The 288,358-nt window shown below is 34.6% G+C and overlaps 7 protein-coding genes and 1 long non-coding RNA gene across 17 annotated transcripts; 4 read left to right on the top strand and 4 right to left on the bottom strand.

Annotated features, from left to right (window-relative positions):
* Positions 1–101,391: 101,391 nt before the first annotated feature.
* On the top strand, positions 101,392–235,310 carry LOC125053838 (homeobox protein cut). 7 transcript variants are annotated; one of them, XM_047655423.1, is made up of 11 exons: positions 101,392–101,630; positions 115,575–115,848; positions 163,964–164,278; positions 203,640–203,821; positions 214,204–214,284; positions 214,462–214,589; positions 214,863–215,375; positions 229,806–230,008; positions 230,522–230,667; positions 231,137–232,020; positions 232,161–235,310. In XM_047655423.1, exons 2-11 carry the CDS (start codon positions 115,726–115,728, stop codon positions 233,666–233,668), a joined length of 4,083 nt encoding a protein of 1,360 aa, XP_047511379.1. In that variant the 5' UTR covers positions 101,392–101,630; positions 115,575–115,725; the 3' UTR covers positions 233,669–235,310. The 7 variants fall into 7 exon arrangements, with proteins under 7 accessions (XP_047511379.1, XP_047511380.1, XP_047511378.1 ...); XM_047655424.1 differs by having other exon boundaries at positions 229,803–230,008; positions 231,158–232,020; XM_047655422.1 differs by having other exon boundaries at positions 229,803–230,008.
* Positions 235,311–235,419: 109 nt separating this feature from the next.
* Positions 235,420–237,540, bottom strand: LOC125053992 (heat shock protein 68-like). Its single transcript, XM_047655636.1, has one exon. It carries the CDS (start codon positions 237,452–237,454, stop codon positions 235,568–235,570), a length of 1,887 nt encoding a protein of 628 aa, XP_047511592.1. The 5' UTR covers positions 237,455–237,540; the 3' UTR covers positions 235,420–235,567.
* A 252-nt stretch (positions 237,541–237,792) lies between these two features.
* Positions 237,793–241,979, top strand: LOC125053995 (GPN-loop GTPase 3). Its single transcript, XM_047655640.1, has 6 exons — positions 237,793–238,071; positions 238,249–238,445; positions 238,656–238,870; positions 239,657–239,762; positions 240,713–240,989; positions 241,851–241,979. Exons 1-5 carry the CDS (start codon positions 238,027–238,029, stop codon positions 240,981–240,983), a joined length of 834 nt encoding a protein of 277 aa, XP_047511596.1. The 5' UTR covers positions 237,793–238,026; the 3' UTR covers positions 240,984–240,989; positions 241,851–241,979.
* A 3,416-nt stretch (positions 241,980–245,395) lies between these two features.
* Positions 245,396–256,948, bottom strand: LOC125053991 (PHD finger protein 12). Its single transcript, XM_047655635.1, has 15 exons — positions 256,722–256,948; positions 256,442–256,623; positions 255,684–255,830; positions 255,389–255,585; positions 254,618–254,766; positions 254,019–254,093; positions 252,880–253,007; positions 251,679–251,791; positions 251,194–251,366; positions 250,383–250,607; positions 249,932–250,112; positions 249,001–249,106; positions 248,750–248,894; positions 246,736–246,890; positions 245,396–246,478 (listed from the first exon to the last, which is right to left on the bottom strand). The coding sequence occupies exons 1-15, from the start codon at positions 256,767–256,769 to the stop codon at positions 246,271–246,273; spliced, it is 2,232 nt and encodes a 743-aa protein (XP_047511591.1). The 5' UTR covers positions 256,770–256,948; the 3' UTR covers positions 245,396–246,270.
* Positions 256,949–257,755: 807 nt separating this feature from the next.
* LOC125053994 (histone deacetylase 3) lies at positions 257,756–263,106 on the top strand. The gene is made up of 8 exons (XM_047655639.1): positions 257,756–258,260; positions 258,423–258,611; positions 258,800–259,074; positions 259,309–259,496; positions 260,755–260,895; positions 261,458–261,567; positions 262,392–262,522; positions 262,913–263,106. Exons 1-8 carry the CDS (start codon positions 258,020–258,022, stop codon positions 262,940–262,942), a joined length of 1,305 nt encoding a protein of 434 aa, XP_047511595.1. The 5' UTR covers positions 257,756–258,019; the 3' UTR covers positions 262,943–263,106.
* A 1,849-nt stretch (positions 263,107–264,955) lies between these two features.
* On the bottom strand, positions 264,956–266,848 carry LOC125053993. 2 transcript variants are annotated; one of them, XM_047655638.1, is made up of 3 exons: positions 266,710–266,846; positions 266,456–266,646; positions 264,956–266,284 (listed from the first exon to the last, which is right to left on the bottom strand). In XM_047655638.1, exons 2-3 carry the CDS (start codon positions 266,629–266,631, stop codon positions 265,015–265,017), a joined length of 1,446 nt encoding a protein of 481 aa, XP_047511594.1. In that variant the 5' UTR covers positions 266,632–266,646; positions 266,710–266,846; the 3' UTR covers positions 264,956–265,014. The 2 variants fall into 2 exon arrangements, with proteins under 2 accessions (XP_047511594.1, XP_047511593.1); XM_047655637.1 differs by having other exon boundaries at positions 266,456–266,848.
* A 157-nt stretch (positions 266,849–267,005) lies between these two features.
* Positions 267,006–277,965, top strand: LOC125053997 (protein D2-like). Of its 3 annotated transcripts, none has more exons than XM_047655643.1 (5): positions 267,006–267,132; positions 268,674–268,770; positions 273,252–273,375; positions 275,442–275,655; positions 277,570–277,965. In XM_047655643.1, the coding sequence occupies exons 2-5, from the start codon at positions 268,690–268,692 to the stop codon at positions 277,706–277,708; spliced, it is 558 nt and encodes a 185-aa protein (XP_047511599.1). In that variant the 5' UTR covers positions 267,006–267,132; positions 268,674–268,689; the 3' UTR covers positions 277,709–277,965. The 3 variants fall into 3 exon arrangements, with proteins under 3 accessions (XP_047511599.1, XP_047511598.1, XP_047511597.1); XM_047655642.1 differs by having other exon boundaries at positions 267,010–267,132; positions 268,649–268,770; XM_047655641.1 differs by lacking the exon at positions 267,006–267,132 and having other exon boundaries at positions 268,554–268,770.
* Positions 277,966–278,599: 634 nt separating this feature from the next.
* LOC125054040 lies at positions 278,600–283,153 on the bottom strand. The gene is made up of 5 exons (XR_007117656.1): positions 283,054–283,153; positions 282,027–282,230; positions 280,443–280,552; positions 279,591–279,758; positions 278,600–278,791 (listed from the first exon to the last, which is right to left on the bottom strand). It is a non-coding gene; the product is annotated as an uncharacterized LOC125054040 (long non-coding RNA).
* Positions 283,154–288,358: the final 5,205 nt, after the last annotated feature.

Raw genomic sequence — 288,358 nt, 5'->3', positions numbered from 1 at the left:
TAATTATTAAATTAGTTATCTCCTAGACTAATTAGACCGTCGTGTGTTAATTGTTTGTCCTTCATTATTTTCATCTTCAATTGCCCCTTTGTTTCTTTCATTCTCTTCATATTCGTATTATTCTGAAGATTTCTTCCAAACAACGATTGCGTTCATTTTTCAGTCTTTTCAATGGCCGACCGAATTGTTTCCTGCGTCATCATTAACTTGCTGAAACTTTAGGGTCCCGTTCTATTGATCATATGGTGCATTACTTCATCAGTAATTTTTGAAGATATACTTCTATAGGCGCGTTATGAAAAATTTATGAGAGTGAAATTTTACGATGCGCGCGTACCGTGACACAAAATTATCAGTATGGGCGCCGAGCGTGCGCGAGCGAGATGGGAATAAGACACTCTACAAGTAAAAAGAAATAGAATATGCGTGACATTAGCAGCTCTGCCAAGAATTTTGAATGACCATAATGACATTTAAAGTACCTTTTAAATAAATAAAGGAGTTTTAATTATTTTTTCAAAGAAATTTAGCAATGCTTTTTCACAAAGAGCTATCGTTACTTAGTTAAAAGGTTATGAAACATACCTAGTTATTAAATTGAATTAATAATATAATAAAATAATTATTATTATTAATTAATAATTGAATAATATACTAAATATTAAATATTGTTAAATTATTTAAATATTGTTAAATTATTTAAATATTTATTATTAATTATTTAATATTTAAAAAAAATAAAGAAAGCCAAAGAAGTATAACTTCTTACGCGTAGAAACACTTAACGCTTACAAGTTATACTTATTTCTTTTCTGACATTATGGTATTGGCTTAGTACTGTAAGTGTATATATTTTTGTGAGTAAATAAGTAAATTAAATTTACTAATGAATTTAAGCTGAAACTAATTGTAGTTTTAAAATGTCGGTTAAATAGTGATAAGTCCACTTAGCTCCTGTTTAGAACAGTTTACTGTTACAGAACCCATCTTCTATATCCAACTCACTTTTGCCGCTTTTATTTTTCGGTACACGAACTGTTATTCTTTTGAGTGGAAATTTGGTGGCGGATGTCGAGTCAATGGACGCTCTCAATACTATTTTTTGTCCAAAATAATAAGCAATTAGCTGTTTTAATTTCTTCCTTCCTATTATTTTTTATATGTAGACATTTTCAATTTTACTCGAAATTAGTCAATTTTATTACGTATTTTAATAATATGTTCATGTTTTTTACCGTATACGAGACTTCATAAATAATTACCGCGTTAGAATGCTACATTATCCCCGAGTATAGGTATTACTAATAACTATCCAGCCATGCCAAACTGGGATAGGCTGCTAATAAATCTGGGTTTCAATCCCGGATATGTACTTTAAGATTTTTTAAATAATATGTGAAAGAAGCAAAATTATTAATAAAACTATTCATTCCTAACTCTAGTTAGATTCAATCATTATAAAATGTATTCATATTTTCACGCATTCACGAAGTTTGATGCAGAAACCACCGATCTCCACTGGTCTTGACACATCTCTCTCGCTTGATTTACCATGCATGCATAGTAGGTACGTCATATGGTAAAACCCATTCTTTTTTGTTCTCTGTCTTATTAAGTGACACTCATAGAGCTCAATCGATGACATGTATCATGGCGTAGGGATCACCTAGTTCAAAGAATAAGAGAAAGAGAGGAAGCATCTTGGCCTCATAAGGCTCATAGCAAAAGAAGAATCAAATCTGTTTCACGATAATTTGTCAATCTAATAGCCTGTGCCTGACACACACCGTCTTTTTGTGTCTAAGACAAGTCGGTTTCCTCACGATGTTTCTCTTCACCATTAGAGTGAATGTTAATGCGCTCATAGAAAGAAAGTCCATTGGTGCACAGCCGGGGATCGAACCTACGAACTCAGAGATAACAGTCACACGCTGAAGCCACTAAGCCAACACTGCTACAGCAGATTACTAGTCGGTTTAAATAAACATAATGAGTATGTTTTAGTCGGAGGAAACCGTATCTTATAGATTGACGGAGGGGATTATATTTTTCTTGAATCGTTTGAGGGACGCGTTAAGTACATCCCACGGGATACGAATTTGGCATTTGTTGAAAATGCGAAAAAACAAAATGGAAAATGGCTAATCTAAATTAGTACGGTTTGCAAAAAAACGAATAAAATTAATATTGTATATTTTATGTATTTTACACAGTAATTTAATTAGTGTCTCAAATTATTACAATTTTGATTAAGGGTAAGAGTATAGGAGTATAAGAGTCTTTCCTTCAACTTCGATTTTGTTCCCTTTGGATTAAAGATCTAAGTTGGCGCCTGGTAGATAGTACCGGTGACCCCAGAGCTGGTGCTTTCCTTAAGGAATAAGTATCGCAATACAGCGAGAAAATGCTGCCAGCGTTAAAGGTACACTGCCATGGATCAAACTTATAAAAAAAAATCTTTTTATTAATTTTTAATTTTTTTTATTATTACTATGTGGGTTAAGAAAATTGTAAATACTGTATATTTGATTGTTAAGTTTAGGTTTTAATAAACGATATCTTATTTTGTTTTGTTTGTGTTGGGTATAGATAGAGATTTTTGGGTTTTTAAGTAATTATTTTATATATTATAGAAACTTAATTATGCACCAATTTTAAAGTTTACTATAATGTATAATATCACAAACAATTTGTGAAAGAATTTAAATTCTAAATATATATTTTTTATTTATAAATACACTGGCCCTTTTTAATTATTACCATTACTATTACTTAAATTTGATATTATTGTACAAAAATCGAATAGCTCAACGAATGAATTTTTTTGCTAACGCTACTTTAATCATAACCAATAGGTATTCCTATGTAATTAGTATTAGCAGGAGGCCTCCATTAAGATTATATTTTTTTAATGGAATGTCGTCTTAAAACTCTTTAAGAATTATAGAAATTTCTCTCAGACTTAGTACAGGAAAATATATACGTAGAACATATTAATAAAAAATATTCTTGCTGTTAATATCAACCATGTGTGCGGCAACTCTTGTCCAGCCAGCCAGGTGTGCTCTTGTCTTATTAAAAGCTTGCATCCTACCCACAGACTAATATTATCGAAATCAATGATTAGATTTTCTTGCAAACATTGAATTGCTAAAGAAAAATAGCCTTAACTATTTCTTATTGTTATGTTTTTTCTATGTAAAAGGAGGCAATCGGGAGGCTCATCTGATGTTACATTATACCACTGCCCATAGACACTCACATTGCTAGGAGGCTCGCAAGTGCGTTGCCGCCCTCTTAAGAATTGGTACGCTCTTTTCTTGAAGTTTAGTTTAGTATATTTTATGGTAAAAAGAAACAGAAATAAACAAAACTAAATGATATATAAATATAAAACATTTTCTTGATTTTCCTTTATTGATGGGAGTGATTGATGGAACAATGCATCAAAGACAGGTTCGAGAGCCATCGAGTGTAGAGCCCTACGGCACAATCTGTTGGAAAATGACAAGTGAAAAACAAACTGATGTCACGCCCCGATCAGGTACCGATTACATATACTTTCTTTATTTCATAAGACACCATGAAAAATATTATAAAATATTAAATAAGAAAATTGTATATTAATGATTATTTATGAAACATTATAATTAATATTAATTTGATAACGATTATATGATATATATAATAATAATAATATGATTAAATAATATAAGAATTGAATTATATAATATTGTAATGTAATATATATCTTTGTAAAATTCTACCTTTTACGAATATGCAAACTATAGATTGTACCACCATTTATGTACTATATTCTTGCAAATTAATTATTATTGTAATAAGATATAGTAAGTGCATTAAGAATCATCAGTTATAGGTCACATTTGGAAGTAATATTTTAGCGAGTCTTCACGTCTACATTAAGATTTTTCCACGCACAGCGTTGGTATGCATATGGGTGCATGCCTAGGGCCAAGTTTTTTGTATTTGTTTCATATACTATCCTCAATATGGAATGTACATAATTTTGTGTCACCTTTATTGAGTATATGATAGGCACAGTCTTTACGTAATCAACCCCAAGCCAATCAGGAAATCCAAATCATTCGTTGTAAAATTCTCGGAGACAGTAACAACCCTTGCCTTCTGAAGGGTCCTTGGTGACCCCTGACGTCCCGAGACACTTCGAGTACTGTTTTGATTGTTTGCAAATTGAAGTTTGTTTTAAAATTTATCCGATTCTCAAGTTCTTTAGTATCGAAATTATTGGGCACGTTTCGTTCTGCCAAATATCAAGTGCCTACTGTCTGAAAGCTTCATCAGAGCTTTCTGTGACATAACTTTAATTCAATCAACGATGATGTGGACTGGTATATGGCTAGCCGCACACACGCAATATTATTGACAATATTAGCATTATTATCAATATTATTGAGTGTGTGCGGTCCATATTGCCGTACTGATCAATAATATTGCGAATTTCCGGAAATTCTGAAATATGCCGTCAATAGTCAGGGGGAGGCAGGGTTATTGTCAATATTATTGTGTGTGTGCGGGCCTTACTTCAATATTCTAGTTTAAAATAATTTATCTATGAGTGCACGTCAAATGAGTTGTTTTCTATGTCTCAAATATTATTGTTTGTTTTGATTTTTGTTGGATTTTTGTAAAATGGAAGACGAAGATCTAATCGAAAATTATGACGGAGACAGTGTGGAAAATGTTCCCCCAAATGATAAAGAGACTTTAAAGGAATTCATTAGATTGTGGGAAACTTATCCGGAACTATGGAATATATCATCTAAAGCATATCGCGACAAAGTGAAAAAGAACATTGCACTCGATAATTTTTTTTATTATCCATACTTCCGCGTAGATCAAGGATCAGTTCGTGACTGAGCCTTTTAAAATTAGTAAATATTGGCAATAATATTGAGAAATATGCTGTGGCATATATTGTTAAAACAAATTGACAAACTTGATTTTACAATATTATTGCGTGTGTGCGGCTAGCCTATAATAAAAACTTATTTATTTCAGATATGTAGTTACGAGTTTGTATCAACGGTCTTACTCAAAAATACTGATAGCATACTAACTATTTAAGATATGCGTTCAACGTTATAACATATACAAGATATCATAAGTGCACGATGCATCAAGGATTTTTTTAAAATATTAGTCAATCTAATACGTGATCAGCCCCGTCGGCTTTTTGGGTCTAAAGCAAGCTTCCTCACTATATTTTCCTTCACCGTTCGAGCGAATGTTTAATTCCCACATAGAAACTAAGTCCATTGGTGCACAGCCAGGGATCGACAATACGACCTCATGGATGAGAGACACGCTGGAGACATCAATTCCATAGTATTCAGTATGAGGACACATTTATCGATAAACGACGCCGATAAATGATAATATCGATATTTTTTATCGAAACATGAGGCGTCTAATTGCGCATACGTCGGTACAACACAAGCAGAACGACCATTCGGAATAATTCCAGGCCCTTCAAATTGGTATTTGCCCGCCAAAATCAATTAAGCCCTTGTAATCAGCTGCTGGTTTTGTTACATCATATCATAGTAAAATGGACCTTAATGTAATGGAGTAAAAGTTAATGTTACATAAAACGCTGCAAAACCAACTTTGTAATTGATATAAGCTGCCAAACGTTCGGATCACACAAAATGACTACTAAACCAAGCCATTACAGTTTTTTCTTAGTTTTCGATATGGAAAAAATTGCAAATGTTTTACGATAAACATGAGCGGCCACATCAAAGGCCTGGTGCGTGTCATCCGTCCCGCTCATGCGTGAACTATGTGACAGGGAGGGGTGTATGTGGTGAATAAAAAACGGCCTTTGAACCGTGTGATGTCGAGCCGCGGTATGTACAGGCGTTTATCGCGTTATAAAATAGTCTTGATACCAGCTATAGCTAAACTATTCTTGAGCCGAAAACTTAGGGTATACGCAATATATTTTATAGTTATCTGGTATTTGACATCCTAGCTAATTAGGATGATTGGGAGAAAACTCTTATTCCCAATCATTTTTCATATTAATTAATAAAGCGTCATTTTTTTAAAACAATACTATTTACAAACGCTACACACAATTTTATACAAAAATAGCTATACATTTTCCTCTCTTAAAGAGTTGGTAAAGGCCTCATCCAACTGGCACCATCCCTCCCTATCTTGAGCATTCTGCCAATGGTCCCCACCAACTCTGTCTTTGATTTTCTTATTTGGTGATTACGTCATCAGTAATTATTTACTTTTTACACATATTACCTACACACTGTCTTCGTTTGAAAACGAAATGCATTTTCGAGGATTCATACAAAAAATTAATACGTTTATGTACTATTATTTTTGAGAGCTATGCTTACTTTAGCTGACAAGAGGAAGGAGGAGGGATAAAATGGAGTAAATCTGCTCCCGTAATACCTGAACGGCCCAATTTCTTGTATTGTTTTTATTATGTTTTAGTTTATTTTTATATAAATAAGTTTTCTATTGTATTAGTATTAAGTTACTATATATATACGTAGCTTATATCTTGTATAGTTAACGCAACGTAATGTGCACTGGCCTTTAAGTGTATTTCGAAATGTAATAACCACTACTAAATACTTGAAATATCTAACTAATAGATGCTGCAGAACTAATTTCAAATTGCATTTCTATAACGCAAATTTTCCCAAAGGTTTTTAAAGAACTTAAAACTACATAGAAAGGAAATTTCGTGTCTTGGACTGTCTTGTCATGTTCGGTAAGTTAGTTAGGATTGCATTTTTTAATATAGAGAAAGAGGGGCAGAAGTTTCTGGTGGCGGAACGCAAAAACCAAAATCCTGAGGCCAACAAGGAGGACGGCTCATGGAGGGTGAAAAAACATGGTATAGTTGGTAGACCAGCGCTGGGGGGGGGGCAGTAGGTCGGCCTACTGAGTAGTCGACAGAGTGAAAGAGGAACTTCTGCAGCTGGATACCAGCAATTGGCACATGACAGAGAGAGCTGGAAGATAAATTCGGTAGCACGTCACTTTTTGGGTCACAGCGCCAGTGGGGTAAGTATAATAATAGTTTTATCACACACAGATTAAACATTTGAAGTTCTTTGTGTCCTTCATGGGGAATGGCACATCTCGCACACCTTTGAATACTCTTCAACGTAAAGTTATGAAGATATTGAAGACTAAAAAACTATAAAGTGAGAAATAGATTTCAGATCCCCATTGAGATCTAGGAACTTTTGAATTAATATAATAACAAAGCCCCGACAGCATAAGAGTACGTGTCGTTACTGGACTACACAATGACATAATGCATATAGCAGATCAAGCGATGCAAGTGGAAATGGATAGGCCATACACTCCGAAGGGATCCTAATCATATCTCCAAGCAAGCGCTTGATTGGAACCCCCAAGGAAAGTGGAAGTGTGGCAGTCCTAAGCAACCCTGTGGTAAAAGTTGCAGATGAGGCAAAGAGAGCCAGCTCAAGACCGATCGCGATGAAGACCTACTGTGGACGTCCTCTGCCCCATCTAGGGGTTATAGTTAAGTCAAGTAAGTCGCGCGTTTAAGTTCGGTAACACGTGATTAAATTATAACAATATTATTATAGAAATTGCCTGCTCATTTTGATGTCAATTCACGTATAATTTAAATTATCCAATAGTTTTTATCGAATCGAAAAAAATATTGGTTTTCCTTGAATTCAAGTTCAACGATCTTGGATTAGAATTATTATAGTAATTACATGATTTTTGTATATTTGAAGGTAGCTCCACTTTCAATCTTCTTTAGTACAGCTTCCTGTCCGTTTGCCCCGTTACATAAAAAACGTATTGAATAAATACAAATATTAGGTGGGCTAAATTAATATAAATTATATATAATATAATAAATAAATTGGTATGATTAGTAAGCCCTAACCTTCATTATAAGTATTCTATAGTATTTTGAGGGGAGTAGAATGGTTTATTTAAAAAAAAGATAAAAGGAATTTCATGTAAAATAAAGTTGGCCGCTTTCAGCTGCAGCAGGTCATCCACTCTGTTGACCTACTGGACCCCTAGGCCGGCTTAGTAATCTTCCTTCAGCAATGAGCGGGCACATGAAGCACACACACACACAGCACATATATATAGCACAGCACACATATATATAGAACAGGAAGGTGTCTCACTTTTTAAGTTAGCATAAAGTTACAAGCAAAGCAACTTTCAAACGGTCAGTCGTAATTCGGTTGCCACCTACTGTCTATCTGATTGAAATCAATCCTCATCGATTTGATTGTCAATTCTTTGTACTCAATTTCAACTCTATCGCCTTGTATTAAGAATTGGAGATTCATAGATAAATCCGTATCTGGTCGGAATAAGGTCGTAATTCGAAAATCAACTTGACGATTTTCTATTAAAACCTCCGATGAATCGTATCTTCTTTGGTTCCCATCGATTCGTGTTTCTTCGGCTGTGAGATGGATCAGTTTTTGTGGTAAAAAATTAAAGATTTCGGATTAAACACGATTGTGGGTGTTAAGGGGATTTCTAAGATGTGGTGATCAAGCATATTTATTATTTTTTTATTCGATTTCAAAATTAACTTTACACTTATTCCAACTCGACTTAGGGTCCTTCAAGAAAAGTGTGTACCAATTCTTAAAAGGCCGGCAATGCACTCGCGAGCCCTCCATAAAACAAACAACGCCAGTAGATTAAACAAATCTTATTTTAAAGTATGTATTACAGTTATTACTACGTTCCTTTTGTGTCACCGTTTTTAGTAAATACACACAAGAAAAATCACTGGAAACAAGGCTGTCTCATTAGCATTCGATTTGAGAAGAGATTTTAATTACAAATTAAAAAAAAATACAGTTCACACACACAACAAATTTGTATAAAAACAAAGTTTAATAAAAATAAAAGTGAAACAAAAACTATCCCTGAAGCAAAGTATGCAAGTGGGACTTCTTCAATGCTGTATAAAAAAGTTATTTAGTTTAATTATTAAAAATATGTATTATTAACTTTTAAGATTCAAAGTGTCTATGAAATCCCCATTTCTGTCATGGCGTTATGTTTTTTAATCCCGACGACAGATTCAACAGATGCTATTGTATTGTTGTTGTGTTGTCCCGTCGCGATGTTCGATCATACACCTCAAGAGGTTACAATAAGCTCATGCAGATTTGTGTTAGAATAGAATTCTTCAATACTTGAGATTTCCATCTGTTTTACATATTTACAAAGCGAAAAAGTGTTACTAGTCATCAAAAAATAACTCTTAACGAAATTGTTTTGCTGTGGTTTTTTACCAAGACATGGATGCTGCACCTAAAGTGTCTAGACTTGACTCACTCCACTACGCAGAGAACTGGGTGACTCTTTAAAACCACCACAGACAACACGACCGCATCAAAGGCTCTTTCGAATTCTACACGTTCTAAGCTGTATAGCCATACAGCCAGTGGGGGTTTTACAAATTATCAAGGTATAGGCTGTGAAATTTTTGCCACCCTTGCCTCTACAATTGTCATATCTAAGATTATTATTACAATTCCAAAATTTCGTTGAAATGGCACGTAAAATAATGTTACAGGGTTTGATTTTTGATTATACATAAATCATCCGGTTCGCAGCCTCCTCTAAAATGTGGAAGATTGCTACACCAAATGTACAAGTGAGAGGGAAAAGTCATTGGCAAAACGTTTTGCACTGTTGCGAGCTCCGCCACTGCTTATAGCGTCAACAAAGTGTGCACCACATAGAGGATAAGAATATCCTCTTTCTCTCTCACAGCAGACTTCTTCTTTAGCATTATTTGCTCAGAGATTCCACACCGCATTCCACACCTCGCTACTACCAACAATCAAGACAAATTTGAACTAATTTACAATGGTAGAGAGTACCGGTGACCTGGTAGAGAGCTGGTGCTTTCCTCGCTCAACGTATAAGTATCGCATTACAGCGAGGAGATGCTGCCAGTAAAGGTGCACTGCCATCATTGGATAAATCATCTTCTGTCATGTGTCAATAGCTTTAGTAAAAAGAAACAATTTAAAATATAATTATATCATTAATTGTAAATACTTTTTATTTTTTTACTCTTTATAGGATCATTAAAGGGAATAAAATTTTAATCATTAAAGTCGAACGCTTATTAAGCAATGGAATGACAAACATACAAAATTATTGTGAAAGGATGTTGTGGATAAGGTGCATGAGGCAAAGAAATATTAGTGAAATATATTATGACTTCAGCTATTTTGGAATATTTTCTTAATACTAACGACAGCCATGACCCGTAAACCTTAAAAATATATGAATTATTTAATATAATTACTCTAGATATGAGAAAAAAATCTGTTATTCCAGCACCTGATTCCGCGATGATTCCGGTCATGTTGGACAACATTCAGTATGACTGTTATCAAAAGAGTACACCTATGCACATTTCACGTACGTGTGCCTCCTATTGTCCCATTGTCCCCCCCTACGTATTGTACAATATTAGTAAGTAGACATGGGCAAATACAAAAAAAAATTAATAATATTTATTGCTAAAGTATTGTGAATTCTAATACTGTAATGAAATATATATTTATTTATAAAATATAAATCAACTGAATTGCACTACTTTAACTAAAGAATTCATCTGTCCCTTTTCATCACGAAAAACTGAATTAGTTTTTCGTGATGAAAAGGGCAGAAGGGAATGGTATATTAAAAGAATTCAATTGATTAAGAGTTTTTAACAAGAGGTTTAGTATTTGAAGTTGAATTGCAATGACATGTGAGCGGAACTACATTTTTACTAAGTGATTCGCAAAAATAAATATTCCATAGAAAATAATTTAAAAGTATTGAAGTTGGTTTTTTAAAAGCTTAATTAAAAAGTCTTATCCACCTAAGGCCACATATCGACATAGCGCAGGTGCGTTGTAAATTGCTCGTCAAAGGTTCATATAGGCATTGGCCTTATTTAATAGCTGGTTGTCAATATATAAGAAAACTTTAAGAAATCATTCTGCGACATTGTGTCATGACTTTCACAAAGTATTGCGATTCTCAATTCTAATGCCGTGTATTCGAGTCCAGGTGATGCGCGGGCGCATTGGATTAACATTAGTATAAATTCCATGCTTTTAAATTTTTGAAGTTATACTCCTTTAGGAGCGTTATGAAAAATTGATGAGAGTGAAATTTTACGATGCGCGCGCACCGTGACACAAAATTAACAGAATGAAGTTGCCCACGGAAGATGCTACGGCATTGGACTTAATTTAAAAAAACATTCGAATAATAACAGAATTTATGTTACACTGAATGTAAGAGAATAATAATAAATATGTATTTATTTAATTCTTTATTGACTATAATGACTCCTTTTCCAGTCTTTGATTATTTAATTGTAATTAATTATTTGCATGCAATCAAAAACTATTTTTAATAATGCCAAAGAATTATAACTTCTTACGCGCGTACATAAGTACACGCACCCTTTTGCCTTTTTTTATTAATAGTCTCTGCACTGAGAATTAATTTAATATTACGATCTAGCCCAACTTAAGACTGATAAGTAATTTAAGTCTAATCTAATTTACTGAAAAGCATTAACATTTAAAGAAAACTCTTTTTTAACGGATTGAAGCTATGTATTATAAACTTATAATAATTTTAAATAATTTTTTCCGACGTTTCGCGTGCTTTACAGCGTGCGTGGTCACGGTGACTGAAGACAAAAGGTGTTGAATGTCAAAAAGTATCACAGCTGTAGAAAAAGTTATATTATCTGTATTTAATTCCCCGGAGTTGATATCGACTAAAAGCATTACATAAGAAAGTGTCCAATAACACTACCTACAGTCTCTTTTAAGGGGAGAACACTCTGTGTTTATGAACTAGTTTTTCCACAATTATTATTTAATAATATAAGTAATTAATTATCGTTTAAATTTAACTCACAAAACTTGTACTTATTTCCCGGATATGTCCGTTTTTGTCCCATTAAGGCCATTACCAAATACCGACAATTACTTTTCATTCAATTAGTTTTGTTTAATTAGTAACAGCTGTACTCACGGTCCATTAAATTATCTCCAATGGTAGATTAATAAAATCACAAGAATCTAAAAGTATCTGATTAAAAAAAATCAATCATACCTTGAGTGTATACACATATATCAAGTACCGCAACTACCTTTTATCTTCTGTTCTGTATCTGTTCTCTTCTGTATCGAAAGCGATATCAGTTGTTTTTTTCTAATTAGCAAGTAGGTCTTTGTATCCCCTCGACGTCCGTCGTTTCACAACTGGCTGTTTTTTCTTATTGTCGAACCAATTCGACTTAGGGTCCTTCAAAAGCCATGACATGCCAAGCCAATACCAATTACTAAAACTTAAAAGGCCAATGCACTTGCGAGGCTTCTGGCAGTGCGAGTGTCCATGGGCGTCGGTATCACCAGAGATCAGCTGAGCCTCCTCCCCGTTTGCCCCATTGCCAGTTTGCATACATTACAAAAAGGGGATATTCTGTGCCTAACACACGCTGTTGACTTTTTCGGTCTAAGGCAAGGTTTCCTTCACCATACGAGAGAAGAATGACAGAAAGTCTATTGGAACACAGCCGAGGTTCAAACCTAGGATAAATTTAAAAAATAATCTGTGGCGCTACAACCTCTTTAGGTCTTGGCCTCAGATTTCTGAATCTGTTTCATGATCATTTTTTAATCTGATAGGCAAGTAGGTGAGCAGCCTCCAGTGCCTGACACACGCCGTCGACTTTTTGGGTCTAAGACATGTCGGTTTCCTCACGATGGTTTCCTTTACCGTTCGAGCAAATGTTAAATGCACACATAGAAAGAAAGTCCATTGGTGCACAGCCGGGGATCGAACCTACGACCTCAGGTATGAGAGTTGCACGCTGAGTAGGCCAACACTCTCTCTGATGCCTATAATACTATGTACAAAACTCTGGTTACAAATATATATATGTATATGCCAGATCTAAAAATAATAAAGTCGTAGGAATCAAGTTTCTGATAAATGGCGTCGCTCGTCATAATTAATGCGGCCTCTCAATTTAATTATATTCTATAATTATCGTAATTTAATAAGTTTTCAATAGGAATGTTTCTGCCCACGTTTTTTTATAGACTGGCTTTATCTTCCTGGTCTGTCTTATGATAAAATAAACATGTATAATTAGCTGAGTGTTTAATGTATTACATTAATGCTAAATTAATTTGACAAATCTATATTTAATATATCTGTTACATTTCATGGAGTATTTTATGAGAAAATTTCATTGTTTGACTGACTAATAGAGAACTTTACTGGCATCAAAAACAGCATGTTACCACCGTATGCGACAAGATAGTAACATGCTGTGATAGTAATTCACCAATGTTTCGTGTTTTAGCTATGATACTAATTATTAGAATATTGATATTTTCTCACCATAGAGGATGTACTGAAGTATTTGAAAAGGTGGCAAGACTTATTAGTAACAATTTAGTTTTTTCTTTGAATTATTAACTGTTAATTGTCCTTTGTTTAATGTTATAATATATATTTTTGTCTATTAATGTTTCATATATCTTGTTTTTCACTTATAATACCACAAGAGCTTCAAAATTATCGGGTATTTCCCGATAGGTTCGTTGCTAACAATTAATATAGTCGTCATGACGACTATAGTCGTCATGACGACTATATTTGTTTGCAGGGAACCTTGAGGGAAATGGCCGATAATTTTGAAGCTCGTGTGGTATTCGGGGGATTATTTTTCCGACCCAAATGTCGGCCAATAGAATTGCACCATGAGACGAAATGTACAGTTAACAAATAAGAATTTCATAATGAATAAAACAACTACTTAATACTTTTCTTGAAGCAACGACCAGAGAAAATTTTCACAAAAAATTTTCAGTATAATACCATGTAGGTTGTACCACGTGACGTCGAATGGTGCAATTCTATTGGCCGATATTTGGGTCGGAAAAATAATCAATATAATCTGTTTTGGCTTTGTATATTGTCTAAGTGTTTTGTTTTATAATATGAATGTTAGCTGTAAGATCGCCTATTAATAATTATATATTTTAGTTATTATATTTTAAGGTTAGTTATTGTTTTTATTGTTCTTTTTTTGTGTTGGTCCTTCTGTTATAATAATTAGTATAACGATAATGATTGCATTATAAGATCCAAATACATATAGTAAGAAATACGTATAAACTAGTGTGCTACTAATGAATAAATAACTAAAAATATGGTTTGAACAACATATAACGACTCTTGGGTCAACAAAATCAGAGCTTTTTAAACGATTTCAGAAAAAAACAAAAACATCCAAATTTGCCTACACGGGATATAATATTTTGCTGATACAAGACCGAACAATGAAAGTATTGATAATAAATAACTGAAAGGATTTGCATTATTTCTCACAGGAATTTATTAATTCCTTATTTTTAGTTAAATTAGGAATAAACTCGATTATATACCATCTGGGTCATACATCCTCCTTATCAGTAATCGGAGGGCCATTAAATCGAGCCGAGCAATTTATAAAAGATGATGCTACAATCGCTCACTCTGAAGTCGATAGACGTATTTGATTTACTTTTATAGCTAAAATTTCTTAGTAATTCACGAATACCTGTTTATTAAATTAATATAAAAAATTGGTTCTAAATTTATGCAGAGTTTAAATATAATAATAATATATTTTAAGGTTAGTTGTTGTTTTTGTTATATTAATTTATGTTTGTATGTAAATTATATAAATAGTATATTCAGAAATATATACAAATGAACGTGTGACTTTCAATTTTTGGTCGTAGGTTCGAACCTCTGCTGTGCACCAATGGACTTTTCTTTCTATGTTCGCAAACTCGCTCGCGAAAGAAAACGTTGAAAACCTAAAAAGTTTCTTTAGACCCAAAAATACGGAGTATGTCAGGGATAGAAGGCTGATCACCTACTTGCTTGTTATAAAAAAAATATTACGAAACAGATACAGAACTCTGAGCCCATGGCCTAAAATGTCGTACTGCTTCTTGATTTTTACGTTACAATATCTGAGGCCAAAACAAGGGTTGTATTGCCAAGTATTGTTGGTGCGATTAAAAAGAGTGGTGGAAAGTTTCTTGCCAGTTCTTCTTGCCCGCTCTACGCCCTTGACTTGCGAACTGGTAGTAAATGTAAATTTACAATTAATTTAACTTCTCTTATGACGTTCTTAAGTGTACTTGTTTACCTATATGAATGAAGTTAATTTGACTTTGACTTTGACTATTTTGTATCACGAGTAACTCATATGACCACAGCCCTGATGGCATAAGTCATGTGACCAAATTTTTAAAAACATCTAAAATCTGGCCAAGGAACAAGTCAGTTTGAGAATAAATGTATCATATGCCAGAACCAAAATATAAAGGAAACACGTGGGCATCGAACACTGTCCCGCTCAATGTAAACACAAAAGGCGAGCCATAACTCACTGTACCCCGTCACTTAATTTATCAGGAGTACATAAATCTACATGCAAAAGTTCACGCCACACAATCGGACAGCATTTACCTTTTATCGACTATTTGATTTAGTGAGTGCGACCAAGCTAATCCTTCAAGACGATTGTGATTTTAAGGCTGTATTCTGGAGACAGAACCGCTGCTTTGAGGTTCTAGCTATACATGCTAAAGGCCGATTTACATTATCTTAGTGTTTAAGAGAGTATTTTAGTACAAGTTGAAAGGCAAGTTCTTTAGAGCTTTAATGCGTTGCGAGTGAACGTTTACATTTCTTCCAGTAGAGTATCATTACAGCGCCACAATTAACGCGCAACGACGTCGGCAAATACGCTCTTTTCTTCGCAAAATACTAACTGTAGTTATGGCACAAATAGAAGACGAGATTTTATTCGAAATAAATAAACTAATTATGAATAATAAATAAAATAGCTTCTTATAAGGCAGTGTATGCCGAATGCCTAGCCTGTTTGTTTTTGTATAAATTGTTTTTAACGTTCCACAAACATTCGTGAATAACATATTCAGACACAAATTTGATAGTTGTATCTTCCGACCATTTAGCCATCTTTAAAAATCAAAAAACACGCACGCGTTTCACGGCACTTATGCACTCTCCTAAAGATTTGACTAAATTACGTGTTTACACACAACGAGGGAAGATCTCGGGGGGTGCGCGGGCGCGGGAGAGGTATCATTTGAAACAAAAATAAAAAGCGATTCTATTTTGATTCAACTTGAAAGTCAAGTAGAACCGTACTAAAGCAAGTAGCGTTTACTAAAGCAAGAAGCGTTTACATGTTTCAACTAAAGTACTATCCTAAAGCACTCTCCTAACCACTAAGATAATGTAAATCGGCCTTAAGAGACGTTCTTAAATGTTACAGCTGCAATCCCCGGCTGTACATCAATGGACTGTGAACGTGCGCATTTAACATTCGCGGTGAAGAAAAATCGTGAGGAAACCGGCTTGCCTTAGACTCAAAAAGTCGACGGCGTGTGTCACAAAAGACTGATCTACTTGCCTAAGGATCATGAAAGAGATACAGAAATCTGAGGCCTAGACCTAAAAAGGTTGTAGCGCCACTGATTTTTTTATTTCAGATTATTGGATATAAAAAGATATGTATTTAGAATTTTGTCTGAAGTTTGTCATTCACTTCCGTTACAAATTGCTATTAAATAAATTTTTCTAACATGTGCTTGTATTTTTTTTATGTAATAGGAGGCAAACGGGCAGGATGCTCATCTGATGTTAAGTGATACCGCCGCTCATGGACACTTGCATTGAGAGAAGGCTCGCCAGTGCGTTGCCGGCCTTTCAAGAATTGGTACGCTCTTTTGTGGTTCCAATAAAAAACTTAACGAAGTTTTCTTTCCTCGTTGAGGTATATTATAATTTATAAGCAGACTTTCAATGTCTGAGTAAAAAATTCGGGTAAACGGACGTTTTCAAATCGCTTTAATAATCAAGAATAACACTTTCTCTACATTCCTACGTAGGTGTTGCAAATGTTAAAGTTATTGCCTGCATATTGGGCCCTCGTGTCGCACGCCACTCTGACCGTTCGTTTGTTTGTTTGTACGTCCAGAACACACGTCCTATTGGCTATTAATCTTAGTATACTCACGATGCAGTTGTATGAAAAATCGATTGCATTAACATAGTGTTGTATTCTGAATGCCAATGTCGATATTATGGAGGGCACTATTTCTAGATATAATCGATAAATTGACTGAAACTTAATACCCCAGAATATAGGTAATTTCGTCTAGGTGAAACACAGAATTCGATTGAACAATTAGATTCGTATGTTGAATTAACGGTTGTTAGGGACTGTGAGTCTTACCTTAAGGCATAGAGGTCTTACATATTTTTTTACTATTTATTTGGCACGTCCACTAATAGCGGAATGCCTGCAAACATTACATTATAAAAATTAAACCATTTGGTTAATAATATACAAATAATAAATAAATATAAATATACAAATTTTTGTCTCTATTTCGTTTTAAATTTGCTGAAAATTAATAACAATATTTACTCAAAAATTATTTTAAATAATCGTTTTTGTTAGTATCATGTTCAATTATATTTTCCTGACTGATTAGAATGGATGAGAACTGCTATCATAAGTACAAAATTTCTGTATTTTTATCCCAATAAAAGTGCTTTATGGGATAAAAATATAGCATACGAAATTTTCGATATTGCTTATCATTTTTCGAAAAATCAATACAAACCCATATCACTTAGATTGCATTTCGACATTATCACTACAAACGATACGGCACCCAATTACGGGGAAAACAAGCTTTTTAAAATGAATTTTAAGATAGTATCAGCTGTTTCAAGTGAGAAATTCCGATCTGATTTTAATCGATGTTAATAAAATGTTTAATCCGTCTGTGTGTTTCTCAACCCTATATATAGAAACGTAAGTGCAGGTCCTTACTCCGTAGCGGCCATAGCGTTACGGGTAGAGACCCTGATCACAATAATAGGTTTTTTTTCCGCGAATATCGAACTTGCATACAAAAACTTCGGGCAATTAATCGCTGTCGCTGTCGTTACAGAGTACAGATGCAGAACCTTAAACCTCACTCACTGTGGTCTGTAGACGCCCTCGGCCCCATCTAGGGATTATAGGACAGAGTATAAAAGACGCAACACCTTATAGTAAACAGAAAGAAAAGCTTATGATACATATAAATTTCATGGGAACTTCATATTTTGAAAAGCATTAATTAAAAAAAATAAAAAACAAATAGCGCTGCAACCTTTTAAGACTGGGCCTCAAATTTCTGTAGCTTTTTCGTGATCATTATTTTTTTTAATAGCGTCAACTTTCAGTGCGAGAATCATGCTGATTTTTGGGTCTAAGGCCGGTTTCCTCACGATGTTTCCTTCATCGTACGAATGTTAAATGCGCAAATAGAATGTTGACAGATGTCCAGAAGTATGAAGAACACACGACCAAGGTTTGGAAGCACACGAAGGCCAACAATGCAACACTTTGAAAGCAGCAAAGAATTTTCCATACTCACCTTAAGCCTTTTTTAATATCTCAAAAGCTGTGTGTGTGTGTGTGGGGGGGTGGTTACAATATATAAATTGGTAACCAGACGGGACTTAGTTGGCCTACTATGTACTGAAAGGGGGTAGTGTGCAACCCAAGTGTGCTCCAAGAACTGGGTTTGTTGGAACCTATGGGATATGTGCGACGGCGGAGACCTAGGTTACCAAGTGGTAACCAGCCTGTTGCACAGATCCCATTATCAAAGACGTTAGCAGACGGGCAAGGCATATAGCAAGATGCACAGATGAAAGGTGGACTTTAAGGGCAGCTACATGGAAAGGACCAAGGGGAAGAAGGAGAAGAGGGTGCCCTTAAAAACGGTAGATAGAAGATATAGAAGCGTTAATAGGAAAGGAGAAGAGAAAGGCATGGATAGAGATATTTGGAAAAAACTAGAGGAGGCCTTTTCCCGTGAAGGGGTTCCGATCAATGATACGGAAGCTAGGGTATTAGGATAACAAGAAAAATAATGATATAACCAATCTAAGCTGTATATTCTACTTTCGTATACGAAAGAAACTGGCTATTATTATAATATGCTCAGGTCAGTCGGGGCAAGTAACTAGTTGTATAAAATAAAAATTATTGGTAGCCGACGAATTTCAAAACGCCTGATCTTGAGATATAATATGTTAAATGTAGTACATGTGCTTTGCTTGGTAATTAATGCGATCCACAATATGGACGGTGTCAAATTGTGTTTAATTAGTGTTTTATACCGTTTTTAACGGTTAAACGTATAATTAACAATATATGACGTTTGATTAAACATTTTTTTATATTACAGGAGACAGACGGGCAGGAGGCTTACCTGATGTTGAGTGATACCGCCGCCCATGGACACTCGAACTACCAGAAGGCTCGCAAGCGCGCTGCCGGTCTTTTAAGAATTGTTTTCTTGAAGGACCCTAAGTCAAATTGGTTTCCTTGTAAAATAGATTTGCTATTGACATACTATAATTATCGAACAAGACTTTCAGGATAATTAATTATATATTAATAAACAGCCTATAAATGGATAAATGGATGGATGACCTATCCATCCATGACCTATCCATCCATCCTCCGAAGGGATTCCAATCATATTCCCAAGCAGGTGCTTGATTGGAACCCGGCCCAGGCAAACCTGGCGCCGTACAGTTGCAGATGAGGCAAAGAGAGCCGGTACTACTTGGGGTGTGGTAAAATACGAGGCTGAAGACCGAACGCGATGGAGACTCATTGAGGACGTGCTCTGCCCCATCTAGGGGTTAAGGGGGTTAGGGGGACATTAAGTGTAAAAATGTACAAGAACGTACCAAAATTATTTTATAAAAAAACACAATTCTATGCTAACAGCCTTGCGATTCTGTAACTCACTTTACGAACTCTCACAGCGGTTTTCGCAGCGGGATAAGGAGGGAGCTTATAGTTTATTGTTCATCATAATGCCAAATCGTAAAATGACTGCTTCACGACTGATTTTAGCGCGACCGCCGCTGCGAGAACCGCTGTGAGAGTTTGAAAGTGAGTTACAGAATCGCAAGGCAGGTGAACAAGAATGCATAACCAATGAAAAAAAATTACACATGATACAAATAAACTGACATAAAAAATGATAATTCGTCGTGTCTATAATTCGTATTGAGTCATTTACTTAAAAAGGATTTATAATCGATAAATTAAACAGTTTCTGACCATAAGGTCCTTTAAGGCCAAATGTAAAGGTGAACGATCGAGGCTGTATTGTAAGGGACCGGGTACAGTACACCCACAGTAGCCAACATCAACGCTAGATCGGCCCTCCCAAGAGCTACTAGCGGATAAATTGTATGGAGGCTCACTTTTTTCGATAATTTAATTTATGCATTTTTATACCACGCAAAGTTAGAGTTCTTAGTTTAACGTACGTGTGGGTACGATTCTACACACATACACAAATGTGTCTATGTGTGGAATAGTAGATCCTAACGCATGGGCCAAGTGTGACGCTTTTAATAAAGCTGGAACAATTTTTACCTAAAAATATGTTTAGACGCTCAACAACCCGGTTTGATATATGCAGATATGGGCACAGACTAACTCTATATACACATATATTTAAACCAAACTGGAGTAATATATTACATATATTACTTAGCTTGGTTTTTCGCGATTCAAAAGCGATAAAAACGATTTTTCTTAGTTAGAAAATAATTATAACGTTGTCAATGCGTTTTAATTCCTTGAAAGTTATATTAAATGTGATTTCCTTAATTTAAAGGCTTTGTAAACGAATAGCACAAAAAATAGAGCCTTAAAACGAAGCCTCCACGAGCGACTATTATTTTTTAGTATTATATTTTAAGTTTTGAAGAATTGCTTCCACACCTAACAGCCCTGAGCTCGGGATAAGTAAAAGTCGAAATAACAAATACCACGACATCCATTGAGCCATTGTAAAGAACGTATTTAATAATTGAATCGATCGTACATCCTTCTGATTAATATGCACTTTGATCGGGCATTGTTGCTTGATTTGTTGCTAGATCAGTCGCCCGATTTGTTTTTATGTGGGCGACTGTCAAACTTTGTTTTATGGTTTGGTCGATTTGACATTAGGTAGCTATTTTGTGTTTCTTTCTTTTGGATTGGGACTATTGGGCCCTGGGGTTCAAGTGCCAGGCAAGAACCGGTGAACCCAGAGCTAGTGCTTTCCTCAACGAATAAGTATCGCAAGACAGTGATGAAATGCTCCATTAAAAGAACACTGCAGCAACGAGCAAAATTTTTAAATTTGTTTAAATTTCACATTTATCAATTTTTAATTATAATTACTATGTAGGTCAAGAATATTGTAAACAGTATTTCTGTGTTGGAAATTAATAATTGAAAATTAAAGTATATATTTAGTATTTTCGTGAGTTTTTTTTTATGTAAAAAGAGGCTAATAGTCTAGTGGTTAGTACCCCTGACTGCGAATCCATGGGTCCCGGGTTCGATCCCCGGCTGAGACGTATATCGATGTGATGAGCATTTAGTGTTGTGCTTAGGTCTTGGGTGTTTAAATATGTATTTATATGTCTATCTGTCTATAATATGTATGTATATCCGTTGCCTAGTACCCATAACACAAGTTTCACCAGCTTAGCATGGGACTATTTCAATTGGTGGTGTGAGTTGTAATCTGATGTTATACCGCCGCTCATGGACACTGCATATTGCCATAAGGCTCGCAAGTACGTGTTCTTTCAAGAATTAGTATGCTCTTGAATTTGGTATTTGTGTCACACAAGACCAATATTGTGAGTGGAACTGTTGCCTTCGTGGTTTAGTTCTCTAGACTATATATTACTAGCAGACCGGCCAAGCCTTGCTGTGGCTGAGGTTTTTGTTATATTACATAGTAGCATACTATTCAAGGAAAACGGTAGGAGAACACCAGTCATGGGGACCACCATGCTTTTTGGTGGTTATGCCATTAAATTGTAGCTTATGTGAAACGTTGGTACTTTCAGAACAGCGCCATCTGTTAGAATTGTGACTATCAAATAATAAATAAATATTTTGCAATAAAATTATATTGCGGGTATAAATTGAGATGTAAGCTATCCTATCTTTTCAGTTAGATCAAACTGCATACGGTGTGCAAATTTGATTGATATCGGTTCGGTAGTTTAGGAGTCCATAGTGGACAAACAACGTGACATGTAATTTATATATATTAAGATTATATACTCTGGAGTCCCTGAGTCGATTCCCGTGAAGTCTGATCATATATTTGACATTAGACATTCTAACGATAAAGTTAGGAATTTTTAGTTACAATTGCATTATAAGCCGCGTAATAATGGATGGTCTTAATGATGCCTGAGTTCGAGTTTCGTGAAAATTATCTAATCAATGAATAGTGTTCAAAAAATCCTTTTATTATTTTTTTAAAGTGCCGAAAGTGCATCCACTAAGTTGTTTAACATTGATGCCTAAAGGCCTAAACCACAGTACAAAGTTAAAAAAAAAAACAAAAGAGTTTAAAAAATAACAGTTTTAAAAGTGTCAGGGCATTCTTACAATAATTTAAAGTTCTAGCAGTTAATAGATTTCACTTACAAAAAGCATTTACATTTAAAAACATTCTTAAAGAATGTACGTCTAATAAAAATATTATTACTAAAACAATCTGGTGATCAGAACATTAAGTCCCAATAAAGCAATTAATTTAATAGCCCCTAAATCATGCCCACAAAAACAAAATCAAATTTTTGTATAACGTCAAATTAGTCACAGATTTTTGATATAAAAACCCATCTTATAATAGACAAATAGGGGAAACACGCCGCCATAAATCTCATTTTATCGGACATAATTTAAAAACCTCTCGATTTTGAACCCATAAATAACGGATTTTACATTTGAAAGAAACAAAAACTAAACTTTAATACGCCGTATCAGAAATAAATCAATCCTAACTGGTCAATTCTTCTTAGGTGGTAGGTCTTCGGAAGGTATTGCATGCGAAAGTATATATTATTACAACTGAATAAACTCCAAAATCCCGTGTACATAATTGTTCATATATCTTCCAAAATACTCACAGTATTTTAAACTTTATCCAAATGTCCTAAGTCCTATAATCCCTTGGTGAGATTTACAGACATAAATCAATTTGATCTGATTTCCTATTGATACAAAGGTGTTGTGAATGCGTCACGGCAGGTTGTGATAAGTGTTTTCACGTGATTTGGGGGTTTTATTTGCGCAGGCGCATGTCGATTTTAAGTAAGTTTCGGTACTAACAGACGCCTGCGTTGAACTGTAAGCTTTAATATTAATTTATTTGGTTCATACACGGCGCACTGGTTGACGTTGGAATGTGGCAAAATTTAAACTGTTGGTCATGCGCCTGCGCAGGTTTACGATTGTGATCCCAACTTCAATGTTAAGACTTTGTTGGAATTTTGAGAGAACTAAATCAAGTGACAGAGTAAGGACGCTGTTGCAAATATGTGCGGTTCATAGCTCACCTCAAGTTAAATACAACTGCTGGTTAAAGCCGGTGTGATGTCGGCCTTTTAACAACTATAGGTACGGTAATTCATACAACATAGTCATAGTAATGCGGCGGCAAAAGGGGCCTTAAAATGCTTGGATTTTCATTATGTTAATAAAATATCAATTTACGTAAAAATAACCAGCTCTGTTTACTATGCCATTACAAACAGTTAATAGCAAATTATGCCTTGAACATCAATTGACGCCCAAATCTAAATGAACAGACCGGATGTGTATTAAAACGTGTCAAACAGACACACGAAATGACTAATAATAAAATGTATTTAGCCGAAGGGACATCGACATCAGAGCATCCTTATTACAGCACCATTCTAATGGCGTGTTGATTATTAATTAAAAATAATTACGATTACGACCGTATTCAATGACTCTGGTGTTACATCTATTAACAGTAGTGATGTATATATATGTCGATGATTTATTGATATCTTCGTTCGTAGAAGCAAAACTTTTTTTTAGTAACAGCAAATGGGCACCGGCTAACCTGATGTCAAGTGATACATACATACATCCATGGACACACACACATTGCCAGAAGGCTCGCAAGTGTGTCGCCTTCTAAGCAAAAAGCGTACCAGGCTCTTTACTTGAAGGTGGAACTTGTCTTCTAAAAAGAAGTTAATAAAATAAAAATAGGCTTTATTCGATTACTATATAAGTACGTTTAAGGGCCACCAGGGAAAAGAAAGAGAGGTCGCACTTTTGCATAGTGGGCTGACGAGCTTAAAGAAGTTGGTGGAGAAGATTGGGATCGAAATTCTCAAGATAGAGAGAGATAGAACTAGTTGGAAGAGGCCGGTACTTTATTAGAGATCCATGAAAAAAATTCATTTCTATATGACATTTAAAGTGTGTATCTTTAGTAAATGTGGATGAATGTTTCAAGGAATAAATGACGCTGAATTATTATACGGTGCATACGGATAATTATATCATTAACAGGCGGAAAATAATAAACGGCTCACATGTAAGATTCTTTCCTCCAACTTCGATTTTGTTCCCTTTGGAGTAGAGACTCTTGGGCCGTGGGGCTCAAATGTATAGGCACTATTTAAAGATGAAAGGCTTCTGGTAGATACTACCGTTGACCCCAGAGCTGGTGTTTTTCTCGCTCAACAATTAATAAGTAGCGCAATACAGCGAAGAAATGCTGGTACACTGCCACAAGGACCAAACTTTTTAAATTGGTTTTAACTTTTATTAATTCTTCATAATTTTTTTTATTAAATTAATAAATTATTTTAAGTCGATATTGGGATAGTGTACAAATATGTCCTTATTGAAATTTATGAGATATATTCCTAAAATTCAATAGTGAAAAAATAGACAATGATTCATCGACAAACAATTAAAACTATCGACAAACAGTACATCACTAAAAGAGTTCTAATTAAGGCATCGAGCGTGCACATTGATGTTTTTAATCAAGCGTAATACTTTGTACATATGCGCCTGAACTTTAAATAAAAATCTTTTAATTTCATCATAAAACGACTTGAAAGAATTATTTATTTTAGTTATTTTATCTGTTTATATCTTAATTTTGTTTGTGAAGAAAGGCTTATACTCTAAAACATATTTTATTTCCTGGAGTAGAATAATGGTGTGAAAAAAAAAATATAGGTATATATTAGCGGACCCGACAGACGTTGTACTGCATGATATTTCAAGTAATTAGGATATTAAACAAAGTATGAAAGTACCGACTGCAGCGCTATCTGCCGGGCTGATTTGTGATCCTAAATATCGCCACCCAATCGCATACAAAAAAATCATGCAAATCGGCCCAGCCGTTTACGAGTTCAGTAAAATACACACATACAGTAGAATTATATATATAAAGATATAGAGGTGCATAGTCTTAACCAATATAATAATAATTAAAATTACCGACATACTACTGAAAAGAAAACTTAGATTAGAACTAGACTTGAGATACCTGTGTATGTTTATACACATCCCCACCAGAAATGCTAGGAGACCCATATCTCCAAAATAACTGAACCGTTTTTATAAAAATTTGGGCTGTTCGATCATGATTTTAATCAGTCATTGTCTCGTGTATATCTTAATTTCGTGGACAAACAAACACTTATGTAATTTACACGTAGAATGAATAATATAACATCCAGGTGACACTGATAACATTATTGGCATTAAAAATGTCGTCAAAAGAGAAATAAGACTTAGATACTTTTCGATAGATTCGATGTAAAACCTAAATTTAAATGCAGGTAAGAGATAATTTCTGTTCATTTCGTCGTTAAATCAGATATAACGGCCGATAATAACGATAACGATAAATATAACGATACGACATCGATAGGTTATAATAGTGTGGATGTGATCTTGAAAAAAAATTATCTTTATAATACTTTTTTTTAACACCTTAAAAAAGCCGGAAAAAATACTGTTATAGTATAAAATATAGTGTCTTCTATCTTCTTCTATCATGATTGGTCCGTTGAAAACGAAATGCATTCTCGAGTATTCCTACAAAAATTTAATGCGTTTATGTACTATTATTTTTGATAGCTTTGTTTACATTTGCTGAAATCTGCATTTTATTAAATAATTAAAATCAGTGGTGCTACAACTTTTTTAGGTCTAGGCCTCAGATTTATGAATTTCTTTCATGATCATTTGTTAATCTATTAGGCAAGTAGATGGTCATCCTCCTGTGCCTGAGACACGCTAACCTTATGTGTCTAAGGTAACATTTCCTTACGATGTTTCCCTTCACCGTTCGAGCGAATGTTAAATGCGCACATAGAAAGTCCATTGGTACACAGCCGGGGATCGAACCTACGTCCTCATAAATGAGAGTCGCACGCAGGAGCCGCTAGGCCAACACAGCTCAATGTAAACAATTATTATACAATTAAAATATCTATACAAATCGAACATCAGAAAAACATATCAGATTACAACACTAATAACAATAAAACAAATCAATAGCACAACAAAACAATCAGTGCTGTACCGATATCTCGATAAATATCGATAAAAATGCACTTTGGACCATAAAGCAGGATTTATGCATTTTTATATCACTGCGCCGACAATCATTAAATTTTATTTCTTAATCTTTAAATTATTTTTATGGGAATTAAGTAAAATATGATTTACGTAATATAAGTAAATTTAAACACATAATTTGAACAAGATGCTTTAATAAGTAATTACAAAAAATTATCAACTTTTTGTTCGACGGATTTTTTGGTAGTTTGGTAGTGATTCAAGTGCAGCAGTAGCCTAGTGGCTCCTGCGTGCGACTCTCATCTCTGAGGTCGCAGGTTCGATGCTCGGCTGTGCCCTAATGGACTTTCTGTCTATGTGCGCATTTAACATTCGCTCGAACGGTGAAGGAAAACCTACTTGCCTTAGTCCCAAAAAGTCGACAGCGTATGTCAGGCACAGGAGGCTGATCACCTACATGCTTATTTGATTGAAACAGATACAACTGAATTATTATTACAATTGAAACTGATGCCCAGACATAAAAAGGTTGTAGTGCCACTGATTTATTGTATAATACAAGTACAATAATAACGGTCGGTTTACAATTAAATTATACACTTGTAACAATTACTAATACTATTTCGTCTTGTTCTAATAAAATGGGTTATTGCTATGATGAAAAGAGGTAGAAGAGATCTTTAAACAATTAATTTTTAATGAGAAAAATGCAATACTATAAATAATTATACGTCGATAACATATCCCAAATAAAGAATCGTTCTTAAACTCCTTAATAATAACAACAGATTGCGTCTTCCATACAATTTTACCTTATATGTTTTAAGCGAAAATCGAACGACAACCCCTTGAGCAATAAATTGCAAGTGTGGACGTCCGGAATGGCTGCTTTTTGTTCTACCCTCAAATATCGCATCTTAATCGAACCGAAGTAAATACTAGGAATAAATTAAGATAGGGTAGATTTATTTTAGCCAAGATTTGTGTACATTAGTTTAGTAATAATAAAAATATATTAAGAACACGTTTTGTAAATACATATTAAATAATAGGTAAATACATTTCTGTTATGTCAGGCAGGTGATAAGCTAAGCTACAGAGCCCAGGCCAGAGACCTGCCCAAGACAGGGGAGAGTGGAGAAGGTTGTGTGGCGCTACTAACACGATCTTCAGAAATGAAGAGAGCGACTGGAGAAGAAGAAAAACCTACAGAGACATTTTCATACAGAATTTATGATAAGTAATATTTAAGTTTTCTTGGCTTGCATAAATAAATAACCTAGCAATTGTTAGGTCCAATAATCTGACCACAGACTGAGTAAGTGTTAATGGTCCCCAGAAATCTACAATTTTATGTTTTAAATACAATGAAAGATGCAGCAACGCTTTCGAAGTCGCAATACCCGTCACCTCCCTAATATTGCGATGATTTTTTCCTTCTATCAACTTGCTGGTAGCGGTCATGTGGCAATTTTCCGTTGTTTAATGTTCTGCTTGTAACTAAAGTCTTCTGTGCCTGTCTATTTTTCAGTGCAAGGCTCTGCTTTGACTGAGAGAATAGGCGTTAATTGCGCACATAGATTTTCAATATTCAGAAATATTAACCGTATTAAAAAAACTTAAAAGGGATTAAAAATTATGTTAAAAATTACAACAAAATATATTTTTCATAAAACAAATCATCTGTAACGGTGATAATGTCCTGTTAATATTCACATATTTCCCAGTCTTGTATTAATTTCATCACACAGCTACCTACTACCCACAAAATTCAAATGTACCTCCAAAATGTCGTGAGCAATAATTTAGCATTCCTTTGCTGTTAATTGCCAATAGGATATTCTTGGGGGGTTCGGGAAGTCATTAAGGGTAATAATTTACGTAATAAACACTTCACGATAAATATCAACCCCTTTCTTTGGGGCGACATTAGAATATTCCCGATTGAACTAAACATACGATATTTTAGATATCGTAATACTGACAATACATTTTTGTATAGACATTATTTGGGCCGTGGGGTTCAAGTGCACAGCTGATTAAAGATTTAAGTTGGCGCCTGGTAGATAGTACCGGTGACCCCAGAGCTGGTGCTTTTATCAACGAATAAGTATCGCAATACAGCGAGGAAATGCTGCCAGTGTTAAAGTTACAGCCACAGGAACCAAACTTTTAAAATTTGTTTTAATTTAATATTTATTATTATTAATATACTTATTAATATAATTTTATTTATTATTATTACTATGTAGGTCTGCCGCTGCCCATGGACACTCGAAGGCTCAAAAGCGCGCTGTCAGAATAAAGTAGTTAAGAATTGGTAGGCTCTCTTCTTGAAGGATCCTAAGTCGAATTAGTTCGGAAATACTTCAGTGGGCAGCTGGCACTGCCAGAAGGCTCACAAGCGCGCTGCCAGCCTTTAAATAATTGGTACGCTCTTTACTTAAAGGGTCCTTCTTAAGTCAAATTGGTTCGGAAATAGTGGGCATCTGGTTCCACATAGTAGTGGTGCAGCAGAAATTTGTCTCTTTTCAACACAGCGTATGCACTATTTAATAGAAAGAGACCACAAACTGCTTTATCCCAAATTATTTTACAAAAACTATTTCATTATTCTTAGCAGTGTTGGCCTAGTAACTTCAGCGTGCGACTCTCATACCTGGGGTCAAAGGTTCGATCCCGGGCTATGTACCAATAGACTTTCTTTGTATGTGCGCATTTTACCATTCACTCGTACGGCGAAGGAAAACATCGTAAGGAAACCGACTTGCCTTACACTCAAAAAGTTGACGTCGTGTGTCAGGCACAAGAGGCTATTAGATTGACAATGGATCATGAAACAGGTAAAGAAATCTGAGGCCCAGACCTAAAAAGGGTTGTAGTGCCACTGATTTTTGGAACGAAGTTCCTTATGGCGCGTTGTGAAAGGGGGCTAGACGACACTTTTTTGCTATTTGCTGTTGTAATACACCGGTTCTCGTCCGATCACCGAAGTTAAGCAACGTCGGGCGAGGTCAGTACTTGGATGGGTGACCGCCTGAGAACACCTCGTTATGTTGGCTTTTTTTTGTAGGGATAAGAAATGAAAATTATTTTTGGAATCACTTAACTAAATTAGTCTTGTTTTAATTTTTTTTTATTTCATCATTCCAACCGTCAATAAATAAACTATGTTCGCACGATCTCTGACCTCCCGAAAGTAATGAACAATTATTAATAGATTCGACCCTCAGGCAATTAGCAGTGGTAATAAAACGACACATTCATGCCACTGTTTTATTGCGAAGCGCAAATTTACTGTAGAAAGGGTTTTAGTAATTACAATAGGAATTTTGTTACGATTAGATACAATGGGGTTTTGGACGTACTACGGCCCGCGCACGATTTATTGGGACACGCTCTATCTTAAGTCATTAAGTTGAAATTAAGTCTAAACACAGAGTAAGCTTGCTGTTTCACACAACCATTCTTACTTAACATTATCAAGCAGTTGAAGGAAGGGAAATTAGAAAAATATATAATAAATAAGAGTGCGTTATAAATTTCGTGTGGCTTGATCCCTTGGCGTTGCGTAAAAATGTGGGGTTTCTCTGCATCTTCTACCGCATTTACCATGTAGTGTTCAGAGGAGTTTTTCGGGCTAATACCGCAGCTGTGTTTCATAATGGGACGTCAAGGCAGAATACCAAATACCATCCGTATCACCTTGACGTTCGTTTTTCCACTACTGAGCGTTTCTTAATGAAGTTTTTGCCGCACACCACCACTATGTGGAACCAGCTGGCCTCTGAAGAATTTCCGAACCAATTTTACTTAGGGTCCTTCAAGATAAGAGCGTACGAATTCTTAAAAGGCCGGCAACGCACTCGCCAGCCTCATCTGGCAATGTGAGAGTTCATGTATCATTTAACATCAGATGAGCCTTCTGCCCGTCTTCCCTCTGTTCTATAATGTTCTGCCTATGTTCATCAGGGATAACGTAGGGTTCCAATGGTGGAAGAATTGTTCAAATCGGTCCAGTAGTTTTGGAGTCTATTCAATGCAAACAAGCAATCAAATATTTCCTCTTTATAATATTGGTGTAGATAAAAAATTTGAAATAAAATGTAACATCAAACGTATCACTATTTGACTTAATTATAAAAACGAATTAAAATACCTAAGTCACGGCCTCATATTAGTTGACAATAAAATTTCTACTTAACGATTTCAAAATCATATAAACCAATGCAGGGCGATTGTATCTTGAATCGTAAAGCTAGGAATTCGAGAAAGATATAAGTAGAATTGATAAAAATACTGATTGGGTCGATTAATTCCAATATATTTACTACGAAATTAAGTTATTTAATCTCAAATGAATGTTTTCATGATATTTACTGTGGCCCAACATTTGTTTTAATAACTATCTAACAATAGTAAAAATAAAAATGAATGCACCAAAAGCTACTAGTACTTTTAAAGAAAAAACTTTTTGACCGGATTGAAGTTATGTATTATTATAAATTTACAACTATTTAACATAATTTTAAATTTATCCGACGTTTCGCGTGCTTTACAGCGTGCGTGGTCACGGTGACTGAAGACAAAAGGTGTCGGATTTTAAAAAAGTATCACAGCTGTAGAGAAAGTTGCATTATCTGTATTTATTTCCCCGGAGTTTCCCGGTCAAAAAGTTATTTTCTTTAAATGTGTAAAGGTTATGTCAATCAAAGACAATACTAGCTACTAGTACTACTGAAGGTCCTATAACCCCTAGATGGGGCAGAGGGCGTCCACAGTGGGTCTTCATCGCGTCCGGTCTTGAGCTGGCTCTCTTTGCCTCATCTGCAACTGTACCACAGGGTTGCTTAGGACTGCCACACTTCTGCTTTCCGGGTTCGGTTGCGGGTTCCAATCAAGCGCCTACTTGGGGATATAACTGTGGCTTATCCATTTCCACTTGAGTCGCTTGATCTGCTGCCTAATCGCGGTTTCCCGTTGCCCGTTGACGAAGACTTGGAGCCGGTGCGAGATGTCACAGATACCAAAAGCCGCAGATACCAAAGATAGGTATTTAATAATTAAGATGTTTGTCTTCCAGTAATGGAGCATGTTGTGACTGTTATTCGAAACATACAGTCATAAGTACCTAATCCAGGAAGGAGAATTTAATGATAAAAATAATCTGTCCATTATTTCGCAAATTATTTATTTATAGCCTTAGAAATTCAAAATATATACATTACAGTAACTTTTTTCTTAATTTACGATAACTGATTCTGTCTTGTCCTCCTTTTTTCCTTATTGTATACCAAGTCTTGTCCAGGTCTTAGTCTTTCCAGCCCATTCCATGGTTTCATCAGCCCACCTTTTAAATTGCCTACCTCTGTTTCTTTTATGGCTTCTTGGTGGCCATAGTGTTACAATTTTGCTCCATTTATCTGCTCCTCTTATGGTATGTCCAACCCATTTCCATTTAAGTTGTTTATCTCTTAAATTCCTGGTCCTCATTTTGTCAATTCTTCGTAAATTACTATGTATTAATACCTAAATGATTATCTAATTAAACCAGCGTATATCAGATACGTGAAGAAATGTTAAAAATATCAATTTTATCACTTTCAATCACAAATTCTGATAGAGACATAAAATTTTATTGTTCGTCGAATCGGTGTCGAGATTTTTAATGTTTTCGTCCAAAAAACTCGTTTCGATTCGATAAAATCGGTAAAAAAGGTGATGCACGTTCTATTCCGAGAATGGGCTCCTGTATTGAATATAAAGGAGTTATAATGCCTTGTTATTGCTGTAATAATTATTTCTTATACGTATTAGATGTTTATAAGGCAATTAGAAATTGTAGGAAAGACCAAGGACTTGTTTATTGAGATTCTTAAATCTTGGGTAGTATTTTTTTATAGATCTGTTAACATGTAATCGGATGTTAAGGGATAACGCCTACCTGCAGATGAGTTTCATCGTCGGACGTCGAGACAGAATACGAAATTCCACCCGTATCACCTCGACGTCCGCCGTTCCACAACTGAGCGTTTTTCAAGGCAGTTTTTGCCGCGCACCACCACTTTGTGTAACCAGCTGCCAACTGAAGTACTTCCGAACCAATTCGACTTAGGGTCCTTCAAGAAAATAGCGTACCAATTCTTAAAAGGCCGGCAACGCAATTTATACAAAAAAAAGGGTGCGTGTACTTATGTACGCGCGTAAGAAGTTATACTTCTTTGGCATTATTAAAAATAGTTTGGCTTTGTTCCACCTCCAGTTTTTGATATTTCACAGCGATAAGATGACAACTCTTTTTTTGTATTCAATTTAGTGCACTTACTAATCAATTGTTTTTTGTCTCTTGTCCTTATATTTGCTAGATTAAATCAGAAAAATTACATGTTTTGATTAAACAATGTGGTCATTTTTTTAATCAAAACATTACTCGATAATAATAATACATACGGATAGTTAACCTCAATTGTATTGAAGCACTTAGGAAGGTTGATGAGCACAGTTTTTTCACAAATATTAATAAGTATTGGTTTAAATATTCAATTTAAATCACTTCTGATTATAATTCAAAAAGCATTGCTAAATTTCTTTGAAAAAATAATTAAAACTCCTTTATTTGTTTAAAAGGTAAATGACAAATGTCATTATGGTCATTCAAAATTCTTGGCATACGAACTTCACGCATATTCTATTTCTTTTTACTTGTAGATTGTCTTAGTCCTATCTCGCTCGCGCACGCTATAATCACACTCCTAATTTTGTGTCACAGGTGCGCGCGCATTGTAAAATTTCACGCCTAAAGAAGTATAACTTCAAAAAGGCTTTTTAAAAATCAGTTCGTTCGTATGTTATGTAATCTTTAGTTAAGTTACATATAAATATTTTAGTTGATAATTTGAAGCGTAAACACAATGTTAACAATCATCGCACACTTGAAACCAATATGAACTCTTTAGTTTTTACCACACTCGTTAATTGTATTTTAACATTCTCGTTTCCGATAATGTCCAATAACATAAGTGTCAATTAGATTTGTGAACCCTTAGATAAGCCAAGTTAGTTTTTGTTAGCAACTTCACTCCTAATGTCATATTTTAAACCATTAAAGTCAGTCACCTAGCTTCAAACAAAATTGTTTTATTTGAACATCTCCATTTAACCACTACCAAACTTAATTCGTGTCATGAAGGAATAAAACTTGGGAAATATGCCGTAGAAATTGATTAAAAAACTTGAGAATTCTTGCCTCTTACAGTAATTATCTCCAATGTGTCAAAAAGTAAACAACGCTAGCTGTAGGTATTGGCCTTAGATTTCTGCATCTGTTTCGTGTATATTCCTTCTGGGTGGCATATGGCTTTTTAGATTTTTTTTTCTGCAGTTATTTGCAATCAGCCCTAAGGCTATGAGCCATTTTTTTCTGTGGTGCTGTCATGTGGAGTGACTTCCCATTGGAAGTATCTACTCATCTTCTGTCTAGAGCTACTGTCGGTCTTCTAGCTCTAGAATATGGTGACGTTTTAGTCGTCTCACATACTGTCTAATGGTGAGTTGGTGAGCAACTTTTTAGATCTAATGCCGGTTTCCTCACGATGTTATCCTTCACCGTACCGGATAGAAAGAAAGCTGGCCCAGTCGAGATTCGAACTCGCTAGCAGCACGCTTAAACCACTAGACAAACATTACAACAAAAAACAGTACCTACATATTTCGATAGATTTAATTGCAATACCCAATACAATTCACAATTCTTTCCGACACTTAATACACCATATTATTACTTTAATAATTATTTTTGAAGGCAGATAAGTTAGCACCGATACATAATGAGTTTCATTTACCAATAAAATTCACTTCGAGGAGTATTATCGCCCTTTCGGACATTTTATTGTGGCTGTAGTGGATTTTATTGATCGTTCAATTAATAAATATGGGATTCGGATTTAATTGGGCCGTTTTTGACAATATAAATTAAGATTTGTTATTCAATTTGCGGAAAGCGATTAAATGCGACATGTAGTTTGTTTTGTTTAAAAAAATGTTTAATTTATTTATTTACCTAACAAATACGAAGAGAGAAAAAAACATTAATTAATTAATTAATAAAACCGAAGGGAAATTGGTTTCAAAGTGTGGGTTGGGCAACTATGGGTATCCAGACCTAGCTCGTTTATTTGAAATCTCAATCTGGATATTGGTAAGTTTTGGCTAAAACGCGTTCTTCTCAAAGGGACAAATGGGATGGCTTGAGTATCTAGAGGGTACGCGAAAATTAAATTTCGTTTGGGGCATTCTATCTTTGTTATAAATATCATAGATTCTCCAATGATAGCATTTATAGTGCTCTAAGCTAGTTTCGAATGTCGGCAACTCTTTTTAGGAATGCCACTGGAGAAAAGTAAATGCCTGAAGAATCTTTTTCATTGAGATAAAACCAAACCCATCTTACTCATAAAAAATATTTCTTCTATTTTAATACGCTACTTTGAAGGAAAACATTAAAAGACCTATGTGTTTTGCTAGGGTGAATCTAGTATTCGCTTAAAGTAGTCAAGGCAATTCAAGACAGCTCAAAAAATTTTATCCTCTGGACACTCCGGTCGAGTCCTACATACCATCGTCATATAACAGGAAAATAACGTAGCCCTGCACTGCACACACTTGTACTATCATTATATGTCTTATAATTTTAATTAATAAGAAGGTTTGTACATTTGTTTATCTATTTTGTAATCCTACAACTAACAAAAATTATATATAACTAGCTGGCCTGGCGAACATCGTAACGCCTAACAGTCGATTCTTTATTTTTTTAAATACTTATTCTGCTATTCGGGACACCGGTCTAGCTAGTAAGATAAAAAAAGAAAGTTGATAATACAACAAATACATTATGTCAAAAAATAAAAAAAAATTCCTTCCCGGAACCCCTCCACTAACACTTGAACTTTAAGATATGGTATTAAAGTTCAAATTGCCTTTAAATATTATTACGAATATTTTGTATGGGAATATAGAAAAGTGTTGTTTTTAGACGTTTTCACTCATTTTTTTTTAATTTTTCTCTCCGTAAGAACCATCCTCGTACTTCAAGGAATATTATAAAAAAGAATCAGACAAATCGGTCAAGCCGTTTTCATGTTATGTCGTGACAACGGAAAACGGGTTTCATTTTTATATATATAGATATAGATAACAAACAATTACACTAAAATATAGCCACAGGTGGAATACATAATATAAACAAAAAGGTTCAAACATTTACAAAAGGGTTAAAAAAAAAATTACTCAATACATTTAACCAATTAACCTAATTTGGCTGTGATGTGTATGGTGTAAAAGTGAGGGTACCTATGTACGTGAAAGTGTGCTCTTGATGCAGGTGATTTTGCGTTATGTATATTCTTAGTATTTCTTTTAAGCATATTCCCGCGATAATATATAAACAAGTCATTGGAATATTGGCCGTTGTATGTCCGGGCTACCCGATACAAAACTGAGTTTTTTGCATAGTTAGTGATCGTCGTTATAAATCAAGGTAAAAGGTATTTATATTTTTGCCTGATTTTAGCTAGAACAACATAATATGACTTTTATATTAAAATATACAAAATTATCATAGATGACCTAGGGTAAGTCAAATGCTAATTATATGAAGTGTCGATAAACATAACAATTAAGATGTGAGATAAGCAACAAATGTCAAGAAAACTTGAAGTAAATCACACCTGTATTTATATTACATAAAATATTATGAATATAGTCTTTTCTTAGAAGACAGAGCGATGACTAACTGTGGACAGTCGGGCGCGAAAGTGGTTTTAATGTAATCATAAATATACCTTTTATAAATCACATAATAATAAATCAGCTTTAATTCCAAATGGTTGCAGCTCCTTACAAACATTGTGTAAAACTTGGCGATTAAAAAGAGTGGCGGAGAGTTTATTGCCAGTTCTTTTCTTCCGTTCTACGCCCTTGATTTGGGAACTGGCAGTAAATGTAAAATTAGAAGCATTTCATATACTTTTTGACGTTCATAAGTGTACATTGTGTTACCTATATGAATAAATGATTTTTGACTCTTGTCTTTTTTACTTTTGTTCACTGTAAGATATACGCTGGACAGAAACCAGTGGAAACAGATCCGTCTCCAGATGTTTTCTTGAAGACCACGAAGCTCAGACATCAAACTAAAGAGAGGGATAATAATTATTTTAATGAGATCAACTTTTCCTAAATAATAATTCACATTTGTCCACGCCTGTACATACTCGCATGTCCACTTTCAAGATGCCGATGTAGATTGTGTGTATGTATATTACGCCCGTTACGCGTGAAATTGTCACCGGTTACAAATCGTTTTACAGAAACTATTTTATTGTACCGCTACTGTTGGTTTAACAAGCATTTAACGTCCCATTTCCCATATTAAAACCTGGTGCAATGATAAACTCAAAAATAACATGTGTCTTGACTACAGTCTTCAAAGAGCATTTTACTATAGCGTTGCTGTATAATGATAACCTCGTATGTCCAAATATTACATAAAACGAAAAAAGTGTTTCATTTCGTCAATGTTCGAATATTATTATGTATTTTTGTCATTGATATACAAAAAACCCAAGATGCACACTCAACGTCAAAAAAACGTCCTCAAAAAATGAGCGCAACATTCTAAATTGTGCGCTCATTTCAAATAGTCTCGCGTCTATAAGTGGAGTCGATGTTATTTATTTGTGTTTTTTTTATAAATAAATTTATGTACTCTTGAACTTTTTTGTGTGTAGTTTTTGACAAATATATTTACGCTATATAAAGTGTGGGTCAGGAGTTAGCCAATTTAACATTTTTTGTTTAATTTAAAGAAAAAACTTTTTAACCGGATTAAAGTTATGTATTATTATAAATTTACAACTATTTAACATCCAACACCTTTTGTCTTCAGTCACCGTGACCACTCACGCTGTACAGCACCCGAAAAGTCGGATAAATTTAAAATTATGTTAAATAGTTGTAAATAAAAAAGTCATGTTCGACTCCACTCAATACCTTGTCCTACCGACCACGGTCGGTCGTAAAATTTTATTGCTTTAAGTACGTATACACTGCGTTGTAATAACAACTTTAAGCAATTCGCGTAAGGTTGATTTTGCAATAATATATGCTTGTAACATATACTGTTATGGACAGAAATAGTGTTTCGGGACACTTTCGAGCGATACTTTTATTCGAGACTGTGCATCTTGGGTTTTTTGTATATCAATGATTTTTGTCCATAGTTTTATATGGTAAAAAGGAGTTATTTATTAATAACATAAATAAGTCCTTACTTCATGATTATACCAGTTAAATGACATAAGAGTCTAAGAAAAAAATGTGTTTTTGACATACGAGGTTATATTATCATTCTACAGTGACGATAGGCAAGTGGCCGATCAACCATCTGTGCCTAACTCTCATCCATTTTTTACTCAAACTGAGTTTAACCTGATAGTCTTCTTTTTTTGAAGTCAGTTAACTATAAGAATATTAAGAAGATATTTTTTTAAGTAATAGGAGGCAAACGGGCAGGAAGCTCACTTGAAGTTAAGTGGACACTTAAATTGCCAGAAGGCTTGCAAGTGCGTTGCCGGCCTTTAAAGAGTTGGTATTGACATACGGGAGTCATTCTTAGCGCTGTAGAATGTAAATCTATTGTCCTTAAACTGAAAGAATCAAAAAAAAGAAAAACCACGCACTACAGATAAGTAGTAATTTTGTAATCAGTCGATGTGACACCCGTCCGATCACAGATAACAGACCGTCCCGATCTCTACTTACCCTGATCTATTGAATACGAGCGTGGGTACGCGCAGCCGCAGTTTAGCAATCAGGCTGTTCGCAATCTGCGTGATACTATCGCCAGTGGTTACGTAAAAATTACTATTACCGTAATAAAGTAGTGGTAGGTATGATATAGAGCTCCTAGATGTGATGAATATAGCCAACATATATGAGGATTTTAATAGAACACATGTTACTAAATTTTGTACTTTTTTATATTATATGTAAATTATTAAACTGTTTTAAGTGAACTCGTTAAAATTTTATCATAAAAATTCTTGTTTTGCATTGGTGGCGTAGTGGCTTTAAAGTGCGACTCTCATCCCTGAGGTCGTAAGTAGGTACGATACCTGCGCCAATGAACTGTCTATATGCGCATTTAACATTCGCTCGAACGGTGAAGAAAAACAACGTGAGGAAGCCGGCTTGCCTTAGAACCGAAAAGTTGAAGTGTGTGCGACGGGAGGCTGATAACCTACTTGCCTATTAGGTTGACGAATCGTGCAACATATACAGAAATCTGAGGCCCAGACCTGAAAAGATTGTTGTGCCAATGGTTTATTAGTTATTTATTTATATGCTTTTTTGTTAGTCAAACAAAAGCTAACCGCTCAAACTCGTTATCAATTATTACAGTGATGGCAAAGATTCATTTGATTTGATTGAAATATTTAAATTACGTAACATAATTATCAATATTATTGAACTGATTATAACATAGCATGAACTGAGTTCTTATTTCTTCTTACTTTATTATATTACACACAAATATACAGTATTTACAATATTTTTAACGTACATAGTAATAATACAATTAATTAAAAATGAATAAAGTGAATAAATTTAAAAAGTTTGGTCCCTGTGGCAGTATAATCTTTAATTAGTTTAATTTTTAATACTTATTTTAAATAATAATGCCACATCCAGTCTCTATATATCTCAGAATAAGTCAGCCAGTGGTTCAAAATAATTACAAGAGGCTTCTATCATTACTGGCGACGATTAGTTTCAAGATAGATCCGCTTCTCTGCACTCTACCTTAATAAAAATTATATTAAATGTAATAACTCTATGTTTGTGCAACAATACGTTAATCTGTCATAGCAATTTACATCTTATCTCCATACTGTAGGGGGTAAAATTCCACGAACAATATTTGTAGGATATCACCAATTATTTGTAATTAAGTAACACGGCTTGTCATTGTTCATATGTAATAGAAAAAATAATTGTCAGATAACTTTAGTATAGAAATAGTTTTATAACTATGAACAATTAATTCAATTAGCGTTTATTTCCAACACAAGTATACAGTATTTACAATATTCTTGCTTATGCGTCCAAAAGAAGGGATGCTGACACATCCCTGCAAGCACTGTACCCGGTCTCCCCAGCTCTATAAGACAGGATGAATTGGCCGATGTGAAAGGCCCTTGCTGTGCCAAGGTCCATTCCACATAATTCGTGGCCGTAGAGGACCGTGATAGGGTAGAAGGACTCCTTTCTCCGCAATTAGACTCGAGGTTGGTCCGTTGTGCGTACCGTCCGTTGTGAGGACCGTGATATTAACGGCTGATCACGTGGCTGGATGCGGACAAGGCTACGCTATTACCGTGTCCTGCCCCGGGCGATTGCTGGTGGCGCCGTGGGGTTTTAGTGGGTATGCACAACAGCGAGTCCCACATAACCCTCCCCCACCAGGTCAACCATGCCGCGGGAGGGTATGCGTAACGCATTTCCCCACGAAAAAAATAAAATATTCTTAACCTACAGAACTATAATAGTTAAAAATTTATGAATATACTAAAACAAATTTAAAACGTTTAGCAGTGGAAGTGTACCTTTAACGCAGCATTTCCGAGACGAGCGAGGAAAGCACCAGCTCTGGGGTCACCGGTAATACTTACTACGAGCCAACAAACGTGCCTGTTCGACCCCAGTGCCCATGAGTCTCTGCTCCACCGGAAACAAAATCAAAGTTAAAGGAATATCTTATATTTCTTTTATTAATCTCTTTAAAAACACCATGTTATTGTTATTCATCAGAAACGAATGAGATAGTGGAGCAATTTGGACGGCACCTGTTTATGCTTCTATGACTGGACTATCAACTAGAAACATATTACAATACAATATGCCAACAAAATAATTTGTGTACTCTAAATACATCCCAATTAGTATGTACATATTAATATATTAAAATGCTAATCTTCGCCATATTAAACACTATATATATTAATTGTTCTACAATAACAAATGCAGGAGTTAAATGAACTTATCTCTGTCTCGGAATCAATTATCATCTGGATCAAATCTAAAATATATTAAAATATTTAATTATTAGAATAAACATAATCAATTTTTTCTAAGAATCTGTTTCCTGGAAATGATTAAGATCAACCGCTTATTTATTGGACATCTTTAGTTAGTTTTCATAAATAATTGAAAGCAGTGGCTTCAGCGTGTGACTGTCATCCCTGAGGTCGTACGTTCGATGCCCAGCTGTGATCAATGGACTTTCGTATGCGCATTATCATTCGCTCGAACGGTGAAAGAAAACATCGTGAGGACACCGGCTTGCCACAGGATGCTGATCACCTACCTACTTGCTTATTATATTGACAAATGATCATGAAACAGATACCTATCTGAGGCCCAGACTTAAAAAGGTTGTAGCGCCAATATTTTTTATACATAATTGCATGCATTTTTAAGCTATGTACTTAGCTAGCAGGGCAGGCACGTGTGACACGACCTTCAGCAATGAAGAATAGGATTGAGAAGAAGAGAGCTAATGGCTGGCCATGCGTCATGCTCGTGAACGGGTGCTGCTTGTGGTACTTGAATTCGTGTATGCGGTGATGTTGCTTATTTCGACTATGTGTTTGCGTGTTGTTCCCACGAGAATGTAAGTGCGTGCTCCTATTTCACCAAGCCTCCTGCTGATAGAAGACAAGTCTTTGTTTTTTTTTTTTAATTTATGTTATTGTTATTAAATACTTGATATGTCATGTGGAAGATGGTGTAATGGTTGCAGCTCCTTACAAACGTTGTGTAAAAAAAATTGCGATTTGAAAGAGTGGCGGAGAGTTTATTGCCAGATCTTCTCTTCCATTCTACGCTCTTGATTTGAGAACTGGCAGTAAATGTAAAATTAGAAGCATTAATATGTATTTCTTTACTGACGAGTCATAAGTGTATGTTACCTACATGATTAAATGATTTTTTACTTTTTACTTTTTTACTAATAGCTATCTATGGCCAAGGGCGAAAGGGTCATAAGGCGTATCTCTAGAAGCCGCAGTCGAATGGGCGAATTTCTTGCCCGGGTATAGCAATTTTTAAAAGACCTTTCTTTCTGTGTGAGGCCGTAGGCAGCGGTGCACATCACATGAGCTGATTCAACCGTCATATGTCTTATGGTTGTAATATTAGGTAATTTTAGGTTGTAATATTAGGTAATACTATCTCCAAATGATTTTGAAAATTAAAGTCAAATACATCTGCGTTTTAGCTACTTAACGCATCAGTTCACTAAGGGGAGATCACAATCTGTGATCGGCTGGGCCTAATTAGAATGTTCCAACCGATGTTTTTATGGCTAACGACTGTTTGGCTGCGCGTGAGTGTCGATAGATGGCGCCGAAGGTTTTTTGTTTGAGGTGAATGTTATTCGATATGAAATTACGATTGGTTTAACTTTTGAAATGCTTATTTTGAACAAATCAAAATTGTTATAAATATAATTAGAACTACTTAATTCAATAGGTAAAAAAGGGAGGGGGCTCTAATGCTTGCAAGTAAATCTTTACATAAGATTTTAAAGGCCGGCAAGGCAGTTGCGACCTTTAAAATAGAAGGGGCCCATCATGATTTCTGGTTACACTTACCAAGTTCCGTGCAGGTCATACAACTAAGAGTCGAAGCCTAGCTCGATCTGTTACCATGAAAGATTCCTGCTGCGCTGTAATTGGCACCTTCTTTTCACCTAAGTATTTTTATCTTTCATCATCAGCCTCTTCTTTTGGTCAATTTCTGGAGGCGTCCTCCATTTTCCTCCATTACCCCCTGCACTGGTCTCTCTGCATCCACAGGGAGCCTATCTTATAGAAAATAGTTTTGGTAGTAGGTTGTCGGATTGAGTCACGTGGTAACTTTGGCCTGTTTTTCATTGAATATCTTTCCTTTCCTTCTTCCTACTAATAGTAATCCAGTCCCGTAACAACCCCATAACATCGCTGTTGTGACAAGAAGGTCAGTATTATGTGCCTGATAAATTTCGTCTATTGTCTTTGCCGTGATTGTTAGACTCCGGTACATGACTTGAATGCTACACCTGACTTTTGACATATGGAAGTACAATCGCACATAGATAGAAAATCTTATTAGTGCTACTACCATCGCAATTGCCGTGGCCGTGATTCGAACGGATGACCTCAGACTCTCCAGCCAAAAATTACTCTCACTTCCCTTTTAAAATAATTCTTACGTAAAAATGTACGATTTCAAAAGTAATCATAGATTTGTACAATGCGCAAGCGCAGCTATTATTGTTCGTCACGACATTCAGACTTCCTTTCGCAAACCAATTGTTATTTTGACAATGGTTGCGTTACATTATTATTGTTTTAAACATAACAAGTGTTTACTTCTTGAGCGATGGTTCAAGTTAATATGTTTCTGCTACTGGTGATGTATTTCTCTTTGGAATACTATGTTTCTTGTAAAGCAGGGTGGAAACGGGCAGGAATTTCATTCCATGGACAATCATGGAATGTTTTTGGTAATATTTCGATGGTCATGGTAGCTGTTAGGCCTAGATACGGCAAATAGACGGACAGGTCTATTACGAATGAGGATTAGTGGACATAGTTGAGGCTGTTGTGGCGAGTGTTTCTGGTGGCACCTCAACCATGACTGAATGCTTTTCGTTGAGCATAAAGTAGATAAAGTATTAAACTGACATAGGTTTCAGTTCCGACAATATTCACAGCGACTTTTCTTCGGCGGTTTAATCACGTTTCTTTTTTTTATGTAAACGGGCAGGAGGCTCACCTGATGTTAAGTGATATTATGGACACTCAATGCCAGAGCTCGCGAATGTGTTGCCGGGCTTTTAAGAAGACCCTAGGTCAAGTTGGTTCGGATATACTTCGGTGGGTCAGTTTCATATAGTAAATAATAATAATAATAAGCCTTTTTATTTCCTGTTTTACAATAGTTGGTAGTTGTTATATTAAAGTAACCAAAAATATTTATTTTGTTAGTAGGTTAGCTTAAATTATGTTGGTAATATATGTATATTATTTATTTAACAGGAACCCCGGTTTGGGTAAAGGCCTCCTCCAAAGATGCCCATTGTTGTCGGTCCTGTGCTATGGAGTGTCAGTTTTTGCCAGCTGATCTTTTCAGATCATCTTCCCAGCGATCTAAGGATCTCCTTCCACCTCTTGCCTGGTGGTCCTTTCCATTGGGTAACTCGTTTGGTCCATTTTCTGTTAGTACAGTTAGTTACAGTTTCATATAGTAGTGATGTAAAAACTTATTAATTTATATAGTTGTGAGACACGAGGCAACTTAGAGTTAAGTGCTTGTGTGTTCGACACCTGGAACAGCATGAAGCTTGGAGTTAGTCATAACATAACAGTACTTATAGAGAACATACTAAGCATAATAAATTAGTCTAGGGATACACAGGATCCTCTTCTCTTCTCTTCTCTCAACTTCGACCTGACTCCAGCCGTAGTTACTTAAATACTTTAGAATACAATATATAAGGTATGTAAAGTATATTAATTGTATTGACCCTGGCTTGTAACAATACATAGTGTAAATTTGATAGTATTTGAATGAATATACCAAGCGTGACCAATTGAATACAAAAGAGGACATCAATCAATTCACCACCAACCCCATCATCAGCCGATACAATGCATCCCACGAAATCTGTGAACCGAAACCACAAAGATTATGAAATATCAGATGTGATTAACGTGGTATGGAATAAGTAATATAGATTTTTTTTAACTTATTTTTATCCGACAAGATGGATCTATAATTTAAATAAAAAGTGTTAGAAATTACACAAAGTTTTTTATGTTACACGATAACCCACGATCCTAAGACCCCGTGGCATAGTGGGTACCGAACATAATATAGAGAATTTAAATGAACGCTTTTTTATACAAAATGTAAGTCGAGTTTTGGCAGCTATGCGAACTAATCAAATATATTTTTAATCACAAAGAATTACATACTTTTAATTCATTTATATTTAGTATCAAGATGTCAAACTATAATGACTCTTTTTTCGCACTCCATTAAACCCAAAGATGATGAAATGAATACTCGATTACTGAGGAGGCTGCTATGGTATTGTCTGTGGGTCTCTTCTTGAAATAATCAAAATTTCTGTACATATCCGATGTAAAGACCTGAATAATTTCAATGGGTCGATAGTTAGGCACGGTTGGCCGACCACCAATAATTGTTAAACTGATTGACAGATACACACTAAATAATGAACAACATGTGCTTCTAAAAATTATATTTCGTGAATCAAACTTAAATAGTTTCAAGATTTGTATGAGATTTTGGGCGGGGCATGCAATAACTATTTTAAAAAGATTGATACATAATAATGAATTAATTGAGATTAATTAAATTAAATATCCCAAAATACGTCACAGAAATCAAAGAAAAACCACCATTGGCATTAATAATTTGTCGTTAAAGCGCGGGATTCTCAAATCTGAAGTGGGTTACAACCTGACGACAGATATTGTTAGGAACCCAACATTTGACCGAATGAATCTATAGTTTATCAACGTAAAAAAATCAAAAAGCGTCAAAATCTCATTTCAACGCTAAAGTTCTCTTTTAAATAAATATTAAACACTCCGTATATCCCACAATTGTTTAAAAATTCTGTTCATTCAAACATTACAGTCACATTAGTATGGACAACGCACAACTATTGACTTGTTATTCGTAAATCGAAGTTTATTGTATGTTTATGTTAATTCCGATGTGAAATATACAATTTTAATGTTATATGAATTCCACCCTTATTACCTCGACTCCGTCGTTCCACAACTGAGCGTTTTTTAAGGCAGTTTTTGCCGCGCACCAGCACTATGTGGAACCAGCTGCCCACTGAAGTATCTCCGAACCAATTCGACTTAGGATCCTCCAAGAAAAGAGCTTACCAATTCTGAAAAGGCCGGCAACGCACTCGCGAGCCCTTTGGCATTGAGTGTCCATGGGCGGCAGTATCACTTAACATCAGGTGAGCCTCCTGCCCGTTAGGCCCCTGTTCAAAAAAAGAGATAATACATATGATAACAGTCTAATGGTGCAAAGCAATAAGGGCGTGCGCCGCATCATCAGCTATTTGTGCCTGACATATGTAGATTTTGGATTCTTCAGATATTTTTCCTCACGATATTTGCCTTCACAGTAGGACCAAGTGTAAATTGTGCTCATAGAAAAATCTTTGGGTTGTGTAACAGTATGATATACTAATAGTAATAATAACAAAGCCTTTCTTATTGCCAAGACAAGTTGACAAGTCCAAGTGATGATGATGATGACTCCAGAGAGACTTTTCCCGCTCAACGAATAAGTATCGCAGTACAGCGAGGAAATTATGCCAGCATCTAAATGTGTGGTACTTTTAGATGCAGGGACCAAACTTTTTAAATTTGTATTAGTATATTTATCAATTTTTAATTTTTATTATTACTATGAAGCTTGTTTTGTAAATACTGTATATTTGTGTGTTGGAAATACATCTAATTTAATTGACAATCTTATTAATGGTTTTCGTCTTTGTCTAATTTTTGTTTTTTGCATTAAAAAGTGACATGACTGTTTAATATTGGAAGCAACATTTTTTCTCAATAGAATCCAATAAGTCTTTATAAAAACCACGAAACGGGCCGCTTATCACACCGCACCGTAACGATTTTTGAAATTAATGGACCGTTGAACAACGTCACGTTATCGACTTATTAACACAAAAAACTGGGCGAAACTGTAATAGATATCGTTATTTGTAACTAGCTTCAGTCTGCAGCATCTGTTGTACCAGCAATACTTAGTCAAAGTCAAATCATTTATTTCAATTAGGCCTATTTAAAAGGCAGCTTTGAAAGTCAAAATCACAAGTTAAAAATATTAAAAAAAGACTCTAGTTGCCTCTTCCAAAAGGTAGTTTCATATGGAGAAGAATGGGCAAGAAACTCCATACTCTTTTAAAAAAGCATTTATAATATTTTGTATACCTACATTGATTTAATAATTATATGTGAAGACCATGTATCTAGAACAAAAAAACTACGATACTAAAATAGGCGCATTGTATTGTCTAGTTTATTTACACAATATAAAAACTATTTACAAATTTAAAAATTAAAAACAAAACACAGCCTTGTCGATAAGAAGCGATGTCTTCCAGGCAGCATTAGTTGTAAGGATACAAAGGTATGCGATATTGGATATAGGATGGTATAGTGTCCATGGGCAGCGGTATCACTTAACATCAGATGAGCCTACTGCACTGATCTATAAAAAAAAATTAACGCTACTGAATTGGAAAGAACGAGGTCAAGAATTCGGTTATATTTGTAAAACAATTTAACTAAGCCAAATTTCAATAATTTATTATATCCATAAACGTTTTAAATACGTATACCAAATACAGACAGACGTGGCCAGTAGACTTGATTATATAAAAGTATAACCTGAGTTTACACGCGAAGTATTTTTATGTATGTCTATTGAACAGATAAATCCATTAAAATAATTATTGTTTTCAATATTCAATACAGGAAGTAATCGCAGTTTATATTTTCCACTTAATTAATTTTCTTTGTATCGATATGCCGTTTGAACAAATTTGCTGGTTCTAAAGATTTCTGTTGTATTCGCAATTTTAATCAAGAAACAAAAAAGTGGCACTACAACCATTTTAGTTCTGGGCCTCAGGATTCTGAATCGTTTTCATGATTTGTCAATCTAATAGGTAAATAGATCAGCCTCCTGTGCCTGACATGTTTTCCGTCACTGTTCGAGCGAATGTTAAATCCACACATAGACAGAAAGTCTAACTTACACAACAGTGTGATAAAATCAATTTGACCTAATACAGTTACCAGTTGTACGAAATGCAAACGACAGGAAGGCGAGCGTCTAATTTGACATTTGACGCAATTCCGCCATTATTGTCGAAGATATTGTTCTGTCATACTATACTGTTCATAACACATTTAAAATTTTTTTCGAATTAGGTTAAAATAATTAATAATTTGTGTTTTTAAGGCAGTTTATGCCGCGTACCGCCACTATGTAAGCAGTTGCCCACTGAAGTATTTCCGAACCAATTCAACTTAGGGTCCATCAAGAAAAGAGCGTACCAATTCTTATTATTCCGGAATCGCACTCGCGAGCCCTCCGGCATTAACAGTGTCCACGGGCCGCTAGTCACTAAACGTCAGGTGCGCCTCCTGCCCGTTTGCCTCCTATTACTTAAAAATAAACGTTTTGAAAGAGGGATGCCAATAAAACAGCTTAAAGGCTGCCTTCTTAACAACGCGCCATTTGTCTCACAGGAATCCCAAGCTATCAACAATCTCGATCACCGGTCAATGAAGCTCTGGCATACTTACAGTATACTCCTCGACATCAGCCATCAGGGCCTTCGAGCCAGTCAGTGACTAGACTGGTCGAGATCACAGCCTTAATGTTGGAGGAACAGTTAACTTCCCTTCACCTTGATATCTGGCGTTCCACAACAGAGCGCTTTTAAAGACAGACCACCATTTTATGGAGCTGCCATTCGAGGTTCTTCGAACCGTTACAGGGACGGCAGCGCACTTGCGATCCTGGTGTTGTAGGTAGCGGCAGTAAGCATTTAATTCTAAGGCACCAGCCTGCTTGATTACCTCCTATAAATTTTGTACCTTCATCATCATCATCGATGGTTATATAGCGCCTTGTGGGCCTCCTCAAGTACATTTTGCCATCGCGTTCTAGGTCCTTGACAACCCCATCCCACCAACGCAGTCTCGGTCTACCCACTGGGTTTTCTCTTGCCACCGGGTTGTGAGAGGTGGAGTTCTGTCATTCGCCATTCGGTGCACATGTCCAATATGTCTGCCTTATGTCTGTTTCTTCAAAATATTTCCAGATCCAGTTCATTCAACATCAGATATTTGATCCCTTAACAGCAGCTATGATCAAATTAACACAATTTGCAAGATCCGATTACATGTGACTAACGTGAGAAATGGAATAGGATGTGGACGTAAATGTTCAAAGGAGTATTGAGACATGACCACCACATAGAGAAGTGATGGCCTAGTGACTTCAGATTACGATTCTCATCCGTAGGTCACAGGTTCGATCCCCGTCTGTGCACTAATAGACTTTCTTTTTATGCGCATTTAACATTCCCTCGAACGGTGCAGGAAAGTCGTGAGGAAACCGGCTTTCTTAAGACGCAAAAAGTCGACATGAGTCAGGCACAGGTGATCACCTACATGCCTATTAGATTGACAAAAGATCATGAATCAGGTACAGAAATCTGAGGACTAGACCTAAAGTAGTGCGACTGATTTTTTTTTAACATTACATTTTTTTTTTTTTTTAACACAGCGAGTCTTCTGGTAATGTGAGCAGCAGTATCAGTTAACATCAGTTGAGCCTCCGGCCCGTTTGCCCCCTGTTCTATAAAAAATTGAATTACTATTCAAGACGTCTTAATACCACATAAGACCAGGTTCACAATAAAACGAAGTGAACCACTCCAAAGGTATAATGATGCTAATTCGGGAATTCGGTCAACTTGATGTGTCACACGATGTAGTGTGAACAATGTCATAATGCAAATTGCTTTTAAAAGGAACTAACAATTTTCAACTATTAGTGGTTGAGTCATATGTTGGTACTGTGTAAATGGTCGCATTGGAGGCTCATCTATGTTATTGAAATAAAGTCTGGTTATTTGGGTACCTTCTTATAAATAAGGTGCTATTACAGATTAATTTATTTATAAGTTCTAAAACAATGTTGAATTATACAAGAAAATAAGATATCACAAAAGTTACACACATTGAAATCAATATTAGAACATGAACATGCAACCACAAAATAAAAAATAAAATACTAATAATTTTTAATTTTTAATTTTTTTTAAAGGCACCCTGAGGCCTTGGCTGAGGAGTACTGCCGGATTGTTCTTTTCCACTGTATTAAATGATTCCAAGTTCCACATGGTAACCATTGATCCAAGATTTAGTTTCCAAAAACCTATTTTAAATGTATTTATTAGAAATTAAAAAACATATATTAAGTCATTTTAAGAAAATTTTGTTGGATTTTAAATTGGCCATACGAGGTCTCAATAACGTTACCATAGAGACTTTGTTGACAATTATTAAAAAGAAACACACACACATAAACACAATAATCAGAGAAAAAAAATCAATAAAAATATAATGAGAGATAAAAAAAGTCCCTTTCGGTTCGTTTATTAAATTACCAATACCAGTATGATATCTTAAGAACCAAAAACCCAATATACGACTTAAAAACCTTGTCCTTGCTTATAATAGCTGGTCGTTAGCGCAACCAACCGACCGTCCACTGATTTGTAGAACATCCTTAGCGAAAGGAAACAATCATTACTTTACACTGGTCACTAATGTGGAACCAGTTAATATGATGAGGGCATCAAAGGTCATCGGAATTGGCTAAATCTTTGGAAGAAGTAAAACCCAAAAGTCAAACGCATTTATTCATATAGGTAACACTTGCTTCTAATCTGTCTGACAGTTTGAGTAATTTATGCGGCCTACCCAAATGTCTGGTCTTTGGACTTGACAGGTCCACTCAATCTGTGTGGTTCTTTCCTGAAAAGACCATTTCAGACTGCAATCTACATGGTCTTCACATAATCTTGTTAGTTATGTCTGGACTTTAAAAGAGACTGTGACCTCTGAGTTTGTTTCGGCGTTTCTTCTCAGAGTAGTCAGATAGGCAACGTCGAACTCTTCTAGTTTAAAAATGTTTGACGTGTAAAAGTGTTTGTAAAAACCTACTTACAGAAATAAATCATTTATCATTTATCATAATTTTACTTTTACTGCCAGTTCTCAAATCAAGGGCGTAGAACGGAAGAGAAGAACTGGCAATAAACAAAACTTCTTTTTAAGCTTGCGGCTTGGCCCTGAAGTCATGTTTTCGAACCGACTTCTCTTCCTATATGCGCATTTAACATTCGATGGTAAGGTGAGGAATAACGTGAGGAAACTGGTGGCGTGTGTCACAGAGGGCTAATCATACAATCCGAAATCATACTTAATATCACAAAACATACAAATCCGAGGCCTAGACTTGTGGAAGTAGCGCCACTGTTTTATGTTAGACTATTAACTGTTAATTAGCTTAAACATAGTTTATAATAACAATAAAATTTGCCTCTTTTGCAATATTTCATTTTACGTGTTTACATGCATGATGCTGGTATTAACCATCATTGTGAGATGCTGGTGCCTATAATTGGACTTGCAATATAAGTCCTGTGTAACAGGTCACCAGCCTTGCGATTCTGTAACTCACTTTTCGAACTCTCACTGCGGTTTTTCGGCATTTGCGGCGGTTGCGGCATTCTGATAAGGAGGGAGCTTGTAGTTTATTGTTTATCAGAATGCCAAATCGTAAAATGACTGCTTTACGACTGATTAGAGCGCGACCGCCGCTGTGGAAACCGCTGTGTGAGTTCCAAAAGTGAGTTACAGAATCGCAAGGCTGGACAGAAAATATACAAAGAGATGACTACGTATAACAAAACTATAGTAAAAAACAACACTAAACCATAAGGGTATATGAATGAAACGTGTGTGAAAGAATTTAATTTATAGTTCATTTATTCCAATACAAAGTGTCCATACGAACAAGTTCATTCAAAACACTAGTAATATATTTAAAGCAACCACAGGGGCGTCACGGCTGTCTGCCCGTAATCATTGTCGAATGTCACCATTGACTGCTCGCTTCCTTCCTACACGTAGATTTCATCTAAACACCTATACCTTACAGTTAATGAACTTTAATGAACAAAAATAAATCTGGAAAATAGTAGTTAAATTGACATTGGCAAAGGTTTTCATTAGGCAGTAGTTATTTGTTTATACAAACAAATGAATAATCAGGAAAACTATTTTTCTCACTGCGACGAGTTTTGGAACAATACAGAATAACTAAACTAACAGAAATAAATAGTATGATTTAAAAAAATAAACATATATGTGTTGATTTGACTGAAAATGTCACTGCTGATATGTCAATATTTTAAAGATATATTTATATATTATATACATATCGAGACATATTTTTTTTTAATATGACTGGACATAAGTTCAATATTTAATTTAGTCCGCTATTAAGAACTACAGCATATTGTAGCATAAAAATGCATAGCTCACTTTAAACTAACTTCACTAATTACAAATTTATTTAAGTAGTACACTTAATAACAAATTTTATTTAGACAAAAATCTAATTCTTACATTAAATATTACCTTACCACCTAAACGAACAATTACAAAACAATTCATTCAAATCGGTCCAGCCGTATAAGAGGAGTCCAGTGACATACACACGTACAGTAGCTGCGCCCTGGGGTATGGCTGCACAGCAGAATGTTGCACTGTCATTCTGCCAGAGACCACAGTAGCTAATTTGCGCCTCAGTCGCAAAAAAGGGAAGAAAGTAAAGTAAATAAAATAAAATTAAAAGTTAAAAAGTTTTAGGGAGTTTGTCGGCGAAAATATGCATGTATGCAAAAATGCATACTCGTCATTTTTATAGGACAACAAACAGATGAGCTGGCGTGTCACTGAGAATTAAGTTTTTAGCGCCACCCATATCCCCAGACACCTGCAACACCAAGAGGCTTTCAATTGCCTTTGAGGTTCTCTTCTCTTGAAAGCCCATAAATTGGGGAATACATGAAACGCCAGCATGGTGGTGCACGGCAAGTAATGTCTGTCGTATGCGCAAGACGTCTAATAATACTTTTTCAAGTAGGTCAAAAATACTGTACATTGTATAATTTCAAATGTATAATTTGAGATTCATTGCCGCATGACTTCGATGATAAAAACCACATGTTTACATAACAAGTAGTGTAATTGCGAGCAATCATGCGCATTATATTGAAGAATTATTAATAAGCGGCATGTTTGATCATTGATCGCGAACTGTTTAATTGGTAATAAAAACTTTGAAACATTTATTATAAATTATATTCTACACGTTATAACGTTATAACTCTCTTCCGCCAAAGAAGGTCAGAAGTGTTCTTTTGGGTACCAGCATGCCTTTCTTATCAAATTAAAATCTTTATGTATTTAGGTACTGTGCACTTATGAACGTCAAAAAGAAATACATATTAAATGCTTCTAATTTTACATTTACTGCCAATTCTCAAATCAAGGGCATAGCAGGGAAGAAAAGAACTGGCAATAAACTCTCCACCACTCTTTTTAATCGCCAAGTTTTTTGTTTTACACATTTGTAAGGAGCTGCAACCATTACACCATGTTCCACATGACATCGTAAGTAATTTGTCCTCTATCAGCAGGAGGCATAGTGAAATAGGAGCACGCACTTAAATTCTCGTCGGAACAACACGCAATGGGACAGGCAAATTAGAGAGAGACCACCAAAAGCACTATCCAAAGTTACCTGCAAAGTGGTGTGTATCTAGTAGTCTTCAAATGGTACCGTCTTTTCTTGCCCAAATAAATCCAGGGTTAATCCAGCAATTCGTACTCATTAATAAATTAAATGAAAAATTAACATTTACCCACTATCTAAATATGAATGTAAAAAAATGGTTACTACTTGGCTGAAGACGTTGAGTTATGATGAAACAGAAGATTTAATAACAGTTATTCTGTAACACACCCACTCCCACACACATATACACACACCCACGCACACACACACACATACTTAGAGAGAGAGAGACACACACATACACACACACACAAACGCACACCAAATTTATTTTTACGACTCCGTTTGCAATGTTTTCTTTTAGCACTTAATACTTATTTTCTTCTATTGTATCTTATGACAATGACCTGATTGTACGTGTTCCGGTCTGGTGGTGGAGAGGCTGGCTATCTGTCACTCAGGTCTCCTGTTACAGAGACCAGTCTCTCACATACACTTTCTAATGTTATCATCTTAGTTTAATCATAATAACCTTGTATGTATATGTGAGAGAAGTAATAAAGATTATTATTATTATTTATTAAGTTATAGCAAATGATTATTAAAACAATATAATCATTTGCTATACTCTAATGTCAGCCGGACAGTCTGCTGCTGAATTTTTTAATCCCAGATGCTTCTATTCAGCATTGTACAACTCATTGGATGCGCAAGAGTTCCCAACTTATTCACTTAGGTCGCGTGGGACAATCCAGCCGTAAACAGTGGTGGGACGAATCAATCAAGCCCTCACCTTTAGGAGCCTAATGGCCCATGACACCACACTTTTGGGTAGTTTAACATCAATATCGGAGGTGACGGGTTAACGATGCGAATCATGTTTATTTTAAGTACAGGATGCCCGCGACGATCAGTCCTAATGGGACATGGAGACATACTTCTTTGTCTATGTTATTGAGGCAGAATCAGATTCCTGCGTTCTAGGTGTCCCCCATTACTGGCCATGTACGGTTTGTAGATTTTCGGTCTGTATGATCATACCTACATGAAGTAAGATAGTTATTGCGTACTTTAAAAAAACTTTACCACCAATATGTAGGGAATATGTTGCTTAATAAGTTTAATAATAAAATCTCATTTATAAAAATACTTTTTAAAGCCTGCAGCCTGTCCACATCCAGCTTGACATAGGTCCCCAAAATTTCGTCATAGGTAAATTTATGAACGTCAAAAAAGAAATATACATTGTATGCTTCTAATTTTACATTTACTGCCAGTTCTCAAAGCCGTAGAATGGACGAGAAGAACTGGCAATAAACTCTCCGCCACTCTTTTTAATCGCCAAGTTTTTTTTTAGACAAAGTTTGTAAGGAGCCGCAACCATTACACCAATTTCCAGGATGACCGCTGCGCATCCAATGCCTCCTCCATTTCGCCGACTCTTCATCCATCTCGATTCCATGACTATTCTGTCCCATCGTCCATCAGTAACGTATACCTACTTAAACTATACGTATAAACTAACAATATATTGCGACCTTTATTAATGTTAATAGAATGCGTTGCACGCCTTAAGTCGAATGGTTCGGAAATACTTCAGTGGGCAGCTGGTTCCATATATCGGTGGTGCGTGGCAGAAACTACCTTAAGAATAGTTGTGGAACGGACGAAATCACACCGTCACGCGGTGAAAAATCACGGAGATGTGATGCGATATCACTGGTATAATGCTATATAGCAATTTAGCTACTTCGATTGATAGCAACGACAATAGAGCAAAGGAAGTGGTGTGGAGCGTTAAGATGTCGAGATAATCGCGCTATTACGATCGGTTCGCGTGAGACCGGCGCCCGCGCTTTCCACTCTTTGTTTCAATAGTGTTTTACGCATGCCCTTAATGGGTACTTTACTATCGACTTTCTCTATTAATAGATCTTGAGGAAATGAAAACAGTAGGAGGTACATGTCACAGAGTGGCACAGAGCAGAGGAATGGCGGGATGTGGAGGAGGACTGTGTCAAAAACAGATACCTATCTAAAAAGAATGAGATGATAGAATTGTATTTAAGTGTAAAAGTATCTGACATAAAAGGCTTTTAGTATTATAAGTATGACAATACTACTTGTATACTCTTGATTATGATATACGATACAAATAATATAAGAATTGACGAATTCATTTGACTAATAATGTAAAATTCCTTAAGACAAATTTGCGCGCCATTGTGTGTGGCAGAATATGCGAACTTACGATTGTATCACCTTACCCATTTTTGTACCATATTCTTGCAATCAATAAATTATTATTATTATTATGAACCTAAATATCTTTTAATAACGCCTCACAATTTTGCTTTAATATATAATAATAATTGTTCGATAATTCGCGTTATACCCTGTAAATTTGGAAACTCCACTAATTAATAAAACTGAATAAGTATGCATTATTTTAAATAAAGTTCTGTTTCGTCGCATACTGTAAATTTTTTTATGATTCAGTATTTATATCAATGACGGGTTAAGTTTATGTGAAAATTAAAGTCCACAAGTAAATAATTCCATATAATTTACGTTTTAGTTATTAAGTTGTTGACACTTAACACGTGATTCGTGAGACTAGATGACATCTTAGGTATACTTGCGAGAAGCATTGAAATAATATTATTAACTTATTAGGAAATGAAATAATTAAATAGATATTTTTAAGCCAGCTAAAGAACGAAGATAAAACCACAAGTAATTTAAACTCAAACGCAATTGAGACGATTCATTTTATACTTGTGTAGTAGTTTGACTAGTAGAGTCCTTGACCTTTGTCTCTGATTATCCTCTTTATATGCGCAAGAGTTGTTGTTCACTGTAAGAGAAACAATATCGTCAAGCATCCTTCTTAGTCCCAAAAAATCATAATTCAGGCACAGAATGTTTTATTCTAAAAGAGAGATTCCCAAAAACTGTTGAATAAATGTGTCAGTTCCACGTCCCAATTGGACTTCATACTAAGTTTTAACAGTTGGAAACTATCAAGATTTTATGTGGCAACAAAAGATGACTTTCTTACCCACTCTTACATACCCAAAGAAGAAAGTTTACGATCGTGTGGACTCAATTACCACCGTCCATTGTGCGTAAAGTCCTGGCTAATAGAGCCTAGGTCCTTCCAGAAGTTTCCTGGCCACTTCGCAGGCGGAGCGACCTCACTGCTCCGAGGAGTAACGGATCTTAATATAATTTACTTACGTACCGTGTATACTCAGCCTAATAGTGTGATCATAATTAAACCCTGGCTAATAGAGCCTAGGTCCTTCCAGAAGTTTCCTGGCCACTTCGCAGGCGGAGCAACCTCACTGCTCCGAGGAGTAACGGATCTTAATATAATTTACTTACGTACCGTGTATACTCAGCCTAATAGTGTGATCATAATTAAACACCAGGATAACAGTATCCTGGTGGAGCGGCGCCGAGTGATTTAGAGATCCGCAAAAACTTACTTCCGCCTCGAATGAATCACTGATGTATGAACATGCTGAAAGTGTGAATACTATCTATATTACCCTTTACACTGTAAAACAAATTGTACAACCAATTACATAGAAAAAGCCAATTAGTAAATAATTATTGACTTGGCACTCCCATTGACATACGAATAGCGATCCCGAATTCTCATCTAATTTCGATGAATTTCGATGAAGATGTAGATCCAAGAATATTCTTGGATCTACTTGACCCTGAAGAAAAAACGATTTTCGAAATTGGAATTTACTGTTATATTATTATTTTGATATTAAATATTATACAATTAGACATACACAAAAGTCACTCACAGATGTATTAAATTTATGATTTATTTACAAATTTATTTATTTCGTAATCCTACAGCTAACACAAATTATATATAAAAACTTGAGAGGTGTCAAGGTACACCCGGACGGAACGAAGTTCCTTTCGATTAATTTATATTTTAAATGGTATCATAACAGTAACTATGATAGATTTTCTCGACACCAATATTATATTTCATCGTCTATTAAAGTTTTAAGAGACCAGGAATCTAGAAGAGGAAGAAGTATGATGTCCTTGTGCTATCCCAGCGTAGCACAAGGACATCATACTTCTTCCTCCAAATAGTAAAATAACCTAAATATAAAATAACCTAAATATAAAATTAAGTGGCACAATTAATAAGCATATTTCGTATTTCGTGGTTCAGATATTTTAATTCAGTCTCATCTGGTTCATCTCCTTGTATAAGGTGTTCTCGTTGTTATATTAGTTCACTAAGTTTTGAATTCGCAGAATTACAATGAATATTTTTTAAAGGTATTGCATTTTGCAAGGAAACTAGGGACCCCGAATTTATTGTACAGGGATTCTGGTGTACGTTTACTACGACTAATTTAGTTAAGAGATTCCAAAAATAATTTTAATTTCTTGTCCCTACGAAAAGAAAAAAAAAACCAACATCACGAGGTGTTTCCAGGCGGTCACCCATCCAAGTACTGACCTCGCCCGGCGTTGCTTAACTTTGGTGATCGGACGAGAACCGGTGCAATAGCAAATAGCAAAAAAGTGTCGTGACAACTTTTCGTAAGAATTTTTTCCGTCTAGCCCCCTTTCACAACGCGCGATAAAGAACTTCGTTCCAATAACAAACAATTACACTAAAAATATAGCCAGAGATGAAATACATAATATTTACCTACAAAAAGGTTCAAAAATTGACATAAGGCATATTGACTTACTTAAATGTGTTGTGTGTTCACACAACACATTTAAGTAAGTGATGTGTGATGGTGTAAAAATGAGGGTATGTACGTGAAGGTGGGGTATGCTCATGATGCAGGTGATTTTGCGCTATGGATATTCTTAATACTCCTTTTAATATTCCGCGATAGCTTAAACAAGTCAAAGCTTAAATATTGGTTGTTGTATGTCCGGGACAAACTCGGTTTTGTATCGCTGCAGTTATTACGTTATTTCACTTAATATTAATATATTTTGTATTCCAATGCCTAAGCCTCCTCCAACTGTTTCCACCTTAGTCTGAGAGATGTGGAGGATACGTTGGATGAAAAGGTCTAGTCTCATCCTGCACACCTGATTTCGATTTTCATCCTTCAGTCACCAGAAGGTCACTTGCTTGCTCCATTTGAGCCGCACTGTTGCATAGGTATTAAACGTTATACATATATATATATATATATATACGTATGTTGTAAATAATAGATACTATGTTCCTTCAAAGCTTTATATGTTTGTGATAATATATACAATACTTTCCGATATTTATCTCATTGAAATAAATATTTCTGTATAAAATTTTTATACATAATCTGATTACAACCTGTCACAGTATTTGTCACATAAGACAATGCTAGGAAGTGCGCACGCGTCGCTGCGCGTCGATTTGCGTCGATCCGATCTATCCGACGTTTGATCTAGATCTCAACAATCACTCTACTGTGAACTTTTATACTTTTACCGATTGCAATAAAATGTAATGATTATTTTCAAACAAGTTTCTTAACAACATAAAATGTTTGTTTATAAGGTGATCTGTCTCTACTTGTCATAGATTTTTGGGTCATTATAGACCTCTCAATACATGGAAACAAATTAAACAGTGTGAAGCCGGGAATCGAACCGCTTCACCACCCGGAACTTCGAAAGCTTTTTTTACCTAGGTATCTGAGCTTTAGGTTACATAAAATTATATAAATATTTGTCGTACCGTACATTGTCACTGGCGTCAGTTAGACTATAAAAATATGATATTGAGAATATTAATTCATATAACATTGATGTGTTCTGCGAAGTACATCTAAATATAGACTGGACATCGGCGCTTGTCGTATCATTTGTTAGTTATGGAGGGACGGACTCATATAATTATATTATTACAAAATATATTATTATAGCTATTCAAGAGTAGTGGTTACTCCTTACTTGCTATGCATATGTACAGAGAAAGAAAACTGGCAGTCTTAGACGCAAAAATGTATGCTAGGAAAAAAATATTAACAAACAGTAGACTTTTGGGCCGTGGGTTCAAGTGCACAGGCGCTAATTAAAGATTTAAGTTGGCGCCTGGTAGATCCGGTGATCCCAGAGCTGGTGCTTTTATCAACGAATAAGTATCGCAATACAGCGAGGAAATGCCAGCTTTAAATGTAGATTTATTTTAGTATAGTTATCCATTTTTTATTATTATTATTATTAGTACTATATAGATTAAGAATATTATAAATACGTTATAAACTAAATATCCCAAAGTGTACGTTTTTTTATATTTTTTAAACGTCTAGTCAAAAAAATACACGTCGAAGTAATAACCTTTTGAAATCCGTTAATAAAAACAAGGTTTTGTTTAAATTTAAATGTTTTATTTCTGGATATTTCATATAAAAGATCAAGAAGCAATAAAGATAAACTTTAGACAAATAACATCCGTCTTTTTCGCATTAGTTAAATGTTCAGTCGGTCCCTGTATAGCAGATCATGAAAGCATTCCAGTACATTAAGAGCGACGTTCATTTTCATAGATTTATCGACGGGGCTCAACTTATGATTGCAGTTTCTCAAACATTAATATTTTATATTACTGTGCAAACTAACTGTTGTAGTCTCTGGCAGAATGACCAGCGCTGTGGAACACGTCTGCTCCACAGCATTCTGAGCCAGGGCCAATTACAACCAGAACACACACACACACATTACACAATTAAAATGTACCTTAAATGTTTAAAAAAAAATGTTATTTTTCTTTTTTGATTATAATTATTGTTTTGTGTGTTTCTGTGTGTGTTTCGTTAGTAATAAATGTAATGTCTATGTCTATGAATTATTCAGACAGACTTAACTGGAATGACCCGATACCATTAGCACACAAGTTAAATACAAAATACCAATTCTTCGATTGTAAATTTGTGAGTTATAACAAAAAAATAAGCAGAGTTGGCCTAGTGGCTTCAGCGAGCGACTCTCATTCCTGAGGTGGTAGGTTCAAGCCCCGGCTGTGCACTGTTTTGTGTGTGCTGTTTAACTGTATTTCTGTGTACTTGCAACGAAGTGTTAATAACTAAATCATACATATATACAGCAGTTGGCTGGCTTTGTAAGGGTTTTGTAGTTTTTTTATATTAAAAAAAACAGAGGTAGGAATATGGATTTTGGCATCATATAGTATATTTCTTTGATGACTATTTTCTTAATCAGGGAGGTGATTTTTTAGTCACATAGACAGAAACCCCCATTGGTGCAGTCAGGATTCAAACACACGACCTGATTGTCGCTCGCTGAAGCCACTAAGCACGCTGCTATTTCGTGTAATATAGGTACGAAGATTACTTCCATTTCAGAAGAAATGAAAAGCGTTCATCAGCTATATTATTAATAACGATTAAACAGTTTGAGAAGTACACCCAAAATGCCAATTGCGAGTGAAACCAAACGATATTTGCGTCTGCACCTGTGCGACACAAATCATGCGCGGGCGCTGCCGATGCGTTATCGATTACGCTCTTAAACTTTGCTTTAATTTAATTATATTGCTTTAATTTAAATAAGGGTTATATTTTTGTCTTTACATAAATTTGTATAAGCTAAATAACAACGTTATTATAATAATAATATACTTAAATAATTAAATAAGGAATGGAGGAAATTTTAAGGTAAGTTCTAGAGTCCAGATTTAGCGCTAATTGTGTCTAAAAAATCTATTTAATGTAATTGGGTTTTTAGTCATAGTTTGTATTGACTACTTCATGAATTAGACAAGTTTCACGCAATGACGACAAGATTCTATACCATTACACATACAGACACACACAGAGAAAATATTATATAAAATATCAATTACAAGCATGCACGACTTAGTGTCAATCAGGAAAAAAAACAAAAGACAATGTTTATGGTTCATAACGCTCCTAGTTATGGGTTCCTCAAAATCTATGTTGATTTGACCTTATATTATTTGACCTTACGTCTTACTTCGATTCAGGGTTTCTGCTCATAGTCAATGAGTCATAAATCAACGTGTGCCCTGGCACATTTTATGACAGTTCCCCATATTGTGCTTCTGATAATATCAATAAAGAAAATTACGTAAAAAAAATCCAAATTCCGTCTGCATAAACCAACCTAGGTGTTCAGCCACCTCTCTTTCGAATTCTTCGCGATTATAACGGATTAAACAGTACTTTCTCGGAGCTGGATATATTCGGAAGTGGGCTGATCAGTTTTAAAGAAAGCATTGTTAAGTGCCTATCTCGTACCTAATCCGCTGATGTGGTACTTTTTTTCTGCTTAACAAAAATTTCTGATATTTTAATTTTATCTTGTATGTATATTGTATATATTTTAATTGTTATTTTACCTAAATTGTCATACATTTTATATAAAAGAGTTTGTTACTTAAAGATAGATATAATATTATGTATGATTGTACACTTGATTTAAATAAATAAATCCTTTTATCCAAGTGAAAGTATTAACAGTAATAGGTCTTATTCTAACGATATTATATATAGCACCAGCTCCTCATCCACTTGCCAAGTGCCAAAGACCTTCCCACTTTTCTCCATACCTTTCATTGCCGCAAATTTCCCATCATGTTTGTGACAATATCTCCCCATCTTTTATGGACGTGGACAGCATTCTGTCAGATTACTGAACCCCCTCACCCGATAGTGAAAGAAGAAGGAGCAAGAGTATGACCTCGGGACTTGACCTATAAGCTCTAAGCTACAGACCGTATAGTGTAATAGGATATCCACGTTTAACATTAGTCAAAACGCTGGAAAATATATTGAACTCATAAAACTAAATATAGACATCACTGATGACGAGTGATGCGCAGTGCCAACATTCTAACATTATCATCAATAACTGTCTATAACGGGTTGGGTAATATACTTGTGCTTGCCCGAATCATTCGTAAATAGACAGAAAGGCTTGAATGCTTTCTCGTTTATTTATTCCACGTTTGCGTTAGAGCATATTATGATTTTTTAATAATAATAAAGCCAGTTTTTCCACAACTGTTTCTTAATGCAGTTTTTAGAAATTTAATAAAGAATTTCCGAACCAATTCGACTTAGGGTTCTTTAAAAAAAGAGTGTACACATTCTTAAAAGGCCGGCAACGCATTTGCGAGCCTTCTGGAAATGTGTGTCCATGGGCAGCAGTAAAATATCATAAATCATCAACATATACGGTATAATTTGATATACATTGGAGATGCACTCTACTGGTCATCCATCATCACGAAACGGATGATGAGGCGCCAAATTACAGCCATTGCACATTCACAGAAAGATCGGCTCCACACCCGCTAGCAATTGTCCATGGGTAGCGGTTATTACTTTATTCAAAAAGCTAAAAGCCTGCTAAAATGAATAAGAAAGAAAAAATTCGTCTTTTTTTTAGGCCTGGGCCTCAGATTTCTGTATCTGTTTCATGATCATTTGAATAGGCAAATAGGTGATCAACCTCCTGTGCGTGACACACGTCGTCATATTATTGGGTCTAAGGCAAGCCAGTTTTCTCACGATGTTTTCCTTCAACGTTCCAGCGAATTTTATAATTTTTATAATATTAAATATACACATAGAAAGTCCATTGGTGCACAGCCGGGGATCGAACCTACGACAACATGAGAGCCGCACGCTGCAGCGACTAGGCCAACACTGCTCTCTTTTCTTTTGTTTTATATCCAAATAAAAACACTGTGAATCTCATTAAACCAAGGCTCATTAACCAGGAACGATTACCAAACTTTCAAATCTATGCATAGGCGTGAAACAAGTAATGTCATTTTAAACATCTCCACACACCATGACGTTCACACATTGTGCTTCTTTAATCATTCACAAAAGGATTAAATGTCTGCATTGTCTAATGTGACAGATTTTCACATTTAAATATGCATGTCTGTCAATAGAATAGCATTTTTTATTTGCCTATTAGACTGGAAAGTAATCACCACACACCATTTTGACAATTTCATAAAACAACTAGCTGCCCCGGCATACGTTGTTTTGCCATGTATATTATTTCTGGGAAACATTTTTTTAGTTCAATAAAAATAACTATCTTCTATAATAAAAAATAGGGGTTGATCGTAGACGGGTGAAAATTAGGGGTTGTATGTATTTTTTTTTTTTTTGGTGTGGTCACCACTTATCTCTAAGGCGTTTGAAAGATATGCATAAAAAAATTCATAAGAATCGGTCAAGCCGTTTCGGAACAGTATGGGAACGAACATTGTGACACGAGAATTTTATATATTAGATTAACTAGATTTTAACCTTTTTGTATATATTATGTATTTCTTTGGCTATATAGTAAAATTGCTTTTGTTATAATTTATAGCCGTAGGATTAACAATAAAATTGCAATCATCTCAATGCTATCAATAATATTAATATATGATCAATAGCTACTAATTTATTTCGTCTTCAAGAAGGTACATGTACGAACTATTAGGTGGGCTCAAAAGTTCGTAGGCGGAAGATCTTTAAACGTTTTTGGTAAATTATTATAAACTTTATCCATACAAAACGTGTTTTTCCTATACAATTCCAGATTCATTTTTGGCATAGCCAATTTCTCCCCAAGTCTATTCCCGTTGACCTAAACATATTTACGATTTTGTAAACAAATAGGAACATTTCTAAAATATACAAACAGGGAAGAGATAACATTTTAAGCTTCTTAAACAAAGGTACGCAACTATCAATATAGTTTGCTCCATAAATTGCTCTAATACATTTTTTGAGCCTTAAATACCCTATTTACCCAATACGAGTAGATTATTGAGAAACGCAAGCGCATGGTGAAGATTAAACACCACTAACGTCTTAACTAAGAACTACCATTGATATAATTCATAGAAAACTTCAAATATTAATTAAGTCACTCACTCGGATTGGAACCCGAGAACTCGATCCGCAAACCAGAAGTAAAATCGTAAAAAATCACAAGTTAATACGTTAAAATTTTTAAACTTAACTATTTTTAAATTAAGGCCACTGTAGCCTTACAAAGTACGTCAGATCAATAAGTTCGTAATACCGTACATCCACCTAAGAGCTAGCACCTCGGATAGATGCCCCATACCCTAGGGGGGCAACCCGTTACCCCCACCCGCTGTCGTCTTTATGTATTTTTCTTTTTACCGCCTGCAACGCGCCGATATGCACTATAACTTCGCCACTGGTTTACTTAGTAATTACTGTTTTTAAACTAAATTGGAATTTAAAATTTTCAAAAAAATTATAACCTGCGTATATCTGGTCAACTTTGAACTTGGCAGAACACTGAAGATGAGTTCATAATTAACAGCGGAATGACGGCAGATGGTGAAGACTTTTTAAAATATAAGCGTTGTGTAACTGTACGCATTCATTATTTATAATGTTTGGGTAAATTAAATACTAAATAAGACTTTATTTATATAATATTAAAATATACGGGAGAGAACGAAAGCCTATTGAGTAATAAGAAAATCACAACTATGTAGAGAAGGAAGGAGCGTACCAATTCTTAAAAGGCCGGCAACAAGTATTTCCCAACAAATTCTGCTTGGGACACTTACACTGCCAGAAGGCTCGCAAGCGCGCTGCCGGCCTTTTAAGAAGTACGCTCTTTTCTTGAAGGAAGTCGAAAATATTTCAGTGGGCAGCTGCTTCCAGTGGTGGTGCGTGGCATAAACTGCCTTAAAAACGCTCAGTTGCGGAACGACGGACGTCGAGGTGTTACGGATAGTATTTTATGTTCCGCCTTGACTTCCGATAATGAAACTCAGCTGCAGGTATTAGTCGGAAAGTGACTCGACGATTTGAATCGCTCTTCGTTGAACATGGTCAAGCGGAATGAGCTGGTACTGGAGAGCCCAGAGGTGAGAACAGTACTCCATGTGGGGATAAATTTGTGCTAGACTATTATGTTTTCTCCCGACAATGTGGTCAAAGTTAAACCGGATCGGAAAATACAGACTGAAAGAAAATTTTCAGTGTAGATGTATCTTGCGAGTGACGTCGCGATATTGCCGCTCGGATTTCTAGTTAACTTTGCTGTTAAATTGAAATTCCATTAACACGATTGCTTTTTAGTTGAGTATGCCGCGTTTTATATTGCGTTTCGTATTCGATATTGTGGAAAATATTTTAGAAGTTGCAACTAAAACCTTTTTAAATGACGCTTTATTACACAACCAACCAACAATATTATAAGTACATACGGTGACAGACAGTTAACGTCCAAATAATATAGATTTCGTCATAGTGGTAGAATAGTGACGGATCTGACAAATAGTAAACTTTACAGGGCAGCCATTTCAAAATAAAATAATCATGTTAGTTTTTGTCATAACTATTTTAATTCATATTCTGTTATTATGAAAATTGGCATACAAGCAAACAAAAGGGTTTGTTTTGAAACAAAATAGAAATAATAACATTAAATAACACAGTTTTCTAGAAAATCACATGTTTCTATCAAATCCGTCACTTTACCGACTGATTAATTTGAAATTTAAAACACATGGTTTTTTTTTAATGTAGCCATAATATTTAGTGAATATAGTATCCAAATATGATGAAAAGTGGATTTTGGATTTTTTTCAAATCCGACATTGTTCTACGATCATTACGGTTTTACCCACATGGGGCAGTAGCCAGTACCTTTAGGGTATCATTAAAATGTTGATCATCAGTCTACAAGTGTGTTTTAAAAGTAGCGCTACAACCTTCTTAGGTCTGGGCCTCAGATTTATATATCTGGGTCATGATTTGTCAATCTAATAGGCAAGTGATCTTCTGTGCCTGATACACGGCGACTTTTTGGGTCTAAGGCAAGTCGGTTTTCTCACGTTTTGACCGTTTGAGCGAATGTTAAATGTGCACAAAGATATAGTCTGTTGGTGCACCGGGGATCGAATATACGACCTCAGGGGAGAGTCGCACGCTGTCTAGTGTATAAGCCTTAGTGTTCTAAAACGATTGCTAATTCAAAAATCGAACACACAGCCTCTTTAGAAAATAAATCATCGCTAGCCTTATTAACTTGAAATTATAGCCATCGAACTAATCCAACATATATTACGTATTGATACGGTATCGATAGGCAATACCTATATCGGGTATGCGCGCGCCCAATCGCGCAGAACCGATCAACCAATCAGAGCACGCCATTCGCACTTGTTACGAATAACCAGAGCACAGTGACCTCTGATAGAGAGCTCATTCAACCCAATTCCCGGGTACTTCGGCACACAAATGCAGCGTTCGGGGCTCAATAGGTTCTGGTCACCGATCGGGTATTGAACCTACCATTGGCTGGGATTCACGTTACGTAGATTTTCTACGTTTTTTCACGTATGTTGAACGTTATTGGTAAGAGTGTAGGTATGGGAAATTTTGTACTGGCGTTTTATTTCCCTTATAAATATTTCCTAGTCCATTAATAATAACTCTTACTAAGAGCTAATCTTTACTAAGTCTAGTATATAAATAAATTGACCATAATCTTCTTTTATTGTTAACTTAAATCAGTGGGTAACTAATTATTAATTAATTCGCTGCATTACACTTTTACGTACATGAGTAATTTCTATTGATTTAAATGAAGGACTCTGAGTATAACATATACCTACTTAACTCATTAAATTATTGTATTATGTATGTGGTGATATGAGCAGTGTCAACCTAGTGGTTTCAGCGTGCGATTCTCATCCCTGAGGTCGTAGGTTCGAACCCCGGCTGTGCACAAATGGACTTTTTTGTTATGTACGCATTTAAAATTCGCTCGAACGGTGAAGAAAACCATCGTGAGGAAACTCGCTTGCCTTAGACCTAATAAGTACACGGCGTGTGTCACTGGAGGCTGATCACCTACTTTTCTATTAGATTGACATATGATCATGATCAGAAATCTGAGGCCCACACCTAAAAAGGTTGTAGTGCCACTGATTTACTTATTTATTTTTATGTGGTAATATAACATTTTTATTCTTGTTATACGCCCTTAATTAGAGAACTGGCATAAAATGTAAATTAATCATATAGTTATTTTTTAACGTTCATGAGTAGAAAATTACCTAATTAGCTGTGACTCTGACATAAGTGAATATTTGGTCCTACGAGTAATATGTAGATGTTTCTAAAGCTGTGTTTCTCAACCTATTTTGTGCCATGCCCCACCTTAGCCTCCCTATCCCCCCCCCCCCATGTAACATACCTAATTTTGAATACCTAAAATTGTTTTGCTTACTTAAGAAACTTAAATGATAGGTTTCACGAAGAAATTACTTGGAATTTGTTAACAAACAGTAAGTAGATACTCAAAACATGTAATGAAAAACTGAAATTACGAAAGTTATTAAAAAAAAATAGAATAGCCCCCCCTTAACAATGAAATTGCCCCCCACGTTGGGGAACAGTATTCTAGTGAAACTGGAGAGCTTCCCTGGGCAGAAGGTGAAACCAGAAGTTGTCTGATTGATGTACATAGTTAACATCGATCGAGAGTATACACTTAATATAACAGTAATAGTGGAAAATTGAATATAAAATTATGTTAGGAAAACTTTAAGGACATATATAACTAACCATTAATAAAATAGCGATTTCGAGCTTTAATAGGTAAGGCAAATATATGAGCTTTCCGTAAACTTATTTTAAATGGAAAAATATTTTTCCTACTTTCAGTCTGCGGACGGAATGGAAATGGGCGCGTATGAGATATTTAAATGATACTTCAATGATTTGCTTGGATAGAAGAGTTGTTATCATAATTTAATTAGTTATTTAGGTATTTTTTAATTCATTTTTAATAATAATAGGTTATTTTAGCTAGCAGGTTCGATCCCTGCCTATGCACCAATGGACTTTCTGTCTATGTGCACATTTTACAGTTCCTCGAATGGTGAAGGAAAACATCGAGAGGAAACCGGCGAAGGTCACAGCAGGCTGATCACCTACTTGCCTATTACATTGACAAATGATCATGGAACAGATACAGAAATCTGAGGCCCAGACCTAAAAAGGTTGTAGCGCAACTGGTTTTTTCTTAACAACAACGTATCAGTTACCATGTAGTCAAAGTACTTTTGGACATACAGTGTAAACTCTTTATAACGAATTTCACGGGAACCAGCATTTTTATTCGTTATATAGAGGTATCGTTATAGGGAAGGAAGAATTAATGTATGGAGTTTGTGTTAAACCAAACACATTTAATTAATTTTTAGTTATAGAGAGCTTTTCGTTATAACGAATGACGTTATACACTGTATGTCTTAAATCTGGTCCAGAAAAACCTCCGCACTATTGAATTATCCAGCATATATCCAATCGACTCAGTTCGTTAGTGGGAGAAGTGAATCCTTACTGAAAATGTGGAAAATCACGGAATTTTCAGTTATAACCTCATACTAACGTAGCGTGGGGCGAGGTAGATATTCACCATTCGGTCGAAGAATCGCAGCAGTCGCTCTGACGTTAATCTGGGGACACAATAGGTGCAAATAAATAGACAAAATCACAAACCAACACCTGGGCGCGTACCACTACAACGCGCTATTCAGGCAGTTTCCGCCGCGCCTCATATCTGTGAAACCAGCTTACTTATTGTAGAACTGATACAACTTAGGAGCCTTCAAAGAAGAGCGTACCATTCCATCAAAGGCAGGCAACACAACCGTAAACCAGTGACCGGCCTCTCCTATAAAAAATAACATTGTACTCGGTTAACACTAGTTAATGCTTGTAAATTGAAACTGATATTTGTATTCCATGGGACAGACATAATTATCTAAACCTTTGGTTAATTATAAGATCAGTAGACCTTTCACCGAGAAATTAACCCAAAGCTAGACAAGTGTCTTTAGAGTCTGGTGCTCGGCCTGTCGGTTTCCTTACGATGTTTTCCTTCGTCCTACGAGCAAATATATGAAATATACCATTGGGCATTGAAATTATAAATATAAGTAAAATAACAATTGATGCCTGCTCAGCGCCTTGACATACAAATTAGCCAGCAGATCAGTGACGCTAGTGAAAATGGATGGGCCATACACTCCGAAGAGTTTCCAATCATATCCCCAAGCAGGCGCTTGATTGAAACCCCCAAGAAAAGCGGAAGCTTGGCCGCTCCAAGCAAACCTGGCTTACAGATGAGGCTACTAGAGCTGGAAAGACTTGGAGCGAGGTAAAATACGAGGCTCAAGACCGAACGCGATGGAGACTCACTCTGCCCCATCTAGGGGTAAAAGGATATTAAGACAAGTAAAATTGGCTTGACACTCTATATCTCTTACAAAATTACTGTTACTGGACCCAGTATGCCCCAATCTTTAGGTAATTCGGTATATGACGTTCGGTGGCGCTCGGGCTCGATATACGGCGCGTCGGTTCCACTCGATCTCAGTGAAATATTGTTGTACTTATATCGATAAATCTATTGTCAAAATCATTAAAATAGTAACATCAAAGTTTCACAATATAGGTATGCACTATTTAAGAGGGAAAATTTATCAGCTGTAAAAGCGATTAGGAAATCGAGAAGCGAAAGTCTAGTTGAAAATGGGTAGACTGTGTATTTTCAGTAAGAGTAAATTCTCTTCGATTGGCGTAGGTTGTGGTCGAAGTGTAGGTTGATAGTACCGGTGACACCAGAGCTGGTGGTTTCCTCGACGAATAAGTATCGCAATACAGAAAGGAAATTTGCTGCCACAGGGACCAAACTTTTTAAATTAGTTTTAGTATATATATTTTTAATTATTATTCTGTAGGTTGTAAATACTGTATATTTACCAATTCGACTTAGGGTCCTTCAAGAAAAGAGCGTACCAATTCTTAAAGGGCCGGCAACGCACTCACAAGCCCTTTGTCATTAAGAGTGTCCATGCGCGGTGGTATTACTTGACATCAAGTGAGCCTCCTGAGGCCCGTTTGCCCCCTGTTCTATAAAACTAAAAATAATAAAAATATTTGTGTGTACCTGCAGTTACACCATACACCTGTAGTTAGACCTGTATATATGTGATATTGGAATCGGATAATATTTAAATATGACAGATAAACTTACAAGAATCAACAGTTATACGAAATGCATACATGACTTTATCGACATATTAACATCACTATCGCGTATCCAATATTTTATATATTTTAAATAGTGATGCGCCGAAATTCCCACGAGTGACTCTTGAGTTGTATTTTACATAAAATTTGAACTCGCACTAAATATAGCATCTGACCCATTAAATTAAATATAAATCTTCAAAACTGTGAGAATATTTATCATAATATTATTAGCTATATAATAATAATAAATCTTTATTTTATTTCCATATTAATTTAATTAACATTTCAAATGTTAGTAGTAAAATGTTAAGCTGTGGATATAGCCCCTCCAACCCAATCCAGATGGATCTCTGTGCCAATAGTCTGCCAGTCTTTTCCTGGTATTTCTATTAAGGGCCTATATGGTCGCCTAACTCCAAAAAAGTACATTGTTTCTTTCCATTTTTCGTTATCATTTCTTGAAGTAGGGAAATAGAAAAAATATATGGTGGAGTTAAGTAGTTTATGTATCCATTTTGAAAGATCGATACACGATTTAAATAACTTCGCTCGATAGAAAAAAAATCCAAACATAGCCAATTTTTGACACTTTGAATTCATTTTATGACTTTGAAATTTGAAATTTACACGATATATTTTATCGCAAGCCAAGTAATCCATTTCAAAAAAAAATTGTTAAAATTACATTAATTTAATGTTTTACATAGCTAATTGTTATTACGGGTCGGCGCGTCTCAGTGCTCCAGCTCTCCACTGCGCCCCGCAGTCCATACCGAGACACTGACACAGCAATTCGTGCTGGGATATATGTATATATGTCATCAGCCCACCATCTCTTTGCCCTGAGCACTTTTCTTCTCTCGGACGGTCCCATTCTTAGCTACACAAATATTTATAAATGGTTGGTCTGGATCAGTCAATACATTTTTGAGAAACATATAACCAATTTAGAACATAATATTCTTGGTAAATTTGAAAAATCATGGCTCCACCTATCAGATTCAGTTTTCTATCGTTCTTTACGACTTGTATGTAGTATTCCAAGTAACATTAATAATATTACATGCAATAGTATAGTAATATAATTTACGCTTCTACTATGTTAATAATTAGAATCCTTAATAAAATGTTAACAATCATCGCACACTTGAAGCCAATATGAGCCCTTTAGTTTTTACCACACTCATAAATTTTTATTTAACATTCTCGTTTCCGATAATATCCAATAACATAAGTGTCACTTAGACTTACGAACTCTTCAATAAGTTAAGGCAGTTTTTTGTTAATCCAGCGTCGCAACCCCACTACCCGTAATATTTTCTTAATTATAAGCTCATGTCTAACAATTAAAGCCAGTTATTACCCATCTTCAAAGGATATGTTTTATTTCATCTATATCTGAACATTTCCATACAACCTCAACCAAACTTTTGTGATTCGACAAATTAACCATATAGTTTTTTAACACTACTTTTAAGTTGAATAATGTAATGTGATAGACATTTTATTCCTATTATCGAACCTAGGACATCTAAGGCCCGTCCACCGAACTATAGGTTTAATGCTATTAGATAATTAGATTCATAACGTCTTTCAGTAAACTCGGATTCTAAACTAGAAAACTTTAATGTCAAAGTAACATTCTATAGGGATACTTAAGACCGAATAAAACCGTCTGAAAATACGCTTTTTCGAAGTCGGTAAAAGGCAAAAATAAATAACGGATATCTTGCTTTATAGAGCTCATAAAATCTCAGAACTTGCGGGTACTTTGATTTTATATAAAGGTGAAAAATAAGTTTAAGTTAGCCGAGGGAATATTGAAAAATTTCAAAATGAAAATCTCGTTTTGAGCTTGATTAAAGCCAAGTTAAACTGGAACTTTTTACCGAAATGCAAAATAAATGAAACAGTTATCTTTCTTGGTTCTAACCGACTGCGTAAAGGGAGGTATAACCCATCACACGTATCAAACAACATACCAAGAAAATAACGTACCAATGCTTAAAAGGTGAATTTGAAAAAGGGAAGATTTGGCCTAGTGGCTTCAGCGTGCTACTCTCATCCTCGAGGTCGTAGGTTCGATGCCCAGCTGTGCACCAATAGACTTCCTCTCTATGTCGTATTTAACGTTCACTCGAACAGTGAAGGAAAGCATCGTACGGTGGTCTTTAGTATGGCCTTTCTGTTGGTTAGACAGTCATCCGTTGCTGTGACAGGACGACGGCGTGTCTAATGCAAGATGACCAGCTCTTCGATTAAGGTCTCATGTTGAGAGTAAAGTTCAAATAAATCTGTCTGCACTTTTAAATTTCTTTGTTTAAAAAAATCCTCTTGAATTACGCAATGATCCTCTGGAATTTATATTATTTATGAAGTGTTACTTCGTTGCATACAGAAACATAATACAATTGACAAAATTAAATGAAAAGGACGGCAACCGGTGGCTTAATCGCTCTCGAGCGATCTTTTCCATGCAACCACTGCAAAAAAAATTGATAAGGTAAGCAAGAAGTGCAAAAATACACAATACATATAGTTATTTAGACATAACTTAAACAGGAACAAAAAACTAAACAATAAAAGGACACATGAAAAAGAAAAAGTGCACATGAATCACGAAAGAAGTACGAATGTTAGGGATACGACCTGGACAGGTAATGTTTGTACAGTAGAGATTTAAAGGAAGATGGAGAAGGAGCTAAGCGAAAAGGGACGGGATCTGAATTCCAAAGCCTCACTCCACAGACCTTATAGGATTTATTTGTCAAAAAATCTAAGATAATTTTCATCTAACATGTTTTAGTTAACTATAAAACCCTAAAGTAATCCAACTTTATATCGGAGCTCTGAAAATACCTTTACACCTCACAAAGGACAAGAAGATCCACTAAATAACCCCTTTTGATAACGCGAGCTACACTTTCAACGGAATACGTTGCATTTTAACAAGTTTAAAATACTTTATGCATAGACATTACGCTGTACCGGCGAAATTTCATTCGATGTAAAATACAGCCCGCCGGCAGCCAATAGTGGAGCCCAATTTGAATATAGAACGCGCTCGGAATTTGTAACGGACTTAAATGTTCGGTTTTTAAATTAATTTAAATTAGGTTCAATAACCTTTGTGCTCGTTATAAGAATTTCAGGCTTTCGCGTACGTATGGGGCGCGAACGTATGGGGCAAGTGGTCTATGGGCTTAAAAAAAGGTATTAAAAGTTTTTAAAAGATTTAAATTTTTTAATGAAACTTTATTTATAACAAAAGGGTTGTGACAAAATTCATATATCGCTATTCCCCACACTAGGGAGTCCCTGTGTTGTGGGTAACTAGAAAACAATTATTCCGTGGTACATGGTAGGTACATGTTTAAAACAGTTTTTTTTAGTTTTTTTTTTTAAGTTGTTTTAGTGTTACAACTATATAAGATATTAAATATGAGTGAATGTGTGAGTGTGTGAATGGGTTAATGTATATGAATTGTAATTATATTTATTGTTGCTGTATATAACTGTATTTTGTATACAATATATATGATATTTGGTATCATCGGTATCATATGGTATCATCGGTATCATATGGTATCATCACCACACATGCTAGTGTTTACTGCGCACATAGAAAGACATATGTATGATTCGAACACACGACCTCAGGGTTGAAAGGTTCAAGCCATTAGGCCAATACTGCTCGATACATGCTAAAGTCAAAGTCAACATTATTTATTTAGAATAACACAATGTACACTTATGAACGTCAATAAAGAAATACATATTAAATGCTTCTAATTTTACATTTACTGCCAGTTCTCAAGGGCGTAGAGACGGGAAGAACTGGCAATAAACTCTCCGCCACTCCTTTTAAACGCCAACTTTTTGTTTTACACAATGTTCGTAAGGAGCTGCAACCATTACACCATGTTCCACATTACATCTTAAGTAATTAATAAATTTAATTTGTCCTCTATCAGCAGTAAGTAAAAGTAATGAGTTAAAATAACAAAGACTACATCTATCTTTTCCAATATAGCCTATTATTATGACTTCAATCACAAGCAGTTCCTTATAAAAGTATGATAAAACACAGGTACGAAGTATTTCATGTGGAGAGCCAAGATATCTAGCTTTCACGAGCAGAGAGCGATAAATCAGTTGGCATACAGATGTTCGCCATAATTGAAATAAAATACCCTTAGCCATCTTTGTTGTTTTGGACACGTTTCCTTACGTAAAAGGTGTTTATGCTGTCAATCTTCTAACATTCTTTATGTCAAGGGCCGATTAATTTGTGGATACGTAATCAGCATACAGGAAAGTATTTTCATAAACTAGCTGGTCTTTAGTTCTGCCTTTCTGTTGGTTAGACAGTAAAGTTGTTGTGACAAGAAGACGGCGTGTCTAAGGCAAGATGACCAGGTCTTCGATTAAGGTCTCATGTTGAGGAAGAAGTTATTATAAATGTTGTGTCGTATAAAATATTGAATTTAATATGATGTTTGCACATAAGTCGCGATGCCGTCATTGATATTAAAAAGAAAGAGCAATAATTGGATAGGCTTTCAATGATTAAATGATTATTTGCGTGAATAACATTCCTATAACGACAAATTTGCGCGCCATTGTGTGGCAGAATATGCGAACTTACGATTGTACCATCTTGCACATTTTTGTACCATATTCTTGCAGTAAATAAATTATTATTATTATTAATTACTCGGAATCTAAAAATCATGTTGAGCTGATTTTTAACCGACTTCACAAAAGCAGGTTTTTCATTTCGACTGTATATAAATCTTTTTATGTTTGTGGATAACTTCACAAACCAGGATAAAAAGGAAACCAGGATCTGATGATGGCAACGCGGGGAACCTTCAAAAATCTGTTCATAATAAAAAAAATAATGAATATTGTTATAAATATTCAGTAATTTTTCTTATATCCACTCATCCACAGTTATAGTTAATGTTAATTACTATTACAGAACAAACCTATTTACCAAACATATACATAGGTATATAATTTCCTTATTAAGAAGACTCATAGGGAGTCTCATAATTAGCAAAATCATTAAAACGTGAAATGATTGTAACAAAACTATTTTTCGTAACAAAACATTTTCATTTCGCAAATATTAAACTCACATACGTAAAAAGCAACGCTGTAAAATTTTAGTCAATACTAGCAACTAATACAACGTGGCCCCACCTGTTCCCCCCCTGGGAGGGATCCTAAGGGGGGGTGCGAAAGGATTTTTAAGAACACGTTTTATTATGCAGATAATTTAAGTTGATGTATTACGTTGGAACTTAAACGTTATTTGTCGTTCTTTGATGAGTTCTGAGTCTGTTTAGATGATATTGAGTTTCAACAAGTAGTTTTTTCTACTTTGCTTCTAGTACCGAACTTATTTAAGATTTTTCAGCCGGGGTTTGAAAGACGAAAACTATCACAAAAAATCTCCTAATTACATATGTTATAATTATATATTATGTTATATTTCCACTATGTGGAACCAGCTGCCAACTGAAGTATTGCCGAACCAATTGGACTAAGGGTCCTTCTATATATATATAACATAAAAAAAATATATGTCTCGTGTGATGTTGAAAAAATATGTTTGTTTTTGTGAAATTATATGTAAAATACATAGATTTTAATAAAGTTATTTAACGTATCTTACGTTTTACGCTAAATATACTAATTATCTAATGACATTAAAAGGGAAATATCATGAAAGATTTAGCAAGCAGAGTCGAATGAAAAGCGTATTGATATTTGAACAATGGTTATATGAAAAATAATCTTGAATTCGAATTCAAACAATGTTCAGGGAAAAACTTAGCGTCCGGGCGCTCGGTTGCTCGGATCATAAGGCATTTTTCCGAACACATACGTATCCCCCCCACCCAGACTCACACTCTACCCCCACTGATCTGAAGCTCGATTGTGTAGGTTAATGCTGGGAGAAAAACAGAGCCACCAAACGTTTCATTTAAATCGTTAAAATCGCTATCAAACCACATTCACAAATAGGGCGTGGACCTCCGTTATTTGTTGTACGAATTTGGTGTTAAAATACTGATATTAGGAAATTTATTATTTTATTTATTACTGTATAATATTATTTCATAACCCTTAAATTATTAAACACTAAAACGAAACGAATCAGAACTTACCTGTCGTTACCTAGACGGCCAAAATAAATTCAATTTTTAAAAATCGAACACCATAGATCTGATACTTCCCCTACAGAATACGATCCAAAACTTAAATATATGTATTCGATTTTTAAAAAATCGAAAACCATAGACCTAACATATCAGCTACAGATTCAAAGCTAAAATATTGCAATAGTGTTTGCCTAGTCACAGATCTAGTTCGTTTTTTAAAAATCGAATACCATATCTTCTACAGATTCAAAAGCTAAAATCGATTTTAAAAATCTCTATACAACCATAATCTATGCTCTTTACTTCGTCTCACCGATAGCTGGCGGTGTGTGCGCCATTGGAACGCTGAAAGACGCCTGTGACGTAGCCTTCCTGAAAATGTATGACCCACCCCCCGCACACACGTACACTATACCAATGTGTGCGTTACTATTTTATTTCGTATTTTGTTGTGAGCGTGGTATTGACATTTTTATGTGCTAACTAGTACCCGCCGCGGTTTTGTTTGATGTATTTCAATTTATTTTGTTATTATCTATGGCTTACGTATACATGTTAATAAAACTATTATTAACACGAATGTACCTATTGATTATGGTTTCTATTGTCATTGATTCATTAACACCAATGTTGATTTTAAATACATTTTCTGATATCCTGAGTTTAGAAGGACAGAGTTATATGGCACCAATATTCTAGAATAGGATCTGATAGCAGACCGATCATCATATCGATTCATCGACATCACCTTCTAGCCAGAAGTCTTCTACAGTCCGCTTCAGAAGATACTTTCTTTTCCGAACTAGCGAACTGTGGAATCGACTTCCCTAAGAGATACGACTTTCAATTGCTCAAAGTAAGAGTATACTCCTCCCTCAAAGGCCGCCAAAGCAATGGCTGCCCTTTTTGGATGTCCAGTAAGGCTTGCCCCCAATAAAATAAAATTAATCAGAAAGCTAAGATAAAAGCACACAAAGTTATCTTTACAGTGTCGGTCAATGAGAGTTAATTCTTACTTAATAACTTGTTGACTACCTAATGCTTGCTTAACTAATCACAGGACCAGTCACTTTCCGTGCGGCTGGATCGCTTGGCGTTGCGTAGAGATGTGGGGTCTCTCTGCATCTTCTACGGATTAATATCTATAGCTGGGTAAACAATAAACTACAAGCTCCCTCCTTATCAGAATGCCAAATCGTAAAATGACTGCTTCACGACTGATTTGAGCGCGACCGCCGCTGCGAAAACCGCTGTGAGGGTTCGAAAAGTGAGTTACAGAATCGCAAGGCTGTTTCAAGATCTGTCAATCTTATAGGCAAGTAGGTGATCTGTGTGTGTCGCCTTTTTCGGTCTAAGGCAAGTTTCCTCACGATGTTTTCCTTCACCGTTCAAGCGAATGTTAAATGCGCACATAGAAAGAAAGCCAGGGATGCGAGTCGCACGCTGAAGCTACTGGGTAATTACTGCTGACTGTATTGCAATATACAACTTTAAATATATATATAAAGTTTCATGTGAGTCGGTCCCGATGTTTGAATTACAAATGGGTGCAATTAATGCATTTTCCTCGCGTCTCTTTGCGTTTTTTTTCACTGAGTTTTCTTTATACGTTGTAAATGTAAAGAAATTACTTTGATATGTTGTGTAGGAATTGAAAAATGGTTTTTAAAATTTGATTCCGTTATATCACCAATAATATCGACTTCCTTTGAAGAAAAGAGCGTACCAATTCTCAATAGGCCGGCACCCCACTCGCGAGTCCTCTCAACAAAAAATGATTTTACCTATGCCTTGGCTTACGCCGATCCTTTTTATAATGCCGTGGTCGTTTTTAAACCACCAGACCTAGCTGGTCATCTAAACAATGAACTTTTTGTTTTTGAACATTGGAAAAAGTATGAATACACCCAATGTTAAAGATGAAGAACAGGGGCAAATGGGCAGGAGACTCATCTGATGTTAAGTGACACCGCTACCCATAGACACTCTCAATGCCAGAAGGCTCGCGAGTGCGTTGCCGGCCTTTTAAAAATTGGTACACTCTTTTCTTGAAGGAAAAAAAACAATATCACAATATAATATTAATTAATGAAATAGGCATCTTAATAGGTATCTATTCTCACGATCTTCTACATCATCCTGGAATGCAATTTTCCAATCATCAGACATCTATTTTGTTAATAAGAACGAGATAGAATAGGTCTCCGTATATGCAGTTTGGACAAAGCCTGCAGTTCTCAGCTCCCATGGGGGCGTTTATATGGTATATTGAGCCCATCATAGTTTATTAAAAACCCCTCAAATCGCACCCTTCTCACAAAAAATCGAGCAGACACAATAGAAATTGTGAGTCACACGTTTTATTTGCGAAACAAAACAACACCTATCCACCTAGGCACTTCTAACAAAACCTAGGAGTGTTCAAAGCGCGAAACTAGAGCCCCCTTTATCTGAGAGCCGGGGGGGCGGGGGAGGGGCGAGGGGGACACAAGTGCATCTCAAAGAAATGCAGATTTTACACGTCGCTACACTTCGGATGTGTCGGATGTGTAGTGTTTGTAGGGTCCGCAAGACGGATAGGCGTTTTGAAAGACGTTTTCTACCACATTCCGGGTCAATTTAATGTTATGATGGGAAATTTCAAGGCAAGAGATGGGTTGCTAGAAGGAAGAAGGTGGACCGGTATCAATTCAAGTTGTTAACAGCCACCACCTTTAGCAATAAAATGTCACCAAAGAAGAAGAAATTGTTATTAAAACAGCAAATAAGGTCTTGTTTTTTTTTTATAATACAAATATTTTTTATACAGCAAAAAAGCTCACCTGAAGTGAAGTGATACCACCGCCCGTGGACACTCATTGCCAGAGAACTCGCAAGTGTATTCCCTTTTAAGAATTGGTACGATCTTTTCTCAAAGGACCCTAAGTCGAATTGGTTCGGAATTACTTCAGTGGGCAGCTGCTTCCACAAAGTGGTGGTGCGCGGCAAAAACTGTCTTGAAAAACGGTCAGTTGTGGAACGGCGGACGTCGAGGTAATACGGGTGGAATTTCGTATTCTGTCTCGACGTCCGGTGATGAAACTCAGCTATTAGATATAAATATGTACATAACAATAATTACTATCAGTGCTGTCCATCAAGCCAAAAAATGGCAGGGAGATGTTTTTCATCTACAATCTACAATGCGTTTCTTCAACCAGTCTTAATAATGTATGATTAATTTTTAACTTGAAAGACTATATGGAAAGGACCAAGGGGAAGAAAGTGAAGAGGGTGCCCCAAGAAAAGGTGGATAGAAGAAATAGAAGCGTTAGCAGGAAGCGAATAGAGAAAGAAGGACAGATATTTGGAAAAAGACTTTTACCTGTGAAGGAGTTCCGATGAACTGTACTGAAGGAAGCTAGGATATTAGGATAACAACAAATCTAAGCTGTATATACTTTTGTGATGATTGGAAATTCAAAAAGCAATGTTGGCCTAGTGGCTACAGCGTGCGATTCTCATTACTGAGGTCATAGGTTCAATCCCCTGGAATGATGACTGAAACTTGCCTTGCATCACAAGAGGCTGATCACCTACTTGCCTATTGGATTGACAAATGATCATGAAACGGATACAGAAATCTGAGGCCTAAAAAGGTTATAGCGCCACTGATTAATTAATTGACTTATTATTAAAATATAATAAAAACGCTAAGAACTCTCTTGTCTTGACTTCCTCAACTGTTCTGCTGACGCTACATCGAATATGACACTCATTACGCGAGGCGAGGATTTCTCTAAAATATTTCGTAAAACGTAAGGCGACACGTGATTCGCTTTCGTCTTTGTATAATTATCCACAAATAAACTATGCAATTAATTCTTCATGACCACTTCATTAAAAATCTTTAAGAAACTCCAACTTTAATTAAAGATGGGGAATCGAAACTAAACGGTAAGTCAGTATTTTTTATATAATATATAATATGTCTCTACCTAGTCCAGCCATAAGTTCTGATACAAATGAAAATTCTATTTTTTTATATTATTAAAATACCTACATATATGTTAAAGTCTCAGGAAAAAATAAAAAAAATATTTAAAGAAAAAACTGTTTAACCGGATTGAAGTTAATGTATTATTATAAATTTACAACTAATTAACATACTCGTAATTTTAAATTTATCCGACGTTTCGCGTGCTTTACAGCGTGCGTGGTAAAAATATTCTATTCGAATTTGCGACCTATCTACCTTTGGCTTTTGTCTTTAATTTGATGCCTTTAATCTGTTTGGCCACGAATCTATGGATTTACGCACTGTTTCCAAGGGAAATTTCGCCACTGCTTGCTCCAAAGATTTTTTAAGAGACAATGTCTCCGTGTCGTTTAGAGCAGCCCTGCGATTCTGTAACTCACTTTTCGAACACACTGATAAACAATAAACTACAAGCTCCCACCTTTTCAGAATGCCAAATCATAAAATGACTGCTTCACGACTGATTTGAGAGCGACCGCCGATGCGGAAACCGCTGTGTGAGTTCGAAAAGTGAGTTACAGAATCGCAGGGCAGGCCATATCCTCTAAAATTAAAGATAATTTGAAGTCTAAAGTGTTGTGGTGTGGGCTAGATGAGGGCCAGTCTTCAGTTTCAATAAAGTCCGCAACGTTGGTTTCAAGCCAGGCTTGGGTAGTTCGTGCCTTATGACCAGATGAAGAAACCTGCTGGAAAGTCCACGGTATATTTTTAAAAGTATATTGCTGAGAGGTATGATGATTCAAGACTTGATATACTTTGGCTGAAGTTTTAACTCCTCTTTCACTAAAATGTAGTTTTGTGATTCCTTGACAAATAAAACCATCACTGACGCAGGATGATGACCACGTTTTACCTTTCCGACCAGTTGAGCAGCTTCTTTAGAACTGTGAGCGTATACTTAATCATTTTGCTAACATTGTAGTGTTCTTCAATCGTGAAAACTTTTTCATTGGTAAAGAGGATATTTCTGTGCTTTTCTGCTGTCGGCCATACAACGATTACGACGCGAATGCCGCTCAGAAGGCTGCTGCTGCCAAATTACTTGAGGTCGTCACTGGTTTACAGGCATTTAAATTGATAACTCTACTCTATCGATATCCTAGGGATTGATTTGCTCCAGTTCAAATATATATGGCCTTACAAAAAATTTGTATGACTCAAAAATTGTGTATTAAAAAGAGTGGCGGAGAGTTTCTTGCCAGTTTTGCTTACCCGCTCTACGCCCTTGACTTGCGAACTGGTAGTAAAAGTTAATTTAGAATCAATTTAACATCTTTTCTGTTCATAAGTGTACTTGGTAACCAATATGAATAAAATTATTTTGATTTAAGGTTAAACATTATCGTACTGATTGGTGTCTACATAATCATTTATATCATTATAATGATTCTTAGTAAAATTCATTACTGAAGGTCCTTGAAAAGCCATACGGCCATACTTGTTTCCTTCATACCCCTCTATCCTATTATATAATGATTAATATTTTCCTATTAGGATAACTTTTTTCCACCTTTTTTAGCGCGAAAAAAAATCGTTTAGAAGAAATAGAAACGGTAGAAGGAAGCGAATGGAGAAAGACAGCCATACACAGAGACAATATAGAAGTACAAGGTAAAAATAATGTATAAAATATAAAAAATCTAAGCTGTATATAATTATTATTATTTTGTCTAGATTATAAATTAAATGGGCTTTATTGCTAAGAAAACCCCTCAATATGGGAAACTTCGGAGGAAAGTGTTCGGATGCGGGCATATTGGAAAATTTTCAATAACAATGAAATTTAAACTTAGCACATTACACGATCGTAATGTAAAACGATTAAGAGGAAAGTTTTTCAGAAAGGGTGTGGTTGTGACCTAGTGTTTTTATATAGAGCTGCTATTACGCATGTAAAATGCTTTATTAGTTAAATAAGTTCTTCTAGATTTCTAGAAACGTTGATTTTGTAATAGATAATACAATTACGAAATCAACTTAATATTAGAGTCTATTCTAAAATCTAAAGAAATAAATCGTAAACCTTTTTAGGCCTTAGATTTCTGTATCTGATCATGATCAATCTAATAGGCAAGATCAGCATCCTGTGCCTGACAACCGCCGTCGAATTCGGGTCTAAGGCAAGCCGATGAGCAAGAGGTTTCCTCACGATGTTATCCTTCACTGTTCGAGCGAATGTTAAATGGGCACTTAGAAGGAAAGTCCATTGGTGCACAGCCGGGGATCGAAACGGAGGCAATGGTGGCCTTCTCTCGTTACGGAAGCGAAGGCTCCTTTTGGATCCCTAAGCCTTGAATGAGTATCAGAACGAACTAAAGCAGAACGAATGAACCAAAGAACGAAAGCCAAAGAGTATGCATAATTGTACGATTTGAATCACAGTTCTTAAAGTTGTAACAGCTCTATAGATATCTACAATTAGACAATCGGTAGATTGGCGAAGCGTGAGCCATTAGGGTTTTAATTGAAAATAGCGTGAAGGCTGTAAATTGTGAGTGCACCCCGCGCTGCAATGTCCTTTCGATTTAATTATTGTCGCCCGGCGTCGAACCCCCCACTCAGACTTGGGACTTTTGAATATGTTCCTGATTTTTGGTACCTGAATTATAAATTAATTCAACGTTATCCATCTAAACATGGCACTTTCAGTCTTTTGAGTTAATTAATTGACGTTAAAAGAATCCTCCTTTCGATTAAGCCAGCAAAATGCTTAAAGATCTAAGTCTATATAGAAATAACCAAACAATTTATATGATGCTTCAACTGTGAAAAAAAAATTGCTTATTAAAACCTAAACATAACAATCAAATATACAGTATTAACAATTTTCTTAACCTACATAGTAATAATAAAAAGAAAATTAAAAATTAAAACAAATTTAAAAAGTTTGTCTGAATTTCCTCACTGTATTGCCATACCTTACCGTTGAGTAAGGAATCTGGGGTTATATTATATAGATAATAAAATATTTAACTTGGTGCCTGACAGTAGGTACTGGTGACCCAAGAGCTGGTGCTTTCCTCAACGAATACGTATCTCAATACAAGCAAAAAAATGAATAAACACTGCCATTGGCACCAAATTGTTTGAATTAGTTTTAATTTTATATTTATTAATTTTTAATTATAATTTATAATGTACTAAGATTATTGTTAACACTTTATATTTGTCCTGTAAATAATTACCATAAATATCGATTCATAGAGAACTAAAAGAAAACGTAAAAAACTAATGTAGACATGAGCTGGCACTTTCCTGGCTCAAAGAATAAGTCTCGCAATACAGCGAGGAAATGTTGCCAGCGTTAAAGGTACACTGCCACAGGGACCAAACTTTTTAAATTTGTTTTAATTTTCATTTTATTTATTTTTAATAATTTTTATTATTACTTTATAGGTTAAGAAAATTGTAAATACTGTATTTGTGTAAATAAATATTTAGCTAATACAATGTAGACATTGAATTGCAAAACCAAAAACGCTAGATCAGTTCAGCTCTGTCTTATAATAAGTTTAAAACTCTTCACTTAACTGGTCTCTAAATATCCCAAACCCCAAAAATACCTTAGACGTCATAATTACGTCATAGCCACATTCCCAATATACGTACAAAAACCGACCACATCACTATTAAACAATTTGAATTAATTTAAAAAAGGGCGCGGGTCAATCGGCCCCTTGATCGGCTATCGGACGGATCGGGGTTCGATTCCCGTGGGTTGTAATTAGATTGTTAGTTACATGCGATATCAATGTGTCATGTGGATGGAGCAACAAGTTTTGATCATTCAATATTTTTTACTTATATAGAATAATTGAGGATTTTAAGCCGCAAATGATCAAAAATAATATTCCCACATCTAGTGCGTATAAAAAGGTAATATTTATTTAATTAAATTAATTATCTTCTTAAAGCCACAGCCAGTATCGGAATAGTTGGCGTTGAAATATTGAACGACGTTCATTTTCACGGCTATTTGGAGGGAAAGGCTAAATTAGCCTTCAAGAAGCTTGGTGAGCTCAGCAAGGCAAGACGGTACTTGACTAAGGGCCATCAATTGCTACTGTATATCGCGTTTCCACTTGACCGTGTTCAACGAAGAATCCAACGATCAATCCCTTTCCGAGCGACTTGATCCCTTGGCGCTGCGTAGAGATGTGGGATCTGCATCTTCTACCCCATTTACCACGGAGAGTGTTCAGAGGAATTGTTCGGATAAATACCGGCAGCTGAGTTTCATCACGGGACGTTGAGGCAGAATACAAATCTCCATCCGCATTACTTCGTCTTCCCTTGTTATGCTAGTGAGCGTTTGTTGAGGCAGTGCTTGCCGCGCACCACCACTATGTGGAACCAGCTGCCCACAGAAGTATTTCCGAACCATTTCGACTTAGGGTCCTTCGAAGCATATAAAACCGATTCTGTATTCGCTATTAGAACATAAAAAGTGTTTTAATAAGCCAGTAGGAATAAAATGCTTTGTTCTGATTCTTAACTCTTAGATTTTACGTTCGGATTCCGGTTAGTGTTAAGATGTTCACTCTAAGCACAATAAAATATTTGCAATTAATAACATCCTAAGGACCGGCAGATTTACCCAAAAATCAACGACATACAACACACCATATACATCTACCCTATGCTTCACTCGCTTGACTTCATATCGTAAAGAAGATTCAAGTATTAAGTGAATTCGGTCGCATTATAGCGGACTTTTGATGTCGATAAGAAAGTCAGTTGAGACTTAATATACATAATTTTAACGAACGACCGGTGGCGTGTTAACCGAACTTTTATTACCTATCCTATATTATTCTACGAAAATATATATTTGGGGACATACAAACATGACTCTTCTTTCTTTTTTCACCGAATACTCTTCAGCCGGTAGCCCAAGTCTGAGCGACGTAATCAGTTAGTTAAGTTTAAATGCTGTCCAAAGTCACTGTTCGTAGTACAGAAGCTAGTAATTAATATAAAAATATTAATAATAAAAAAAACTATTCTTATTGGAAAAATTCGAATTCCTATTGCAACTAAATTGATAATGATTTGTTCGGTTTTTCTTTTTCTATTTTTCGAAATTTTAAATTCAATTTCTCTATATATATAGTTATTATACATATTCTTAGCAACTAATACTTTTATTTTATATGGCTTATTTTTAAATAGTTTCAAAACTATCACAATAATGTATGTATCATTACTAACCTCTGACATTTCTCACTAAGTGAATGTAATTCTTTGAGAAATAAAGTATCTTTGAACCGAAGTTATAAAATCATTGAAATAATTCTTTAACTTTGCTGATATTCCTATATTTTTTATTACTTAGTAATATAAAATATATTTCTTTAGGTTTCGGTATTAATAAGTAAAACATTTTTACCATTCAAAATTTATCTAATAATATTTGAGCCTCATTTATACATATTTTGAAACATTCAAGCGTTACACTAATACTAATACACTTAAAATTGTTTACAGAAATAATCCTCCAAACGGCACCATCTCTCTCTATCATGAGCATTTTTCTCCCACCAACTTCTTGAAGCTTCAGCCCATCGTGCAAGAAGGCAACCTCTCTTTAATTTCTCTGGTGGGCCAAAAATCTATATTACTCAAAGACCTATTAAATTAAAACCAATGCTACTGACCTTAAGTAAAACGAAGTTAAAAACATCGGAACCTCTACTCATTTCGGCCATTGTAATTGTCTCACGCAATTATACACTTTAAACACATATGTATAAAGAATTGAATAGCATATGTTTCTGGTTGAGCGGGCCGTCACACTGGTTGCACCTGTAAGCTATACAAAAGCAATTAGAGGGTATGTGAGCTGCGGTCTGCAAAGGAAGTTGGTAAGCCATACGTATTGATAGATACCAATCAGTCGATATTTAGATTTTAACGTTAAAATGTTGGGTAATTCTAAAATAATTGCTAACAGTCCTTCCTATAGAAACGTGTGTATACTTATGTACACGTGTTAAGGTGGGAACTGACCAAAGTTACGATGTGTAATGTAGCATTCGCATCGAGCGTGTAACGTATCGAGCATGTTACGCTGTGTATTAAAATCGGCGTAACATGCTCGTCAAACGTCTGTGCTCCGCTTTCGCCGCCAGTGTTCACGAGATGGCCGACAGCGAGGACGCGTTTGTATCTTTGATTCTACTTAATTATTGTTTCTTCCAAATTAAGAAGAAGAAAAAACGTTACTGGAGATCAAACTTATTTAAAAACAGAGGCGTATGTGGTGATTTGTCATTGATAGCAACTTTGAAAAACCAAATGATTACTGGACAGTATAAAAACTTTGTACGCATGTCTCCGATCGATTTTGAAGAACTGTTGAATTTATTTGCTCTGGATGAGCTGGGTTCCACAACACTTCCTCTTTTCTTCCATTTTATAGAAAAATACAGAGATTTTTCTTTGTTCCACTCCATGTTTGATTGATTGATTGATTGACGTGTGATTAATCGCGACGCGCGTGCGCTCGGGACGACTTTTGACAAAGAGCGTACTGACCGAACCGCGTAACACTCAAAGGATTCGCCAAAAAACCGACTGCCGGGTGGAGCACTCAAAGCGAGCAACGAGCGGCTCGTTGCTCGCTGGTTTCCCCGTAACACGACGTACTGACTGCACGAATGCTCGCTGTGTAACATTACATTACATGTTACATTACACCTCGTAACGTTGGTCAGTTCCCACCTTTAGAAGTTATACTTCTTTGGCGTAACAAGATAAAATTCTTTACAAAATTTTTATCTTTCATTCGTGGTGTCATTTTTCTACGTTTGTAGAAAAAACGACACCAATAAACTACAAAAATAAAATACTAATATTTCATAAATTCTCTTTAATTTTAAAAATAGAATTTCTTTAAAGTAATTGGCCCTTCTCACTCTCAATCGCTCTCTCCCTTTTCTTCGACAAAACGCTGCACATCTTCGTGACGTTTCCGTAAAAATTTACCCTCGTGCGCCTAAAGAAGTTTCACTTCAAAAATTTACTCTCATCATTTTTCCCTAACGCGCCAAAAGAAGTATAACTTCAAAAAAACTAAAATGTTGACTACAGCTAACTTCAGGGTGTCGGTTTTTTGTGACGGTGTACGTGTTGTCACCCCTGTCCAGATGACTATTAAACCACCGCTTACTTGAACCGATATTAAACATGTCTAGGAAAGATGGAAGGAGGGTCACTTCTTTGCTGTTTTGGGGATGTCGAAAAAGAAGGAACAACAGCAGCACGCTGCTGAACTCCAGCGTGCTTCTATCGTTGTTTGAAAGGGCATGACGGAATTAAGTTGTAGTTGGAGAATTACTTGGAATGCTGTAGAAGACTGATACGCAGGTGGCGAAGCTTAAGGACAGAGTGCCTGGCTGAGACTTGTGGTTGTTATCTTAGGGAATATTCCCCATGTGGGATTCTTAACCAAGATCCATTTATCAGGCGCTTTTAATTATCAAAAAACCACATTCGGTCAGTGCGCAGTGGTGCGTCACAATCGGCTTCCGATCATCGCTTCTCTCTCGCACACATGTTTTTCGATGTATCTGTCTCGCTTTAGGGGTAATTACTAATTAGCTCATGTGAGAGGTTTTGTTTAGCGACATGTGTCTGATGGCTCCTTTAATTATCGATTTTATCGAAGTTTTAACGATTTTTTGGAGTCGTTAAGTCTTTTTTACAACGATAAGATAACGTACGTCTAATGTTCGTGATACCTATGTTTTGTACTCTTTAATGACTAAAAGATACGTTTTTGGTATGACAGTTAAAAAGTTTCTTTCATCTTTAAAAGGACAAGACTATGTCTAATACTTAGTGGCTCGGCTGGTGCTGTTACGTGGTAACTAGATCTAAGAATATAAAATAAATACAAAAAATCATTATACACAATCAAACAAAATAACTGGTTTTAACAATCGAATAGAAACCGCGTGCGTGTTAGTGATCATATGAGCTATCCCATGTATCCTTAAATTTATTAATTAAATTTAATTATACATGATTAATTAAATTTAATTAAAAAACAAAGTAGTATTCCAAATATGCTGCAAATCCTCTACACTTATAAACGTCAAGAAAGAAATACATATTGAATGCTTCTAATTTAACATTTACTGCCTAGACCCTGCAAGCCCGCCAAAATTAATAAAATTAAAAAGTCAGTGGCGTTACAACCTTTTTAGGTCTCAGCCTCAGATTTCTGTATCTGTTTCATGGTTTTTCAATCTAATAGGCAAGTAGATCAGCCTCCTGTGCCTGACTCATGTCGACTTTTTAAGTCTAAGGCAACATTCCATTGGAGCACAAGATCGAACCTACGACCTCAGTGATGAGAATCGCACGCTGAAGCCACTATGCCAACACTGTTCTTACCGCCTGAATAGTCCAAGGAAACGCACTTAATGCAAAATAGATGCACAAATAAACCATAAATAACAATCATGCAAATAACCCATCAAGAGCCAAAATGAAACCCATAAAATCGGTCTCGTCACAATACTCATTCAAAATCTCCGGCACTTACGCCCGAATTGGCTTAGCGGCATTTAATGAGCTATTGAAAAATGATAGCAAAAATAAATCCGCGCTAAAAATTAACATAAGCTATTGAGGGTTAAGTGATTCCCATACAAAAGTCGACACGCGATTTACGGCTTTCGGAACATGGTATATATATTAGATTAGTTGCACTGTAAGTTGCCAATGTACAGCTATATGTTTTCGAAATTTAAAGTTATTAATAATAAATAATAGTTTAAAAAAACTAGAACACACGCTTTTAAAGCACATCATACTAAAAAGTGAAAAATAATTCCTAATTTAGGCTGAAAATGGTAATGAACAAAAAATACTGGTATTATTGTCAAAAAGCGTGGGTTGCTCGATAGACGAAAGATATGGGCACAAACTATTATTTATTTTTTAGTTAAATTTTTTTATTTTTTTTCGGATTATTGTATTGTTATCGATCTTTTACAGGTGCGCAAAGTTTGAATTAAATCTGTCCGTTAAAAGTGGGTCAAAATCAAGTCCGAAGGAGTCGGTTACATACATACCTATATACATACATACAGGTGAAGCTAATATAAAGCGTGTAAAAATAACATAATACTGCTAACATAAATTAATATAACAAAAAAGCATTAACTACCCTTAAAATAATTAAAATACTAAAATGTATTATTAAAAGGAGTCCATTTAGGCAAGGTTCCGAAGATACTGGCAGCGTTCCTCCTTTGGCTAGTTAGACTTATTATTTATCCGAGGTAGTCAATTAATAAAACATATGTTACTCAAACATAAGTTTTTTAAGTTGGCGCCTGGTTGGTACCGGTGACCCTAGAGCTGGTGCTTTTATCAACCAATAAGTATCGCAATACAGCGAGGAAATGCTGCCAGCGTTAAAGGTACACTGCTACAGGGACCAAAGTTTTAATTTTTTTTTAAATTTTCTTTTTATTATTACTATGAAGGTAAGAAACTTGTAAATACTGTATATTTGATTGTGATGCTTAGGTTTTAATAAACGATTAGTATATTTGATTAAAATTATTAGTTTGTAACTATAAGTTTCTAACTTCTTTTTTATTTATTTTTTATTTGGACCACAAAATTAGAACAAACACATGATATAAATTGACATACATACATACATATCGAAAGCGGTGCCGTCCCTATAACATGTGGACACGACTTATAGTAGAACTTCTATAAGTTTTAGTAAGTCTCGAAGCCCTCAAAAAAATCAAACAGCTTAAAATTGCTTGAGCGTTATGTTTGTTAACCCATAAATGGCGTATGCAAATTTGGTTTGGGGTGCATCAATATGCCGATGACAGATGCACAGATATTTTTAAAAACATCGTATCATGTTTCAGATAAAAATTTTAAATGTTTTAAAAAGTTCCTGTTATTATTGTATATAGGTACTTCGACAATTTATAGGAGATTATGAACATATACTGTTTAATAAAAATCACTACTAAACAATTTATTTCCAGATTCATAAAAGGGCTTCAGTGTGTGACTATCAGTAGGTTCGATTCTCGGCTGTAGGCTGTACTTTATAAGTGTGAATTTTCTTTCGCTCGAACGGTGAAGGAAAACAGTGAGAAATCCGGCTTGCCTTAGACCCAAAAAGTCGATGGCGTGTGTCAGGCATCACCTACTTGCCTATTAGATTGACAAATGATCATGAAACAGATACCCAGACCTAAAAAGGTTGTAGCGCCAATGATTTTTGTTTCATAGTTTTAATGACAAAAAGTGGGGATGAATGTAAAAACAAAAGAGATTCGTTTGATTATAATTGGTCGAACGAAATTTGGATCGTGTCGCCTGTCTCTGATTGGTCTAAACTGTGACCAATCATAGTCGAACGATAATGTTTTCTTATGTTGCAATTTCTTACTCAGCGCAACAAAAGACGGATTTAGTTTTAAGTGAGGTATTAGACGAAGTTAAGGCGGTTAACTGTCAAAACATCGTATTTGTATAACATTTAGTTAAATTCTAACAATCGATCAATTAAATGCCCACAAATATAATTAAAGAGAAATTATAACTGAATTTCGTTTCTTTTAAAGGCTATGTCACTATGGAGACGGCTTAGTTAAGCTTTTGAATGGTTAACCGAAACCGGTTAGTTGGAAGCTTTGAATTTTTTGGACATTCAACAATATTCTTAATACCTATCATATATTCCTGATCTTAATAGAAATTGGGCGGATAGTATGCTTCTCAAAACTTAGTAAATATTTCATTTATCAAATCCTATATAAATTATAACAATACCATTATCTTATGTCGACTAAAATGTGTTTTTTTATTGTAATGTGTTTCAAGTAAAGAGGCGGACTAAAGGACAAAGTCTTATCTGACAAAACTAGTTCCAATCTGGTATGTTAATGTAACACTGGCTCAACTAAATTAATCTCCAAATGATAGGGACAATTACGGGCCACTGTCTTCTCAATAAACATCTCGTTCTTGGCACGACAGACAGCCCCATGTGCAGAGACTGTTTCAGCGCAGAGGATTCAGTCACCCACGTAGTCCTGGCTGTGGCTTTCCAGCCAGCAGTGAGGTCGCTCCGTGATGCCTGCAAAGTGCCCAAGAAACTTCTGAGCTTCTGGAAGAAGCTAAGCTGGCTTAATTAACAACCTGACTAAATGAGCGTCTAACTGCGGAAATTGACTTCACACCGTTCTAAAAGACATCGTGAAGACCCAACATTCGGTCTGTAACAGACATAAATGGCCAATAAAGCTAAATAGTTCAAGAAACACATATAAATCAACAGCAGAGTTTCATCATCGAGGCAGAATATTAAATACCAACCGTATCACTGAAGTGTTTCCGAACCAATTTGACTAAGTCTCCTTCAAGAGTGTATCAATTCCTACAAGGTCACACAAAATATATAAATAGAAGACCGGTTTTAGATTATTTCATCAAGAAACTGTCTCCAGTATGTCGAACCAGTAGTGATTACCGACAGGTGCGTTCTCGCTTCATTACACATGTGACCTCCTTCCAAGTCGGTTAGCGGACACGCGTCACAGACCGCGCTAAGTGACTCAGCTGTTCTGTGGTGATACCGGGTGCTAAGGGACTCACAAAACGCATTTGAATATTCTAAAGAAAAATTTAATTTAGACGTTTATATTTCCAATACTTTTCTCAGAACAACCACTTTACGTCAGTATTATAGAAGATATACATATAGTGCATGGACATAGCAGTGTTGGCCTAGTGGCTTTAGCCTTTAGACGTGGACTGTATATGTGGACGCATAACATTCTTTTTTTTTTAAAGACAATGCACACCAATTGACCTAGTCCCATGCTAAGCTGGTGATGCTTGTGTTATGGGTACTAGGCAACGGATATACATACATATTATAGATAGATAGACATATAAATACATATTTAATCACCCAAGACCTAAGCACAACACCAAATGCTCATCACATCGATATTCGTCTCAGCCGGGGACCAGACCCGGCTGATCTCATCGAACCCGGGACTCATTGATTCGCAGTCAGTGGTACTAACCACTAGACCAATGAGTCGTCAATTCGCTTGAATTTATTTCTCCATTTTTAACTCAATATGAACAGCTGATGAACGATAAAAGCAAAGATGTTATTAATCGATTCGCAATCGAAGCGTATAATTAATATAGATGATTTCATCGATTGTGACATATCATTAATCTAATTTTAAATCCGTTTCCGATTCATTTTTTGAATTCGATTCGGATCTTAAAATTGTAACGGGGTAGTAACGAAAGCTGTATATGTTGTGAAGACAATTTATAGACAACAATTTAGATCTTACGTATACAATCAAATACGATGCCCATACTTTAAAAAATCTATTAATAATCAAGCATAATTATTCCAGCAACTATAAAAGTGCAGACACGCCCACCAAAATACAACTCGACTTTTCAAATATCGAATAACGAAAATTATTCAATCTCAAATGTCAGGATGTTCGAACTCTTTTTACGTTCGAATTTTAAAAAAAACACCCATCGAAAGTGGAGCAATGCCATCAATTAGAGTAACTCAATACGATGTCACATTAAAATGACGAGCACTAATGGATATCCGAATTTGAATTTCAAATATCGAACGTCAGTTCCGCTAGTGGCTGTAGAGTATAGAAATGTGGCCAGCGTGAAAAAAATAATTATATGGGGTACGTCTAATATAATATTTTCACTCATTTCATATGTTACACTTCTAGACGTCTTTCTTCTAGAACTTCTAATTTACTAACTAGATAGTAGACAGCTGGTTTAATCTGTAGATGTACCTTTGAACGTTGGTCTGTGTCTATGGATTTTTTTATAAATGAACACGAAACCAACGCAGACGAGCATTTACTATAATCGAGAATTCTTAATAAATAATATTCAAATAGCTCGATTCTATTAATATCATACAATTTATTCAACAAGCGTATGATAACACAAAAAAGTAAGTCGCCGCCCACGGACGGACATACAAACTGATCTCATTACTAACAATGCACCATATATTATGTCATTTCCGGTGAATCGAATCGATTCTCTCTCTCCAACTAGCGTGAAACCTATCACCGATCTCTTTCTAGCGTCAGCATCATTAGGCGATGTTGCCATTTTTTTAGAATTCAATTCACTGATAACTATACTGCTACTAATTTCTATAGGTTAAATCTCATATATGTAATATTGGACCAATTTTTATTATTATTGAAATCAACTAGAAATTAATTTAAAATATGTGATTTACTCACATTGCCATAAGGCTCGCAAATGCGTTGCCGGCCTTTTAAAATTTTATAGCCGTAAAGATTTTTTTTGCGAAAAACATCAGCAATTACACTATTGTAACAAAAAGTTAATTAAAAAAGAAATCGGTTTTTTAACAACAGGAAAAATATCCTCTTAGGGTATCGAGAACTCAGCGTGAACGATGACGATTGACGATATGTCAAAAACATGGATTTTGACATAAGTAAGTCATACTTAACGATACTCCTAAATCTATAATGTAATATAAATATTTTACGATCTAAAACCGTATAAAAAAAGTATTTCTCTTTAATAGATTATTCAACTTGACGTAATTAAATCGACCTTACTATAAAGCAGCTCCCAGCTATCTATCTCTCCACAAAGCATCTTAAAACTCTTTTATCATTTATACAATAAGAAATCCTTTTATATTAAACAGCAAACATCCGTAAAACACAAACTGACACGGGTCCCATATTTTAACAATGCGCTTTTCATATGCAAATTGTCAAAAAATTGACATAAGCAACAAAGATGGATGATTGGATCGTATTCAACCATTGATCCACATTTGCCCGATTGCATTGTTCCATTTTTAAATAAATATGAGCGAATAATATTCGATTTTTTAATTTTGTTTATTTATTTTAAAATTATGTACAAAGAGGTTACCTAAAAAAGTTTTTATTTGTAACCTACACACAACTGTACTTAGAGTCATTCATTACAAGTATAAGTCACTGACGAAAAATACAGCTAATAGAACAAAAAGTATCAAATCAATATTATTTAAATATGGTTTTCGCAAAAATAGCAATTGATCTACTTTTTTTTTCATATCCTGTCATATTTTTTACAAACCATTGATTTATTCGAGCGCCCGGACGTTGATCAAACACTGACAATGGCTTCAGTCATTAGTGGATTTGAATAATAAAAAAATAAACTAAGGGGAGATCTTGTTCGCTCTTGCATAAGTAATTATAACAATTATTCTTTGATATATTATAAATTATTTTTGACACTGCTCACAGCTTGTTCTTTTGCGTTCGATTTTTAAAATTTTAATAAATATTATAATCATGTATTAAATAGTTTTTCTATTTTCGTTATATTTGTCATATTCTTTTTGTTCCAAATTCAAATGATGTACAAATAAAATATTGTATGGATAAATTCATTTTCGATTTTCGTAAAATTCTTTTTGTTCCAAATTCAAATGCTAAACAGATATGTGTTCTAAATTTAAATTCGATGGCAGATAAAAAATATGACAGATAGCGAAAGTTTGGAGTGTTAAAAAACATAAAAAGTAATCAGCTGTTGTAACATCCTTTGACACCAGCTGTCTTAAACTTGTATTGTATTTCAATTGTACTTTCGATTACTAATATAAATATTATAAGTAGACAACCCTTCGGGGTTCGAACACCCTTTCCAAAATGTCTAAGAAATATTCAATGTCAATACAAAAGTATTGTTTTTGACAGTATTATGTCAGATAATCAACTCATTGCATTAATAGAAAAATATTTTTCACTGGGAGTCGAACCCAAAATCTCTACAAGACATATGTACCACTTAACCATGGAGGTGGTTCGACAAAGGAATGACATGCGTTTGTGTGAGTGAGTGGGAGTGTAAAACCCAAATGTATAAAATTATAATGAACGAAATAATGGGTCATTGCAGAGTGCAAGAACACTGCGCCCGCATCATCTAATTCTAATTGTTTTACCACAGACATAAAATATATAGAGTTAAAGTTATCGGTTTTCATATATAAAACCGAATATAATATGAGAGTAACGGTTATTGGAAAAAATTGTGAATTTAAAATTAGTTTTACGCGAATATTTATCTCTAATAATTTATTATGTAAATGCAAAAGAAAAATTATAATAACATTAAAAACTAAATTTTTACATAACGTCAATTGTCATTTATTTTATGGAACAGATAATTACAATAAAACATTCTACTATCGTCTTTAACTAATTTAAATTTGGAATTATATGACTGGTCTGTGTCGTGTCTATGGTATCACTAACTCTACATTACTGATCATTCACACTGCAACTGTAAGTGCCTAATGATGTATTAATTAATAAGACCGATTGTGGTGAAACAATGGAACATGTGGGCATTATTCAAAAATCGAACACTCGTCGCTAAATATAGTCTAAGATTTATAGTTTAATGTCAAATGTCAACATAACGTAATAATTTAAAAATGGAATATCGCGGACAATAGCCTTAATTTTTGAACATCGAAGGATATGACGTCATTATATTAATTTGTGGTTAAAAGGTCCCGGTCAAAAAGCAGATTTTCATGTGACCAGTTAGATTTTCTTACCTGCCGCCCATGGACACTCTCAATGCCAGAATGCTCGCAAGTGCGTTGCCGGCCTTTTTTATTGTTATAAAATACAGGTCAAACGGGCAGAAGGCTCACCTGATGTTACGTCATGCCATCGCCCATGGACACTCTCAATGCTAGAGGGCTCGCAATTGATTTGCCGGCCTTTTGTTTCGGAAATTCTTCAGATCACTTATAGACACTTGCCATTTACGTTAAAAATATTACAATCATTAATAATAAATTAAATTATTTATAACGTTTATCAAACGTATATATGGTCTAAATACTCTCCCACTAAAGGCACCTTGCCTTTAAGAATGTAATCACCTCCCCTTGAAATCATCACACGGCAGAGATCAAGAACTACTAGGAAGGTGATTAAATAGTTTGATAGCCCACAGCCTTGTTGGCCCCTTAATATTAAGGAAAATTTCTCTAAATGTTTTCAAAGAAAAATTATGCGTTTTTCCAGTCATAACTGCTTCAAAGATATATAAACTTGCTAGTTCAAAAAACCTAGTTCATAAAAATTATCTACAGCTTACAGGTCCAACACCCATAATATTGTTTCTGAGTAATAAAAACATTATTCACATTTTTTATTATTTATATCTAAATTTAAGTTTCGTTTCAAAGTCTTTTTTAGATTTGCTTCTTATCTGCCCACAGCAGTATTGGCCTAGTGGCTTCAGTGTGTAAATCTCACCCCTTAGGTTGTAGGTTCGATTCCCTGCACAGCAATAGACTTTTCATGTGCGTTCTCGAATGAAGGAAAACATCGTGAGGAAACCGCTCGTATTCGTACGAAATATAACTGGTAAATAAAATAAACTATTGACACTACAACCTTTTTAGGTCTGGGCCTCAGATTTCTGTATCTGTTTCTTGATTATTAGTCAATGTAATAGGCATGAGGTGATCAGCCTCCTGTGCCTTACACATGTCGAATTTATGTGTCTTATCACGAAACTTAAATTTAGATCCTTATATCTAAATTTAAGTTTCGGGCAATCAATCTGGTCACTCAAAAGTCAAAATCATATTTTAATCATATAGGTAACACAATGTACACTTATGAACGTCAAAAAAAATGAAATGTATTAATCTTTACATTTAGTGCCAGTTCTCAAATCAAGGGCGTACTAAATATCTTAACTGCAAACGATACATCAATTTCAAAAATTGACAATTTCCCCATATAAGAATAAGATTGAGAAATTTAGACTAAGAACTCAGATTTAAGTTAGATATTTTAAAGAATTGGAATCTTTAACTTAGATATTACGACATCTGTTCGCTCCCTTCGATTTTAAGAAAGGGTTGGGGTATAGTTGTATGGACATAACTTTATTATTTATTGATATTAAAAGTTGTATATATGTTAGTGTTAGCTTAGTGGCTTTAGCGTGTACTCTCATCCCTGAGATCGTAGGTTCAATCCCCTGAGCACCAATGGACTTTCTATGTGCGAATTTAACATTCGCTCTAACGGTTTAGGAAAACTTCCTAGACACATAAAGTCGACATGTGTAAGGCACAAGAGGCTGATCACCTACTTGCCAAATGATTGACAAATGATTCTAAAACAGATACAGAAATCTGAGGCCCAGACCTAAAAAGGTTGTAGCGTCACTAGTTTATTTTATTTACCAGTTATAACTCGTACGAATACGAGCGGTTTCCTCACAATGTTTTCCTTCATTCGAGAACACATGAAAAGTCTATTGGTGTGCAGGGCATCGAACCTACAACAGGGACGAGAGTCGCACACTGAAACCACTAGGTCACCACTGCTGTGGGCAGATAATAAGCAAATCTAAAAACGACTTTGAAAACACTTGCCCATTTCTTTATTAACAGTAATGTACATAATATATTTTAATATATGATGCAATGGGCGGACTTATGACTTCCAGGCAATGACTAAAATATAGGTATATCCATACAAACCTATCAGAAAAAGAAATCCAAAAAACATCCCTTCTTATGCAAATACTGAATTTCACGTCCGATTTCACCCCGTCGCGTCGCGTTATTAATTATTAATTTTCCAATGATTTATTAGCTCAAGTTATGAAAAATTCTATCAAAGTTAATTTGAAATAAAAACGTTCATTCAAAGGGTTTTTTGCTCCTTTCAATAGAATTAATTAGACGCAAAGAATTCTTTAACATCATTTTTCATTCACTCACTAATATTAGTATTGTGTTTGTATTACGATACACAAATATAGTATTTATAATATTCTTAACCTTATAATCTATATATATAAAAATGAAACCCGTTTTCCGTTGTCACGACATAACATGAAAACGGCTTGACCGATTTGTCTGTTTTTTTTAAATAATATTCCTTGAAGTACGAGGATGGTTCTTACGAAGAGAAAAATTAAAAAAAAAAGAGTGAAAACGTCTAAAAACAACTTTTCTATATGCCCATACAAAATATTCGTATAATAATAATACTTAAGTTAATTTGAACTTTAATACCATATCATAGAGTTCAAGTGTTAGTGGAGGGGTTCCGGGAAGGTAAATTTTTATTTTTGACATACCTAATGTATTTTTGTCTTATCAACTTTCTTTTTTTATCTTACTAGCTAGACCGGTGTCCCGAATAGCAGAATAAGTATTTAAAAAAATAAAGAATAGACAGTTAGGCGGTACGATGTTCACCAGGCCAGCTAGTAATAATTAAAAAATTAAAGTAAATTCAAAAAGACCGTCCCATCCTCCAAGGGATCGAAGATCCACTTGCCAACTCTCTAGGGATGCCTGTAGGATGTCCAGAAGCTGGAATATTGACCGACCACTGGAGACAATGGAGACCATGGTGTCAAAGGCTACTTAATTCAAAGCCAAAAGGGGTATCAGGAGTAGGTACATATGGATACTGCTAATCGGAGAGATTCAGGGTCCAAAAGGAAGCGTGTTGGGGCTTCCCTAAACCCCACTGCCCGGCACTGCTACTTCACGCGACAATAGCCTTTGGGGCTGGTCGGAATAGCACTTCCTTACAAACGAAAATACCTAGAAGGTTGTAGCTTCATTGTTAAAATTAAATTTTGGCACAAAACAGGTGCTGGTGTTAGTAAATTGACTTAGAAGCTCTGTTAAAGATAAAAAGAAAAGAAAAGAGCAATCGGTGCTAAGATCATAAATATAATTTTTGACGATACTCGTATTTAAAAATGAAAATGGAAACGAATTGAATGATATTTGAAAATAGAATAAATATAAATTTATCGATATTTAAAAATGAAATTGATGACTAATTTAATTGTTTCAAAATTGAATAAACAATAATTTAATGATATTTAAAAACATTGATAATAATTTAAACATCGAATAAATTTACATTAAGTGATATTCAAAGATGGAATAAAATAATGATTTTATGACAATTAACATGTAATTAATAGTTTTAAATGCTTTTATTATGAAATTCGAAGAATCTATGACACACACAACACACGCATAAAGATACAACTTTATACCTTCTGTCTGCAATTTAGAGGTGTTTAGTAGCTGTTAAAGCAATAAAAATACATTAAGAAACACGACCACTTAATAAAGTCGTTAAGCTTCATTAATTATTAATGTTTTACTATGTTTATATGGCGGTTGGCTTTGATCTCGCTATATGTTTTAATGTATAAAAATAAGGACAAAAATTCAAAATTCGTACTCATAGTCACCTATTAAGGTGTAAATATATTTGTCATACAATAAGTGTTAAAGGCTGACAGTTGTTAGCTAATCGGACTTTAAATTTCTTAAAACTGTACTTTATTTAATTATTAATCGACCAATAATCAAGCGACATTTCTAGTTTAAATTTTATTTTTAGTAATTGTTTTATTATTAATGAGCGGCGTGTCTCAAAAATATAGGACTGTGTTATTCAGATGATAAACATTCTAATGGTGCTAGAATCAAAATCGGTTAATTGTGGAATGTTTTTGAGTTTCTTTGTTACAAATACAGTCCTTTATAAAATATAATATTAGTATAAGTCACACAAATGATGTTGGATTGTTCATAGATTATGTGGCGTTCTCTTTAGTCTAGAAAAATCAGATTTTTTTATTCTAAATTACTCTAAAATATTCTAATAGTATTTTAAAAATAGAGATTCTTAAAAATATGTATTATTTTTTCTAAACTCCTCAAATGAAACTGTCGGAAAATGTTTTATGCGATTGGTGGCGCCATCTAGTGTGGAGCGGAATGAAACTTGGAACGTACGGCGTTCAGCGATGCCCGTGTCTTAGAATTTGTTATTATGTTTGCTATTAAAAAATATAATAATAAAGCGGTATAAAAAATTCCGTGTATAATAATTAGCTGTGATTTGGAACGGAAAATTTGGTTGATTTATATATAAAATTATATTAAAAGTAAAAAAAACTATACATATTAATTTAATTTTTCCGTAAGAATAATATTCAAATAACAGCTATTAAAAATTGCACTGAATATTTAATTCATTATTAATTAAATGAGTGAAATCAAAAATTTAATCATTAAAATTAAATAATATAAAAATTAAAAATAGAATTTGGAAAAGTTCGATTAATCGGCATTCGATTAGACTCAAGACAAACCCACTAACCGAATTTCGGCGCGAAACAAAAACTGACCTACATTTCTGCCCTAGCGAGTTCAGCCACCCTTGCGTCCCTACGAATACTTTGCCCTTCGCGATCTGCACTTTCTATTCAAACAAATAACTTTCTAATACTAATACAATTCCATTATTACAACAATTTAAAAAATACGTAAACGTCTTCGAACAAAAAATTCAAAAATGGAATATTCAGTTCCAATATTCAAAAATAGAACCAGAATTGTTTCTCTAATGTTTATGAACACAAAATTTAAATTTGGAATTCCCAATAATACAAGCGTTGCCGATGACCCACAACAATGGAAGTAAACAAATAGTTAAAACGCATCGGCCGTCGATTGCGCTGCAAAAAAAGCGCATCCTATTATCGACTACAACAAAAGGACTTGCAGCGATACCTAAGTACACATCTCGATTCATCGTCTCGACTCGATCCGAACCGATCCTATTGGCGCGCCCCTCTGTCGCCGCGCGCGAGCGAGAGGCAACGACAATCGCGGTACGGAGCGACAAGGAGGGAGACGGTCATCTTAGTTGCTGAGTGGCGTCCCACTGGGCGGGGTCTCACCAAGGAGTTAGCCTCAGATGCGCGCAGTTTGGAGGGGCCCGTGCCGAAGGATTGCACTGCAGTCGCTGAACGCGGTATTGCCGCGCGCTCGTGTTGTGTAGGCTAAGGATCGCCTTACGTAACCGATCCGATCGGAAACCAATAATCGATTTGTGAGAGTTTAAAAATCGAATTGTGTTCTGTGATTTTTTTACTAACTGAGGATTGTGTTTGAAAGTGATTAACAATTGTGTTTACAGTTTTTTGTGTTACAACAAGTAAGTGATTGTGATTATTTTGTTTACGTCTTTGGTTCGGTCTTAGGGCTCTTTTAAGTAAAGGTTGACAGTTAAGACATACCTACAAAAGTAATAAAATAAAAAATTAGACACAAAAAGTGAATAAACAAACATAGGTGATTCTCAAAGTTTAGGTGATACAATTCTAACTCTATTCAAAAACAAAGTTCAAATGAAAACTCAACAATTATCAACTTAAAAATAAATTTCAAAACATCTACATTGTTAAAACTTTACCGGTAAATTTATCGCCTTATTCTAATTAGACAAAAAAGTCTACCGATTAGAAATCACACGTATCAATGATGTATTAATACAGTTAATTAGTAGTGTTCAGTCGTGTACGATAATGATTGATTGTTTGCGATCAGTTGTTTGCGAACACGCTATCGTGAAAAAAACTATTCAAATTTGGAATCACTTAATCTAAAACAAAATAATAAAGATTAAATTTGGAATGAAATGTTCTAAATTTGAATTAATAATCTCTCGTCATAGTATAATTTAAATTTGGAATACGTGGTGTTTTTTCACACATTTCCATCATTTTAATTTTTGATCATTAATTAAATTTGATTTTGGAAAACCGATTATCCATTTTTATGTCAATTGGTTTTGGCACTTGCATTAAATTTTAGGTAAAGGGATTTCTAGAACTTGTAAATTTCTTGGCAGTCATTTCTTATCTTGTAAGATAATTTCAGTGATACATAAATATATTAATATCTGCATATTAATTTCCTACTATTAATGCTATTACTTTAACTGTTTATTATGAAGTGTTAAAAGTGTTAATTTTAAATAAATTATTTTATAATGTCACTATCCTTTATTAAAATTCAAACTGTCGTGCGAAGACGCGACGGATAGATATTTTAATATGAAAATAGCTATTACGAAAATATTATGTATCACATTTGTGAAATTAGAAAAATTAGGAATGATTATGATAACAAAAATACTGAATTGTTTTTTTTTCATTAATTTAAAGAAAGAATATTATGTCTGTGAGTTACTTGTGTTGTGGTAAAAAGTACCTATGCACATATAAAATATTATGTGTTTGATCTATCTAGACATCTTAAACGAAAATAACTTATGTTAATTTAATAATGTTAATAAATTACTTATTAAAATCTAAATTGTATCAATTCGGTAATCGTTAAAATAAAAAATAAAAATCTAATTAAATTTGCGATATCGCTAAATATTAATTAAAAAATGTTTGTTTTACATTTCCTACATTCTTTATTGTCAACACAAATATAAATTTATTTTCTAACAACAATATCAATAATCAAATTAGAATCATTTGACATTATACAAGTATCTATGGAATACGGAGTTTGAATTTCGAACAGATGGCGTCACTCGAGTTTTTTGACCCCTGTCTATTGTTTGAGATCCACCATTTTCATAGTTTTTGTCTCATTTCAAAATTTAAGATAATGTGATAGTCTGTGCTAAATTTCAAATTACTCTTTTTAAATATAGAATTAATATCGTCTTATCAACATTGTAGTAATTTAATTCACCGCCGGCACTTTTGAAACCGAGTTCGAATTTCAAATTAATACAATTTCGAAATTCGAAAGAATAAAATTTTTTAAAATACAAATTATATATTTTTTTACAGATTTTTAATATTTTAAATGTCTTTTAAGAATTTTTAAATAAAAAGCATTTTTAATTTGTTTACTTTAAATTATTGTTTTATTCGCCGATACATGTATTTAAATACATATCTATAAGTAATTAAAAAACATTAATAGTTTATCAAAGTAATGTCACAACGGAAGTTTGTTAAATCGCTTAACACATGTGTTTTATCGTTTATAATCATAGTTATTTTTAACTTACCGTGAGACAATATGAGTTCCGATTAATAACTATCGTTTAATCTTACGTATTGTGTTCTATTCGTTTGCAATAATTTGATGAGTTTAGTATCTAGTATATATAAGATAATATTACCAACAGAGCGAAACTTGTAATTTAGAGTAATTTATACGGCGTGTATAAGGTTTGAATACGGGCAAAACAAAAATTGTTTGGTAAAATGAAGCTTAGCTATAGGGATATCTGGAAGTACTGTTTTTTGTAATTGTTTCACCAACAGACTTGGATCTTATATATTACATTTCTACTAAACATTTATAATCGCAATCTAACTAATCGGTAATTTATAAATAATTATCGACAGATTTAAAATATACTATATTCAAAATTTACAATAATATTTCTACACAAAATAGACAAATGTTTTATAACGGATAATATAAATATTAAATAGATAATAAATCAATAGTCCAATCAATTTGTAAATAGCCTAATTTAAATTTTTAAAATTCTTAAAATTATGTTAACCGGTATTATGAATCCATTATAAAAAATACTTTTTAATTTTTTATTTGATATCATATTTTTTTAAATTTAGAATGTTTGTGTTTCGAACATATTTTGAATATTATTATTTTTGCTTATTAATTATATATTCCGTTCTTTTAAAAATGTTCTTATTTTAAAGCTTAAGAACGCTGGACACTAATACATTGTTATAAAATGCTTGTTTTAAATACACTGTTGTTAACAACAGAATTTTTGTAATAAAAGATTTTTGTCTTGTTGTTCTTTGTATCGTAAATGTCTAGACTTAAATTTAATTTTAATGCTATCTTTTATTTTTTAGTATCGTTAATACAAATTAATTGTATTGATAAGTTTAGTATTTAAGTTGTTTATAAAGTTTGAATAGATATACTAATTTTTAAACTGTTTACATTATCTAAAGATGACACCCAATACTTTGACAAAGTCAACATCAGCGTTGTGAGAACTGTTCGTCTAAATAGTTAATTTTATCATTATCTTAAACATTTGCACTCTTTTAACCACTCTTTCATCTCTTTCTATTGTTCTGATAAAAATGAGTACTTTAGTTCAATTAGATTGCTATTTAAATCAGAATGAAAAACTTCTTAATTAATTGATATAGTTTGTTATATATTAATTTTTGAAATAATATTTTAGCAATTTTTATTTAAAGAATGATAGATAAATATGTTACCCGAACTGTGTATCAAAGAAGTCATAAAAGAGATGAAAAGAAATCCCGTGAACAGGACATTACTATAGTGTAACTTTAGCTGTCTAATTGATACATCAGCCCATACAATTGTTTACATTAGCAATATTATGGATACACTACACCGATTGGTGTATTTCATAAGAGAGAGCGACTGCTCAAAAATTACTTAACTTATAATTTCATTATGACATTATGTTATTATTATTATTTCGAGTTTATAACATTATAAAAATTAATATGACATTTGCATGCCTATTTATATATGGCTGATTGTGCGGATTTTTATAATTAATCTATCTAATTACTCTCTCTAATAAACTCTCTAATTAATCTATTAATTACTACTATCTTAGCAAATAAACGTTTCACTTCATTTCATTTGCATGTTTGTATATGTATAAATATAAAATTGGTTATTAAATTTCTGGCATCCGCATCATCTCATCATGAGGTCGAAGGTTCTGTGCACCAATTTCTTGTGAAGGAAACGAACGGTGAAGGAAAACATCGTGAGGAAAACTTGCCTTAGACCAAAAGAGTCGACGGCGTGTGTCACAGGAGGCTGATCACCTACTTGGCTATTAGATTGACAGATCATGAAACAGATTCAGAAATATGAGATACCACTGTTTTTTTTAAATTAAAATTTGAATATCTTTAATTAATAAAAATACTTGTCACGCGTAAGTAATTATATGTTAAGTCTGAGACGGCTGGAAAGAGTATTATTTATTTATTTATTCCCCGAGGAAGGTTTTTATGGGAAAAATATTAAAAAAAATTGCTTTACTAAGGTTTTTATTCTGGAAAAGCGAAGTATTTATATAATATCTAAATGTTCCATATGTTGGTATGTAGCTACCCAAAAGGTAGGCTAACTTATAACGAAGTTCGCGGGACTTCTAATATATAAAATTCTCGTGTCACAATGTTCGTTCCCATACTCCTCCGTAACGGCTCGACCGATTCTTATGAAATTTTTTATGCATATTCAGTAAGTCTGAGAATCGGACAACATCTATTTTTTCCCCCTATATGTTAATTTTTGATTTTTAAACAACATACAAAAATACATATAACCCTTAATTGTCACCCTTCTACGATCAACCCCTATTTTTTATTATAGTAGATAGTTATTTTTATTGAACTAAAAAAATGTTTCCTAAAGATAATATACATATATGGCAACACAACATTTTTCGGGTCAGCTAGTAATGTTCTAAAACCCCTAGATGGGGCAGAGGGCATTGTATTACGTCAGTAAGGCTCTCTTTGCCTTTACGACGCCAGGTTTGCTTGGGACGGTCCAGCCTCCGCTTTCCCTGGGGCACTTGCACCACACATAACACCACCCACCACCCCCAATCGATACCACACTCTATTCCCCACAGAAAAAGCTCAATTTCCCTCACACGGAGCGTGTGAAAATATGTCGAAGTCTCAATTTAAAGGCTTATCGCCGTCAGAAACATGAGGCAGTATTTTTATCGCCATTTTTAATTTTTTCTAAGAATTCGATCTAGTTCATTTTGCTTAGTGGAAAGTTTTGGAAAAATAGACGTATTGAATATCAAAGTTGCGGAAGGGCTGTGGAGTTTGCGCTGAGAAAACAGAGATGGCGCTGTAACAGTGTTTCAATAAAATTCAAAAATTATTTAATCATATAGGCAACACAATGTACACTTATGATCGTAAAAAAAAGAAATGTATATGAAATGCTTCTAACTTTACATTTAGTGCCAGTTCTCAAATCTAGGGCGTAGAACGGAAGAGAACTAGCAATAAACTCTCCGCCACTTTTTAATAATATAATTATTATTAGCTGGGCTTGTCTTTAATGGACCTGGCCCGAAGGTCGTGAGTTTGAATCACTGCTGTGCACTTTCTATGTGCGAATTTTACACTGTGGAGGAAAATATTGAAAACCAGGCTTAGACCCAAAAAACGAAGCCAACGTTCTAGCATCTGCCACGCACGCCTGACCACCTACTTATAAATTAATAAATATCAAAATGTGTAAGACACAGACGCCTGATCACCTATTTGTCTTATAATAAAAAATATCAATGTGTGTAAAGCACATACCCACATAATAATAATAAAAATCAACGTCACCAACGCCTGATCACCTCATCTAAAATAAACATCACATATTTAATGTGAACCCTTTTACGTATACCTGTGTCCCAGCTCCTCGCTAAACAATCTATTAGAAGTAATAACAAAATCGTGCGTTGTAGCGCCTCTGTTTTTTTCAAATAATACGTCATAACAGATGCGTCGAAATCTGCCGATCACTGAAAAAAGAATCACTAACATGTGCTTTCCGTCTGCGATCGACGTTTTTTAACATATGAAGCATTCCTTATTAAAGGATATATAACTAACATAATATATATATTAGCTATAACTATATTTTTTATTAGTTTAGTAATTGTATGATTTTTAATGAATGTAACCTTATGTTTGTTTTTTTAAGAAAAGATCAATTCTTAAAAGGCCGGCAACACACTCGTGAGCCGTCTGGAAATGTGAGTCCTTTATTGATGAGCCTTTTAATAAATAAATAAATATAATGCCAGTGTAGTCATCACAATGGAAACCTTCCAGAAAGTAGCGTACCATTAAAAGGCCGGCAACACACTCGCGACCAACTTTAGAAATGAGGGTTTATGTAACACCTAACATCATAGAGCTTTCTGCCCATGTGCCCTCTTTCCGCACACTAGGTTACTGTGTTTTATTAAAATCACTAAGGCCCGTATTCTATCAATCTAGTCTCAAGAGCTGTTCTGTTCCTGTATGAAGTTCGAGAAGTACTAAAGATGACTTGAGATAAGAATTAGAATATTAAATTAAATTAAACAATGGTTTAAGCAAACACTTATAATTTTCACCTGGCATTCAAACGATTAAATATTGGCAGCTTCCAGGTCTATAAAAAAATAATTTTGTGCTTCTACCTTCATAAACACACAGTATTTTGTATTTTCAAAACGACAGAAGATTAACAAAAAGAGATACAATATATCAAAATATTATTTATACCGGAAGGTCATTGACCCCTGAAAGGTCATGAACTCTTACTTGACGTATCAGCTGTTCACGATTACTTTGTATTTACCTGTGTAATAGAGAGACTGGGGCATGGGGCTAACCAATTTAAAATCAAACACAGATAAAAAATATACATACCTTAATTAAGATATCTAAATACTCCAAGAAAAGAGTGTACCAATACTTAAGGCCGGCAACGCACTCGCGAGCCCTGGGCATTAAGTGTGTCCATGGGCGGCACGATTACTTTGTTTTGTTCTATTTATCTGTAATATAGAGACATACATGGGGCATGGGGCAAACCATTTAAACCATGAATCGGAAGATAAAATATATATATATATATGTACTTAAATCAATGAATGTACACATACAGTACGAATTCTTAAAAGGCCGTCAACGCACTAGCGAGCCCTCTGGCAATGAGTTATATCACTTAACATCAAGTGAGCCTCCTGCCCGTTTGCTCCCTGTAATATAAAAAAATACTAAAATTTCAAGAGATGTCAAAGCGTATTGAGCGCTGTCAAACAAGTCAAACGTCATATGAAAAAATGGTTTGACAGCTCTCGAAACTTGATTCAAGTCTGACGTTCCTGAATACAGGCCTTGAGATTTTGTAGTACGAATCATAACAGATAATCAATGGTGCCGTGACTAAAATGTCCGGTCTATAAATAGTGGACTAAATATCACGCACATCATTACTGGACGTCACCTGTTCGGATGTCAATGTAGACATTTAAATATTCAAAGTCGGTTAACCTGTTTTATTAATACCAAACCTTACTTCTCTCTCTTCAGTCGGTAACTCATGTCAGGTCATGGGCAAGGAAACATCTTCTTCCCAATTCTTAATTCTCTCTCTTTAGTCGGTAGCTCATGTCAGGTAATGGCCTTGCCCATGTCAGGTCATAGGCAAGGAAACATCTTCTTCCCAATTCTTAATTCTCTCTCTTTAGTCGGTAGCTCATGTCAGGTAATGGCCTTGCCCATGTCAGGTCATGGGCAAGGAAACATCTTCTTCCCAATTCTTAATTGTCTCTCTTCAGTTTCACCAAGTTCTCGTCGCCTCGTTCTCTTCTATACAGATCAAATTTCGCTCTCAATAGATAGAAGTTGAGAAGCAAAAATCTGTTTCATTTTAAAACATCATCAATAAGTCGAATCGACGTGTTCCCAAAAATACTCGTATATTTCCGTGGGGTGCTATGATGAACTGCATTTGAATGTGGATAGGGTGACCATGACTTTTATCTAAATCTGTGTTTGTTGCCCCACAGGGAGGGGAAGGGGGGCTATTTGATTGTTAGGTTTAAAAAAAATCAGTGGCGATGACTCTTTTTAGGACCTCAGATTTATGTATATGTTTCATGACTTGTCAATCTAAGACAAATGTACCTCACGATGTTTTCACCGTTCGGGTAAATGTTAAATGAGATCATAGAAAGAAAGTCATGCTAACCGGAGATAAAACCTAAGACTCCAAGGATGAGATTCTAACACTGCTTTACTAACACACTATACATTGACACAAAAAAAATGCCTATAAATTACTAAAGATTTATATTTATTCAGTCAAAAATTTAATTAGTTTTTTATCATGGTTACACTACCGGGAGAAAAAAATATTGAAATGTCATACATCGTTTACCGATGTCTTTTTCCGTTCCCCTCACGTTAATGTCACTTATTTCGATTTCGTAATATCGGCTGGAGTTAAGAATAGGCGGGAATTTTAGTCTTAAAAAACCTATATCAAGATCTAGAGTGTTAATATATTACAAGTAGATATAGCAATAGTGTTACAAAACCATCTTAATAGTATAGATTATAGAGTACAGAACATTTTACTGACGCCATATCTATTAGCTGTGGATTATCTGTATCTGTGTCAATTGAGATTCGGAATTTTACTCTTTGTTTCCCTTCACTCTACACACAGAGAAAGAAGAGAAGATAATGAACACTCTATTAGAACACAGCGAACTACTAAAGTCTATTAAAGATTTAAATGTCATTCTTAAAGTTTCTTTCCCGCGCTTTTTTGCCGCCATAAGTACGTCATCTCCGTTTTAGTTCCCTAATGAGTAATAAATTGATTAATTATGATCCCCACGAGTGTTGTTTGATATAATTACTATTTATTTTTAAAATATTTTCATATCTGTCTCACTTATCTATCTCTGTTATTTATGGCGTCAAGATGGCGCCTCGGTGTAGATACGTTATATTTATTATAGCAATACAAAAATTGTCTTCGTTATTTTTTTAAATGTATTACTATTTTAATGGTATTCACTATAAATATTACCAAACGTCAAAATTAACCCAAATTACCATAATCTATAGTCGACATACAGTTTGTATTAACGTCTTATCAAACATTCGATCGCCCTATATCGATGCCATAGACAAGTTGATGTCCAAAAATAATTAAATGGCAACACACCTGCCAGCTAATAAATAAAAATAATACAAGCACGCGATGTCTCGAATCAATTGTCGATAATCGAGTCTTTTTGAAATTCGAATCGAAATTCGAGTGACGGGCTGAGGGATTGCCATGTTCCAGGCCTGTCAAATTGAAATTGACAATTTGGACGATATTGAATTTTTATTGCTTTCTTTGATATATTAAAGTCATTGATTGAACCGATACCCGACACGAAATGCGCTTCAAACGGTAATTTTATGTTAATACAATTCTTTCGCAATAAAATATCATATAAAGTCGTAATTTAAAAATCGAACGGAGTTTAAAACTCAACGTTCCATTTTCAAAAACAAGGAGCAAGTACCGAAATATGCACTTAGCCCAACAAAGAGCGCTAACAACATTCCATCAATCAAACTGCAATAAAATAATCGAATTTTGCGAACGTCGAGTGCAGTTCAAAGAGCGAACGAGAAACCACAACGGATTAAAAAGAACAAACTTCGGAAATATGACTAATATCTGGCACAGAGTTGAGTGTCGATAACGCGTCTATGGCAACAAAAGAAAGACGCGGGAAATTCGAAAAAGGAACGCTCTGACGTTCGACTTTCAGATTTGGAATGTTTTCAAATTATCGGCATCTACTGTAGTAGCGATTCGCATTTCAGATTTGGACTAACTGTGGTTAAAATTAACTGTACGTCTACTTAATCCCGGATTTTAAGACCTCCCCAGTAAACCTTGTATCCACCTGTCACTGCGTAAATCTTCACAAGCTATAAAACGCTACTAACCTTAAAGCCAGCTATTAAAAGTAAAAGCGTCATCAATTCATCGCTTTCCGATAAAACTTTTACAATAAAATAGGGCAGGTGCTCAGTGCGTAAACACAGCCACAACAAGTTTATCACTACCATAAACTATAAGATTAGTTATACCCTCGCCCGTATTCCGATGGCATAAGGTTGATGATTCTGTCACTCTATCGGTTCCGTGACTGTTCCTGCCAATCGATGGATTGCTTTGACGAAGTTTTTTTTATTTAGTGCCCTAATTTATGGGTTTTGAAAAGTATTTTCTTACTGAAGAATTTTCCAATTGGTTTTCATCGAAGGTTAAAAGGTTTTACCACGCAATGTTATGTAGGTTAAGTATGTGATTGTTAGGAGTATTACTGCATAAGTAGAGAACACCAGGGGAATTACTGGTACCCCATTCAAGCTTCACCATCTTGCTTGAAGAATTTCCTTCGGACTATCGTAAACACAAGTTTTTTAAAATTTATTTCGCTACGAACGGTGAAGGAAAACATCGTAAGGAAACCGGCTTTAGACAAAAAGTCGACTACAAGCCTATTAGACAAATGATCATGAAATGGATATAGAAATCTGAGGCCGAGACCTAAAAATGTTGTAGTAATAATGTTTTTTTTTTATCAACTATCAACATTATTTACCTATCAAAATATATCACAAACTAAACTTTGTAAAACTTGGACTGTTCGAATTAAAACATAATCTCGTTATTCCTTCTGATCAAACTGTAGGTACTATACAAATATATCAATTCTATTGAATATCTATTGTATAATCAAATTGCGTGTAACGACTTAATTTTTCGAAATTAATGGCTCCTTTCAATTCATAAATCCTTGAAAATAATGTCGTTATATTTGAATTGTTAATTTTCATCAAGATATTTTTAATGTTTTAAGGAAATTCTAATCCAAGAAATTTTATAAAATATTTTCAACCTATTCGCAATTGTTACATGTACGTAACACCAATTATTTGCGTAATTCGTTGGTTTCGGGTTTTAGATAACTATAATGCAAATTATAAAGATGTAGACCTCTTTTCAAAGAGGAGGTGATGAAATATTAAAAAAAACATTTAATTCAGACCATTATAAGTCCATATATTGTTAGTAGAGTAATACTTATAACTGTCTATATATTTATTATATATTTTAAGAAGCGAGTAGATAATTAAAAATGTAGTTTAGTATTGTACTTAATTTTTCTGTTTTATATATTATGTTGTTAATCAATGTAATCTGTTTTGGCTATGTATATTGTCTAATTGAGCAGTGTTGGCCAAGTGGCTTCAGCGTGTGACTCTCATCCCTGAGGTCGTAGGTTCGATCCCCAGCTATGCACCAATTGACTTTCTATGTGCGCATTTAACGTTCGCTCGAACGGTGAAGGAAAACATCGTGAGGAAACCGGCTTGCCTTAGACCCATACAGTGCGTGTGTCTGGCACAGAGGCTGATCACCTACTTGCCTATTAGATTGACAAACGATCATGAAACTGATACACAAATATATTATTAAGTATTTTCTTTTATAATATGTATGTCACCGTAAAATTGTAAACACCGTTAGATTGTAATATATCTCGCGAGATTGTAAACTGTCGAAAGATTGTGAACCTCAACGAACTGCTTACAAATTAACGTATTCGGTAGTTATATGAAATTGTTGGTAAGTAAAATTAATCTGTAATTGACCAAAGAAGTTTGAATGATAACTACGTTAGTGTAGTACAATCTACCGAATAATAATACGTTAAATTGTAAGCAGTACGCTGAGGTTCACAATCTTTCGACAGTTTATAATCTCGCGAGATAGATTACAATCTAACGGTTTTTACAATTTTACGTTAACATGTATAACTTAATAGAGGACAGATAAATAGTTCTTCATATAAACCCAAACAAAAATGCTCTACTTGGCACAAGGTACTCAGGAAGTATTCCTGGCTGATTTATTTTTGTGTTAAAATGTCCGTCGAAAGACCGCGAATGCGTTAATAAGCCTTCTGTAGGCTTATCTACATCAGGCCTCCCCTACTAATGAATATTAACTAATAAACTGTAAAGCGAATTCTAGTGGGAATTATTTCTTTTTGTATGAGTCATTTCGGTGTCACGTATGATATACGATACTGATTGATATATTGATAATATTATATTTTATGGCAATTGCGTAATGCTTTTCATAATTTTGTTAAAGGTGTATGATATTAAACACCATGGATATTTGGAAAAGGATAGGATATTAGGATAGCAAGAAAAAAATGTATATAACATAAACAAAACATTTTTTACTAGCAAAAACACACAAAATAGCAATAATCAAAGAAAAAAAATATAATGAGAGATATAAAAAATATATTTTTCCCTTTCGGTTCGTTTCAAGTGTGTAATGCGTGTGTGCTGTGGTTGTAGTTGGCTCAGCATTATGCTGAGGAGCAGACTGTTCCACAGAGCTGGTCATTCTGCCAGAGACAGAAAGAAAGAAAGGGAATATAATAGCCAATCTAAGCTGTATATTATTTTGTAATTATTGGAAATTAAACAGGCTACTATTATTTTCTTTTGCGATGTCGCTTTATTAATAATTTCTTATTTATTATTTGTGATTTAAATTTTTGTACTGAAAGACAATAAATATATCAGTTTAAAGTCTAAATAATATTTATTGTTAAAAGAATTGTGGCACCGAACCGTTCTTAGTGGTACAGTCCCACTGTACCCATAGCAGACCTTCAAGCATGATTTGGAAACCAAACTTAAACCAAAACAGAAGCATTTCATCTTTGAAGGCGAGCTTCATTTGTTCGTGATTTGTCAAACTATTTTTGACATTCACGTCCTCCTTGACAAAGATTAGAAAATACAAAAGTTTTACGTTCATGTAATAGAGCGCCCAATCAATCTTGATACTTGGAATTCACGCGCGTCGCAAGTTTTTGTGAGTCAGTGACGACTTGACCAAGAACAAAAAAACGGACACAATCGAATACAATCGATCCAAGTCGGTGGGTTCGTGCGGGCGTGTAATCCTGTTTGCATATCGGCGCACGAAACTGCCGCACTTATCATGTTTATTGATTGACACGCTAGTAATTCAACGTTGTGGCTACCGCTCCTGATTGTGCTCGAGTCTTGGGATGTCGCGAATAACTAATGTGTCACCGGCACTAGCTTAAACAACGGGAACATTGGGAATTCCTACGTCATCGGCACTAGCTCAGAACTCAGCAAATTTATCTAGATAAATGGCGTTATGATGGCATCATTCACTTAGGTACCAACATTTACATAAATTTAGGCAACATAAAGCATATATCACACTAGTTATCAGCAACCAGGCCAGGTTTTCTGTGATATGTCTCCCCTTCTTTTGTTTCCCCTCGTCTCTTTCGCGCTGATCTTCTTCATCCTTCGAGATCATCTTCTCATCTCTTTATTTGACGGCCTCTTTTCGTACTCCAATGGGGTTCTATAACGTCTTTGGTCCATCTTTTTTGGACCTCATCATAAGCCCAGTTTTTTAATTTTTGTTAGTACATCGTATATTTTTATCCTTATGCATGTATTCCATCTGCCACGCCCCTGTATGTTTAACATACTCCGTTCCATGTCCCGTTGACAAGCTTTTGGTTTCTGATTGTTTTTGGTAGAAGTAAATATATATGTATATTAATTTGATAATTCAGTCATTTTTGACAGCTAAGATTTAAATATGATATTAAAAACTGGGCAGTACAAATAACAACAACCTATTTAGGTCTGGGCCTCAGATTTCTGTATTTGTTTCATGATCATTTGTCAACCTAATAGGCATGTAAATCAGCCTCCTATGCCTGACACACGCCGTCAACTTTCACGGTTCGAGCGAATATTAAATGCGCACATAAAAAAAATCAAATGGCGCACAGCCGGAGATGGAACCTACGACCTCAGGGATGATAGCACGCTGAAGCCACTAAGCCAACACTGCTCAGAGCAGTACAAATACTTTAAACAATATTAAAAAAAGTTAATTATTTTGTATTTATATATGTTATATTTAGTATGTATGTATATATATTTAATACTGGGATGACAATGTATTTTGTCGTCTTCCGTATTGACCTACTTCTCGGCGATCCTTCGTTCCAATTTCCTCTGGCCTTTATAATCGCATTTGTACTGCATTGTATTTGTATAATTTGTGCTACATTAGACGCTCAGCCCGTAACTTGGATCAAATATCAAAATCAACTTGTCGCTGTATTCGTGGGGTGACGATTGGCTCACACCGAAACTTTTAATATTGATTAGAATAAATTTTAGAATTCCATAAATACCAAAGCATTAAAAGAAACACTGTAACAAAAGAAAAACGAAATCCACGAAGAGTCGAGTCATCGCGCGAATTTCCTTTAAGCTGTCAATTTTCCTTACCGTATCGGGCTGAGCATCAAACATAAAAATTAGTTTCGACACGAACCGCTAGCCGATTGTCTGCCAACAATGGAATCGATTACATGACTTCCTTTTTTTTTCAGTTTCAGCCTGTCAAGAACACGCGATTGACACTGACACTTAAACAAAAAGAAGTCTATGGTCTGAAAATGCGCGCCAAGTTTGAATTTGGAAGACATTTGCGTGGGTGACGGGTCAGATCGCGCCGGGAATCAGCGGTGCGCGGACGTCCGGATGCACCCCACCGGCGCGGCCAGTCTGCCCGCCGCACCAGAGGCGGAGGTGCAAGCTATGCACTCGATGGACTGGCTCTTTAAGAAGGAAAGAATATATCTTCTAGCACAGTTCTGGCAACAGGTAACGTCTTATGACAGTCGAATCAAACCAAAATCTGAAACACACTTCAGAAATTCCTTCTGAATATTGAATGATTGCTTACCTAATAGTTGGCTGTAAGTTGTTATTAGTGATAATTGTCTAGGTTAGATGGCAAGCTGGGTTGGTTGATAATAGCATTATCTCCACGACACAAAAACAGTCAGAAAATCGATTAATGCCAACATTATAACCGCAATTAACCTGTAATACCCAACCTTAGGGTCGGGGGTACCGTACCCGACCGAAACAATTATTATCTATTGTTCTAATAATCGTTATGCAAATATCTGATCGACTTGTGTTGAGATACAAGTTGATATTAATTTACTGTACGTATGTGTGTGTAGACCTTACAACAACTTAGCTAATAACCTGTCAAACACTTAATAAACTTGACAGTCTTAAAAGGAATTGGACATATTGCATTGCTAATGAGGTTAACTGTCAAATGTCAAATAAAAGTGTACCCAGGTCTACTTTATACACAAGAAATAAAAAACTAGAAACAATAATTCAATCTATAGGAGTATTTTTTTTTATTATAATAAACTTGACAGTACTCAAAAGGAATTTTTACATTGCTAATAAGGTCAATTGTCAACTGTCAAATGTCAAACGAAAGTGTGTAGTAACTTTATACAATACAACAAAAAAACACCAGAAACTTACATTCAATCTTCTGTAAAAATAAGTAAATAAAATTATAACACTTTGTTCTGTGATTATTTTTATATATCAGAAGATAACTAACGACTTTTGGCACTCCGAGGGGTTATGATATATCCGAATCTTAATGTGGGCGTTGTTAGGGTTAAACTATAGGGTAGCGGTCAGTCACCTTTTAATTACGTTACGAAAGTGTGTTTGCATGTTTTTGACAATAGTCCAATCAATTAAAATGAATACTTCCTTTAAAATTTCACTTTTAATCACGATTTTAAATTTTGGCTATTTATTTGTCGCGTATCAAAAAGAATAGTATTTTTTAATAATACTGAGCTAATAATCTTATAACAATAAATGATTACAATTGTTATTTCAATAGAATTTCTGAGGGATAAGTTGTTAGATCGATATCAATCTTAATAAAGATAAAAGCGGATGTTACGACATCTTGAATTAACGGAAATAGCTAATCGTTGTTTCCAAGGTCCTGCTAATAGAAAATGTATTATGAAATTATATAGTTAAATCTTCTTTGAGTAACAAAAAGGTTTAACTTTTAAATAAACTACTTAGCCATGATCCTATATTTTTATATATATTTATTTAATTATTGTTATGTGTGTGTGTTTTTATTAGTAATAAATGCTCTGTAGAGATACTATGTTTTCCTCTGACTCCTATGTGAAGTAGTTAGTGAGCTTAAACCAGTAATAACATAGACAATTATTTACCAATATATTAAAAGTAAACGAATATTTCTTCATTAGTATAAGGGGTAACGATGGCCTAGTCTTGGAGTTAGTTCTATAGAGGTCTAGACCGGTTCTTGATTTATCAAAAAAAACTTTTTAATAAGTGTATATAACCTGATTGACACTTAACAATTTCCGTAACCCTTGACGTGTACCCTTAAGAAGGAGCTTGATGCCTCTCATCCCTGAAGTCATAAGCTCGAATCAACGGTGACAGAAGACAACGTAAGAAAACCGGCGTTGGACCCAAAAATCTACAGTCTGTAGCATAGAAGTCTGACCTACATGCTAGACCCGAGAGTCCTGGGATTTTTGACGCGTTCGTTGTTTAATTTAATGCAGTAAAACGAGTTTCGCATTCTTTGAAATCGCATAAAATAGAAATGGTCGTTTAAAATGACACCTCGCATCGGAATCTCGAAATATGTCAATGTCTACGGCGGTAATAAAATAAATAACGCGTACTTTCCAACATCGCATTGATAGAGGCATCTCTGGCTTGGCGCCAATGGGCTTGTGCTTGTCTAAAAGGCATTCTTTTCTGGGGAAGAACCCGTAACTTTTACAAATTTTTTTTAGAGCAGTGTGCCTAGTGGCTTCAGCGTGTGACTCTCATACCTGAGGTCGTAGGATCGATCCCCGGCTGTGCACCAATGGACTTCTATGTGCGCATTTAACATTTGCTCTTATTTTCGTTTATACATAACCATTATTCAAGAGGTCACAAAATATATAATATAACATACAAAAACCACTCGGGCGGAATCTATTTTAATTAAAAGAATTAATTACACATCGATATTCCTTCAGATTTTAAGAACATTAGAAAGGACTTTTAATGCGTAATTTATTAATTTTGTATAAAAACTACTTAAATATTCAGTTTCATCTCCATATAAATTTTTAAAACTTTCTTTACCACCAACTAGATGGCGCCAGTATTAGTGACCACGAAAGTAATAGGCGCATGCATTACACTTTATGATTTCTTTAACTAACTAATTCACATTAAACCAGCAGCTTATACAATAACGGTATTATAAAATATATCGATATATAAACTGAGTCTGCGTATATTAATAATCATTATCTACATTCTAGTATCTACACTATTTTTTTATACGCTTTATACTAGCTTCACCTGTATGTATGTATGTAATAGTATGTAACCGACTCCTTCGGACTCGATTTTGACCCACTTTGTTGGGTTGCTCGAGAGACGAAAAATATGTCACAGAGCGCCCCACGCTTTTTCACAATAATACCAGTATTTTTTGTTCATTACCATTTTCAGCCTAAATTAGGAATTACATATTTACATTATTCTTAATTAAAATTTCTTTTCTGTTTTTTAGTTTATTTCTATATAAAGCGTGTGTTCTAGTTTTTTTAAACTATTATTTATGTATTCTCCTAAATAGCATAATTACAATTAAGAAGTTATTGGGAGACTGCCGACTGGTTTCCATTCCACAACAAAGTCATATAACTAAAAAATTTAAAAAACTAATCAAAATATCTTATATATTTTTATTAAATCATAATTATTACCACGTCACGTGGAGCTTACTCATGTCACCCAGTTGTACGGTTAGTTTCAAGTAATGCGTGTCTGCTGTGGCTGTAATTGGCCCTGGCTCAGCATTATGCTGAGGAGCAGAATGTTCCACAGCGCTGGTCATTCTGCCACTATGTGGAACCAGCTGCCCACAGAAGTATTTCCGAACCAATTCGACTTAGGGTCCTTCAAGAAAAGAGCGTACCAATTCTTGAAAGGCCGGCAACGCACTTGCGAGCCTTCTGGCATTGTGAGTGTCTATGGGCGGCGGTATTACTTAACATTAGGTGAGCCTCCTGCCCGATTGCCTCCTATTACATTAAAAAAAATCTGTTTTTATCGTTATAAATATAAATACGAGTCGTTATTCGTTACCGGAAATCGCAATTAATACACGACGCATGCAAATTCGTACGTAAATAGCCTTAATCAATAATTTAAACAATAGTATCAGAGTACATTCATATGAATCGTTGAATGCATCGCAATTCCATGAATGAATATTTTGCATAGAGTTTTTAATATGGCGCCATTGTTATGTGCGCTATTAGGATAAAATATTTTTCATCGTTAGTATTTAAACTAGAGGAGAGTATCCAAATATGGGCTACCATTTTGTTTTTGTCTCAAAAATTAAAAAAAAAAAGTATTAAAAAAATTTACAATTTATTAACGTCCTTATAATCACACATTTAAAGAGCTAAGTAACAATCTTATGTTCTTAATATTATAATTTATAATATACTAGCTGACCCGGCAAACGTTTGTTTTGCCATGTATAAGTAATATATTTTCTAGGAAAAAAATTTTTAGTTCAATAAAAATAACTATCTACAATAATTAAAAAATAGGAGTTGATCTTAGAGGGGTGACTAATAGGGGTTGTATGTATTTTTGTATATTGTATGATGAATAGAAAGAATAAAGATAAAAAGATAGAAGAAGAATATGATGTAAAATTTTGGGCGGACCACCCGTAACATTTAGGGGTCTAGGGGGGGGGGGGTTTAGCAGTCAATTAGACATTTATAGGCAATAGATATTTTCGCTGTGATTCAAACACGAGAAACACTTTAGTATTCTCATAGTTATGTTTAACGAAGATTAATTTTATTTTAAAGTTAATAAAACTCGAAGCATAAAAGATCCTTTGATAACAATTAAGAGTCGTAAAGTGGTTGAAGGCAGCCTTTATCGAGAGCCGCGGGTTCGATTATTAACACTGTCATTATAGGTTATAGAACGGTAGCTTTATTATTTTTATTATTCAGTAGTTTTTATTAGGTTTTGGCGCCAAACCACAGATTACTAAATCAGATGTGTAGATTAAAATTCGAATATTTTCAAATGTAATCTGTGATGCCACAGATCTACTCGTTCAAAAGTCAAAGACAAAAATCATTTATTCAATGTACACTTATGAACGTCAAAAAAGAAATATACATAAAATGCTTCTAATTTTACATTTACTGCCAGTTCTCAAGGGCGTAGAACGGAAGAGAAGAACTGGCAATAAACTCTCCGCCACTCTTTATAATCGCCAAGTTTTTTGTTTTGTTTGTTTGTAAGGAGCTGCAACCATTACACCATGTTCCACATGACATCTTAAGTAATTAATATTAATAGATTTGTCCCCTATCAGTGTATCAGTTTTTTTACAGAACAGGGGAATACTGGCAGGAGGCTCATATGTTAAAAGATACCGCCGCCCATGGACAATCACAATGCCAGAGGACTCGCGAGTGTTGCCGGCCTTTTAAGAATTGGTACGCTCTTTTCTTGAAGGACCCTAAGTCGAATTGGTTCGGAAATACTTCAGTAGGCAGCTTACGAAACGCTCAGTTGTGGAACGACAGACTATTTTTCATTCTGTGAATTAAATCGGCCAATTATATTTGACTAAAATATGCTAATTAGTGATGTGCGTAATTAATCGAGTCGATAATATCGATGATATCAAATGGTTGCCGCAGGTGGAATGTCGAATTCCCATAGCCTTGGGTGCAAGAATGTGTCCCGTTTTGGCAAAAAATACACTTTCCCATGCCAACGACCCGCGCTTCGCCATAGACTAAATACAATACTTTTCATTCCATTCGATTAAATTGTTTAATTATAAAACGAAATTTTGGAATTTTTTACCAACTTTTAAAACATCATTTTTAGTTTCACTTCTACAATTATTTCTAGTATATTCCTACTAAGACGATGAGCAGAGGTGATGAGAACTTGGAGAAACTGATGGTTGGTAACACAGAAGGAAAATCACGTGGCCGTACATCAATGGGCCGATAGAGTAGAAGTCCTCAAAACTGTCAAAAAAGAGGCGCTGGACAGAATCCAGCTCCAGCTCCAAATGTTGCCTGAACATGACGCTCAGACATGAGCTGCCAATTGAAGAGATACTCCTCTCTCAAAGCCTTTCAACGCACTCGCTAAAAATAGGTTCGATGACTGCCCCTTGATAATAATTGACATTAAGCGAGTGAATTGCATCAACAGATCAAAGATTTTAATCTTCTGCAAATCGTCACAGATTATTAAACGCATCAGAAATGTAGCGGAAAGAATCCACAGATTACAAATCGGCATAAACGTAAAAAAAAATTTGGAATCCGAGCTTGCGATTTGAAAAAAGAACCTCACCTGTATTTAAAAATCGATTGCAGCCAAAAAATTGTCACTGACAAATGATGCGGTTGAAATTACGAATTCAAATCTTCGAATTTCGAACAAAAACCGCCATTAACCGACGGTTTCGGTTGATTTTCGGGGCTTCGTGTTTTTTGTCTATCAGGCTAATCGATGCATTGGCCTTACTAATTCGATTTGTTCTCCGCCCATCAGCTCTATAAGTGGGCGGGCCATATCGATTCTTCTACGAATCACTAATATAAAAATAATTGGTGAGAGCAAGAGCATCTGCTGACGTAGTAATTAAATTATCACTCATAGTTAATTGTTTTTAAGACCATTATCTGTCCGAGCTTTAAAGCTCTTAAGATATCTACAGTTTAAAAGCTCCATGTATTTGTGGACCACAAATTAGAAAATATAAAAAACGTCCACAACTTATATACGTAATAATATTTATAAACCTTTTAGAGGGCATTGAGAATTGGAACTTATAGAACGTTAGATTACATTTTAATTCATAAAAGACCTGCTTTTTATCTCTATTTTTTTAAAAATTGTCTCTGATTTTTTCATAAATTGTCCCAGATTTTTTAATTAATTTCTTTCACTATTTATACATTATCTATGTTATTTTTATTATCTCTGATTTTACTTAATACATTTTTTTCAGATTTTTTTTTAAATTATTACTGCACCCAATTAAATTTTGCGATCTCGCCTTAACACTAATAACTTATCTAAAGCTTACCTAATTTACTTAAAAGTACATTTGACAAGTGTCCAATAACACTTACACTCTCTATTAGACACTCTGTTCTTGTGTTGTGTTCCACTATTAACACTAACGTGTAGAATTCAAATGGTCTCTTCGATAATTTAATAAAAATAAAAAGTGAAGATTCGATTGCTGCTGATGACGGACCACTCTGGCCTGAATCATCAGGCTGATCGTTTTTTAATGATATTTTTCACAATCGGTGCAATCATTGAAGTTAGATAGCTTTAAGATCGAGCTAACATCGACCTTATCTTAATGTAATTAGATCCATTTTCCAATGGTCCATCAATTTGATTGAGGAAAGTGGAGCAGTATTTAAAATTATTTCGTAATTTTTTTTTAATTTAATGGTGGGTCACAGTGCCTGTGTTGATGACAGATGGGTCAAAAAGACTTGGCTTAGTGGGAAGAAAAAAGAAGTTACGCCCAGCAGAAACCTCTTAAGAAAATGAAATGAAAGAGATAGCAGAGAATTGTAGCGAAGATGAGAGGCAAAATAAGGATTTGGAGGAGGCCTTCTGTAGGAGATCGTGTACTATTGACCAGTGGGAACAAAAAAAGAGAGAACGCCCACCAGAAACCTAGAAATATGAATTAAGAGATTGCAAATATGAAAGACTAAAGTACTCGAACACAGGCTATTTTTTTTAAACTTAAAATTTTACGAACATTTCAACAAAATCGCCATTCTTTATTTTTCAGCATTTGTATTTCGTATGCGATGATATTTAAAGCATATGCAGGAATACATTTTCTAAATCGTATATGATATATAACATATAACACTATCAAGCCCAAGCGATCTAAGTGTAATTAAGTGAAGCATAGACAAATCGCAAATGATTAGAAACGCGATCTCACTTCAGGATTCGAATTAACTCCGATATATTTACGACGTATTTTATTTTAGTCGTACCCAATTAACCTTTCAGTTGGCGACATCACTTAACGTCCGACGTAATGTCGCCGTAAATCTTCTACACGATCGGAATTCGCTCGCGAATATCGATACGTAATTAATCGACTGCTGGACATCACTACGAAATTGAATATTTTGGAAACAAATGCTTGATACCAGCTCAGTTAAATTATTTATTTATTTAATGCGTTTATAATTAAGTGATTAATTATTATAGTTACCATAATATTATAGAAGGATGAAAGTTATGATTATATTTTATATAGCACAAAAAATTCATCAAAATCGGTCAATCCGTTTCTTAGGAGGTTAAAACACGAGAATTTGATATTTGACAGTGCACTATGTGGAACCAGCTTCCCACTGAAGTATTTCCGAACTAATACCAAATCCTTCAAGAAAAGAGCGTACCAATTCTTAAAAAGCCGGCAACGCACTCGCGAGCCCTCTGAAATTTAAAGTGTCAACGGCAGTATCATTTACCATCATTTTCCAAATCCATCAAGAAAAGAGCGTACAAATTCTGAATAGGCCGGCAACGCACTCGCGAGCCCTCTGGCAGTGAGAGTGTCCTTGGCGGTATCACTTAAGATCATTTATATATTTATACATCTTTTATTTACATTAAAGCATCTTTTTTTATAAATTGTCTCTGCCCAAAGACAATTTAACATTACGATCTAGACTAAGACTAATTAACTAAAAAGTATATAGATAGAAGCATTTAAATTTAATTATTTTATTCCTGACATTATCATCTATAATTGACATTGACATTTCTGCATCTGTCACTTCACTCCAAACAATTTTTTTATCATGAAGTGTGTACATTTATTAAAATTAACACGATTTTAACACGCTAAGTAAAGGTTACATTTCTTTATAAAATCCAAAATTCAATATTGCGTGATATGCCGCGAGCATTATTGCTTTCGTTCAATGGAATTTTATAATTTCGGCGCCAAAACGGTACAAAATTTTAATAAAAACAGGTATATATATATATATAAGTATATACATTATATAAGTATTGTAAAGTAAATGATCCAGTCCTTGGGATTGATTTGCTCCAATTCAAACAATTTGTATGACTCAATACTTAGCGATTAAAAAGAGTGACGGAGAGTTTCTTGCCAGTTCTTCTTGCCCGCTCTACACCCTTTGCGAACTGGTAGTAAATGTAAATTTAGAATACTCAAGTTTCTTTTGCATTCTGTCTGTTCTGCATACGATAAACCCAGATCTCGAACGCGTCCAGTTTTTTGGACATAGTCAGCGCAAAGTATTGTAATTTATATTAGTTCATAAATTCCTAACAAAAAAATTGATTACAAGCGGAAAACAAGCTTCAAGACGTAATAAAAAACGTATTAAACGAGTAGTTTACGTTTTTGCAGACGTTACCGAGAGGCATAAGAGACGGCCATTGTTCGCGAACGATACGCATCGTATTTGAAATTGCTCGCACGCTTACCCGCCACAAGTAGCCTGAGAATTCATAAAACCACGAACAAATACAATGCGACATGCTCTTTCGCAACTGTCAAGAAAGCTCGACAATCCCCGGCTGACGTGTTACATCACTATTCTATTCGAAATTCAAATTTTGGAAGACAAAATAACCGATTATTAATGAGTACAATGCCGATAAAAACAACGGATTTCACAATTCCATTTTTCAATTTGACGCGGCCGAGCAGCCGTCCGATCGAAAACATTTTTAGAACGTATTCGAACTCTTTCAAAAGACGTTCTAGAATCGAAACAGCGATTAGTTTTAAGTGTCGTTCGAACTTTTAAAAATATGTCGCTCGTTCGAATTTTAAATTTAAACCGGGAATGCGTTCTAGTTCGCCTCCGTTTTACGATGTTTGTCAGTTAATGATTTTCGTTACGAAACTTTAGTGGTGTTATGAATTTATTGCGCTGTTCGATACGCGGCGTTCGAAATTCAAAACGGCGGCGCAGATAAAAAACGCTAAAATTCAAGAAACAGATACCTACGTAGATCAAAAGCGCGATGGGTTATAACGAGCAGTTGTGATATTTTGGCTGCAATTATTTGGTTTAATCGTCGGATTCTCGGCGGAAGCTTTATCCAGTTCGGATTCCTTGAAGGCGGGCCTGACGTTTTAATTCCTCTCCCGATTTGACGTCGGATTTGTATCGGTGACGGTTATAATCTGTCATGGCGGACTGTCATGCGCGCAATCGTTTGAGCGTTCTTCAAATAACTCTATAACATTTAAATTGTCTTTATCGGTTTCGGTAATTGAGTGGAAGCTGGTTTCCGAAAGCACGGAATGTCATGAAAACATATGACGTCATAATGTTTTGTTTTGCTCTAGAAAACAGTTGTTCTCTTGACAGTCACCTACTTGGCACTGTTATAACAATTAACATCTATTCAAAAATATCTACGTTTAAAAAAAATTCCAAACCGCAAAACTATGAATGATATCTAACTATAGATGTGTATATTTCCTTCAGATTTTTTTAAATATAAAAGATTCATAATATATAATAATAATTTTAGTAACTTACGCCGTTTCATTCCAATATCCGTTTGTTCGCAGACAGTTTTAGCCACGTTAACTTAGCAATAGATCAATTTCGTTGATAACTTCAGATTATTTCCGTAGTAAATCCCTATGCCCTTACAGCGTTCGATTTTTGAAATTCGAATCGCGTTCCAAAATAGCGCGACAGCTGAAAGATGACATCGCACCGTTTTTTATTACCTCCATCGTGTTTATGGCCAGTGCATTAGTTTTTTATTTTCATGTATTCTGTGATCGAATCTATTTCGAATATTTATATTTAGTTTACAACCGATCTCTTAAAATCCGCGTAACATTTAAATATTTTGTTTTATTGCCAGTTTTAAAATTTAAATCTCGACTAATCCGAGCAGTCGTTAACGTAAGTAGGAAGGGTTATTGGCATCAGCACAGCTTTATAAGCCTAGCTTTACAATAGTTGAACTAAAAATTCACTTATTTTAAACACCGCTTCTGAATGCAAAATACCACAGACATAAATTAATTGATAAATCCCAATGAGACAAATAGCTTCGGCCATTTGATCCATTCAATCGTCAATCGATAAATAAGCGATATCCTTTTCAAAGGAGGTCACTTATCGAATGAATCTATAATCGAAATTCGAGACTACTATATTCGAATTAACGATCGGGTTCCTTATTCAAATTAAAAATAATACGTCTATTTGAATTAAGAACGGAAATCAACCGTCGCTCGCGATTGTGTGAAGTGTGAAAGGATCGATTTTGAATGGGGATACTTTTTTAATCCCTATTGGAACTTTTTAGAGTTTATTGTTTTTGAGTGTTTAATGAAGGTCACCGCTTGCACATTTTTTGAGTACTTTATTTGAATTTCGAATTAATTTCGGGCACAGGCTCGTAAAAATACTATAAAACTGAGCTATTTTAAAAACTATTTTATTGCTTTTTTATTGTTATTAATCGATTTTGGTCGCTAGATGTTTTTAGACAAAGTGTCTTGATTTTATCGAAACATTTTTTTTTTGTTTCAAATACTTAATAAAATAATGTGACTAATACAATTGTCATAAAGTAGATTGGTTTAATTTTATAGCGAAACCCGCATTACATTATATGTATCGTTTTATCTTACGATTAAATTTACTTAATTTGCTTTTATTTCTTTTCCAGGTAATTAAATTATGGTGTACTTTCCGTAAGTGAACAGTTTATAGAGTTTACTAAACAGGAGGATTTAAAAATGGAACAACAAATGAATGCCTATTAAATTTTAAAAAAACATTTGAATTTGGAATCAATTATTTACGACGCTCGGCCGGAAGGAGCGCGGTATTGCAACTGAGACAATTTTTTCAACTTTATCGTTCCCCGTTTGAATTTAGAACAAAACGAGATCGAACGCCCCTAACTTTGCCTACCTACCCGCGTGAAAATTAATTATTAATTTGTTTCCATTGCAAAGTCTCCTGGGGTGGCATGTGTCTGTTTTTATTTTTCGAACGCTTTAATAATGACAAAAGGTAATTTGTATCATTTTTTGCGATCGGTTTCATTACATTTTTATTTTATTGTCTATGCCTTTTTATTATGAACGGTCTGCTGCGTTATGGTCTGCCGATTTTGATAGACTTCTATACTATATTTACGATTTAAATGTCCAAACAAAAATATATGACAAAAATATCTGATATTGTACGAAAAGTATGACCCCCAAACATCTCTATATCCTCTTCAGTGTGGAATAAAAAAGTAACAATGAAAAAGGCAAACACTTAGTCTTGGCGGGTTTTTAAAGATCAAAAGAAATGATACGAGGGAAACCGATGCCTTTGTGCCCCTCGTACTTAATACAGATACGTGTATAAGAACCTCATTACCAATATAAAGCATGAGGTAGGTATTCGATTTTTGAATTTCTATGAAAAATATTCAAACGTGTTATTATTTACAAAGGTACAGTGTAAATTAGTTAGACTGTTTTGTTTCATCTCACATTCGACATTCATAATATAGTTTATACCAAAAAGGTTTTATATCTTTTTTTATAACACAATCATATGGTGTTCTAAATTTAAAACTTGTAATGGGCTAGTTAGGTTGAGTACACAAATAACAAAAAGATTTCATATCATATACGTTCCAAATTCGAATGTGTCATTGATTACGTGTTATACAAATATTGAGTTAAATTGTGTGTAATTCAAAAAGAATTCTAAACTGTTCTAAATTCAAATTCGATTTCATCAATAGCACGTTAACATGTTAGTCTATTCGCGTCCAGACAGATAATGTAAAAAATTCCATAATTCTAAATTCAAATTAGGGAAATAGAATCAATAAAGCGCGGTAAAATCCGCGCGTAAAATCACAAAGATGGCTCACTTAGGACAGTACGTGATCCGTTTGCGAAAAAAATATATTAAGCACTTTACCTTTGTAAGGGGAGTGTAAACAACGATGTTACTTCGATTTCCTTTCCAACTTTTCACTCGAATTCTTTATCTGTGGTTGAATAAGTGATTGGATGAATTGTTTTTCCCTTCTGTCGTTCAAATATTCATGTTAGTGTAAAATATTCGATATTTGAATTTTTGACGTATCGTTATGATGTTCCTTCGATGGAACATCAAACAAATAATATCAAAGACTATAAGAACACTGTATAATAATTTTAATAAACTAGAACAATTTTAATGATCGACTCTGAGTTCGGCCTTAATACATGTGAAAGCAATCACGCGATGTCCCCGTGACTGTGAACCAGTCAATTGGCGGCCTATTATCAGATAATACTGATCAATCCGTTCTGATTGCACCAGCTCGATCGTTAGCCAATTGAAATCGATTTAGCCGCGGAATATAACTGTGTTCCAATTTCAAATTGTTTACTTTTTAATCTGTGTTTGTTAGTGGCCAGTTTATATTTTTGTATTTATCTGGAAATTACTATAGATAATTGGGACATGAAGAGAGCAAACTTTTTGGTCTCCGTACAAGCGTTTATTACGTACCTAGTAAGTAAAAGTTGAAAAAGTATAAAGGCAAAAGTTATTTTCAAATTGACAGGAAATAGTGACTTGTTAAATAGCTAATTAAATAATTCAAAATCGCACTTTTTGAGTTAAATTGTAACCACTAAATCAATCAGGGCTGGCATTGAGTGGTCATTAAGATGAAAAAAGTCCGATCGACGAATCGGTATGGAGTCGGCGACTTTAAAGACGATTTTGACAATTAAAACGCCGCGAATAGCGCGCATTCGCACGGCGTGTCCTTGAGAAGAATTCGACCGTTTTGCCATAATAACCCTTTTTAATTGTATATGACAACTTTTAATACTGTAGTTATGGTTAATTAGATTAAATTGTTCCAAATTTAAAATTGCACTACGTTCACTGATTTGTTCGAAATTCAAAATTTCTTTCAGTGTGACCACTTAACGATACATAGATACATAATGTTGTATTTTGATTTTGATTTAAATAGTTTATGCCATATAGAAAAAATAACTTATGTCTAAAATGTTTACTATTTTAAAGAAGTTCATTTAAAACCAATTAAACTTTTGATGATAGAAAAAAATTAATGGCTAATCAAAAACGTCCACAGCGTATAAAAAATAATTACTATAAATATTAAAAGTTATTAATAAAATGGATCGCATAAAGCCTCATTTCCCATTAAATGCTTGTTTTCGTCGATCGTTTAAAAATGTCTCGTCCATAGTTAAAGGGCTCGTAAAATTAGAACTAGTCGTTATATTGTATTTGAATTTCGAATGTTTGGATTAGGGTTGCCAACCTAAAGTTTAGCAAAGTATGTACAGATTCGTTTCGTCTCTCTCCCTCAATTATCTTTATGATGAGACAGTGTTTTAGTTATGTAGTGATTATAAAAAAAAAGTTATTACTAGGATACGAAAGGGAATGCTTAGGTGGTTTGGTCATGTAAAACGGATGAATGGGAAGCTGTTAACAAGTAGGATATACAAGGCAACCGTGGATGGTTCGATCGGGTAGGGTAGACCTTGTCTTACACACCTGGACCATTTTCAGGAGGTACTAGAGAAGGGGCAAGGTACCCATAACCAACGAGCATGTATGGTGAATGTCACGTGTGGAGATCTGTGGTCTCGCTACCCCATCGGGAAAAAGGCGAAATTACCTTCAAAATTAAATAGCTTTTCAAAGCTTCATTACCGTAGCAACACTTGTCAAATGGCTAAAAACTTAATTGAAGTTGACGTTTTACTAACGTCACGTTTGACGTATTATTTTGTTACGATCGCCACCCCTAGCGAGATTTAAGTGAAGGTGGCAAGTGACCGCGGTGTTCGTAAGTCACTGTTTTATAGTCTATAAAATTTTAGGACTACCATCTTTGTATACGAATAATCGAAACGGATAGATCGGAATTGATGTGGGTTTACGACAAAAAACGGTCGTAATTATTGGGAATTTTCGAAATGAAAACATAAAAATTTACTATAAATTACCGATTATTTTTTATTATAAATGGAATTTGTCTCTGGGTTTCATAAAAATCACTTTGAGTAAGTCTCGCTAAGACATATTAAAAATGCTTTTGACGTACGCAAAGATAACCCTTAATCTGTAAAAAAAACAATAAAATACTTCCGTATTTATACTATATATTTCCGTAAATACTTTATCGATGATTAAAATTTTCTACCACGAAAAATACTTAAAATCTATTTATTTCAAGTAACGACAAGGAATCATTTGCTTTTTTAAATATTTATTGTTGCTTAAACATTATAAATAAACAAACCCTGAAGAGAAGAAAAGAAGAAAAGGGTTATAAAGGTGCTTAATCCTAAAAAGATAGCATTTAATTTTTTTTTTTTAATAAAGACAATTTACACCAATTGACCGAGTCCCATGCTAAGCTGGTGAAGCTTGTGTTATGGGTACTAGGCAACGGATATACATACATATTATAGATAGATAGACATATAAATACATATTTAAACACCCAAGACCTAAGCACAAATGCTCATCACATCGATGTTAGTCTCAGCCGGGGATCGAACCCGGGACCCATTAATTGATTAGCCTTAAACTTACCCCGAAAACGTAATCGTATAGTTATCGTTTAAAACGTTAACGTTAAAAATATCGTCAATCTAAATACATGCAACTGATGATAAAGATTCTTTAGAACCCAAGTATCATTATTTCCCTTGACCCTGACCTCATGGAGTTAGCGGTTGAAAGTTCATTACAACAAATCTATTTATTTTCTCACTTATACTCAAGAGAACTTTATAAACAATATTATTTTTGATTCGCCGTAATATATACACATATATTAACTACATGTATAGCTATGTGATTTGTGTGGTGTAAAGTTGTAAACTAAATAAAACATATAGTACTGATATTAGGACTGATAAAACAGTTATATGTAGAAAAATACTTTAAATAAACTACTTTATACAAATATGGAACTTCGTTCCAATACTTTAAAACTAAATTAGTTTCTCTTAAAATTTAACACTCGCTCAAACGATGAAGGAAAACATCGTTTTGTAGACTTGCCTATTAGATTGACAAATCATAAAAGAGATACAGAAATCTGAGGTCCAGACCTAAATACCCAGAATACCTCTGTTCTCAGTTTTTATCTGAATACCAAACTACTTGTTAGTCCCACAGTGCTTCTTGGTATGTTTGATTTCCAAATGACTTATTAATTCTGAGTCAGTGGATTTCCTTTGAAATTCAGTCTTTAGGTGTGTTCGACAATTGATACACTTTTCAGTGATAACACTATCTTTAAAAGTCTAAGTGCAATTTACGACTTGTTTATTTGCGATCGCTGTTTTCAAATTTAGAACGCCAAAGTTTGAATTTAGAATGTAACGAGCGGGAAATGAACACAATAAAAATAGAAAAATACAATAACGTAAGAAAGCATTATCATAACAAAGTGTCGTATCGAGTGTTTGCGGGTGAATCGACAATCTGACAAATTTACGACCGATCGGGGTGTCTTTAGGGATGGGACATTTATCGATATGTTTTAGAGTTCTAACTTTTTTTTAAAAATAGATGTATGGTTATACCATTTTTGACATATGTCATACTTAGCGAGTCTCACTCAAAGTGATTATTTATGTAAACCCAAAGACAAATTTCATTTATGAAAAAAAAACTGTTTTTCGCCGTAAATCTACATCAATGCCGATCTATCCGTTTCGATTATTTTATTATTTATTTCTATATAATTATTCTACTGTAGCTAAGCCCATTTTCAAATTAATTATTGTACTATTAAATAGAAAATTAAAACAAATTTAAAAAGTTTCGTCCCTGTGGCAGTGTACCCTTTGATGGCAGCATTTCTTCGATGTATAGCGATACTTATTAACTACCAGAAAGCACCAGCTCTGGCCTCACCGGTACTGTCTACCAGGTGCCAACTTAAATCTTTAATTATCGCCTGTACAATAACCCCATGGCCTAAGAATCTCTACTCCAAAGGGAACAAAAAGTCGGAAAAAATAATGTTTTATTATTATTATTACTACGTAGATTAAGAATATTGTAAATACTATATATTTATGCATAAATAAATGTTAACTTTTATCGACACCCCCACATCCCCAGCAAGTGGCCCTTTCGCATGCAAATTCTTCGGGATTTTTTTGCCCCGGATATTTCCGCCTATTTTCCCGCTCAACGCACTTCCGGTAGAGGGCGCCGCTCGGGACGTTCGGAAATCAAATGATACAATCGGGCCATTGGTTTCGCGAATATTTTATTCTTTTATTGGCCTTATAATACCATTGTGTGTCTGTCATTTCCGCGAAGGGAAACAAATATGTTATGAATGTCAGAATATTTTCTATTCTTTGTGTATCAATAATATCGTACAAATTGTCAAAAATTAAGTGGCTGTAGGAGCCTGGTTATAGTCAGATGGATTTGGATTGACGACTCATTGGTCTAGTGGCTAGTACCCCTGACTGCGAATCCATGGGTCCCGGGTTCGATCCCCGGCTGAGGCGAACATTGATGTGATGAGCATTTGGTGTTGTTAGGTCTTGGGTGTTTAAATATGTATTTATATGTATATCTATCTATAATATGTATGTATATCCGTTGCCTAGTACCCATAACACAAGCTTCACCAGCTTAGCATGGGACTAGGTCAATTGGTGTGAATTGTCTTTAAAAAAAAAAAAAGATGGATGGATCATCGTAAAACAGCACAGGAGTACTCCTTCCATCTTCTCTAGACAGTTTGATATGGGTTCATTTGAACGGGTATCTCCTGAAAAGGAGCTGCAATAGGCCGCATCTACATAGGGTGTGATTGTCCAGTTCGGTATTGATACATGAAGAACTATTTTTGAAGTGAAACTTCTTTAGGCGCATGTGGGTAAATTTTTTAAAAAAACGTCACGTAGATGTGAAATTTAGGCGAAGAAAAGGGAGAGAGCGATTGAGAGAGTGAAAAGGGCGAATTACCTAATAGAAATTCTATTTTTAAAATAAAACATTCGTAAAGAGAATTTTTTAATAGTATTTTTTTTATATTTTATGCAAAGTAATTTATTGAAATCTCAAATGACGAATTGTAAATTAAAATGCCACGTGTTTAACCTGACATATCTTCCTTTTTCCCTACCTCTAAGTCTCGGAAATCTAACTTAAAAATTAGATTGCCAAAGAAGTTTCACTTCTGACATGTGTACTTTGTACGCACGTACTTTTTTTTAAAAACACCCGTGATAATTAAAAAATGGTCGCCTTTTTAACTATCCAACAATTCCTCAGTACCTACCTACTTAATATATTGAATACCATTCATTGTCTTGACTGAAAATAGATAGCCAATACCAGATGTAAAGTATAACTGTCGGTTTTGATTCCCAGCACCTGTTGTCAACATTACCCATTAGCAACGATATTTAATACTATTGAACTGGATTCGATGTTTTTACAATTGCTAAAAATATCGCTCTTTCTATAGGGACCAAAGTTCCGCACAGACACCTTTTAATATAGAGTTTCTTATCTTTTTAAGTAACATAAGCAAATGGGCAATAGGCTCATCTGATGTTTAGGATACCGCCGCCCATGGACACTCAAATTACCAAAAGGCTTCTAAGGTTTTCTTGAAGGACCCTAAGTCGAATTGGTTCGGAAATACTTCAGTGGGCAGCTGGTTCCACATAGTGGTGGTGCAAAAATGACCTTAGAAAACGCTTAGTTGTGGAACGACGGATGTGATAGGGATAGTATTTCGTATACTGACTTACGATGTTGAATCTCGGATTCCGAACAACTCCATAACTTGTATGCTTCATAAAAAGGGATAATTGTGTTTATCTATATAAAAAAATTAAAAAAACTCTTTTACATGTTAAAATAAAAAATCTATTGGTACACACGTGATTCGAACTCCCGTCCTCGGGCGTAGCATAAAGCCACTAGTATATAAAAATGAAACCCGTTTTCCGTTGTCACGACATAACATGAAAACGGCTTGATCGATTTGGCCAATTCATTCTTTATAATATTCTTTGAAGTACGAGGATGGTTCTTACGGAGAGAAAAATTAAAAAAATTGAGTGAATAAGTCTAAAAACAACACTTTTCTATACTCCCATACATAATATTTGTAATAATACTTAAAAGTCAATTTGAACTTTAATACCATATCATAAAGTTCAAGTGTTAGTGGAGGGGTTCCGGGAAGGTAAATTTTGATTTTTTGACATAATGTATTTGTTGTATTATCAACTTTCTTTTTTTTATCTTACTAGCTAGACCGGTGTCCCAAATAGCAGAATAAGTATTAAAAAATAATAAAGAATCGACTGTTAGGCGGTACGATGTTCGCCAGGCCAGCTAGTATACAATAATAATGCCGAATTGATTATGAAAACATCCCCTGAATCGCCCCTAACAATAAAATACCCTGGTCAACCGCAACTCAATAAATACTTCATTCGACCTTCGATCCCGCCCTTGGGGAGACTTTGAATAAGCAGACGCTATTTTGAATTTTCAATGTTATACGTAAGTGTTTATTCACAATTAATTAATAAAACAAATAATCACACAAAACAGAAAGTTTTTGGAACGAAGTTCCTTATCGCGCGTTGTGAAAGGGGGCTAGACGGAAAAAATTCTTAAGAAAAGTTGTCACGACACTTTTTTGCTATTTGCTATTGTAATACACAGGTTCTCGTCCGATCACCGAAGTTACGCAACGTCGGGCGAGGTCAGTACTTGGATGGGTGACCGCCTGGGAACACCTCGTGATGTTGGCTTTTTTTTTTCGTCGTAAGATTGGTGTCGAGAAAATCTATCATACTGTTATGATACCAATTAACATATAAATTAATCGAAAGGAATTTCGTTCCATCCGGGTGTCCCTTGACACCTCTAAAGTTTTTATACAGTATTAACGTTTTGAGCAGTGTTGGCCTAGTGGCTCCAGCGTGAGACTATCATCCCTGAGGTCGTAGGTTCGATCCCCGGCTGTGCATGGACTTTCTTTCTATGTGCGCATTTCACATTCGCTCGAACGGTGAGGAAAACATCGTGAGGAAACCGACATGTCTTAGACCCAAAACGTCAGCGTGTGTCAGGCACAGGAGGCTGATCACCTACTTGCCTATTAGATTGAAAAAATGATCATGAAATAGATTTAGAAATGTGAGGCCCAGACCTAAAGAGGTTGTAGCGCCACTGATTTAATTATTTTTAAACGGTTTGAGCACTGTCAAAAATGTCACAGTTCAAATAGAAGAACTGGTTTGACAACTCTTTGAAGACTTTAGTTTCTGGCTTATTTTTCGTGGACTCGTGAATACTTGAACGGCCCCATATAGAAATCTGAGGCCCAGAGCTAAAATCTTGTAGCGCCATTTTTTTTTTTTTTTTTAAAAGACAATTCACACCTAGTCCCATGCTAAGCTGGTGAAGCTTGTGTTATGGTTACTAGGCAACGGATATACATATACATACATATTATAGATAGATAGACATATAAATACATATTTAAACGCCCAAGACCTAAGAACAACACCAAATGCTCATCACATCGATGTTCGCCTCAGCCGGGGATCGAACCCGGGACCCATGGGTCGCAGTCAGGGGTACTAACCACTAGACCAATGAGTCGTCAAATGTCGAGTCGTCATTGGTATAAGGTTCACTGCTATTACCAGTTCACTGACTCCGTACTTCCCGAATACTTAAAGTATTTTATTGCAATACGAAGTGTTAGTTGACATTCTGGTAATGTGATAGAGAACAATCTGACTTGCAAAGTTCAAAGGTCAAATGTTAACCAATGGTTTACAAACCGGAGTAAACTATTGACCCCTAATTAAGGCGATGGCCCGTGTCAGGATTATGTAATCCGGGATTATTACGATAAAACACCTCCTGATCGCCTCTTGGCATATTAGATGGGTTAATTGTTAGTTGGATAATGGGAATTTTCAAAAATAATTTATGCCTACTTTAAGTATTACTTGAGATGTACTTTCTCTTCCCCTTTTTCGACGCCTTGCTTAGCCTGTTTTTTCCTTACAGTTGCCTGGATGAGATCTTTCGAAATTTTTGATAAATAAACAAACTGGAGAATTATAAACATTTCAGTTATTGATCTCCATTATGTTTCATCTTTAACAAAGCTTTCGATAAAGTACGTAAGACCAAAATTCTTGCGTCCATAAGTTAGTATTTTTGCAATTGTAATTACTGTTATTGAAAATGGTGGACATTTGATTATAAAATAAAGGAATTCATCAATAATTCTACCACCACAAACTAATCGAAACTTTAGAAACCACAATAGTTTCCTGACTTTTGGTGATAAATTAACCACACGTGTCCGCTTTTGATTCATAACAAAAAGAACTCAAAAATCTCGATTAAAACTTCGATTCGAGATGTTTTTGTATGTATGTATATCTCCACCGCCCGTGGAGATTTTGCACCACTACTATGTGGAACTAACTGCCCACTTAAATATTTTCGAACCAATTCGACTTTTTTCAAGAAAAGAGCATACCAATTCTTAAAAGTCCGGCAACGTACTTGCGAGCCCTCTGGCAATGTACCTAAGTGTCCATGGGCGGCGTACCTACTTACCATCAGGTGAGCCTCCTGCCTATTTGCCTCCTTTTACATATTTTTTTTTTTACTTTTACTTTAATGTCTTAAACGTTTGTCTTAAAAGGTAGAATTAGTAGTTACTAATATGTAAGACAAATGTGTACGCCATCATAGGAAGTTTAGTTTGTTCCACCATTATTTTGTAAATAAATAAATTATTATTGACATAAGGAATAAGGAAACCAAGGAGTTCCTAAGTACAAAAATATGAATAAATAACTCTATCCCCAAGTCGGTTAATCCTTAAAATAAACAAACCATGGTTTATTATGTTATTCCAAACTGTTTTAATAGTTATTTCTGACTAAAACATGATACATGTGGCGGACTAATCACCTTTTTCAGTTTATTTATATTTTGATTTAATGAATAGATGCTAATGAACTATGGGAATTTATTTTCGAGTTACATCCCAATTATATGCTATTTATGTAGTATTGATGATGTTAAAAGGCAACGTACTATAGATTTTGAGTTATTTAATTTGAAGAATATTAATTTATTTTCTTTATTTATCGGGGAATTTACCCCTCAATATATTAGGTTACATGTGAAATATACGCTTTTTCGTACAGGCTACTTTGACTTCAAATATCTCCTCTTTGATTTTTTCGAATTAATTTTTTTTACGAATGATTCATTTCATTTTCCCGATTTTTTTTTCTTTGCGTCACTCTATTTATTCAATGGAAAACATGAAATAAGGTTATTTATATATAGATTATATAGCCATTTTTTTCGAAATTTGGATATCTTCTTTCAAGGTACAAAATTCAATAGGGGCAGTCGAAATCGCCTTCAAAGATTATTGATTCCCGTCCAAATGGTATTTAGTTATACAATGAACTTATTAGATATCAAAAGTGCATAGATAATATAAAAAAATCTACGTTTTATTCCTCCCATACAAAACGCCAATTTCATATGCAAACGTATGCCTGTTATAAAAAATAGTTGTTTCTCTGTTCTGTGTTATATAACACACACAGATCACGATTCCCTTTAATTATCTATTATATGACTTAATATAAATTCATTCACCTATCATGTTATTAATTTGCATAAAAAATCACTATAAATGCTGAACACACTTGTCTAGGCATTGTGGATAGGAATCTAGACTTTAATGTCTAGAATTAAGGCGTATAATCGTATACATTGCAAGGTCATCTCTTCTAATAGTTATTGTGGGAAATGTTTTATCGTAATTCCAATTTCAAATATTGGAAATTTTTAATCTGTGAAGTGAATGTCAAACTTAAATAGCGTCTATGGTAAACCTACCAAAGACATTTTTGTGACCAGAAATCATCTTTGCACATTTGATAAAACAAAACTAATACATTTTTAATTTTTAATCTGTGAAATAAATATCAAACTTTAATAGCTTCTATGGTTAACATACTAGAGATAATTTTGTGAAAAGAAAGCATCCTTGCTCTATTTGTCTATTACATTTGATAAACCAAAAGTAATAAATTCGAAATTTTTAATCTGTTAAGTAAATGTCATACTTAAATAGCCTCTATGGTTAACTTACCAAAGACATTTTTGTGACCAGAAAGCATCCTTGCTCTATTTATCTATTACATTTGAAAAAACAAAAATAAAATCAAAATTTTTAATCTGTGATTAAATCGTCAAACTTAAATTAAACTTACCAAAGACATTTTTGTGACCAGAAAGCATCCTTGCTCTATTTATCTATGACCAAAACATACTTTATGAATACTGTTTTATTATTGTAACAACACCTCCATTTCTTTTCTAAGAATTTACTTAAGAAAAGTGCGCAGTTACAAAGAAAGTTGTCTTCATCCCGCGGCGACAGGGACGCACATACCGGGACCACACACGTTAGAAAGGGACGACACGTACACCGATAACGCGTCAATACATTCCTTCAGAACGCTACATTCGAAATTCAACTTTGAGTCAGTGCAATAAAGATGTATTTCGCTTGATAGACTTAATGGAAAACCAATATCGCATCAATATGTTGAAAGATATGACCTTACAAGCAAATTTCGACTTTATAGGTAGGAATTAAAGTAAATAATAGGTTTATTCTAGTTTTTAAGAAGGCGTTTTCGATATCTTGGAAGATAGTGAGGGCGTTCGATCGAATACCGATACTTCGAAAACGATACGTATATTGCCTGTAACGTTGGGCGTGTTCGGACCACGCCCATCGATTTTTTCCATAAAACCCGTATTGGCTGATTTTTTACTTATTTAACCTGTTTTTTGTTTCAGGTTCGTTTTTGCTGGTAAATGGCTTTTATATAGTGAGTTTAATCAGAGTTTCTTGTAGCTTTTCAATTTCCATTCTCATATTGAGTGTGATTAAGGGATCTATACATCCTGTATGCCATGCTTCCATACAATAATCTCCTATTTCTTTAAAGGGTTACGTCAAAAGTAATATTGAAAATGTCAACCCTACATTTGACATTTATTCAAATCAAACTCGCTGCCGTTAATTCGTATTGAATTACAACGCTAAAACAATTGAATGCAGAACAATATTCAAATAATCGAATCGTAATTCTAGTTGGATTTAAATTTCGAACCGGATGAAGCCATTGTTTTTTTGCATAAGCGTTGGTTAAACTATACTTTATTTACTGCCAGTATTTTCGTATTTCAAAACTAAGGAATGATTTATCTATGATTACTTCTCTCTATTCAGTCGGCAGCTCATGTCTAAGTGTCGTGGTCAGTAAGGAAGCGGTTTCCGTCCAACACCTGTCTTATAACAGTGTGTAGTTTTGAGAATGATGAGTCTTTCAATTAATTGGTCCATCTGGTTGGTAGACACGTAATTCGCCTCCTGTGTTACCAACAACGAAAAATAATTTAGTAATTATTAAAAAAACACTTAATAAGTTAATCTAGAATAGAAAAATAGGTGTTTTGTAATTAAATTAGTTACGAACCAGCTCATATCAAAAAAGGGATGTAAAATCTATTTAAATTCGTTCGATTCGTTGCCGGAGCGGTGATTGATTCGAACGATACATCACTAGAGGAGTTTTTCTATGAAAAATTGCTATAATCGACTTAAAAACTCATTAGGGGCAAGACAAAGGAACCGCTCGTTCCATGATCGAACTGTGATTGCCTTTTTTATGTGTCCTTGTGAACGAGTGAATGAAACTTTGAATGAAATGTATTTGAATGATGGACACGATTTGGAAAGATCTTTTTTAAAGTTGATTGTTTTTTTTTTCACTTTTGCTTAGTTATATTTATGTACGTATAAAGTAGACTTACGGTAAACTATATAAAAATTCACGATTAAAAATGTTAACCTATAAAAACTTAGTAATAGCTGCTTCCTAAAACAACATATATGTATATTATTATTATCCCGAGATATTAAAAAAACTATTTTTTTTTCGCTATATGTAAAACATCTGCAGACCTATCACTGTCAAATCGTTCAATGCATTTTGACAGCTCACGCCATTACAAAAAACAAAACACTGCGCCGTCTCGCGCGCTTTTGTCCCTAATGTTGACAGCAGGAAGCGGACCATAGACTGCAACCATAGACATATTAACAATTTGAAAAAAGTTCTAATTTGAATACGCAAGGTGTGTATAGGGAAACGTAAAAAAATCACAATGGCTGTAATTCAAATTGAGAAAAAACTTTGTCACACAAAGACTGATAATTAGGGATCCTTTGATTTGGAGCTAATTTATTAATAATTATCTATTCAGAGTATTATTAATAATCCAATGGGGCTACAACCCTTCATCATTTTTCTTGAAAAAAAATTCATTGCCGATTTGTTATACAACATTCCAAGAGTTTGAACGCTCTGGATCAGAGCTGAGAGTTTTTTCATGTAACAGGAGGCTCGCAAGTGCGTTGCCGACCTTTTAAGTCGAATTGGTTCGAAATGCCTCAGTGCTGCAGTGGGGCTGGTTCCACATAGTGGTGGTGCGGCAAAAACTGCCTTAAAAACAGCTCAGTTGAGGAACGGCGGACGTCGAGGTGATACGGGTAGTATTTTGTACTAAGTACATAAAAAATTTTCTACAGTCATTATAATATTACCTGTGGTTAACACATGTCATAAAAACATACAGAACCAACGATTGAAGTCCCATACACGTCTAATAATTTGAATATGTATCAGATCACGCTGTATTTGAATAAGTATAACATTAATATTCTTTTGTGATAATTTCAAACTCCAAACTCCCACGTGGCTATTGTCTCCAGACTTATTGGTTCATTACGCGACGCTTCGGTTTTAATTTTTGAATTTAGAATCGCGATTGATTCGAATTTCGAACTGGAGTGACGTCACTGTTCCAATTTTAAATTGTTTTGTTTGCAAATATCGATATTTGATTAATTCCGTAAAAAAGGACTTCCACTGAGTACTGACCCAATTGACCTCTGATAAACATTTCGCTCTCGTGTTTGGATGCCGTCCAAATATATCATTCGTTCCGTTTCGATCGCCATTGATTCTAAAATCAAATATTTAAACTGACATTTAGTGGTAACTAAAACGTCTGTCAATCTCAAGAGCCACCTGTCATCTATATTTTTAAATGTCGAAATAGGAATATTGCCAGTACTTTTGATATACCTATTACAATTTATATGAAACTAAAATGTCATGCATCTTGAAAAAGCCGTTGCATCCGTTGAAATCGGTTATCGTTCGAATTTCAAACCCAGCTTCCGTATTACGTTATCTGTGAACAATGGCCGCCCACGTGCGCTTGCACCTACAAATTACGTATGTTAATAATCCTTCCGGAGCAAGACGCGTCATCGATAATCGTCTTTCGATTATAATAGTCGATTGCTTGTCATCGAATACATGTTTTGTATTGTAATGAGGTCTACCATAGGTTATAAATATTTAAATGTCAGAAAAAGTAAGCCATAAAACCATAGATATTGGTACTAGGAGTAATAAGAGGGACCCTATTCGTTAGGAAATATAATCTAATCATAGTTCTAATGAAATGTCACATGCAACCGATTCCCAAAGGCAATATCATTCAAAATAACAAATTGTATTAACTTTTACGCAACCCCAAGATGAAAAAATAAAGTCAAAAATGAACGAATCCACACCGCGTTACCGGTAATCGTGTTTTATGAGTTTCCCGCCAAAATAGACACAATATGGCGGCGGTTGACACGTATCCCCGCGAAAAGTTAAATTCGCTTGTTATTGGCATTCGCGCGTACATTAATTTTTTATTCGCGCTTCAAAGATTTATAAATACATTTTATGATTTCTATATGCGTTTCGTGTAAGTCCGATGCATAATTAAAACTTCAAAACTACTTATTAAATAAACTGTCTACGTACATATCATATCAAATGGTACATATAACAAAATAATTATCTAGCTTATTCAACTGTGACCTAAAAATAATTATCGTAAATTTCCGTTCAATATAACAAGCAGTGTCACAAAAATTTATCAATGGCAACATTGCGATATTTAGTTTGAAATTAGAATCAGTATCCGCTTCCGTTCGATATTTGAACTGCGCATTCGAATTAAGAATTACAAACTGATAAGCATTTATTTTGAAATCCCGCTATAAATTCGCGTTTAAATATTGTTCTAGAACACCTGAACCATAGTTATTCGTTTTTTGAAAAGGGAAGAAGCAATAACCATTAAAAGCTTGCGGAGGGCCGTTCAAAAAGTTTCCTTTTCAATAACGCGTCTAATATTCAAATTAGAAGCAACTAAGGCGAGGAATTCTCAGCGATATATCATCGGAGCTAATCAGATTTTTCCTTGCGTATATTTCGTAAATGTTTCGGAGATTAAATAGGGTATCGGGATAATTTAGTAGTTCCATCTTTCCCCGTTTAAACGACAATGGAATAACGATATTTTGAAAATGGAACGTCTCCAATTTGGAATGTAAACATTTGTGGAATGCAATATTCGAATTCTAAATTTGAATCGATCGTCAGGGCTCATTCAAAATTCACGAAGACAATATAAGATACCGCGGGTGTTATCCGTAACTTGGCGAACTCTCAATACACGAGAGCGCCATAAAAAATAATTTAAATTGCTCTTACAGTGACTCGCTATCGCTTCGAACATTTGCATACTAAAATAATGCAAAAATCTATGCGCGGAACGCAGGGGTGCGCGTTCCCACTTCTGTGGGATTTAATTATTTTTATCGTTACACGTTTTGATCGTTTCAATTATCACTAAGATGCTACGTTTAATAGACAAATCTGTAGAGATACCATTGTAATATAACAGAATGTGTTATACTCTGTCCTATTTTTTTTTATTGTCAGGGTTGTCTATAAGCTAGTTTTTTTTAAATATTTTAACAGTGTGAGAGTGATAATTTTACCTAGGGTGAACTGTAATAATAATTTGTTACATAAATAAAAGCTTTATTTTTGTGACGTCATACTTACGTTGAAGTTAACCTGATTGGTTTACTTAATTTAATTGATATTAGAAAACTAAAAACGTATGTACAAATAGTATATTTATCAATTTTTAATAATTATTATTTTTACTATGTTATATATTGTAACTACTGTAAATTTGTGTTGAAATTAAATATTTATAATTTGTTGTATGCACGTCCATTTGTCCTTATTTAAAGTAAGAACGGTTTCCCGTCGGCGGTAACGGGAGACCGTCCGACTGTCATTACGCGAATGGAAACGCGCGCTAGCATTAGACTCGGGGCAAAGAAATTTTATGTGTTATTTTTTTCTTGTTTTGAAATATGCGCGCCGTTCTGTTATTTATTGCCTCCATAGAGGTTATATTTCGGGAAGTAATGAGGTTTCTAAGGAAAGGGCAATTTAAATGCGCGTAGATTGAGTCGTTAGGGTACTATCGGAGAAATCGCGTGAAGAAAGCGCTTTTGATCGCGTAATTTTAATATTGAGGAAATTTTGCCATCATTTTAAATGTAGGCGTTCTAACCCCCAGTGCGCTAATGGACTATCTATGACCATTGAGGAAAATTTTGACGTGTCAGTCACAAAGGGCCTTTAAGGAAGTATTCGAACCAATTCTTAAGACTTAGGGTCCTTCAAGAAAAGAGCGTTTCTTAAAAGGCCGGCAACGCACTTGCGAGCTTCCTGGCAATGTGTGTTTGCCTCTCGTTTGCCTCCTGTAACACAAAAAAATTAAGCATTCGAAGCTTCTAGATAAAGATTATTTTAAAAATAATTTTTAGCGAACGCCCAATATTTGTTATTCAAAGTTGCCCATGAGCAGTTTTGACATGCATCAGATATTAAACAATTAAAACCTGCCAAGTGTACCATGAAGTTCAACGGTATAGTGGGTTCGATGATTTTTTGGCTGTTTTTGTATTTTTGGTTCCGTATATTTCATATTAAATTGTGATTCTTAGTCACAACTTGTTCGAATTCGTAGTAAGTATAAGTATAATAAGAAAAATCTATAGCTTTCATGTCCGTCGAATGTAAGTAAAAATAATTATAGAACGCATCTATAGGTTTCGTGTGCGTCAAAAACTACATATTTAAATGTATTATTAATTTGTCACCCCAAGGATTTGTAAAAACTTCAATAAGTTAAATTCGTATTGCGTTTAATAAAACCCTTTTAATCAAAGCCTAAATAGAATAACAAGATGAAATGATACTTCAGTCTTCACTATTAAGTGTCAAAAGTCGAATTTGAGTGAAACATTTTCTGCGTTACCCCGATTATAATTCGAACGCGTTAATTTGAATTACCGTAATTCTAAATTCAAAAATTTATAATTCGAACAATAACCGACGCGCTTAAGCGTATTCAATGGCTGAAACAATTTTTCTCATAAAAAGTGTTAGTGGCTTAATCATTTGAGACCGTAGTTTTATATATATAGAGATCAAAATCCAACGATACAATAACAGATCGTAAAACAGATAAATAATAATTAATTAAAAATGTATACCCAGCAAAGCGTTTCAAAACTTCGTAATCAACGAAATATGTGATTGGGATTTTTAAAATTTTATCGCATTCGGAATTTAAATGTCTTGATACGTCAAGTTATATTTTCTTTTAATTAAATATCGGACCTTTTTGTTAAAAAATTTACAAAATAATGTTCTTATTTCAAATCGCACAAATTCTTTGTAGCTTAATAAATATTATTTTTTTAAATTTCTATTAATATATGCACTACATTCTTAATTCGTATTTGAGATCGAACACAACAAAGGCCATAGATAATAATAAGAAAGGGAATCGTCCCGACCTAAAATCAATGTAGCATATAAAAAGATTGAAAACGTTCTCACAGAATCAAATCGTACTTAATATGCAAATAATTACCCTTGCATAGGTCAATAAATTAAAAAAGGGGTATTAAAAATACCAGTTCAACTATTGAAAAGCGAATAAATCAAGTTTTGTTCTTTGATTTTTGGATATGCTAATATCAATAATTATAAGATACGATAAATATTCGATATTAACCGGTTTCGGTGTTTAATATGCAAGTTTTCAGATATGGGACAGTTCTCACGGGATCTGTGATCTCATCAATATTCATGCTCCTGAAAATACTCGTATTTAACATGTTTTATTCCTGACGAAACAATTATTTCAGGTTAATTTATTGGTTTTTAATGTCAATTAAATAGAAACTGAACTAAGCTGTAGGGTTATCTATATCAAAGCAAATCAAACAAATCCTCCTTATCTTTTTTAAATATCGAACACTAAAATTTTCCAAATTCAAAATAAATTATTTTTTGAACAATTACTTAATACATTAATATCCGTAAATATTACCGTTCCATTTTTCAAACCAACAAGTATAGATTAGCATTAAAAAAAACTATTTTCGATATTGTCAATGGATTTCGAGACATTGACATTTGGTTAAAGGCCGAGGGTCGAATTAACCCTAATCTTATCTCATTTTTCTCAGCCGACAATGGCGCGTCATACATTTAAACCTGTTTAACGATTGATAGGTCGAGGGTTGCCATCGATTTGCATATGATCTATGCAAATGACGGAAGTGTATGGGAATCTGTATTAATTGTTAAGATAAGGCGATACGCTATCTGTGAGGCAGTTACTCGCGCGCTTTTGCTCTGATGACGCGCGCGATGCGCTCCAATATTTGAATTAAGAATTTTAAAGTTTTTAAATTTTATTTCATAAATAGAAGTGACGTTTTTGTTTATTTTCGTGTTTTAAGTTTTTTTTAATAAGGTTTTATATGCGTTATTATGGTGTAGTGACTGATGTTTATTGTGAGGGACAATATGATGAAAATTAAAAACTATTATATTATGGAGGTAAGGCATCTTTATCAGTTTATTTATTTATTACTTTATGATTTAAAAAAAATTAGGCTATATCTTTTAGAACATACTTTCCCGTGACTTTATTTCAATAGATTCGATTAAGTATTTATGAAGTACAATTTTTATTATAGTAACGCTTTATTTAAATAAATTTTATCAAGACTTTTAGTCTCGAAGACGTATTTGTTAATATTTTTATATTACTATCTCTCTTTATATCTCAGCGCAAACACTAGTTGTCAGAAAGAGACGAAAGAATAGTTAAAAACAATTAGACAGATTTAGTTTTTAATCTTCACCGGGTTCGACGAATTTTTAACAAACCAAAACCGACTTCAAAAAGAAGGAGTTTATCAATTCCACGTTAATTTTTTAAGGATTTTTTTAATAAGTTCAGTTGTTGCACGCATGCTAATTTTTTTGTCAACTCTACACGCATTAAAATTGATCAACACATAACGACGTTATCCACATAATGCGGACCCTACTCAGCGGTCAATTCGACAGCGGTTGCCAACCTTTTCCAAATTTCCACCCGACCCCTAATTTTCATCCCACTTTTTACGTCAATGTTTTTCTATAGCGATATCAAAACATCTCGGACGCGGGGCCAAGGGGAACGGATTAGGTGGACTGAAATCGTGATATAGGCCCTTCGACATGACTTGTCTTTATCTAATGTATGGGAAAGTAATTACTTGACCGAGATCCGGGCTTTTATTTTGACACTGACACAGGAAGGCATTTTAAAACCTTCCAATTTTAAGTTTTTTAAACAAATATACAAACTTTTTCAATATTTTACTTTTTTTATTGTAGTCTATGACAGCCTGTTTAGTTATATCTAGGAATTTCGAATTTCGAACTCTTCATATTAGTACTATTTGTTTACAAAGTGTAGTCCTACTGTATTTAATTTCTACATTATTTACCACAATTTAGACATTTTTAATCACCGATATAAATTTAATTCACAATTACCAAGAATAACATATAAATGTGTATGTTTGGATAAAATTAGAATGAATTAATCAAAAACAAATCCACCCCGGTCCTGCTTGAGCTCACGATTTTTACGCCCATATTAATTCCTTCATATTGACGTGGGCCGAGGGGGTGGGCCAAGGGGGTTGAGGCGAGATAACGCGGGAGACATAAAGCGTAGGAGATCGCTAATTCATCATAAGTTAAAGGGGTTTTTATGTACGCTCGGACGGTACTTTGTACGGAGCGCAAAAAAGGTTGGCGATGTCTGAAGCGATACCATTCAAAAAATTCTCAAAGGCACCGGAGATGAGATATTAATTAGCTTTTAGGTAATTTTTATCTAACTCCTAATGTAAAAGCATATTTCAGCTCTTTCAATATATTGTGAGCACGCGTTGCGAATGCCGCATTTGAAACGAATGAAAACGATATCTCTCAATAACACACAATATATTGAAGAGACATCAATTGCGATGTCGTTTAGCTGAATCCCCTTTCAAATTGCAGTCTTAAAACATCGCTGGAAATTTTGTGAAAACGTTCAAAAAGACCTCCCCGAGGTGGAAAACAATCGCACTGCAATTGATTAAGTGCACAGACGTTTTTTCTTCACGTTTAAATCCGTTTAAATGGGGTTGTTCTACGTTAAATAGCGAATTTTTGAATTATCTTTCGCATTGATTACGATGTTTGAGATCGTTTGTTTTAATCCACATCTCACAATTCGATTAATTTCTATTCGACTTTCGTTGTATGCATGAATCGAATAATTCAATGAAAATCATAAAGATTTTGTCACATAACATGTTTTTTAGAAGACACATTGACATTACAATGACATCTTTCACAATCAATAGACATCTTTTATATTTGTAATAAACAAAGAACACTTATAGAGTTAAAAACAAATATTTGGCATCTTTCACAATTAATAGACATCACATTTATAATCAACGATCACAGACAAAAAACAAATTTTCGACATAAATGTGCTATTTTTTTAATAATATTTTAGGCGGGAAACTATACGTCATTCGTATTGAAGTGTCAGTTATAATTGACGACATCTTTCGAAATCAATAGACGTGACATTTTTAATTATAGAAACAAACGAATTTTCGACCAGTCATAAATGTGCTTATTGTCTTCTTGATAATATTTTGGGCGGGAAACTATACGTCATTCAACAGCTTGAAGTGTCAGCTATAATTGACGACATCTTTCGAAATCAATAGAGATCACATTTATTCAACGATTACAGACAAAAAAGTAGAAATCGAATTTTCTATTCATAAATGTGCTTCCATTTTTTCTTGATAAAACGGGCGGGAAACTAAACGTCATTCTATCGAAGTGTCAGTTGTAATTGACAGAATTGTATCGCCAAAGACAAAAGTTTGAATCGAGTTCTCACTTAGTATAACTAGATCAATATACAATAATGCAATTATAAGTATTTTGTTTAAGAGAAAAGGGCGAGGGACGAATTAAGGGATCGATCGGATTAAAAGTGAAGTTTCGGATTTGAAAGTGAATTAATTGAGGATGGATTTTGATAAATACTCCGACGGTTAAGTTGCTTAACTGGTTAGACAAAATTTGTGATTATTTGCCAAAAATTTTCAACTTCGATTTTGGAATTCATATTTTATAACAAGAAGCCATTTTGATTTGCATTTCGATTGAAGTATCAATTTTATAGCAGTGCTAGCCAAAAGGCTTCAGCGTGCAAATCTCATCCTTGGGGTCGTAGATTCTATCCCCGGCCGTAGACCAACAAAGAACTTGACACATTGACATTGTTGAATCTTTCACAATCGATAGACATCTTTTATATCTGTATAAACAAAGAACACTAATGGAGTTAAAAGCAAATTTTGGACATCTTTTACGAATCAATAGACATCGCATTTTCAATCAACGATTATAGACAAAAACTAATTTTCGACTAGTCATAAATGTGCTTATTTTTTAATTAAAATGAACCACCTGTATATCGTAACCAATCTTCCCCACGAACTGATCTAAATTCTTAAGCAGCGCGTATTATTCATTTATTTGTATTTATAACCGAAAATAAAACTTTAATAATTAAAGTGAACAACCTGTATAGTGTTCAGACTTTGAAAGCAAAAAGACATGTCTATTCCCGTCTCAAGTATTCGATCCCAATTAAATGTGAACGTAGTGGCAATCGATGACATTTCCTTTGAACTGAGCTGATGTGTGAACTCGGATAATACCTCGTGTGGGATGAATTAGTTACATATAAATTTGTATTTTTAGTCTCCTTGTAACTTATGCTAGCCTGGTACTTTGAATTCAATATTCTCCTAATACTGTGCTTTTATTAAAAGCTCTTAACATACATACATATACAATATATATAGTATTTTTTAAGCGTTTTTTCGTTAGAGCAGTGTTGTGCTACTCTCATCCCTGAGGTCGTAGGTTCGATTCACTCGTATGAAGGAAAACATCGTGAGTAAACATTGCCTTTGACCCAAAAAGTCAGCGTGTGTCACAGGAGGCTGATCACCTACTTGTCTATTAGATTGACAAATGGTCATGAAGCAGGTACAGGAATCTGAGGCCTAGACCTAAGAAAGTTTTAGCGCCACTTAATATTATTGAAAATTAAAACAAATTTAAATAGTTTTATTATTTAAAAACAAAAAAACCAATTTAGTCTTCAAATTCTCATCGATAGATACCTGTTTATAATTAAAAGACGGCGACTTAACTCCGATGTCTTGTAGCTCATCGAGTTTCAAAACTTCGTTCACTTGAGCAATGTTTGCGCCCCGACTTTTACTCCTTTAATTTATAATTAATACAAATTGGATGGCTGGCTTTTTGAAACTTCAAAAGTTTAAATTCAGTATTTATATTTAACTAGCAATGACGTCTGGAGTATCGGGTTCGATTCCCGTTCTGGGTAATTTGTTCTGTCTGGCTATTCTCTCACATATATCGGAGACCATAAATGGTGATTTTTATATAGCCTACGGGGAGCCCAAACGACAGTTATCGCAGTCCATGGCGACCCAGTTTGAGGTGCGTTGCGGGTGCGTTGCCGGTCTATTAGAGAGGAGAATTCTCTTTCTTTAAACAATTGGAGGTCGAGGTGACCAGTTGACTTCAACGGGCTAAAATCTTTTTTAAATAAACAATACTTTATAGACACTTAAAATTAATTACGAATTCTATAACATAATTAAAGTAATTAGAATGTTTGGAAAAATTCTTGGAACTAATAAATGCCATCGACACCACAAACAAATGAAAATCGAGACAAAGATGGCAGAGTGCCAAACGGCTCGCCTGTCTGCGCGCGCGCAATCAATGGTCCCACTGATCCATTCACTGATGGATCATTTCGTCGTGATCATTGTTAATAGGATGTTCTAATTGGAAATCTTAAAAATATAATTGCCGAGGAGCTACAACCTTTTTAGGTCTGGGTCTCAGATTTCTGTGTTCGTGATCTGTCAATGTAATAGCCAAGTAGGTGATTAGTCTCCTGTGCCTGACACGCTGACTTTTTGGGTCTAAGGCAAGTTTTCCTCGCGATGTTTTGTTAACTGTTAAATGCGCTCATAGAAAGCTCTTTTGTGCACAGCTGGGGATAGAACCTCAAAGAGAGAGAGAGTCACACGCTGAAGCCAACACTGCTCTTTCAGCTATAACACAAAAAACTATACAAAATTGTAAATTAGTGATTAATACCAGAGTATCTGGTCACCCACAAACCAGCGTCTGTAGATTACCTACCTTATAATTGTGTATGTAATTTTTCTCTTGCTACGGTCAAGGAAAAACGTTGCCGAAAGTGATTTAATAATTGAAAATTGTTTGGCCCAAAACCCCAAATTAAAAAGATCTCAGCCTACCTTCAAATATCAGCTCAATTTTACCTGTAATTATCTCCACCCACCACACGAACAATTTTCTCTAATAGGGAACAATTTTCATGCTCATGTCAATTTTCCGTTTAATATTTCGTTAATAACGATTGACGCCATTCAAAATTAGCGATCAAAAGTTCACGGCTTCGATGTCTTTCCCCCAGCTTGGCAAAGATTAATTATTGTATCAGATATGGCTAGAGCATTGTTGGCCTAGGGACTTCAACGACTCTTATGAGGTCGTAAGTTCGATCCCCGGGCACTAATGTACTTCCTTTCTGCGCATTTAACATGTGAAGGAAAACATCGTGAGGATATGTTGCATTAGACCCAAAAAGTCCACGGCGTGTGTCACAGGAGGCTGATCACCTACTTGCCTATTGTCAAATGATCATGAAATTGATACACTGATTTATTGATTTTTATTTTTATCAATTATAGACCAAACCTGTATACAAAAGCTTTAATAAAAACAAATAATAACTATTAAGAAGTATTAATAAAATGTTTATTAAGCAGAATCTTTAATATCTTACAACGAATGATACATCTATATTATTGTTCTTTGACACGTTTTGCTCATGCACTTTACACCACTTAGGCAGGATTGTGTCGCGTGTTGAGATAAAAGCCTTCCGATGAAGGCTTTTATTGAACTCAGAGTTATAGATCTTCATGTAATACATATATTTGTTTGCAATATTCTATTAGTATGTTTAAGATAAATATCTTTTTTTAATTTCGAAAGTTCTAACTGACTTCCAAGAAATTGTCTAATTTTTAAAAGGCCGGCAACGCATTTATAAGCCCTTTTTATCTAATATCGTTCTTCCACTGTAATAGTAATTGTTTTTTATACGGTCATAATTTCGACTGAACAACACATCATCAGTATGAGATGTCAAAAATTCTGACATAAATAAACACAGTATCAAGATACTGAAATTATTAACTGAACATTTATTTTTCATTGTAATTTTAGTTTTAACTGAATTTTTTTAACTGAACTTTAATTTTTAACTAAAATATGATAAATATTGATTAAAAATCTTGAGAATAATTCCTCGGTTAATTACAAGTCTTAAGTCGACATTTGAATATACAATACTAGGCGTTACTCTACAGTTAAATTATTCTAAAATAGTAACAGTTAACTAACAGTTAGCCCGAAGCTAGTTAAGACCCATGATCACAATAAAAGATCGCATTTAAACAATATTTAAAACGACTCATTTAGATGTTAATCAGTTCGCACGCATTGTTCGTGTCCCGTTCACTTGAGATCGAATGATTTGTGAACGAAGATTAGGGAATGAATTTGGTTTAGTTTAATTGGTTCACTTAGGAACAGTACAGGAGTGATTGATTGTTTTGTCTCGTTTGCAAATAGATTAATATATAACATTATATATATATCTATATTTATTTTATGGGTTCTGTTAAGATAATTTATTTGGTTTTGAATACTTTAAGAGTTGTTTGAGCTATCATACAAATAAAAATAGAAAACAATGTTTTCCTATTACCTTCAAAAATCATCACATATAATAATAATGATTGACTTTGATTGATTGATTTGAATATATCTTTTCAGGGTTCTTATAAGATATTTTATTTGGTTTTAAATACTTTAAGAGTTGTTTAAGCTATCATACAAATAAAAATAGAAAATATATTTTCCTAAACTTCGAAAAAAATCATATAATTATTAATTAATCAATCAGTTAGGAAGGATTAAAACTGAAATGTATAGTTAAAATACACAACCCTTACACCCACACACAATAGAAACAGTAAACATAAACCAAAGTTTAAATTTGAGTTAGTTTTAACTATCGTATAGGTGCCGTAACTTTTGCCGATCGGAACTAAAGCCTACGCGGAAATGGGAATACAACTTTCAAATGACATAGATTTGGGAAATAGATACGGCTGTACCAAAATTATATTTATTTATTTTCTATATATCCTTTACATATGTTTAAAATCACTATACACACTTCTACGTCATAATTCTTACGGCAAGTTAATACTATGTTAAAAATCGAATCAAAAGGCTACATACATTTACCACTAAGCCATGGATTACTTTATGTTTATTATATTTTATTTTAATTAATTAATATTGAATAATTTTTATTTATCCTTTCGCAAATTTTTGAACCTTTTTGTATATATTATATATTTCTTTGGGATTTATTCTTTTGTTTTTAATAGCTGTAGAATTACGAAATAACCTGCATCATCAGCACACCCTCACATACATACATCACACAACACAACTGAATTTGGTATTACTTAATTTAATGTTAATGTATTTAATATTTTTTATCAATTTTCTTTTCGTTGTTTGAACATATTATGTATTCCTTTGGCGATATATTTAGTATAATACACAAATGATTAATTAAAAGGTCTCACTGAGTCTATAGAGCATAGACTGCATAATCTATTGTGTTTAATCTATGATATCGAATACAGGTGGTAGTTGGTACAGTTTTATTGACTTCCCTCGACCCTGCTAACTCAATATTTGCTTGTTAATGCACAGACGATGTGAGCCAGAACGGATTTATTGTGAAACTTTGGATTCTATTTCACTACGTGTTTCATTTGGCACTCGTGTCTCAGTAGTTCTGGGCTTTTGGTTTCATTTTGGGATATTTTTGAGGCTTGCTCAAGCTTAGGAAAGTGAGGCTAGACAAATCGTACTATAGAATTGGTATCGAAAAATTGTAATGACCGCTATCGTTTATCGCTCGGCGAAGATTTTTTTCTCTGTGACCCGACAAACTTTTCACCTAACATTACCTATGTAAAATAATAATAGTGTTTTATTTCAAATACACTTAAACACTTTCATCAACCTCATTATTTTAGGGACCTATATGTGTGTACCTATGTGTGTGTACCTTTTTGGCAAAGGCCTCGAAATCCTGCCATTCCTCTTTGCACTGTACAACTCCACCTGCTGTTTCCTTAAGTCTATCCACCATCTAAATTCTCTGCCTCTTTTTCGTTTATTGTACCTTGGTTTAGTACTTTCTTGCTCCACTTTCCTATTGCTCTTGTGCCCATTTCCATTTAAAATTGTTTATTTTTATTGTATCTTATATCACCTACCTATGAGAACAAAACCTTGCACCTACAAGTATTTTATTTATTATTAATTGTACTTAATCTCGAAATAATACGAAAACAAAACAAAAGCTAAACTAAAATGTTAATCATCAAATGAGACGCTCTGAAATCACCGAAAATACGAAAACTCAAATGTGGAACGCCCGAATCACCAATCCGATTATCCTATATGTATAAAAGACGAAAATTCGCGTTCTTACCCCCCTTACCCCTTTCGCCCACCCCCACGAGGGGAGCTAATGGCAACACCACTCGGATTCATTAGTAAATTAGAAAGCGGATGAGTCCAAAGTTAGGAAAATTCAATATCTAATAATGATTAGCCCCTCCTAATACCTGTCTATCGACAAAGAGAACTGTTCAAAATTGTCAATCGAACTTTTGGAACTCGCATTTCGAATTGAGTTATTTAGTTTTCGATTGGATGTTTGGATACGGTTTTGTTAACGCCTGGATGGGTTTTGGTTAATTTGGACTGGGGTTTAAGCGACCTCAAAGCTTTATTGGTACATATTTTAATAAGCTAACGTGTGCACTGTAGAATGATAATCACAAAACCATTAATTTTTTTTCTGAGACTCTTGTCATTTAACTGGTATAATCATGAAGTAAGGACTTATTTATGTTATTAATATACGTCCTTTTTACAATCTTAAACTGTGGACAAAAACACAATAATATTTTAACGAACATTGACGAAATTAAACATTATTTTCGTTTGGTTCTCTGGACATACGAGGTTATCATTCTACAGCGACGCTATGTCTGTGTTATAATTAATAAGTGACGTTAATATTGCATTTGTTTCTTTGTTTATTAGCGGACATAGAAACTTAAATATCACAGCTGATTCGAACACACGACCTGAGGGTTGAGTAGCTTAAGCAGAACACTGCTACTAGTCTACTGATACTATTAATTCACTACCGAAAATCGAATCGAAAGTCTTTGTCACTTTGCAAGATTTATTTTAATATGACAACGTGAAACGCTGTATTATGGAGTAGTAGACATCCTGAATATACTATTTTTAATATTTTTTTAGAGTCTTCGTCTTCATATATTTTATCGTGAGATTAACTTTCCCCAGTACTGTTGAAATACGTTTCCTTTCGTAAATTTAAAAATAAAGGTAACTTGATGCTGGCGGCAAATTAAAACTGACATTGAGAGATTAAGCTACCTTAAGTGTGTATTGACTGAGAGATAAACAATTTAATAACGTTGTAATTTGATTAGGGAGGGAATTATTGAATTTTTTTAATCCTGAACTTTTAAGATGTGTTTTTTTTTATTGAGAAACAACAAAACTTGCCAACGCTCGACACACTGACACATTGGTAAAAACAAACACAAAATACAATTTAGAATGTGACAAGCACTTAAAGGCAAACATAAAGAGATCATAACCTATTATTAAACAAAACAAACATTACAAAAAAAAAACAAAACAATTACTAATCAAAGAAAAAATTCAAATTACGTGTTGTGATGCTCAAGATTTTGAACAAGTTTAATATCAATTATAGTCAAGTCGGCGTGTGTCAGGCACAGGTGGCTGATCACCTACTTGCCTATTACATTGACACAGACCATGAAACAGATACAGAAATCTGAGGCCCAGATTTAAACAAATTGTAGCGCCACTGATTAATTTATAATTTTTTTAAGATCAATTATATTCAAAACCTGAACATAACAATCAAATATACAGTATTTAATTTTCTTAACCTATATTGTAAATTATATTTTAATAAACGATATATATATTAATTATATCTGATTTTACGGGTACATAGCCACACACATATTTATTGATTGTCATTAAATTATCGATAGATTTGGGACCTTAAAAGGGCCTGGAAAGATGAAAATTGTATACAAAGAAAAGTATTTTTATTCGGATGAAGGCTTGTTTAAATTTCTAAGGGTGATATGACTGAGTGGTCAGGGGTGCGCCAGACAAAGGGACTCATAGGTAAATAAACTTAACGACAGCGATATTATTGATTTCGTTAATTAATTGGCGTTACATAGTGTTCAAAATGTTATAAAATACTAGCAAACTCGGCGAACTCCGTTTCGCCACCAGATGGCTTCGTTTTATGTAACATTTCGTTTGGTGATCCCGCTTTTCTGTTGAAATTTTTCCTGAATTTTCTTTGCTATAAACCACACGGAGCCCGAGACCTTTCCAAATGCAAACCCGTGGAAATCGGTTCGTGCGTTCTGGAGTTATAGCGTCAGGAAGGAAAACCCGACTTATTTTTATATAGTAGATAATCAATATGTTACAAAATGACCATGGAGAGTGTTTAGAGTTGTTCCGTCTAATACCTGCAGTTGAGTTTCATTATCGGACGTCAAGGGAAAATACATAATACCATCCGTATCACCTCGACGTCCGCCGTTCCACAACTGAGCGTTTTTTAAGGCACTTGCCGCGCAACAGCACTATGTGGAACCAGCTGCCCACTGAAGTATTTCCGAACCAATTCGACTTAGGGTACAAGAAAGGAGCGTCCATGGCCAGAGGTATCACATAACATCAGGTGAGCCTCCTGCACCTTTTGCCTCCTATTACATAAAAAATATATATAATATATAATCATTGTAATCGACAATTGTTGCCATTTTCGGAGGTTCATTATTATTCGTAAAAATACTCCATAATGCGTATTAACGAATTTTAATATTCAAGGTTACATATTTTATCATGCAAAGTTTTTTCTTCTGTAAAATAATTATCATAAAATATATTTAATATCTAAATTAACTTGTTGAAATTTAATTGCGTCTTATAAACTGCTGTGCAATAGATTTCATGAACCAAATAATCTTTGAATTATACATTACACTTTCCACTACGAAGGTTTTATAATCCATAAAATGGCGACTTTCTATGCCACATAATAAGTTGTTGTAGTTACTTGGATTATCTTAATAACATAATTATAAAATTTGATTTTATCACGATTATAACAGAATAAACAATTATCCATAGATATATTCGGTAGTGGGCTGATCAATTAAAGAAAATTACTCACAAAACTTAGCGTTTCTTAAGGCAATTACAGCCGCGCACCACCACTATGTGGAACCAGCTGCCCACTGAAGTATTTCCGAACCAATTCGACTTAGTGTCCTTCAAGAAAAGAGAGTACCAATTCATAAAAAGCCGGCAGGGCGCGTGCGAGTGTCCATGGGCGGTATCGCTTACCTCCTATAAAAAGCGGTTTTGCTAGCCATTTTATTTTTTATTTTTGTACCATATTAGTTAGGTTGTAACATATTTACTGTATATAAACTTGAATATCTCCTGAATTTAAATATCTATCTACGATATGTAATTAGCAACAATATTAATAAAATTAAACTTATAAACATAAACTAATAATAATAAAATAATATACATTGAAATAAATAACGAAACTTAACATAAACTAAAATATATCATTAAAAGGAGTCCCTTTAGGCAAGGTTCCGAAGATACTGGCAGCGTTCCCCCTTATATAATAGCTAGACTAATTCTTTGTCCGAGGTAGCTGCCAGATCTTCGGTCTCCTGTGATGTCGACTAACCTTTTTGAAATTTCTTTAAAAAGCCTTAAAGCGCTAGGACCCCACGGACCTATATATCTTAGGTACTGTATATTATGTATGATGTGGTGTACTTTAAATAAATAAACATAACTGTTTCATTGGCGTGATCAACCATTTTGCTTCCGAAGATATAACACATTTCGCTACATTCTTAGATCAAAGACAAGTTGAATTGTGTCATCAAAAGACCCAACATCTTTCCGATTAGCATCGCAAAGAAAAACTTAATTAACGAAGTCTCACGTATTGACAGAGGCAGGGGAACCCTTATCATATTTATTTTATTTCAATTCCATACGAATTTAATCCTTTTCCATTAATTAGTGACCGCTCCGCATAATGCGGGTGGGTCTGACCCATCGCTAATTTTTCTTCACGTTGAAGGGTTAAATAAAAGTATTTTTGGGAAGGATTTTAAATCCCTTATACAGACGTGTTTTGTTAGATGGAAGGAAATTTTTGATTTAGATTTGTGGACTGGTTCTAATAGTAAATTGGAACAGCAAATTTTCCAATGCCATTCAATTGTTTCGTTGTTCATTTTAACGTTGTTTAACAATAATAGACAACATGGCGCTACAACCATTTTAGGTCTAGGCCTCAGATTTCTGTATCTGTTTCGTTATCACAGGCCGTCGACTTTTTGGGTCTAATGCAACATATCCTCACGATGTTTTCCTTCACCATTCGAGCAAATGTTAAATGCGCACATAGACAGAAAGTCAATTTGTGCACAGCCGGGGATCGAACCTACGACCTCAGGGGTGAGAACCGCACGCTGAAGCCACTAGGCCAACACTGCTAATACAACAAAAACAGACACATTTTAGAAAACTTAAATGGTTTTATTGCTACGCGGCGTAGCACATCCTCGCACATCTGACCTCTTGGATATTATTAGTCGTAGGCTTTAAACAAATCAAATCAATTAATCAATTCAAATTTTCCAAATCCTTTTCGCTATCACTTTTATTTCCCCTGGTTTCTGGTGAGTGGGTTCCTTTTTTCTTCCCACTTGCACTGGGCCATTCGATGTAAGTCTCAGTACAAATAATATTAGGTTTTATTGTTGATTATTTTATTAATTCAGAATAATTGTAATTATGATTAAAGTTATTACAAAATACGTTAAAACACATATTTTTGTCTAAATTAGATTCACGTGTGTATCTAATTAAAGTTTTTATTAAATTAATAAAATTCATCGCGGAAATTGTAGATAAAGTAGAACGTATTAGGTAAGTCCGCGATAAATAATTTTATAATTAATATTAATTTAATTAATAAAATAAATCTGATTTTTGGAAAGGCAGATGAATATTCATGATATCAAATTCATTGAAATTTTATGTGTATGAACCGCTATAACTAAGTAGGGATGTCCAAATTTTGATAATATCCCCTACTAAGTGTATTTTTCTCGATAAATAACTTATCCGGAGTTGAATATATTCGGTAGTGGACTGATCAAATTTAAAGAAAGCATAATCTTTCAATTAATCCGATGCTTTGCTGGTAACTTATTTTTCTAACAATTAGCAAATTAACAAAAAAATTCTGATAGTTTTATTTTTGTGTAATTTTTTGTAACATTTATATTTACCAATTATTTATAAAATATATCTTGTATTATACTGTAAATACAGTATTATATATGTGGTACACTTTAATGTATTTAAAATAATCCTACAGTATTATTTGGGATATATTCAGCGTAAAATTACTAATACAGTACGCCTATAACGCGATTTTCTGTCCATATAACGCGCTATTTCCCATATAACGAGTTTTCTCAAGTTATATTTCTGTAGTGTGAAATTTATAATGATTTGTCAAGTCCATATTTTTGTGTACCTAGTTTATTAATTGTTAAAAAAAATCTTTTTTCTCTCTTCTCTCCTACAACACGATTTCTACCTCGTTATAGGACGGTTTACTGTATTGTTATAATAATCTTCTACACCTTCCTTTCAAAATATTGTCTATTACTTTAACACAGCCCTACACTTTTGAATGTTACTTAGCTACTTATAATTCATATAAGTTCATTAGCTCTAGTTATTGAGGCAGCCCTATCCGTGAGATCATACACTGATCTATTGCTCAAACAGTTTTATAAGCGATGGTTTCAATAGATAAGTTGCTTTGTTAAATTTCGGAACTAGGACTTAATTACCACTTAAGTCGGTAGTGTAATGGTCAATTTTGAATGTCCATTAACTGACTTTCAAATCATAATTTTTGATTAAAACTGTTTTTGTTATTCGTTACACTTGCCTGGCTCCGGTCATTGTTTCATTTTTATTACTAAATCTGCTTATTACGATTTTAGATTTCCTGTTAAGCTTTACGGTACTCATAAAACCTTTAAAACCTAAATAGCCTTGAATTATTTGCGTCTGTTTAACTACTAATTAAAGAACTGTACCATGACGTGAGAGACTTAGCGATTGTCGCAGTAGGCTTCTTAGCTTATGCCTTAGCCACAAACTTCTCAGCTTCTTCCTTAGCCACAAACTTCTCAGCTTCTGCCTTAGCCATAAACTTCTCAGCTTCTGCCTTGGCCACAAGCTTCTCAGCTTCTGCCTTGGCCACAAGCTTCTCAGCTTCTGCCTTAGCCACAAGCTTCTCAGCTTCTGCCTTAGCCACAAGCATCTCAGCTTCTGGCTTAGCCACACGCAAGATGGCCTCCTATTGTATAGACATAATTTTTGTTACGAAAGGAACCTACAACAAGGACTTCTCAGATTCTGGCTTAGCCACAAGCTTCTCAGCTTCTGGCTTAGCCACCAACTTCTCTGCTTCTGCCTTAGCCACAAGCTTCTCAGCTCATATTGTATAAACACATTAAATATTGTTACTAATAGTAACAAGTAGATTTCATAATGAATAAATTTCGGTTCGGTCAATCGATTGATAGTCCAAAGACAAATTAATTTGAAAATTCCATTAAAGACTGTATTGTTTGTGCGGGTATTGTTTGAATTTTGTTTGGAATTATTGAATTGTAAAGCAAAGATTTAAAAACAATTTAAAGTGATCACGTACTTTACCCTCAGATACGTAGTAAAATATCGAGTTATATCTTTACAAATACTATATTTGGTATTCAAAGTCTCCAGATTTTAGCTTATAATTTTAATTTGTCTGTGGAAATATATAATATTATTTAATATAAATCGATAGTAGTAACCTAGTGGCTTCAGCGTGCGACTTTCTTACCTGAAAATCCCCAGCTGTGCACGAATTCCTTTCTATGTGCGCATTTAACATTTGCTCAAACGGTGAAGGAAAACATCGTAAGTAAAACTTACATTGGACCCAAAAAGGCGTATATCACAGGAGGCTGATCACCTTCTTGCCTATTACAAATACAGAAATCTGAGGCCCTAAAAAGGTTGTGGCGCTAATTTATTTTAATTTTAATATAAATCAATGTCTCACTTTCCGCATTGTAATTATTTTCTCACGTTAAAATATTTTGAGCGAATGGTGTCATCCTAACTGATTTCAGATTGTTTATTTTTAATGATTCGGAATTTTTATTAAGTTCACACAATGAAACCTGTTGATTTTCCCTCTATTTAATTTGACTTTCTTAATCATTATGAAGTTTCTAACTTTCTAGTTGTAAACATAAAATTATTCGGAACAAAATTGAATTTCTTCGCAATTAAAATGTGTACGTAACGATTATTCATAAGAGTATTGTTGGAAAACAATTCTTCTGTATATTAAGTAAGCCTTTTAAGATTCCGACATTCTCTTCTTCCAGCTCTATTCCAGCTATATTAAGCTAAGAGGCATAGACTTTTTAGTACCTTCTATTAGGTACACTTTGGGTAGTAGTGTCAAATAGTAGTTGCTGTCTAAATTGACATTTGTTTCTACACAGCACTTGCTCGTAAGACCTCACAAATGACGAAATGTCGTTCCACAACTGAGCGTTTTTAAGGCAGTTTTTGCACCAATGTTGTGGAACCAGCGGCTGTCCTTCAAGAAAAGAGCGTATTTATTCTTAAAAAGCCGGCAACGCGAGTCCTCTGACATTTAGTGTCCATGGGCGGCGGTTATCTCTTACCTAAAAACCTAATGAAACCGTTACAAAAAAAGCGGCAGCGTATTTATGATATAAGAGTGATATTCTTCACTAAATAACTTATCTATGGTATCATTGACAATAATATGGTGATGTTATTGTCTTACGTAATGTGATTAACTGGTCAATTGGGTGATGAATGACTTTGGTTGCTATCTGAGTCATCGGACAGGTTTGTTTAATGGATGATAATTTGTGTTTCTTTTGGGTAATCTTTGACAATGTTGGCCTAGTTTAAACGTGCGACTCATTACTGGAGTCGTACTGTCGACTGTACACCAATGGACTGGCAAGCTTTTATCTAATATATAAAATTCTCGTGTCGCGGTGTTTGTGGTTAAACTCCTCCGAAACGGCTCTACCGATTCTCATGAAATTTTGTGTGCATATTGGGTATGGCTGAGAATCGGACAGCATCTATTTTTCATCCCCCTAAATGTGAAGGGTAGTCCCCTAAATTTTTTTTTTAATTTTAGATAAAATAATTATTCTTTATTTTTTTAAGATACAGCATTAAATAAAATACATACAACCCCTAACTTTCACCCCTCTACGATCAACCCCTATTTTTTTTTAATGATATACATGGCAAAACGACGTTTGCCCGGTCAGCTAGTAAAGAAATATAATTCCAATTCCTAACAGTCAATAATCTTGTCATTGGGATCTCTGTTTGATAAACAGTAGTATGCATTTTTCTTGTACACCCTTCGACTGGAACTTAAAATTTCCCCTACTAATAAGCTCTCGATGCTATCTACCTGTTCTACCACGCGTGTCGAGTCACGCGTGCGTTTCCAATTTAATTTCATCATTTGCTTTCTTTAATGATTAAGTATTAACAGTCGAAGTCTTTCTAAGATCGTATCGTCCTAGAGACATGCGAAATGAATATTCCGTAGATTTTATTTATTTATATTTTTACGCCTTTTTCCTAAAGTAGGTAGGTATCTCCACTTGCTACGAACCTCACCTCTCTCGTTTCATCCACTTTTTATGATGCTTGCTCGTCGGTTATTGGTACTTTTAACTTGTATCACCCAGTATAATATATTAAAACTTAGTTGCATAATAAAACTTAATTCTAATACATAAATAAAACTTAACCTTCATATGACCTGTTTTTGGTAATCAGCGTGTCCTGTGACACATAGGCCTCGTACAGCTTCTTCCATTCTTTTCTGATGTTACCTCTTGTCCAAGTTGAGCCTCCAATTCTCGTCTACCCACTACGTCTATACTGTAACGCTTTGAAGGGTTAAATACCAATAAAGCAGTTATCATGAAATCAGCTAGACCATCGAATTAAAACGAATAAAACAATCCGCTGGGAATTATGTAGTGGCCAATAATCAGCAGTGCATCCGTTCAATGAGATCGGGAGATAATAAATGTATGAATGAATACCACCGGAAGTGGCACAAAGGATTCTACATCACCGGCCACAAGAATAAAACTATGGGAACTGATTAATTAGATTAAAAACAACACGTGGAAATCCGAATCGATGCTTCCTGTGCTGATGCTGAAAAACAACGGAGGTCTTTTTTACGTAAACATCTGATACAGTCTTGCAAGTGTTTGTCGCGAAAAGCTGATGCAAGTTGTGAAAAGCGTTTTTCTGCTGTTAATAAATATAGTAGAATAAATACGTTAATCTTTATTTTTAATATTATCTGTACAGTTTCATTGTAGTATGTATGTAGTGTGGACTCGGTTTCCGAACTTAGATGCCAAATGATCTATAATGCGTAAAGTCATTGACAATTATAAGGTCGTTCTAGAAGCTCAGAAGTTTCCGACGCACTTTGCTTCACGGAGCTGGTGTAATAGCAGTTCCTTACAATTTCCTTGTAAACAAACATCTACTCGATTAAAAAGAGAAGCGGGGAGTCTCTTGCCAGTTCTTCTCGCCCTCTCTGCGCCCTTGATTTGAGAAGTAGTAAATGAAAATTTAGCACCTTCCATTTTTCATGCTAAAACTCATTATAGCTTCAAAAAGCATTCATTTATGAAAATTTGTTTATTTCAGAGAGCTACCTTGGCGGAAAAGGAGGTGACAACTCTAAAAGAGCAGTTAGCAACAACAAGCCCCACTCCTCTTCAAGCCGCCGTACCAAAGACCAATGGGTCGATAGAACCCGCAAGAGAATCAGATACTAGAATACCAGACTTCAGCCCAGATATCAAAGAAGAGAAAAGAAGATCCCCAGACATTGATGAGGATATAGAACAGAAGATAGAAATGGCGGCAACTGCGAGGAGTAACAACAATTCATCCAGGAGCAGTCCAGTTGTCAATCAGACGAATAATCTGGAGAACGAATTAGCCGCTAAGGAAAAAGAGGTAACTTAATTTGATATTCATAGTAAATATTCATACGAAAAAATTCGAAACAATCTGACCATATCTAACACACAATTAAAAAAATAACGACTTACAAACAAATGTGACCATATTTTACACACAAAATTAAAAAAATAACGATTTACGAACAAATGTAAGTATTTTTTACACACAATTCAAAAAATTACGAATTACGAACCCATGTGGCATATAAACACTAGTTCAAAAAATAACTATTAACAACCCATGTGAGCATATTATATACACATAATTAAAAAAATAACGGTTTATGCACCCACGTAAGCACCAATACGCCAAAATTCTATTCACGCATTGAGAAAACCCATTCCTCAATGCAATTGACTACTTTCCGTAACCCCAGCTCAATATACGTCTCATTACAAAATTCCCTCATGAGTAGTGGTATGAGGTCACCCGGTTAACTGGGCAGCCGCGGATGCAGTAACCTTGCCTGCGCCCGCGCGTATCGAATCTAAACGTACGATCAATAAATCAATTACATGTGCGGGGGCATCGCTGAATTGGATTTGACAGTTGGCTAGATCTAGTGCAGTGTTTTTCGATCATTTCGAAATTATCGATAACTTTACATTTTTATAGCGATGCGATATATATAGCAACTTTAATTTTGTTTAGAGTCTCTTGGACCTTGCACAGGCGCACAGGGGCAAACTTTAAAAATTTGTAACAATTTTCTTTTCATTAATTTTTAATTATTTTTATTATAACTATGTACACTATGTATTAATTACAGTGACTTATGGTGTGAAATTATTTGTAACGCATTTATTCATATTTAATTTAACAGGAGTATTTATTTGTACAAGAAGCAAACCTTATATTTCTTCCTCTTAGCGAAACATAAGTCAAAATCATTTATTCATATAGGTAACACAATGTACACTTATGAACGTCAAAAAAGAAATATACATTAAATCCTTCTAATTTTACATTTACTGCCAGTTCTCAAATCAAGGGCGAACGGAAGAGAAGAACTGGCAATAAACTCTCCGCCACTCTTTTTCATATTAATCGATGTCGATATAAAACTATCGACAACCAATCGAATCCCGATAGCACTAGTGAAGGGAAACAGGATACATTCAATGGAATGATTGATCGACTCCGAAGAGTAATCCTTGCACTAAATAAATATCACGCTTTACGAGCGATATCACTCAAGAACACAGTTGTGCTTAATTAAAACATGCTTCGTGGATGAGGGATCCATAATTCTAATGATTTTTAAAGGAACGTTTGTTTACGACCTTCGATGTTTCGAGGTTATTTTATTTCCTTTTGTTTTTTGTGTCTTATGTCTGATACTTTACGGTTTTTGAAGTGAAACTTCTTTAGGGGGTAAATTTTTTACGGAACGTCACGAAGATGTGCAGCGTTTATGTCGAAGTGTGAGAAGGGAAGAACCTTATAGAAATTCTATTTTTAAAACTAAAATTTCGTAAAGAGAATTTATGAAATATTAGTATTTTATATTTTATGCAAAATAATTTATTGAAATCTCAAATGACGAATTGTAAATTAAAATGCCACGTGTTTTTATCATCGAAGCAATATATTAAAAAAAATATATTATATTTTAATAATATATCTAAAATTATAAAGTGGTACATTTAGAAACAAACCAAATAAAAATAGACTAGCAAATGTCATATTTATTTTCATTAAGTCATATAATAAGAACATTAACATAATGTCATAATAATAAGTTTAGTTATTTATAGTTGTTGTCAAACTTATGGTCAGCATTCTGAATTGTTCATTAGTTGAATTCTTCTTTCTTGTTAAGTCTTTTCTTTATAGAACAGGCAGGAGACCTGTATAGTGATACCGCCCCCATAGACACTCACATTGCCAGAGGGCTCGCGAATGCGTTGCCGGCCTTTTAATTGATACGCTCTTTTCTTACATGACCCTTAGTCGAATTGGTTCGTAAATACAACGGAATCGGTGAGCAGAGGCTCGCAAGTGCGTTGCCGGCGTTTTACTTGGTACGCTCTCTTCTTGCAGAACCCTAAGTGAGTTGACTTGAATGAGATCTTTCTCGGTCTGACGTTTCCTTCTTGCACAGGGTTCAAATTCGCGCGTCTGTCCACTGAACAGCTGTTCATCCCACTCATCCAGTCTTTATTAAATATTACAAAGCGATCAATCAGCATTATCGACGGCAATAAACAGGCGGAACTAGGATGATGCTGCATTAAAATCAATTTATAGCCATTTGGCGGGATTGTGCCGTCTTCCACCCACCACCACCGTTTATATCGTTGGCGTGAACTGATTCTTTTGATTTGATAAGGTTTTATTGGATTCTATTTAGGTTTAGTGCTTCTTTCCTGGCGCTGATGGTTATGGAAAATAAAAAAATAAGGTATGCAAAATCCAAGTGCCTAGTGGCTTCGGCGTGTGACTCTCATCCCTGAGGTCGTAGGTTTGATACCAAGCTGTGCATCAATGGACTCTATGTGCGCACTTAACATTTGCATGAACAGTGAAGCAAAACTTCGTGAGGGGAGAGCCTTAGACCCAAAAAAGTTGACGGCGTTTGTCACAGGAGGCTGATCTACTTGCCTATTAGATTGATAAATGATCATGAATACAGAAATCTGAGGCCCAGTCTTAAAAAATATTTTGGTTTTTGATGCCATCTTGGAACAATCTTGTCAGATCACAAATTATATAAACTTATGTTTTAACGCCAAACGAGAAGTCAAATATTTTCAAGTGGATTACATAAAAAATACTTCTTACAAATTCCCCTAACATTTTTTATTTAGTCTTTTATGGCAATGAGCTCTCAACTCGTATCATCAATACTGGTGATTTTTAATGATTTAATGAAACTTTAATGAACACGAAAACCAATATAATAAAAGAGCACTTAGTTAACAATTTAATGCTAAAAATAACTTCTTTTTTAAACAGTGTAATTATACTTTCAAAAAACATCAATAGAATCAAAAATAATACAAAAAATAAAGCTCTATTCAAATAATCGAAATATAACATTTGCGCTTTTGGATTCGGACGTAAAAATATAATTAGTATTACGTATCTAAAATGTTTATTTACAAATAACACAAAGGGCGAAAAGGATGAAAAAACCATCGGATTGCAGTCTAAATGCAATGAAAGAACCTGCATCAGACAGAACACCTTCCGCGTGCATTCATCAGTCATTACTCCATTGAATCACCAAAATTCAGCGCAAATAGTGAATCGGTTTTTTATAACCCTCAATAGAGCTTTGGAAGCTTTTAACCCCCAAAGCCTGAAAGCGGATGGATCTTTACAGTTGTCTGTTTGAGCGTAATATGTTTGTGCTTTGTATTTAATTAATATTTTTTGAAACGGACTTTTTAGCATGGGGCAAATATTGACTTTTCTCCAGTTGAATGCCTAATGCATTTTGATGAAACAAAACTTAAACGTTAATTACTGAAACTAAAAAGTCCTTGAAATAATTATCCACGTTTGTAGAGCAATTGTATGAATCCGATATTCTAAATTGTACTTGTTTTTTATCAAAAGTGTTCGCAACTTTTCCGTTAAGCTTATCGTCGTAATATTTTTCTTCTGAAATTTATATTTAATTAAGTTCGCGGGGAAGGGTTGAATGTTTCTTTTTGACAAACGATTAACGATATGGTTTTGCAAGTTTTTTGATTAAAATACCCCGAATTGGTTTTGATCGAAATATCATTTTCTTTTGACATCCAAAGTAATTTATTATATCGAATGTAAGAAGTTTTTTGGTTGTAGCTATTTTCGAATAGCCAATATTGTGTACACTAATTGGATCACTTCAAATTGAAACCCCTATCAATACTATTTAGGGCTTTCATTCGCAGATATCGGATTCAGACTTAATTGATCCATAAATCATATTTATCTATCCTTTACGCTATAAACTTATCTTTCATCTTTCGCGCATAGGTGGCGCTGCCCTAACTCCAGCAGTAAATTCTTAATGTCACTTCAGCGCGGGACATGAAAGAGTAATGACGCTATTTTTATGCACACCAAAAGGAAAACACTCGAAATTAGTTTATGACGACTGTCTGTCGTTCGATTTATTTTAATTTTGTTATTTTTAGATCGCTCTGTTATTAGTCGGCGGGTGTCGTAAAGTCGCTGCCGCATCGGCATGGATCTTTGAATATGTATGACTAATGATCTTCAAACACACACATCGATATGCGCTGAAAAAATTCAAGAGGAAATTGAGATATCAAATCATCAAAAGCCATTACATCCGCTTGCCTTTGACCTCGGACACGTCAAACAAGACAAATGCGCATCTAATCGCAGTCAATCAAAGAGAAAGCAACGGACGAAATGTCGACAAGAGATGCAATCAGACGCCCCATCATACGCAACCTATCATCTCCGAAATCGCCACGCACGATAATTTAATAATAAAAAATGTGGAGTAACGACGCCGCCAAAACGAGCTCTAACACCCGAGAAATAAGAAGCACAGGCTTCAATGATCCTCATAATTACACACGAAACGAGCGTACATGAAAGCAAATGTCAAACGCACATATTTATTTCCAAGTATTGAATGTTGGGCTCCGGTTTCTCGGAAGATGCGGTGTAAACATCATCGTGTCGATGATGAAAGCGATCTGATTCTTTGTACTCGGTGCTGATTAGTCTAATTTTAACTTGGTACAAAAAAGGGAGTAATTTGGCCCTGCCGTGACAGGCGTAGCGTGCGCCGCGTCGATATCGAAACTTGCCTATTGCTATTGGGATTTCGTAATTGCCTCAAATTACATAAACATATTTCTTATCTTTGAAGGTTGTGCTGAGAACTGAAGCGTAATGATGACATACACAAAATTAGACTACCTGGGATTATTTAAAATACATAGTTTGTATAACGTCGATTTTTAGAATGAACGTGATAGATTCCAACAGAACATCAAAGGCTCCACATTAATCATAACTCGCATCTATCGCTGGTGGTTCTGTTTTTATTGTAAATTTGTATTAAAAAGAGACAGCGCAAGCGCATGAATCAAACGAGTGCCTAGACGTCATAGCACGCGATAAATTCGTAGAATGTAAACAAAAAAGGATTTTGGCCCGATCGGGCCGCACGAGGCACACCTGTTGCATCTAAATGTGATATGGCTGTCAATTGCGTTCACAAAATGGAAACTGAGTTTAAGAAATAAAATCTTTGTCGTTTATCAACGTATTTGAAGTGTTAAGATCGGAATCATTCACCTCGAACGCCGCTCAAAATGCAAGGAGCAAAACTAATGAGTTTCCATGCAAATCGTGCGTTCTTTTTCTTTTTCGTGTTCAGTGCGGAGTTGAACTAATAAAAGTTATAATTCCTACGAAGTGATATTTATGTATGTATGTCTGGCTTCTATCTTTTATGATCATCAACAGTTACATATTTAATGTTCGATGTTTATCAACATTTCTTTCTTATGCAGGTTTTAGTGAAGCGATAAATTATTTATCTTCAAAGAGTTGCTTATTCAAACTTTTGTTTCTGGCCTCTCGGTTTTACATCTGACGTCACTGGTGTTATTAAGTAAGCCTCACTAGGTGAGGAAACGACTTACTAACCTTTATCAAAACATGGAGATATATTTTTTGTGTTCAGTGTAATAAGCACTAATATTGTGTGAATTTTATCTACGTATTTTGAAGTATTAAGAACGACCCATAAATTAGAGATAACGATAACAGATTCGTCGAAGATGCGATTAGTTATTTTAATGATATCATGCTTTATCATAGTCATTTTTTAACTGAGTCAGAAAAATGTGCACATGACACATACATATGTTATCCGTGTAAACAATACAATTGTTTAACTCTGTCTTAATTTAAAACTTCTCTGGATATCCACAGATTCTCCCCTCACACTTTGAAATCGATTTTCCTTTAGTTTTATATTTTTTTCTTATCTTGTCGTGTACGAGTATTGTCAGATTCAAAATTTTATTCTTCTTGTATCTGTGTGCCGAGCGTTGGCAACCTTTTTTAAATAAAGAAAACTTCATTAATTCTTTCAATGATAGTCTAACCGTCTTCCTCTCCTTAGATTGCATCTTCATCAAATTCTAAATGTATATAGTTAAAAATTATGTGACTGAAACCTAACTAACCATCTTGGACCGAAATAAATCAAATATGAACATCAAAATCTTAGCTCAAATGGTTTTCGTTCATAAAACTTTATTAATGCGTGTTTTAACAATAATAAAATGAACACTTGTCAGTATATTCTGTTATTCATAACATTTGGCACAGACTCAATATTCCTCAGCTCAATTCAAAAACAAAACGCGAGAGAGTATCGGCATTTGTCACTATCACACATAAATAAAAATTATTATTCATTTGAATACAATCTTCAAGGAATCCGATTTGCTCAGTCTATCAGCTAGACTAGATCGTGCGTTCGAGTAATTATTCTTGTCATTGCAAATAGATATTAGCATCGGGACACGATTCTAGGAGATACAGCTGTTACGCCAGCAAAGCAAATGATCTTCAATCAATACATTCATTAAATTTTAATCAAACGCCTCACCGCCTCCAGGAACTAGTCATCAGAGGGAACTTATTGTAATAGCTGATTAATATTAATCACCCAATTCAGATACGTGTTCGAACTAATTACATACCATACATAAAACATCGAATCAAACAAGATAACATGCGTTATCGTGAACGATGGTTTGTTTTCGTTTAACTTATAGTGGATCGATTGTGAAACAAAAGATTCTTGCGGTTGAGAATCGAGCAAAAAGTTAAGAAATTTCTATTAACATTCAATGCTTACAAATACAGCAATCACTTCGAATATTACACCTCTTATTAGAAACGCACTTTGCAATAATAGAACTTATAGTTAGCGTCTTCTTCAAATGAAAAGTTGCCTTTAGCTTGTCCAATAAGAATGAATTTTCGATAACGCTAATAGATTCAATTTTCTTCCAGCTGCAGCTGAATTTGATCTAATAGTGGTCGGAGTAAGGTATAGTTTGGCTTAGACATAAATCATATGTGCTGTCACATGTCGCTGCGCGTTAGTTCGGAGCAGGCAACACGTGTAGAGAATATGTCAATTCATTATAAACTTTGTGTAGCGTTGAAGATGATTTGTGACATATTATCGGTATAAAGCCCTATTTGTTTCTATGTACCCATTAAGGGGGGTATTGTCTGATCGACCGAATTCCCCGTAATTGACAAATTTCGTGAGATCCCGCATAATGGCGTCTGTATAATTGCTTTCTGGTTGATAATTGAGCTCATTATTAGAATCGTTTCTTGTTAGAGTTTGTATTATCTATAACATTATCTACTAATATTCCCGTGCCGTGTTCTATTTTAGAAATTTCTGGAATCTCTTCGTCGTCCCAAACTTCCCCAAATGCAATTACAACATGTCCAAAACAATTCCGTCCATTGTTTTTATTGAAATTAATGCAAAAATCAATCAAATCAAACTTTGTTCCCGCTTTGTTCCTTCCCGGAACATTTTTCTTCTCGCCCCAAACGCCGAGACAATGGAGATGGTTATTAATATTCCAATATAAAAAACATCGGCCCTAAACAATAGGTGCTGTTAATTTACTCATTAGGGATTCATGGGGAGTCTCGGTGAGGGAGACACAGTTGCGAATTCCCTAATAATGGAATCCTTTGATACATTTTATGGACCGATCTGAATTTTGTATTTACCCGTAATAACCTTAGATAAAAGGTAATCAAAAGACAGTTATGCGCGGCTTTCATGGAATTCAGTTAAAATAACTGGAATGAGTTCTGAGCATAAGAATTTTCTTTATATAGATTGGAAGTGTTTTCCGCGTCGCATAAGATTTCCCGGGGGTTGAAGCCTATGTAATGTTGAACATGATTGATACGGACTAATTCGATATTGACGTGACCAAAATCAATCTTTTTATTCACGTCAGCATACAAATATACTGAACTATTTTGTCTGGTAATCTATTTTACGCATATAATTGTTACAAAAAAAACCAGTGGCGCTACAACCTATTTAGGTCTGGATCTCAGATTTCTATATGTATTTCATGATTATTTGTCAATCTAGTAGGCAAGTAGGTGATCAGCCGTAGTGATTGACAAACGCCGTCGACTTTTTGGATCTAGCAAGCCAGTTTCCTTACGATATTTTCCTTCACCGTTCGAGCGCACATAGAAAGTTAATTGGTGCACAGCCGGGGGTCGAACCTACGACCTCAGGGATGAGAGTCACACGTTGATGACTAGGCCAACCCAGCTCATGCAGTAGTTATTTGTTTGCCATAACTATTTTTTTTAATAAACTCTTGATATTAGTTGGTCAAAGTGGTTTTCTAACTCACCATAAATAATAAGTTATTACTATTTTTATAACCATAATCTATAACTGATCTATAGAATTTATAATATCAATTCCGGTTCTTCAGCTGCCGTATATTTTATCGATATTACGTATTGTTCAATACAAAACAACCGATAATTTTTACTATGACAAAACTGACCACGTGTCGTGGGGTCCGAACTGGTTCTAACCGGTTCTTACACCACCCGGATTCGAAACACCCTCAAAATTTGCATGAATTAAGCTATTATCAAACTTGTATTAAAGGTATATGTGCGATAGTTGTTTGGGATATCAGCTATTGATTGCATCCATTCATTTGGTCCAGCTGCCGATCAGATTTAGGACATTTTATCCATGAATTCTTTCATGAATCAATTTTTATTCATGAATTATTTCAATAACTTGGATAAAACAATTACTGTTGAGCCAAAACCGCTAATAGATTCAGTGACAAGTGCAATAAAAAACGAAGCATCCACTTGCGTTTACCGAAATAATTCAATTAAATTGAATATTTGCGGAACAAAAGCGTCAAAAGAAATGTCATGTATAAATTATTCCCACTTTTTTTCGTCCACTTCATTGTGAAAGATATCGTTAATATTAATTTTTTGACACGGAAACAAACGGAACTTAATATTCAGCTCTTTGTTATTTTAATTCTCTTGTTTAAGTCGATATGGAGATAACTTGATCTTCACAATGTAAACTATGGTTTTCCTTTGATACAATATCTTATTAGATTACCATTTCTCAGGTTTATACATCTTTCGTTCAGTATATTGTCATTTTCTATTGACACATTATACGACAAAGAACGGTTCGTAATTTTTAAAAAAAATAGTAAATAATAAGAGAGAGTTAGACTGATAATAAAAAAAATCAGTGGCGCTACAACCTCTTTATGTCTTGGCCTCAGATTTCTGAATCTGTTTCGTGATAATTTTTAAATCTAATAGGCAAGTAGGTGATCAGCCTCCAGTGCCTGACACACGCCGTCGACTTTTTGGGTCTAACACATGTCGGTTTTCTCACGATGATTTCCTTCACCGTTCGAATGTTAAATTAAAGGCACATAAAAAGAAAGTCCATTGGTGCACAGCCGGGGATCGAACCTACGACCTCTGGTATGAGAGTCGCACGCTGAAGCCACTAGGCCAACACTGCTCTAGACTGATAATACAGTTACTAATACTTTTACCATGGAGAATGTTCAGAGGAGTTCTTCGTATCGAACGTCGAGGCGGTATGAGTTCTGACTGTCGTTCCACAAGCGTTTTTAAGTTTTTGCCGCGCACTATGACTGTGAAACAAGCTGCCCACTTAAGTATTTCTGAACCAATTCTACTTACTAGCAAAAAAAGACCGTACCAATTCTTAAAAGGCCGGCAACGCACATGCGAGCCAGGAGGCAATGTGAGTGTCTATGGATGGCGGTAAACCTTAAGGTGAGCCTCCTGCCCGTTTGCCTCCTGTTACATAAAAAAAAGCTGCCCACTGAAGTATTTATCAACCAATTCGACTGAAGGTCCTTCATGAAAAGAGTGTACCAATTCTTGCCAGCAACTCACTTACGAGCACTCCGACGTTTAGAGTGTCCATGGGCACTTCACTATCACTTAACATCGGGTGAGTCCGTTTGCCCAATGTTCTATTAAAAAACTTTGCCTTGATAAGGTATCTTTAACATTTCCTCTATTTTAATTACTTAGTCAATCGTAATTCTGACGCAACGAGTTATCTCCAACTGATAAATTGATTTTGGCGGGATCGATTTTAAAACAATCGTGTGTCAATGTCCCGTGTTATCGATACCGGGTCAAATTCAAATATTGCTACGATGTTTACGATCGTAAAACTGTTATTGTTAAAGTTCAAATATTATATTAATATGTGAAATTTTAATTCATACATATTACTTATTATTAGGCCTAGGCCTTAAACGTAGTGCTAATGGAAGATATATATTACATTACCTACCTATAATCCACCAATTTTTAGGAGCTTGTCTATAAATTTTTTGGAAAATCGTAACATCGTAGTAGATAATTTGTACAGCTTCTATGAATGAAGGATACTATGTCAAGTGCCATGAAGAATTATCGCAAATTCGGCCCCTGGAGTACTGTTCTCACCTCTGGTACTAGTACCAATTCCTTCCACTTGACTGTAATCAACGAAGAGCGATTCGAATCGACGAGCAGTCGCTTTAGGACCGGCTATATCACTGGCCATTGCGTAGAGATGTGGGGTCTTTGCATCTTCTATCGCATTTACCATGGAGAGTGTTCAGAGTTGTTCGGAACGTGCAGCTGAGTTTCGTCATCGGACGTCGAGGCAGAATAGGAAATACTTGTATCACCTCGATGTCCGTCGTTTCACAACTGAACGTTCTAAGGCAGTATTGCCGCGCACCACCACTATATGGAACCAGCTGCCCACTGTTGGAACCAATTCAACTTAGAGTCCTTCAAGAAAAGCGTACCAATTCTTGCCTTCTGGCAATGTCTTCTTGCTTGCCCTCTGTTATATAAAAAAATCAACGGGCTACTATCAATTATATTTATTGTAAATATTATGGCAAAGTTTGAGAATCACTAAATTGATGACAACACGTGTATTATTATCGTTTACACACAACGACAGTTACACAATTACTTTTTTATATTTTCGGCTATCATTTGCGGATACTGCGTTCGCCGAGTTGAACTTGTAGGAAGTTGATTGTATCTGGGGTGAGCGATGTTTAAATCTTTATTAAAACTAACTTTTACATTGATTAATAAGCAATTTTAGTGATTTGATATACACTAGAGTCTATCAGTACTTTATGTTTTTTGATTATTAATTAATTTTACTATAAAATATTCCTCAGATTTCTGTATCAATCTAATAGGCAAGTAGGTGATCAGCCTGTGACACACGCCGTCGATTTTTGTAGGTCTAAGTCAAGCCGCTTTTCTTACGATGTTTTCCTTCACGAAACACACACAGAAGCAACCAACACCTTACGATTATTAGGTCTTATTAATTCTCTTTCAAATAACACATTGCACTCAGTCTATCAATAACAATGACAAAATTACCCCTATAAACTTCACAAATATCGGCTCCTATCCACTTATCTTAAACGAACACTACTATAAACAAATGAATAGTATTTGAATAAAACAATGGCCCCAAAACATTACACCATCCGTTTAAAGCATTAAGCAATTTACCTAATGTTCTTCCTTAAAATACAATCGAAAACCGACTCTATTTGATCGGAAAACAATCGATTTTCTATCAAACTAGTCCACACGAATCATGCTCAGATTGTTAACAGTGTATATCCCAAAAAGCTCAGAGACATTTTGATTCTATCGATATCAAAATAGAGTTTATTTTGCAGTAAACATTATATGGAGATACGTGAAGTGATACTACGAGTTTGTATCGGAATAGTTCCCAATGGATACCTATCTAATGCTTAGTCGTTAAATTAATGCCAGAATTTATGACAGTCGGAATTAGCTGAAGATCATTGATTGATGTCTTACAAGAATGGTCCCTCGTCACCATAGATTAATTATTAACTACTGTTTCCTTTAAACAATAAAAAAAATACATCACTGGCGCTACAACCTTATTAGTTCTGGGCCTCAGATATCTGTTTCATGATGTCAAATAGGTGATCATCTTGTGACACACTAAGGAAACATTTTCTCACGATGTTTTCCTTCACCAATCGTGCGAATGTTAAATGCGCACATAGACTGAAAGTCCATTGGTGCATTGGAGATTGAACCTACGACCTCAAGGTCGCACGCTGAAGCCCCTACATCTATATTAGATTTTTATTTTACCAGCCGATTTGTTTGTTTGCCTTTCAAACTCTGCTAATCTTGAAACACATTGAGAAGGGAATCAAGTTTCATATAATATTTTCTGTTCGTTCACACGATTGTATTGATGATGTAAATGGCTGAGCAATTTACTGTAATGTCGCGGCTCCCTTGTAGAGTACCGTGCAAAATGTTAGCGTGAATAATAGGTTCGATTCTCCGCAATAAAAAGCCTGAGGAAAAGTTTATTTGAGAGCTCGTTATAACGAAAAAAGGGTTTTAAATTTATTTATGTCTATTGTTTGTAAAATATAATACGGAAAAATTAAATTCAGGTTAAACGCTGGTCCGTTCGTCGTATTATCGCACGTTGTCACGAACAAAGCAAACCCGATAATTGAGAAGGGCTAATACTTTCGATTATTTATTTAAGTATTTCGCCACCTGAGCCTTTCCACAAAAAACAAGTATTAATTAATTACAGAATATCGAACGGCACCCGATTTTCAATCTTATCGCCTGGGGATTCGAGGGAAATTCGACTGACCCAGTCCATCGGTACCGGCCCCGTTCAGAGCTTTGTGGGAAAAATATAAGATTGCTTTTCTTTTTGAGTTGATTTTGTTTTAATTCGATGTTTTTTGTTTAACCCTTCTTTGACTTTTTACTTTGCCCCGTGTTGATGTTTGATTACTTTAAAGGAAATTTTTGATAGAAATCCAACGATTTTCTCCAAATAACATAATTGGGACTCGACAGAGCGCTCGCCGAGTTTCAGGCAATTATGAAGCCTCAAAAATGTTGACATTTTAAAAACGTCAATCATTCTATAAGCGGTGTCATTATTAACATAAAGCGACCAATCCGCGCGCCGTACGTCAGAGGAGAGAGGGGCCAACCGATACACAATTAAAGAGCAAAACAAGAAGACTTGTAAGTACTAATGCTAAGACGAATGTTGCGGAAAATCGAAGCCTCTGCCTCCCCGTCTGTAGGGACGTCTGATTTACGATTTACCCCCGAACGGGGTTCTTTTTTAATTTTAATACACTCGCCTTGTTTGCTTTTTTATTGTACTTTTAAATTTTGCTCGCGACGTTTTTTATCAAGACATGAAACGCACGAAGGGTTCATCGATAGGGTTATTCGTTTGTTGCGTGATGTTTGCTTGAGTTTTATATTTTCGTGACGTAAATGGGTTGCCCGCTGTGCCGAAAGTGTTGAGCCGTGCTCGAGGTGGCAAAACTTAATGTTTTGATAAGAAATTATATCATAAATCAAATTTAAAATAAATATATACCTAAGTATAAATACTTTTATTTCACACAAGGTTGTGCTCTGGATTTACACGTTAACAATAATCATTACTAATAATAAATCTATTCAATCTCATATATATTCTTATCACAAGATAGATAAGCATGAACATATGCAGGCTACCGGGTCATATATTGAATAACTTTTGATGGTCGTCGACAACCCTATAAGGTTTCTTTCTCTAATTGATAATTCTTCCGCGATCCCCCATCCGCTACAATAATACAATTAATTCCCTTATGCCAGCTCTACTTATAAATTTCAAGACGTAACCCTTATAAGGGGATCTGTACATGACATCAAGTGATCGCACGCGGATTTCGGAAACTTGAAGTATTTTTAATAACATTATATTTTATAACACGACTAAGACCGTATCAATGTTAAATACATGAGGGCATTTAACAACTGTGTTCTTTTTCTTTTACTTCTTTTTAATGCAACAGAGGGCAAGAAGTACGTGATACCACCGCCCATAGACACTCACATTGACAGAGCGCTTGCAAGTCGAATTGGTTCAGAAATACAACGCTGGTGGAACGAAGGACGGTCTGATGATGCAACTTAGCTGCTGGTGTTAATCCGAGCGACTTCTGAACCTTCTCGTCCTTCTAAGTTTGAGCAATATAAGTCTAGGGCTTCAGCGTGGAACTTCATCGGTTGGTTAAAATCGCCAAGCCTTTAACCCAAAATTTGACGATGTATCACGCTGATCTTGCCTATTAGAAAAAACAAATTATCACGTAACAAATACAGAAACCTTATCTGATATAAAAAGATATCAACACTGGTATTTATGGTACTTTTCAATTGACAAACATACAAATAGCAGTTTAATAAAAACAATTTTTGACAGAACTTGTTGTAATGTGTTGTCAAATAAGGTGTCATTAATCAAATAGTGATATGATTGCGGCAAAAGTTAATCTTGCGACATTAAATCAAGTGTACAAGAGACTTAACGGCGTGTGTCATGTTCAGAGTTGATACAGGAGACATTAGTAATTGCTTTCTCAGTTTGAGACGTCTTTTGTTATCACCTAAAAACTGCTGTACCCTAAAACCTCTTTGCTATTCTGTTTTGAAAAACATTTCGATATCCTTTTAGAAAAGAGCATACTAATTTTTAAAAAGCCAGCAACGCACTCGCTAGCCCTCCGGATTGATTGTTCTATAAATTTTTTTTATCGAAACTTAGGTTGGGAAAAAAACTGTTAATTACTGATAATATTATCATATCAAATATTTATTGTTTAGATAAACATGTAACCTTCAAATGCCTAAGGTATGTAATTATTAAAAGAAAATTAATCGCCTCAAACCTAGGCTATTGAAATAATAACATTATACACCCACCCTATTAAAAAAATACAACACCATAAAATTAGTGAACATAGGAATAATTTAATTTTTGCAAAAGATACTGTCTTAAGCAGACATTTGTTCTGAGCGGGTAAATCAGGCTTTCGATAATTCCCCAGCCTACCCCACCCTCCCCTTCCAGATGGTTTGATCTCAATTCTTGTTTAAGTCGTAAATTACAAAATATTTAAATGTTGCCAGTATCGAAGATGCTTATTGTTTTATTTTTGTTTCAGGTAAGCGTGGCGATGGTTTAGAATTTGGTAAGAATTATTAATACGAAATATACAATTATTCTAGAATATTTATTATCTTTAAATTGTAAATCTTATCGAACAATTGATATAAATAAACAAAAGACGGATTAGTTCTATTTTTGAATATAAGTTTACAATAATTGATAAAGCACTTAGCACGCTATCGACAATACCTACTTACAAATGAATTCGATTTGTCAATATACGATTGTTTCCAACAGTCATTAATACAGATAATCTCAACGTCAAATGACTCGGAATTGCGTGACTATTAAAAGGTTCCATTTTTAAACGAGACAGACCATATCGACTGTCACTCCATTCACAGATAATAAATACCGAAACGTTTAATCCTTTAAGTGAAGTCTTATAGCGTAGGTGAACGCGTAATTATTGCCAGAAAACAATACTTTTTGTTTTTATTTTAACAAATTTTCGTCTACAACCAAACACTTAATATGTAAATACTTTTATTTTATAACCTCAAATAAATCAAGGGCCATTAAAAAAGTGAACATTATACAACCTCTTTGGCAATTTCAGTTCGGAAAAACGGAACATCCCGCCAAGTCGAGTATCGGAACGCTCTCGAAAAGTCATTCCCAGTTTCCGAACCATAAACTGTCAATAAAAGAAAACGTAAAACAGCTTCCATCTGCATATTCCCGCCATTAAAACATGAAAAACAAAAAAGAAAACAGTGTTTAGCGACGAATTAATAACCCGTTCAGTTCTCGAGTGTTTTTACTTGGAACGTTTTATTTTACGGCGTGATGTCGTATCGATTTCGCATTATTACTTTGCCACTGTCATTAATAATTTTAATTAATTAATGTAGGGGTGTGTTTATAGTCTATTGTCAGTGCCGGGAGATGATTTATGCCTCGTGCGTCTTATCAAGCGTCATTGATTTTTGATGACGTGCGTATGTAACTACTAAGACAGATTATAGAAATTAAATATTAAATTTTGTCGAGTCACGGCTCCTTACAACACCTCCAAATATTTTTCTATCGTTCTTTACGACTTGTATGTTGTACCAAGTAATATTTAGGAGAAATGGCCTTGGACACAAACAAAATTTAAAAAAAAACTGATAATATTAAATGCGTTATCTAAACGATATTGTCTCAGTTCCCTGTAGGTTCCAGTGACATTAGGTTCGGTAAGGTTTTTTTTTAAATACTACGTGGCGTTTCTTTCATTCATTTCACAAATCATGATGTTTCAATTAATTTATATGGGTTTAAAAGCAAGCGCCACCACATTATTGCATGGTACACTATTGTCGAGTGATAAAAATATGTAGAGAAAAATTTACCCAATATTCTATGTTATCAAAGACTTCGAAGAAAATGGATTTTCTTGCAATTTTTTTCCGTTCGAGCTAATATTAAATGCGCACCTAAGTCCATTGTACTCAGGGAATCGAACCTACGCTACTAGGCCAACACTGATTACTAAGCGTTTACTTTACATACCAATATTACATAACAAAAGCCCCAATTAAACATGTACTGATGACGTTTACTTTTTAATAATTCATATCAATCTTGTACCCACATCAAATTTCAAGTTTCCCAACTATTTTTGCCGTAACTTATTTGTTACCGCTACCCATATTCCTATGATTAATTACTCGCATTTATTAGTTGAATTTCGGCTCCAATTCTATATGGGGTAAGGGGCTTGCCACTGTATGCTAATCATTAATATGTATTATTTTTACTCGACCTTAAAATTGGTACGGGATTTTTTATTTAAGCTTTAGAATGTTTATCTGCTTAGAGTAACGAAAGCTCCTTAACGATGCTCAGTCATTTATTTATAAAAGCTTGCCAACGCTCGGATACATTACATATGTGACAAACACAAAAACAAACGTGTGTGTACTTATGAACACGCGTTAGAAGTTATACTTCTTGGACGTAACAAGATAAAAATCGACAAAAAACTACACTAACAATATAAAAAAGGTATTTAATACATTGAAAGTTTTATTATATATTATATCTATTTAAATTTTTTTTTTATATTTTTAGTTTATTGATATTTACTATTTAATTCACGTTCATTAGTTGGAGTTCAGTAGATAATGTGTGAGTTACAAGAGGCTTATGATAGCTCGAGTATTATACAAATATTCTTGAAGAAACATTGTCTAAATATCGTACAAATACAGCATCAATAGTTGTATAAAAAAACTAAAATGTTGACTATAGCTAACTTCAGGGTGTCGGATTTTTGTGACGGTGTGCGTGCGCATCGTAAAAATTTACACCATTTTTCTCTAACGCACCAAAAGAACTTCAAAAATTACGTTTTAAAAATCGGACGATTTTTTTTAAATCGATTTACACGGACATAAATTTTAGTTTATTAAGCACAGTGCGATGTTTATCTAAAGAATACTGTTGCAAGTACACCCCAAGGCACGATACCAGATAGCTATCGGTAATTGCTGGCACTGCCGAAAAGCGTGAATTTGAGTAAAACAGATAATTCCGTGTCAAAATACCGGCTCGGTCACGCTACTAGTTAGACCGCATTATGTTTTTAGTCAATAATTAGTGTTTAGCGGGTTTAAATGCAGTTAATATGTCTGCGCATAGTTTTGGGTATTTCTTAGTCGATTACGAAGTTTTACATTACAAAGAATTTCATAAACTATCATTTGTCAATCTAATAGGCATGTAGTAGGCCACCTGTGGCTGACACACGCCATCGACTTTTTGGGTCTAAGGCAGTCCTCACAATATTTTCCTTCGCCGTTTGAACAAATGTTTAATGTAATAGAAAGAAAGTCCTTTGGTACCGGATACCTACCTACCTATGATAGCCCCACGCTGAAGCCACTAGGCCAACACTGCTTGTAACAATCTCATATAAAGTATATAAAAAGTGAACCCAAATTTTCGCTGTCGGTTAAGAAAACAATACATACGAGAGATGATCACCCTCAATTTCTACCCCTTCCGATAAACCCTTAGGGCCTCGATCAGTCGATGTCCACCCTTATTATATACTTATTTGATTATTATTGTTACTAGACATTTAACAAAGATGTTACAACTGTACATATGTACTAACTACCTTCGTAGTTCGTAAGGTTTCTAAATATCATCACTGTATGATAACCTTATATGACAAAAAACATTAATTTTTTATTTTTAGACTCTCATGTCATTATACTGGTATAATCATGAAGTAAGAACTTATTTATGTTATTAATAAATAAGTCCTTTTAACCATCCAAAACTATAGACAAAATCATATTAATATTTTAACGAACTTTGACGAAATGAAACATTTGTTTCATTTCCTGTTGTGTTTGGTTCTCTGAGCAAAGAGTTTATAATTCTACAGCGACGATATGTACCCGACGTGTATCTCGTTCGTCTATAAAACGTTCTTTATGTAATTAAAAATATATTTTTGTAATGAGAAATAAAGTTCTTTAAACATTAATAGGTCATATTGACAAGTAGGTTTGAAATTTATCCAATCATTTTGTTGACTTAAATGAATTAGTCACGTAACTAACTGATTAACTAAAATGATATATCATTTATATAATAAAACTATATCTGAATTTATTGTTAATTAGTAACAGTACTGTTTGGTTGCTAGGTGACGCTGAACATTTTCTCTCATATATCTACTAATATCTAATGAACCATGAATATTATATACAATTATATACAAAATTGTATAAAATTAGCCCCTCTTATTGACAGAGATTACATTCGATAGGGTTCAATCGCAATTTTTGATCCCCGCGTCCCTTGAGTGTTGCCCCTTGCACAAGATATTGCAACTGAATTATATATAAGCAAAACCCTTGTTTTAAACCCCCTCATATATCTAAAAGTTAAATTTACATAACTATTTCGCCTACATAAAGAATTACCACTTTTAACTGAGTATTAAAGAAATTATGACCACATAAAATCAACTGTAGATACAATATGTCCCGAAATATGTATACAATATCACAAATACATAATCACGTGCTCCATAACCCTTAACCCTTTAAAGGTGAACAACCCTGGCACAAAAGACCCTTCCAAGTCGCATTTTTTAAACGCCGCGCGGTCTAACTGTCCATCTGATATCACTTTACGATAGACCATCAAGTATTCATGTGTCAATACTATTTCGCAATAAGATTTTACAATTCGTATAGTTTACTACATGGTTATTTTAGTTCAATATACACTCACGAAGTGCTGCTTAAATTCTCTATAAGAAGTCATGTTGACGCTTCTATAGTCACAGCACAGATAACATATTGAAAACACGAATGTCAAACGATCGTCGTCTACCGTTCAATATATAAGAAAGGGTAATAATGTAGAATTAAATTCTTTCTCTCTCTTCAGTCGATAGCTCATGTCTGGACGTCGTGTTCAGCAAAGAAACACCTGGAGCACAATCTGTTTCCAGCACTCTATTATTACAGTTTTGAGGACGATGAGTCTCAATCGGTCCACCTGGTTAGTGAACGGCCACGTGATTCGACTTCTGTGTCACCAACCACGATCAGTTTCTCCATGGTATGACGAAATATAATTTAATTAGGATACTTAATTAAAATCAGCAACGAATGTGAGAGAAAAAAATCAAAACCGCCGTAGCTTGTAAAATAGGTCACATACTTACCAGCGACGTGATATCGAATATTCATATCTATGTTTTCGTGAAAAAACCTTCATTAAAAATCTGGACCGTCGCCAAAAACGACCATCTCGAGCTATGACACCGCACTTTTAATTAAAATTGATATTTATCAAATGAAGACATAGTTTCATAGAGAAAATGTGAATTTGAAATTGTTTTTCATATAATATCTTCACGAGAAATTGGGCTTTATTACAAGAAATGTTGAGTTGATATTCCTGTTTTATTACCTGGAGTGAGATATCCAAAGACGTCGGTTTAAATTATTGTAATAGAGGATGTCACCTGTCAAGTGAAATAGCAATTCTAGATATAGTTTTAATCTAACAATCAAATATCATTTGTAGATACTGTCGAACGCACAGAATAAAGTATCGCAATAATTGATTACAGCCATTTCAATTATTGTTCCGGAGATGGCTGTCATTCACAGATGACAGATGACACCTGTCACACGTAAGATATGTACGGCGTATATCGAATTGAAAACAAATGAACTTTTATGCGCAATTACCGCGAAATACAGTTATATTTTCGTTATCATTAAGCTTCGTACTAATTGTGTAGTCAAAAGCCTGCGTATGATAGAATAAATAACTCAAATTAATTCGGTATGGAGCAAAAAATAAATAGGTCTGAAAACAATAAGACGCGAAGGAAGCCCCACATCGCTGAAATATGACTCATTAATTATTCCCTAACAAGAGGAAATCATATTAAAATGTATAGAATGCGCGAATCAGAGGCGTCCCTCAGATTCGTACGTCAATTTCACGGTGGCGGGTGTATCTATATAAAGGGTATCTGTTATTTAAATTCCAATATGCCCATGGGCGTATGCAGATACGACTAAATCTTTCAACGTAGTATTTGTTTTTTAATTAAAAGAGTTGTTTGCTCGATTTTTATTTTGCAACTGTGTGCAATTTTTTTAATTAATTACGTTTACGTTTGCTAAGTATTTTTGATTTTCATATTGATTAATGTTCACCTTTAAAATTAACGTAAACAAATAATTCATTTCCCAAGGTTTTCCTTAACATTCACGCCTTAACCCTAACTCAAGGTGCACAAATTTTAACGAAACTCATGCATATTTATAAACTAAACGTGTATTATTTAATGTGTGTGTGTGGGGTGGACCCTTAATAGCAGATATTCAATCAAAATCAACCCCTTTGCCGATATCTTTCCAGACCCTTCGTCTGTTTTGTTTTGTGCCTATGTTATGGAATTTTTGTTTCTATTTTTAATTATATCTTTTTCCGTTTGATGTTCGGAATTTGAATTTTTTGAAAAAGCAATGACGAATTGTCCGAGCTTCTGCAATTCCTGAAGCTTTTACTTACAACTTTGTTTTCCCTCTGAGCTTATGTTAAACTTACTATTTCATATACTAGGTTCTGTACTACATAAATGTGCTGTATACTCAATTGTCCTTAAAAAATAATAACTACAATCGGTTCAATACAGTTTCTAGTTACGATTCGCAGTCTATAATTATTCAAGTCCTTACAAGGGAAACGTATTGTTCGGAAATCCCTCGATCTTAGATCGACGGTGATTGTATTTGCATATGAATAAACTAACTATTTATAACAGCAGTTGAAGCTACATATAGTTTAGTCTAAATTAGTGTTTTTATTCGTTAAGTTTTTCAGAAAACAGTGGACGGGTGAGTTCGCTCGCTTAGTTGAAGAAGAAAAACATATCTTTTCACGTGTAGAAATTTTCATCAATATTAAAACAAAGGCATGTCCAGACGGGTTAAAAAAAGAATTAAATATTATGCATTTGTGAACCGGAGCATTTAGACAGTATCGCATGAAACGAGCGTAAATCTTCGGGCGTGGTGTGGGTTAGTCTGGACCTAACTCCGCCATGTTTATGTATAGATATTTAAAATATTCCCTTTGATACGAATGATAATTTCGTTCGCTGCTGAGCTGCACCGTCCGCAGAAATGTTCTAATTAATTTCATTCGATAATACCAGTCTAATCTAAAAGTTCGATACGAAACAGCCAATTCGGAGCGCATCAGTTCGAAATTAATAACTGTTGACACGGGATTGAAACGTCGAACAATACGACACGGCGAGTCAAAGCTTTAGAGTTTAGTCGGGAAACTTTTTCCGACTCGTTCGCAAAAGTTGTCGTCTACTCTTTGTTCGCAATCACGATACTTTGTAAGGATGCGAAACGGCCGGTTTGCCGACCGTACTTTTGATTTCCGAACCGCTTTGATTTCAACTTTTAAGCGTCTACAGTTTTGATATTGCATTTCCGTGTTTAATATATTTGTTTTGCTAAAACTAGACGCTCGCTCTGCACTTGTTTGAATTTGTTTAACTTTTATGATATCCAGAGGATTGAAAATTGAAATAATCAAGTGCTTGACACAGTTAAGAATATTTATAAAAATGTCGGCGACGCGATCGTGCCAATAACACTCAGTTTCTAGTTATGCCTATTGTATCTCACCCCACATGCTCACCCTCCGAGAAAAAATAATAAATTATTTTAGTTAGTATGCAAATAAGTAAGGACCGATATTTTAAGCTACACCCCATTGGGACTGTACCATTTTTTATAAAATATCCGTTACCGATGATACGTAAGAATAATTTTTAATTTAATACATTGTTTTCGAGGTATTGGAACGATTGTTGTTACGTAATATAGTATTTTGTATTTTGTATTCATTTTTATGAAATTTTTATTATATATAATAAAATGACGTTTTAAAAATATTATAAATGGTTTTGTGTTAACCCTTATAGGTAAGTAAAACATACTTGTCAGGCTTCCCAACTCTTAACAACTTTTAAGACGTTACAAATTTTTATTGTATTTTTCACAATTAAAATATTACAATAAAAATAAGATTTACAAGTTACGTCTTACGAAACCTGGAAACTATTTATGAAATCTTTTTTCTTCAAATAAATCTTTACATAGTACAATTATTAATATACTAGAGTTGTGATTTTGTGTCGCTTAAATGTGTGCGGGTGTGTGTGTGAGACAGGGCAATGATATTTAATTCGAAGGGTAAAATTTCTCATCGATTTTAATTTTATGCGCATCCCGTCTCGACATTGCATTATTTGTTTTTTATGTAAATACTCAGAACTCTTAGCGGTGAGAGAACGTTTTATCGGACCTTTTTCCAATTTTTCGTGATCACAATTCGATATTAGAGTTTTGTTTATCTGTTTCGTTGTTTATTCAGTTACACACATTAGCATTTATAACATTATGGCCTTTAAATATTTGTTTAATAGAAATCTCTTGTATTCTTTAATAGAATTATTGTATAAACTATTCAATATTATCTTAATGTAAAAAATATTTTTTTCACGGGATTATAAATTTTCCAATATTAATCCATTGGTTGCATCATTAACTTCGAGTGACTGCATGACATTTCCCATGACCCATCCTGATCTAGACGACAGTAAAATTGTATTTTACTGTCGTTACTCTATATCAATTAATCAATCATTTATTCATATAGGTAACACTATGTACACTTGTGAACGTCAAAAAATAAATATACTTTTAATGCTTCTTATTATACATTTACTGTCAGTTCTCAAATCAAGGACGTACGGAAGAGAAGAACTGGCAATAAACTCTCCGCCACTCTTTTTAATTCCCAAGTTTTTTGTTTTACACAACGTTTGTAAGGAGCTGCAACCATTACACCATGTTCCACATGACATCTTAAGTAATTATAATAATAAAATATATAAAAACAAAGATTTGTCCTCTATCAGCAGAAGGCATGGTGAAATAGGAGCACGCGCTTACATTCTCGTGGGAATGTTGGTGTTCTAATATATGAAACCCTGAATGTATAACTACCTAAAAACAATACCATAAACATCTCTCAAAATAAAATATCTTTTTACATTTAATTATGAATATTTCGATAAATCGACACCCCTCTAACCGCAAAATTAATATGGGTACGTCAAAAATCATTATATTTTATGGAAGGCCGAAACAAATGATGCTTATACGGCGGACGAAAATTTATATTCAAATTTCAGTGGACCATCTCCGACGCTCAATTTACATACAGGTTCCTCAATGTTAAAATATATGTGATGATATACACTTTATACCTGTATATGGCATAATGATCAGTGGCTTCAGAGTATGACTATAATCCCTGAGGTAGTTTGACCCTGGCTGGACCATTTAACATTCGCTTGAACGGTGAAGGAAAACATCATGAGGAAACCTTGTCTTAGACCGAAAAACATCGACAGCGTGTGTCTCAAGAGGCTGATCACCTACTTGCCTATAAGATTGACAAATCATGAAACAGATATCTGAGGCCCAGACCTAAAAAGGATGTAGTGCCACTGGTATATGGCATCATGTGTCCGAAGACAAACTTGTCTATCACCAAGTATCAGAGAGACTCAGATATGTGTCCGTTCTTTAGCTATTAGTTCGTTTTATTCTGCACCTATTCAGTGGAAATATATGATCTTTAAGAAAACACTGCATTGTCTTAATGGGAATAAAACTAAGAACGAAAAAGCGTTTAATACGAATACAGAGGCAAAGGTAACATTTTTAATTACTCCGCACGGGGACACGCAAGAATTATTTTCTTCGAACATTCTCTGTATTCTAATTACACATGTATTCTTAACAATGAAAATTCCAATTAATTCTTAACTAGATGTACGACAAAGCGAACTCGAATATTTATTTGAAATTTGCTTCGCCGCAAATTAATTTCGACGTAAATAAGACCTCGATACGTTGGAAAAGTTTCTATTGGTTTGTTTGTGAATTAGGTTTGCGATAATGGTTTTGTTTTTTTATTGAACAATTGGGAACTTTCTGTATTGAAATTGTTTAAGATTTCAAGGTGGCGATCACTTTAGTTGATTATATATTACGTAACCCTTTTTCGATGGTAGTTGGTAGGTTTCATCATCAGACACAACTGATCGTTGACATTTTCTTCCGCACTCACTCACTTTACGTATGTGGAACCAGCTGCCCACTAAAATATTTCCGATCCAATTCGAGTTAGGTTATTAAGAGTGCACCAATTCAAACGCCGCCAACGCACTTGCGAGTAAGTGTCCATTTGATGTCACTTAATATAAAAAAAATAGTTCGACAATAAAAGTAATTTGCAGTACAAGTACAAGAAACGCACTTTACAGGGTGATATTTTCCTACCTATAATACTGTATACACCTTATATTTAATGCATTAACAAAAGTATAACCTAGCTCATTTTGACAACACAAAACTTAATACATATACACATAAATTAAAACATAACACAACTGAACCGGAGCTTACCGCAAGTGAAACAAAACACAAGATCGATTGGCAGACATTCGCATTAATATTACAAAATTTGATTATCCCATAAAAGAGTCGCTCCATAAAATTCTCTAGTTGCTGTAGTGTGCAACGAATTAGGAACCCTTTTGATCGTAGCCCCCCCCCCCCCCCTCCCCCCTCGGCTACGCCATTCATTTTCATAATAAAATCGTAACAAACGACCCAGGTAGCGAAATATGGAGAGAGAACCGAAATTTATGTGAACGCGATGTTTTGATTTATACACGACTTGGTCTATTGCTCTGTTATTAACTATCAGACGATTAATTATTATTATTAAATTAATTAAGACACCTTTACCTTGCTTATTGATAAACTGTGAAAGAGTTTTGTAATTTAGATAAAGCTTTTTATCTCCATGTGCCACGCACCAATTAAAACATCGTAAACTCAAAGTCAAAGTCAAATCATTTATTTCAATTAGACCATCTAAAATGGCACTTTTGAACGTCAAAAAAAAATATTAAGAAGATTCTAGTTGCCCCTTCCAAAAGGTAGTTTCGTGTGGAGAAGAATGGGCAAGAAACTCCACACTTACTCTTTTAAAATAGGTTTACAATATTTTGTTACATTTGTTAAATAATTATATGTGAAGACAATGTACTCTTAGAATAAACTACTATACTAAAAAAGTTAGTATACATGTGCCTCACATATATAAAAAAGCGATAACGTTTTGCATGATAAATCAAATTATGTTACTTAAGAGATAGGATGCCCACCAGAAACCTGGGAAGATGGAGTAAAAGGGATACCGGGGGCTGGAAAATGGTGACTGAGACAAGTGGAAGAATTTGGAAGAAGCTTTCAATCCGTCGGAGGTCGTCTACTATATTAATAGACATTTTATAACTTCTCTTGTAAAACCTCTTTCAATGATTATAGACTTAAATAAATGTTCTGACATCTTCTAATATAATAAAAGCCTTATCCACAACAAGGCAGCCTTGCTAAGGCCCCAATCAATCTGTCTGTACGAGATACAAGCCTCTAAAATCTAACTATTGTTCACGAATAGGAAATTTCCATTTGGATTTATTCATTTGTCTAACTATTGTCGGGAACTTCCAATTTAGAAACGATAACTCGAATATAGAACGGATAACTTTGGCCATAAATAATAGTTTCAACAAACTCAATGTTTTCGTAAAAAGTATTTATATGTGTTTAAGTTTATATAACTTTTGGGTGTTATCGTAATAAAATAGTCTTCTAGGAATTCATTAAATGGCACTACAAACTTTTTAAGTCCGGGCCTCAGACCTGTATCTGTTTCATGATCATTTGTCCTTTTGTACGATCAGCTCTGCGACACACGCCGTCGACTTTTTAGGTCTAAGACAAGTTTTCCTGCACTGTCCGAGCGAATGTTAAATGCGCAAAGACAGTCCATTGGTGCACAGCTGGGGATCAAACCTACGGCAGGGATGAGAGTCGCACGCCGAAACCACTAGGCCAACACTGCTCTTGGAATTAGTAAAATATTGATATGATATCATTCTTATTAAAAATATGTCCCTGATTGAGAATTGATTCATTGTTTTGGTAAAAGATCCCAGGTCTCTCTTTCCATTGTATTGGACTCGAATATCGTACACGATTTCGTGTTGAGAGACGATTGTTATAAATTTAACGGGGAGCGCCGATAAGAATCGACTCGCACAGACGCAATTTTCATAGATATGGCTCAATTAACAATTGGTTTCAATCGCGAAGACGTTCCTGGATATAATAAACTGCCTCCCTTCCCCCTCGAGGCAATCTTATTTCTATTTGGAATATTGCGGTGTCAATTTCGAGTATTGAAGTTGAAGGGAATATGGAACCCGCTAGGCACATATTGTCGGCATATTAATTCACCGATTGGAACCAAGATTTGTCACTTCCTTTGAAATTGTAACGTGTTTTATTACTTCGTCTCTTTATTGAAGTTCTATATTTCAATTCAATCTCGATTCTGTCATCGCGTTGTAAAAATTTAAGGGCATGTCAAAATTTCCCGCTAAAATCGGAACAGAGCAAACAAACCTTTCGAACGTCAAACATTCAATAATGGAACGGAACGCAAACAATGTTACCATAATAAAAGTTGTGTACAAAAGAATTACACAATATTCAATTGTGGTGACGTCGACATTGGGAGCACCCCAAGCGGGCAACGCATTAATATCAATATATCAATAATCGTCAATATTGAGGCGCGATCAATGAGCCACAGATTAAAAAACCCTATTTTTTTCTACCCCTCTATAATCTATCGATGATTACCGATCGGACACGCTTGACTGTTTTGATTGCGCGTTCGAATTATAAAATTGAATTTACTATTGACTATTGAGTTGTCACTTTAATTCGATTACACTTTACATTCAAGTTTAGAACCCTTTTATTGGAATTTGTCGTGGTTAAAAAATCCTTTAAGCAATCATTCTCTTCCATATTACATTATTATATATATATATATATATATATATTTCCAAATCATACTCATTGAATGCGTATGTGTGCGTATTGATTGTAATGAATTTTATACGTCCTCATTTATGTTAGGTACTTAATTACACACGACAAATAAAACAAGTTGAGCCGATGCGTATAGACACTTCCAAAGACGATGGAGGCAGGGGGAGATAGGAATCGTATGTTTTCGGATTAATTCGTTCGTAAAATCGTCTCCTCCGATAAGAATGGCAACTGCTGTGTACTAATTGAATCTACAATTGCGCTGGGATGTCTGATTTCATTAGACGCCGATGTGTGAGTGAGGGGGGTGGGGATAAGTAGGCAATGAGAAATTACACCCCATAAACATTTGAACGAAAAATTGCTTACTTTTAATATGTCAGAGATAGGCTCCGCGTTTGATGAAGAGGCACTTTAATAATCGTTTTCCTTAGATGTTATATTGCCGATTAAAAACACGGCAACAACCAAAGTTTTGTATGCACAAAAATCAATTTGAATATTCAGAAAGCATCTTCAAAACACGATTCCGAAGGGGGCGAAAATGTGTATTGTTTCAGAATAATGGTATTTATATGCTACATTGGTTTCAAGGGAAATCACTCTCTGAATCGTCCATAACGTCTGTATCAGGCACTCGGAGCACTCGCAAACAAAACATCTTAAGTAAAAGACACGCGAAGTGTTCTTACGACGTTTTCGTTGCGAACGCGGTTGAATTCGATATTACTTAAGCTCGTATTGAAATTTGGGCGGGGGCGAAGATTTGGTAGAATATTAAACATTCACGTTTATTAGTTTGTCCTCGAACGTATTTGGTAGTCTAAACGGGGGTAGTTTTCGATGGCAAACTTGGAAAGTGTGTTAACGAGTCCACCCTCGGTGTAGTTTATTTTGCTAATGGGGATTACATTCAGTCGATTGTGCGGTGTCGGTAACTCGGGGCAAAAACTCCGACTCGACTAATAACTACTTGATGCGATAACTTTTTGTCACGTATCGCAACGTAATTGAAAGTTTACCAAGATTACAACACCTAATGGAGCGTGCGCTCAAAAAGAGATCGTAAAAGGCAAACTGGAAGATAAAAGAGCCCAAGTCAGTCGTGTATCAAAGGCGCCAATACGTCGCAAAGCTGAACGGCGATATGAAAGCGCTGGAAGAAAATTGGTATCGTATGATCTACTTTTTATACAGATAAAGGGACCGCCCCACAAAGGCAGCTATCGGAAGGAAAACGAAAGGGTAATGCGGGCATAAGATGCGCATCGTCACACACGGCCTAATCACGCCGCCCGCCCCCACCACCCCAACTTTTGCATATTGCCCAAAGTGCCCACGCTACCCCCGCTGGGGTGTATTTTTGCTGGTAGGATAATTCTTTACCGCATCAACTGTTGCTATTCGATTCTCGATTTTGTTGCGTTCTTTTACAGTTGTCGGGAGCGTAAATGTGACAATTTCGCTTGCGGGATGATTCTTGTCGGTTTGCGGGTATCCTCTGAGCGCTTGGGGAAAAATAGACTCTATGCACGGGCAATAAGGGACATGTGATACATCCGCGGTTTGGTTTCCGTATAAGGGTGCTATGACGTTTGAGGGATTCGTCTTAATTGTGAGTGTTGTGTTCTAGTATTGATTTTTTAATGTGTGTCTCGCTTTTATATGTTGTACGACTGAGACCGCATTTTCATTTTAACAGTAATTAGCTGTTGTTCGTTACGTTTTGATGGAAAACTCATTTTAATGATTGGGCTTTAATTGGGAATATAACCTTTCTAAATTTTAATGAAAGTTCGCATTTTCATTATGATGTGTAGTTGCATTGGATTTAATTAAAATATTAAATTTGGTTGAGACTCGTATGGATTTACGAAGATTAAAATTTATCTCTCAGAATAGTTTAAAATGTACATTATGTGTTTTACATTATTAATCTTTAGGTAACTGGCCATTCACATGTCTAGTTTTGCTTTGATATCGTATTTAAACGAAATTTTTTTGGCTTTACAAATTATGTCTAAAAAAAATATCTCCAAGAATAATGGCGTAAGTTTAATGTACGTTCATTCAAGGTCATAAGTTCGATACTCAGCTATGCAGCTATGGACTTTCTATATCCATACGGTGAGGGAAACCGGCCCTAGACCAGTTGACAAAACAAATGATCACGAATAGAAATCCAAGTGTTCCACGATGGTCATACGTTTGTGCACGCGCGATGACCAGGACTCTTTACAATATAAAGCGCAATTAAGAACAAATTCCCCAAATACCTATGACATTTCATAGCGAATGTTGGCAGAATCAAAAAAGAACGCAAAATTACGCTTCTAGAAATCGCTAACCCACTTGAGGTAATTAGTGTCAATTTTATTTATAATTATAATTGCGGCGGCAAACATGTTTTATGAAAAAATGATTCTACAACGTGTCAACATATCTTGGCCATCTGCTAGTTGAGGAATGATAAGCTTGTAATTAAGGCTGGAGCTCAAAACCCTAGATTATATTGAATTATCTTGTGCTATAAAATTGTTGGGCTATTTTTGTATTCTAATTATGAGCTTTTTCTTATAATTGCCTTGAACGTATGAAACAAACTAACTAGTTTTAAGAAGAATTTAATATTTTGCTGATACAACAGTTCGTTTCAAGATTTTTCCGAGATATAATATGTTAAATGGGTAAATTTGTCGAATCACGATTCCACCTTAAAACAGCTCCAGATTTTCTTCTACATATTTTCATCACTCGACAATGGTGTACCATGTGGTGGTATACATATACAATAATGTGGTGTCGCACGTTCTTTAACCCCATCAGTGGCGTAACAATAGGGCTGGCGAAATGCCACGGGCCCCTGCCCAAGAGATATTATGTTCTATGATGAATGTAAAGTCTCCAATACGTATTAGGCTAGCGTGGGGACTACAGACCATTCCCTCTCGCCTAAGAGAGAAGGTCTATGGCCATTAGTGGGACTTATACAACGTGTAATTGAGTACGCTGAAATTTATTAAAATTAAACTGAGTTCAACGTGACGATTTTTACTGATAGGGCCCCATCAAAAGAATTTTCCACGGGCCCCAGATGGTATAGTTACGCCACTGAATCCCATAGAAATGATCAAAACATCATGATTTGTGAAATGACTGAAAGAAGGAACAAATGTTATGCTTAAACCTAACCTACATCATGCATATTTTCAGTTTTTTTTTAATTTTTAAAGGTGTCCAAAGCCATGGGCCCCCTTAATATTACATACAAGTCGTAAACAACGATATGATCCATTAGTGCACTGCCGGGGATCGAATTAACGACCTCAGGAATGAGAGTCGCACGCTAAAGTTTAGGCCACTGCTCTTATAAATGTAATATATTAAAATTTAAATATCACATCCAGATCTCTATATGCGGGACGCGTTCCCCTTTCTTTGAATATTTACACAACTCCTTAATGCTTTATTTCGTCTATTTGCATTGTCTAATTAGAAAAGTCCCTACTAATTAGTATATATCGTATTTTGTCGAAAACTTTTAAAAGCTTTCGTGAAAATAGTGAATTGGACATTTACTCGCTACGTTTTTCACCTGTTACGTTTCAACTGTTAGTTGAAGAGAATTCTCTATGAAAAAGATGTCTAGTCTCGTGTTCTAGTGTTAGCCCAGTGGCTTCAGCGTGCGACTAAGGTCGTAGGTTCGTTCCCCAGCTGTGCACCAATGGACTTTCTATTCTCATTTAACATTCGCTCGAACGGTGAAGTAGAATATCGCGAGGAAAACTTGCCTTAGACCCAAAAAGTCGGTGTGTCACAGGGGGCTGATCGCTTACTTGCCTATTAGATTGACACCACTGCTTTTTTTGCGCGGAAAGAATTGACTTTGTGTTTTTATTTTGTTTCAAAACAAACCCTTTTGTTTGCTTGTATGCCACATTTCATAATAACAGAATATGAATTAAAATTATGACAAAAACTAACATGATTATATTATTTTGAAATGGCTGCCCTGTAAAGTTTACTATTTGTCAGATCCGTCACTATTCTACGACTATGACGAGTTATTTTTTAATAGGACTTACAGCTGAAAGCTTACAAAACAAAAGTTCCCTATAAACTATTAAGCTTCGCGTTCCAAAGTTGTGTCCAAATAATCCGATAAAAGCTATATACAAACAAATGGTGTACTGTCACGAGGTTGCTATCATTTAATATGATATTTAGGTTAAACTGCCTATATCCTAAGTGGCAGCTCCTCATAACTCAGTCAATCTCCGGCCGTGCCGCGAATCGGAACTGGATTCTGTCGCGCCATTTATCCTTGACATTCTGATGAATAAAATTTCCTTTAAATTTGGAATGATTTTCATGAAAATTACTATACATAATGTACTATTTATAACTCTAATGATTGGTAAAATCACTCGAAAAATATTATACAATTAAATTATTTCTATAAAATAGTATCCATTAGTATTTTCTAAGTACTGATAATGATTGCTTAATTTAGTCTATAACTTATGATAGTATAAAATACTTAAAAAACCTTTTTTTTATTAAACGATCGTGTTCCGGTTGATAAACTACGCACCGATTAAAATACAGCAAAGAAGGTTTAAATTGATATAATATTAACTAATAAATACTATAAAATAAAGATCCCACCGCTAGTACACTTATGTCTTTAAAGAATTTCTTCATAAACTCAAAAAAAGGGCTCTCAGAATATTTTGTTTTTCGAACCCATATTTTTAGTACCACATTAGTCAAAATAATCTAACAGCGATATCTTACCACAACACCCCTCTAAAACGCGAAATTTTTAAGGCTTTCATAAACACTTCTTAGACAACTAATAACAAAAATATTTCAATTATAATAAACGCCTATATTTAATACTTATTATAATTCTTCCCTTGTTTGAAATGTAATCTTTTTAAAATCTAACTGGACAGACTTATAAAACCCTTAAATAACTATATATTGATTTGTCCGTCGCTACGTTTGCAAAAAGATTACCTATCACACATAATAACAACAAAACCTTTTAATAATATATTTTAGTTATTATATTATAAGGTTAGTTATTGTTTTTTGTTTTGTCAGTGTTATACTAGTGGCTTCGGCGTGCGACTCTCATCCTTGTGGTCGTAGGTTCGATCCCCGGCTGTGCACTAATGGACTTTCTTTGTGCGCATTTAACATTCGCTCGAACGGTGAAAGAAAACATCGGGAGGAAACCGACATGTCTTACACCCAAAAACTTGACGGCGTGTGTCAGGCACTGCAGGCTGATCCCCTACTTGCCTATTACATTTAAAAGCGATCATAAACAGATTCAGAAATCTAAGGCCCAGACCTAAAGAGGTTGTAGCGCCACTGATTTTTTTAATTGTTTTTAGTTATATTAATTTATATATTACATTTCTAATAAACTTACGTAGAATTACTTCTTTAGTATCAAAGAAAATGTAATATATACGTCTTATTCAAAGAAAACAATAACAAAAACTATTTCAAATATCACATAGAAGTCAATTGTCATTGCATCGTTCAGGTATAAACAGCTTAAGCCCGAATTTTCATTTCGCGAAAAAGGCCGTTTTTCTTTTAATTCCGAATGACGTTCGTATAATTGCATTGTATCGCGTGCGGTCTGTTCACGTGTCGGAGTTCTGCTGCTGACCAAACTCTGCTTTTGGGGTTATTTATTACACCTTTTTAATTTGTACTTGTCTTTTGTACTTGAATTATATTTTACGTTATTTTTCTGCTATATCTTTAATTATATAGCAGATAAAGGAGGTCGAATAAAGTTGAGAGAATAAATAGTCTGTGCCACAGTCATTCTGCTAATGTATATTACCAGGCCATAAAATTAAAAAAAAAAAAATCTGCTAATGTATAAAATATCAACGTACGTCACTTATGCCTTAACTTATTTATATTTGTACAGATACATTTTGGAGATAGTAAAGGACATATAAATATTTAATTTAATACTAATACTTACATTAATATTTAATACTTGTAATAATTAGTCGTAATTTGATAAAATTTAAGGTTTTAATTCAGGTCTTATGTACTATGATATTTGCACGGATTCGACCACTGACAAAACAAGTGATACATCTGACACCACTTGACAACGGTTTGACATAACATGGATTTGAAAAGAATTTGAAATTTACTAATTAATTACTTTACCGTTTTACGAAACTTAATATAAAATTAAAGGAAAAGTTCTACGAAAGACTAGGTGCCATGGGCAAAAAGAAAAAGAAATGTACGTAGGATGTAATCGTTGTAAGAGTATTGATTAGTATTCTTTGTTTTTTTTTTAATTTTAGCTCCGAAGTTGCGAAAACTTTAATGAAATTACAAACAAATTCTGTCTCCTACAATATCGGGTATCCCATTATTCATAACACGAAGTAATAACAACACGGTAAACTTATTTTCTATTCTGTTTTATAACTGCAACGATAGACAGGCAATAAATGAGCTCCCCGAACTTATAATTGCTTCATTTCGTTGCCGTCTGCCACAAAACTACAATTGCAATTGTCTATGGTACATAAATTTCGAGTTATCGATTCGCGTCGAAGTGAAAAACCGACAGAAACTAATCATCGAAGCTACTAATGGCTCCTGTCAATGCATTTCAAAATGGAATCCAGCCCACGTCTATCTATAGACAAATTCACCGCCAATTTCGCTGTCAACGTCATTGTCATGTTTTCGAATTTCAAATGCAAAACTATGCAGTTCACAGTCATTGTAAAAGATATGCAATGAATACTGCGCTCACAGCGTATTTTTATACGCGGTTTTCTGATCACGCATACCTGATTGACGATATGACGTCTGTTGTCAATCAACGCTGGCTCGTAAAAGCACCGCGACAATTGTTGTGAATATTTATGAATTGTTGCTGATGTCGTGACAATCCGCTAAATGGCCGATAAATTTTCCCATTTTAATTCCAATAGATGCGGAGCTGTCCGTCCTCGCCCGTCATAATTCGAATGAAATGTAAAACGAATAGACCGAAATCTCTTTTGGAGATTCAAAACTCACTCCGGCTGTTCAATCATTCACGTCATTTATCATTTTTCCTCGAAATGAAACTCGCTTCGAACTATACACTGAGCAATAGATGTGGAAAAAGAAAAACTCACCGTAGAAGCTATCCGTGCGTCTTTTTTGTTTTCAACAGTTGGTATTGCAGAATCGCCGTCCGAAATCGGAGAGTGCTCGTGTCGTCGGGCATTCTTTATGCCCGGTGGCCTTTTAAATTTCGCCGGCTAATAACGGTAACCCGCCAATTCTCATGTTTGACCAGTTTGACAGATAGCCGACATGGATTCCACTTTGTGACGGCAAAATGGCGTATTATACCTTTTTATTCGTTCACTTGTCTTTCATCACTTCTTTTGTGATTGAGCCTTGTACAAATTTATGACGATGGATTGTCAGGGGACGAATTGGATCAGTTTTGTTACTTTATTAGATTTGAGTACTTGCCATTGACGTTCTTTCCCATTGTTTTGTCTGCGTGATCGTTTTCTTGTGTGATGTTTGGCTTAATACGTTTCTTTTGTGACGAGGCTTTGGGGTTGTTACTTTTGAATATTGACATTTCGATATTGGAATTTAGGGACTGTCACCTGTGTCAGATTTTGATACATTTGCATAATAATCGACCGTTCTTTTAACTGATGCTATGCATTTCATTCCTTTTGGGTTGTCAACAAAAATCCAGCAATAAACCCGGCATCTCGGAAGTCAAATGCATCGATTGCAACCCACCTTCCTTTTTCATTCGATGTTATTGCTATTTTGATAAGCTATCCTCCCTTTGATATCTGCATCGCCACTTGAAATGGAAACAAAAATATCTGGTATTTTACAAGTATATTGCTTAAAGGGGCCCTGATTCTGCTCCTATGCTTAATGCTGAGCCAGGGCCAATTACAGCCACAGCACACTTGAAACGAACCGAATAAGAAAAAGGGATTTTTTTATATCTTGGATTATTGTCATTTTGTGTGTTCATGTGTGTGTATTTTCGTTAATGTTATGTCTATGTCGAACAACACTGTTAACACGGTAGAACTATGGTCATTTGGGTCCGACAAAATCAGACAATCGGCGAGCCGTGCAAAAAGACTAGTAATTAAACTAAAAAGCGTCCCAATAAAACCTCTAACTGTGACGGCCGAAAACATAATTGTCTATAGTAATGATTGTAGGTAATTGGCGAACTCTAACCCTTCTGAGGAACCTTTGCACTGTCCAAACTGTGGGCGGCAGCGGCGACTATAGATGCAATATTCCATGTGGATTATAGCTACACTAAAACTCAGTTTTACAGTGTTTTTAATATACACATCAGGAACTTATGAAATATATTATATATTCTATACATTAAGGCACCAGAACAGATTCATGCAACATTAAGGAAATAATAATAATAGCATCTAAAAGCTATTTTCATCCCAACTTTACAAGACACTTTCTTTTGCGATCTAGCGAACTGTGGCCTCGACCCCCGGTCTACCATAGAAGATATTATGTTGTTTTAAGTATACTCCTTCCTCAAGGACCGTCAACGTACCCACTAAAAGGAGGATCTATGGGCTGCGCTGTCGATTTTGGGCGCCCCGTAGATCTCTATTCTATAAATAAAACACAGTCCAAATTCTCGCTGTAAGCGTATGCCCTATACTACACATCTAATGGCGGTCAACGCAGGCCGAATTAAGACAATAATTACACGCGGTTCTGTCCGGACTAAATTTCGTTTAATACTTTTTATGTTGAGTTGACCGTTACGTACATTTAACAAGCATTAGCTTGTTTACAGAGTTTTATTGTTGTAGGGAAAAACATGCTATTTAGTTTAACTAAAACACCATAGCACTACAAACTTTTTAGGTCTGGGCCTCAGATTTATGTATCTGTTTCATGATTTGTCAATCTAATAAGTATACCGTCGACTTTTTGGGTCTCGCAAGCCAGTTTCCTCGCGATGTTTTTGTCTCCGTTCAAACGAATGTCAAATGCGCACATAGCAAAAAAGTCCATTGGTGTGTGCCGGGGATCGATCCGACGACCTCAGGGATGAGAATCGCACGCTGTAGCCACTAGGCCAACGCTGTTCATATTACCACATATACATAATACAATAATTCTATGTATTTCTTTCTATATAAAAAAGTTGTCACTCACTGTTATATATGTCACAGAGACTTTCATTTAAATCAATAGAGCTCACTCATGTATGGAAAAGTGCACATCGCACGTTGAAACCACTAAGCCAACACTGCTCTATTTATTGTGGTTATTATATTTGAATTTGAACAAAATTAAAAACATATTTTTCATTATAATTACATTTTATTATTCAACCTTGAATATTCTACAATTTAATTAAATAATTGAATAAAAGAAATAAATGTCTTAACCAAGCGTGGCAAATATATGGCGGTAATTATCATATTATATCAATATCTGATTATTTTAATCATTCTTTTATAGTGGGTTATTAAATGTGATAATAAATGAGTCACTGACTGAAAATCTTTTGCGTCTTAGAGCGTAGTTAAGGAAGTTCTAAATGAATACTTAAAAATATATAACTATATCTTGTTACATATTAAATTTATGTTATCTGATACAATATTAATCATACTATATCCTCATACCACGAAATACTAATTGAATTAAAAATACTGAATAAAAAATAATAAATAAAAATATTCATGTATAATTGCAAATTTATTTGAAAAGTACTCTTTATAGTTTTCGAATAGTAATGTAAGACGAAATTTGTATATCCATGTCTTATGTAATTAAGTCCTACGACTAAGAACTTACTAAAAAGGCCGGCAACGCTATCGCGACCCCTCTGTCATATATACCTAAATATAATACTGAACCAATAGGATCGGAAGAAGTTCGCACTTCTCATATGTCAAACTCAAGGCCTTTTAAAAATTTGTTTATATTACGATATGACACATTTGACAGCTGCAAACTCAACTGTCATAAAGATAAGGTTCATTTTGCCGTAACTGATTGGATTAACTTGTCTATCATTAATTTTTTATTGTATTAACAATGATATTTTCGGTTTCTCGGAACAAGACGGGAAAACAAAAATTTTAGTTTTTGATTCAATTACCTAATTATCTATATATATATAATGAAAATGGTCTTCGTTTGAGGCTCAATCACGCCTAAACCACTGATCGTATCGACATGAAACTACCACCATTCGATGCGAAATTTAGATGGTTTATGGCTATTTATTTATTAAATTCCAACGTTCCTTCATTTTTTTATTGCTGTTTTACTTTTATGAAAATTTATCCATACGGACTTCACCGCGGAAACATTCGGGGAGGCTTCCTAGAACCTCTAAACGTCAACATCTGTTAAAAACTCGATTTTCGAAATATTTCAATTTTCTTAGCGGGAAGTTAAAAAGAAGAATAATAAAAATATGAAAAAAAAAAAATAATGAAACATAAAATTTATTTTAATTCGTCCAGCAAAGCGGGCGCGAAACGGTTAGTATTTAATATAACAAAAGATTCTAAATTTAGCACTGTTAATTAATACTCAAATTTTACGAACGAATAAAAACAATTAGAGAGAGAATTGTTTTGATTTAGAAATTTGAGGTCATATTTGGAACGTCACTGTTAGTTTAATAATCACAATGATTTCAATGAAAAATCCAGAATTGGCGGCAATTGTAGTCTTTGACCACAGAATAAATAACACTACAGCTATATGCGTCACTCGCGAGGCAGACATCCGTTGCATACGATATGCATCTTCACGGTCGAATGCGGCCGGCACCTGGAACAATTGATATCTTCCGAAGGTCAGACAATTACATACCATCCGCGGTCGTGAAAATATTGTGAATCAAATGGAAAATATTCGTGTAATGAGGTTTTAAGTCTTCAACTCTGATGTTTCTGTAATCTGTGGAAACGAACAAAATATTTGTTATCTATGAAATAGTTGTAATCTGTTTGTCGATGTTTATATAGTCCTATAAAAGACTAATTGTCAAGGTGTTCCAAAATATTATATATATTTTATGTGTCACTCAAGGCAACAGTACGTCAGCAAGTAATAAACTAAATCACATACAATGCTTTGTATGTGATAAGTTTGATACCTTATTATTTTATGTGCGTTATAAAATACGATTTTTTATTTTTTACGGCTTAATTCTCCGGATTTTACCTGTAATCACGAAATATTTTTATCTAACGCAGTAAAGATTATGTAAATAACACTAATTAAATATACCAATGTTGATAATAAATGACACAAAAATGATATCTCAAAGAATCTATTTTTACGAAAACTTTTTTAATCAATGTTCTGCGCAGAAATTTTGACATATAAACGAATTCGCTTTTCTTTTGATAAAATAGAGTGGTCATATTGTCACAGTATATTATAATAATAAAAAATACCTTAGTAATGAAAAACTTGTGGATTTTTCATAAACAAGAAGAGCAGCGGTCATTAATGGCTGACAAACATGGCTTCGGGCTCAAGATTTTCTACGTAATTTTCTCCTGAATCTACTATTTATTCTAAATTCCAATAAATTCTTTCATTCCAGATAGCACAATTGGTAGAAGACGTTAGGCGGTTACAAGCGTCGCTGTCCGCATTACAAGAGGCGCATGCGCAACAATTACAACGACTTGAAGAGAGGTTGGACGAGAAGAAACAGCACATAGCCAGGCTGGAAGCCAGACTCGACACCCAGCGGGACTATGATGATATCAAACGGGAGATCAGGTATTATTCTTTATTTCAAATTTACTTACAAATTGTGCTACAGCCTTTTTAGGTCTGGGCCTCAGACTTGTGTATCTGGTCCGTGATAATTTCTAATTTCTTTTTATTTTTTGGTATAAGGCATGACAGTTGACTCACGATGTTTTCCTCCACCGTTCGATTGGTGTTAAACAAAGTCTTAAAATGAATTATGATTAAACTATACCAAAGGAAGGCATGTCTATTAGAAATTCCATCAAATCTTCCTTATTTATCTATGATAAGACACTTGCGTGTGCTTCACCGATAATTTTCTTAAAAAAACACTCCCAAAATAAGCCCCGAAGGCAGAGAATTGAAGATGTACCGGTATTTTTTTCCGAAAAGCACCTCGTTGATAAATCAAAGGCCGGCAACGCAACTGGCGTGACTTCTGGCAATATGAGTGCAAAACTTAACATTAGATAAGCCCCGTTATATATAAATAAACATATTAAATGAAATGCTTAATATATTACCACGTCATTTGAAGTCTCTTTAGTCAAACCCTGGAATAACAAATCCAAGTAATATAGAAAATGTTTCTTGAATGCATTTACACAGTGAGTACATCATTCAATATTGATATTAACATTTCCTAACAATACCTTTCTGTAACATTAAGTTAATTCAACTTCTTTCGTCATTTAGTTGCGCTATTAATCACACTTAGGTGATGCACTATGTAGGACAAGTGCTCTATAAGGTGCACCTATAACGCGATTTAACGTCCACCATATAACGCGGAATTTCCTCCTTATAACGCTGAGATTTCTGTAGTGTGAAATTAATGATATGTCAACTCAATAATTAGTTGTGTAAAAAACTAAATAACTTTAAATTCATTGGTCAAGAAACGGATTTACGATAATACTCCTACAACGCGATTTCTTATAACGCGTTCCGGGTCTATCCTCTCAAGACAGTTGACAGTAAACTTTTTAAATTTTCGTTTTATATTTATTTTGACGACTCATTGGTCTAGTGGTTAGTACCCCTGACTGCGAATCCATGGGTCCCGGGTTCGATCCCCGGCTGAGGCGAACATCGATGTGATGAGCATTTGGTGTTGTTTTTAGGTCTTGGATGTTTAAATATGTATTTATATCTATCTATAATATGTATGTATATCCGTTGCCTAGTACCCATAACACAAGCTTCACCAGCTTAGCATGGGACTAGGTCAATTGGTGTGAATTGTCTTTAAAAAAAAAAAAAAAATATTTCTACATACAAGTGTACCACGTCTAAAGGGCCTAGGTAGACAAAAGACTAGTAGGTGTATCATTCGTTTACCAATGTCGGTATAATCTTGGTCTCGTTCAAGGCCCATGCATCACGGTTGCCCAAGAGACAGCAGCATCTACAAACAAAGGGTGCATTGCCCTCGCCTTATCAGTAAGCGTGTCTCCGATGGGTGCTATCTAGTTTATAAAGAAGCTGGTGTTTTGTATTCTATTCTAAGTGTATTGTGATATGGATAAACACTTTTTTATATGACAAACGGCTGGAGGCTCACCTGATGTTAAGTGATATCACCGCTTACATTTATACAAATAATTCTAATTAAGAAATATATCTAATAAAAACAATTCTCGTGTCACAATGTTCGTTCCCATACTCCTCCGAAGCGGCTCGACCGATTCTTACGAAATTTTTTATGCATATTCAGCAAGTCTGAGAATCAGACGACATCTATTTTCCACCCCCCTAAATGTTAAGGGCCCCAACCCAAATTTTTTATTTTTTAGACACTTTTTTAGTTTTTTTTTATGATACATACAAAAATACATACAACCTTTAATTGTCACCCCTCTACGATAAACCCCTATTTATGATAGAAGATAGTTATTTTTATTGAACTAAAAAAAGAATCGTATCTAATAATATGCATGGCAAAACGAAGTTTGCCGGGTCAGCTAGTATTTGTATATAGTTAGATAATGTTAGACAGTTTATTAAAATATCCTACTTATAACAATTAAAATGCACAATATTTCATAACACTGATCTTAGTATATGACCCTTCGTTTGACTGATAAGGATAAGGAAGGCGCCTCACGACACACATATACTGATTATCAAGGTATACACGCAAATATAATATAATAGAAGGTATTGGGAACTTCGCAATGCGCGCAGCTTCCGGTAAGATTCTACCTAAAGTTCCTTTTTTGTTAAATGTTTTCACGTTATTATAAAGAGATTAGATGTAATTTTTGGACTAAGAAAATCTAACTATTAATCCAGCGAGTAGGGGTTCAGCCTTGAGGTCTGGTGCCCTCCACTTTGCCAGTCGTGATGAGTTTTCTAGGCTTTAGGCTGAGTGTTACATGGCCAATTAAAAATAAATAAATCAGTGGCGCTACAACCTATAGGTCTTGGTCTCAGATTCTGGATCTGTTTCATGATCATTTTTAAATCTAATAGGCATGTAGGTGATCAGCCTCCAGTGCCTGACACACGCCGTCGACTTTTTGAGTCTAATATTCTTTTACTCACGATGTTTTCCTTCACCGTTCGAGCAAATGTTAAATGCGCACATAGAAATAAATTCCGTTGGTGCACAGCCGGGGATCGAACCTACGACCTCATGAGAGTCGCACGCTGAAGCCACTAGACCCACACTGCACATTGTCAATTACTTAGCTTTAATCAAAAGTACTGGGGAACAAAATTTGATTTTAAATGCTTTATTAATTAACATGTTATTGGTAAATTATGTTTCCCATGAGCAGGAAACCAAAAAAAGTTGGGAGCGATTTAGTAAATCAATATGAGGACAAACACGGGTGTAGGCTAAATTCCATATCTTGAACCGTTTAGCGTATAGATGATATGTTTGCTGGGACTTTGTCGCAACTAAAAAAATGGACCACCGTTTTTGGTCCAAAATTGTGATCAAATGTAAGCTTGCCGTTAAGACTTGTTTACTTGCCTTAAAGTCATAAGCCCCCAAGTGGGGCAAAGCCATCCTGATAGGTCCTGGTCTCGTTTAATGTTTGCGAGACTTAGGATCTGTTTCACAATGTATGGATAAAGTACCAAATAGCTATGCAACACAAATTATTTGGAAGATAAATTGTGCTATTTGACACTTCTTCGGACTCATAACTTATGATGGACTTTATGTGACGAATAGCGCTATCTGACAGTCGTGAATTGCAACAATAGTGTTTATCCTACCAATAAGTAATTAATAGCTAATTTGGAACTTATGTAGAACTTATCAGTATATTGTGAAACAGACCCCTAAATTGAATATGCCTTTAATAAATTTAATTAATATTGTTTTTGACAAATGGTAAACACAATTTCGGTGTAAATATATTCTTAAAGTTATTTTAACCTTCATAATAAAAAGGCTTTATTCGCATTAAAATTATTAAAAATGGCGCATAAAAAAGTAATAAATTAATTAAAATTCGCAGAAAAACCTTGTTAGACCTCATAACATTACATAATCTTAAATAAATTGTACTTCATACGTATTTATGAAACTGCCGAGTATATAAATTTGATGTTTATCATTATACATAACTTGATTAGAATTATATTGTACTTGACTGCAATAGCGTGCATTGTATGATGCTAATTTTGTTGAAATTTCCTTAGTAATTACAAATGGGTCTACAGTCTTATGAAAAATTTGAATTTCGAATAAAAGTGGTAAATAGAATCTGTGCTCAAGGCTTTTAAAAAGCGCGAAATTGAAAAACAGAAAAATAAATTAGCATTATCTATATTGCACATTTTACGTAACTGGTAATTGGTTATAACAAATGGGCCTACACTACACTCTTATGCAAATTTGAATTTGGAATATGGTATAATTTATACTTTTAAAAAGTGCGAAATTTAAATACAGAATAATTATAAATTAGCATTATCTATAGTGCACATTTTACGTAACTGGTCATTGGTTAGTACAAATGCGTCTACAATCTCATGAGAATTTGTATTTCGAATATGATATAATCTGTGCTCACAACTTTTAAAAAGCGAGAAATTAAATCACAGAATAATCAGTTTGCATTATCTATAGTGCAAATTTTATGCAACTGGTAATTAGTAATAAAAATTGGGCCAACAGTCTTATGAAGAATTTGAAATTCGAATATGCTATCTGTGCTCAAATTAGACTTTTAAAAAGCGCCAAATTTAAATACAATTAAATTAGCATTATCTATAGTGCATTTTACGTAGGTAACTGGTAATAAACAATAGAAGAAAAAAATGAATGATTATCGAGATAATGAATTGAATTCCGAACGAACTCTTCAAGAAGCAAGTGACCTATAACATTCGTCCAATAAATCACTCACTCGTTCAAAAGAACTGCTTTGTCTACACTTCCTTTCAAATTGTTTACGTTGCGGTATTGAGACGTTTGCGTCATAATGTTTTACAGCGTTCCTAATTGCGTGTTAAGGGCTAGAATAATAAAAAACAAGTGACTGTTGACAGTAAATAGGGTTGTTTTACGTTAGATATAGGTAACACAGTGAAAGAAATGCGCACATAAAAACAAAGTGCATTGGTGCACAGTCGGGGATCGAACCTTAGAATATGCAGCTTAAATTTGTTTTATCCTAGCTTCCTTCAGTACAATTAATCGAAACCCCTCCTCACTGCAACATATCACTGGAGTATTATTAATATTATTACTAGTACGGACTACCAAAGTTTTAAACAACTGGAATTCTTTTCTTTATCTACGTCAGTGACACAGACTAAAAATTTTAACTCCACAGATTAGGCTGCTCATTGATTAAACTATTTGTCAAACTAATAATTGACATCTTATCCGTTTCTCACGTGTTTCTCAGTAATCGAGCGGAAGACGGCATCCTCTGATAACGCTATTAACGAATTGTATAAACAATGGGGATTGATGGGATCACCTGTCTCAGGTATCAATACATATTATAGATAAGCAGAAATAGGACATTTATGGGGCAATTTTAGCCACACCTAAGTTACAATACTAGAGCAGTGTTAGTGACTTCACCGTACACTAAGGGACTTTCTTTCTATGTGCGCATTTAACATTCGCTCGGACGGTGAAAGGAAACCGGCTTGCCTTAGACCCAAAAAATCGATTACGTGTGTCACAGGAGGCTGATCATCTACTTGCCTGTTTGACAAATGATCATGAAACAGATACAGAAATCTGAGGCCCAAACTTAAAAGGTTTTAGCACCACTTTAATATCGAACATATTAGTGTATGAGCAGTGTTGGCCTAGTGGCTTCAGCGTGCGACTCTCATCTCTCTTTGTATCTGAGGTCGTAGGTTCGATCCCCGGCTGTGCACCAATGTATTATCTTTCTATGTGCGCATTTAACATTCGCTCGGACGGTGAAAGGAAAGCTTGCCCTAGACCCGAAAAGACGACGGCACGCCGTGTGTCACAGGAGGCTGATCACCGACTTGCTTATTTGACAAATGATCATGAAATAGGTACAGAAATGAGGCCCAAACTTAAGAGGTTATATCGCCACTTTAATATCGAACATATTAGTGTAAAATTGCCCCCTTATATGGTAAATAATTGAATAGTGTTAAAGATAGATCAAGAGACACCCTAACATGTCTTTATTACAAACCCAACAACAGCGTATAAATAGCGATAACTCGTAACCAATGTTTTTCATAGTTTAATGTGTTATTTTTACCAATATGGCGACCGATGGGCGGTCTCTTTGATCCATCAAAGGACGTGTGACATCAAAGACACCGACAGATGCGACATAAAATAGCGCCTGCGCATACGTCGTTAATAAAAAATACTATATTTATCTTAATCGATTCGATAACTGTGCCGAATTTTGTGGCATGTAAACAATACTTTGAAGTCCGATTTTATGAGTTGGTAAATGTGTGAGAACCTTAAAAAGCTCTGTCTAAAGTCAAAGTCAAATCATTTATTTCAATTAGACCATCTAAAATGGCACTTTAGAACGTCATGAAAAAATATAAAGAAGATTCTAGTTGCCCCTTCCAAAAGGTAGTTTCGTGTGGAGAAGAATGGGCAAGAAACTCCACACTTACTCTTTTAAAATAGGTTTACAATATTTTGTTACATTTGTTAAATAATTATATGTGAAGACAATGTACTCTTAGAATAAACTACTATACTAAAAAAGTTAGTATACATGTTCCTCACATATTTACAAATATCGAAACCGTAGAATATTAACATTAAAGAGTAATAAAATTTTTAAAAATAAACGTGTTATTAGAGAAATAATACTATTAAAAACGCAAAGTAGGCAGACGTGCAAAATCCACAAATCAATGTTGTTTTATTTGAAATATTCGTGCCATTCCCCTCGCGTTCCTTTTGACATCAGAAAACTATCGACTTACACGGAAACTGATAGATACCGAACACAATAGAAAAAGAAAATCCTCCCCGTTTCAATTATTGCTGAGGACACGCGAACATTTGTCGATTTTCCCATGATCAAGCAACCGACTCTATTATCGCCGAAAAATAATCCTTCGTAATCTGTGCCCGAATATCACGATATTTAATCTGTGCTCAATAGAACCGTTCAGAGCACCTGTAGCGGTTTATTGCTTATTTAAAGCGTTTCTCAAGTTGGGATTAAGTTATTGCCAACCTCCGAAGATTAAAGCTTAATGGAGGGATAGATTGATTTCTAGACGATACCAAATCTCGCTTAATGCGGTGATCGACTGTTCCCTTTTTGAATTTTGATTGCGATTCCCAGATTCGAAATTCAAATTAGATCACTGTTCCACCTGCTATTTGTTCGCTCGTGTTTGATTTAACTTTATGAAGGAATGTTGTAAATCTTATACTTTTCCTAACGCATTGTGTACACTAACAGTTTACAATGTTCATTTTGAAAGAAAAGTCCCTCGAATATGATATTTTAAATGTTTATTGCTCTAAGTCAACAGTTAGACGTTTAGTTACATTGTTGACGCACAGAATAAAGGATTGTAATGTCATAAACATAAGAACCACAGATGTAGTCAAAGACTTTTTAACGTTGACGCACTAAGAAACTGAAAGCAAATAGGAGAGCTTCGCTTATCTGTTTAATTAAAAACTAAACACACAAGATTTACATATAACCTGCGCCGGGTAAATACACTATATACTATATATCAATAAGCCTATCGTGGACACCTGTCTCCATTTGCTTAGGCGATGTTTGTCTTATATTTAACGAAAGTTTAGTCGCACACAAATTATCAACTAATTTACGCTCCCCGACATTTTTTGGTGTCATAAACTAAGCTTTTTATTCTGTTGACACTGTGGGGAACGCGGTGTGTCAATATGGGTCGAAGTCAGCTTCAGGTTGACAGCCGATGCGTTCGAAAGGCGTGACGTATTGACCAATCGATTGGGTCGTGATTGGTCAGCGGGCTGTGGGCGGGGCTGACCGATGATTTGAGTGATAAGGTTTGAGTGACGTCAACGTATTGTTCGATTCGTTGCCTTATCGATGGGAATGCGAACTGAATGGAGATAAGGCAAGCTGATAAGGCATTTGTTTCTTGGATTGGCAATATGCCATTGTTTTGCGTATTGCGTTGTACGATTGACTCGTACTTGTAGTGATTTGGGATATTGTATTCGTTCATTGAATGTTTCGTTGTCACTTCTACCTAACTTTTATTTATATCTTCTTTTATTAGACTTCGTACGCAAATCTTTACACACGAATAATATGAATTTAGAATCTGGTAATTGACGCGTTGTGTTGCCTGCGAACAAACATAAATCAATGGCGCTAAAACCTTTTAAGTCTGGGACTCAGATTTCTGTATTCATGATCATTTGTCAATCGAATAGGCAAGTAGCCAAGTAGGTGATCAGCCTCCTTTGCCTGATACACGCAATCGACTTTATGGGTCCTGAGGCAATACTTCCTCTCAATGTTTTTCTTCATGTTAAATGCACACATAGAAAGGCTATTGGTGCACAGCCGGGGATCGAACCTACGACTGATGAGAGACGCTGAAGCCACCACACTGCTTGATATTGCCTGCAAAGTTGCGTTAATCGCAAAAAAACAATTTAACAAAATTGTTTCACAAAATCAAACAATTTAATTGCTAAATAACTTCAAACTAAACTGTCGTGTTACATTAACCGGCTGAACTATAAAAGATGCATAATTTTAACTTAAAAGTGTTAAGGTAAAAACTTTGTGTCACGACTTTACGACACGACGCCATGGAGTCGCCTTAACTTTCCAAAGTGCATTAGTAGCCTAATATGGTTTCAAGTTCGCATGTCGACTAGAACAGGACCTTATTTGAACTTGACATTGTCAAAAAGCGGTCTATTTATTTGTTTCTCTCTCTCTCTTCAATTGGCAGCGGACTATTTCCACCGGTTTCTGTCCAGCGCCTGTTTTATTTGTTTACTTTTAATAAAAAGGAAAATCGTTTATCGCTTTCGAGCGATCTCTTCCAGGCGACCACTGTAAGAAAAAGATAGATGCAAGAAGTAAGACTTAAAAAAGTAATGAAACTAAACAAAGGGCCAATAAAAAAGGACATGTAAAAGGTCTACTGTAATTTATAAAGAGACACGTGATTGCTACAATATTTAATTAATCGTTTCCCAATTTTTATTATTCCCACTTATCATAAAAATCTAAATTAAAAAAGAACTCCAATCCGACTCCACGTCACGATTGTTCTAAGCTTAAAAGCATCTCTCTTCGTCCAAAAGCCTTCCGAAGCAAATTGAATATTTTACGAGACAAAACCTTCCTATACTTGCTTGTTTTAGAATAAATTAATACATAGTTCATTAAGAAAATTTCGCTTTAAAACTAAATTATTGTAAACACCACAATTAAAGTTCAAGTTAACTTTTACTAAGCTTTCAGAAGTAACTTACATTATCGTATAAAGTTAACATTTATTATAAGTAATCATTCCGTCAATAAAACATTAAAAATTCCTTTAATATCTAATTTGAATTATTTTTTTTAATTAATAGTAAAGAGCAGTGTTAGCCTAGTGGCTTCTGCTTGCGATACTCATCCCCGAGAACGTAGCTTCGATCTCCAGCTGTGCACCAATCGACTTTCTCTGTATAAAACTTTCGCTCAAACGGTGAAGGAAAATATCGTTAGGAAACCGGCTTGCTTTAAAAAGTCGACGGCGTTTTTCACTATAGGCTGATCACCTATTAGATTGACAAATTGAGGCCCAGGCCTAAAAAGGTAGCACCACTGTTTTTTTTAATAAAATCAATATAGATTCGGTTTTCAATGCTAACATAAATTTCTAATCGTCTTAATTAAGAAATCCCCCACTCAATATGAACCCGTTGATAAACCAATCTATAAGCCGGTAACACCTCGTACAATATGCTGCCTTAATTACAATTTAATATATCACCAATTAAGGCTTTGATCGGTACAACCTTTAGCAGTGGAGCTATTAATACCTAAATGCTATCACAATTCCTATTCCCAATGGACTAAGTGCAATTGTTTAGTTTTGACATTTCACACGCTCACAGTAACTTTAAATTGTCTTCGAAATTGCGAGCTTTTCAGCTTCATTGCCCTCATGTCCCAAATGATTTATTCAATTGTTTTTTCCCGGAAATTGAACCTAAATTAAACAAAAGATTAAATTCGCACGATAATATTAATAAAGAAATCAAAGTAATAATTAGTGCAAGGGTCCTTAATAAATTGAGCCGGGAATTGATTAAAACCATTCCAGGTGAATTAATTAAGTATTTTAATTAATACGATATGCCGGTGTCCTTATTGGTAATATTCCTTTCATAAATTTATTGAGATTGAACCCTCGAGAAAGGGTATTAGCTGATAAGAGCGGCTGATAATGTTTTACCTAGCTTTGTTAACGAATTTGTGTATATTTTGGTGATAATTTCCTAAAGGGTAAAGGTGTGTCTTAATTTACGAGCTAGTATTATTTTAAAAAGATCTTTAATAATAATAATAAATCTTTATTTTATTTCTATAACCTTAATTTCCATTTTAAATGTTGTTAGTAGTAAAATGTTAGTCACCTGTGGATGTGGATAAAGGCTAAAGGCCAAAGGCCTCCTCCAACTCTTTCCTGATGACTCTATCTATGCATATTAGCCAGTCTTTTCCTGCTATTACTATTAAGTCATCAGCCCACCGTATTTTCGCCTGCCCACTCTTCTTTAAAAAAAATATCTATAATCCTTTTGAATGAGTCTATCTCTAGACAGCATAGAAATGGACTTTGAACCAACGAAGATATTATGGATTTTCTGATAGAACCTTTGACAACGTTTCATTATGAGACCTATGAACGTTAACAGATGTAGAAAATAAAAGTTGTTCTCCTTGTTACAGCATGCTCCGATTCTCGGAGCTAGGTCCTGAGCGACCCCACATAATACCACCACCTAAAGACATTTTTGGAAGCCAGAATCAGTAAGGATACTTTTCACAAATAGCTATTATTATTTATTGGTGGGAAATAAGGCTCTTACTATTTTCAAAGATGGTCTTGAACCCAAACTATCAAGCATCTTGCAGCAATATTGGACCCTTATTTTGTCACTACTTTCTTTTAAATAGGTTACGTAAACAAGCGCTTTCTTGTTACAGTCTACTACGTTCCATGGACATAGCAGAACGAGAAAGGAAAATGGAACCTCTCCGTTCTCCCGCCCAACCCATGCGAGAAGAAAGAAACTCCACAGAACGAGAACGGAGTACGGAGCGAAGAGATACAGGTCAGTTATATTCGTTTGTTGACATCTCCGTAGATAGTCCGCGTCCGCTTCCGCGGAAAGAGTTATCCAATGGGGGCTACCCTGGTGAAGCTTATCAGTGTTGAAGCACGGTAGCCCTCATTCCTACCTCCGGCTCACGGACGCGCGTAACACGCTAGGGCAACGCGAACAGAACGCGCCGTCAAACGTACGCCGTGCGTCGCTACGGGCGTACGTGAACCCACCCCGCCCCCCAATACCCCGCCCCTCCTCTCACCGTGCTAATAACCGCAGGTGCCGAAGACTGGCCGTCCACGCCGCCCCCGCTCAACAACAATACGACACACCACAACAACAACGGCCCACTCCCACTACCGCTGCCGCCGCCGAGCCCCTTCCGCTTCGACGAACATAGGCCCTACCGCTTCGCAGACGACATGGGCCCGCTACCACCGGGCGCTCTCGTCGGCCGCCTCGGAGACTCTCTCATTCCCAAAGGAGATCCCATGGAGGCCCGTCTGCAAGAAATGCTCAGATACAACATGGACAAATACGCCAACTCGAACCTTGACACGCTGCACATAAGCAGACGAGTGCGAGAGCTACTGTCGGTGCACAATATTGGCCAGAGGCTCTTCGCGAAATATGTTCTGGGACTCTCTCAAGGGACCGTGTCGGAGCTGCTGTCGAAACCGAAGCCTTGGGATAAATTAACAGAGAAAGGCCGGGATTCCTACAGGAAAATGCACGCGTGGGCCTGCGACGAAGCCGCCATCATGCTCCTGAAGTCACTAATTCCCAAAAAAGGTATATATCATTTTAATTTACTCGTGGTCCAATATAACAGGTCTTATATCACTTATTGTTCCATGATATAAAATGGAGTTGCCACCAATCGCTAATTGGTTGTGCAGTAGGTTTGGTGGTAGCTCATTCCGCATGTTTAGATCGGGACTCTGCTTTCCCCTTCGAGGCAATCTTCCAGGCGGGTAACGCCGTTATCAGTGCTTGTCAAACGCTCCATCAATCAAATACGATAGCTATTAAACGTGAACCCGAGCGATTAACCTCTCAGAACAAAAGATATTTTTGGTGGAACTTTGTTACAATTGAGCTACGCTTTCGCTAACATTTGGGTGATCATTTGCAATTTGTCAGGATATAATGATCGTCCAACACGCTTTACACTGAGTTGCCATCCATTTTTTATTTACCCCCCAAAGCATTTTATTGATAGAAATGAATCTTTAGCTAGATTAGTAAACATTTGTTTCAATTTTGTTACAATAGAGTTAGTTGTATCTGTTATACCGTTTGCAAATGTTTATTAATGTAGATGTGAAAATCGCACAAGATGGCAACTCCGAGACGACCGCACTTATGTTTTGTTTAATACATTTTTATGTTCTTTCCTTTCCAAACCTTATCCTTTTATTTGCTCCGACTCCTTGTCCGTCGCATCCTGTGCGGAAACTATCGTCAGAGATTCGAGATTCCCCTCCCTTGCTATATAAAGGGGGGTGGGGGGAATGGGTCAAGCCACTCCCAGGCGTACCGCGACTTCGATTTATAGTTTTAATACGTGTCGCTTTTGTTAATGCTGCCCGCCATTTTGTTTTAGTTTTAAAATCTCATGTACCAAAGATCTTTCTAAAATTGAGCTTATTTCACTATTGTGTGAAGACATGTTAACAGAAATATATTAAAAACAAGGAAATACTTAAAACAATGAAACTAAGCAATAAAATTAAAATAATCTGAGTAATTATGAAGTTTTAAAAGAATTACATAGATAAAATCTAAGACAATAAAAAATAAATACAAAATGACAGATAATGACGAATGTTGCCATGGCTTTAAAAATGGTAGAGATTGATTTTCTGACAATATCGATTTAAGTAAGGTAATGAAGGTGGACGGTAATAACAAGTAGTAATAAGTGTTCAGAACACGCAACCGTGAGAACAGTCTTATACCGTTCATTTAATATTGAGGTATTGTCCTACTTGTTGCCGCAAGAAGGTCATCATTGACAATTGACAGTTGACAGCTGCACCTGTTGGGCTGACAGTTGAACTCGACATTAATCTAATTTTAAGTTTCGAATAAAGAATTTTTTAATAATTTATCTATGCAAGCTAGAATCTATTATCTATGGTTTTCCGGAAGAAGTTTCTATACCTAACTTTAGTTGGACAAAGTTAGTACAAACGGAAACCACTGCTTACATAACTGTAAATAACAAAATTACCGCACTCCATTGTTTGTCAATTCTCACGACATGTATGTCCACTATATCTTTAGTTCTAGCTTTGAAACGTATTTCTATGCGACCATACTTCAGGGATACCATTTTAGTGAAAAATTATATTTCCAACACCTCACGCGAACTTAAAGATTGCTTTAAAACAACTTGTGGCCTCACAGTTCTTTATCTGTCACCTTGATCTCGGAATTCAGTAGAATAAATAAAATAGTGGTGCTACAATCTTAATAGGTCTGGGCCTCAGATTTCTGTATTTGTTTCATGATCATTTGTCAACGTATGTTGTGATCAGCTTCCTGATACTCGCCGTCGTCTTTTTGGGTCTAAGGCAAGCCGGTTTCACGATGGTTTCCTTCGCACGCTGAGGCGACTCAATTCAGTAAGAATACTAGTAATAAACGTTCAAACATTCCCTTTATGGAATGACTATTAAAAAGCCTAGCAATTTGTAGTCAGCAGCTAGAATTTACATCTTCATAGACAAACTATCGCTTACATTATGCATAATTGCATACTAAGGGGAAGTTTTGAAATGCGTAATTCCTAATAAAGTAATAATCGTTTTGTTTCGATAAACTTGTCATTACGCCTCACTGCTCCTGAACTACTGATGCCTGACTAATTTTTATAACAAAAAATGTGTATGCACTTATTAGATTACAGTCAATTACCGCCACCGCCCAGACTATTTGTTTGTTAGAGCAAAATGGCAAAAACACCTTTATTAATTAAAACAGTAGGCGGGAAACGTAAACAGCGTACTGGTATTAGTTTTTTCCACCTTCTAGTTCATTAGTTCTAAGTCACGGAATACATACAGCTATTATGTAGATTGAAAATAAAACGACCATAAACAATCAACAACAAATTAAAAACGTTATACGTCACTTGGACAGATGACATTGCGCTTTTTCTTACCGTGGTATTGGCACACAGATTAAAAAGTCCGTAACTTAAGGGAATATTAATGCGTTTTAAAGGTGAAAGTAGTTTTTTAAAGTTGCCATTTCAAAAATATCGCGTGTCGCTTTCTTATTTTAATGCTTTTTAAATACAAATGACCGATCAGTTACATTATAACCGATAATATCGTGACTGAGGTCAATTCCCAGCCGTAGAGAATAAATCGGTCAACTATCAACGTATATCAATGCGTAGATATGACCATCGTGTTAGCTTTTTTACACAACTTACATAATAAATTAACCAAGCATCATTAACTATGCACTTAATCCAACCATCCATCCAATTAAGTATAGTAATGGTATTTTTAATAGTGGCAATGATAAAATGTTGGCATTACCATCATAATAGTTTTCAGATGCGTCGATTTATTCTTAGTTTTTTTCTCAAAACTCAAACAGCGTGTCCGTATCTTATTCACAGAGCCATAAATGGAATACAAAACAAGAACTTGCAATTAAAAACAAAGTGTTCGCGTGAAATGGAACGCAGCAGTAACACTTGTTTTTCATATTTGAAAATCGAACGTGTTAAGTTAAAACGGCCGAAAGTTAGCCGTAAATGGTTGTACGCGGCGTGAAAATCTATTTTCAATGGGCACTATCGGCAAAGGACAGCGAGGCTTTACGTTCAAAGTTAGCCCTAACCCTCATACAGCTCTTAGTTTAGAGCAAATTTTAATATTCAATTGGCCTTTTGTTTGGAAATTGTTAGAAAATTGCGTGTAACGAAACGGAAACACGGATAATTAGAGCAGAATTTATGTTAGACAAAGGTGATGTGAGCGATATATTTGACATTAAATGCATTTAGAGAGATGACTTTGAAACTGCTTATGATTATCTTATAATTAATACAGCGAAAAGCTTGTGAAATGTTGTGAAAAGTAAGGTTATTATAGAAGTCCAATAGCCGCGTGTGTCTGTATAAATGCGATAAAGTCAAAAACTACCGAATTAGATAATCAATAGATAATTTTGATTCTCTCTCTACGCAGATCCATTGCGTCTCTATGCGTATTCTACAAAGTGTACTATGGAGAGCGTTCTGAAGAGATGTTTGGCCTGATCCCTCCAGCGTTTCAACACCCTACTGTATTCACTCTAAATTTCATGTCTACACCTTGATGGCTGGACGTCTTCCACGGTCCGCTTCACAAGACAATTACTTATGCGAACTAGCGAACTGTGGAATCAACTCCCGGTGGTCGTCGTCCCTGGTAGACCACTAACTGTATAAAAAAATAGCTTCCTCCTCAAAGACCGGTAACCTACCCACTAAAATAGGTGTTCATAGGCTGCGATAAATCCTCGTTTTGGGTGTCCCTGTGCTTTAAAGAAATATTTGAAGAGTTGAATTACGATTTTGTGTTTGTGAATTGTAAATTTACACAGCGATAATATATTAAAACGATTCATTGATTGGTTTATTACGTGAAAACAAGTTAATATACTCCGATTTATGTATATTTAACCTAAAAAATACATATTGGAACTAAACAAAGAAATCCGGTATATAGACTGATTCTAACAGTTTCAATTTTCTTTAACAATGACAGACTTAAAATGCACTCAAGACTATGGCAAGTTGGTAAAGCTATGAATGCTGGAAAGTTACGATCTATAATTATGTTAGTAATATTAATTAGTCACCATTAAGTGTTATAATTAGTCGATTAAAAGGACTAAAACAAGGAAAGTTTTACAAGCGGCCGAAATAAATAAGCTCGCACATTAAAACATTAACAACGGATAATCACGTAATAATCACCCCAATAAAAATATTTATACTTTATTATCATGAAAACATACCATAATGCAAAAGTATTTAACGATTAACAAGTTCTTTGTTCGTTTCGCTGGCGCGTTTAGACCAATCACTGCCATCTACCGTGCAGTAGCGGAATCTTAATCCGCGAATTGCCAACATAGACACGGCATAAACGCTGAAATTATCACAACACAATTATCAAATTACGATTACCACGAGACATACAATCTAAGCGGCAATTATTACCGGGTAACCTCCACAAAGGGTACAAAAACGAGAGCAACGCTAACCACTTAGAAAGCGCCTTTGAAAAACTAAATGGCCGGTTAAAGAGCGTTTATGCTGAAATAACTTGCAAAAGCGCAGAAAAACTGCGGTATGCGAGTAACAATGTACGCGTAACGCCATCTGTTGTCGAGTGGCGGTAAACCGGCAGGGGTCAAGAAATTATTTCGCCAAGAATGCCCGCCGTCTCGCGGCTGCTTTGATGGCTTCCGACGAAGCAATCAGACCTCTTTACGGGCATATTTATGATTATAATACCGTGTCTCATTATATACTTTATGATTTTATACCTAACTGGCCGTCCAAGTATTTGTTTCGCTTGTCGCGTAAACGACCCGACAAGGACGAGTGATCGGATCTTTCGTTTTTAACACCAGACATTAATTCCTCACTAATTATTTATTAATTACTTCACATAAAAGTATACCTCAGTATAACACGGGTTTAATTAACTATAACTATAGACTTCATACGCAATTTCGAAGTATGATTCAATATCAAAACCATTTCTCCTTCAGACATCCTATTACTATTTTAGCTAGGAACAACTCATACGGGATACATTAAAGCGAAATAATCTAAAAGCCACCAACGTTGCGATCATTGATACAACTGACGACCAAAATAAAACAATTAATTAATATACAGATCCGTGGCTAGGGTTGCCAGTGAAAGTTATTATATTTATATTCGTCATTATACCAGACCTTTATGATTTAGTGTAGGCAAAAACAGCTTAAGCAGCTCTTATACATTTTAAATATCTAACGATTAGATTAAAACCAGTTATCAAATTTTAAATGAAAAATACAATTTTATTTAGTTTAATAGCCAGCCCTATGTTGGTTAATGATAAAGGAATGACGATGCACTCGTGAATTCACATTAAATATATTGCATTGGTCTAGAAATGTACGACTCTAACCCAATTTAAACGGTTATAATTGTCCAAAGGACAACTTAAGGAAAATCAGCCAAATTCTTTGTTAACAATCTATTTCAATTCAAAACGTCATTACATATGTAGGACAAAAAGTAACTAACACGACGTCGGAGTTCAAATAATAAAAACTATTTCCCGCCAAAAAATTACACAGACTACATACGTCAAAGAGTCTTTATGCATACAGACAATGAATCATTTGTCGCACAATTACAAAGCCAAAAACTACCGTAAACATCGCCCACGCATTCGATTCCTCGGTAACGCTAAATAAGATTTGTCGCAAACTTCGATTCGGAACAAAACAATTTCATTATTCACTCAAGATTGATTTAAACGATACTCGGACGAGAAATATTGTAACCGCATTACTGGCAGCGAATATATTATCTGTATTGATCCTTTAAAATTAAATTTATGCATAACTAAACAAGTTGGAAGTCTTTGAGAAGACAAATCAAAAATACCAAATACAGGATGTAGGTTTAGGCTAAAATTCATATACTAAATGAATTGTCAAATAGTTACACAATTATAACATATTTAAGAGACAGTTGACACTAAGACAAGAAATTTAGCGCGTACTATGGTTTATGTCAAAATCCAATATCATATTGACGTTTCTATTGACTTATTTACGACATAATATAAGCAAATCATTTAATTTATAAAATCTGTTGCGCCATTGTCTGTCTGTTATTATAATTACGTTTTAATTAAAAAATGAAAAGTATTCTCCAAAATAGCCTTACATGTTGTAGAATTCTTGACAGTCGACGTTGGCGCCAACCGCCATTTTGTTCTCAACTAAAACTAGGAAATTAAGCAGCTAAGGAATCGCAACATATTTTAAGAAATAATTAATAATACGTTAGTTCAGGGAAAGCGGGCGATAATTTAGAGATCTGTCACAGTGGATGGCCTGTTTAAGTTGTCAGTTCGGACGCGATTTGTGGACGACCATTTCGCATCTTTGCTCCTTGTCTTGCATAATTAGTAAGGATTAATGTAGCTATGAATGTTTTTACAAACCAGCTAATTCCTGTTTATAAATTGCTGGAACTATTTTAACGAGGAAGGGAGTATACAAATATTTTTTCTATGTTAATCGCTTTTACAGATATCTTATATTAAACCCAACTTCTTTCGACTCAGTTTTCTATCACGTAAACTACCACTATTTAAGCCTCAACTAGTTTAAGCTATCGCGGATTCTTAAAAGGAGTATTAAGAATATTCATAGCGCTGATACTGCATCATGAGCACACACATATATACCCTCACTTTCACACCACACAGCTTAGCCGAATTAGGTACTAGAGGAGAGTGACCAAATATGGAATACCATTTTGATTTTTAGGCATAATTTCCACAAGTGTTATAAATAAAAAACTTTTTGTGGTAATTATTAACAATCATATATTTGCACTTTAGTTTGTAATAAGTTTAGGTTTTATTGATTAGTTTAAGGTAAGAAAAAATTTAAAAAACTAAATAACGATTTAGGTACCTAAATATGGAATAGGTACCCCAAATATGGAATACTATAAACACTATCAAAAATTAACCTTAAAATACACGAGACTCTTTGGATAATATAGAAAGGTACATAATTTTTTTACAAAAATCACAAATCCAGGTATCAAACTATGGCACAGCGCAATCATTACATGCCCAGAGTCCACACATAAGGTACTTGATCCATGTTACCCCAGGAGTATCATTCGAAAACAGCACACCACAGAAAATACACTCCGTATCTTCAGATTCTGGAGCTGTATATCCTATCAAGGCATCGGGTTCACTGTCAGTATCAAATAGCATCACCTCCTCATCATCTGAATTAGGCTTAGTCTTCTCTTTTGGTGTTTTTCCTTTTGATATTTTCTGTTTTTAATTCTTGTTTTTTGCCAACACGACAGTTTTCTTTCCGAGTGTTGAGTGAGTAGCTGCGGCTTCTGCTGGAGAAAATTCGTTTTTCTGACATAATCAAAACAAAGTAGATCTTGACACATCAAAGTATTGTCCAGCGTTTAAATAACCCATTTATTTCTCTCTTACTAATTTTATTACTTCCGCTATATGCTCTGAATCCATTATTTTCGCTTTGTTTTCGAGTTGACGCCCGCCATTTTGGTAAAACATTAAAAAAATATATAATTAACAAAATCATCATGTCAGCTGATACTTCAGAGAACCAATTATGGAATAGTCCATAATTATATACTGTGTTCTGTCCATATTTGGATTTTCCAACGATTTCAAACAGACATTCAGATTTTTATATTTAAGAAAGTAATATCATCTAATACCGCTAAAACATACAAAAGAACGTCTAAACGGTCTCTAAAAGCTATAAAATCAATAATGTGTGCACTTTCTTTACGAAAAATACGTATTTTTAACATACCTTAGAAAGTTATGCGGTAGCGACAAAACAAAAAACTGTCACAATGACGAAAGCACTTGCTCAACTGACATGCTACAACTTGTACGCGTAAAAGGGGGTAAAAAGAGACAGAAAATCATTGTTTATTGCGTATGTGAGTTTGCATTTAGGAGAAATAGGGGTATTCCATATTAGGGATACTATCCCATATTTGGTCACTTTCCTCTACGTATTTAATCATTTTTATTTCAAATCAAACTCAAAATAACTTTATTCATATAGGTAACCAAGTACACTTTATACGTCCACAGAAAAGAAGTTAAATTGATTCTAAATTTACATTTACTACAAGTTCGCAAGTCAGGCGCAGAACGGAACTGACAAGAAACTCTCCGCCATTCTTTTAATCGCCAAGTTTTGAGTCATACAAATTGTTTGAACTGGCGCAAATCAATCCCAAGGATTAGGATCATTTAAATAATCGTCAAATTTATAAAAAGCTTTATTGATTAATTTACGTACAAAGAGAGTTTTGAATATATATTCCTTTCGTAAAAATTTGAACCTTTTTGTATTATGTATTCCTTTAGCTACATATTTAGTATAATTGTTTTGTTGTATATAATTTGTGTTAGCTGTAGGATTACGAATAAATATATAGGTAATAAATAGCTATTACTTTTATCACATGGTAACATTTGTCTTGCAAATTAGGTTGACCATATAGGATAATGGAAATCGCTTGTGAATAACTTAATAGAGTATTAAACAGCCAATTAAACGCTTGATCGCGCATATAATCGTCAATCAATTAATCGGTATGAATGACTGCGTTAGACTAATTATGCGTTGCGTGCTTCAACACTATATGGCCATAATCAATACAAATCAATGCACCGTTTGGTTTTTACGCTGTGGTTTAAGGGGCTTTTAATGTGTTTATTGTCTAGTATCTATATGTGTAGTTTACTCAATATTTATCCAATAAAGATACAGAGTTTAAAAACTGTGGTTAAGAATGGTTTGTTTAGCAATAACACTTATATATAAATAAATAAGTAGCGATAAAACGTTTTTAGGTCTGTGACTCAGATATCTTTTATCTATCTAATAGTCAAGGTGATCAGCCGGTTTCCTCGCGATGATTTCCCTAATTTGAGCAATTGTTAAATGCTCACATATACAGTCCATTGGTGCACAGCCGGGGATCGAATCTACGACATCAAGGATAAGAGTCACACGCTGGTGCAACAGGCCAACACTGCTTGAGCAAATAAAATTAGGTTGTGAATATTTTTAGCTCTCTTCTTTAATACCAGCATTAAGGGTAGCGTAGAAGATAAGAAGATATAATATAGTTTATTTTATTTATAACAAAATAAAATAAACTATATACTATATGCGAATAGATACTTCTTTTATCCTATTCGCCATTTTGGAACCTTCGTCAGACGATCAGGTGTTTAAATGAATTAGTCGCGCACTCGCTGCCGGAAATTCGTTTATTTCATTAAAAAACTTTGCTATATCGTTAAAAGTTTTAAACCCTTGTTGGATCGCATGTCGATACGATTTTTATTTAGTCTGTGGTACGTTGTCTATGACGAATAGAAAAGTAATAATTTCACAATCCACAGATAATGCGAAATAACTGTTTTCAAATTGATATGCTTTATTCCACAGAACATAATCGTATAACAATAAATTTGGAACAAGCAATAAAAATCGTATACCAGAATAATTCACAGCAAATTCCTCTTTAGTATTAAAAATTTGTTGCTCTGTCTCCGAGCTGGGGTTGCAGCGTCAGCACAAAATTGATTATCGAATCTAGTTACAAACTACCGACGTCCGCAAACCGTAATGTTTTTATCTTTACTCGAGGGAAATTTCAGCGTCACTACAATTATGCTCTTCCGTACAGCGATATTTGATAGGAAATAGGCGGAAAATAGCTTACATGAATAGGTGTAGTAATAATATTTACAGTTGCACTTTTATTAGAGCAGTGTTGACCTAGTCTTAGGTTCGATCGCCAGCTGGAAATATTGCCTTAGACCCGAAAAGTCGACGGCGTGTGTCACAGGAGTCTGACCACCTTTTTGTCTATTAGATCATGAAACATATACAGAACTCTGAAAAAAATATTTTAGCGCTAATGGTTTGTTTGTAATTTAATAGTTACAAAGACTGAAGATACTTTATCTAGGAAACCTAGTCTGATAGAAACAGGAAAGCATTATAATATTAGTCTGTCCAAGCCGATGTCCTGTATAAGTTCACGAACAAACAACAAAGCGACCAAGGTACTTCATAAAAGTTTCATCGCGAGTGATACGTGACGCCCGTTTTATAGTCACTTTTTGCTAGTTCAAAACATGAGGCAATCATTCGGCCTCTCGACGGAATCAATCGTGGTCGCTGCCCCCGGCTGATTGCCATCTAGCACGCGATATCTGCCCCTACGCACGCCACAAAACTTCGGACAAAAGAAATTCTCTAACGTGCTTACTCTCATAATTCATTGGAAAGGCCACAGGAGTTGAGTGAGTTATTGACAGCAATGCAACGACTTTTTAGATTCATTAAGTATTTTCTTCACTTTTTCTGCCCCAGTCGCTCCATAAATCAACGTTTTTGCTATGTAATTGTAGAAAAATAGAAGTAAATACGGTATTTTTCCATCAAAACAGTTTTGAAAATGAACGGCGAAGATAAATTATAAAAATGTTGCATTGTTGGCTGGCTGACACAATTGTGGAGGAATCACGAATTCACATTTCATACCAACATTTAGCACCTAATTTCGACTGCAGTCACCGGTTATGCAACTATTTCTTTTGCATCTCATTAACAATTTAAATGCGGGCATTTTTTAGTTTCCCGCAACACTTTCGAGCGGCCCTGACGTCCGCCTCCACGGACGACTATAATGCAAATGAGCATCGATTCACGCCGTGACGTCTGACGCGCTCTCACCCCTTTCTTTCCGACTACCCGCCTTGATTTACAATTCCGGAATCGTGTTTCCATTCGCCACCAAACCGATATGTGGCCCGAGTAAAAATTAACTATATTTTTTCGCTGTCGCAGTGACACGATAATTTAGGGCGCCTTTACCTTTCAAAGGTCCTGAATATTCATGGGGCATTAGCAATCAATAACGGCCACAGTGGTATTACCTTATTTTTGCGTGCGTGCACGCGATACAGGTACTAACAATAACAAATATTTTCCCCTTTCCCCACTTTATAACCCGCAAGACTTTGAGCCAATTAAATAGTGACACTTTATCTTTATCTAAAGTAAATTAAAAACGTCATTGTAATTATTCTACGGATTACCGGTATTCATCCATGAAGGATGCCCTTTAAAGCTTTGGGAAGAAATGCTTTTAATAAGAAATAGCAATAGTAATTATAGGATAGACAGTTCTTGATAAACAAAGCTTCCGTGACTGGACTGTATAAATTTATAGCTTTCTTTTTATTCATTCAATAACCATCATAATGCAATCATAATAGCCACAATATAGAAGATAGTATCGCTTCACACTTTACCCAAGGAAAGATAACTAAAGCTAGATCGATTGCCACTGACACACGGTAAGTACCAAACATGGCGGCTCAAAACTGAGCAAAACAAGAATTTGATGATATCGCGCGGCACGTATCGGTAATTGTCCTATTCAGAATAACAAAACCCATTGTAAAAGATCAAAGGAACTAATAGACGTGTGTTGAAATTTATCGACGGATTAATCGGATGGAGTCGAAATAAACTAATTGATTGTCGCGCTGCGCTCGCGGGACGCGGATGAAATTTTAAATCTTTATTGGCTTGATATTTAATGTTCGCGATAAATTGCGAAGTGAATATTACCGGCGGATCGCCTTTGTAACACATAAATGTTAAATTGAATCTGTCTCTAAGACACACGTCTGTGTGTAATTAATTCAATGCTAGCGTGACGCGATCATAGTTTTCTTAGTAAAGCTCTTTCAACCAAATCAGGTATAGTCTTAAATCAGATAGAGAAACCGACGGGGCACTTCCATAAGCAATATTTCCGAGATAACCATTGATGCCCAATTAAGCGGACATTAAAAACTAAACTAGGCAATTAACAAACCGAATCACGTATATAGAGTTATTGTCTATGCTTTATGAGTTGAAAACCGTGAACATTATGGTCATGTAGATGTAATCTGAGACCCGTACGCCATCTTTAAAAAGTATCACGTTTTTAGTCATAAGTAGTTAACTCCGAACGGTGATTTCACAAAAAATCGTGTGTAAATATAAAAAATAACGAATCGGGGGATAAGAGTGTCGCATGAATAATAAGTATTGAAGTGGTACGTGAGAAATGCTTTGAAAATGGCGAAAGTTGCGTAAATAACTGGACTAGTGGATGCTCATTCCCACAATTTAACTGCCTCTAACACGACAAGTATCAAATTTAAATTTTGGCCAATGACATTTTGACAATCTCGTTTATGGAGGGAAAGTGTCTTGTCAAACAATTTCGTCATTACATCGCCACTAGGCCGCTATTGTACCAATTTTACATAGATTATAAACAACACAAAAAGAAGTGCTTTTATAATTAGCGCGTTCCTCAAAACGTCATAAACTCACAAAGACGTTTGCCAGATTATCCAAATTGACGTTTTTACGTTACATTAAATAAAAGGCACTTTACATCCCAATAAAAACACACTCCCGAATAAAAACAATAAAATGCACTTTAATTCAATCTCTAATTGCGATTAATCAAGTGTTATTTTCGCTTGGACAATAAAATCTAAAATAAGCGAAATTTCACGGCGCATCGCTGAACATATTGTCGGTTTCAAAATAAAATTTAAGAATGCAATTAAGTCTTTGTACACTGAAAATTAATACGTCTCCGTGTTGGTAGTCGTTAACACACCGCAGAGTAAATATTTACAAAAAGGTTTAAGTGTGCGGACAGCTGATGTCTTACAACAAAATAAATATAATAAAAGTATATTAGCGTCCAATTTGGTATCTGTATTGTCGGACACACGTCTTATTTATGGTCTAAACTATCCTCATAGACAATAGACTTAAAAGTTAAAACTTTCGTTCTAGATGTCTATACTTACCAAACTATAGAGTATATAGCTAAAATAGGCGTTCATTGTCGTCAAAGGTGCCATTAAATAGGTAACCTACCTATACCAAGGTTCTCACGGACAACTCTGCACTATTATAACTGTTCAACGGGACAGTTATTGCACGATTTGATTTGTAATATTAACTAGAAGAACATACACCTTAATTTGTCCAGTACATATTCTATCTTATACGTACTAAAAACCATATGTATGAATCTTGAATAGCGCAAAACCAGAGACAATATGTTGACAGATGAACGACCAAAACATGGCTCGTAGATTTCGCGTATTTCTCGTTGTTTATGGATGCGCCAGCGCCGGATTACTGGCTTAGGCGACAACTGGCGGCCCCATTCAGAGTATATCATTAATGCAGAACTGCGCGTTTTAATGGTCCACCTAATTTCAATTGTACCAAATATAACTTTAGTATTTATTAGTTGGCAAGAAGCGGCCGCCTATGTACACAACACAATTTAACCGCAATTAAAATTGTATGCGATGAAATATTGTTACAAATGTATGTTGAGTCGCTTTGTGAATACATCTCCTCGAATAGTTTCATGTTGATTTAACTGTTAAGTTTTCTTCTGACAGCGCGAGAGATTTACTTGGATACTGGCACTTTGATTAGAATATCACTAAACATTCCAAGAACCAATTAAACCTCTTGATTTTTCTACATAATATTCAGTATCGTGTCTGAAAAACCGATACGTCGAATTGCTATCTCCATACCACCCTATCCTCAGCTTGTAACCCATGGGTAGCTGGGCCGTCGTTCTCTCAGTATCACGCATTTCATGACAAGTTTAGTCAGTGCAGTTGTTTCCCCTTGCCTTGCATGATTATCATCAAAAGCGCCCTAATGCAAACGCCCTTCAGCCGGACTAAACTCATGTGTCCGTGTACCCCATCTCCCAGCTGCTAGAACTACATTTCCAAAGGGTTTGTAAACCGCAGTCTCGATAATAGGTTTCTCTACGTAACAGGGTTCGCCGCGAGTAGCCTGGGAGTGGTGTTACTGGCGAGGGGCTAAATGATAGTACGGTATAAGAAAAACCCTTTATTTGCTGACCTTTTTAACTCACATGCTATTCTTATAAAACAGTAGTATTCTTAAATCTAAGTTACATAGCAAAAATAATAAATTTATTAGCAACCACTTTGGTCAAGTTATCTGTCGATATAGACCTCCAATTGTTTTCACGTCTCTCTATCCTTGGCAGACCTTCTCCATTCTTTTGGTATATTGTCCTCCCATCTTTTGATTTGACCTCCTCGTTTTCTTTTCCCGTTCCTCGGATACCACTCTATCACATCACATCATGACAGTACAGTAGGTACTTGAACACAGATCATATATTGCCTTGATCCCCGAAGATACAAACTATATCTTCATTTGTACAAACTTATATCGTGTTAATCTTAATTTAACTTATAAATGTATTAAAGGCAAACAAATTTCTTTCAGTAGGAACGAAAGATGGCACAGCAGGTGCTGGTTTCGGGAGATCAGATGGTGAAGGTGACGAAAGGCTGGCACATATCCTTACAGAGGCATCCCACATGATTAAAACTCCAACCGGACTGCCCAATAATGATGACTCCAGCACACTGATGAGCAACGAAGACTCCAGTTCGCCACGAACTCAGTGCCCTTCGCCATTCTCTAATAAGGTAAGTTTAGAATTATAATTGAGATGATTTCAAAATTTTTGTGATAATAACTTTATTCAGTGAGTGAGTGAGCAGTGTTGGCCTAGTGGCTTCAGCATGCGACTTTCATCCCTGAGGTCGTAGGTTCGATCCCCGGCTATGCACCAATGGACTTTCTTTCTATGTGCGCATTTAACATTCGCTCGAACGGTGAAGGAAAACATCGTGAGGAAACCGACATGTCTTAGACTCCAAAAGTCGACGGCGTGTGTCAGGCACAGGAGGCTGATCACCTACTTGCCAATTAGATTGAAAAATGATCATGAAACAGATTCAGAAATCTGAGGCCCAGATCTAAAGAGGTTGTAGCGCCACTGATTTTTTTTTAACTTTATTCGGTAAAAGTCGAGATAATTTTCAGTCTTTACTTTTGGAAGCGCAACATTGCGATCACATTTTCACGAAATATCATGTTTAAAACTAAAAATATTCTCACAAAAATAAGTGTTAATTCGTTTAATGGAAACATTTCAGGATTCAAGTCAAAACAGAAGGCTGAAGAAATACGAAAACGACGACATTCCTCAAGAGAAAGTAGTCCGCATTTACCAAGAAGAACTCGCCAAGATTATGACGAGGAGAGGAGAGGATATGCGGCACAACCGAGAAGGGTTCCCTGGGTAAGTGGGTTTGATGTTCATTTAAACAAAATTAGGAAAAAAAATTAATGTATAAAATACGTTAATCGTTATAAGACGGGGTTTAAATTCATATCTTATTAAATTTCAACATCGTATTATATATTTTGACAAAAAGATGTCTGTTACCGCTTGAAATTTTCTATATTTTAATATATTTATTGCCGGCATTGATGTAATTAATTATATATTAAAATAAGTGTTGTTTGATTGATTGATTTGCTTTTAAAAGAGTGCCGAGAGTATTTTACGCTGGCTTTTTCTCTCGGCCTACACATATACATACATGAGTAGGGATATCTACCTATTCAAATTTAATGACGTGGAATAAGTGATACCTGTATCTTATATTCCATAATAAACATATTTTATTTTATTTATTTTTATGATGTATTTTTATTATATACGAAAAAACTGAAATGAGAACAGCAAATCTAAAACTAACATACAGAATGTTTCCTCCTTTTTTTAGCGGTGGCATGCCACCTCAGATAGAGCGGCCCCCCGAAGACATCCGCATGGCTCTCGAAGCCTATCACCGAGAACTCGCCAAGATCCAGGGAGGAAACATTCCCATCCACAACCTTCCAGGAATACCTCCCTTCCCGAACCTCATAGCCCTCCAGCAATTGCAGGCCCAGACGCACATCAACGGATCCGGTGCCGTCCAGGACCTGTCGCTGCCTAAAGACAAAAATGCCAAAATTAATGGAATGACTGATAGTGATAAGGATAAGATGGATGCAGAGGAGGCAATAAGGCACGCAGGAAGCGCCTTCTCCCTAGTTAGACCTAAATTAGAACCGGGGCAACAGTCCACTGGCTCTTCGGCGTCCAGCCCGCTCGGCAACGCCATACTTCCACCCGCGATAACCCCCAACGAAGACTTCAACAGCTCGGCGGCAGCTAGTCCTCTGCAGAGGATGGCTTCCATCACAAACAGCCTGATCTCGCAACCCCCGAACCCCCCGCACCATGTGCCTCCCCAGCGGTCTATGAAAGCGGTTCTGCCCCCGATCACGCAGCAGCAGTTCGATCTCTTCAACAACCTAAACACTGAAGATATAGTGAAAAGAGTGAAGGAGGCGTTGAGCCAATACTCCATAAGCCAAAGGCTGTTCGGGGAGTCCGTCTTGGGGCTGTCGCAAGGCTCGGTCAGTGACCTGTTGGCGCGGCCGAAGCCCTGGCACATGTTGACTCAAAAGGGACGAGAGCCTTTCATCCGAATGAAGATGTTCTTGGAGGATGACAACGCGGTACACAAGCTAGTTGCGTCGCAGTACAAGATCGCACCGGAAAAGCTCATGAGGACTGGAAACTATAGCGGAGCACCCGGTTAGTACATTTAGGTTTTTGTTTACACATTTTATAATATATATTAATAATTCAATAAATGTTATTCCTACCCTTTTTACTGAAACAAAACTTTCTCTTAAGATTATCGATTCAGTGTTAACCATCTGTATCTATTACAGTCTGTCCGCCGAACATGAGCAAGCCGATGCCGCCAACCCAGAAGATGATCTCTGACGCGACTTCCCTTCTGAGCAAGATGCAACATGAGCAGCTACTGGGACCCCACATGCCCCATCTACCCCCGGGACCTCTTCTGCTGACACCCCCCGGCTTTCCTCCACACCATGCCGTGACGTTGCCCCCGCAGCACCACGAAAACAAGGAGAGGAAGCCTCCACCGCCGCCCCAGCACCAGATGAGGGCGCTGCACCAGCACATGTCACCCAGCGTGTACGAGATGGCGGCTCTCACACAGGACCTTGACACGCAAACTATCACCACGAAGATCAAAGAGGCCCTCCTCGCCAACAACATTGGCCAGAAAATCTTTGGCGAAGCGGTGTTAGGTCTCTCCCAAGGATCCGTCAGCGAACTCCTATCTAAACCGAAGCCTTGGCACATGCTGAGTATAAAGGGGCGGGAACCCTTCATCAGGATGCAGCTATGGCTCAGCGATGCACACAATATCGATAGACTGCAAGCCTTAAAGAACGAGAGACGAGAAGCCAACAAGAGAAGACGGTCGAGTGGGCCAGGACAAGACAACTCCTCGGACACGTCTTCTAATGACACGTCGGAGTTTTATCACTCCAGCTCTCCAGGTCCGACGTCGGGCGTTCCCTCCGCGAAGAAACAACGCGTCCTGTTCTCTGAAGAACAGAAGGAAGCTTTGAGGCTCGCGTTCGCTCTCGATCCTTACCCCAACATGCCGACGATAGAGTTTCTGGCGGCAGAGTTGGGACTCTCCACTAGAACGATTACGAATTGGTTCCACAATCATCGAATGCGCTTAAAGCAACAGGCGCCCCACGGTCTTCCAGCGGAGCCCCCGGCGAGAGATCAGTCTTCCGCGCCCTTCGATCCGGTACAATTTAGGCTCCTTCTGAACCAGAGACTGCTCGAGCTCCAGAAGGAGAGGATGGGTCTGGCTGGAGTTCCCCTTCCGTATCCTCCGTACTTCGCGGCGAATTCAAACTTTGCAGCGTTAATCGGGAGAGGTCTGTTACCGCCCGAGGACCACAAGAACCCGGCGAGCGGTCTCGACTTGTCAATGCCGCTCAAACGCGAACCGGACGCGGACGACTTCGAAGACGACGACCTCGAGAGCAATCTGGGTTCGGAGGACTCTCTAGACGACGAGTCGAAAAACGAGCCAAAGGCGACGTCGACCCCGGCGCGGTCGAGTCGGAGGAAGCCTGCCGCGCCGCAGTGGGTCAACCCCGACTGGCAAGACGAGAAGCCCCGGAACCCGGACGAAGTCATCATCAACGGTGTCTGCGTCATGCGCAGCGACGACTTCAGACGGGAGGCGGAGGAGACGGTCCGCATAGAGCCTTCGCCTGCCCCCAGAGAGAACACGTCCCCCACCCTCGCCCCGGCCCCCTCGCCCCTCACGAGGGAGTCCCCGGAGGTGCTTGCGGAGGACAAGATAAAAACTGAAACAGAGGACGATCGGTGGGAGTACTAGAGTGAAGTGAAGTGAAGTGACTCCTAGTGAGTGTTGAAACGGGTCCGAGTGAAAGTGAAGCAGAACTTACGATACAAAAACTTGCATTTCGCTTTAATTTTATATGTATTACGTACCGAGGTACAAAGTGAATTACGGCTTAAGTATTATAGTTTCGATTCGAATGTTGTAAATAAAAATACCAAATATAAACGTCTGTATATATGTACGTAGGATAGCTATGACTAAGTGTAAGATATCGTTGCCGATAAATTAAGATAGAGGTCGTTTTATTGTTAAATAAATTTTAAAGTGCAATCAGATGTAAATTTAAGTACACTGACTCCCAGTGAAAGTATTATTATGTTTATAGACCGGTGAGGTCAAAAATATAATCGGGTTACTTTTAAATTATGGATGTTTATTTTATACAAATATGTTTTTCTACGTTTATTTAATTTTAGCTCAAAGTGTCACAATTCTATGAGAACTCCGCAACGGTGACTCGGTGATTTTTTTATAAAATGACGTACAAATAAAAACACAAATTACGAAGCAAAAATGTATTGCTTGCGGTTATAGTTTTATTTTATTTTAGCAATAAATTTGCTTTTAATCTTATTTTGAATTTTTGTTTTCTTTTATTTTCCCCGTTTTCTCGTAATTAGATTAACGTGTATATTGAATCGGGAACCGTACCCCTTGCATCAGTGTAAATATGGGTTTATGTGTAAATAAAACGCCACATTTAGGTAGCAAAATAGTTTAGATAATAGCAACCCAAAATACGTAAGCGGGGTTATAATAACGACATCTATATATTTTACTAGACAACTTTGGTACTGGAAGTTTTTTTTAAGTTGACGGACAATTTTATTCAAGTCAAAAAAAATCCGTAAAACTAAACTTCGTGCCAAACGTGTTTAGTAAAAAAAATAGAAAATTGGGTTAATGAGAAAATTTATAACTTTTGACAATGTTGAAACCAAATTCTTGATAGCGTTAGGTCCCCAATTTTATTGAATTTTTAATGACTTTGCAATTTTCATTTTCTAGTATTACTTTGGTATTACCAACTCCATACATATCGATGTTAATATGGCGATAAGTAGTGTAAGTTTAGGTATAATAGTCAATATTCGGTGACATAGGCTGTCTAACAGTAAACGAATTGTTTATTTCGTGAAGAACAGAGTTTAATTTTAAATATTATATATTCACGTTGCTTTTCGTTTATATTTTTGAAGTGGCTTGCTTTCTATTGAATATTTACAGAATTTATGATAATTATTGTTGAAATGGGACGCCTGAATATTTTGTGATGCAAAAACGCACATAAGATTATTTCGTTTTAAAATTAACACGTTTTATGTGAAAACAACTTTTTGTAAATCATTGTATTGGAAAGACTTAATGCATCCAGAATATTCTAGAACGGCCATAATATTTTGTATTAATTTGTTGAGGTGAGGTTGGGTCTAATATACCGTGTATATGTAGGGAATAGGAATCATTAGATATCCATTATAAATTATAATATAGTGATAAATTATAGTGGTAATTATTATTGTTCATATCATAATATTAATGATGCTGAAAACATTGTCTTCTTTCCGAACAATTTCTAAAGTTATTGAATTAAAATAAAGAAATTGCTAATCAATGTTGGTATTTATTTAACGCCTTGCGTAATTGTGTTAGCAATAACGTACTACTTCGTATTTTAACACTTAATAATGAAATTGCATCAATTAGTAATTAAATCAACGATATAATTATTATGTACTTTATTAATTATTTTAACTAATATTTCATTGCTATTGAAAGATCAAAATACAATAATTATAATAAATATGAAACATAACATGAAATAAAACGAGAATTAAACAGTCAACTGAAAGTGTTATAAATAAATGTAAATTAATCGACTTCTTCAATCACCGGGCCATCCTTACCACCCGAGTTTGTAGATTTAACACCAGCACCGTGTAATTTTTTCATCAGAGGTCCACAGACAGCTGTCACTTCTTGTAATTTATTTTCAAATTCATCTTTTTCTGCCAAAGAGTTCTTATCCAACCATGCTAAAGCCTCTTCACATACTTTCCTGCCTTTTGAACTTTCTGCAGCCCCCAGCTTATTGCCTGCCTCATCTAAAGCCTGTTTCACGCCAAAAAGGTAACCTTCTAGCTTATGTCTAGCAGATACCTTCTCTCTTTGACGATCATCATCATCTTTGTATCTTTCTGCATCAGCTAACATACGTTCTATATCCGCTTGAGAAAGCCTTCCCTTATCGTTCTTTATAACAATATTCTTACTTTTACCAGTACTATTTTCCTTTGCTGTAACGTTAAGTATTCCATTAGCATCCATGTCGAACGATACATCAATTTGTGGCACTCCACGAGGAGCCGGCGGTATCCCAGTCAGGTCAAAAGTGCCTAACAGATTGTTGTCTTTAGTAAGGGCACGTTCACCTTCGTAAACTTGGACAGATACTGCTGGTTGATTATCCGAGTAAGTAGTGAATATTTGAGAATGCTTGCAAGGTATCTTTGCGTTACGTTCGACAATCTTCGTCATAACTCCACCTGCAGTCTCAATACCCAAGGACAAGGGCGTAACGTCAACCAGTAAGACGTCTTTAATCTTTGAGTGTTTCTCTCCGCTTAATATTGCTGCTTGAACTGCTGCCCCATAAGCCACAGCCTCATCAGGGTTAATAGACATATTGAGCTTCTTTCCATTGAAGAAATTTTGTAATAAATTTTGAATTTTTGGAATCCTAGTTGAACCTCCGACCATGACGATATCGTCAATGACATTCTTGTCCAGCTTAGCATCTTTTAATGCTTTCTCTACCGGTTCAAGGGTTATACGGAACAGGTCTGCGTTCAACTCTTCAAAACGTGCTCTTGATATTTTTGAGAAGAAATCTATGCCTTCATATAACGCATCTATTTCAATACTTGCTTCAGTGCTAGACGACAAAGTACGTTTTGTTCTCTCAGCAGCAGTCCTTAAACGGCGTAAAGCTTTAGGGTTAGTTCGTAAATCTTTTTTATGTTTCCTTTTAAATTCATCAGCTAAGAAATTAACAAGTCTATTATCAAAATCTTCTCCACCCAAGTGTGTGTCGCCTGCTGTAGCTTTAACTTCAAACAGAGAACCTTCATCGATTGTAAGTATAGAAACATCAAAAGTACCGCCGCCTAAATCAAATATAAGGACATTTTTCTCACCCTTTAAGTTTTTATCTAACCCATATGCCAAAGCAGCAGCTGTTGGTTCGTTAATAATACGAAGAACGTTTAGACCAGCAATAGAACCAGCATCTTTAGTGGCTTGCCTCTGCGAGTCATTAAAATAGGCAGGGACTGTTATGACTGCACTATTGACTGATGTTCCGAGGTAGTTTTGAGCGATTTCTTTCATTTTTATAAGAACCATGCTACTAATTTCTTCAGGAGCGAACTTTTTCGTCTGACCTTTGTAAGTTACTTGAAGTTTGGGCTTACCTCCATCGTTTATTACTTTGAAAGGCCAATGCTTAATATCTTGTTGAATCTTTGGATCGTCGAATTTGCGGCCAATAAGGCGTTTTGCGTCAAAAATAGTGTTGCTCGGGTTAAGGGCTACTTGATTTTTCGCTGCATCACCTATCAGTCGCTCAGTATCTGTAAAGGCTACGTAAGAAGGGGTAGTTCTATTACCTTGGTCATTAGCAATAATATCTACATTTCCATGCTGCCACACCCCAACACAAGAATACGTAGTTCCTAAATCGATTCCAATAGAAGGCATTATCACTTATAATTCTTGTTTTTTTTTGTTTTAATACGCTTGCAAATCGAAAAACCAATATATTTGACAGTGAAAAAATAACAATACTCCTGGATCTCTACAATATAATATTTTTTTACGTGCCAGTATTATTGATCTTTAGTACTGTTTTTAAATCTTTTAATTAACATAATAAGTATTTATATCCTAGTATGTGATAAATATAATAGATCGATTATCTATATATGACATTTTGTCAATTGTCAGACACACTTGACATAGTACTAATTTTTCACTTCTCAGTACTAATCAAAACAACTAACTTTTAAAATCAAAATTCAAAATACATTCGTAAATACATTGTAATTAACTAATAGTTTTTGATGTTTAATAGCTTATAATTTTTAATGTTAAAGATAATATTTATTTTGCAATAATCAGAAAAATTTGCCACATTAAAAACTTTAATATTTCAGTTAAATTTTCGACGTGAGAGAATGTAAATAGTGCGTATAACCTAATATTTACCGCTGTTTTTATGTAAATGTTAAGATTATAAGCTTTGTTATCTTATAAAGTATAAATTTGAAAATATGCGTTATGCACAGTTAGTTGTAGGCCCAGCAGGTAGTGGAAAAGTGAGTATATTTCATTGTTTTAAACAATCATTTTTAAATTAAACAAAAAACTAATGAATGCAATATCTTGGTGCTATTGGGAATATTTTATAATCACAAATGGGTTTTGCAAGTTCTTTGCTTTGGATGAAGTCCTGAGTGGAGCCAGTGTCACTGACCATGCCAATAAAATTTCAGTCTACTTACTGCTCAACAATATTGAAACATGCAATGGATTCAAAGAGAATTGTAGAAGTAGTGAACTTAGATCCGGCAGCAGAACATTTTGACTATCAGCCACTTGTGGATATCCGAGAATTGATTCATCTGGATGATGCTATGGAGGATGAAGAACTACAGTTTGGGCCTAATGGTGGACTTGTTTTTTGTATGGAGTAAGTAGCTCTGATTTTTTAAGTGGTACCATTAAACTAGTCTAGCAAAGTTATTTTCCGGGAACTACATGAATAAAAATATTTGAGTGATTATTCAATTAGCAGAAGTAGTAATTACATATGCCTATATTTTTAAATGGGGTCTAATTATATGCACAAATTAAAATTTGTTAAACCGCTGTTCTATTATATTTTAACTGTTAATTTCAGAACTTTACTAGAAAACTGTGACTGGCTAGAAGAGCAGTTAGGAGATGTGGATGATGACTATATCTTGTTTGACTGTCCAGGTCAAATAGAACTCTATACACACTTACCTGTCATTAAAAAACTGGTTGATCAGCTCGAGAAGTGGAACTTTAGGATATGTGTTGTGTTCATGATTGATTCACAGTTTATGGTTGATGGGGCTAAGTTCTTGTCAGGTAAATAAGGTTAAATGATTAATCAAACTGTTGTTTAGGATGTAAGGTAACAATGGTACTACAGTCGACTCTCGATAATTTGAAACTCAAGGGACCAGAGATAAATTTCAATTATCAAGAGATCAAAATAACAAGTGTTTGAATAACCACGAGAGGGGGAGGAGCGACTGCAGGAAATAAGAATTTGATCAAAATTTGTTACTTATTATTTCTATATTCTTATTATGTATTAACAATTATTCACAAATTTTTATTTCGAAAAGAAGTCTGTAATCTTTTTTTGAGTGAGTGACTCATTTATGTAAACAAACGACAGGTATGTGCATGATAAACGCTTCAAATTATAGAGAGTAGGGAAGACCGGATTTCAAATTATCGCATGTTGGCGAGCAAGATAATACTTTTTCAACTTCAAATTACCGAAGGGACCAATTATCATTGATTTTATTCAATTTATCGAGTATTTTTCAAGGGACCGGATTTTTTCTTCAAATTATCGAGAGATTCAAATTAACGAGTGTCATATTATCGAGAGTCGACTGTAGTAGTAACCTATCAAAATAAAATTGATTATTAATCTGTTTATCTATCTAAGATCTGGACCTACTTCCCTGAAAGAAAAGTTAAAAATTGTTTTGATCTAAAAGCAGTTTCTTGCTTTATTATACAAGTAAAAAAATTATATTTTTTAGCATTTATAATCAAGCTAGCAAAATGTATTAAAGTTACAGCTTCAATAAATAAATAGATGTGTTGATGATAATTATAACCTTAAATATTTTTTAGGAACAATGGCGGCCCTTAGTGTAATGGTGAATTTAGAATTACCTCATGTTAACATTTTAACTAAAATGGACCTCCTTAGTAAATCAGCGAGGAAACAATTAGATAAGTTAGAACATTTATTTTACATAAAGTATATATGTATGTATAATAAAAACTTTAGAGGTGTCAAGGGACACCCGGATGGAACGAAATTCCTTTCGATTGTTTTATATGTTAATTGGTATCATAACAGTATGATAGATTTTCTCGACACCAATCTTACGACGAAAAAACCCATCCAAGTACTGACCTCGCCCGACGTTGCTTAACTTCGGTGATCGGACGAAAACCGGTGTGGTGTATTCAACGTGGTATGGACGTTGGCGATAGCTAAATCGAAAATGTAAAATATAACAACTATAGCAAAAAGTGTCGTTACAACTTTTGGTCTTAATTTATTCCATCTAGCCCCCCTTTCGCAACGCTCGATAACTTCGTTCCAACAAGACTAATTTAGTTAAGCGATTCCAAAAATAATTTTCATTTCTTATCCCTACAAAAAAAAGCCAACATCACGAGGTGTTCTCAGGCGGTCACCCATCCAAGTAATGACCTCGCCCGACGTTGCTTAACTTCGGTGATCGGACGAGAACCGGTGTATTACAATAGCAAATAGCAAAAAAGTGTCGTGACAAACTTTCGTTCCAATAATAACTTGTACATAATTGCAGTGCTACCAATTGACCAATATATTATAGATATATATAGGAAATATTTTTTTACTTCTTTAGACAACAATGCTAAATTAGTTTAGAAAACTAGCAAACTGTGGAGTCAGCTCCCAGTGGGGGTTTTCCCTGAGAGATACAACCTCCAATTGTATAATGAAAGAATATCCTTCCTCAAAGGCTGGCAATGCACCCACTAAAATGGGTTTCTTGTTAGACTTGTCTCACTATATATATATGTTATATATATACATTTCATTTGTTTTTGACGATCATAAGTGTACCTATGTGATTAAATGATTTTTGAGTTATCTATATTTGCTATAAAATATTAGTTTTACATTTTCAGTTACTTAGACCCAGACCCACACGTATTATTAGCAGATATGCGAAACGTTAATTCACGGTGGCACGAGAAATACGCAAAATTAACAGAGGCAATCGGTGAAGTTATTGAAAATTTTAGCTTGGTTCGATTTTACCCGCTAAATATCAAAGATGAAGAAAGCATAGATAACATTTTGATAACCATAGACAATATAATTCAGTTTGGCGAAGATGCTGATGTGAAAGTTAGAGATTTTGATGAACCCGATCCGGAGAATGATGGTGATGAGTGATCGGAGGTAATATAAAATTTTTATAAAAGTAATTTAAAAAAAGGGTGCGTGTACTTATGTACGCGCGTAAGAAGTTATACTTCTTTGGCATTATTAAAAATAGTTTTTGGTTGCATGCAAATAATTAATAACAATTAAATAATCAAAGACTGGAAAAGGAGTCATTATAGTCAATAATTTCAATTTACATTTGAAAAATTAAATAAATAAATATTTATATTCATTATTATTTTCTTATATTAATTAGTATTGATTTAAATCACTTCTGATAATAATTCAAACGCATATATAAAATTCGCACTTGTATAATTGTGTTTTGTTGTAAAACAAAATGAAAACACGTGTTTTAAATGTGGAAACTCAAAACATGTGGATAAATATTATAAATATAAATACACAGTGAACAGAGGCGGCGTGCGTGCCAACATGCGCCACTAACTTCATTCTGTTAATTTTGTGTCACGGTGCGCGCGCATCGTAAAATTTCACTCTCATCAATTTTTCATAACGCGCCTAAAGAGAAAGAAGTATAACTTCAAAATTAAACTGACTTGAAATAGCTGAAATACTATCTTAAAAACTATGAACCGATTTCTGGTGAAACTTGGACTGTTAAAGTATAACTTTTTGGATTTAAAAAAAAAATATCTCAATATGACTAAGTTTCCGAAGAATTTGTGGCCAAACCTATTCTGTCATGTTAAACTTATACCTCAATTTTTTATGTTTGTTTTAAATTGGTAAGAATTTTGAGTGAAAACCTTTGCATTATTAACATTATTACACTGAAATGAGATTAGTATTAAAAACATTTTTTAAATAATATCTGAGTTGCTTTTCATGAGTATACATAATTTTATTTTACAGGCAAACAATCAAGGAAAATAATTGAAAACTCGAAAATAAAAAGGTGCTTCTACATTTTTAAGGAATTAAGTCCAATGTATGTCAATTAAATATTTCTCAGCAGTCTAAATAAAACCTTTTCCAAATAAATATTGTTTTTATTTATAATATTTTTGATAGCCTTAAAGGTTATAATATTTTTATGACAAGCATAAATGTTTTTAAGGAAAATTTAGCTAAATTATTTTAAATTCAATAGAAAAAAAATGCTAAATTATATTTACATATGTTAGCCGAAAAGCAGTCTAAACATGTATTTAAATGTTTCACTTTGTAGGGTGTGTAGTAATTTTAAATCGAAAATTTTAGAATTTAAAAAAACGTGTGTGTACTAACGCGTTAGAGGTTATACTTCTATGGCATAACAATCTATTCAAAAATTTTAGAAAAAACGACACTAACAATAGAAAAAAGGTATTTAATAAATTGAGTTTTACTATAACGAATTATCTAGTTTAATAAAGTTTATTTAAATATCACAAAATAAAATGTTGACTATAGCTAACTTCAGTGTGTCGGTTTTTTGTGACGGTGTGCCCATCGTAAAAACTTAACTCTCATTTTTCCCTAGCGCGCCAAAAGAAGTATAACTTCAAAAATCTAAGGGTTTATTTGACAAAGATTACAATGATTAGGTTTTTCCTTTTGAGGTTGATAACCCCAAACCATCTAGCCAGCCCATTCCGCTCGCCAAAACCAACAGCGATATTCCATTCTAAAACTAATGACTATCCTACAATTCTCAAGAATTTTGTGGCACTATCTGTTTTGCATTTTGCAGTACACTTTGGGTCACTTTGGGTTTTATTGTTTTTGGTGCTTCCAACTCAAGTAGCCAAAACGTTGCTATGGAAAAGCTGTAAATCATGGTAGTTAAAAGTTTTGACGTTGGCCGTCACATGCTGTATCAAATTAAGATAACCTAATAATTTGAAATATTGAACCACCGCGAGATGCCGCTTATAAAAGCCGCCCTACGCGGGAGGCGAGGTTGCCAATCATAGAATAGCGGCTGCTGCAAGTTCGCAAATGTTAAAACAGCTTTCTAAACTCAAACTCAAAATATTTATTCATGTAGGTAAACAAGTACAATTATGAATTGTCAGAATGAAGTTAAATTAATTGTAAATTTACATTAACTACCAGTTAGCAAGTCAAGGGCGTAGAGCGGATATTAAGAACTGGCAAGAAACTTTCCGCCACTCTTTTTAATCGCCAAGTATTGTCATACAAATTGTTTGAACTGGAGCAAATCAATCCCAAGGTTTAGGATCATTTAAGTATTCGTCAAATTTATAAAAAGCTTTATTGATTAATTTCCGTTTAACGAGGGCTTTGAATTTATTTACTGATAATTCTCTCGCTTGGGAGTTTGTTGTAAAAACTAATACAATTTCCATATAAGGAGTGGTTTATCTTTTGGAGTCTGATTGGTCGTACATTCAGATTAGTTCTATTTCCCGTATTATACTGGTGAAAGTCACCATTTGTTTTAAAATCGTTTATATATTTTTGAAACTATTGTTCATTATTAGACCAGTGCAGATAGCCTTTAAAATAAATAAAAAGTGAAAAAAATTACAGTAGGATGAAACCCATTAGAAAAGGAGGGGAATATGATCAAAATGAAAGGAAAAATAAATTACGGTCGATCTGAGGTCGGGAAGGGGAAGGGGGGGGAGTTTTAAGGTTAAAAAACGGTTTATCTCGATTTCCGGCAAAAGCAAAAGTCCTATCGAAGAAAGTTAAATGGCAAAGTTGTAGGCAATAAAAAGATCTACAACTTTTGTATTAGCAGATTTTTCACATAACCTCAAAATTTAGGTGAAAAATTCAAAAAACCAACTTTTTGGTTTTTTATTTCTATCTTTTACAAAAATTAATTTTTTTAAACGAAATTTGGTGAAAACTTACCTTATTATGTCCCAAATATACTGTAATTTATTTGATTAAAAATATTTATTTTTTCACCTTATTTTGAATTAATATCGAAAAAACACCCTAATTTTCAATCGAAAATTCTGACGTCAAAATTTCAGCTTTTTTTAAAAAGTTGATGTGCTTTCAGTGCGTTGAAATCTCTACTTTCCTATGGTACAAAAATATATATATATTACCATAGTAAATCTTCTCAGAAAATGCAAAAAATCGTATGCAGTAACGCCCAGACCCGTCATCCCCTTCCCTACTTCTCTATGAAATACGAAAATTTTAGCCCATCTAAAGGCTAAAAATTTTTTTTAGGTCACTCAGGTATATATAAGTTATCTTAAAATAGTAATAAATAGGCATCTAATTATAATTTAAAGAAGATTCATAGAGAAGTAGGGAAGGGGATGACGGGTCTGGGCGTTACTGCATACGATTCTTTGCATTTTCCGAGAAGATTTACTATGGTAATATATGTATATTTTTTTACCATAGGAAAGTAGAGATTTCAACGCACTGAAAGCATATCAACTTTTTGAAAAAAGCTGAAATTTTGACGTCAGAATTTTGGATTGAAAATTAGGGTGTTTTTTCGATATTAATTCAAAATAAGGTGAAAAAAAATGGTGCGTGTACTTATGTACGCGCGTAAGAAGTTATACTTCTTTGGCTTTCTTTATTTTCTTAATATTAAATTATTAATAATCAATATTAAGCGTTAATAATTTAACAATATTTAATATATTATTCAATTATTAATTAATATTAATAATAATAATTATTATATTATATTATTAATTCAATTAAATAACTAGGTATGTTTCATAACCTTTTAACTAAGTATAAATAGGTCTTTGTGAAAAAGCATTGCTAAATTTCTTTGAAAAAATAATTAAAACTGCTTTATTTGTTTAAAAGGTACTACAAGTAGATTGTCTTATTCCCATCTCGCTCGCGCACGCTCGGCGCCCATACTGAATTTTGTGTCACGGTGCGCGCGCATCGTAAAATTTCACTCTCATAAATTTTTCATAACGCGCCTAAAGAAGTATAACTTCAAAAATAAATATTTTTAATCAAATAAATTACAGTATATTTGGGACATAATAAGGTAAGTTTTCACCAAATTTCGTTTAAAAAAATAAATTTTTGTAAAAGATAGAAATAAAAAACCAAAAAGTTGGTTTTTTGAATTTTTCACATAAATTTTGAGGTTATGTGAAAAATGTGTGAATTCAAAAGTTGTAGATCTTTTTATGACCTACAACTTTGCCATTTAGTTTTCTTCGATAGGACTTTTAGTTTTGCCGGAAATCGAGATAAACCGTTTTTTACCCTTAAAACTCCCCCCCCCCCTCCCCTTCCCGACCTCAGATCGACCGTAATTTATTTTTCCTTTCATTTTGATCATATTCCCCTGCTTTTCTAATGGGTTTCATCCTACTGTAATTTTTTTTGGTTTCAAAAATTATCGGCACTAGTCTATATGTAACAGTATGTATATGGGTATTGGTAAATAAATTGAAATATTTTATTGGAATTGCGAGAAAATCTTGACTTAGAATGAAATAAAACACTAATTCTTATCACTTTTATTGAAAATATTAACCTAAATACAAACAGATCCTATGATGTTTAATTAAATATTAAACAATCACAAACGAAAAACCTACGAGCAACTTAACCACGATGCGTGAGAGCTGTGTTGACCTGCGCGTGCGCCTCTCGACCCTGAGGTCGTGCGTTTGAACCAATGGACTTTTGTGCGCAATTAACACTCGGTCGAATGAAACAAAACATCGCGTGGAAACATACCTTAAACCGACAATTGGGGTACAAATATATGTCTTACTTCGCCGTAACTACCCTCAAAATGACATCAATTTTCAACAGCCCCTTAAATCGAAGTTAAAAATAATTTCTCTTATTCAAAGGGAACTTACATATTAATACATTTTTTGTTTATTAAAACATGAACTAAATTAAGCTACACGCATGTGTATACGCTTACTTAACACATAAACGCGAAATCGCTATACATTCATATTATATAATCAGCTAATATAATTACCGTAAAAATTTAACAAGCCAACATAGGTCGTAAGTTCGATCTCCGGCTGTGCACCAATGGAATTTCTTTCTATGTGCGCATTTAACATTTGCTCGAACGGTGAAGGAAAACATGAGGAGGACGGTAGATTAAGATAAGCCTACCCTCATTTTCCAAGTCATCTTTATCTAATCATACACTAGTAACTGTTTTAAACAATATGTTAACTAAGTAACATTTGTAAGAGAATAAAAATCTGTTCTGACATGACAGTCAGTCAGGCACAGAAGGCTGATCACCTACTTGACTATTAGATTGACCAATAATGACATAGATACAATTTGAGGCCCAGACCTAAGAAGGTTACACTCAAAGGTGTTAAAATTTGAATCCGTATTTTTTTTACAAAGCTGGTTCTTCAATCGGCTGTTCGTAAGGAAAGGGTCTGGGCTCCGCGATGCTGAACACGTACTGCTGGCAGCCGAACTGAAGTAGGGCCCCGTGGGGCACCAACGCGGATCCCTCCCACGCCCCACGGCCGTCCGGGGGGCGGATGGGGCAAGCGCACGTTTGCTCTCCGTGGGTAGGTTCAGTTAGAGCAGCTTTTAATCTGAAATTTTGAACGTATTTAGAAGTACGGAAGCATTTTTATATATTCGTTTAAAAATCAAGTATGCATAATAAGCGATACTTTTATACTAATTGTTTATAACAAACCCAAAAACTACTGAACCAATTCTAAAAATTATTTTATTAGAAATTTCCAAAATATAAAAAAAATATCCGTGTAAAGCCGAAACAGACTGCTTATATATTTATTTATAAAGTAACAAAAATAATAATTAACAAAGAAAATAGGAATAGAACCTTTTCTCGGTCCGTTTGTTGTCAGCGAGGTGTTTCAATTGCTCCGGACGAGTATCCTCTGCAGCGGAGTAGAGGGGCGTGGCACACGAGTACATCACTCCGTTCACTACGGAACCCCATTCCGAATAGTTGATCAGCTCAAAGTGGCCCGACACCTGAAGAGGAAATTCAATATTCTTAGCTAAATTCTGGTTAATTAATTATTGCAAGTTAAGAGGGTAGATTCAAAAAAGCCTACCCTCATTTTTTAAGTGATCGTTACATTAAGAGTGCAGTCTAATCATACACCAGCAAACGTTTTAAACAATATATCAACTAAGTAACGTTTATAAGTCAATCAAAAATCTGTTTTTGGATTGATTGACATCACTGCATTACAATTAAAAATTTGTTATTTTCATTTCAGTCCAAAAAAGTTCATAGTTTAAAGTTTAAGCGTCTTTATATATCAACAGTAATCTAGTTAAACAAATATTTGCAAGAGTAAGCTACATTAGTGGGTTTTACTTAAATTTACTTTATTTATTTATTACGTAATCCTAATTTTAAATTAGGGCTGCATCCGATGTTTGAAAAGTATCTATATATCGGCAAACCTAAAGTATCGCCGATATATCGATACTTTTCAAATTTTGCGATTTAAAAAAGTGATGTAAACGCGCAAAGTGTTTGATCTGCGGCGTTGCAAACGAGGCACGGACTATCTGTGCCCCTCTCACCCGCTTTGTTCCCGCGTATTTCATTTCGCTAATCACTTTTTTTAATACCAAATTAAATTAAATACAGAATTCCAAAAATCTTATCAATGTTAATTTTAATTATTAAGTTATTTATTTTATTTTAATTTAACTATTACTCTTAATTTTATTTGTTAGTATCGATATCGACGATATTTCTATAAGAGTATTGGTATCGTATCGTCACAAAGGCGTATCCGTGCATCCCTATTTTAAATTATATACAGTAGAACCTCTATAAGTCGAACATCAAGGGAGACGCCAAAAAATTCGAGTTATAGAGTTTTCAACTTATGGAGGATTTCGACTTAGGCTGATTTTGATTCGACATAAAGAGTTTGAGGTTTATTCTTATAAATTTTGAACACCTGACACAAAGCAAGCAAACACGAGCACCTTATCTATGGACGCATGCGCAGTAGCATAAAAACGACAAGCAGCTGGGATGCTCTATCTTTATTCGACATGGGGTGTTTATCTTAAGTTTCTCTCGCTTTTATTTATCTTTAATCGTTGGCAGTCACTATTTGCGGGCATTTTTGCATAGGCACCTATATCTCATCATGTAGGGAAAGAATTAATCTTCAATTTGGTATGTATAACATGATAATACATTATGAACGTATATATTTAACGAAATTATACCTGTTTACACCTGGCTGACATTAGGTTGCGGCCAAGTGAGGGATGGCACCTTGAACTTTCTCGGTATCTCAGGTATATTTCTTTCTAATGAAATATATTTTTTAACAATTACAAGTGAACGTAATTGTTCAAAAATAAATAATTAATTACATTTTAATTAAAATTAATTGCGGCCAAATTTGGATGGCCACCTTTGCGGATCTGCATTGGTTTAGTTATAAATATCGATAAAAATTATATTTTATTAATCAAACATATGAACGTATAAATCACGCGGTCGGATCTTAGCCTACTATGTTCGAGATACAGAGGTCAAATTTAATTTTTCGAGTTATAGAGTGAAAATATGTACCAAAATGGCTTGGAGGGACTCGGTGATTATTTCGATTAACAGAGGGTCAAGATTTCAAGTAATGGAGGTTTTGGTGTTTTAAGGGAAGGGAACAAAACATTTTTTCGAGATTTGGAGGTTTTTGACTTATCGAGGTTCGACTTAACGCGGTTCTACTGTATAACAAAAAGCAATTATACTAAACTAAGCCAATTATGGAATACATAACACATACAAAAAGGTTTACAAAAAGAAGAGAAAAAAATCTCTTTTCCCACAGACACATTTGATAGTTCAGTACCTCATCCCGAAATATGACAGCATGTTTCCCAGACACGTGTCTACAGTTGGTCTCCAGCTGAAGCCCACAGGAACCGTCGCTCCCGATGGAGAGGGATGACAGACGCATCGGGATAGAGGCGCCCAAGGTGACGTCACCCGCTTTGCTGGAATTTAAATCACTTCTTTAACACACAACTTTGCAAAATGTATTACAATAATATATATTTAGAATTAAAGTTATTTTTGGCCTAAAAACATTTAAAAGCTTACTCAGTATGGAACAGCCTGGTGACGCAGGCCAGCATCCTTTTAAGAGCGGCCTCCAACGCGTTATTCTTGGTCTGGGCGGAGGTCAGGGCGGGCGGCGATCCCCAAACTGAAATATGATAATCAAGCAGTCATTAGAAATTTAATAATTTGCTGCAGAACACGCTTTGGTCTAACAATTATAAATATATATATATATATATATATCAATAATGAAACTATAATTATACAATAATTAAGTAACTAACGTACGAGGGTGCAATAAAAAGACCTTTCGTGATAAAATTAGGACCTAAAAATTTGTTGCGTTCCCAAATACATCTTCTAACACATACAAATAAATAAAACAAAGTGTTTTCATATTTCTTGTGTTATTTTATCGAAGAAACACTTTGTTAAAAGTAGTCCGGCTCGAAGGACCAAAGTGTACGATACCTACGATTAAATTTTTGAAATTGAAAATATAAATTTCACTATAATGTTTTAACCATGTACAGCAAAATAAATATTGCAAATAAATTAAATTTGGGTTAACAATATTAAAGAAGTTGGTGGCCAGTTTATTGCCAAATTTTAAGTGTGTGAATCTTGTGTAAATATGGATGAATGTTTCAAACAATAAATGAGACATAATTATTATTATTATATTTTTGGTAAAAGCTTTTTGTTTGACGACTCATTGGTCTAGTGGTTAGTACCCCTGACTGCGAATCCATGGGTTTGATCCCCGGCTGAGACAAACATCGATGTGATGAGCATTTGGTGTTGTGCTTAGGTCTTGGGTGTTTAAATATGTATTTATATGTCTATCTATCTATAATATGTATGTATATCCGTTGCCTTGTACCCATAACACAAGCTTCACCAGCTTAGCATGGGACTTGGTCAATTGGTGTGAATTGTCTTTATGAAAAAAAAAAAGCTGTAAATGCACCTATCGAAGCGATCCTCTCCCTGTCAGCCGAGGCCAGCAATTCCGAGGGTAATGTGGTACACCTCAACCCGTGTTTAGCGAGTTGTGACCTTTCCACGTGTTTAATGGCCGCCGCAGCCTTCGTACTGAGTTCATCTGTTGAAGAGCGCCATCTACCGGCGGCTCTTTCGCCTAAAGCCACCTGAAACGGAGGGTAGTACATTAATTAGAGGGTACTTACAAAAACAACTCTTGGTGGAATTGATATTTTATTTGACTTAATCAATAGGTACATATATGTATAAATTAATATTCTAGTTTTATATTAGTATTTAGCAGCATTTTTAGAGTCTTGGGCAAGAATTAGCAATTCTATATTAATAAAAAAAAAATATTTGTATGTTTTTTCAAGAACGACTGGATCGATTTTCAAATTATTAACATGCATACATTACGTATATAATAAACCCACCTCTTGCAATCGTTGCCAAGCCAAAACTCTAACCAATCGCTCGTCTAACTTATCCAAATGCTTCTGAACGGCCGCCAAGAGCTCCTCGACATCTGTTCCAGCTCGCAGTTTAAGTTTTTCCCGTTTTTTGCTGGGACTCGAATCCCTGGGCTTGCGACGTTTCACACGCAGTAAATACTCCGGATCAATATCGGAATCGGAGGATTTGTCTTCAGATTTTGCCGTCTGAAATATTTTAAATTATATTTTAGTAAGATTATTGAAATGAAACTTCTTTATCGACGTATGGGAGAAATTTTGTAGCAAATCGTCACGTTTTTCGGTTACGCGCCATCTTTTTCTTGTCCCTACTATGTAGTACTTAGATTATTACAGAATTTCATTAATTGTAATAGAATTATTAGTATTACTATCATTGTTATCGTTGTTATATATTTTTGTTACTAATAGCTTCGTATCTCTTCGGATCAACCGTGGTAGGGACAAGAAAAAGATGGCGCGTAACGGAAAAATGTGACGCGTAACGAAAAAATGTTGCACTAAATTTTTTTCCAACCCCGATAAAGAAGTTTCACTTCAATAACGATAAAAATTATAGTATTAATTCTATTACAATTAATGAAATTCTGTAATTATCTTAGTAGTAATAAGGTAAAATGAAATATTTGTATTCATGTCTATGATAATAAAAGCCTTTTGTTAAACTTTATCTGTAAAGTTGCATATAGTAGATCATTTTTCGAAAAATAATAGAATTCAAAAAAAAACAAAGGTAGTTATTGTGTATTTCTTTTTATGATGAAAATATTACCTCATCACCCTCAATAGCCTTCAGATCGTCCACAGCATCTTTATCAGTGACTCCACTCAGTTTAGGCTTTTCACAATCCTCGGGAGAGCAATCGTTGTTGAGACAAATCTTATGTTTTGTATTTGGTTCGTCTTCTTCGGATTCCGATTCCGAGGGCATCCGATTTTTAAGCACTGAAATAATTAAATAATTTTTGAAGTTATACTTCTTTAGGCGCGTTATGAAAAATTGATGAGAGTGAAATTTTACGATGCGCGCGCACCGTGACACAAAATTAACAGAATGAAGTTGCCCATGAAAGATGCTACGGCGTTGGACATAATTTAAAAACAAAATACGAATAATAATATAATTTATGTTACACTTAAATGTAAGAGAATAATAATAAATATTTATTTATTTAATTTTTCAAATGTAAACTGAACTTTATTGATTATAATGACTCCTTTTCCAGTCTTTGATTATTTAATTGTAATTAATCATACCTTTGCGACATCGCACATGCTCCCTCCGCGAAGGCAACAAGGGCGGGGGGCGTCTGTAGTGAGCGCGTACGCAGCGGGGGACGACTACGCGACCGCGGACGCCCATGGGCACGCTAAACACATTTACTAGGTGAAGCTCATACTAACCGACGGTTATAAATGAAGTAAATAATGATAACAAAAACTCTATTCATGACAATGGGTTGTGACAAAATTAGTTAGTTACATTGTACATGTTTAAAACAGCTTTTTGAGAAAAAGTAGGTTTAGGGTCTGTTTCACAATGTACGGATAAAGTACCAAATAGCAACACATAAATTATTTGGATGATAAATTGTGCTATTTGACATTCGGACTCATAACTTATGATGGACTTAATGTGACGAATAGCGCTATCTGACAGTCGTGAAACGCAACAATAGTGTTTATCCTACCAATAAGTAATAAATAGTTAACTTGGAACTTATGTAGAACTTATTCGTTCATTGTGAAACAGACCCTTAGTGTTACAAGTCTTATAAGACATAAAGTATATGTGAATGAGTGCGTGTGCGCATGTATTTAAGAGTGAAGCTAAGAGTTGTTATAAGCGTGCGCTGTGTATTTGTTAGTTTTTGTGTTGATATACAATACTGTAATCTATTTATAAGTTATTAATAATAAACTCAAATAAACTTTATTCATATAGGTAACCAAGTACACATGAACAGAAAAGTCAACAGAAAAGATGTTAAATTGATTCTAAATTTACATTTACTACCAATTCGCAAAGGGCGTAGAGCGGGCAAGAAGAACTGGCAAGAAACTCTCCGCCACTCTTTTTAATCGCCAAGTTTTGAGTTATACAAATTGTTTGAACTGGAGCAAATCAATCCCAAGGATTAGGATCATTTAAGTATTTGCAAATTTATAAAAATCTATATTGATTAATTTACGTTTAACGAGGGCTTTGAATTTATTTAGTGATAATTCTCTAATTTCGCTTGGGAGTTTGTTGTAAAAACGAATACAATTTCCATATAGGGAGTGGTTTATCTTTCGAGTATTATACTGGTGAGCCACCATTTGTTTTAAAATCGTTTATATTTTGTTGTTAACATATCTATTTCTGAAATCGAGTCGCACGAATCCACTAGGCCAACACTGCTCAAATATTAATATGATAATGATCTGGTCAAATAGCCCATTATAAATATCGTACCGGTGTCTCTGGAGTCTCGCACGTCGTATAAAGTCCACTTTCACGGCGTGCTGGTCTACGGGGGCTCCGAATCTGTCCCAAAGAGCCGCTCGTTCAACTGCCGATATTGAGGATACCAGCTTCCAATCCTGGAAAAAATAATATTCACAAATATATAAGTATTATTATATTATTTTTCTTTTTTTGCGACTGAGGCCCAAACTAGCTGTTGTTGTCTATGGCAGAATGACCAGCGCTGTGGAACACCTCTGCTTCACAGCATAATGCTGAGCCAGGACCAATTATACTTAAAACGTACAAAAGTAAAAAATCATTTATTCATATAGGTAACACAATGTACACTTATGAACGTCAAAAAAAGAAATATATATATTAAATGCTTTACTCAACTCAGCACAGTTCTTAAATCAAGGGCGTAGAACGGAAGAGAAGAACTGGCAATAAACTCTCCGACACTCTTTTTACCTTCTTAAAAAGAAAAACCTCTCATTCTTTTTTAATTTTTTGTTTGATAATTGTTATTTTGTGTGTGTCTGTGTGTGTGTTTTGTTAGTAGTAAATGTTATCATCATCATCCTATGTTCAGTGATACCATAGACACTCACATTGCCAGAAGGCTCGCCAACGAGAACTGGTACGCTCTTTGTGGTGGTGTGCGGCAAAACTGCCTTAAAAATCGGTTTACCAATAAATTTATCAAAAATAATTTATTTAAATTAAATACTTCGCACTTGCATTTCCGCTTCAGGCAACTAAGTAATTTCTTAGTTGCCTGGAAGAACATCGCTTGTTATCGTCGACCAATCAAAATTAAATATTTCCTATATTTTTATTTAATACCTTTTGGTGAATTTTGTACATAATTAAAAAAATAGTAGTTTTAGGGTTCTTAAAAATCTCTCTCAAAAAACCAAATAAAACTTATAATACTAGTGTAAAGTACCTATATATATATATCGACGTAAATTGTATAATAATAGTATGTAAAAATTATTTCATTTTATAAAATAATTTTTATATAGTATATTATTTTATTTTTATATTCACGCGATTTTAATTTTAATATTAATATTGTATCTACCTTCCTTTTTAAAACCCTTCAACTTAAAACATGTTTTATATTTAAATGAATTACTTACAATAAAGTTTTCCACATGATTAGGGCACATCCATCGGCCAGTTGGCAACGCAGTCAAAGGTGGGTCCAGGCAATCCTGAGTAAAACACAACCAATACAAGTTATTACATAGTTATACAGAATACATATACATATATCCATTCCTAAACTGTGCATATAGCTAAATCAGAATATAATATAAATCACTGGCGCTACAACCTCTTTAGGTCTTGGCCTCAGATTTCTGAATTTGTTTCATGATCATTTTAAACCTAATAGGCAAGTAGGTGATCAGCCTCCAGTGCTTGACACACGCCGTCGACTTTTTGGCTCTAAGACATGTCGGTTTCCTTCACCGTTCGAGAAAATATAAAAATGCCGCACATAGAAACGGACTTTCCATGGGTGCACAGCCGGAGATCGAACCAACGACCTCAGGGATGAGAGTCGCACGCGTAAGCCCCTAGACCAACACTGCTCATTAACGAGAAATATAAATGATAAAATATTTTTAAACTTTTGTTTTTGAGAAATTTATATTAAGCATACCAAAAACCACAAGCTAACTGAGAATTTCTTTTTTATGTTGATTAAAAAGAATAAAAGATATATTATGCTTACCAAATGAAATAACGCAGGGCAATAATCACACTGTAGCAATGGTGCAAGCTTGCAAGTCCACTGGCACACATAACAAGTCTTGGCGGGAAGAGGGACACAACCAGAGGAATCTACTGTCATTAGTGATGCATTGCCATTCTTGCTACCCTCTGAAAAAAAGCATTTGTTATAAAACAATATCTTTGGTTTATAGAAGTCTATAAAGCTTTTTAAATTTACAGAACATTTAAATGTCAATTGTCAAATAGTAGTCTAAGTTAAACAAATGTGTAATAAGGCTAAAATCAGATATTTATTTACACTTTGTTGCATTACAATATAAAAATTTAACATAATTAAATGTAAAGGAGGGCAACTGGCGGCCTTATCGCTTTCGAGCGATCTCTTCTAGGCAACACAGGAAAAGAAATAAAATGTATTAAATGAGATAAGGTAGGCAAAAATACATATTACATATAGTTATTAAGATAAGAAAGATATTTAAAATTTTAACTCATGTTTTATTTTAACATCTAGACTGCAGACCAAATTTTAGGAACTTAAAAATATGGAATGTCATCTTAAGCTGTGATGAAATGTTGTGTTTCAACTTTTCTTTATAGACAGATAACTTTTAAAGTGTAAATAAAGTGTAGATATCCAGGATATTTTACATTTATAACTTTTAAACAAAGGATGATAGTCTAGCTGTATTATTGTTGTTACACAAAAAATTGCTTTGTTTTTATGATAATGAATTATATTACTCAAACAATATTAATTGCAACATACCCTTATCAGTTCCAGGGAATGGAAATGGCTGCTTCATTTCTGGAGGTAAATCAAACTGACGTGGGTTCATAACACGAGCAGCTTTGACTAATATCTCCATTGGAGTGAGCTCTTTTTCTGGTTCTTTATTTTCTTCTTCAACCTCTTCTCTCTCATCTTTACTCTTTTTTGAGTTAGTGCGGTTATTACGTAGATTCCTAGAAAAAAACATAATTGATAAAGCGATGATTCTTCTTGAACCATAACTTTGAAATAAAAAACAGTGAACCAAATGTTATACACATTATAAATTCACCTAGTTTTTTTCTCCGATTCATTCTTAACATCAACAGGGGATTGTGGCCTGCTTGACCGGGTGCTGCCAGGCTTTTCATCATTTGCGGTGCACTGCTTACACAGCCATGAGCCTGATGGAATGTCAGTCTCATCCAATGGTGGGTCACTAGAATCATTTTATATTCAGTACATTTCTTCTGTTTTTAGTTGGATATATCAAGTTTAGGTTAATAGCTAGCTCTTAGTAGCTATAAGGCTGCCCATTGCAGTATTTAATATTTTTTCAGTTTATTATTATTATTGTTTTAATTATTGTATGTGCAATAAAGTGTAAAAAACATTCTCAAAATGGTTGTAATATTAAAATCCTTGAGCATAATAAAATATAATATCAGCAAAATATGGTATGAACTATACAATACAAGGTATTCACTATTTCCATATCTCTCAACTCAAATGAGAATGATCTCTCAACCAAAATGAGATGGATGTACACACACACACCTACAGGAGTAAACAAGAAGATCAACATCTTTACATGTTTATTCAAAGAATTCACAATGTCAACATTCCAACCTAAAGCCTGAGCCATCACTATTAGATTTTAATTTTGCAACCCCATCTTCGTTTATAAACCTGAATCTCAAGATCTGCAGTTGAACATGCTATCTAGTGGTTAGTAATGAGGTTGTTAAATTACTATTACTACCAATATATTACTGTAACAGTCTGTAGACTGTTAGTTGAACTAGATATTCTATTTATTATAATACATACTAGCAACCAAGATGGAAACTAGCTGGACAGCGATCACAGCATATAAGGTCTCCTCCCTCTCCACAAGCGTCACAAGAATCGTGGTTGTGACCTTTTCCAGGACGCTTATAATATGGGTGCGATTTCTTAGGCTTTTGAACATTCACTTCTTCGTCTGGTGGCTTTATAAGCGCCCGAATGAGCTGAAATGTATAAAGGTATCACTAAGTTGAACTAGGGCTGATGTCTGTTAAAGTTTGGTTACGATCTCTTTGGCAACTGCAAAAACCTCAAAACTAACCGGCATAAGTCCACCAGACGTATCTAAATCATATCCCACGTTAGTCATTTTGCTGAAAAAGTCTTTAAAAATCTAAAGTTGGATAGAAATCCGATAATTAAAACGTTTCTTGAGGTGATTTTAAGCCAAAATAATTTTAAATGATAACGCAATATATGTATGGCCTTTAATTTTTGTTTAATATTTATAAGCAGACTAATCATATAATGAAATAATTACATTAATTTCTATCTAATTATTTTCAGTTTACCACACCAAGCCGAAAAGTAAAAAATAAAGTCAAGTTAGAAGTCAAAACTCAAGTCTAAAGAAAACCGTTATTGTCATTTGTGACTTATGACAATTTGACGGTAGGCTCAAGGCTCAAAGTTACAACAGAGTTGTTAAAAGTGAACATTTGCGAAGTGCTTGCTTGGTTTGGTTTGAACGAGCAGTAACTACAGTGTTGTTCAAATAAATTCTTTTTGAGTTGGATATCATGTTGATTGGATAAAGACAAACATATTTAAAAAAAACCGTGTCACTACAACCCTAGATTTCTGTATGTTTTTCGAGATATTTTTTTTTAAATAGACAAGTAGGTGATCAGCCTTTTGTACCTGAAACGCGCCATCGAATTTTGGGTGTAACACCGGTTTTGGTTTAACTCATGATGTTTTCCTTCACCGTAAGTGGTTTGTGCGCACATAATTAGAAAAGTCCATTATTGCACAGCCGGGATTCGATCTCATTGATTAGAGTTGCACAATCAAGCCACTAGGCCAACACTTCTTGTTATGCTAATATGATATTAATCCTTATACGAGTAAATACGGTATTTAATTTTCAATTAAAATTACATTTGAATTAAAAGAAAGACATTTAATGAAGGAGACATTTTATTTTTTTAAGGAGATATCTCCTGTTGGAAATAATTCTGCGACAAAATAATAAGAAAAGTAAAGCGGGGGAAACCGCGAAAATCAGTTGGCTATGAAATCCTTGACATTCTAATTCTAAGCGATGTATTAGTGGGGCTGTGTAAAATGCTATTCACACTTCACGTTCACTAGTCTGTGTAATTTGGATATTGCCTTGATAAATGATAATATCGTAAAATTAAAGTTTTATAAAGTGTAATAATATTAATATTAAGTTTAAAGTATTACTGCTTAAGAATAGAAGCAAGTGGTTAAAAATGTTTCTTACTTTAAAATAAGCATGTTAGGTGATATTCAACTCACTAAACGCTTGATTGTTATTGCGATTGCACTAGGCATTATTTTAGTTTTAAAAGAATACGTGTTTGTATTTTCACAATGACTCAACACAGAGTAGCTTATTTTTATAACCCAGACGTAGGAAATTTTCATTATGGCCCTGGACATCCGATGAAACCACATAGGCTATCCGTAACGCATAGTTTGGTGCTCAATTATGGACTGCACAAGAAAATGCAGATTTATAGACCATACAGAGCAAGTGCACACGACATGTGCCGTTTCCACAGCGAGGATTATATTGAATTTCTGCAGAATGTAACTCCACAAAATATTCAGAGTAAGATTTTATGAGTACATAGTTGTATTAAAGAATAGTTTTTTAAAGCTTTACTACTTTCATCAAATCCTGATGTATCTAGTCCAACAATAGCTACAACTAGCACCCATACCATATCCTGCAATTACCAGCAATTTTTTGTAATTAAAACTCTATTTACAGGTTATTCAAAAGATTTGCTTCACTACAATGTAGGTGATGATTGTCCTGTGTTTGAGGGTTTATTCGACTTCTGCTCTATGTATACAGGAGCCTCCCTTGAAGGGGCAATGAAACTTAACAATAATGCTTGTGACATTGCTATAAATTGGTCTGGTGGATTACATCATGCAAAAAAGTTTGAACCTTCAGGTATGTTGTTATTCTGCTATTCATCTATTTTATTTAGTTCATGTAAATCCGAAGTAAAGTTCACATAATATACTTTGCACTGATCTATCAGCATACAATTTAACAGTAGCAGGTCTTATTTAATTATGTGAGCATAACTTACCATATATTATGTACTTGGTTAATCAAACACAAATATTTTCTTACAGGTTTTTGCTATGTAAATGATATAGTGATAGCTATATTAGAATTACTTAAATTTCACCCAAGAGTGCTATACATAGACATTGATGTTCACCATGGTGATGGTGTTCAAGAAGCATTCTATTTAACCGATAGAGTAATGACAGTGAGCTTCCATAAGTATGGAAATTATTTCTTTCCGGGAACTGGAGATATGTATGAAACTGGAGCTGAAAGTGGAAGGTATTTCTCAGTTAATGTGCCGCTGAAAGAAGGAATTGATGATCACAGCTATGTCCAGGTTAGACACAATACTTGCATTATATATTTAATAATACAAAAAGATAAATAAAATTTCATTTTACTAAGTTATTGTAATTATATTGCAGCATATTATTTACAAACATATAATTTGTTTATTGATAAAAACTAACATGACATATGGGGTATATGTCATGTTACTTGTGGTGTATACCTTATGCGTAATATATATGTATGCATTTGGTAGAACTGATTAATTAATAAAATATTTCAGGTTTTTAAGCCAGTTATATCTAGTGTGATGGAGTTCTATCGGCCAACCGCAATTGTACTTCAATGTGGTGCTGATTCCTTAGCTGGGGATCGACTTGGATGTTTCTCACTTTCAACTCGAGGTCACGGGGAATGTGTGCAATTTGTCAAGAATCTGAATCTCCCCACACTTGTTGTAGGAGGAGGAGGGTAGGTACCTTTGTGACTATTTATTTAACTTAAATAAATTTCTTAATAGTTTTCCTTTATGATTGAACTTGACGTGTGGTGTGATGGTCCTAGGCAAACATTCTGACTATTACTTATATAGTAAAGTTTTGATGTCAGTTCTTGGACCATCTATTAGACTTCCTGACTTCCCTGCCTCCATAACTAAGATCTATATTCTAGAATATTCAACTAAAATCTAGTTTTAAGAATTGTTCAAGCATTTTTATAAAGTTTGATTTGACAATGCTCAATGCTTTGAAATAAGCTTAATGTACATAATTATATAAGCAGTGAAGCGTTATCTCGTATTTAAAATAAGATAAAGATACAGTCAAAACTGTTTATGACGACATCGTTTACAACGACCTATCGGTTATTACAACCAGATTGTATGGTCCCGTCCGAATCCCTAGTAAACTATTCAGTAAACAAACCGCTTATAACAACATCGGATACAGCGACATATCGCTTACAACGACGAAATTTTATCGATATTCATCGGCTATAACGACCAACCGCTTTTCTCAGCAAAACAAAAAAATACAAACGATTTTAAATCTTATTTATAAGCATTGAATGAATATTAGGCATATTATTACCTACGCACTTTCTCCTGCCTCATCCGAACCTCTTCCCGGCCATTTGACCTTGCATACTTTACACATGTTTAGTTTAGACTGTGCAATTGTGCATTTATGTGTTATCATGTCGCAAAAAAAGAGAAAAGTGTTTTCTATTGAATAAAAATCTCATGTCATATGGATAAAATGCAAAAAATATTTGAGACTGGGCTAAAAAAAAAAGTACCAAAATGACTGATTACTTTTGTACCTAATTATTTCGTAATAAATATTTTTGTTTCATTTTCGACTCCTTTACATATTATAATATTAACATACCATATTATAACCCATACCTACCTATTCTAGATAGATAATTATGATAATATAACTATGTACATACATATGTACTGTACTTGTGTATATGACATTGCTTATAACGACTATCGGATATAACGTCGGCAACTATACGGTCCCTTCAATGTCGTTATAAACGGTTTTGACTGTATTATTATATATATTTTAATTATTTTTAACTTGAAAAGGCATCACCCTAAATAGTCAGATAAATGTCTGGACCATGGCGAAGAAGGAATAATGGACTATATAAAGTTTCAAAGAATCTTTTAACTTTAAATTTAATCAATTAAATAGTTAAAAATTGAATACTATTTCAGTTATACCCTCCGTAACGTGGCGCGTTGTTGGACATATGAGACCTCACTTCTAATTGACGAAGATATTTCAAATGAGCTTCCATACACCGAGTATCTTGAGTTTTTTGCACCAGATTTCCAGTTGCATCCTGAAGTATCTGGGTAAGCAAACATTTTCCTCATAATTGAAGAAAGAAAATAGAAAAATACATTCATTTAATTATTAATCAGTCAACCGAAATAATCTACAATTTTTATGTAATTGTGATTATATGTTGATCAATTTAATACTTTTTCAGTAATGGTTTGGATATATAGTTTAATAATATAAAATATATATGTGAAATATGACTAAAAATATCATTTTGTTTCGTGCATGTTACTTGAATATAATTTCTGAGTTAATGAACACCTCGTCTATGTACTTTTAACCAACTTCAAAAGAATAAAAACTTAAAGGAGGTTAAATTCGACAATGTAATTTTGTTTGGTTTATTTTAAAATACCAAATGTTCTTTTTTATATCTCAGACATACTCTTGAAATATATTATGTATTATGTAGTAAAAAAAAAATCTAGTACTGTATAATTATATTGAATCCCTTGTTTTATTTTGCTATATAATTTATAATTGACTAATATGATTCACCTTCTCAAAATTATTAATTACGGTTGTATTTTTTAAATGGTACTTAATGTTTATTTATGAAAATTTAATTTATAGGACAACAAATGCTAACAGTAAGCAGTATTTGGATGCAATAAGCAAATATGTATATGACAATCTGAAGATGTGTCAGCATTCACCTGCCGTACAGATGTCACATATACCAGGTATTATGACTTTCACACTATTGACAGTTCTTATTGTTCGCTCTTTAGCTTTGATTTAAGAACTGGCAATAAATGTAAATTTATTTTGATAAAAAGTAAATTCATCAAATCAAATCTTGCCTTAAAATGATAGTTTATGTTGACAAATTTAGTCTTCGACTTTCTACATACACAACTGTTGAGGCATCTTGACTAAGCCCTCTGTACTATACCTAGATACAATAGTAAACAAACAATTTGTATGAAAATACTTGGCGATTAAAAAGAGTGGCGGAAAGTTTCTTGCCAGTTCTTCTTACCCGCTCTACGCCCTTGACTTGTGAACTGGTAGTAAATGTAAATTTACAATTAATTTAACTTGACGATTCAAAAGTGTACTTCTTTACCCACTTGAATAAGGAAAGTTTGAGTTTGAAATGTTTTCATTAAAATTAAAAGTGTATATTGCTACTGATATGAATAAATTATGTCTGTTGACTTGTCGAGTCACTCAGTCTCAGCAGGCTTACCCTGTATTTTCAATAGTTTTAATCTATTGTTATGTTACCAAGGAGTTCCATTGAAAAAAGGCATCAACATTAAATACATAGTTGATGTTAAGACTAATCAATATTCTATAAAAATTACTATTTTTGTATAGTTTTGTCAATACTCATATACTTTGATTCTATCATGCAAAAATTTAATAGCCTAATTTTTGTTTTTAATTTAGGTTTGTGTCAACATAATAATTATTAAAATTAATTAAATAATCTTGCTAAGAGGTCAATAAATCAAATAGCTTATGTTTTGTTTATTATCTAATAATTATAATAATTTATCAGGTGACTTCTTTCCCGAAGAAGAGAGGATAAAAGAGGAACCAGATCCGGAAATCCGTATCAGTCAAGAGGAAGCAGATAAAATGGTGGAGCCTAAGAACGAGTTTTATGATGATGAGAAAGACAATGACAAGGTAAAGGTCCATCCTTTTTTTTAAACACATTTACTCTTATATTAACTTATGTACGCAGTTATGTTAGTTAAAATCGAAAAAAAAAAAATTCTGACCGAATGTAACCAATGATTATAAATTACTTTTTGTATTTAAAACATTTTTTTTACTAAATCCGATTTGACTTTCATACAAATGTCAATTTAAATATGTATATTATATCTCTTTACCGCATATTAATAATGTTTATATATAATATAGGCCCATAATTTTCAAGTTTCTCAAAAATAGTTTGTTTTATATTTGGGCAAGGTGATTAATTTTTAAGGTAAAGTGTTTTAAATATGTAAAAGCGTATTTTCATATTTCTAATAAAGGTGTTAAAATAAATTGTCTTTATTTTAATTTCAGGAATCAGTACCAGAGAGCAAGGAGTCCTAGCGATCACCTTCGGCCAGCCCGGCCACACCCACTTGACACGGCAAATTAAAAAAGTACTGGCTTCTACTCGGCCAGACTACTGACAGTGACAGTTCAAGTGAGCCTAAAAGTGGTGAAAGTGATGAACTAAAATGACTTATGTGGTAAACTAAAGTGTTATGTACATGTCACCGTAAAATTGTAAAAATCGTTAGATTGTAAACTATCTCGCGAGATTGTAAACTGTCGAAAGATTGTGAACCTCAACGAACTGCTTACAAATTAACCTATTATTATTCGGTAGTTATATGAAATTGTTGGGAAGTAAAATAATTCTGTAATTGACCAAAGAAGTTTGAATGATAACTAAGTTAGTGTAGTATAATCTACCGAATAATAATACGTTAAATTGTAAGCAGTACGCTGAGGTTCACAATCTTTCGACAGTTTATAATCTCGCGAGATAGATTACAATCTAACGGTGTTTACAATTTTACGTTAACATACACGCATGATAATAAAACTCAATATTAAGTGTAGTGTTTTTTCAACATCGAATTAAAGTCGTCCATTAAATTATCTGCTATGGTAGGTGAATATTTTAATTATATATTAAAAGAGTGATTCAACTTGTTGTGAATGAAAACTTATAAAATCATAGCAGTGAAAGACATTTTTAAGCTTGTGAATATAATTAAATATAAATAGCTTAATTGATTGTTAATCATAGACTCTGAGTATGACTAATGTTGTCTTGAGTACTGTCAAATGGTTTGATTGACTGACTAAGTTTAATAGTTTAAAATTTGGACTAAATGTATGGGGAAATATTAATTATAGTATTTGTAAGCTTTACTAGTACTTATCCATATTGATGCATTTTATATTAAGCTATCTTGATTTAAAATGTATTGAAATCAATGAGAATTTTAAATCAAATTGTTGTCTGTAACAGTTTGTCTTGATTCATTCCTATGTTGGCAATAAATTTTATAAAACAAACTGATAACTAAACACTGAAAAGGATGATTCTCTATAAAATAATTATAAGCTAGTTTAAGAATTAATGTTTGTAGTTTTAATACTTGCATATACTTAAGGATGAAAAATTATTGTATATACTAGATTGTACTAATAATAGAATTTTTTCTATACAGGCAATATACTGTTTAAAATATGATACAACTTTTGATGCTTATACTTTTATCTTTGTAAGTTAAAAATGGTGTGGCGGAAACATAAACTAGACATAGTAATGTGATATCCTAGAAGAATTATGATAGTTGGTAAGTGATGCTAGTTTAATATTATTTAACGTTTGCACACATCTGTTGCCACTAACACACAGTGAAGTCAATTAAGGATTTTTTAATAAATGAAAAGTTAAAAAACACAAACATTTGTATACATTTCAAAGAGTTCTTAAACCAGCAACCTTGTGATGGCTTTTAATATACAACTTCATCCTATATAGAAGATAGAAATATGTATCTGTCATATTTATATCTGGAATTATGTTAATTGTAAAATGGGGTGTAATTATATTTCAATGAAATGCTTTAAAAAAATTCTATTATTCTCTTATCATCCTCATTTGAAAGAATTTGTAGGATATGTGAATGAATCTAATATTTTTTAATATATTTATTTGTGCAAAAGTATGATATTGAACTTTTTTCTTGTTTATTGGGGTGAAACATACAGTGGGTTTAGTCAAGATACCCTAACAGTAGTGTATGTAGAAAGTCAATAACTAAATTTATATGAAAATTTGTTGACATAAACTGTCATTTTCATACAAATTTAGTTTTCTATCTTGACTAAGCCCTCTGATCAGTGAGAAATCGCATACAATTTTTAACAATATCCTTATATATATTTTTATATTGTATTAAGATAAGGTTCATGTTTGATTTTAAACTGATGCAAAAATCAGAGTTGTTTTAATAATTTAGACAAATGTAAATAAATATTACACACATCACCCTCTTTTTCTGTATTCAAACTCTTTATTAGTAATGTAATAAAATGTCATTAAAATAAAAAACTTTATTCTAAAGATAAAATATAATTTTAACCTAAATTATAATATATTAATAGCCACCCAGTTTTAAGTCTAGGTTATTATCGGCTATGTATTTGTGTACATCACTCATGTCCTCTGTAAAGTCTACAGTGAATAGTTGCAACATCTCACAACCCTGTATAACTTGTTTTACCACATCCTTTGATACTTCCAATGTACAATCCAACCATAAACTACGTAAATGTTTAAAATATCCCTTTTGTAAGATATATATAAGTGTATTATCAATTGATAATTTTGTTTGAAATTTTAAAGTTAACTTCCGTAAGCACAGTGTACATTCTAGAAAAAAAACTAAAATATCTTCAATACTAAAGCGTTCATTTCCCAATGTCAATACTTCAAGTTGACGAAATATATTTTTTGGTTGGCGGAAAAATCTTGGAATTGAAAGGTAGTTGGACTGAGTTATTAGACATAGAGATGTGAGATTTGGACAACTCGTACCTAAGTTAATGACTTCATCTAAACTTAATGAGTGATCAATCTCCCATAGAGAAAAATGTGTTAGATAACTTCCTTTTACCTCCAAAAGGCGATGCAATGAATCACTGTGAGAAAAAAATGACATGTCTAACTTACTTAACCTTAAGTCACTTAATGCTATTTCTTCCAGTATTGCATCCTTGTTGTTTGCAGACAAATGTGTAATGGACAATTCTTTTAAATGTGGACAAATTTTTACAAGTTTCCGCATACCCTCAGCTGATGCAAAATGACAGTTGATTTTCCTTAAGCTGAGTGGTCCAATGCTGACATCTGTATTTATTAATGTTGAACCTATATCACATGATTCTATTCTCAATTCCTCAAGATAGGGAAGTTCACTGATAAGCATAATAATACCAGCTTGGGAGACACATCTACCTACTCGACTAGCTCTTTCATTACGAGGAGGATCCATTGCTAATATGCGCAAATTTTTAAGATTTGATATATAAGCCAATCCAGAATCTGACACATTCCTAATGAGGACAGATGCATTTATTAGAGATTTACAAATATCTACTCGGGAAACTATGTTTAGCTCTTCAAGTAGAAGACATTTTGAGCCAATCAATTCTAGGATTTCATCTGTACAGATGAATTTTAAATCAAGGACAACCAAATGTGTAAACCGTGGCATAACTTGAACCCAGAAAGTTTGGGGAATACCATTGTCAAGATCACTTTTGCGGAAGATTGACATACTAGGATGAATAAGAACATTGAGTTGTATTCTAGGGTCACCGCGATATCGATAACATCCTCTTTCCAAACATAGTATATCGAACAATCTGAAACAAAACAGAAAGGTAAAGTTTTTTATTTTGTTTACAAAGTATAAAACCACATAATTCAAATAATATATAGTGACAAAACATTATAACATAATGGAAGTAAATTTTGTGTAACAGAATGAACAGGTATACTTTGTATTTGTTATAAATTGTAAATAAAATACAAACCTTGTAGGAAGCAATGACACTAGATATTCCTTCAGTAAAATAATGTGCTTTTCGGATTCTCTACATTCTATATCAGCATAATTTTTTTCGATTATAAAACAACATTCATTAATTAAATTTAGGGAGGTTCTTACACATAATTTGAATAAACTACTCGGTTGTTTACGCGGTGACATACTTAAAAATCCGACATAAATTAATTAAAAAATTGTTAATTTGTAGCGCACAACATTATACTTTAATCTGACAGTAACATAATTTTAATAAAATTTGCCAAAGCCCAATATGAATACACAACACTCCGAAAGTGATAATTTAAAACATAATTATTAATTATATCAAATATTGAAGACTGAAGTAGAGAATAGATCAGATTATGTATATGTATTGACTTATGACTATTGAATAATACAGACTAAAGAGAACTTGAGTCGACCACAGGGCACCGAGACGAGTGACATATATTTATGGAGTAGACGTGAAGTTGACATTCCATTTTTTTCCACATTTGGAGGTGACATTTGACTGTTGACATTTAATATTTAAGAAATAGTCGTCATTCGTCAATTTATATATTATTAGCTACAGCCTACAACAGAATTTTTTAAATATTTTAAAGCACCGCAGTGTTAGTTGTAATTTGCTTTATTTTTGTACATATACGACTGTGATAAGAGGTAAGGTATTTTATGATACTTTAATTCTTCCCGCTGCCTAAACCAGAGTAGTGTAATATCAATCTAGATCTTATTATCATTTCCAGTTGTGTATCAAGATTCTAGAAATTGTTAACTAATAACATTGCGATAAGAGTTGGCAGAATAGGTGGAAGGTTAAAAAATTACATTACAATTACGTAATGCTAATTACATATACATCTCGCATTGATTAGAGCTTTAGATTTATGAGCTAAAAATATTCATCAACCGCATACCGGTATCGCGTTAAAAGGTTAAGTTTAATGGATATGAAAGATAATCTACCGTAATATTATTATATGCAATAGAAATGTGATATATTTAATACAATAGTTTATATCAATTACACATCAGTTTTATACAGATTTTTCTCAGTGTATTTATAATGTTGTGTTATAGTTATCACTTATCACTAAGAGCTAATTTATTTATTGGCACAGAATGTGCACGACCCACCTGCCTATAAGCTAAATTTTGTAAATGTAAATTGACCTTCCATATGTATAATAAATAAATAAAACTATGTGTATTTTGTACAATCAAGTTAATACAACAAAAACATTTCTATATTTAAATTGTTTTTTTTACTTAAAATAGTGCATTAAATATTCATAATAAATATTCAATACAATAAATTTTATTGTATTGAATATATTGATTTTAGGTTAAGGTTATGTCCTAAAAGGTAATAAGATAATTAATGTAATTCTGTACTCAAAGTTGCCATTGAATTGATCTCAAAAGTAATTTAAATTAAATTTTAAGGCAGAAGCATGTGTCAGTTTTATGGTAGCTAATTAGTTTTTTTTTAAACTTTATTCGGATCGATGGTAAACCTATATTACTTTAAATATAAATGTTTACCAAATTACTTTGATAATTATTAACTAGTGTTCTAATTTGTTGAATGCTGTCCTCAATTAGTTGTAGGTCTAATTACAAATGAATACTTAATTTTCTATATTGTTTAGATAAAAAGTCTTATAGCTAGAGTGAGATGAATAAAAATTTTGTGAGATTGTTTATATGCACATTACTAAGTTTAGTCTAATCTAGACTTAGTCTTAGTACACACTAAATATTCAGGCTAAGACAACTGTAAGTTATTAATCTACACTCAAAAACAAATTTGTATCACTGTAATTAATCTATAAAGAATACTTAACTATTTTTAATTATCAGCGATCGGGTATATTATACAACTCAGATCGAATAATCGCGGATGAAACCACAGGCACAGCTCGTTAAAAATAAAGGGATAATAATGATAAGACCAGCATCTAATTGAGGAAAAAATCAATCAGATTCACCAGATTATGCAAAAAAAACTCCGAAATTCTATAGAAATAATGACCATTTCCTTTTCTGCCAACCGTATATAACCTGTAGTTAAACTGGTTATACAACTTTGTTTCACATTTCGCGATCTCCGGTCACCTGTGCATGTCGTGTACGATGGCTCGTGTATTCAAACTGGCGATTCTTTTGTTAATAGCAGACGGCACTATGGTCAATTTTAGGGTGTTTGCGAGAGCCATGTCCACGGTTGCTAAGAACTTTGAGGCCAACGGTGTGGTGCCTGACGTCATCCCGAAGGCGCCAAATGCTTTGGTTACTGTGAGTATTTATCTATACTATATATAATTCTTCTGTGAGTGTGTATGTCACTGAACTTCTCTCAAACGACTGGACCGATTTTGATGAAATTTTTTGTGTGTGTTCAAGGGGATCTGGGAATGGTTTAGATTCACAAATCAGCCCGCCAGATGGCGCTGCAGTCGGTACTTTCATACTTTGCTTTACTAATCGCTTGAAATATCATGCAGGACAACGTCTGTCGGGTCCACTAGTTTTGTTATAATTTTTAGTAAGTTATTTCTGATTTGTCCCTAATTCGCCTAAATCATCAAAGATCAAAAATGCTATGGATTGTTTTTATAATAAACGGAGAGTCAAATTCGATTGATAGGTTTCAAAAACTTTGTGGCTCGTAGATTTTAAAATTTATTTATGCTATTTACTTTATCATAATCATGTTAATGTATTATTTGTATATTTTTGAAATTGGTTTCCGATTTTCCAAATTAAAATCGATGTACATATAGCATATACGCAATTCTGAGGCAGTTTTTGCCGCGCACCTCCTCTTTGTGGAACCAGTTGCTCACTGTATTTTCGAACCAATTCGACAAGAGCGTACCAATTCTTAAAAGGCCAGCAACGCACTTACGATCGTCCATGGCCGGCGGTATACGGTATCAACAGGTAAGGCTCCTGCCCGTTTGCACTCTGTTATATAAAAAAAAAATACAATGTCGTAAAATGAACTAAATAATATTCAACAAATTCGCCTTACTGCCACCTAACGTCAACTTTCTAAAAATGTTTATAAGCCTCGAGGTGTTTTACCTATGTTACATTATCAACTTTCCAAATCAATATCTTAAACTGACAAAGGCTGTTTACAAATCTAAAAATACATATGAATTATCAGTCCTTACGTAACGCACATATTTTCATTTAAAGAACGATGGTCTCAAATAATCTTTTAATAAGATATTCTATATTCAAAATTGTTCAATTTGAATCATGAATTATGTGCGATCATAGTTTTGTGGGATATCGGAATGATTGGCAGAGAAAAGTGTTAGTAGTGAAATAGTTTTTATATGAAGAGAAAAACCTTTATTATTCACAATAAAAAGGATATTTAGGTAAAAACAAGTACACTAGCTCTGGGATTTCCTGTGTCGTGGGCTAGTCTCCTCCTTTTGACATGGTAGCCGGTACTTATAATTTAACTATTGTTGCACGGTAAGAATATTTTCTGTTTCAGCGTTGGTTGAGAAATCATTTTTAATTTGTAATAACTAAGTTTATAAACCCGCCAATCTGTTATTTGTAATAAAATATAATTAGCTTCATCATCGTCAAGGTCAAACGAGAGTTATCTGCAAATCAAAATTACTTCAATTATTTCGTGTTATATTTACGTCTAAACGTTATTTTTAAATGTTTAAAGGCATTTCAGATATTAAGTTCAATTACAATTGTCATAGTGACGGATTTGACTTGAGTTTATGTGTGGGTGCCCCAGATGGGGCAGAGGGCATCCAGCGTAAAAAACTAGCGTTAAGTCTTGGGCAGCTCTCTCAATTTCATTCCATATTGACAGAACCATATCGAAATTGTATACGTAAACATCGTGTATCGCTATTGGCATTTACAGAGTACCACAGCTTAAACAGAAAAACAAGCTGGAAATGGGTTTCATTTTCCGATCATGTTTACAAAACATACACTTTCAAGTGAGAAGTACAACTTCAGTCAGTAGGGGTGAGATTCAGATACACTTTGTATATATTTTTTCAAAAGCTAGCTTCTTTTAAAGAAATTAGGAAATTCCTTAAAAATCGTGTACCGCAACGACTTGACTTGTTTCATCATCTTCTATTTTATCAACAAATTATTAATATTACTTATTGACAAAAGTACTATTATTTGTTAGTGTCTGTAGTAGTTTTTTTAGTGTATTTTTATGTAATTTTGTTCTTCCGAATTAATCTCTTATGTTTGTTTTTTGTTTCGTCTGTAAATATTATTCACTTGTTGTGCATTATTGTTAATTTAGGGTCACCTGTTAGGACAGGTTTTTTTAGTAAATAAATTTTATGAGATCTGATATGTTCCTTTAACCGCGGAAATAGGTAGAAAATACATAAACAGCAAATATTTATCAAAGTACTGTACCTGTAGTTGAGACAGCATATATTAAAATAAAAATGTCAAAAATGATATAATAATTACAATTGTTGTTATTTATCACGGATATCCGATTCATGTTTTTGCTATTAACTCGAAAATTTACCATAAATGCATATCGTTATATAAATATTATAAAATAATCGTTTCCTGTCATGTATCAGCGTGGGTCTATTAAACAAAGCAAGGCCAGGTCTTAGTGTGATAGATGTTATGTGATACTGCCGCCCGTGGACGCGCTCAATGCCTATCCCAGGATGGGGTACTGTTTCAAAGTTCTAGGGTACCTGAAAAAAAAATACGTAGGGTACAGTCCTAAACATTTATTTATGGACATTTTTATTCAATAGGAAGTGGAGAGAGGAGGATATATGTACTATAATTTTTAAATAATATAAAGCAGGTCGCTTCCTCTCGATTGTAAGCTAAGGGTACCGAAACGAATGTGAACTCCGGCTTGGCGAAAGATTGATTATTTGAAATCATATTTTTTTACGAACGAATAAATTAGAAATAATTATTGGTAAAGAGTAGTTTCGTCTAATATTGTGATGGTAATGGGAACACATTATCATTAGCATAGTGTAATAACTAGGCGTAGGCATTCGGAAATTTAAATAAAACCTCTTTGACCTATAGAAACTTGAATTCAATACTTTTGAAGTCTACGTTTCAAGTGCATTTCCGCTATAAACAAAGGTTAACGAAATACATGTTTTTGTAGTACTAACGTAAACCAAAGACGGTTGAGCGTTATCTGTACGAGTCAAGGCTGTACATTTTGGTCACTCGTGCTTCAGTATTTTGCTTATATTATTATACGTAAATAATAAAACTTAAATCCTCGATTATTTAAAGCACCCCGATGACCCAGGAGTCGTACATTTTGGTCCTTCGAACCGGATTTTAACCAGCTACCTATGGATATACAAGCTGTACATTTATAGAACAGATAACATCGAGATATCGAAATTCTAAATTAAAAAAAACTGACACGACAAAATATATTCGTTAAAAGACGCTTGTAGGTTTTTTTTATCCAGTATCAACAGGTTTTAATCGAATTGAAAGGACATTCCTATTACTCAATTTACGCAGTCTTAACTTTATAATACAATAATGCCATTCTGTGTCTTAAGGCCATATCCATTGCTACCTCATAGAACAGAAATAGTTGTTCGGGGACAATAAAACGTTTAAAAACTTAATACCACTAAAATAATTTTTACATGTGACGGATATATACGCGAATTTGTTACGTTATATTACATAATATAATGAAAATGGTCTTCGTTTGAGGCTCAATCACGCCTAAATCGTATCGACATGAAACTACCACCATTCGATGCGAAATTTTTCCTAGATGGTTTATGGCTATTTATTTATTAAATTCTAACGTTCCTTCATTTTTTTATTGCTGTTTTACTTTTATGAAAATTTATCCATACGGACTTCACCGCGGAAACATTCGGGGAGGCTTTCTAGAACCTCTAAACGTCAACATCTGTTAAAAACTCGATTTTCGAAATATTTCAATTTTCTTAGCGGGAAGTTAAAAAGAAGAATAATAAAAATATGAAAAAAATAAAATAATGAAACATAAAATTTATTTTAATTCGTCCAGCAAAGCGGGCGCGAAACGGCTAGTATTACATAACTCGAAAGTTTTTTGTGCATTCGTGATCCGAGAGAAATTGCAAATAGAAAATAATAAAAAGGTATCAATATGTATTAATATGACGGTTGCAAATATTGTATCAATAAAACTTATTAATATCAATTATAAAAAAATTGTGTATTTGTAGAAATTGAAAAAAAAAGTTATTAAAATCGCTTAATAACAGACGCTTATTGTTGATTGCAAACTCAAAAACCAAAGTCAACGATTTTAAACTGGTTTACACATAAAACGATGTGGGTCCGTCAAGAAAAGAGCGTACCAATTCTTAAAAGACCGACGACGCACTCGCGGGCGTTCTGGCATTGAGATTCTATTTGGCGGCGTTATCACTTAACATCAGGTGTGCCTTCTGCCGGTACGCCCCCGTTTTTATAAAAATAACTATAGTTCCAGTAGTGATTTAGTTGGCCGCGTCTGTGGTCACGGTGGTGAGAACGAAAGTCAAAACTTTAATTGTGATTGGACAAAGGAAATGACGTGTAACGTGTCTTCGTGTTGGCGAATCACACAGTACTTGTGGTTCTTAGTTAAAATTAACCAGGGAATAAAATAACTAATAAATATAGTTGTTATATTGCAGTAAATAACCATATCAGAGGAACTTAAGACACACCAAACCATAATTTAAATTTACCAAGAGATTAATTGGTTCCAGGTTAAGTATCAGAGTGGTGTGGAGGTGAAAGAAGGCAACGAGCTGACGCCAAGACAGGTGAAGGATGTGCCAAGTGTCAGCTATGATGCCAGCCCTGATAGCTTCTACACCTTGGCTATGACCGGTATGTTTATTACTTACAGCTTTGTGGTGCTGTGCATTTTGAAGGCTCATCCAAAACTTCATTAATTTTTTTGGAGCTGGCTTTTTACTGTAAAAATTAATATAAATAGCCCGGCAAGCGAAATATACAACTTGATCTCTCTCTCTTTTGAAATCTAATTTTACAAATTCTGTAGGTATTTTAGGCAAACAGTTGACAGGACCAAATTTCAAAATTATGAATAATTTATAAAATATTAATGATTTCTTAAAGCACACAATCATAAGTACATAGCTATGGTTATTATTGTATTAGTTACAATACGAGGGGAGGTCCAAAAGTTCGTGGAATGGAGGGGATGGAGTGGGGATAGGGGCGCTCGCTTAGTGTCATACTAATTGGGGACTCATAATTAGTAGGTATATAAATGGAGTTTCAGCCCTATTGCGTCATTCGTTTACGAAAACTCGCCTGCTAAACACGTCAATCCGGAAGAAAACTGAAACTATGGAGAAAATTGAACACCGTGCTGTCATTAAATTCCTTACCAAGCAAGGAAAGAACGCTCAGACCATTTTGAATGAAATGGAAACTGTTTACGGGGAACAGTGCCCTAGTAAATCAATGATTTACAAATGGCATGGTCTTTTTAAACATAGTCGGGAGTCGATTGAAGACGACCCCCGCTCAGGAAGGCCAGTTGAGGCCACCACATCAGACATCGTCGAAAAAGTGGAAAATATTGTACTGGAGGACACCCGTTTGAAGAAAAAACAGTTATCTGCATTAGTTGGAGTATCAGATACCACAATTTTGCGAATCCTACATGACCACCTGGGTATGACAAAAGTCAGTGCAAGATGGGTACCGAGAATGCTCACGCCGCTTCAAAAACAGCAGCGCGTCGAAGCGTCAAAACATTTTTTGGAGTTGTGTAGCGACGATCCTGGATCGATTTTGGAGCAAATTGTTACCGGCGATGAAACATGGGTTCATCACTTCGAGCCTGAGTCCAAACAAGAGTCCATGCAATGGCATAAAAAGGGGACACCACCGCCAAAGAAATTCAATGTGTCGGAGTCGGCTGGAAAGTTGATGGCTACTGTTTTTTGGGATTGTGAGGGGATAATACTGATTGATTATAAAGAAAAGGGCAGGACCATAAACGGAGAATACTACGCAACAATACTAGAAAAATTAAAGGATGCCATCAAAGAAAAACGTCGGGGAAAATTGACCAAGGCTGTGTTGCTCTTGCAAGACAACGCGCCGGTTCACAAGAGCAAAGTTGCAATGGCTGCTCTACACACGCATGGCTTCGAATCACTAGTCCACCCACCCTATAGTCCAGATCTGGCCCCAAGTGATTTTTATTTGTTTCCCAATTTAAAAAAATACTTAAGGGGAAGGAAATTTTCCGACGACAATGAGGTAAAGGAGGCAATTTTGGCTCATTTTGAGGGAAAAGATAAAAAATATATTTACGATGGTTTAGAAAAATTAATTCATAGATCTAATAAATGTATTCAGCTTAAGGGTGATTATATTGAAAAGGAAAAATAAATTTACTGTTTCATTTTTACTAAAACCCTTTCATTCCACGAACTTTTGGACCTCCCCTCGTATTTCGACTAAGGGTCCTTCTAAAAAAGAGCGTAATTTATAAAAGGACTCTCCGGAGTGTCCATCACTTAACATCAGATGAGCCTCCTGCCCGATTGCCCCTTTGTATATTGTATATAAAAAAAATATTGTCTGACGACTCATTGGTCTAGTGGTTAGTACCCCTGACTGCGAATCCATGGGTCCCGGGTTCGATCCCCGGCTGAGGCGAACATCGATGTGATGAGCATTTGGTGTTGTTCTTAGGTCTTGGGTGTTTAAATATGTATTTATATGTATATCTATCTATAATATGTATGTATATCCGTTGCTTAGTACCCATAACACAAGCTTCACCAGCTTAGCATGGGACTAGGTCAATTGGTGTGAATTGTCTTTAAAAAAAAAATATTATTAGTAGCTTTAAAGTAAATTAATGAAATAATTTTTGTAATAAACTGATCGTTAAAGTTTTATTCTATTAGACCCAGATGCACCTTCCCGCAAAGAGCCAAAATTCCGTGAATGGCATCACTGGTTGGTTGGAAACATTCCCGGGCAAAACATCGCCTCGGGTGAGACATTGTCCGCCTACGTCGGGTCTGGGCCTCCAGAGGGCACTGGTCTCCACCGATACGTGTTTTTGGTGTACAAGCAACCATCTAAGTTGACATTTGATGAGCCAAGACTACCTAACACGTAAGTTTGGTTTTACTAAGTTTTTAGGAAGAACACAGCAAACAGCTCACATGAGCACATCATACTGCCACAATTCTTGCGAGTGCTTCGGCATTTTAGTGGTAGACTCTTTCCTTGAAAAATTGGCATTTAAATAGGTTTGGACATGCTAAGTTCTTCTTCAAATGATAAGTCATAAAGACACAAAAAAATGCTAAAATGAAATCAATCAACAATATCTTATTTAGTAATTTATGCCTTACTGATAATGTGAAATTTGTTGCGATTAAAAAATTACACGCGGTATAAATCACGACGCGGTTTTTGTTGACAGATGACAACTGACACTTGATGGACGTTTTTTTAATTTCTCTTATTTTATTTTGCATTTGAAAGCAAAGCCGTATTTTAAACGTGTTCATTTTTGTAGCACTAGTTTTAATCTCTATATATGTATATAAAATTCTCGTGTCCAATATGTTCGTTCCCATACTCCTCCGAAACCGCGCGACCGATTATTATAAATTTTTATATGAATATTCAGTAAGTCTGAGAATCGGACATCTATATTTCATCCCCCTAAATGTTAAGGGTGGTCACACCCCTAAATTTTTAGTTTTATTTTTTAGACAAAACTTTTTGTTTTTATTTTTTATGATACAAAAATACATGTTGTATGTACTTAATTATTGTCACCCCTCTACGATCAACTCCTGTTTTTTTTTTTATAATAGTAGATAGTTCTTTATATTGAACTAAAAAAAATGTTTCTTAGAAATAATATACATGGCTAAACGTTTGACGGACCAGCTAGTATTTTATAACTATATTTGCAATTTTATCATTTTTATATATATCATTGTAAATAGCTATACTCAAATAATAATATAAGTGCCTGACAAATCGATTTACTTATTAAGGCAAGGTTTTCTCAAGATTGTTTGCCTTCACACGTAGAAAGAAATATCCTTTGCACAGCTGGGATTTGAACGCACGAAGCAACTCTGAACTATAATCAATATAATGAAAATCTCTGCTGGTAGAAATTGATGTATATCGTGTGGTGGGATAATAGGGGATAATCAGTTGAAACAACTCTTCGATGTAAAAAAAAACGTGTGCGTACTTATGTAAACGCGTTAGAAGTTATACTTTTTTGGCGTAACAAAATAAAAAACGACACTAACAATAGAAAAAAGGTATTTCATACATTGAAAGTTTTATTATACCGCATTATCTTGTTAAATATAGTTTATTTAAATATCACAAAAAAAATATTTCTACATAATTAAAGAAATGGATTTTTTTTATTTTAGCATGCACTTATACATATTGATATTTATATTTACTATTTAATTTAGGTCCATTGGTTCAGTAGTTCAGTATGATACAAATATTATTGTAGAAACATTCAATAGTTGTATATAAAAAAAAAATATTCTCATCATATTTCCTTAACGCGCCAAAAGAAGTATAACTTCAAAAATATTTATTTTCTTAAGTAAATTAATTCACAAGTATAATCTTAATATATATAAATTACGTGTCACGTTGTTTGTCCGCTATGGACTCCTAAACTACCGATCCGATATCAATCAAATTTGCACACCGTGTGTAGTATGATCCAACGTAAAAGATAAGCTTACATCTCACTTTATACCTGCAATATTATTTTATTGCAAAATATTTGTTTATTATTTGGTAGTCACAATTCTAACAGATGGCGCTGTGTTGAAATGACCAACGTTCCACATAAGCTACAATTTAATGGCATTACCACCAAAAAAGCATGGTGGTCCCCATGACTGGTGTTCTCCTACCGTTTCCCTTGAATAGTTTACTACTATGTAATATAACAAAAACCTTAGCCACAGCAACGCTTGGCCGGTCTGCTAGTATAATATAAGGTTATTAAATTTCTGGTTTGAATTTCAGATCCAGTGACAAACGTGGAATGTTCTCTATCGCCAAGTTTGCGGAGAAATACAAATTGGGTGATCCCATTGCGGGTAACTTCTACGAAGCCCAATACGACGATTACGTTCCTGAGCTCTACAAGCAGCTCGGTGCCTAAATATTTAAAACCCGGTGTTAAATAATCAACACATTTTACGACATTTTTTTTAAGTACGAAAACAATAAAATTTACTGAAAATTATTGCTATTCATATGTAATGCGTGAATCGGAATATATTTTCTATATTATTTGCTGAACTTGTACTTTTAATGTCGTGAAACCGGGTTATAAGTGCATTTGTGTCTAAAAGCCTTGTATCCGCTGATAAAATTGGCGGTTAGATTTAAGAAATCCATTAAAGATGTATTAAGCTATATGTTTGTTTTTTTGTAGTGTAATCGGTGATTAGTAAAGAAAGCAAAGAAATATTTCTAAATTTGTTGAACTTGAACGTTTAATGTCTCATTTGGATCAGTTAATGATCTCATTTGTAGGTTATATATGGGTGTCGAAAAGCCTTGTATCCGCCAACTATTTTTTATCACAGATAATTTAATTTTTAAATATAAATCAGCAAAAGGCCAAGTATTTGCTAATACTAACTTGGTTACTAAGACCGCGATAAGCGATTAAGTCCTGTAGCTTATAATATTATTTCGCCTATTAAACACGTCGTTGGAAAATTTTCTTCAGTCATATAGATCCGCTTTCTTTGCGCTCTCTTTCAGGTCAAAGGGTAACTATGCGATTTGATAAACGTAAATAATACTTTGCGTTATATCTCCAAAGCCATCGTTTTTCACGATGTTTTCTACGTATGTGCGTTATTAAAAAAAACACATGATCTCGGGAAACACACGGGTTGGGACGCACAATTTGATTTACGTTTATTGAATCAGCTATTAAGCTTTTAGTAAATTATAGAAATTAGTTTAATCTACAAATTTCTTAAACTTCTGAGTTTATTACTCATACGATAACAAGGTGTTGTTAAATCAGACACGACAATAATTTTATTTATTTATTCACGTGCATTTGTCATTGTTCAATGTCGAGAGGTGCGGTTCAAATATTTTAGCTGTGGCGTATTTGTGCATAAAACTTATTTCAATATCACGTCTATTATAATGCTAAAAAAGCGGAAAGTAACTAGACATGTTACTGTAACATAACCAATATAGTAGCTGTACCACTCAGTACCTGTTAACAAAAACATTGTTTATTATCGAATGCCATTGCAATAACAATTAAGCTCATCGAAATCTTTATTGTGTGAGCTTTCTGTTCATTCCTTTGTAATAAACTTGTAATTTTCGTAAATTTTATAAAATGACTAAACTTTAAAGATGTTTTATAAACTTATATTTTATATCAAATCATGATCAGAACTTGTATGCAAGCGAAGCAGTAAGGTTTTTTATTCTTCGAGTTTTAAAAATATAAAGTATAGTAAATTTTACTATTATATATTTTAGCTTATCACACACAGAGTTCATTAGCAGTAAACAGTTGTTAGCATGTGAGTTTCTTTGTGTAATAGGAGGCAAAGGTTTCAGGCTCACCTGATTTTAAGTGATACTGCCGCCCATGGACACTCACATTGCCAGAAGGCTTGCAAGTGCGTTGTCGGCCTTTAAAGAATTGGTACGCTCTTTTCTTGAAGCACCCTAAGTCGAATTGGTTCGGAAATATTTCAATGGGCAGCTGGTTCCACATCGAGATCGTGCGCGGCAGAAATTGGCTTGAAAAACGCTCAGTTGTGGAACGACGGACGTCAAGGTGATACGGATGGTATTTTGTATTCTGCTTAGACGTCCGATGATGACTTAGTAGCAGGTATTATCCGAACACTCCATGATAAAGGCGGTAGATGATGCTGAATTAATATGGCTGGATTAAATCTGCATTAATTTTGTTTTACAAGGTCTTAATACCAATATTGTATCAATCTTTAGCTAATATGTCGACTGTAGGACTAGAAAACAAACGATATTCTTACAGCCGTGACGAGTGGTCTTCCTATATTGAAGACTCCAAAAGCGGAGTAGACCGGCCGGTTGAGATGTAGCATTTTCAAAAGATGTCGGAGCTCATTTAGCTGATCTAAATCGTTCCTTTCCAGAGCTTCGTTTAGTGCCCTGCTGACTAGTAATGTCGTCTTTCTTAACTGGAAAATAGGTGTAAAAGTAGACATTTGCAAATAGAGAACTTATCATCTATCTATAAATTAATTTAATATAAAACCATAACCAGCTCTAGGCGAAATTGATTTTCCTGCAATCATTGTTTCGGGCCTCTGTAGCAAAAAAAAACCATACATACACTTGCTATAAAAATATATGTGATATATGAATAATAATAAAAACTGGTGTTGTCTATGGAACAGTAATTTTTATATATATCTATAAAGTATGCTTATTGTTAGCGTGATATATAGTCTACTGTGTGTATATATGGTCTCTGCAGTGAGTCTATGGAATTCACTTCCTGTCTCTATTCGCTTAGCTCCTCTTTCTTCCTTTAAATATCTACTGCGCAGACTACAGATATTACCTTACCACATTGTATCCCCAACTCTCGTACTAGCTGATATGAAATCTAAAATCATCATGAATCATGTGCCCTTTTTATATTGTACTGTTCACTGTTTACTTATATTTTAATTGCTTTGTTTTGTTCCCTTCGTTTTGATTATATGTCTTATTTTTTTGCACTTCTTGCTTACCTTAGCTATTTTTTTAAAAGTGGTTGCCTGGAAGGGATCGCTCGAAAGCGGTAAGGAAGCCAGCCTTTCTTTTCATTTAATTATGTCAATTAAGTGTTAATAAATAAATATATAAAATGAACTTACCTCGACTTGAGCTCTGTACGATGGTTCAACAAAAAGCATTAGCTGAGTTCCCGTCGTAACAGCAACAATAATGTTATGCAATGTAAACGCAACAAGAGCCATGCTGGCACCTGCGATGTATTTTACGTTATTTAAAGCCGTATTCAGAGTACAATAAATGGTAGATTATTTTGATTAATTGCATCCTGTAGCTTACGAAAATAATTATAAGTGAGTGTCATTCCTATTATTAATTAAAGGGGTTACCTAGTTTTTTGAAGTGAAACTTCTTTATCGGGGTTGGAAAATTTTTTTGTGTAACATATTTTCGTTACGCGTCACATTTTTCGGTTACGCGTCACATGTTTCGGTTACGCGTCACATTTGACCGTTACGCGCGTCTTTTTCTTGTCCCTACCAGGGTTGATTCAAAGAGATTCTAAACCATTAATAACAAAAATGTATAATAACGATAACAATGATACTAAAAATTCTATTACAATTTATGAAATTCTGTAATAATCTTAGTGGTAATAAGGTAAAATGAAATAATTGTAATATTTGTATTCAAGTCTGTGATATTAAAAGCCTTTTGTTAAACTTTATCTAATTTAACTTTATTTAACCAATTTCTGTAAAGTTGCGTATAGATAAATTTCGAAAAATAAGGTCATAAAGAAGTTTCACTTCTAACGTGTGTACACTAGTACACGCACATTTTTGTTTTTATTTATTTATGCTCTCAAACATCACACATGTTCAAATAATCTATCTTCTAATGCATAAAATTCTAGTGTCACAATGTTCGTTCCCATACTCCTCCGAAATGCCTCGACCGATTCTTATGATATTTTTTATGCATATTCAGTAATTCTGAGAATCGGCTACTATCTATCTTTCAAACCCCTAAGTGATACGGGGTGTCCACCCCAATTTTTTTTATCAACGATCAACCTCTACTTTTTGTTATACCTATAGTAGATACTCGTATGTAGTTATTTTTATTTAACTAAAAAATGTTTCCTAGAAATAATATACATAGCAAAACAACGTTTGCCGGGTCAGCTAGTGACTTATGGAAATATGTTGGAAAAATGATATACACGTGTGAAATTGACAAGAGAACTTGTTGAAGGCGCAGAGCTAAGCAGATCATCCTCACAATCGAAGAAGTTGCATGGATCTAGTAATAGATTATTTTGATTTATAAATATTATTTTTACAGTACACTATAATTACTACACTATACGTACATGTATAGTGTAAATAAATTATGCGTTGTATTAGTATGTAACACTAATAGTTCGTAGGGATTTACCACATTTTTTAGGAAACAGAGACAAGATTACTTCATAAAAATAATTCTGTGTAATTAAATACTCTTTTGTGTCTGTGATAAAAAAAAACAGGTAGTTTTTGAAGGGTTCAATGATACACATTAAGTTTTTAATAATAAGAGGACGGTATAGATATAATATTAAAAAATAGGTTGGCCTTACAGGCAGGGGCCGCTTTTTAGCATAGCTAATAAAATTCTAATAAATGTCAATAGATGCGGATTAATTCATATTATTGTTATAATATTGCAATGTCTCGTACACTTACCAGTAGTAATGTAGTCACCGTACTGCAAGACATTAAACAGACTTACACCTAAATTTAAACCCAGTTTAAAAACATAGATAAGTAACACGATGTCTTCACTATCATTCAGTTTTCTTGCTAAACAACAGTAGTTAACATAAGTGCGAGAAATGGACCGAATTCTCCCATCAGTCTTTGTGTTTTCCGTTTTGGTTTCAGCGGCACCTGTGTTATTAACTAATTTTAAATGGTGTTGCCTCTGTGTGTACCTACACAGGGTGATTGGTTTATTATTTATAGTAATCGTATTAGTTGGCAAAAATACCAGAAAAAATAGTCAACTAAATTAAAAAATCACTACATAAAACGAACAATAATAATTATGAATTATAATAAATAAACGGAAAATAATAAACGGCGCAAATATAAGAGTCTTTCCTCCCACTTCGATTTTGTTCCCTTTGGAGTAGAGACTCTTGGGCTGTGGGGTTCAAATGTACAGGCGCTAATTAAAGATTTAAATTGGTGCCTGGTAGATAGTACCGGTACCCAGAGTTGGTGCTTTTATCAACGAATAAATATCTCAATACAGCGAGGAAATGCTGCCAGCGTTAAAGGTACACTGCCACAGAGACCAAACTTGTTGAATTTGTTTAAATTTTCTTTTTATTCATTTTTAATTATTTTTATTATTAGGTTTAGAAAATTCTAAATACTGTATATTTGATTGTTATAATTAATTATATTAAACAGTACACACATTCTGTAGTCGAATAAGAATTATCGCGGAAAACAAGTTTCTTGTATCGCCTACCTATGGAGCGTCGATGTTTTAATGGGGTTGTCCGTTTTAATGCAATATAATGCATCGGTGGTGCATTGGTCTTTGTATTCACCTAAGTTTTAAATCTATTCGATGTCCTGGTACACAAAGTTTCCACCACACAATTGCAAACTGTTTTTTTATGATTATGTACATACAATAAATAAATTTAAAATACTTGCTCTGACTATCTATTCTAAAAAACATTAGTAAGACTCTTCTTACCAAAAGTGCCAGCAGGTGTCAGGCCAAAGCAGTCGATAGTTGGGCTAATATTACGGTTCCCAAGGAGCACTGGTTTCTTATACAAAATTACGTTAGAAGGTGGTACATTATCTGAAATATGAGTTGTTTATTTAAACTTGCGGTGAAGTGAGTGATACGTCCATGCGTAGGCCTGTGAATAAATTGATTTTTAATTGTGCTCAAAACAAAAGGCAAACGAGGAAATTAAGGATAAGATTCAGAAATGTTAATGCTCAAAGATTAATACTTAATGAACACTCAGAAATGTCTTTCCGCCTACTAGAAGGGACTTTTAATACAAATTCACAATGATTTTGTCGCTTTTCATAATGAGATACTAAATCTAGAATACTTCTTTCATTAAGTATGTACATTTTTCTCACTCAGGCTTTCTTAGTTTTATAAGCTTGAAGATTTCCTAAATCGTCCGAGTCACGCTCCGACAGTATAGCTAGACGCAGGCACTCTCTTCAATCTTTTGGTCCTTCGAGTTTGGTCGTCCGGATGATGGTATAATACTTGCGTGATGACCCAACAAACCAGCAGTTGGATGTTTTTCCACGGCGCCTATCTTCAGAAAAACGCAAACGCGATCAACTGAATGCGAAAGACCCGTTATTCCCGGTCTCGAAGGACCAATATTTTCGAAAATCATCACGCTTAAAAAACTAAGAAAGCCTAAGTCAGTCTTGGCTCGTACAAAGTACTTCATGCGTATTATTTTAAAAATAATAATAATGAACACAAATAATGCTATATGACATGTGACCACCACCTATTTATCTTGTACAAAAAGAAAAGAAAGTTGTTTAAAATTTTCCTTGGTGCAAAAATTTTACCTTGTACAGTCCTTACCTTTAAAAATTTCCTCTAGATCCTCATTCATGCTGGCGAGAAGAGTGTGTATGAGAAGAGCAACGAGAACAAAATGAAATCCCGATATAGCACACGCATACCGAATGCAAAACGTCAACATGAACAGTTTAATATTCTCTGAAAATATTTCTAGATATATTGAAGTTCTTTCTGCAGCTGACATATTAGACATCGTATAAATATTTGTAGATGTTGCTTTTTAAGGTTCTCTTCAAACAAACAAATATATGAAAACTTTCTGTAACGTTTTTTAATATTATATGTCTCATATTGAAAAAACAAGAAACAGTTTAAAAACGCCTTTAAAGATTTACTGAGCAAATTTGTAAATCTGTATATTACACGATAAAGTCAAAAATTTAGTACTTTTACCTAATATAGGTTGCTCTCCATCATATAAATCGAAAATGTATTTGATGATGTATACGATAACCAGAAATATCGTGAGAGAAACAATAAAATAGTAAAATTTCTTCTTCTCCTTTTTCTCGGGTGTATATCTGGATCTTTTTTCCTTAATCTGTAATTTATTTAGATATTTATTAACAACGCGCCAACAACGCTATATAATAATATCAGGATATAAGAAAGAAAGATGTTATAAATTTTATAACCAACTAGCGGATCCGACAGACGTTGTCCTGTACACACCTCTAACATAGATTTTTATCTCACACACTATTTTGTTGTGTTTTTTTAAAATTGTTATTACTCTTTAATGTTAATATTCTACGGTTTCGATATTTGTAAATATGTGAGGAACATGTATACTAACCTTTTAGTATAGTAGTTTATTCTAAGAGTACATTGTCTTCACATATAATTATTTAACAAATGTAACAAAATATTGTAAACCTAATTTAAAAGGGGCAACTAGAATCTTCTTTGTATTTTTTTGACGTTCAAAAGTGCCATTTTAGACGGTCTAATTGAAATAAATGATTTGACTTTGACTTTGATACAAAAAAATATCTAAAAATTTTCGACTCACACAAATGATTTCATCAAAATCTGTCCAGTCGTTTAGGAATTTAATTACGAACACAAGCACAGTAGATTTATATATGTATCAGCTGTTTATTTGCTGTATAGATAAGAACCTAGATACCGGATGCAGCGCCATCTGCGGGCCGATTTGTGACACAAATAATGCTTACAATATTACAAAATTAAATTCCTTGAATGATAAAGCAGAGCGAAAGAAACTAACAATGTGATAACAGAATGCCCGTCCTGTAATCGGATGGGCAATGAAGAGTAAAATTTATTTATTAAAGGGGATGGAATTTATCCCGATTTTGACATGCGGAAGTCATTAGTATATAGACTTGCTTTTCCAGATTTCAGACTTCACTGCTCACTAATTTATGGGGAAATGTATACAGATATATAACAAAATTCCAGATCATGTACCCAAACTTCCGTTACATACGTTTAAACTTTACATCAAGAAAACCCTAATGACAAAAAGATCAACAATACATAGATGATAACAATGTGTGGGCACTAATGCCGCTATAAGATAGTGATATGGCGTAAATTTGACATGCATAAGTGTATAAATTGTACCTGATTAATGACTTATGAATTGAATTAACAAATTAACAGAAAACTAAAATGAACGTAATTTTGTACCTTTTCAAGCTGTTCAAGAACTTCAATTATAATAGCCATACGTTGTGGACCCTTGAGCACCATATACCCAAATAGAATGAGTTCCTTGATAATTATTTTCACTAAGAAGAGTTCAGTACGATTGTTCTCAACGTCTATTTCCTTATTTTGAATCATAGCAAGAATAACAGAAAACGTCTCGTTTACCATTAGCGTCGCTGAAAATTTAGTTAAAATGTCGTTGCGAAATATTGAAAAATACGTATCGGAGATAAATTTTTATTTCAAAACTTAATGAGTCCTATCCGTTCTACGTCAAACCAAAGCAAACTTAATTTGATTAGATTTATTAGCTCGTAATGATGTCAATAGGTCTTTAAAGGCAAATTTATGCACGAAATATTTTTTGTAATAATTCTGTTCAAATGGTATATTTGCTTAACTTTTAAGAAACTAAAATTTTGGTTTACATTGCATTTGCATCTGACATTTATAATATGACGGTATTCACTTTTCATCATGCAAATATATATGAAAATCATTGATATACAAAAAACCCAAGATGCACAATCAACTTCTAAAAAACGTCCTCAAAAAATGACCGCAACATTCTAAATTGTGCGCTCATTTCAAATAGTCTCGCGTCTAGTGGAGTCGATGTTATTTATTTGTGTTTTTTTTTATAAATAAATTTATGTACTTTTGAACTTTTTTGTGTGTAGTTTTTGACAAATACCTATATTGACGCTATATAAAGTGTAGGTCAGGAGGTAGCCAATTTAACATTTTTTTTTAATTTAAAGAAAAAACTTTTTAACCGGATTAAAGTTATGTATTATTATAAATTTACAACTATTTAACATCCAACACCTTTTGTCTTCAGTCACCGTGAGCACGCACGCTGTAAAGTAACCGAAAAGTCGGATAAATTTAAAATTATGTTAAATAGTTGTAAATAAAAAAGTCATGTTCGACTCCACTCAATACCTTGTCCTACCGACCACGGTCGGTCGTAAAATTTTGATTGCTTTATGTACGTATACATTGCGTTGTAATAACAACTTTAAGCAATTCGCGTAAGGTTGATTTTGCAATAATATATGCTTGTAACATATACTGTTATAGAAAGGGACAGAAATAGTGTTTCGGGACACTTTCGAGCGTTACTTTTATTCGAGACTGTGCATCTTGGGTTTTTTGTATATCAATGATGAAAATATACGGACATAAACGCGGAATAGTGCTAACTTCGCGGCAATAGATGGCGTTTACATGCTAATATTTAATATTCCCTAACCACGATAGATTTTGTTTTTTATACAAGTTTATATATCAGTTATAAAGCAAAAACAAGCACCTATAATGCAGAACAGAAGGGCTCCATAAATACCAAAACCCTTAGATACACGAAGCTGTAGCGATTCCCATTTCACTGGCGACATTCCGAACCATCGTGACACCAGTAAAATTGTTATCAGAGACTGTTTAATTACAGAGGTCATGTTTGTCCTGAAGAAGAAAGAACATCATAAAATGTATGATGTGTTACGTGAGCTTATTATAGACCAGCCCTATTTTACGATGTATATTCATTCTATAGCGATAACAGAAACAGAACAGACTAAAGGCCGATTTACATTATCTTAGTGTTTAGGAGAGTGCTTTAGGATAGTACTTTAGTTGAAACATGTAAACGCTACTTGCTTTCTACTTGACTTTCAAGTTGAATCAAAATAGAATCGCTTTTTATTTTTGTTTCAAGTGATACCCCTCCCGCGCCCGCGCACCCCCCGAGTTCTTCCCTCGTTGTGTGTAAACACGTAATTTAGTAAAATCTTTAGGAGATTGCATAAGTGATAATGTAAATCGGCCTTAATACACAGTGGCGTAACAATAGTGTGGCAGGGCTGGAAAAATGCCACAGGCTCCCGACCCAAGAGATATTATGTTCTATGGTTGAATGTGAAGTCTCCAATACGCATTGGGCTAGCGTGGGGACTACAGACCATTTCCTCTCGCCTAAGAGAGGAGGCCTATGCCCATTAGTGGGACATATACATCGTGTAATTGAGTACTCTGAAAATCTCGAAATTTACTAAAATTCAACTGAGTACAACGTGACGATAGGGACCCATTAAAAGAATTTGCCACGGACCCCAGATGTTATAGTTACGCCACTGCTAACACATAAAGTATGATTCCCGTATAAATAATTGTTGTAATTGTAATAATAAAATGTGGTTATTATAAACAATGCAATATAATATAAGATTTGGGAACCCTATTAAGTAAAAAACAACCAGTGTCAGGGTTCCCAGCCAACAAACTTAATAGCAAATTCCATAACAGTTTCTTTTAAATTACAATTTTTTTAAACTGTTTACAATACGCGTGCATTAATTATATGTCTTAATCCAATTTTGGGCTACGGCGGACTAAACTCTTCTGGGGCCGTTCAAGTATAACGTAAGCTTTTTTAAGATTTGGATTTTCTTATTTAGTGATTACGTCAACCGTAATTATTTAATTTTTTTCACATATAACCCACTCATTGTCTATGCATGAACACTAACAAGAGGAGAGAGAGATAAATTTCTATAAATCTGCTTACGTGTTGAACGGCCGACTTTAGTAAATAAAATTCATTAAATATTAATAGATTTACGAATATGTAAATTAAAATAAAATATGTTTATTATGGAACATAAGATACAGGCATAACTTATTCCACGTTGAATCTGTAGGCAACACTACTCATTGGAAAAGAAGACAGAGGGTGTAGGCCGAGAGAAAA

Source organism: Pieris napi, chromosome 11 (assembly GCF_905475465.1).
Source record: "Pieris napi chromosome 11, ilPieNapi1.2, whole genome shotgun sequence".
NCBI classification, from domain to species: Eukaryota; Metazoa; Arthropoda; class Insecta; order Lepidoptera; family Pieridae; genus Pieris; species Pieris napi.
This window is presented reverse-complemented; position numbering and strand designations above follow the sequence as displayed.

Bases quoted from the DNA above. Each gene is read 5' to 3' on its own strand.
- LOC125053992 (XM_047655636.1), bottom strand. From the start codon at position 237,454: ATGCCTTCTATTGGAATCGATTTAGGAACTACGTATTCTTGTGTTGGG.
- LOC125053838 (XM_047655422.1), top strand. From the start codon at position 115,726: ATGCACCCCACCGGCGCGGCCAGTCTGCCCGCCGCACCAGAGGCGGAG. The intron at 203,822-214,203 runs GTATTATTCTTT...TCCTTGTTACAG, and splicing joins GATATCAAACGGGAGATCAG to CATGCTCCGATTCTCGGAGC. The intron at 232,021-232,160 runs GTTAGTACATTT...TATCTATTACAG, and splicing joins AAACTATAGCGGAGCACCCG to TCTGTCCGCCGAACATGAGC.
- LOC125053995 (XM_047655640.1), top strand. From the start codon at position 238,027: ATGCGTTATGCACAGTTAGTTGTAGGCCCAGCAGGTAGTGGAAAA. The intron at 238,072-238,248 runs GTGAGTATATTT...ATAAAATTTCAG, and splicing joins GCCCAGCAGGTAGTGGAAAA to TCTACTTACTGCTCAACAAT. The intron at 238,871-239,656 runs GTAAATAAGGTT...AATATTTTTTAG, and splicing joins TGGGGCTAAGTTCTTGTCAG to GAACAATGGCGGCCCTTAGT.
- LOC125053994 (XM_047655639.1), top strand. From the start codon at position 258,020: ATGACTCAACACAGAGTAGCTTATTTTTATAACCCAGACGTAGGAAAT. The intron at 259,497-260,754 runs GTAGGTACCTTT...ATACTATTTCAG, and splicing joins CTTGTTGTAGGAGGAGGAGG to TTATACCCTCCGTAACGTGG. The intron at 261,568-262,391 runs GTATTATGACTT...ATAATTTATCAG, and splicing joins ACAGATGTCACATATACCAG to GTGACTTCTTTCCCGAAGAA.
- LOC125053997 (XM_047655641.1), top strand. From the start codon at position 268,597: ATGTCGTGTACGATGGCTCGTGTATTCAAACTGGCGATTCTTTTGTTA. The intron at 268,771-273,251 runs GTGAGTATTTAT...AATTGGTTCCAG, and splicing joins CGCCAAATGCTTTGGTTACT to GTTAAGTATCAGAGTGGTGT. The intron at 273,376-275,441 runs GTATGTTTATTA...TTATTCTATTAG, and splicing joins CTACACCTTGGCTATGACCG to ACCCAGATGCACCTTCCCGC.
- LOC125053993 (XM_047655637.1), bottom strand. From the start codon at position 266,631: ATGTCACCGCGTAAACAACCGAGTAGTTTATTCAAATTATGTGTAAGA. The intron at 266,285-266,455 runs GTTTGTATTTTA...GTTTTGTTTCAG, and splicing joins GTGTCATTGCTTCCTACAAG to ATTGTTCGATATACTATGTT.
- LOC125053991 (XM_047655635.1), bottom strand. From the start codon at position 256,769: ATGACTAACGTGGGATATGATTTAGATACGTCTGGTGGACTTATGCCG. The intron at 256,624-256,721 runs GTTAGTTTTGAG...TATACATTTCAG, and splicing joins CGTCTGGTGGACTTATGCCG to CTCATTCGGGCGCTTATAAA. The intron at 251,367-251,678 runs GTATGATTAATT...TAATTATTTCAG, and splicing joins GCATGTGCGATGTCGCAAAG to TGCTTAAAAATCGGATGCCC.